The sequence below is a fragment of the Aquila chrysaetos genome, chromosome 4 (genome assembly GCF_900496995.4).
Source record: "Aquila chrysaetos chrysaetos chromosome 4, bAquChr1.4, whole genome shotgun sequence".
In the NCBI taxonomy this organism is placed as follows: Eukaryota; Metazoa; Chordata; class Aves; order Accipitriformes; family Accipitridae; genus Aquila; species Aquila chrysaetos.
Window position 1 is genome coordinate 13,045,692 of NC_044007.1, and position 285,266 is coordinate 13,330,957.

General features: G+C 43.8%; 8 protein-coding genes, 1 long non-coding RNA gene and 1 other non-coding gene across 34 annotated transcripts; 6 read left to right on the plus strand and 4 right to left on the minus strand.

The window, feature by feature from the left end:
- Window positions 1-5,997: 5,997 nt before the first annotated feature.
- On the minus strand, window positions 5,998-18,528 carry NTAQ1 (N-terminal glutamine amidase 1). Of its 7 annotated transcripts, none has more exons than XM_041122986.1 (7): window positions 18,084-18,528; window positions 17,668-17,767; window positions 17,034-17,084; window positions 15,181-15,276; window positions 14,838-14,986; window positions 14,386-14,510; window positions 5,998-6,296 (listed from the first exon to the last, which is right to left on the minus strand). In XM_041122986.1, the coding sequence occupies exons 1-7, from the start codon at window positions 18,248-18,250 to the stop codon at window positions 6,163-6,165; spliced, it is 822 nt and encodes a 273-aa protein (XP_040978920.1). In that variant the 5' UTR covers window positions 18,251-18,528; the 3' UTR covers window positions 5,998-6,162. The 7 variants fall into 7 exon arrangements, with proteins under 7 accessions (XP_040978920.1, XP_040978918.1, XP_040978919.1 ...); XM_041122984.1 differs by lacking the exon at window positions 18,084-18,528 and adding an exon at window positions 17,915-18,055; XM_041122985.1 differs by lacking the exon at window positions 18,084-18,528 and adding an exon at window positions 17,854-18,055.
- A 191-nt stretch (window positions 18,529-18,719) lies between these two features.
- ATAD2 (ATPase family AAA domain containing 2) lies at window positions 18,720-57,875 on the plus strand. Of its 5 annotated transcripts, XM_030012584.2 has the most exons (29): window positions 18,721-19,081; window positions 25,280-25,422; window positions 25,946-25,995; window positions 27,380-27,533; window positions 28,898-28,991; window positions 29,975-30,059; window positions 31,437-31,550; window positions 32,025-32,133; window positions 33,129-33,248; window positions 34,156-34,264; window positions 34,488-34,603; window positions 35,898-36,072; window positions 36,711-36,799; window positions 37,147-37,306; window positions 38,752-38,842; window positions 39,273-39,587; window positions 40,826-40,946; window positions 42,337-42,520; window positions 44,086-44,271; window positions 45,551-45,683; window positions 45,830-46,026; window positions 47,250-47,409; window positions 47,761-47,883; window positions 47,969-48,118; window positions 51,133-51,537; window positions 52,228-52,352; window positions 54,698-54,826; window positions 56,332-56,405; window positions 56,439-57,875. In XM_030012584.2, the coding sequence occupies exons 1-28, from the start codon at window positions 18,872-18,874 to the stop codon at window positions 56,371-56,373; spliced, it is 4,089 nt and encodes a 1,362-aa protein (XP_029868444.1). In that variant the 5' UTR covers window positions 18,721-18,871; the 3' UTR covers window positions 56,374-56,405; window positions 56,439-57,875. The 5 variants fall into 5 exon arrangements, with proteins under 5 accessions (XP_029868450.1, XP_029868444.1, XP_029868446.1 ...); XM_030012586.2 differs by having other exon boundaries at window positions 56,332-57,875; XM_041122983.1 differs by lacking the exon at window positions 18,721-19,081 and adding an exon at window positions 21,489-21,719 and having other exon boundaries at window positions 56,332-57,875.
- A 967-nt stretch (window positions 57,876-58,842) lies between these two features.
- ZHX1 (zinc fingers and homeoboxes 1) lies at window positions 58,843-88,012 on the plus strand. 6 transcript variants are annotated; one of them, XM_030012801.2, is made up of 5 exons: window positions 58,843-59,185; window positions 60,132-60,242; window positions 74,154-74,352; window positions 77,156-80,524; window positions 86,567-88,012. In XM_030012801.2, exon 4 carries the CDS (start codon window positions 77,373-77,375, stop codon window positions 79,995-79,997), a length of 2,625 nt encoding a protein of 874 aa, XP_029868661.1. In that variant the 5' UTR covers window positions 58,843-59,185; window positions 60,132-60,242; window positions 74,154-74,352; window positions 77,156-77,372; the 3' UTR covers window positions 79,998-80,524; window positions 86,567-88,012. The 6 variants fall into 6 exon arrangements, with proteins under 6 accessions (XP_029868661.1, XP_029868657.1, XP_029868660.1 ...); XM_030012797.2 differs by lacking the exon at window positions 74,154-74,352; XM_030012800.2 differs by lacking the exon at window positions 74,154-74,352 and having other exon boundaries at window positions 87,165-88,012.
- Window positions 88,013-95,625: 7,613 nt separating this feature from the next.
- On the plus strand, window positions 95,626-104,141 carry C4H8orf76 (chromosome 4 C8orf76 homolog). Of its 2 annotated transcripts, XM_030012806.2 has the most exons (7): window positions 95,626-95,753; window positions 95,810-95,932; window positions 96,049-96,144; window positions 98,777-98,920; window positions 99,712-100,229; window positions 102,586-102,718; window positions 103,855-104,141. In XM_030012806.2, exons 2-7 carry the CDS (start codon window positions 95,819-95,821, stop codon window positions 104,059-104,061), a joined length of 1,212 nt encoding a protein of 403 aa, XP_029868666.1. In that variant the 5' UTR covers window positions 95,626-95,753; window positions 95,810-95,818; the 3' UTR covers window positions 104,062-104,141. The 2 variants fall into 2 exon arrangements, with proteins under 2 accessions (XP_029868666.1, XP_040978735.1); XM_041122801.1 differs by lacking the exons at window positions 95,626-95,753; window positions 96,049-96,144 and having other exon boundaries at window positions 95,769-95,932.
- Window positions 104,142-110,181: 6,040 nt separating this feature from the next.
- On the minus strand, window positions 110,182-123,191 carry FAM83A (family with sequence similarity 83 member A). Of its 2 annotated transcripts, none has more exons than XM_030012803.1 (5): window positions 122,955-123,191; window positions 122,159-122,765; window positions 119,070-119,237; window positions 117,452-117,576; window positions 110,182-112,403 (listed from the first exon to the last, which is right to left on the minus strand). In XM_030012803.1, exons 2-5 carry the CDS (start codon window positions 122,729-122,731, stop codon window positions 111,857-111,859), a joined length of 1,413 nt encoding a protein of 470 aa, XP_029868663.1. In that variant the 5' UTR covers window positions 122,732-122,765; window positions 122,955-123,191; the 3' UTR covers window positions 110,182-111,856. The 2 variants fall into 2 exon arrangements, with proteins under 2 accessions (XP_029868663.1, XP_029868664.1); XM_030012804.1 differs by having other exon boundaries at window positions 122,994-123,106.
- LOC115340787 lies at window positions 112,337-113,622 on the plus strand. The gene is made up of 2 exons (XR_003923174.1): window positions 112,337-112,420; window positions 113,241-113,622. It is a non-coding gene; the product is annotated as an uncharacterized LOC115340787 (long non-coding RNA).
- Window positions 123,192-124,916: 1,725 nt separating the features above from the next.
- TRNAM-CAU lies at window positions 124,917-124,989 on the plus strand. Its single transcript has one exon. It is a non-coding gene; the product is annotated as a tRNA-Met (tRNA).
- A 1,407-nt stretch (window positions 124,990-126,396) lies between these two features.
- Window positions 126,397-150,662, minus strand: TBC1D31 (TBC1 domain family member 31). 3 transcript variants are annotated; one of them, XM_030012469.2, is made up of 22 exons: window positions 150,461-150,662; window positions 148,507-148,653; window positions 147,815-147,930; window positions 145,697-145,875; window positions 142,518-142,669; window positions 141,931-142,090; window positions 141,493-141,693; window positions 140,116-140,292; window positions 139,196-139,275; window positions 138,946-139,092; window positions 138,556-138,689; window positions 137,421-137,554; window positions 136,640-136,819; window positions 135,337-135,569; window positions 134,564-134,716; window positions 133,271-133,406; window positions 132,237-132,329; window positions 130,333-130,473; window positions 129,096-129,290; window positions 128,524-128,674; window positions 127,479-127,595; window positions 126,397-126,773 (listed from the first exon to the last, which is right to left on the minus strand). In XM_030012469.2, the coding sequence occupies exons 1-22, from the start codon at window positions 150,619-150,621 to the stop codon at window positions 126,628-126,630; spliced, it is 3,333 nt and encodes a 1,110-aa protein (XP_029868329.1). In that variant the 5' UTR covers window positions 150,622-150,662; the 3' UTR covers window positions 126,397-126,627. The 3 variants fall into 3 exon arrangements, with proteins under 3 accessions (XP_029868329.1, XP_029868331.1, XP_040979078.1); XM_030012471.2 differs by lacking the exon at window positions 138,946-139,092; XM_041123144.1 differs by lacking the exons at window positions 148,507-148,653; window positions 150,461-150,662 and having other exon boundaries at window positions 142,518-142,668; window positions 145,695-145,875; window positions 147,815-147,928.
- A 491-nt stretch (window positions 150,663-151,153) lies between these two features.
- DERL1 (derlin 1) lies at window positions 151,154-168,836 on the plus strand. Of its 2 annotated transcripts, none has more exons than XM_030011808.2 (8): window positions 151,154-151,479; window positions 153,771-153,882; window positions 157,223-157,287; window positions 160,149-160,175; window positions 162,176-162,271; window positions 162,950-163,002; window positions 164,184-164,294; window positions 166,118-168,836. In XM_030011808.2, the coding sequence occupies exons 1-8, from the start codon at window positions 151,327-151,329 to the stop codon at window positions 166,254-166,256; spliced, it is 756 nt and encodes a 251-aa protein (XP_029867668.1). In that variant the 5' UTR covers window positions 151,154-151,326; the 3' UTR covers window positions 166,257-168,836. The 2 variants fall into 2 exon arrangements, with proteins under 2 accessions (XP_029867668.1, XP_029867669.1); XM_030011809.2 differs by lacking the exon at window positions 151,154-151,479 and adding an exon at window positions 151,629-152,036.
- Window positions 168,837-184,532: 15,696 nt separating this feature from the next.
- ZHX2 (zinc fingers and homeoboxes 2) lies at window positions 184,533-262,558 on the minus strand. Of its 5 annotated transcripts, none has more exons than XM_030012291.2 (4): window positions 262,453-262,558; window positions 229,096-229,167; window positions 191,198-193,879; window positions 184,533-185,803 (listed from the first exon to the last, which is right to left on the minus strand). In XM_030012291.2, the coding sequence occupies exon 3, from the start codon at window positions 193,689-193,691 to the stop codon at window positions 191,202-191,204; it is 2,490 nt and encodes an 829-aa protein (XP_029868151.1). In that variant the 5' UTR covers window positions 193,692-193,879; window positions 229,096-229,167; window positions 262,453-262,558; the 3' UTR covers window positions 184,533-185,803; window positions 191,198-191,201. The 5 variants fall into 5 exon arrangements, with proteins under 5 accessions (XP_029868151.1, XP_029868150.1, XP_029868152.1 ...); XM_030012290.2 differs by lacking the exon at window positions 262,453-262,558 and adding an exon at window positions 262,121-262,238; XM_030012292.2 differs by lacking the exon at window positions 262,453-262,558 and adding an exon at window positions 238,152-238,276.
- Between the last annotated feature and the right edge of the window lie 22,708 nt (window positions 262,559-285,266).

Below are 285,266 nucleotides of genomic sequence, written 5' to 3' on the forward strand. Positions count from 1 at the left end.
GATGCATTTGAAAACAACTCCTGGCCAGACACATACCTTAGCATATTAAAAGGTATTTTTAGTACCTGTGGCAGAGCGGATCAAACTCTGCTTTCAGCTATACTAAGACAACTCTATGGACTTTGCTGGCAGTGCTGCATATTCATACCGAGGTAGCAGCTGGTAGAAGCTACTTGACTAAATAGTCACATTTACTTCACACAAGACAAAAACACAAGTGCAGAAAAACACTGGTGGGATTCCTGACTTACAGCAGGCTGAATTTTCTTCCTAGGAGTGTGACTTTGCCTGATAAAAGTTTGAATTGCTGAAGAAGCAGCTCATGTAGCAAGGAAAAAATACTCTGAATGTCGCCTCCTCGATTTGTGATGACTTTGTTTTTGCAGTGGTATAAATATAACCGTGACCATTTCATACAGCAAAGTGCTCTGTGATGAGTACAGTATAAATAGCCAAACTGATTACACTGGCTGTAAACAAGGACTGGAAACCCTTGCTTCACCCCAGCAGTTAGAAACAGTGGAAGCGGAGGGAGCTTTAGAGCTAAATGGTTAAAAGCCGCAGCAGAACATTTTCTCGGGATGGCTCCAAGCATGGAGCTGGTGCGCTGCCATTTCAGCAGCCAAGCTGAGACGGTGGGAAGCACGCTGCCACAATTGCATACTAAAAAGAAGGGAAGGCTGAGATAACTACCATCTTCTTACTGTGTAGGCCGTTTAAAAAAAATAACATATAATGATTCCTGCCTTATTGCAGTGTTTGGGTTCCAGATATAGCCTTGCATGGGAAGGCTGGTATGACACTGAACCAGGCCAAATGAGCATTTCCTGCTTTTAAGTAATATAATGTCAGGAATCCAGCTCGTCAGAAACACCCTGCTCATCTTCCTCTGCACCAGCGCCAGACACTCAAAATGAGCTTCAGGTGAATAATGTCGCTTCACTCGGACTTTGTGAGTGACAGTTCACAGCTCAGGTCCTTTGAATGCTTATTTTTATTGCTATAAAACGAAGCTTGGTATGCCTCATGCCTAGGAAGTGGATTAGCTCACTCAGAAACTCAGGGACTTGCCGGAGGCCTTAGATAGCTAAGAAAGATTTGTTTTAGCTGCCCTCAATATCCAAGGTATTTCCTACTGTAAGTATAAGGAAACACTGAGGATACTTAAGCAACCATATTTGTTTATCTTAGGTCAAACTGGAGAGATTTTCCAGAACCACTACTGCAGCTGCACTTAACTTGTTGAAAGGCTGCATTTGTATGGAGTGCTTTGCTTCTGACTCCACGATCACAAACAAAAACCTTCACCGAGAGCTGAGCTCCATGGGGAGGGGTGCACACAGCTGCTGAGTAAACCTGAGAAGACGTCTCCAGACACTCACTCTCTGGGTATGCTTCATTAACCTTGGCCTCAACTGGGCCAACTCCTGCATAAGGAGGAAGCCAGAAGGGAGAAGAAAATGACCAGCATTTCCTCCCTCAAATTTCTTAGTTAATTACCTGAAGAGAGACAGACACCCTGACTGGTTTCACCTCGAGAGGAGATGAGATTCTCCAAGCCTGCGAATCCAAAGTGTCATAGGAGGGTAACCCCACCAAACCTGGAGCTATCTGCTCAGCTGGGTGATGTGTGACATGATGATCTGCAGGCCCTCCCCTCCGGCAGTGTGGCTCGTGCCAGTTGCAGGGCACAACCACCGCCTGGGTCATGGACAGTGTCTCGGTAATGGTTCTGCAAGGCACCTCATGGGATGTAACTGTGACTACTGCAGGGACACGGTGGGATTTTCACACCTCCTTCCTATCCCCTGGTACAGCTTTCTTAGGTCATTCAGTCTACAACCCATGTTTGCTGAAAAGATGAGGGAAAAAACTACGAAAAACGAGAAAATTTGGACCAAAGTCATTCTAACAAAAGAAAAGCGGACCCCAGAGATGGCCATTTTACAGGAGATGTTTGGAGAGCAACAGTGCTTCAGAGCACACACGAGGCTCTGGTTAGACAATGAGGGGGTGAGAAGATGAGGCCATGCAGGTCAAAATGCCCTGACCGGGGCTTTCATCCTGGAATCTGATTCATACAAATGCACCCTGGTGCCTCCCTGCCTCCTTAGTAGCACACATCAGATTGCAGCATCCCAGGTTCATAAATTTAGCCTCTGAAGTCCATAAATTGATATCGAAGCAATTAGTTGGATACTCTAAGGTGTCACACACCCATTTCTGTAGGGATTGTGAATGTTGAACAGATCCCCCAAAATTGGTAGGTGGCTTGATGATGCCGGCATATAGCCCTTGGTGCACAGGAAGGACTTGCACTGACATTAGAGACTCAGGCAGTCAAGGGCAATATGTAACCCATTAGCCACAACCTTGCAAGATATGGATCGCCTCTGCGCTGCTGTCAGTATTATTATTTTTGAGCTGTAACAGCTACTGGCAGGGCCGAGCGTGCAGGAGAGTGCCTCTGGCCAACCATCCCAACCCACACGTCCACCGAATGCTGACTGCTCTCTCTGCTGGCCAACTGAGAAATGGTATTTTCTCAAGAAAGACTTGGTCATGTATTATCACAAAAATGTGCTGACCAAGAAAATGCGTGCCAGAAAAAACAGCATTTTTTTTCTAAAGTCCCAAACAGGCAAATAAAAGATGTTAGTTATCACATAAACTATATTCGCAACTAAAAAGCAGCAGCAAAGAAGAGAAGAAGGCAGGAGAGACGTGGGTGTCCTATCTCATGCTGCAGCTTACTGTATCAGTAGCCTGATGGAGGCAAGAGGAACTACCTGTGAGATAGGATGTCCCCCCATTATGAGTATAAGGCTATCAGGGTCTTGCCCTACGATGTCTAGAAGTAAAAGTGTTGGAGAATTTCCAGTGACCAACAGAATACAGAAGCTGGAAGACCGTGGGATTGTGAGTAACTGACCTGAGGACAGGGAGGTTTCTCCTTGCTTTGTTCAATGCCCTACTCGTGGGTGACCCCGTCCAAAAAGCCACCAGTTAGGGGCTCTCAGCACATCAATACTGTAATAACTGGACAACAGAAAGACTTCATTGCAGGAAAGGACAAGGTAAAGAAGGCTGAAAGGGAATGGAAAGCTAAGCTGCACTAAGAAATCATTGTACAGAAAGTGAATAAGCAGCACATCTTTGTGCTGGACACATCAGTACATCACCTGGACACAGGGAAGATTAAAAGTTTCAAGGGCTATCGACAGCACAGAGTACAGGTGAGCACATGCTGATCCTGCTGTGCCAGTGCACCCCAGCAAATCAGCCCTGCAGTGATGTCAAAGCTTTCATATTATTGCCTATCTCATAGTAGCATGAGCCCAGCTCCCCTGCATCAAGAAGCGAGGCTCTCCCTAGAGCACCACTTTGGTTGAGTGGGTGTACCGAGGACTGAGTCGTGTTCTGCCGTACGGTGTACTCCATACATACGCATGCCGGTGGTATAAAGGCAGTTGAATCTTAGGTCTTTAAAACATCAGTGATCACAGAGCTGATAATTAGTGATGTCTGGCAGTGAAGTCGCCTCCCAGCCATCAGCTTTACAGTGGCAGTTCTTTGCTTGTACTTCTGACACATGCTGCTTCTGCAGGCACTCAGCAAAGCGGCTCTCAACAAACTTTGCTTTTCTGTCTGCAACTTACTGTGGTGCTCAGCGAATAAACCACGCTGGTGGGGCCACCTCACGCATCAGTCTGAGGTGACAGCATAAAGGTTAAACACAGCAAGTTCCCTGAAACAGTCAGGACGAGGGTTAATTGGAGAGAGAAAGCAGTAAAGAGGGGAGGCAATTCACTTAGTCCCTCTGATGGGACACCAGGGCTAATTGCTGTTAGAAAAAGGGCTGGTCTCTGCTAATTATGGTGAAGCAAGTAGCTCCTCCCTGTATTTGGGGCCCTAAATGAGCATTTGGTGTATTCCTGAATTCTGTCTGATAGCACACCTTCTGAAATGGTGATGAAAATGCCACCAGGCTTGAAGGGCTACAGAGACAGCACCACAGTATCGACATCCTCAGCACTGAATGAAATCATTCTCTGGCTTTTACCTATCCCTCTGGAATGACAACTTTTTATAAGAGCTACAAAAAGATTGTTAATTATAGAAAAGCTATCATCACACACACCCAGCCTGCTACATTTAAAATTAAGCATCTGTTCAGAATGATTAGCGAGAAAAAGGACTGTGTCTTCACATTGATTTTTTTTTAAACTTGTGTATTCTGAATAATGGTTGTGACTGTTCTCCTTCTTAACAGCCTCAATCCTGAAGCTAGATTAAACCAGGCAAATTCTTGTGCCTGAGTCTCACTAAAGGGACTTTGTCACAGATTTTAGGCACCAGAAACCAGCTGAGGATGGCAGCTCATACTTAAATGAAATGACATACTCAAGTAGGGAGGGATGAGAACCTAATGTTCTGCAACAATTTAAAGGGTCTGTTGAGCAACGCACAGGAACTCTGTGTGTATGCCATTCAACCACTTACTTGAAGGATAAAAAGTGCTTAACAGAACTCATTCATCTGAAACGTGGATCTTTAAATTCTCAGTTCTGCTATTGTCTAACCTGGGCAGTGCACGCAACACCCTGGGCACAGGGTTAGCATCTATACAGAACTGAGCAGGCAAATTTCTGCTGCTGTGTACATTCACAACCAGTCTTGACATCACTCAAAAATAGTAAGTAACAACGTCTTCACTCATTCAAAGCATGTCTGCCACATCAGCGTCATGCAGAAAGAGCTGCCATTTCATTCAAACACCGATAAATCAGACCTTTTACATAGGTGTATCATTGAAGTTTTTACATTTTTCTGTACTTACAAGTAAAATGATCCCATAATACTTAAAACCATTACTGTGCTTTTCCTCACCAAGACTGAAGTCCATCACAAATGTTTATTGCAGTCTCAATCCCAGTAGGTTTCCAAGGCCTGACTGGATAAAGCCCTGAGCAGCCTGGTCTGACCCGATTTGAACAGGAGATTGGACTAGAGATGGCCTGACCCTTCTAACCTGAATTATTCTACCAGTCTGTGATTCTATGATATGCTAGTATGTAAAGTAGAACGGGTCCAAAACCAGAGAATTAAATACCCCATCTTGGCCTATTTCTGTAATCCCATGTTTAGGGCACTCTTCTAAGACATGGGAGACTTTGCTCCAAACCCCCAATCAACGTGATGGCTTTCCTGGGTTCCCCAGCAAGGATGCAGCTTGATATCACCTCTAAGGAAATTCAGCAGCAAGCGACCCTGTATGGGGGAGGCTTTCTCATTCCCTTCCCCCCAAACCATATGTTCCTGCTGATTTTCTTATACCAGCAGGAGCAGCTGCCTGACCTCATGGCAAGCCAGTTCAAGGAGCTAAGAGGCAGAAAAAAAAAACCCCAGCGTTACTTCTTTCTGTTGGTTTAGCTTCCTACCCTGGATTACCATGGGGCCAGACAAATGCCAAGTGCAAGCACATGGGGAAGGTAAGAATGCGCAGCCAGCCTAAGAAGTAAAAGCAACTGCATCTTCCAGCAGCTGTGAGCACTAGAACAGTTTAACTGAAATGGCAGGCATTTAATTCTCCCCTTGTACAGCACAGAAACCAAGATACCTGGTTTTACATAGTGCTTGGGAGTTCAAGACTGTAATACTAAATCTATGTTCCCTTTGTGGGTCTGGCCTTCAGGCTTCTGCTAAATAAGCCTAACTGATAAAGTTAGTGACTAAACTGAGATGCACTATCTGTTTATGTAAGTGATACAAATTATAGCTTAAAGAAAATATACTGTATCTCACTTCTACAATGTGGTGACATTTAACAATTTGAGCTACATTGTTCAGTATTTTATGCATATATTTTTCCCAAAGCTGTTCTGACAGCATGTAAATGCTCTTTTCAATTTGGGCACAGTAGATGGAAAAGTAATATGCTTACGGTGGGATGTCTGCATTTGATTTGACATATTAAAAACCAAGTTCATTCTTACATAATCAAAATAAAAGTTTTTATTCAGTTCATGATATTTCTGATCGGGTATTCTATTTGCCCAAATACTTATTCCATGTACAGAAATGTAAACCATAAATACAATGTAAGAGCAGCAAAACAAACCACACCCACTCAAAACAGAAGCGGGGAGACCTTTGTTCACTTCACTGTCCTTCCAAAGAATAGCTGTAATCAGTCTGTCTGCCAAATCGATGCACAAAGTCTGGAAGGGGGAATACTGAGCCCCATCCCACTTTGGGATTCATACTGATGAATTCATCCAAGTTCATCTTGGAGTCTGAAAAAGGACCAGAAAAGGGAAATATTTAAGTTCCTGATGCAGCTTCTGTAGCACACGTATACATCTATCAAGAAAATGCCTGAAAAACCCTCTTTGATAGTTCAGTTCAAAATAGCGACGAGTTCATAGCACACTTGCTGAGCAGCAGTCGAGCAAGATTCTGCAAATTGTATGGTGCTACGAAAACATCTATTTCCAGTCTATGAAATGTTGCTTTTGCCCCGATCCCTCTCTCTGCCCATGGCAATAATCACATCACTAGATCAGTAAGCATCCTTAGTCATTAGAAACCAGTATGCACAGGAAAGAGTACGATTTTTGCCTGCAACGGCAGCCTAGAAGGGTCAAGTAGCGTCAGAGAACTGGAGTGCAAATAACAACCAACAGAGAACTGCAATGCCACAGGTGCTTGTAGTCTTCCTGCATTCACACCAATCTGATTACTCAAAAGCAGGGGAGATATTATTCCCCCATTAAGTTCTGAACCAAAGTCAACTGAGTCAACTTTTGCACTGACTACAGAGGAACTGGATCAAAGCAGCAGTCAGAATTGGAAGTTGCTTAGTGTCTCTCAGAAGTGATCAGCACCTCAGCAAACCTACCGTTTGTTACTCCCCAGACTACAGTATTTGCTCTGTATTTGCTTTCCCTCCAGCCCTGAACTCTGTCCTTGCTGTACACCGGCTCACTGCAAGGCCAGAATATGCAGACCGGAGGAAATATCTGATGTAACCCAGCCCATAGCCTAGAGGGATGCTCAGGCAAAGAAGGGCACAAACCTTGGCTGGGGGAAAACACTTTTTTTTGAATCCTGAACCACCGAATGAAGTCAGAGGGGGAAAAGGTTAACTGCCATAGTTTCAAGAGAAAAGAAAGCATGACTGCTTTTTGCCAGGAGTTTCATCTGCTCTGACTCCCGCAGGAGAGGGAGAAACTATTCTGTCCTGTTTGCGGATCCCAGTGAGCTCAGTGCAAAGTGCTGGTGTGCAGTTTTGGCTTTAGGTGCCTTATACATCCTTTTTCTGGAGCTGGCCTAGTACAAGCTTTGCTGACTCAGACCCATGCTGATCAGAGGTTTCCGATTCCTCAGCCTATTCAGCTCTGACTGCAAACATCCGTGGGCTTGTTGTTTTATGTTCTCACTGACGATATGCGCAAATAATCTTTTTAAATGCCCATTAAAAGAAAACTGGAAGAGAATGAGTTTAAAGAACAGAGTAGGAGAGCCATTGGATTTACTGTTATAGCTTTCCTGCTTTATTTAAGTATTTATTTTAACATGGATGATTCATGTGCGCATTTAAGGATTAAGAACGAAACAAGAGTAGGCTCTAATGAATGGATTAGAAAATCCATAGGATGGAATTTGCTTCAGCTGCAAAAAGCTTGTGTAATTAGGCTTACCATTATGGACAGCGTAAGCGAGGAAGGGAAGACAATGTTTGGGAATCCCAGACCCAGGAGTCCCAGCCATAATCCAGCCCCTGAAGCCCTCTATTTGCACCACATCTACAGTAAGACACAGCTTTATGATTTGCCTAATCCCAGCTCTCACCACTTCCGAGGTGTGGCCCCAAACTCTTTTCTTGTTAACCTGTTTGGGCTCTGCATGTTGAAAATCCTTATGTTCAGCCAAGCATCCTCCTACCGCTGAAGTGAGTCTGGCAGAACAGGGCCAACTTCTGCCTGACCATGTGGGGATTTAAAATAGCACAAGCCCAGCAATTTGCTGTTGTAGCGCAAGAACAATTAGTAGTGGATAACAGCTCTTGCTTGCTGGTAGACTGGTAAGCCTGTTTTCCAATTCCCAACTTGTCTTTTCCTCCCAGATACTTTTGTTTTAAAATTAATGTGATTCTTCATATAGTTTAAGATTTGAAAGATAAATAATCCCCTACTTTATGTGCACTGAGCATAGCAGAATAATTTCATAAAACTGTTCTGTGAATGGTGAAGAAGCCCAAAGGGGATTGTTCCAGTAGACTTACAAACACAGCTGCTGTTGTTAGCAACTTGGAAGTTGCTGTCACAATGTCTGGAGGAAGTGAAATATTCTCTTAAATTCAGAAGGATTGTGGCAGAGCATAGCACAGTCCATCAGAGAAGCTTAATGAAATGAAAAATTGTTCTAACAAAGCAAACAAGAACATTCCTGTGAAGAGCGGATGGTCTAAGAACCCGTCAGTAGATGGCACTGAAGCAGTATGAGAGCTATCCATAGGAAGAAACATAGTGAGACCTTTCCCGTTTTATTCAATTGAGGAGGTTAACAGTCTCTCTATGCCACTCTTCTTACTCATGTGCTGTATCTGAATGCCATGCATGTTATGTTAGACCTTGCAGCTTTAGGAGACAGCTCTGCAAAAAATGCATGAGAACACCACAACGTTCTTCTTCTGAAGCAGATGAAGACTCACAAACAGCAGAATTTACAAGAGAGACATCTGGATGCTACAGTTGACAAAGAAAGAGGATATATCCACAAATCAAGGAGGAGCATGCTTTATATAATATTTATACAAGGTCAGGAGCAGCAGAATTAATTTTTTTAAAATTACACTTGTAGTCCTCCTCAGGTGTTGTGGCTATTATACTAGCTTGCATTTGTGCATGCTCTGAGCTAACCTTCCTCTTTGACCAAACCCACTTTGTTGCGCACACACACTCTCAATGAGACCTAGCTGGTGCATTCTGGGATTCTTGCATAATTTTATTTTTTTAATCAAGTCTGACACTTTCGCCACGAGCAGGGACGAAATAAAAGGCCATGCGCTATCAGATGGCATTGTTAGCCATGATACTTGTGGCTTCTGCCAACAGTAGTTAGAAAGCAATGTTTCAGCCAAGCCTCAGCTTGGCTCACAGACCTTGGACTGACTCTGCATAATGACAGCTGCCCAAGGGCTGCTGGAGGTGAGCAAGTCTGAAACAAAGCCTCCAAGATCAGCTCTGCTGCTGCCTAACCTTGGGGGCACCTAAAATACTTAGAATGATGGGCTCTTCAGAGACTTGCGTAGGTGTTTACAGCTCTCTTCAGATCCCCCTCCCTTGCCTCAGCAGGGAGAGAAGTGTTGTTGCAGGCAGAGTCAAAAAGGCCGTTACCACACTCAGCTGGAGGGTGCCGTCCCCACAGCTGAGACTTAACGGACTGTGCAAACCATCCTAGTCCATCTGGGTGTAAAACAAAGCTGGTCACCTTAAACTATCTTTCCCAGAATGAGGTGTAATTTCAATAAGCCACTTGCAGAATTTAAATACTTCTATCCTTAGATGTACTTTTATTGGGTCTATCCCGACTTGATTCTTTACTTCCACAAAAGCTCATGAAGTAAGGACCTAACTTGACAGACTGGAGTTTTATTCTCACATGAGAGGAGCAGAAGTTGCCATGAAGTGCGTATGAGCTACTTGTATCTGTATCAGTGCTTCTTTTTTGCTTTCACTAGGATCCTACCACCATCTCAGAAACAAGATACAGAAAGAAACTGCAGACATCTGCCTGGCCTCTGTCTAGTAGCTCGCCTGTTACATAGATGTGTCATACACAGCGCCTCCAGAATTTCTCAGCTGTCCTACTCGTGCTCTTCAAAACCAAAAAAACCAAACAAGTAAAACCCCATCATTTATGACTACCAGGGATTTTAATAATAATACAAAGAACCAAAAAGCCTTTACAAATCAATCCTGCCAGTATGCTACCAAACACCTAGGGAAAACTGAAATTCAAACCAATGCTTTTCAGTGTTAGAGCTGATGCTAACAGTTGTATATAAGCCATAAGACCATCTGTTCTGAGTAATTTTGAAATGCACTGTGCAAGCTGTGATTCTTACACAGGCTTGTAGTAAGGAGGGCTGATCTCATCAGGATTCAAACTAAGCAGAATCAGACCTCATTAATTTGTGGAGAGAAGACTTAAAAGAAAACCTCAGCCTGGGCTTGCCAGCCCCAGAATGATGAATCTGTGTCCCAAATTGTATCTTCTTCATTTTTATTATTTGAACAGAATACCAGACTCACCCCTGTTTTCCTTCAATGGGAGGCCACTGGCAACCAGGTAGGACCAGGGGAATCTGCTGCAGCTCAGGTATGCTTATTCCAACAGAGCTGCTTTGAGGATAGGGCTGGATGAGAAAGCACCGTGCACCCAGTTCGGTTAGCCAGCTTCTCTTGGCATGCACGGCAGCAGAGCAGAACAGAGGCCAGAGCAATGCCAATAAGAAACGTAGGGGCCTAGCTCTGGGAAATGGCTAGAGCAGGCCAGTTGCAAAAGGCTAACCCTTAGCACATGAGTTCTGATGAGATATTGAGGAGCTTGAGGTTTTTTTGTTTAGTTGGTTGGTTTGGGATTGTTTGTTTTTTAAAAAAATAATGCTACGGTTCTTTTAAAAAAAAAAAATCACCTAGTTCCAGCTTCAATTTTTTTTAAGCATGGACTGGAATTTATGACTCAAGATAAGCTTATTTTAGAAGGTTTATTTTGCAACCCCATGAGCAGCACAAATACAGTTTAAGAATTACTCCTTTTGAGTTAGTAGTAGGAAAAAAAAAAAAGCTTAATTGGTTACTGACAGAGATTCCTCGATTCAATTCCAAAAGGAATTTCATGGTCATTAAACATTTCCTGGTATACTTCATAAAAAAGGATCACTGCCCAGTATCCTGTCCTAGCTCCACATTGGGAAATTACATTGTCCTACCAATGGTCCTATTTAGCTTACATCTGACTTCGATACTACAGAATTTCCTTTTCCAAAGTGCTATATTCAGGCTTAACAGCTGCTCTGCTCTGGAAGAGGCAATATTTTAGTACCAAGAGCAAACATTCTTGTCTTTTTAAGTTTACTAAAAGCTTTAAAACCAAGTGGGATAAGAAGAGCAGTGTATATAAATATAACTAATATGCTTTAACACATAGCAAATTGTATCAATACAATAGTACTGGAGTGCCGATTATCTTTAAATACCAAGAGTTCATGGGCACATTTCTTTTCAACATCACAATGCTCATACATTAAAAAGAAAGACTGACACATTTTTATTGTATTTTTTCAGTCTTCAAGCATTTGTTTAACATCAAAGAAGACATACAGCAAAGAGAAGTAACATAAAGTCCTTGTATGATTTTGTAATCATCTTCTCAAGAACTTAGGAATTTGGCTACTCTAAAAGACAGCAAAAGAATAACAATTATTATTATTATAACAATAATGCTCTGATCTAAATGTGCCTCAAATAAATTGATACTAAAATAGTATGTGGTCAGTTCTGTCAGCCATTACACTGCAGTCACCTCTAACATGAAATACATAAGCAATTTAATCTTATGCAAACACAAATTAACATGGAAAGCAGAGCACTCTATCTAAGTGAAACGGCAGGGAGAAAACAGTTATCTGCAATGGAATTTGGCATGGACTTGAACATTAATACCCTAGGCTCTTTTATGATAACAAAAGGTCTGCCACCCAGTTTTCCATCAAGTTTAAAATAAGGTGCTTTTATGCCTGATAAAACTGTGCTGAGACATTACTTTACCGGTCTCTAGAAGAAAATTGCCAGTTCCACTTGTTGACAGCAATGCTTTCTAAACCTGTATGTTGGCCTGCAGGTGCTCACCTACAGAACTGCATCACTGAAGCACAGCACTTAGATTCAGCTAAAAGTTAAAGCACATGCTTGTTCCACAACAGTTAAACCCAGACTCCTCACTGACTTACAGCACTGTGTACGTTGAAGCACGGCATCATTATATCTTAAGTGAATACAGGGAAGACAAAAAAATAAAGCTGGAGAAACTGGTACTGAAGGAAAGACAACTTGAACTAGACATCCTAGATCTGATACAATCTATTCCTTTTCTGACCCAGATCTTGAAGATACCTAGTGAATGACCTTCCACCTTCAGTGGGTGCAGGGTAACCAGTTTATTTGATCCACAACATTCAGCCAACTGACCAGGAGACCAGAGCACACCAGCACAAAGCTGGAATACTGTGTCCAGTTTGGAGCTCCTCAGGATAAAAAAAAGCAAACAACCAAAAAAAAACAACCAAAAAAACCCCACCAAAACCCAGAACACTGACATACTGGAGTGAGCCCAGAAGAGGAACATCAAGTTGTTTGGGGCAAGAGAACATGATATTCAAGGAGAGGCTGAGAGAACTGGGCTTGTTCAGTCTTAAACAGACAAGACGAAGGGGAGACCTTTCTGCTGTCTACACCTACCTGATCAGAGGACAGAAAGAAGATGGAGCCAGAGCCTTCTTGGAGGAGCCTGACAACAGGACAAGAAGCAAAAAAAGCAAGCTGGAACATGGGAAATTCTGGTTACATACTAGGATTTTTTTATTTTTTATTTTTACCATGACAGTGGTCAAATATTGGAACAGATTGCCTAGAAAGGTGGTGGGATCTCCATCCCTGGAGATGTTCAAGACTAGACTGGACAGAGCCCTAAGGAATCCCTGTTTTGAGCAGGTGTTGGACTGGATGACCTATGGATGTTTCTTTCAGCATGGCAAGGTACAGAGCAAAGAAATAAAGCATAAGAGGAATGAAGATCTATGTATCTTTCACTAACTACCAACATCACAGAGACAATCTGGAGGTTGGTTGAGACCATGTGGCTGCTGCTCATCAGTAAGGTAAAGCTTGGCCAAGCAAGACAGGTAAGGGGAGAGTTACAGGGTTTGCAGCTATGGAGTCATTCACTGTAGCTGGAGGTACATGTACACATCTGCAACTGAGTCATTCTGTAACTTACTATCCACAAGTAATGTTTTCTACTCTTTTGAGTATAATTTTTTCACCTTCCTGGTCTGGCCTGATCTATATTCCTCACACTTTCATCAGCTCTCAACTATCACAACAATAACGTTTCCACAGGCAAAAAGTCCTTAGCTCCTAGGGGGCTCCAGCTAACAGTGAACCGTGAATTGCAGCTCGGGCATTCTCCACTCACTACACTACCTTTGCATAAAGCTTTATTGGAGATAAGGACCAAGACATACAATTTAAGGTGCTTCATAACCTGGATTGTCTAGAAAACACCTAAAGCTTCACAATGAAGACCACATCTGTGCTCCTGCCCACATTCATAATTCATTTCTACTCTAGCGTGAAACACCAAACTTCCTTAGAAGCCAAAGCAGAGATTGAGAATTAACTTCCCAGAAACTTAAACCCACAATAAACCTGGACCTAAACACACAACATGTTTCTTTGACCCTGCCTTCTCCAATGTAAATACATAGCAGTACTGCCTTATTAAAAAAGCAACAAAACCAAACATGCGGAGCAATAACATGAAAACTCTTTCAAAGCAAGACTTCACCACACTTTTCTCCATCTGGGAAGAAAATGAAAGAACAAACAAACACATGGTGAATGTTAGCCAGCTTGCCAAGCACATGATTAGAATAAGCTGAAATGCTGTGTGATAAGAGTGGTTTAAGCGGTTCTACAGAATAGAAGAGATGGCAAGTCTTTACTTCTCTGCTTGGCCCAGAGGCTATTACCTAGACGATCACTTAAAGAGGCTTAAAGGCTTGGGGAAAAATTTGCTGACTTGCCAGTTTGCCTTAAAGTGCCCTCGGGTCCATTCACCTGGTAGAAAAACCTCAAACATCTCATGAAGGCAAACCCAGCACACTGAGCAGAGCCTGAAAAACTTCCTCCTGTCAAAATAACCTGCTCTGGCAGGATGGGACCTGCCAGCTAAAGTGTGATATAAACAGTGTGTTAAAAATTCACTTTTGTGGCCCTAAGCAAATTATTTGGCCTCTTTGCTTCAGTTCCCTGCAGTAACGAGAGAACAGTATTACTTACCTCTCGATCTCTGCTCAGTTTATGAAGATCAGTAATTAATGTTTGATAACGGTAAATGCCAGGAGGCATGCTAGACTTTACATGTTCAGAAAAGGAAGTGCCAAATGCTTCATAGCTCTATTTTTTTCCCATATGAAATAATAAGCTAGCTGAATGTGCTTCCAGACACGTTATGGAAGCATATTTATTTCTTGTGTGCATCTTGGACTATGTCATTCAACACTCTAAGCAGGAAAAAGGAGCTCCGCCAGCTTACCTGCAGTTTCAATGCAAGGGTATGAAGGGGGAGGTTTCTGCCATTTCCCATTTGCATCCTTCATATGAGATCTGTCTGAAGCAAACGTCTTCAAGTACAAATCTGCTCGAATCATTCTGATTTTCCTAAATAATGCAAAATTGCATCAAAAGATGCATGTATACAACACTGCATTAGTTACTTAGAACAAGAGCCCCTTCCTCCCATCAAGGAGTATTAATTTCATTAAATACAAAAATCAGCAATATCATGCCAAGCAGTTAACTGGTTAACAAGAAACTACAGTAGGAAAGAAAAGGGCTTTTTATGACTAAGGTAAAGAGCTTTAGAAAAATAATGCAGTGTGTTTATTTTACTGGTGTATAGCAAAAAAATTCTGTCACTACGCATTGACAAAGAGAACTTCAATTTCATTAAATAACTTTCATGGTCTTTATCTTTTACATCGTCACCTGTGAAATTCTGGACGAAGGCTGTCATCCAACCTAAAGGCCTCCACACTGTACAAGTCAAAAGGACACGGAAACGGCAACACTGTGTCAAGATCATAAATGAAGTTCTGCTTCCCACTGGAAACATGAAGTAGAATAACATGGTAGTCCTGGGAAGAAGGGTAATTACCATTAGTTAAACAGCTGTTAATGAGAAACTGGCAAAGGGAGGGGCAAAAAAAAAATGCTTCCTAAAAGCAGAAGCTACAGAACCCTTCCTCTAAATCCTGCTTTCTGGCCTTCAAGAGGTTAAGCCTGTAACATTTTTGGCACCAGGAGAGAGATTTCCTAATGCCTGTCTCACCCATTGTGCTTTTGAAGAAACCTTGGTGATCTCCCCATTCCTTTGCAGCCTCCTTTGATTTAAGCTTAGACAGCTAAACTGAAGTGTACGCTGCTCCTAAGAAAACAGCACATCTCTTTCATATCCCACACCAAACCACAAAAGTTGAGTGGGGTAAGCATTTTTGGCTTAGACCCAGTCCTAAATAAAAGCTCACAACAATATATGACGATAGGTTAACATCAAAATTATCTAGTAATCTTTTTTAATATGAGATGTTGTACCTGTTGCACTAACATGGTCTGTGAATTTGAGTGCCGAGTGTTTAGCTGCCAGAAGCAGCTGAAAAAACAGCATGCAACTGAAAAAGCAGCGAACAGCTCAGATCAAGAGGACCATAAGAGTCAGACAAATTCTTGTAGCTTTTGAAGCTTCGAAAAAACACCTGTGGGTACTGTATCACACTTTTTCAAGCTAACTACTTTATCTTGACACTTAGGTTCTGAGGTGCAGTTTTATTTCTTAACATGTAAGAAACATAGGCGTGGTGGAGGTTTGCAGAAATTGGAGTTACTTACGTTAGGTGCCAGGTACATACACTGCTCTTTTCCAAAATTAAATTGAAGGTAACTGCTAACAGCTTACTAAAGCTTACATTAAATCCACTCACAAAAAAAGTTTCAAGCACTGTCTTTTGACACTTTCAATATTAAACGAAACCACAAAGGCACTGGAATCAAAAAGATCTTGGGCAAGCTATTTTGCCAGACCAATATACACATACAACTCCATGCCACAATATTTAGAAGAATCTGTTACAGAGGATTAGAAAAACTAACTACAAGCTTTACATATCCTACGATCCACTGAAACATCAAAGGAAAAACACCTTCCAGTCCATGAATTTTTATGAGAAATCCACATTCTGTGGTGGCCTTTCCTATTTCTTTTTAGATCATAACACTTGGACCTCTTTTTAAACTAAACCTTTTTTGTACATAAATACAATGATATTCTGGGAGTGAATGAATGATTCAGAAATGATTCATAAATCACAGAACTTCAGAAGTTTGCAGATTATTTTGCAGAATTTCAGAAACAGAAATAAGAGGTTTTTCCATGCCAGATAACTGAAAGAACTCTGTAACGATACATATTTGAAAGGAATTCCGTAGCGGCAATTAGTGAACTACATTCATTGATCAAATGACACTCCAAAGCGGCCATTTATGGGCCTGTTTAATTGCTGACAACTGAATACGTATAACGTTTATATTTTTCTACCCTCTGTCAGGCCTACATGGATATTTTTGTCCATCTACTTCTTACAAGTACAGACATCTACTTAAAATTCAACAGAGCTGGTAGCCTCAACAATATCCAGATAATAATTTTCACAAATCTGTTATGTACTCTTACCAACGTTAAGGTTTGTCACCTGTAGATTTTACTGGCTGTCTCGCTGTTAATTTACTACAAATGGTAAAAGGGAGCACCAGCTTTAGGCTCTTCATAAATCTGTTGTAAAAGAATAGTAAATAGTACTAGAAAACTACAGAATGGTTGAGATTGGAAGGGACATCTGCAGGTCACCTGGTCCAACCCCTCTGCTCAAGCAGGGACACCTAGGGCCAACTGACCAGGACCGTGTCCAGACAGCTTCTAAGTATCTCCAAGGATGGAGACTCCACAACCTTCCTGGGCAACCTGCTCCAGTGCTCCATCACACTCACAGTAAAAAAGTGTTTATGTTCAGATGGAACAGTTTGTTACCGTAAAGATGGCTGACACTACCCATGTCTGATCCTGCAGCTATCAACTACAGAAGCATGCACTTGAAATTACTGAGAGAGAGAGAGAACAGAATCCTTTACCCAGACAACAGGCTCATCTCCATGCCCTGATTTCTGCTTCCAGAGTGGAATCTGAAAGATTTAAGTGAATAAATCTTAAGTGAATAAAACCTTTCAGACTAATATGGATTAATTTCAAGTTAACTGGTTAGTTCTTTGCTAACTTATCCACTTCATCAGCTTACATCTGTGCTGCAGTCAGAAAATTTTCTCCAGCTTCTACCTTTCAGGAGCACGAAGGTGGAGATACTATTCCGGACCACATAATATAATCAGTCTCCTAAACTGACAGATTACAGGGAAGGATTAGCCCCACAGCTCACAGGGACGTCGTGCCTCTTCTCATGGTCCTGAATGCACCAGATAACTAAAAGATCTCACCTGGTGTGGTTTGCACGCCTCTGAACCAAAGCGAGCTACAAGAGGGTTTTGGACCATGTCCCACCTACGTCAGTCTGTGGCCTAAAGGCCTGGGACCACATCGCACAGCTCATGGATAGCCGTGTTGGACTGTGGTTAAGAGGCCCGGGCCCATGTCTCACCTATGCTGGGTTGTGGTCTAAAGGCCTGGGACCACGTCTCACCTACACGGGGCTGCGGTCTGAAGGCCCGAACCGCTCCACAGCTGCATTCAGGTCCCATCCCATTGACTCACCATCCTCCTATCGTTGGATATGAAAACAGCATAAAATTCTTCTAAAGGGTATTGATGCTGACTCCTGATGTAGTCACAAAGCTTCCAAACATTTTCTTCGCTGTAAAACACAAGAACTGATTATTTTCCGCCCCCCGCCTCCCCAACTTCATTTCCAGAGAACAGAACCCAGCCGAGAGGCGATGCCTGCCGGGAAGCCGCCCAGCGTCAGCTCCGTTTGCGGCCAGAGCCTCTCCGGGTCACACACCTGTTTAAGACCGGCCTCCGAGCCCAGGCGCAGGCTGACACCGCGCCCGATCACCGCTAACGGCTCTCGCTGACCCGGCGCCTCACGGCGGGGGGGGGGGGGGGGAGGTCGGCCGCCTCACGGCTCCCGCCTGCCCCGCACACCGTCCCCGTCCCCCGGCGGCCCTTACCAGTAGCAGCTGGTGTAGGCGCAGGCGGGGCGGGGCGGCACCGCCGCTTCGTAGGCCATGGCCGGCCTCGGCGGGGGGGCGAGGGCGGCGCAGGAAGTGCTGGGCGCGGCGGGAGCCGCCGGCTGCGCCTTCCCCGAGGAAACGCGGCCGCGCGGCGGGACCGCCATCCCGGCTCGCCTCAGGCGCTTTAACCCGGGAACCGCCGCGAGTAGCGTGCCGGGGGTGGGGGAAGCGCGGCTGACTAGGCGGGCGGAAGGGGGGGGGGGGGGGGGGGGGGCGAGGAGCCGCGCCGCCGCCGCCGCCGCCGCGCGGGAGAGCGGCTCCTTTAAGCGACGTTCCCGGCAAGCGCGGAGGCTCCGCCCCCTGCCGGCGGGAAGCGGCGGCAGGGGGCGGGCACAGCGCACGCCGCCGAGCCAATCCCGCGCCGGCAAGGCAAACTGCTCCAACTTTTACGCGCCAAGACTCTTGAACTGCCCTAGCGCGGCACGTGTCCCTCCGCTGCCCGGGCCGGGACTAGCTGCCGGAGGGAAAAGCGGCGGCGGGGCGAGCGCGGGCGGGGCGGAGGGCGGGCCGCCGGCCCGCTGCGAGGGCGGGCGGCGGGGGAGCCGCCGGGGCCCTCGGGGCGGGCGGAAGGAAGGAGGAGGGACGGCAGGAAGGCGGCGAGGCGGAGGGATCCGGCGGGAGGGCGGCGACGGAGCGGTGCGCGGGCTGCAGCGGCGGCAGCAGCGGGTGCGGGGCCGGCGCGTCCCCCAGTCGCCGCCGCCGCCGCCGCCCCGGAGCGCTCCGCCATGGTGGTCTTGCGGAGCGGCGCCGCCCGCCCGCCCGAGCCGGCGGCCCACGATGGCCGCAGCCGCCGCCGCCCCCCCTTCGACCTCATGGACTCCAGCTCCGAGTTCATCTCCTTGGAGCCCCCCTCGCTCAGCAGCCACCGCATCTGGACGCGCTCCGGGGCCGCCAGGGCCGCGGGACACGGGAGGAGCGGGAGAGCCGATGAGGCCGTGAGTACCGGGCGGGGCGGGCCGGTTTAAACCCCGGCGGGGCGGGGAGAAGCCCGGTGGCTGCGCGGCGGGGGAAGCTGTCGCCGGGGGCTGCTGGTGCCGGCCGGGAGCCTTCGGGAGCTATTGGGGAGGCGGCGGGGGAGCGAGCGGGGAAAGCCGAGCCCCCGCGCGGAAGCACCGGAGAGCGGGGTCACGTGGAGGAAAAAATGGTGGTGGCGGGGGGGAAGAGTATTTGGGGTAAGCGCCTGCAGCTGCGGTCGGTCGCGTTGTCGCGTGTGAAGAAGCAGGCGGGGTCGCCGGCCGGGTCCCCCCCCCAGCCCCGCCACCCGTTTCTGGTCACCCTGCGGCTAACGGGGGGCTCGGCACAACCTCTGGTCCGGGGGACCGGTGACAGACAGTCCCTGGGTCGCCTGCAGCCCTGTGAATGTAAACTTTCTACCTCGCCGTATGGTTTGGGGTGTTATCTGTATTTCCCCTTCCCCGCTTACTTTGATTAAATTTGTTACCTAAAAAGTTATCTTAAAAAGATGTTAGAGACTGCTTTGCTTTTGTGGTGGGTAGACCCTGGCTGAACTCCAGGTGCCCACCAAAGCCACTCTGTCGCTCCCCCTCCTCAGCTGGACAGGGGAGTGAAAGTATAACAAAGGGCTCATGGGTCGAGATAAGGACAGGAGAGATCACTTGCCAATTACCATCATGGGCAAAACAGACTCAACTTGGGAAGATTAACTCAATTTATTGCCAATCAACCAGAGTAGGGTAATGAGAAATAAAACCAAATCTCAGAACACCTTCCCTCCACCCCTCCCTTCTTCCCGGGCACAACTTCACTCCTGGATTTTCTACCTGCCCCCCGCAGCAGCACAGGGGAACAGGGAATGGGGTTTACGGTCAGTTCATCACACATTATTTCTGCTGTTTCATCCTCCTTAGGGGCAGGACTCATCACACTCTTCCCCTGCTCCAGCGTGGGGTCCCTCCCACGGGAGACAGTCCTCCATGAACTTCTCCAACGTGGGTTCTTCCCACGAGCTGCAGTTCTTCATGAACTGCTCCAGCGTGGGTCCCTTCCATGGGGTGCAGTCCTTCAGGAGCACACTGCTCCAACGTGGGTCCCCCATGGGGTCACAAGTCCTGCCAGAAAACCTGCTCCAGCGTGGGCTCCTCTCTCCATGGGGCCACAGGTCCTGACAGGAGCCTGCTCCAGCGCGGGCTTCCCATGGGGTCACAGCCTCCTTCGGGAACCCACCTGCTCTGGCGTGGGGTCCTCCCCGGGCTGCAGGTGGAGATCTGCTCCACCATGGACCTCCCTGGGCTGCAGGGGGACAGCCTGCCTCACCATGGTCTTCCCCACGGGCTGCAGGGGAATCTCTGCTCCGGCGCCTGGAGCACCTCCTCCCCCTCCTTCTGCACTGACCTGGGGGTCTGCAGGGTTGTTTCTCTCACATGTTCTCACTCCTCCCTCAGGCTGCTGTTTCTGTCTGTCCTGCAAGTTTTTTTTCCTTCTTAAAAATGTTATCACAGAGCTGTTACCACTATCGCTGATTGGCTCGGCCTTGGCCGGTGGCGGGTCCGTCTTAGAGCCAGCTGGTATTGGCTCTGTCGGACACGGGAAGCTTCCAGCAGCTTCTTACAGAAGCCACCCCTGTAAACCCCCCTGCTACCAAAACCTTGCCACACAAAGCCAATACAGCTTTAATTGTGGTAACGCTCACAGAGAGAGTGCTCACTGTTTTGATGAGAAGAATGCATCAAAAACAGCACTTGGCATAAAATGTATGTGACCTATGAGTGCGTTCTAGCTGGCCTGAAGTGCCTGTGAAATACTCCTTTGTCAAGCGTATATAGGTGCTACTGTAGATGCTTTAAAAACAGAGCTCTGTTTAGAAATCAGGACTAATTTGTACTTAATTAAAGCACTTAAGTCTGTAACCTAAAATGATGAAAATTTTAAACTTTTTATAATTTTAATCTACTTTAGTAGAAAAGAGACAACTTGCATGATTATAAAGAGTGTTAAGTGGTCTGCCCTATCTGTATCTCAGTGTTGCTTCTTTAATAACTGAACCATTTCACTTTAAGAAGTTCATTGTTTTTAATGTGGCCTTCAAAAGCTAAAGTTCTTCTCTGCTCTTTCCAAGTCAGGCTCCTCTCTGCAGGGTGTCCTGCATTTCCATGACAAATAAAGGCAGACCAGATCCAACTCTGAAGTGGTCTGCTCTTCAGGGGAGCCCTGCCTTCGAGTGATGCTTGTAGTGGACTCTGTTTCCTTCCAGCAGAACTCTTTCAGGATTTTCAGTTGTATGGGTTAATATTTTTTTTTTCATTCTTTTCAAGGCTACTGAGCTAGGAAGGAAGAAATCCTTGGGGGGGGCAGGGGGAGTTGTTTGGGTTTTTTTAGTTTGCAAACAGTCATGGAATCTGCTTAAAGATCACTGCTTTGCTTTTGCAGTCTACACTAGAAATGGTTGTCAGAGGCTACAGGGAATTCAGCTGCCTGTTGCACCCGAGGGAAGGCAGTGCAAAGTTAGGTAGATAAAACAGCTGGCACATGTTCTCAGTGTGGAGAACAGGAATGAGGAAGCTAAATGTAAAATTTCACTGACACCAAAGCAGAATCTTCATTATGAAGTTGGCTGTAAGGTTCTTTTTTGTTTTGGTTTCTTTATTATTTTTTTTTTCCTCCTTTTTCCAGGCCTTTCTCATGCTTTGAGGCATGGAGTCGTTCTTACCTCTTTTGCAGGATGGCTGGGCTCTGCTGGAGTGTTGTAACTGCAGAGACAATGCAGAAGTGCCCTAGATGACAGAGATGATGGCGCTGGTGCTAGCTGCGTGTTCAAGTCCTCATGCCTCTCTCCTAACTCGTTGATGTGCAAGGACTTGGTGGTGGCAGCAGCTTTTGCAGTTTTTCTGGTATCAGCAAGCGGTTTGTCTCTAGTTATTCAGCTTATTTTATCCACAGAGACTAAGGACCATACAGCAGAAAGTCGTAAGGTAAACCAGCATCTGATGGGTTTATCCTCTTCCAAGTTTCCAGTCCCATGGAATTCCATGACAGATCCAAAGTGGCTACTGTCCCTTTGGAAGCTGTGTATCTGCAGGTCTGTAACCCTGGTGTAATCCCCCAAGCTGAACAAGATTGTTGTCTTGTGATGTGTATTTGAGGGTATTGTGCTCTTGAGTGCCCTTTTTGTCTGGGCAGAGTGGAAACTGGCACTTTTCCAGGCTAAGCCTTCCATGAGTTGTCTGTGTAGGGACCTCAGCATCAGAGCTCACGACCTTGTTGCCTAAGCACATTTATGTGTTCTGATAGTACTTCAACATAAGGGTTACTTTCTCAGAGATACCTGGTAGCTAAACACAGTTTTTCTAGAAAGACTTTTTAGAAACAATTGCTAATCACTTCCTATAGCATGAGAAAAGTAACAAAATACGAAATGCTTTCACAATTTGAAATACTTCACAGAAAGGTCTCCCAGGTTGCTATACTGGCTTTTTTCTCACATCTGTGCTGACATTCTCAAAGTGTTTGTTCTTCTTTCAGTCTGGGATTTGGCCCAGAGATTTGTGAAGTGCATTATTGCAGTCATCTTTTAACTGATACGGCAAACCTTAAGATTTCTCCCAAGGAATATTTACTTCTAGATCAATGAAGTAGAAGTAGCCAAAGCGACAGTTATAATTCATGTATCTTGGAGTTTCAGCAAGCTAAATCTTCCAGAGTTGCTCTCAACTTTGGCGTCTAATTTCACAAGTGATGATGTATTTAGAAATAAAGCCTGTTACTTAAAAAGTTGTCCTTATTTGAAAGTGCTGTATGTTCAGAATAGCTGAATGTGGTAGCTGTATGAACAGTACAAATGGCCTGATCCTTCTTCCCTTTCTGGCTGATCAGGATGAAAACCCATTAGTGCACACGCACGTGCACAGACGCACGCGTATATGTAACATTGATCCCTGTATGGTTGGGTGTTGGGCCCCCAGTTTGCTGGTGTCGAGCCCTCACGTGTGCGCTCACGCACACGCACGTGTGTGCTACGTATATCCCACTGTAACTCTCCTTAGACGCTCAGTCAGACCAGTACCTGGCCCCGCATGGGCTGGTCTCCCAGTCACCTCATGCGCAGACAGACGGGTCCCTGGCCCGGACCTATGGCCTCTCCAGTAGCTGTCGCCCAGCCCAGCCCTTGGCTCAGACCCCCCGGTCTCTCCTGTATCTGGCCCAGACTCGTGGCCTTTCCAGTACCTGGTTCCCAAAACTTAAGCTACTTGCCAGCTACTCTGGCTCGGTGTCTGTCAGCGATGGCGCAGGCCATGAGGAGGTGCGGCCCCTTCTCCCGTCATGGGCACTCGGAGCTCCGTGCCTCGGGACACGGGCAGAAACGCCATTAAATAAATAAGAAGCCAGGACAGGCTGTGGAGACGGGGGTCCCGCCGTGAGTCCTCTTGTAGGCGGAGGCCCTCACTCGGTCTGTGAGGTGACCCCCCAGGCCTCTCCTGCCCCTGGGGGGGGTCCCTCACCCTGGAGTCAGGCCTCGGGCTGACCGATGGCGTCGGCAGGAGTGGGGCCGGGCTGCTCTCCCAGCGCTGTGTTACTGGGGTGCCTCTGCCCACCGGTGCTTCCCCGCTGCCTTTTGTTGATGCAGATTAGCCTTTAATCATGTAACCTAACATTAGACGTAGTTCCCAGGCATGCCTGTAGATTTTGTAGGACGATATATAAGCCATAGTCGTACCAGCGGTAGGAATACTATGAGTACATTTGCAGGTGAGAGAACGTCATTATTTCTTGGTCTAGGGTTTTTTTTTTCTAGTTGTCTCAGTGACAAATGCTGAAAGTATTGGTTGAAGTCTATATACTCCTGTATGTGAGTGTGCACAAAAACCTGCCTTCTTCGAATAAACCTAGGGCTCTGTCAAATTAAAAATAAGTTGAAAGGCTTTCTGTTACGGTTTTGTTCTTAAACCTTTGAGAGGAAAAATGTTAAAGGTGACTCTGACAGACCAGACTGCCTCTCGTTAAGCTTTAGGTCTTGTTATAGCCATCTATCCTGGATCCAAGAAACAGAAAATGTCTTTAGGAGTTTAATCCCCGATGCGTCAATTCAAAAGCCAGCTATGCGGAGCATCTCGTGAGGCCTGGCTTCACCAGCCCGGAGGACAGCAGGAAGGGAGGTGCTCTTTAAGACGAGCGGCAAAGGAAAGGTGATTGAAATCCTCCTTGTCAAAAGGCCTGTCTTATCATGAGAAGTTGTCAGGGGAACATTGGGGATGGCTTGTTCAAGGTTGTCTGAAGAGAAGACCGTCGGACAATTATTGCCCAGCTCTGTGGCTCAGGGCTTGACCCTTCAGCAGTGGGTGGCCACAGCTCTCACTGCGTGGCCCTGCAGGGGCCTTGCATGTGCATCATTGCCCTCCTGCAGCGACCTTCTTCACGCTTCTGTCATCATCTCTGTCAACTGCTAATAGAAGTATGTCTTGGTAAAGTTAGTGTCAAGAAGTAGAAGAATCTGGTTGTTTTTCTGCCCTTTTCAGTGCGAGTTTTAGTTTGGCGTACTCTTAATGAAACTTTGAGTTGTAAACTGAACAAGCCCCCTCTCATGGTCATCACAGCTTTCCTCATATAGAAAAAGTGAATAGTACTCATCCTCCTTGCAGAAATACCAATGTGAACAAGATCAACAGCCACAAGAAAAGTGCATCTTTAGTTCCCTTTGGTTTCCTGTGGATAAATGCCGCCTCCTGAAGGAAATCTTTTAGTGTCCCTCTGAATGTGGTTATAAATGGAACAGAGATAGCAGAAAAACTCTCCTAACTAGATTTTAATCCCAGGACACTCAAGGTCAAGCTTGACTGCTCCTCTGAACCAGTTCTGAAATAAAAGGGTTTGGTTTTTTTTCATGAAACACTAAGTTTATATGAAAGGCTTTGCCGCCATAGTTTTTTCAAAGGATATTAAGCTCAAGTTGTCCACGAGAAAAGCGTGGCAGAGGGGACCTTTAGCTTTGAAAGCTGTTTTTTTTTTCCAGAGAGCTACTTTCTTGGTGCGGAAGTCGTTCAAGGCTTACCTGCCGTTAGTTGCACCACTATCAAGTCAGGAGAGTTAAAGAATAAACTTGCCTAAATGAGACAGAATTTCCTTCTTAGCTCAACATACATGGTTCAGATAAATATGTTCTTATTTCCTTCTTTTCCTAGGAATTTTCCTCTGGCAAAATTGAATGTTTCAATGGACACTGTTTAAGATCAATGAGAAAAAACATGCCGCCCTGTTCAGACTCTAGCTTTGGCAAAAGCATGGAAATATTAAGTGAAAATGTCAATCAAAGACACTTTACGAGGTATTGTATTTCTAGGTGTTAAATCTCTGCTCAATTTATAGAATGAAAAGGAAAAGTGAAAGCATGCACAATGAGTCATGTCATGATAAATCTGCAGCTAAAAATCTGCAGGGGAATAAGATTATGTTAGTGTCAGTGCCAGTATCTTAGAACTAGAATCACTCTTCATTGTAGAAGTCTTCTGTTTGTATAAAAAAGTACATCTTTTCCCAACTCCTTTGAGATCTCTCCTCCACTTTGGTTACTGAGATATTATTTGCCCTACTGAGACTTCAAGATTAGCAGGTTAGGAAATGTCTGTCCTTAAAGAACTGTGTGCATATGGTACACAGCAGACTTGGGATCTGAATACTCCTTGTGGTCCCCAGGTGTTTCTTTGCATGACGTGGAGCACTGCATTATAAACTTGGTGAAGTTCCCAAGTCTTGAGGGAGAACTATACAATGCAATATGATATGATATGATGTAATACTTCTATACAATAATTTTTTCCTCCTTTCCTCTGCCCTCTTTCTTAATGTAGGCAGTTGGCAAAGCCAAAATCAGACCAAAAAAAAGAGGAATATAAAGAAGGTAAGTAGTGATGATTCCTTAGGATTCCTTTTTAGCCTGGTTTCTGAGAAAGATTGCATTTGGTCACTCTGTCTATTTAACTTGGCCCCAAAAAATTCTGAATTCATCAGCCAAAATCAGCTGAAGTTGTGAGAATAGATATCTCAAAGATAGTGAATTTCCTATGAGTTTTATGAAGAGAAGTAGGTGCAAATAGAAAGATATGCTATTAATTCTTTTCAGGCTTGGGGAGAACGCGGTGTGAATTCCAGCCTGCTCTTAGGCACTAGAGAATCTGTCCTTAGCTTGGGTTTCTTCGTGACATGGATTTTCTGGAGTCTGCAGGACACAAATTAACTGAAAATCATTCTTGCAAATAGGAGGGAATATTGCAGTATAGTAATATATGTGACTTAAAAAGTAATTCAGTCATGAGATGCACAAACCCACTGAGGTGGGGAAGGTGTCACTGAAGTTCCACGATTTACCTTGGAACTAAATTGCTGTGCTGAGTACACAAGCGGACTTGGTGTGGTGAGGCCACTTGCTGGCAGCTGGGAAAATCTGTTAGCTCCAGGCAGTGTTCTGTCAGTCATGGGCTGAATGCAGGAGGGGCCTGAAATGCACTTTGTGTGTAGTAATTCAAATTCTAATTGCGCAATGTAAATTGTTATTTAGTCAGCTCAAATTTAGTTTTATAGTTGGTGATGATGAGATCAAATCATAGCTGTGTTTATACTAATGCGGTGATGTATCTACTACTTTCTCACTGACCTCTCAACTGGTTTAATGATGGTGCAAGTAACGAACCCGTGGCAAAGGATGCTGTGTGGTAAATACCGGGCAGATCTTTTTTTAAAGCAAGCAAGCATTCGAGTTCTTTCATATTTGGGAGTTTATCTTGAGGCATTTCTTCTCTTCTAGAGCTTTTGTGTCATGATGCAGAAAATGAAAGTGATGCATGCTTAAACAGCGTACTAAAAACATGCATCTTAAGAAGAGACATCCCACATAAACAATTTTTTAAAACAACTGTTAGATACAGTTTTACACGAATGGAGTAAAAACACCTTAGAGAGAGGTATTTTTTGTTTTCACTTTTCCAGAAAGAAGTAACTGGAATAAACTTGCCTCCTGCATGAAACAAAAGTTGCATGTTTGTTTTCATCAGATTGGCTTTCCAGTCTATTAAAAAGTTGCTATACAAGTCATGCTTTTAAGTAGGTATTTTAAACATAAGTAATTTAAATTGAGTGCTGTGGTCATGACAGTAACTTCTAATTCAGTATTTAAAGAAAAAATCAATCCACTGAAGATTTTTTTTACATTTTAGTAGAGCAACAGTGAAATAAAGGGAATAACATATTTTCTGTCTCAAAATATTTTATATATTAATGCGTTTTAGTCACCAGAACACTGAAAACCAGAGCTGATGCAAAAGCTGCAGAACAAGTCCATGAAGAAAATGGGGATTTGGAGGTCCGCCGAAGCTGCAGACTTCGACAAAGTCGTTACACCACTACAAATCAATCTGTTTTGTTTGACAAACTTATAACGAAGTAAGTGGCTTTTTTTCATCACCTTGCAAAGCTACTAAAATGAGTCTTATTAGCAAGCCTTTGTGCTATGGCATAATATTGGCTAGGGACTTTCTCCTTTTGACAACAGAAAAAGGTATTGTTATTCCTTGCAGCAAGAGCTAAATGTATTCAGTGGTTAGGCTGAGACTTCCCTACGTTACCCTGTGTATATGATGTGTCCTTGTGAGAACTGCTGGGCTGCAGTTGCCTTCAGTAGTAGAGTTCCGCCACGGAACTCTACCAGAACTACCAGAACTCTACCACGGAACTTGACGGGCTTGGAACTCGGAATGTTGTCAGTTTGCTCCCAACATTCTATTGCAGTTGAGCAGGTGAGGTCTCCTCCTCTTCTGCTGCCTGTGCCGGTATGTCCTGTAATTATTGTTAATACATTGATTTATGTAAGGTGTGGGCCTTTGTACTTTGCAGCCAAGCTGTTTAACCTGAGTTTTTTGGGAATAGGTGCTTGTGGCTGTTTAAGACTTTCAGGTCTGAGAGTGTGTGCGGGAGGATGTGTTTGGAAGGCGCTTTGTGTGTAAAGAATTTGGGCACAGCCAGTGTTTAAATTGGCCACTGGTGTCTTCATTTTGGGATTGCGAGTTGTGGAGAGATCTTCATACTAGAGCATCTTTGATGTATAGGATGGGTGGGTTTATGTGTTGTCTTGTGAACCAAAATGATCACTTGATGTTGTGACTTTCAGTAGATTTAACTTGCCCTCTAAATCAATTTTCTTAGCATCAGAAGCGCCTTCATTTTTAATTAACTTTTCTTCCATGCTTACAAATATTTTTATAACGCTCGGTTGAGTTAAGATACTGAGGAAAGTTCGTTACAGCCAAAGTGAAGTAGTCCTAGTGTTTCTGCCTGTCTGTCCATGGCTTAATTCTCTTTGTGAAGCTCAAATTGACATTGTTTTCTAAAAGGTTTGCAAAGTGTAACAGCAGTGGTATATTTAACGCTACCATGCAGAGCAACTTAAGTGCTATTAAAAACTGCCATAATTTCTTTCTGTTATCTTACTTATCTTACGATCTTAAGAATTCTTTTCTTTCCTAGTAAAACAGATGATTTTTTTTTTTTTACTGTGTTCAGCAAGAGGGAAAAATAAACCTGAAAACAGGGATGTTTGCAAATCCTCAAATGCTTGTTCTTAGATCTCTCTATAAAAAAGTAAACATTTAACCCAAGTTCTAAGTGGCCTTTAAAAAGTTGGCCAAGGGTCACTGACTCTGGCTTTGTGCGTACTGTCTTAAAATGTCATACTCATTATGCGTACTGTTTTAAATGGTTTTTTTTGTACTTGCCTATCTTTGCTCTTACATGTCAATTTTTTATCTTAGTACTGCGGAAGCAGTCTTGCAAAAAATGGATGACATGGAGAAGATGCGTAGACGGCGAATGATGGAAGACCTTGGGGTGTTCCATGATACAGAAGTAGATACTAATTTACTTCACTATTTTTATATAAGTAGTGTATTTCACATAGGGAAATTGTTTATTTGTAATTTTAATTTAGCTGAAATAACTTCTTCCAAAAAATAGTGTAGTCTAAAATAACATTTGTTTTTGCTCTCTAATTATGATTTAACATTTTACTGTTACGGTCATGCTACATATACGCTCTAAGGGTGGAGGAAATACCTTCTTCAGAAGACATGAGGTAAGAGTGAGATGCTGAAATACATGTCTTCTGCTACACTTTCTGAATTGCCTTATGCTTTTCGAATGGACGCTGTTTAGAGACAGCTGTTTCAGGACCTGGGTTTTCACTTCAAATCTTACTAAAAACTGAATTAATTGATGTCTGCTTCATCTATGTTTGTTCTTGTGTCAGCCTTGCCTGTGAGCTTAAGTAGTGCTCTGTCCCTAGAGGAACTTATGTTAAAATTATATACAGCAATCGTATTTCCTCTGTCTTAGTTTTGCTCTATTAAATTAAGTTCTTCTACTGTCCTTTTGAATGGCAGGCACTTCAGTTTTTAAACATCTTCATAGCCTGCTTTCATAGTTTTTTGTTTAGATCTGAATTCCTTTTTTTTTTTAATGAAACCAGAATTGTCCATAGTACTTTGTATATCATCTCTCAAATGCCCGTATGAATTTTTTTTTTTTGTCTGCTAGGAATTGCTTTTTCCTGGGTTCTGCCACACTCTTGGATTATTAACTTGTGATTAATTGATACACTCAGTTTTGTATCTAGATAAGTATTTAACTATCACATGTACTAAACCCTATTTTAGAGCAGAAATTCTTGTTACTAATCCTGGGTGCCAGAATGATGTTCCTATTTTCTCCTGTACATTAATTTAATCTTTTGTGTATATGGAGTGCCTTGATATTACTATATAGGCACCAAATATGCCCATGTCAGGTTTTCTGCATATTTGTGACTGATCCTTCTTGTTTCTTTTAATGAGGAAAACCTTGATATGTACTCCCGAGGAAACAAAGAAATCCAAAGAGCTGATGAAGAAATAGCTGATCATCAAGGTGACATTGTAGGTTAGTTCTGGTTTTAAATTTTCTTGACTGTGTTCTAGCCAAAAGCCTTGTCTTAAATGATTGAAACAAGCTGAACTCCTGGGTATTTTTCATCTATTAAAAAAATCTGTATTGCTGTTGACACTACAAGCCATAGTCATGGACTCTAGGGCTGTACTGTAGTGAGCTCAGAACGGGTATTCAGAGGAAAAAGAAAATTGGTGCTTTTCCAAAATGCTTACAAGATAAAAGGCAACAGATGGCTGTGGACAGGTGGGAATACAAAGAAATTGATGGTATTACTCAGAACGAGAAAGAGTGATCTTGCTACAGCAGGAGCATGACAGTTTTCATGGTTTTGAGCAGCACAGCGAGAATTTTCAGGAAGTAAGGTAGGCTGCCAGATGTGTTATGGAAAGCTCCTCCTGAGCATGAGAATCAGCAGGGGAGAAGATAGTGTTGTTCATTTTTGTGTTTAGCAGGTCATCAGTGGAAGCTGCTGTCCTGCTGTCCGGGCCTCTAATTAGGACCTGTCATCCCTGTACTTAGTGAGAAATAACATGAGGAATAAGGTTAAATCGTAAAAGGCTGTATTAACTTTATGTTTGAAGTGAGGGGTAAAAACTTTAAGGTTTTAAGGAGAATGATAGTTGTGATTAAGGCAGTCAATCCAACGATCCTTGTAGGAGCTTTCTGGATGGAACAGAATGGGGTGAAAGTGTACTTAAGGACAGAAGAGGATGTGGTGGTAGTTGAGCTATCTAACATTCCTCACCTGGTGTCCAGGTATTAAAGTGAGAGGGTATTATTAAGAACCTGCTAGATAATTATACTCTGTTTTTTGCATTCTTACCATCTTCCATGAAAAAACGTCAAGTTACTTTACAGAAGCTAGTGGCATAAACTGTATGCATTTGACATTTTCTGATTGGGGAAGTTCTAACCTGTGACTTGCCCATTATGGCTCATGTGATCTGTGGCAGAGCTAGGACTTGGAGCTAGATTACCATGCTTAGTCTTACCACTGTAGACTATTAAAAACATCTTCGTGAAACAGTTTCTCAAAATAACAAGAAATGACTTTCTGAAATAGTGGTTTTCATAGGAGCCGCATCTTAACTAAGCAAGATGACAGAATTGTTGTTACTAAGACCGATGAGAAGTCATCCAGCAATTTCAGCGAGGACAGAATAATATCTATATGTATGCTCCTCTGTGTTTTATAATTTCTGGAATGTGTCTTGCATAAATTGGTCTTAAGGTTTTGCAGGTTTTCAGATCTACTGTGTCATTAACAAGAAGGTAATAGTAAAACCTATAGGCATCTGTGTAGTGCATTTTGAATTTAATATAATTTGCAACCGTACTTAAACAGTTAAATGCTATGTCGATGTACAGTGGTTTCCTCAGGAGAAAGTGAAGAGAAAGAAGATGATGATGGTGAAGACACTCGAAAGCGTTACGACTTTCGGCAGAGGAAAACTGTTGAGCGCTATCAAGCTCCATTGGAAAGTAGGTTATGTGCACAGTTTCTCTCAAGAGCTAATTTCTTGCATATAAGTGAGATTTTTTTTTTGAATGAAAATATATACACACACTCAACTTCTATTTAAATTTCTTACCTTCATTCTGCAAGTAAATTTTATTAAATGCATATATCCTGTGCATGTTATATTTCTTTGCCATTTGGCATACTTATTGTTGTTGTTTTGTAAAAAAATGATCCATGTATCCTTGAAAGAATAGTAATTAAACAGACTTGACAATCTTACTCTTGTGGTTTTCAGTTCTCCTTAAAAAGCAGGTGTGTGTTTTTTCAATTCTACTGTGCACTGATTTTAAAAAAAAAATCCCCCCCCCCAATCACTTGAAACTTCCCCTGAAATTAGAGATGGGTGAAACACATCACGTTTTCCACCTCTTTCACTATCCTGCTTTCTCTTAAACTTGTTTGTAAAATTATTCTAAATTCTTTGCTTTCAACAGAACCAAGACAACGTAAGATTTATTTTTCGGGCCGGTCTTCACCTGTCAGACAGAGATGCCCATTTAGAAGTGCTCAGTCACAAGGCTCTTGCTGCAAAAGAACTAACAGGTTGGTGTATGGGTAGTGACAGTTCTTATTTATCAATAGTGCTGTCAGTCACATTACTGAATAATGCTTTCAAGGGTTTTTTGGTTGGTGGTAATTACAGATTAATAGTATGATTATTGCTGTGGTGGCCTGAGGGTATAAAGAAAACAAATATGGGGGGAGGCTATACTTTTTATTAGCCATTAGACTTTTTTAAAATGCAGTATTTGTGGTTACTGATAAGGTGATTATGGAGGTTGTGGCTGAGATTGTATAACTGAAATTCTTTTGTTCTGGAATTGAAGCCAGGGTCTCCCTCTGAAAATCTTAGACTACTTATCTTGAAGGATACAAATTACTTTCTTAAAACTGAAGATAATATAATTAGAGGGAGAGCCTGTGTGGAAGTTTTAATGGATTATTTTTTTTTTAATCACTCAAATACTGATTCTGGTTTCTCTTTGGAATCAGTTAATGTTTCTGTATGAACCTCTGCTTAAACAAGAAAAATGCTAAATGAAATCATAAATTATAAATTGCAATAGCAATGACAAAGGGGTTTTGGATCCTGTAAGCAGTTAGAGCATGGAGAATGCCGTCTCTTGCTAGATGTGAGCACTTTGTTTAGCATCCTTGACAGCAGACAGTTAGGGAAGGAAGGATTTTTTTAAGCAAATTTTTAAATAAGTTAAAAAGGTTTATATTTCACAGAGTGGATACATAATGCTAAGTAAAACTCAATTTGTGTGTGTGAGAGAGAGAGATTGGACAAAATTAGTAATTTGTTTATGAAATTTCTTTGCAAAATAGTTAGACATTTTACCTTCCTAAGAAGAATTAAATTTTACTGTCACAAGGAAAATCATGTAATGTACTTTGAAATCAGATTCATAAGGAGTACAATGATCTGGAAACTTACTAGGTCTCAGGGTAAATTCTGAGATAGAATTCACTTAGATTTTTATATTACTTAGTGTGTACTTCATTTTTTTACTTGTTTGTTTAAATGTTTGCAGACGGAAGCAGGCAGCCCACAACAGTGATTCCACATCCTCTTCTTCCTCACCACCCTCATCTGATGATGAAGAGGATTTTGAGAAGCATAGGAAGCACAGCCGTAACAGAAATTTAAGAAGGTTAATGAAATTGGAGAATAGGGGAGGGAGGATCTACTTGGGAGGAGTTTGCATCTGCCTAACTGTGAAGTGTTATCCTCTTCATCCTGTAGACTTTCTAAATTGTGGCAATATTTAATCATATCTGTTGATACTGACAATTATAACTGGACTCCCTAAAATTGGATTTTTAGAATTGATTTTTAATAAGCAATTTGATTTCTAGGCAGGAGTGCGGGGAGGAACACTTTTATGTAATCTTTTAATGTAAAATTCTACTGCTGCTCTGCTTTACAGTAGTTTATTCAGAAAGAAGACCACCATAACAGAAAATGTTATAAATAGAGGAAATGACAGAGGTTTTGTTACTTAACGAATGCTCTAGAAAAACTATTTTTACTAACAATCTAACAAATAAGTTTTCAGCCCAATGTCTTTCAGATGTGTGTCTTCTGGAACACACATCCCAAAGTCCTCAGGAAGGACCAGCAGTGGTGGGCTGCCTTTATAATGTTAATCCACACTGAAATAAGTATCCCCTTGGGCTGTAACTTTTTGAATGTAGAAGTAAAAAATCCTTGAAAGATGCCAGTGTGTTTTGGGGGGTTCTTCCATCCAACAAATCAAGGTCAGTTCCTGGTCTCCACATACGGAATAACTTGCATTCATGTATGTGCTGTGTTGACTGGTATGGATATTCGTAAGTGCTAAGATTAAAATAATTAACTCAGTTTAATGTATGGAGTGACCATTTTCCTTTATTTACTCGTGGCCATTAAGTATAAAACAATTTGAATGAATATTTAACTATTTAGGAAGTTTATGCTTATTTATAAGGTCTTCTGCATTCACTTGCCATCATTATAAAAGCAAAAATCTGCATTTGAAGTTAGAAATTACCTTTCTCTTTCTCCTTAATTCAAATCAGGTGTCTTCCACTAAACTTTCGGAAAGATGAGTTAAAGGGAATTCACAAGGATCGAATGAAAATTGGAGCAAGTCTGGCTGATGTTGATCCAATGCAAATAGATTGTTCGGTAAGTATTTTTAGTTCATTGTGTCAGTGAGATGTTTCCAGTGTTTATAGAAGCTTTCAATAATGTGCCATCTACAACTACCTTGGTTTACAGTTTTCTCCCAAGCAATCTGAGAATTGCGCAGAACGTTTCCTTTGTGCTGACATATAATTTCTGATGGAACCTTACTGAGATTGCAGCTTTCTTTAACATATGAAATGTGTTCTGTTGAATTTATCTTTAGGTACGATTTGATGGTGTGGGTGGTCTTTCTGACCACATTTCTGCTTTAAAAGAGATGGTTGTTTTTCCACTGCTTTACCCAGAAGTCTTTGACAGATTCAAAATCCAACCTCCAAGGTAACAGACACTGTTTAAAACTATAAATTCTAATTCACCTATTTTCAGGAGAATATTCAACTGAGGTATCAATATGTTTCCATTCTTCAAAATTTTCAGCAGTGTTGATGGGGTTTTTAGCAGTAGTAAAAAGCAATTTCTTAAATTTTCAATTTCAAAATCTTGGATAGAATCCAGAATATATGTAGGTTTAAAGATTTATTGTGTTGTGAGAATATACTTTAAAAGTGTCTTGCCTTTAAAAGGTGGGGTTGGGGTGTTTTTGTTTTGAGTTTTATGTGCAAGTCAACTTGATTGGTTTATAAGCAGGAAGGAATTATCTACTGGTATTCAACTTTAATTTGTTGCTTGGAAGTCCAGTTGTCTCTCCCACTGACTCTCTCCCCTGCCACCCCCAGGTGCTCATGTATCAATTTTACAATTGATAGGACTTGCAACTAGAACCTTGCAGTGTTTGTTGTACTTGGGCTAAAATAAGAATCTGTCCACGTCTAACACAGCTAAATTAGTTCTGTGTTATTAAATGAAATTATTAGAGAGTTAATTGTTAGCTTTATATGTTCTTGGTCAGCAAAACTCAGTCATGGTATATTGAAATATGACTTTATATTCTTTGCTTTCAGTAACTTTAAAAGTATTACAAATAATGAAAAGAAAATCTTTCAGTGTTTTGCTTCTTTATTCATTGAAATTCTTTTTGAAACAGCAGTGTACTAGCTTTTCTAGTTGAAGGCTGTATTTACCTGGAAGTGCAAAATACCCTCCCAGCTTTAGACTTCCTCCTCATTTAACATCAGCAGTGGATGGTCTGGGAGACCAAATGCAGTAACTTAAAGCTTTTTAAGGGAGAATGAAATGTTTCACTATCAAATCTTGCCTTTTGTGAAAACAAGAATGAATATGCAGTGCATCATTGAAAAATGAACTGGTGATTTATAAGTTAGCTCAGTCTCAGATTCTGTGCTGAAGTTTGTTCTTGTTTGGCTCCACTGTGCTGTAACCACCGCTGTTAGTTTGTTGGCAGTTTTGGAAGTGTCCTTCTATGATCTTTTCTCAAGGTTTTGTACATCTGCATTATCCTCTTTATTCGTTTCATTTGCTGCCTTGTGGAATTGTGTAGGAGCACAAAATTTTCATCTGTTTTGAATTCTCACACTTCAGCTGTTACCGTTGTCTTATACATGAAGTGTTTTGTTTAGGAGAGAAGAATTGTGTGTTTTAGGGATGGGGGTTGTAATAAGTACTTTTCCATGATGTTTTTTTCTTATGTGATTTTTTTTTTTTTTAATCGCAGAGGCTGTCTATTCTATGGTCCACCAGGGACTGGAAAGACACTGGTTGCTCGTGCACTTGCTAATGAATGTAGCCAAGGTGACAGGAGAATAGCCTTTTTTATGAGAAAAGGTGCTGACTGCCTGAGTAAATGGGTGGGGGAATCTGAACGACAGCTTCGTTTACTGTTTGATCAGGTAAGGCTGAAATGTGCCATGTGTTGTGTCTGAGTTGTAACTAATTTTCTGTGGTCAGTATTTTTAAGACCTTGCTCCTTTTCGTGTTTTGTCAGTTTCTTCCACTGAAATGGGATGGTTAGTGTTTCCTTTTTTAGTGGGTTTTTTAGGGGCTTGAATGTTGAGATGTATTGTGAAAGATTAATAAAACAAATGAGAAAACCTCACAAAGCAAACCCCTGCTCCCTTCCTCAAAAAAAAAAAGCCACAAAAAAGGTTTCAAGAGGCCAGAGATGGTGTCTTTAGATCAGAGGGAAACAGATGCAGGCTGAAAGCATGGTCATTTAAATTCATAACAGAAGCTTGCTTCCAGAATCTGTAATTGAATTAAGTCCCGGTTCTGTTCTTGGTGGTTGCCAAATAGCTGTAAAAACTACTGCTATGATTTGTTTCCTGTCACCCAGTCTCAGTGGGTTGACATAGGCTGCTGTCTTCTGTTACTTGTGCCACTTACTCCATTAGATCAATTAGTAGAGATCCCTGATGCTAGTCTGAAAAATCTAGTTTCAGTGACTTTCCAACCATACCGTTTTTCATGCATTTTCTCCTTAAAATAGTGCTGTTTTACTTAGATCAATATTCCTGTGTTTTCATTCTAGGCCTACCAGATGCGACCTTCAATTATTTTCTTTGATGAGATAGATGGTCTTGCTCCAGTGCGGTCCAGTAAACAAGACCAAATTCATAGGTAGTACATTTTTTGTACCTACATAGAAGCTGCTTGATCTTTGTGAAAAGGCAGCCACAGCCTATTTAACTTTATGTGACACATTCATTTATCCTGAAAACTAGTAATTCAATGCTACTAAATTTCAGATGATCTTTAAACAGTAATTGAAAACAATTCACTAAGCTTGATATCAGCACAAGGCCTGTGTTACCTTATCTATTTTTTTATGTCTTAAAATAAGTCTTTCACTAATCAGCATCTCATCAATTAAAAACTTGTCCTTTTTGAGTGATTATTGGAGAAGGTCATGTAAAACGTAACAAAATTTACTAAACCAGTGAATGAAAATTGTATTTTTCTGTTAGCTCTATTGTATCAACACTTCTGGCACTTCTGGATGGCTTAGACAGCAGAGGAGAGATTGTGGTAATCGGAGCCACCAACAGACTGGATTCCATAGATCCTGCTTTACGAAGACCTGGACGCTTTGATCGAGAGTTCCTCTTCGGCTTGCCAAATAAAGAGGTCAGAACTTAAACTCAACCTTAATGCTAATGCGGCAAAGTCCATCTTTACAACAAAACCATGTAACAATGCAGTATCATGGAGCAGTTAAAGTCAAAACCAGTATTGTACAACTTGGACAAAAGAGGGATATCTGGAGAGACTGTGTTGTACTGTGGAGGGCAGATCTGGTACTGAATATCTATGAGTAAGATGATTTCAACAAGTAGTTAGTTTTATAATTAGTTTTGGTTTCACTGTGACCAGCCAAGAAGATGGGATGCTGCTAGTCACTGAAATGTTTAAGAAAGAATGAGTGTATGAATTGGCTATAAATTACTGCTATCTCATCTTGAAAATGAAAGAAATGGTATGCACATAAGAATTCCTTTTTGCTAACAAAAAATTATCAAGGCTGGTGCTAGAGCAAATGAAAATTTTTCATTCCCAAAGTGGTTCATTTTTGCTTATTTATTTAATCCACTTAGGCACTTTCACCCTGGAGTGCTCTTGCTCTCTGTTCTTGGTTTATGAATGGATAGTGGGTGTACCTGTGTTGGATTGTTCCCAGGCTGAGTATCCTGGGAGATACCTCTAAGTATTTTGAGATCTGACATTCTTACTGGTGCTTATTAATAGGGAGTTGGCTAAAGATGTGAAGTACACTGCACAGGTGGTTTTGTGGTTTTTCTCTGGCTATCACTGATACTTCTTTTTCTTTTATTAGCACTTTTTGGAAAAAGGATAAAATGCTTATGGGATTGAAGGCTAGTAAAAGTGCACTGAACAGTGTATTAAACATTTGTCTCCAGTTTTTACCTGCTTTCAGGAACAGGAGAGGAGGTGCCATGAAACTGTGGAAGAATTCTAGAAATCTGCCATAATTAATGTGTGTACCAGGAAATACTTAAATGAAAGTCTTGCTAAGATCAGAGATGGAGACAGGCAACATTTGACATTTTCTGGATCAGTGGCAGTAGTTTGAGTCATAATTATTGTTCTTCTTTGTAGCAATTTGAAATGTAGTGCTAGGACTGTTTTCCTTGAACGAACTGGCAGAAGAGCAAATTTGATGAACTAATGACAATGTCACCATGAAATTTTGCTAAATTTGAGAAAATTTTCTTTGATGAAAAATGTCGATTTGCAGATATGTTTTTTACTACAATTTTTTCCTTGCGATCATTAGGTCTCATACTTGTGGAGAATTACTTTTTACGGAAGCTATAAATACCTTTTATTTCACTGCAGGCCTCCAGAAAGAGTTTAATGTAACAAATTGAGAATTATTAAATTTCCTGCTTGAAAAAGCAGAGAGCATATGAAGTGAACTTTAAAATACTGAAAAGTTTAGCAGATAAGAAAAGTATTTGTATTAATGTGAGGGGGTTTGTGGGTTTGTGTTGTTTTGGGTTTTTTGAAGAGAAAACTTAGTACATACTAAAATGCAACCATTTTATTTCCAGGCTAGAAAAGAGATTTTCAAGATTCACACAAGAGAATGGATCCCTAAACCGTTGGACACGTTTCTTGAAGAGCTAGCTGAAAAGTGTGTTGGTAAGTTTGCAAACAAAATGAGTTACTGAATGTGATTGAGTCCTAAGGAATCTGAGCTTGTACCAGGCAGTACCCAAGCTCTTGTGCCTTGCCGCAGACCGAGGTAGTGAGGCAGCTGGCACGCCCTGGGAGCAAACAAATTTTGATGTTTCTTTTCTTAGAATTTTCTTTTTGTCTCTCAGAACATTGAATGGGTTTTGGGCATCTTCCTCAGGAGCTAAGTTTTGATTAGGCGGCCGCTTCATAAGCGCAGGATATCAGGTTGCGAGCCACATAACAAAACTTCTCTGCAGTGTAGTAACTCTTTAAATTCTCTCTTTATCTGTTATTTTTTGGCTGCATACAAAGTCTTTCAGTGTTGCACTTTGGAAACCTTGGCCTTGACTTATCTGAGACTGACATAACATTTGATTCTTGTTTTGTTTACTAGGATACTGTGGTGCTGATATTAAATCCTTATGTGCTGAAGCTGCCCTCTGTGCTTTGCGCCGCCGCTATCCTCAGATATACAAAAGTAGCGAGAAACTGCAGTTAGATGTCGCTTCTATTAAAATAACAGCAAAGGATTTTGTCATGGCCATGCAGAAGACTGTTCCAGCTTCACAGAGGGCTGTAGCTTCACCTGGGCAAGCGCTATCGCCTATTTCAAAACCACTGTTTGAAAACACACTAGCAAGAATTTTACAAGCGTTGCAGAGAGTATTTCCCCATGCAGAGCTTGCACTAAAGAAAGACCAACAGCAAGGTATAACGATAACATCCACTTCTTAAAAATGCTGCCAAAGCAAAAACATACACAAACCTCTCAGCTGTAATGACAGTAGAATTTTACAATACGGATGTGCACACCTTTATTTCAGGAATGTCGTGCATCGTTTTTATTCTGGATTCTAAACTGAAGTGCTGGATGGGAGCTGTGAATTACTCACAATACGAAGTAGAGAACTATGCGTTCCCTACTAGATCACCCTGTTTCTGGCAGTAGCTAACATATTTATCATTTGTAGGGGTGGATCTAAGGTTTAATGTATGAGGCACCTCCTTCAAAAGAAATATTTAAATGAGGGGAGAAGGGCATTTTTACATGAATGCTTCTAATTCCTATCTGAAGAATGTCAGGACCACAATACAAGTATAAGTGGTTTAAGCTAAATACTGTTTTAGCTATCATGATTTTTAACTATAGTCTCTTAATTTAAATGTTTATGCATCACACCGTATACTTGCATGTGAGATCAGAATGTTTTAGTAGTGTATACCTGGGGGCTTGGCTTGCATAGCATATGTGAGCTTACCTTCCTGACTGCATCAGCCTTGATCAGGTTTAGTCTGTCAGTTGGTGAGAGCAAATAAGTTGATAAACTCACTCCACTCCTGACTAATGGAGATCTGTGGTTAGTTATTATGCTAATGCCTTGAGAATATCCTACTAGTATTACTCCGACTAGAGCTGGGAGATGAATTTGCATTGGTAAAATAAAGGCAGAAATCCACCAACAAAATAAAAGCAGAGAAGCTAGGAGACTGGTAATTGCATCCCCTCTCTGTTGTCTGCCTTCCATTATCTCCTCCTTTGGTGATCTTTGAGGAGCCTTATTTAGAAGATGTGTTGGTCTGTATTCTCTGACTCTCACTAGTCCTAGACAAATGGAAGTCTATGGCCTTGTTGGGTTTTTCAGGCGTCTGTGTACTACAGAAGTTGTTCCTAATCATCTTTATTCTAAGGAAAAAAACTCCCAAGTTTTCACCAATGGAGAGATATACCTTATGCAAATCATGGGACTTAAGACAGCTTTGTAGAGACTTGTGCAATCTCCTTAGGTCTGTGGTAGGATGAACTCTTCAGAAAATAGCATTCAGCGTGTGCCCTCAAATGAAGAAATACAAGATAAGGGGTTTCCAGCACTGATTTAGAAACTGTACTAATGCAAGAGCGAGATACGGACTATTCAGGAAAGTTAACAAATCTCTCTTGTCTTTCAGACAGTTTAAATCATATTTTGAGAAATGATGCAATTGACAGTGATGAGGAATCAATCTTTGAAGACAAGCCAAAGCATAAAAAGCCTGGTAAAAAAAAGGAAAAATTCCTCAATTTTAGCAGGTAAATGTTTGTCCCCTTTATGTTTACATTTTTGAGATGGCTGGGTCTGTAAACAGTTTTGGCATGAGGGGTGGTAGATGAAGGAGTGAAGTGTGTGTGTGGGGGTGATCAGTATTTGCAACAAGTAAGTGTGAAGATCCAGCTGAGTATTAATGTTCTAAGAGAGTACACTGCCATAACCCATCAAACTGAATGGCGCAGCCCTCTTTTCCTAAGTCAAAGTGGTCCACAGACTATTAGAACGTGTGATTAATCCATGGTATTCCTTGACAGACTCAAGACTGAAGAAATGTACTGTCTGTCCTTTTAGCTAAAAAAACGCTATGGATTTGTGTAGCCATCTTATGCCCTTCTACCTTCCAAGAGTGTTAAACCAGTAGTGAATTATGTAGCAGCCACAAAATTGAGAAATGGTGTGTTAAAACACTGTGAGAAAAACTTAAACAATGTCTGCATTTTGTACCTTTAACCTACTAAGTTCATGTTAATCTTTTGACATTTTAATGTGGAAGTCGTATAAGCCAACAGTTGAAAAACAGATTATCGTCGTCACTGTTACATCAGTTATTTTTCTCAATTTCTATTGCTGTGCTGTCCAGAAAATCTTCTGACCCGCTGCGCTTTGTTAAGTCTCTAGGATCTTTGACTTCACCTAGTAAAGATACAACAGTGTTGTGGTAGAAAAAACAAATGCTCTTCACAAACGTGTTTTATGCTAGTAAAGCAAGATTACTAGGAAATTAATACACAATTCAAAGTTAAACAATTAGAATGACTGAATAAAATAAATATAAATATTATACATGTTTAGTGTACTGCTGTAATTTAACGAATCCAATTGTATAATTCTTCAGATAACAGGTAATGTGTTTCAGTGCCTACAATAATTTTTCTCTAGAAATGTTCTGCTCCTTGCTTCCCACCATCTTCAGTAACTATGGCCAAATTTCAGCTAAACTTGATAGATGCTGAGATCTCACTGTTACTTAAACTTAAGACCTACTGAAAATTGGTGTGGGTGGTGAAGAGGTCCAGATTGGTGTGTGCTGAGAGAGAGGGTTGCTATTCTCCCCCATATCAGGTTACTGACCGGTTGTTGTGTATTTAGCTGGACAGTCCCCTGTGGGATTTAAGAGCTCTTACTTAACCCAGCCAAACGAATAGCAGACATGCTGGGGATTGGCAGGATTTCTTAGAGGAGGTATTGTAAGTTTGTAAGACAATGGGCTTTGATAGTCTTCCTGATCACAGACCAGCTTATTATTTGCTGGAATATGGAGAGTATTTACCAATTAAAAAAAAAAAAAAGTGTATAGAAAAAAACCTTTAACATCTGTGTGCCTATTCATCACTTAACATTTTTAAACTTGTTTTCTTCTTATTGTTCTAGAAATGCTTATTACCAGCCAACATCTTGCAGGCCACGGTTCTTACTAGTTGGAGAGCCAGGATACGGGCAAACTTCTCATTTGGCACCTGCAGTAATACATGCCCTGGAAAAGTTTCCAGTTTATACACTAGACCTATCCGTTCTGTTTGTTAGCACCACGTCACCAGAAGAAACATGCGCACAGGTGTCTTTGTCTTTTTTCTCTTTAATCTCATAGGATTCATGAACTGTATATAAACTAGTAAAGTAAGCAAAATTCATTGTTAACGGAGGTGGCCTGGTTTGAATGTGCTGTTATGTTTACTTCTGTCTGAAAATCCACTTTTCTAGATTGAGTGATACTGAATAAGGATGTTATACAAGGCCATATTTTCCATTCCAAATTAAACAGTGAGGATGTTGCTAGCAGCTCAGTAAGATGAGAGGTGCTGCTAATGAACTCTTCTTTATGGCAAGAAAGCCTGCTGGTCTTGGTGGGATCCAGAAAGTTTTTTTCATTGCTTCTTAAGAATCTGTGCTCCCAGTAGATGGCTTTGCATCAGCCTGACTGCGTCATGCACTTTTTGTAGCCTTCTTTTTTATTATATTTGCAAGGCAGTCAAGGTTTTGGGGAAAAGAAGTGTTTCTTTTTACATATACATATACAGCTTGTACTGCTGCAGTATATACAGTAAAAGCGTTAAAATTCATGGAAGACTTATATTTGTACACTGGTGTGTTTTTCTTAAGTAGGAAAATTAAATATAAGCTGTTTTCCTTGTTACTTTTAGGCAGGAAATCCATTTCGTTGTTTGGCATCACTGTATTAAAATATTTTGACCTTTAGTAGCAGCACTTGAAAGCTGTACAAGTAAGGACAGACACATTACATGATTGGATACTCATTTGCCATGTAAGAGGAACAAATCCTTTTTTGTTACGTGATGCTTGCATCTGCGGTCATGTAACTACCACATCTAGTCACTGCCTGGATATAGCACATGCGCTTCCCATCTTATGACAGGAACTCCCTGAATATTGATAATCTGAAGGGGTGCACGGAGAAATTTGTCATGTGAAAGAACTGTTGCCACTTCCCTCATGTGGTAGATGCATGTTGTCTTCTGTGACTGAGATACCATCTGTAGGCAATGGCATGTGATCTTCCAAAGCATGTAATCTGGTCTGATGGATCCTTTGGTAATGAGAGGCTGTGAGTGATTTAGCTACTCAGGCAGGCTAAAGACTGGTCACCTCTTATAAAATGTACTTGAAATTATGAATTGTAACCAGACTTCTTTTACAATGTCAGCCCTCATCTTTTCACGTAGGTCTTTGTTTGTTCAGACTGTGCTTCAGACTGTGCTTCAGACTGACTTGGATATGTGTCCTCTCTGAATTGAAAATGGTGTAGTTGCAGTCGTGTAGCAATTTACCTAGACTAATACATCTTGCTGAAGGGTTAGTTTTGTTTTTTCAGGCACACCAACACACCAGCTGAGTTGTGAGGCTGTTTAGGAGTTATCTTACACCTAAGTAGTTTTGAAATCAGGCAGAGATTCAGGTCTGTTTCTGTCTGTGTAGCAATGTCTCCATTTGAGTCAAAGTGAAAATTTTACCTTACTGTTAAGAAGTTGTTCCTTTGTTGGTTTGTTTTGATATTTTGGCTTCATGTACTCCTATTTTGTAAGATAGTTTGACTGATACGTAGTTAGTTATTAGCCTATTCTGCATGGTTTAGTTTTCTTATCCAAGCTTTCATTTTACCAGTTGATGCGAGAAGCTCAAAGAACAGCACCAAGTATAATTTATATGCCACATATCCATTTGTGGTGGGAGGCTGTTGGAACTACATTGAAAGCTACTTTTACAATGCTACTGCACAGCATTCCAACATTTGCTCCGGTTTTGCTGCTTGCAACGTCTGATGTGCATTACGCAGATCTCCCGAAAGAGGTATTTCTGTTGATGCTTTTTTTTACTTTTTTATTCAATTTCTTGTTAATTTATAAATCCTTTAAGCAGTGGAGTACTGTGCACTCTTAAGCAAATTCATACTGCTATTACTCAGGCACCCTAACCAGGTCTCTTAAAATTTGTTTAGACAAAACAATGCTGAAAGCACTTGTCTAAAGTGTTTTCTGAGTAAAGAGATTGACATTGACACAACTTTTTCTCTCTTCTCACACACTCATGTTTGTTAGACATTATGTATAAATTTACTTCAGACAATAATTTCCGTCACTTCAAGATAGTTAGGTATGTACTTAGTCAAGAATATAAAGTGTTTGAAATGTAAATGGGAAAAAGATATTTTTACTAGAAAGTGAAAGATAGTTTTACTGAAAAAGTACGGTGGTCATGCTGTTAATGATGGAATGTAATTTCAAATGTAAATTTGTTAATAAAAATATCAATTTCTTCATATAGGTGAAAGCTTTACAAATTAGAAAGCTAAGTTCCAACTTCTGTTTACGTAACTTGGAAATAAATTTTTATTTGCATTCCTTAACAAAATTCAATAGGAGTGCATGCTTAGCTTTCTAGACATCTGAGAGTGTGCATTAAAGGATGGTGTTCAAAATGTGAATATGCTGCTCTGATTATTTTTTCTCAATTACTGGGGGGGAGCGGGAGGGCTTACCTAGATGTGTTTATTATCAAATGCTTTGAAAGGGCTTAACTTTCAACAGAAGTTTTTATGCTGTTAGTAAATTCCTTCTAAAATAAGTATTGAAATTCCTTCCATACTTTTTAGTAGTAGAGATTGAAAAATGGAGGAAAACTTGAAAGTATGCAACTTCAGACACCTCACTTAATTTAAAAAAAAAACCAAAACCAAAACCACCACCTTACCAAAAAGTTGTCACTTGTCTGCTGAACCCTGCCTGTCCCCTCTATAGCTCCCATAAAGATTCAAACTAAAGGACAGCAAGTAGGGTAAATACAAAATAAGCAGTCTTGGAGGTAGTGAGTGTCACCACTTACTACATCAGTATGTCCTATGGTCCCTTCATTGAGCTCTAACTCTAGGGGCGTTCCTTAGAGAAGGTATTTTAATTTGCCATGCTAACTTGTGAAAATGTAGCCTTTTAAGGCCAAGAAGGTAACTTTTCACAGTTTGTCTTGTCCAGATGATTATTCAGTTTAATTTAGAAAGGTACTTATCTTTTTGGAATAGAATATGATTTTGTGTGGCCTTACATCTGAAATATCTTTTCTTCTCATGCTTTAGATAAGAGAATTGTTTATTAATGATTATGAAGTTTTCAAAGTCGAGTTGCCTAGTAAGGATGAAAGAAGAACGTTTTTTGAGGATTTAGTTGTAAATCAAGTTGCTAAACCTCCTGCATCAAAAAACAACGCAGGTGAGGATATTTTACGTATAAAACTTTGCTAACTGTAAGTTAATAGCTATACAGTATTTGCTTTGGTGGTAATTTTCAATCAATACCTTTTCATGTGCTTGTATTTGAGTACCATAAATTGACTAAAATTTTCTGATTAATTTAAGCTCGGCAGCCATTGGAAGTACTGCCTGTAGCACCGCCACCTAAACCTCTACAGCTGACAGAGGAAGAAATAAGACAGCTGGAGGAGCAGGAGGAGGATACGTTGCTTGAACTTCGGATTTTCTTAAGGGATGTGATTGATAGACTTGTTGTTGACAGACGTTTCAGAGCATTTACAAAGCCTATTAACCCAGAGGAGGTAAATTAGTGTTGATCTGCAATACTATTTTATCTGCGTGTATTTGTAGTTTCTCTGTGTGTGTATTTCTCAGTGTTTGTGTGCTCTTTATAGGAAGGTTTATCTTTGGTTTTGGGACCATACTATTCTGATTTTTCAAGAAGCAGGAAGTGAGTTTTGCTTTTACTTTTGTTGACTCCTTGAGGCTCTCAAATGTCTAATTTGAGTATTCACTGAAAGCCTTCTAAAATGTCTTTGGAACTTCAGAATATTTCAGTTAGAAAGGACCTACAACGATCATCTAGTCCAACTGCCAATTAGACCAAATACCAACACAGTTTGCTCATGAAAAGGCTTTGATACGTAGGCATGTTACAGCACTAATTATAAACAGTATCTGTAGGACTGTTCTAATAAAGCCTAAAGCTCTTTAATTGACTGTCAATAGTTTCTGTGAGAACAGGAGTAGAAGCAGCAGTTTTTAAAATAAATGTAAAGATTCTATTCTCTGTTTCATCTGGGGCTCTTCAGTATAAGATCAACCATAAGGACTCTGTGGTTTCTTCGTCCTCCCATGCACTTCTTATGTCTCTTTTTCTCATTTAATTTATTGAATAAGTCTAAGCCAGGGGCATATACTTCAAAGTGAGCTGAGGTTTTAATATAGCTTTGCATTTCAGCAAAGTCCTATTCCCCTAAGCATCCACTGAGTTGTCTTTACTTTCAGTTTCTAAGATGCGAATAATCTAAACAAACATAGATGTCCTCGTCTAATCTAGTCATTAGGCTCCTTTTATGGTCTGAGTAAAGCAATCATCACCTCTGGGTCCAGTTTATCTCGTTCTAAAGTAGATGCCCAGGACAGATATTTCAAAGGTGCAATTCCTGCAGCCTTTTTCTTGCTGCCAACAGCAAAGAGAATCTCTGGTGACTTTACTGAGAAAGGTTTCTTTGCTGTGATGTTCTGAAGCAAGTGAAATGAATCCCACTCTGGGTGTCTGTTCCCCTCTATGCCCCACAGATGCTGCTGACGTCCCTGCTTCTTTTTTTCCCTCTCCTGGTCTGTCTCCTCAAAGCCAGTTGAAATAGCCCTTCTGTTTTGAAGAATCTAACTGGTTAATTTTTGCATCTTTGGATGTGTCATAAATATTTGGAGTTTTTAAGAAGTCCTTTTGACTTTATTAAAATAATTAATTTTGGTAGATACTGTGCTAAATCTCTGAGCACATATATTTCATTTGTAGGTACCCGATTATGGTGCAGTTATTAAACACCCCATGGACCTTTCGGCAGTTGTCTCCAAGATTGACTTGCACCAGTACCTAACTGCAAAAGATTTTCTGAAAGACATCGATCTAATCTGTAGCAATGCTTTAGAGTACAACTCGGCTAAAGATCCTGGAGGTGAGGATATGTTTTTATCCCTAATTTGGAAAAATTTAAAATGTAATAATTGATTAATGTTGTCTGTGGACAGTAGACACGGGATTAGATCATTTTAAACATCCACAGAGAGCATTTCTTGCCAGGTTGTGAATGTTGTAGCTTAAACTACTTGGGCATGAAATTGTGATGGAAGTGTTTATCAGTAACTAGTACTTTTGCTTTAATAATTAACTTTTATGTTGTTATGCTGAAAATATACACTGAGATAACCTTTCAGAACCTACCTATGAAAAGAGCAGAATCTTTCTAAGTAATCAAAATATTTCATTGGCTAGTAGAAAATACTCAGTTCTGACTGTAAAATTTCAGGTCGTCTCATTAGACACAGAGCTTGTACTTTGAGAGATACTGCATATGGCATAGTGAGGGACGAATTGGATGAAGATTTTGAGCAACGCTGCAAAGAAGTTAAAGAATCTCGTAAGAAAAGAGGTATGTGTTTTCACACTAAGGATTTTAAGACTTGTCAATGAACAATGCAAGACACAATTCTTTGCTCTCTGTTCTTTATTGCAAGGTTGTAGCTCTTCAAAGTATGCTTCGTCTTCCTACCATGTAATGCCAAAGCAGAGCTCTGTTCCTGGGTGTAAGAAAACAGACCCAAAGTGTAATGACAAAATGAAGATGCCAGCAGCACCTGTAGATTCCAGCACACCCCGCTCTAAAGGCAAGTTGCATTTTATTCAGACTTTCTTAGAGAAGGTGCTAAAGTCAATGATACCTTCTCTGTTCTTGTGACATAACAGGTTTCTGTGATGCCTCATTCTCATGCCAGAGACATTACATTTTTTTAATTTGCTTCAAAATGTGAGATATATCCAGAGGTCCTCCATTCACTGTGGTTATGAAGTTCAAGCACAGTGGTTGGTTTACATTGTAAGACACTGGCCTTGATGGCCCAACTGACATTTAATGGCTCCTAAATTGCTCCCTCTTGAAGTCAAAAATGTTGTATATGGCAGTTTCTAAAACTAGTTTTTAGTTATATGAAACAGTATTTTTCCCTTCCCTGCCTTCAGATGCTAAAATCTATATCACCTTGTCGTGGTTTAAGCCCAGCCAGCAACAAGACACCACACAGCCACTCACTCACTCCTTCCCTCCGGTGGGATGGGGAGGAGAAAATATAAAGAAAAGCTCGTGGGTTGAGACAAGGACAGGGAGGGATCACTCACCACTTATGGTCATGGACAAAACAGACTCGGTTCAGGGGAAAAAAAATCAATTTAATTTACTACAAATCAAATCAAAACAAGGATAACGAGAAGTAAACTCCAAATCTTAAAACCACCTTTGCCCCACCCCTCACTTCTTCCCGGGTTCAACTCCACTCCCGGTTTTCTCTGCCTTCTCCTTGTAGCAGCACAGGTGTATTGGGTTTGTGTGGCAAGGTTTCGGTAGCAGGGGGCTACAGGGGTGGCTTCTGTGAGAAGCTGCTAGAAGCTTCCCCTATGTCTGACAGAACCAGTGCCAGCCGGCTCCAAGACAGACCCGCCGCTGGCCAAGGCCAAGCCCATCAGTGATGGTGGTAGTGCCTCTGGGAGAACAGATTTAAGAAGGGAAAAAAAACAGTTGCGGTGGGCGCAGAAACTGCAGGCAGAGAGGGGAATGAGAACATGTAAGTGAAACAACCCTGCAGGCACCAAGGTCAGTGAAGAAGGAGGGGGAGGAGATGCTCCAGGCACCAGAGCAGAGATTCCCCTGCAGCCCGTGGGAAGAACCCACGTTGGAGAAGTTCGTGGAGGACTGTCTCCCGGGGGAGGGACCCCACGCTGGAGCAGGGGAAGAGTGTGATGAGTCCTGCCCCTGGGGAGGATGAAGCAGCAGAAATAATGTGTGGTGAACTGACCCCAACCCCCATTCCCCGTCCCACTGCGCCGCTGGCAGGAGTAGGTAGAGAATCTGGGAGTGAAGCTGTGCCCAGGAAGAAGGGAGGGGTGGAGGGAAGGTGTTTTGAGATTTGATTTTATTTCTCATTACCCTACTCTGGTTGATTGGCAATAAATTAAGTTAATTTTCCCCAAGTCGAGTCTGTTTTGCCCATGACGGTAATTGATTGAGTGATCTCTCCTGTCCTTATCTTGACCCATGAGCCCTTTGTTATATTTTCTCCCTTGTTCAGCTAAGGAGGGGCATGATAGAGTGGCTTTGGTGGGCACCTGGAATCCAGCCAGGGTCTACCCATCACAGCAGGGGGATGGTGAATTGGGGTTGGGGTCAGTTCATCACACGTTGTCTCTGCCGCTCCCTCCTCCTCAGGAGGAGGACTCCTCACTTCCCCTGCTCCAGCGCGGGGTCCCTCCCATGGGAGACAGTTCTCCATTAACTTCTCCAACATGAGTCCTTCCCATGGGCTGCAGTTCTTCATGAGCTGCTCCAGCGTGGGTCCTTCCCACAGGCTGCAGTCCTTCAGGAACAGGCTACTCCAGCGTGGTCTTTCCCATGGAGTCACAGCCATCTTTGGGGGCATCCCCCTGCTCCGGCGTGGGGTCCTCCCCAGGCTGCAGGTGGATATCTGCTCCACCATGGACCTCCCTGGGCTGCAGGGGGACAGCCTGCCTCGCCAGGGTCTTCCCCACGGGCTGCAGGGGAATCTCTGCTCTGGTGCCTGGAGCACCTCCTCCCCCTCCTTCTGCACTGACCTGGGGGTCTGCATAGGTGTTTCTCTAACATTCCAATCTCCTCCCCTGCTCCATGTTCCCCTTCTTAAATACGTTATCCCAGAGGCGCTACCACCATCACTAATGGGCTCGGCCTTGGCCAGAGGCAGGTCTGTCTTGGAGCCAGGGAAGCTTCTAGCAGCTTCTCACAGGAGCCGGCCCTGCAGTCCCTCACCCACTACTGAAACCCCGCCACGCAAACCCAATACACACCTCTTACTGTGATTTCCAATTGAAGGGAGAAAGGGGAAGAAAATAGGGGAGCAATAATAATAGATATGTAAAGGAAAAATCATTATTTCCTCACTTTTCCTGTGAAAAGGACATGAAGGAACAAAAGGACTTGGGTCTTGTTCAGTTAAAATGAATGATGTGGTGTGACGTTTCCTGGTCTCACTGGCATGACTGGGAATTTTGCCACTGACTTTACCCATATGCTTTGTGCAGTACTCTGTGAATACAAAGAATGGTGGGGTTTTCTGGAAGGCAAAAATGCTAAGTTTGTTTTAAACAAGGTTAACTGAATCAGAAAGCATATGAGGTGTAAGTCTTTACGGACAGTTTTTTCTCCAGCAAATATTCCCTTAAAATTGTGTCTTTAACTGTGCCCAACATGTGTTTAGCTTTTGAAGTTTACAGCTTTATAACAGATTTGCAGAAGGGCTCGTCTCCAAATGCTTTTCTATTGTTCATCTATATTAGTTCACGTAATAAGACAGTAAGCAACTTCACCTAATAACCTTGCTTTGCAGTAATACTGGCTATCTAAAGTAAGAATTTTCTGCTCATAAAATCTTAAAACTGATGGTTTTGTGAATGAAATTCTGTAGCTGGCTTTTTAAAATCTAATAGCAAATTGACCTCATTAACTTGCAGCTCCCTTCTAGACATATGTAGGGAGACAGACAATGAGCTGCTTTGATCATTTTCCTTTAAGTCAAGCAAGATGAGGATGGTGGATTTTGAATGAAGAACTGTTTTGGTAATGTTTTGGATTACTTTTTCTGATATCTCTTTGTAGATGCGTCAAAAAGAAAACGCAAAAAGAACAAAGGGTCTTCAAATATCACAACAAAGAGGAGGAATTTTCAGTTCAATAAAGAGAATAAAGTTCCAGGAGACCAAAATGAAGGAGAGAGTGATGAAGAGTCTCCAGAAAAACATGTTACCAACATGGATCACACTGAAGTTGAGCCCTCACAGGATTCTCCTATGGAAGAAAATGAAAACATACTTCAAGAACGACAGAAAAATGGGAATGAAAATAAATCTGGGACAGAAAATGAAAGAGAGAGAGTTATCCTTGTGGCTAAATCTGCTTCTGGAAAGAAGAGTGTCATGCTTCCTGAACATTCAGACCTAAGAAAGGAAAGTGACATGTCGGATGGCCAAATACCAGAAAGTTCTGAAGATGGAGATTCAAATGGTAAGTGAAAGGTCAAACACGTCATGTAGCTCCTTTTTCTTCTGGAGGGGGGATTACACTATTTATTAGGTTTTACCCTTCTTTAGTTCTGTTCTGTTAGTTCTGGTGTATCTCTCTAAAATCAGCACACAGTGTGCATAATGATGCTGCCCCTGTAGTTATGCTAGCCAAACTCATGTTTTTCTGCAGCTGCTGGTTTTTTGATTCTGGTTTGTTTTTGAAATGGTACCTAAGTGAAAAACAGTCATTGACTTTTATTGTGCAAGTATCTTCCCAATAATGAGCAGTGTGAGCTAAAAAGCTGTGCTTCAAGCAGCGTGGACCCAGAGTCACATGTGGAATAGAAGACTTATGTCCTAATGTTTGCAATGTAAGATGTGTTTCCTAACCTAAATTACTCTGGACTTTTACTGTGCAATGCCGTAATGGCAACATTACAATATTTTTTTTCCTGTTTTTCCCTCCCTTTTCCTCTAGCGCTTTTTTTTGTGTCTTGAGTTTCTAATTTTTATAGAGCAGTGACTTTTGCCAGCAAGAAAGTAAAAGTCAAACATTTCTCAGTGAAAAAATTGTAATAGTTCTGTTTCTGTCATTGCAGAGAGAGACTGTATTGCAGGTACGGGATACTTCACTGATAACTGTATTTGAGATAAACAGAAATCCTGACTTGAGAAATTTGTGTCATTCCAGATTCATGGATACACCGTACGACTCATGTGAGACGTTCTTGTGTAGAAGAGCAACAGGGGATATATGTTGAGAAAGCAGTGGAAATTCTTCCACAGCCAGTGATTGTGGATTTCTATGAGCTCAAAGTAAGTCTAATTTCAATTTTGTTAATTCTGAAGTAGGACGTTTTCTTGCTATGTGTGCAGTTGTAAATTAAGTCAGTTGTTAACCAATGCCAATTAAAACAATTTATGGGAAGGATATATAGCTTGTGAAATAATTCAGCTTGTAATGGACTATGACTGTTATGTTTCCACACCTGGTGTAGACTGCTCTTCTTGCTTTTGGTGAACTAAACTTTAGGAGACTGTTCTCTTCCTAATTTTTAATTTAAAAGGGCTTGTTGAATTTTAAAATAGCCCATTGACAACCTGCTAATACTGTTGGTTATTAATATCTTAACAGTTTTTATGATTGATTTGGGGGTTTGTTTTGGTTTGGTTTTTGCATGTTTTCATTTATTAGGAACCTGAAAAGGACCTTTATTTCTAGCAGTGATGACTTTAAACCTGAAGTTAGCAGGTTGACATAAAGCTCATCATGCATAAAATACTAATACCTACTTTTCTGAAATTCTTTCAAAATCCAGTGTTAGAATTTTGCATTCATACAGTTACAGTGTTATAAGGGTTTTCCAGTCCCTTGTAGGAGAGAAGTTGCTATCCTAGGCTACCGTTGAGGAAAGGGTTAAAAATGGGCCTAGCTGCAGCGAGTGAAAGAGGTTCTTTTGCATGAATTGGAGAGGGTAGAACAAGGACCTGATCTTCAGGGGATATTGCAGTGAGGAAAATAAGGAAAATTGCTAGGTTGGAGTCCTGGAAGTTGGCCAATGCAGAGGAGGGCTGATGTTTACCGGCCATGATGAGAAAGGGAGTATTACATGGATGTTTCCCCTGTGTGGGGAGAATGTGACCAGATAGGGGATCCCCTTTGGTGAAGGGGCTTGTTAACAGAATTTCTGTCGCGTTTTTAAGCTGTGACCTAATTTGTAGAGGTGAAACTAACTTTTTAAAGCTGGCTTCCTAAGGAAGCAGATTTCAGGGGGTTTTGTTGTTCATGTCTGCCTGCGTATGTAGAGAAGCCACGTAGGTTTTTCATAGAGTCAGGGTGCTAATAACATGTGCTCCAAAGTTACTGCCTATATAAGCTGAAACATATATATGAGGAGAGCCATGGTCATGAAACGTGTCTCTTGGAAAACTTGTTTTGCTAACATGGGTGCCACTGGCACTAGCTGCTCGTACCAGAGAGCCTCTTTGGAACTCACCTGCAGTGAATAAGCCAGGTGAACCTCCAAAATGTAGCTGCTTGGTTTTGTTTGGGGGGTTTTTTTGTTTGTTTATTTGCTTGGTAATATGCGTAGAACTTTATGAAGATATAGAAGAGCATGCAGTCACCTATGTGGCAGCAATTAGAAATAGTTTCACGCAGGATGTTGACCATACACCTCTGTCACATCCTACCTTTTCTGTTTGCAGCAGCTGAAAGCACGCTGCCTAGTTTTTGTGCGTCTTATCTGCCTATTATATAGAATGAATTTGAGGGGAATGCTCAAATTTTGTGCTAGCTGATCTGAGGGAGGTGGATTTTGATGACGGGCAGTTGTGAGGCAGTAATATTTTCATTTGGTATGGCTGCCTCTTCAGCTACATCTTCACAGCCTCACACAACACACAGCTACTGAATGGCTGCAGCAGTGGAACAACGTGCTGCCACTGCTGCTTTCCCAGAGATTATCACATTCACATCTTTGGTAACAGAAATGACTGTGTGAGAGTTTGGTAATCTGCTACAGGCAGAGTCACTCTGCTAGTTTATCCACTCTTCAGTTTAAAGGTAGGAGCTAACTGATCTAACTTTGCTTCCTGATTTGGTTCAGACACTTGAGCAGTGTGTTCTGCCAGCTGAGTTGTAGGCACGGTGCACATTCAGCTAATGGGTAACAGTGAGCACCTAAAGATGTTTCCGTTTCCAGCTGGCACAGCTGTATGTAGAAGACCTGTAGCCTGGCTTCGAAAGATCCATTTTATGGTGCCCTGCGATGCACCAACAGCTTCCTCTAATGAAATGCAACAGTGGCTTTGCTGTGGCAGCTACTTTACCACAAAGTGGATTGTGTCATTTCCTGCTGTTCTGGAAGCAGCTGATTTGCAATTATGATCATTCCTATGATAGACTGATTAGTAATAAAATATCATCTGAAATTTGAGCCTTCCTTTTCTCTGAAGTATGAAAAACTAACTCATTTTCTTCAGCTAAATCTTGTGAGATATTTAATCTGTTCTCTGAAGTGTTACTTTTATTTAACTATATAAGAAAGTAGGATGTCACTTGTGTTGTATTGTTATTGTTTAGCTTCTGAAAACATAAAGAGCCTATGCAAAGGATCTTGCGTTATTCTAAACTTGTACTTTTCTATTTTTTTCTTCAGCAACTGTTGAATTTTGTCAGTGATGTAACTAAGAACTTCAGTACATTTCACTTGGAAAAACTATATGCTGTTCTTAGTCAGTGCATTTACCAACATCGGGAGGATTACAACAAAACTGAATTAGTGAAGGTAAATTTTTTTGTCTTGTAGCACTTTCTATCACTGGTATGCATGTGTGTGCTATGCATATGTATGTGTGCTCTCTGGACGTCACGCTTATTTAGCATGACTCTTTACTGCTTAGTTGCCTGTGTTATGAGACTTTTTCATTTCAGTCTGGAAGACATTTATCCATATTGCAAAACCGTTGTTGTATTTGTCATAATTGTTGGCAGTTTCAGCAGGAAGAGACTTGAACTTGAAGACAATAGGTCCACCCCCCCAGCCCTCTCCAAGTAGTTAACCTCAATCTGTCAACAGTCCTTCTCCAGAACCTTTCTAGGGGTGGGGGTCTATGAAAGGAGGGTGCTTTTCTCAGTCATTTCCTCTTTCTCCCCTTACAGGCAGTCAGACATTTTAATACTTTGTATAGTAGTCATTCCATTCTTGAAAAGAAATTAAGTATGAAACATAACAAGAGTTTCAAATTTTTCTCTAGTCTCACCATTATATCTTTTTAACTAGTATGGCTCAAGCATCTTTTTTAATTTGACTTCAGGGGAGATTTCTGCCTATGCTGGTTTAATGCTAATGAGTCAAATTCTCTCATCTCTTCCTGTAAGAGGATTTCTGAGCTGTCAGAACTCAGCAGAAATCTTCCAGAGGCACCCATGGTCCCAGTCAGGCTTTCCCAGTATTGAGTCGATTTAGCTAGGTTGGATATTCAGTCTTCAGATTCAAGATCCTTGAATCCAGTTGTCTTTGAGTTGATTGTGCCTGAGAATAAAAAAAATTCTTTATGCCTCCCAGTCTGCCTTAAAAAAGAGGAAGCCTTTTCTCTTTGGCCCTGGTCATCTCGATCTCTTCTTCCACATCTGATAAAGAGTTAGAACAGACACTCCGTTCTGATTGTGCAACAGTGAGGATTATTTGGATTCAGGGAGGCCATTCCTGAAAAATGGGCCCTTCTCTCATCCAGTATAATGACGTGTTTTAGCACGAGAAGGGATTTATTTATGTTATCCTGGAGCTTGTGAGCTTTTGTGACTTAACTTTTAATGCTTAAATTAAAAGGGACTTGATTGCTTTGTTTCCTACTTCTACCTTTAACCAAAAAATATCTCCTATTCAGAATGACTTTGCAAGTTGGTTAGGAGCCAGCTCTACTTTATGAAGAGATACACTTTAACAAGTAGTTACTCTCAGTGCAGAAAATAACATTTCCAGCTTTTAGTTGTGGCTTTTCAGGAACTGTCTCCTCTTTCTAACTGTTGAAACCACTGTTGGTACAGATCCATAGTCTCTTGATAGAGATCCATACAGTCCCTCTAGCCTACTCTATTTTGAATGCATAAATATGTGTTTGAAGCTGGTGGGTATAGAAAGACTTTGTGACAGTGGTAGCAAATATATTTGCTAAATATTGCTAACAATTGTATGTATGTACAGAGTCTTTATTCTTTTTATGAAGAAATAAACAGGGTTCTTAAACTTTCATTCATGCTGACTGCTAGTTTGTCTTTTTTTCTTATTAGGAAATGAAGAATGAAATTACAGCCTTCACTTATGTTCTGTGATACTTGATTTCAGCATACTTGACTTCTACTCTGTAATGTTTTGTTGTTGTTGACTTCTCTGTAATGTTCTGTTTTCGTTGCATGTTGTTATCTGGTTATTCAGTTATCTGTTATTCAATAAAGTTTACTTCTACATGTTTATTTATACATATATTAAACAAATATATTCTAAAATCTCTTAAAGCTAAAATAAAGTTCTTTAACTGCTTTGATATTTTTGTCCTCTCTCTATATATTTTTATGTGACATACTGCTGTCATTGCCTTTGGAACACTGCAGATCTGAACATCTCCCAGATAATTTCAGTACCTCTCTTTAAAAGAAAATGATCGAAAACTTGATAAACTTTTATCATTGTTTTCCAGCTTGTGGGAATACATTTTTCTGAAGTAGTCTGTGGTGCTGTATAGTCCCTTGTATATTACATAAAGGTTTTAAACCAAATCTAGTTTTGGTATATGAGAAGTAAACACTTTAGAAACCTCTTAATGCAGTTCAGAGGTAATTTTTTTTAAAGCACCTCAAGTGGTTTTCATTGAATTAACAACCTAAAGAAAGCATGTGGGAGAAACACTTGTTCCACAAACATAAGAACTTTTGCTATGGCATACTTTTGCCTGTCAAAAAACCTAACTTGAAACAAAGTAAGATTTACAACTGTAACTTTCTAAGGTAAAGTTTAATCTTGCTTGTAATAATGACGATCTTCTTGATACTGGAGAATAGCATTTTAATCTAAATTGTTAGTTGCAGGTTAGGTGGCTTGTAGCTGAATTAAATTGTAAATAGTTTTCTAGTTACCTGTAGAGAATTATATCTGTTTATTACATAAAAGTGAATATATTGTTGGTCAAAAACATATTTAAGTAAAAGCAAAGCAATACCCCATTTTGAAGACGTATGGCTCTTCAAACCAGCAGAGAAAATTTCTCTCAAATTGACAGAGTTATTTTTTTTAAAATTGATAATAAGATAGGCAAAGTTTAATTTTATGAGAATAAATTTTTATATCAGTTGCAATAAAATATGTGGCACAATACGTTGCTGTTATGTCACCTTACATACACAACATCTGGTGATACTGAATGCCTAACTGTGCAATCCCTCTGTGTGTGTTTTGTTTCTTAAGTATGTTTTAGGTTTTATTGTTTCTTTCTCGTGTGTTTGTCCAAACATTTGTGTACTATGCAGAATTTTTTCTTCTATCTGTATTGTTTGGATGGGTATTAATAAAAAATGAATTGCCTTTGGAGGGGGGGGGGGTGTCTGTTCTATTTTAATCACAGATAACAACCTTACACTTAAAAACCAGCATGAGTCTTAAGACTGTAAAGTAAGAACTGTCTGTGAGCAGCTTACCCCACTCTTGGTGTATTGGTTATATGGCAACGGCAAGCACAGGAGGAAGAAAAACTATATTGAAAATTTATGTTTTAATGTAATGTATTACATTGGAAATGTAATAAAGGAATTAACGTCATTTTTCCTTAACTTGATCTCCACCTTGGCTGCTGTCACTGATTTTTGATGGGACTGTGGGGGCCGTTTGCTGACTGTGTTCCCCAAGATGACTGTTTGAAAAACTGGAGTGACGGGGTGGAAACGAGGAACCAGAAATATTCCTGGGATCAAAATTTTTGCTCTTCAAAGCTTTGATCAAACTCCCTCCTGTCACTAGTCTCGACAGGATACTGTACCTATGCAATTTTTGTTTAATTATAATTGTGTAAATCGTGATTTTCCATGACCGACTGTTAACGGTTAACTCTTAATGGTTCCCACAAGCCACACTTTTTCTTTCTCGGGGAAACAGTATTTTAGTGTCTGAACCAAAATGGAAAACAGTGATAGTATACAGAAATGCAGCATTTTTGAGGAGTGTGGAGCAGGAGTTAAAGCTAAATACTGACTAAAATATCTAGGTATGTACCGAAGGAAGAAGCCCCCTTTCTCTAAGTTCTGTAACTAAACAAAAAAAGAAGGGGGGGCGGGGGTGGTGTTGTGGGGTGTTTTTTTTTCCCCTCAGAGCCGTTACTTCTGTGCTCACTCGCCCCTGGTTTGGGGCTCTGGACCCTGCGGCAATGTCCTCCCCCGGCGACAGCTCTGGGCGCCTGAGGGAAATTCGGGGCTGCCGCTGCAGAAGAAGCCTTCGCGGGGTGAGAGACGACGCCGTCCGTAAAACCCGTCTGGGTGCGTGGCGGGAGGGTCCAGCGCCGAGCCGAAGTTTGTCGGCGAAGGAGCGGGCTGTGGGCGCCGCTGCCACACGGGAACTGCCGGCCTGTCGCCCCCGCCCTTACCCCCGCCCCGTTCCTCCCCGCCGCAGCCGCTGCGCGCCGGCACCTCGCCTGGCCGAAGGGCGACGAGACGCCGCTGGCCCCCGGGCTGCGGCGCCGGGGCAAGCCCCCCGCGGCCGGCCGCTGCCTCGGCGGGGCCGGGCCGCCCTCCGGCGGGTGTCCGCCGCCTGACGGGCGGGGCGGCGGCGGAGCGGCTCCGCCCCCGCTCCCTGCCAGGGAGGCTGAGGCACCGGCCGCCGCTGCCCGGCCTCCCCGCGCACCCGCCCCGGGGCAGCGAGGCGCCGGGAGGATGCGAGTGGGCGCTGCGGGCGGCGGCGAGGCGAGGGCCCGGGCGGCCGGCGGCGTTGGGAGTTCCCGGCTCACCCGCCGCCCCCCCGCCCCAAAAGAAGTGCAGTAGTTTGTGAAACGCAAGATGGCGGCGCGGCCGTGAGCGAAGGCGGCAGGCGGGCAGGCAGGCAGGCAGGCAGGCGGGCGGCGCGGGCGCGGGCTGAGGGGGCGAGGCGGAGCGGCGCCGTCAGGTAGGGGCTCGCGTCTCCCGCCGCCTCTGGCGCGGGCGGAGAGGGGGCTCTCGGCGCCGGGAGGCGGGAGGGCGACCCCCCCCCCGGGAGGCGTGCCCCCCGCACGCCCCCGCTTCCCCCCGGGGAGCGGGCCGGGCGCTCTCCCGGCGGGGACGGGGCAGCGCCAGCGCGCCCGCCGCCCCGCGCCTCCCCGGGGCAAGGGCGGCTCCTGGCCGGCGGCGGGGGCGGGCGGGCCCAGGCGGGCCCGGCGGGGGCGGGCGCCCCGCTGCCGCCCGCGGGGTGGGCGCGGTGGGCCGGCCGCGCCCCGCCCGCCTTCCTATTGTCTGGCGGCGGCGGGCGAGCGGCCGGCGCGGTCCCCGCGGCCGGGGGGCATCGCCTGCCGGGGGGCGGCGGGCTCCAGGCTGACTGGGGGAAGCCAGGGCGGGGGGCAGCCGGGGCGTAACTTCGAAGCGGACTGCTGCGTGCTCCCCCGGCTCGGCCCGGCCCGGCGGGGGGTTAAACCCCTTCGAGTCCGAGGACGATCTCCTCTGCCCGGTCTTCCCTCCTCCGCCCTGTGCCAGCTGTGAAGCCGGGAGCCTGTGCGTGGTGGCTTTTGCTCGCCACAGGGCCGCGGAGGATTCGCCTGACTCGTCAGTCGGAAAGGAGAGTCAAGAAGTTCAATCCCGGTGCGCCCGGAGGAGCTGGCGAGTTCCCACCCGGTGTCACCGGGCTGCGCGCACCCGCGGCGGCGCTCGGGATGACGGACTGACAGACAGACTGACGGCAGCCAACGAGCCATGAAGTTCTGGCTCCAGAGTTGTCTCGCATCCCGTGGCGTTGCAGAGCGGGGGCGAGCGTGGAGGAGCAGTACGGTGTATGTGCAGGCAAAGTTGGGGAAGATGTCTGGTTTACTCTTCTGGGGGTGTCTGGGTTTTGGGGTGCGTTCTGACCCTCGGCTCTCCCCTAGATCAGGATGTGCAGCACTGGAGATCAACACCGACTTCAATAAACCATGTAATGGAGGCAGTTCTGGATCTCTGAAAGGGCTCAGAGTATCTGCAATAGTGAACGTTATCTGGTAGGTACCACTTGTGCTTTATTTATGAGCTGCTTGGACTTTCTGGTAGGTTAAGTAGTTAACGGAAGGATGGAGAAGTTTACTTTGCACAAAGTGTCATGTAAAATAGCGAAGGCTGAGATGTCTCTTGGTCTGCCAGCTGGAATAGGTGCCACTTATTTTTAAAGTAGAGATGTACTGAGAGCATATTGGGCATGTCAAAGTGCATATAAACATTGTATAAATAAAAAGTGGATTTTGTCGTGAAACTTGTTACATGAAAACAAATGTTCCATTAAAGGTAGGAATGAAAGAGGAATTTTAAAAGCTGTGCTGTTGGTTTTGACCAGCAGTCTGCCTTTTGTTTGTTTTCACTTAGAAGGATTTCACGCCAAAAAAAAGAAAGCTTGTGAGTACTTACAGAAACCCTGTTTAAAACAACCTGCGTGATGCAAACTAGAGGACTGCTCTGATTTACTACCTCTTTGAGCGAGCACGCATCATTTAGAAAACCCTTTTGTTACCGTCTTTAGACATTGCCAGCAAGGCAGTCTATTTCACTTGTGTTGTTAAATGAATTCCCCTGAGCCGATGAGAAGTAGATGCCATTTTTTATAATTGAAATGATTTGCTTTTAAGTTCAGGCTAGTGGGTTTTCTCTCTGTGCTAGACTGAAAAGCCCTCTGCTATCACATTTGGGTAATGTGTGTGTATACTGTGATTGTCCCCAAACTTATCTTTGTAAAACACAGCAGTTTGAGGTAGAGCTTTTCTTTGTGAGGCATGCTTTTCTACTCTCTTAATTTTTCTTATGACTCTCTTTTGGATTATTTCCTCTCTTGCAACACCCTTGATGACCTGTGCATGCTTTAGCTGGATCCAGTGTCCTGGTGTCTAGACTTAATTGCTGTCATTTATCACTGTTGGTTATTATTGGAATAGACAATATTTATCACTGTGTACCAATATATCACTGGAGACTGTTAGAGCTCTGTGTTGAACAGTTCTGCCTTTTGTAGATTTCTTGGTACCGAAGAATTTCTGTCAAATAATGGACTTTGTACTATTATTAGGATTCCTTTTGTTCCTAATCTACCGAAAAGACTGTTTCTTGTGTCTTTTGCTTCACTGAGCAGTCTATAGCATTTCACTTAAGCTTACTGCTATCCCTGAGCTTTCCCCTTGTTTTTTCCCCCATTTGTTTATATGTAGTCTGAGGGGAAGGATTAAATTTTGGTCAACTTTTTCATCTAGTTATGGTTAACATTGGTGACCCTTTTGTTCGAGTGTGACTTTAGAAGAGTCATATTTAAAAAATAGTCATATATCTTTGAAGTCAGATTCTTTCCTCAAGTCTGAGTTCAGGACTTTTTCCACCTTCATGAAACTGGAACTGTTAAAGCACCATGTACATATAAACTGGGTTTTATTCTGTGTGCACATAATAAATATAACCAAGGCATAATCACTTGTAGCTAAGCTGTGGCTAATCTTTATTTTGTTGATCAGTTTCTCTTTATCTGACAAGCTGAGGTCTAGTCAAGAATTCCATGGTGTCAAATTCAGTATTTTTATGTTTTCTAATTTTTAGAAATCCTGTTGCAGAAATTACAGAAAGGCCTTTTCAGTGTCTGTTTATTGAATTAAAGTCCTGTGTGATGACAGTTTTGGGGTCATGGCGTGAGGGAGGGTTTTGAGCATTTTTAGCTGAGTGCATGGACGTGCTGTTCTCTTCTGTGTATTAATGGTCAATATTCCCTCTCCCTCTGCTTTAGATGCATGGTCATTGATCCATAAATGTCCAAGATGGTTCTCCTCTGAGTTGTCAGTGACTTGTAAACAAGTGATGCAATTTTCAATATAGTACCATTTCCCCTTTTTCTTTTGTTTACTTGCTATTTCCTAAATAGGCAGCAATGGTGATCTTAGTGTTCTACTCATGTATCTCCCCACTACGTGTCAGTAGCATCACCTTTGTTAAGTACCTATAAGAATACAATTTTCTGTTGTTACTATTTAAGTTTCTAATATTGTCAAATTAGGCATTAAAGCAGCTTTTTTCTTCAGGCTTTCAGAGGGATATGATGACGTGTTTTCAGCATTATTAGTAGTAGTATTATTAATTCCAATTTATTGTCTTTATTCCAATTCATATTCTTTCCTGCTCTCTCTCTCTCTCTCTCTCTTTTTGTGGCTAGTTCAGGACCTTCCCAAATACTCAAACCACTTTGCTACATAAACAGTTGTTTCTTTTTCTGTGGAGGTGGAACCCACCAAAAATGATACATTTCCTTATCCTGTGCCAGCCAGATGGCATTTCATAATTCTGTGCCTTGCATCACTTTAACTGATGGTTCATTTCCAGTTCTGTTGTCTCTCTGTCAAGGAACTGAAAGGAACTTCAGAAGGTCCACTCAAGTCTTTTTCATGTCCTTCAGAGTTCAGTGAACTGTAACGTATTTCATAGAACAGTGTCTCTACTACCAGTGGATCCTTTCTAACCAGCTTCAGAAGTCAGCCCAATTTGAGCAAAAGTCTGCTGTTGTTGCTTGTGGGAAGATGTGTACCACTCTTTTATCCTTAAGAGCTTTGAGATCATAGTAAATGTTAGTGGAATTCAGTGAAAAAGAGTATGATCTAAAGGGGCAAGAACTGGAATCTAGAGTACATTTATTACACCATTAAAATTATAAAAAGAGTGGTATTGTGCTAAAGCAGAGAAGCTAGGAAGATTGCTGACAACTGAAAGAGGAATGGATGTGGCTTGATGGGGGAACCTTTAGGGAAAGTGGTAAAAAACTTTGAATGCTACTTTTTGCACTACTTAAATGACATCAAAGATAGCAAAGAATTTAATGTTGCAAACATCCTTTAGCGGCATGACCTCTGCTTCTGCCTAACAGGTCTAAAGGAGCTCAGTATATTCAACTTCCAAAGAACAGGCTTCAAATTGTGTTTGGAGCCATTTAAGAAAGCAAGTTTGGTATTTTAGGTTCACTCCGTGCAACTCGGCCTTCCCCAGTGGCATTTTGCAATCTGCTGCTCACCTTCCTTATCTGTTGGTCTCACTAGGAGTTGAAGGAATTTAACATGCTGCCAGGGGACCCACAATTGAAGTCGTTGCTCAAGCAAGCCTTGAAGGCTGGCAGTTTTGTTTAAACAGTGGGCAGACAGAACTGTGTAATGAGGCATGCATAACGCCAGCCCTCGCTGTTTGGCAAAGCCAGCATCGTTCTGTGAGCACTGTGAGCGCCAAATTCACCCCACCAGACAGAAGGACAGAAATGAGCTTTTGAACTTTCTAATGGTTACGGTAAAAGTTCCACATGTTCAGCACTCTAAATCTTCAAAGCATCTTATGAACCACATATATTGGATGGGAAATAGCTGTTAGCTTACAATGAATACTGTGAATTAGGCAATCATTTTATATAGTTTTTGAGGCTTGAATCCTTGTTTATAGGTTAGGAGTGTGATTATTTTAACATTGTCTTACCTTACAGAGGTGCTAAGAACTTCACAGATGCAAATGTATGTTTGTATAGTCTGAGGCAATCTTGGTAGAGGTCTCTTAAGTTTGCCTTTCCTAAAAATTGAGGTGTGTTAGCCTAAACAAAACATGGCGCTAACATGATTGCCTTCCTCCCTGTGTTATAATGGAAAGACGTGCTTCGTATGTCAAAATGCCATTGATTTTAAAACTCTCCTACTGGCTCTGTGCACAGGTGTAAGGATCTGTTTTGGTCGTTAGGTCAAAATGAGATCTGGGAAAGTTTTATGTCCTAAAAAGAGTAAAGGGGACACAATGGGGTGTCAGGAAAGAACAATTACTACCACCTGGGCTGTAGAAGACTGGTAGTTAAACCATAGTTACAGCTATGTGCTTCTTCAAAAAGTCCAGGTTCCTAGTTAATCTTCAGAATGCTTTCAGAGTAGGAGAATACTGCCTTTTTATACACAGGTCAGCTGTCTTCAGCAACATCAGTTAGAGCTGTATCAGGAGTAGTTAGGCACTTGGCAGCAGTTGCCAAGCGAGCTAGGTGGAGCAAGCGTGAAGACTCTGTTTCTTAGTAGGATTCTCAGCAAGAGAACACATTTGTAGCTTTGGTGGAATTTTTTGAGCATTCAGCACTGCACAATGTCCAGCCTTGTTTGCAATGTTGAATACTTACGGCTCCCTGTCCTCCAAACTTCTCAGTAGGGATCTGGTCTGACAAAAGGTTCATCATACCTGGAGCGTCACGTGAATTCAAGTTTTTTGTGTATGGATCATTTTGAGGAATTGGTGCCCATACAAGATCCCTGCTGGCATTGTAGGTATCTGTTAAAATATGATGCAAACCCTACACAGCTTTACTCCTTGTATCTTATGAGTGTTTTTTAAATTTGACTTCTTAATACGTTTTACTTAAATTTGTTGGAGGAGTTTGTGGGTGAGTAGAGAACTGATTTTTTTATTTCATTAAAAGAAATAATTTAAGATGGAAGGAGACTTTTTTTTTTTGTGAAATGATTGCAACTTCAGGTCTTTTATCTTACAGTCCACAAACATCCATTTTAAATCTGATGCTTGACAGGTAGGGTGGCTTTTTTTTTTTTTTTTTTATTCTCTAGTTATTGGGTTCCTCCAGGGGAAAAATAAGGCCTTGTTAATACCAGCTGTTTGTTTCTTTCGTGGAAAGGAGGGAAGAGGTGCGAAAAAAAAGTAATGTTGAAGTAAAGTAAGTTTACTCTTTACACACATAGTAGAGAGACACATGTGCATATCCTTAGAAATACATGTATTAATCATTGTATATAATGTTCAGAGAGGGAGAAGTTTTATGTTACTGAATACACTGAAATTTTACTTCAGAATCCTTTGCTTTGAAAGCTTTCCAGTGTATTAATATTTGCTTGGATGATGACGGTGCAAACACCGTACTCTGTGGTCACACATGCTTACTGATGAAGAGTGAGCAATACTTCTACTGCAGTTTAGGCCAGATGCATCTGGGCACAAGCTAGTTCTAAGGGCAGAATTTGCAGATATATGCTTTTTTGTATGAGTGAATATCCTGTTTTTGGATGTAATCCTCATAAAGTTACTGCCTGTGAACTACTGAACAGGAGCCCTCTTCCTTACCAGGCAACGTTTAAGCCTGGGTGCTGCAGAGAGCTAGCTGTCTCTCGGGAGAGAGGGGCTGAGGGTGCAAGCTTGCTGGAGGGTTGGGACTGAAGATTGCTTTGCACCAGAGCAGCTTCTTTGCACTACCTTGTGTGGAAAGATTCGGTCATTTCCACCCAAAGCAATGAAATAAAAAGCTCAGTCAGCCATTTCATCTTCAGATACCCCGCCCTCCAAAACAAATATTAAAAAGAAAATGTAGGTTTTGGCCCATACATATCCCAGTAATTTCCACTGATTAAGTTGGTGCTTGTAATTGGGATCTGGACAGGCCATGTTTTGCAAAATACAAGTATCTTTTTATTTCAGTAGAGGAAGTTACAAGATTTATATAGTCCCTTTGATATTTTATTTAACCCAGTAACTGGTTGGGAAGGAAAGAGTCTGTTTAGTTTACCTTTGTCCTAGATTCAGTTTTAATATCTAATGTTTAAATGAAGGGGGGTTGATCTTTATTACTAATGATTCATGCTGCCTCAAAGCACAGTGGTTTCTAGTTGTGTGCTGCCTTTCCCACTGGGGGATGCAAACAAAAGAACAATAATTTCAGACTCCTCCTTCAGTTTCCAAGAGAACCTTAGCTGCTCAGGGATAGCTTTGAATTTTAAAAGCATTTTTCTTCCAAATTATGTATTGATTGCACACAAAATAGCAGTGCTGTAATATGCAATTTAAAACAAATGCATGATGGTGCTCATTTGCTTTTAATGCTGCTTTTTCCAGCAGAAAAACAAAAAGGGGATTCTGTTCCCATAAACCAGTCTTGCAAAATCCTTACAAACATTTATTAGTCTAGACACAAAATATTCTCAGCCGGCCTCAGCTTGACGATGGCAAGGGAAAAAAAAAAAAAAAAGCAAGCTAATATTGTATTTGGCTGTCAAAAAAGGGAAAGAAAAAAAAAAAAAAAAAGCTTGCCCCAGGCTAGTGAACCAGTAACATTTTGCTGGGGCTGCCTACAACAACAGATGCATCTTATTCCCATGGGGTTTCCAGGCCTGCCTATTCTCTTATGCTAAACTTGGACGGTCTCATAAACATTCTCTTTGAGTACCACACCCCAGTCGTATCCTGGGCTCTTCTAATTTGGTTGATTTAATAATGACAGTAAACATGTTCGTCTTGCCTCTCCTTACCATTCCTTGTATTCCCCTGTGTCCCCCCAGATATCATTTAACTAATGCATTAATTCAGAAACAATCCTAATATATGGGAACTGGAATAATTGATAGAAATCAAAATGGTTTAAAATAGGTGATCTAATCACAGTTTAAATCTGCATGTAGGGAATCTTGATTTAAATTATTTCTTCTAATCTTGATTTCCATTTGTGCTTTTGATAACTTTCATAAATGGCGAATGATTCTCATTGTTTGATATTGTGGTAGTTTGCAAAATCTTGTTTTTTAAATGGATAAATGATAATCGGTGAGTGTTTATTTTATCAGTCCTTTATCTCAACATACACTCACTCACATTATTGATTTTTACTTTTCATCATTTTCTTAGAAAATAGTGAATTATGCATATCTTGTTTTTTAGATAATGATTAGTTCCTGTTATTCCCAATTTATGTCAAACTGCATTTGGTTGGAAATTAAAATTTAATTAAAAATTCCCCTAAACAGCATAACATGTCTGTATTATTGATTAAACTACTGTAAATGTGTAGAATATCTAAAAATACATTTATTCAAGCACGACTTTTTTTTTTTTTAAACCTGTAGATGTATGAGACAAAATATGATACTTTTTTTATATTTACTAGATTAAATCTGTTGTTTCTGTGATGACGTATCCATGTCTGTTAAGATTTTAGCCCTGGCAGAGCTCATGCTCAAACCTGAATTGGAGATCTTGCATGGAAAACAACCTGGCCTGCTTTTTCAACTTTGAGGCAGGACACTTCTGTCATTCAGAAAATAATTCTTATCTTCACTCAGTGCAGATGTCTACAAAGTGAATGTCTGTCTGTAAGGTTAGTCACTGACTACCACTAATTCAGTGTTTTCACTAAGAATTTCCAACTTGGTTAACTAAGACAGCTTGCTTCTAAAAAAAAAAAATTACATGAACTAAAACTGTCCGGTTTAATACTGATTTTTTTTTTTTCTCAGTGCTTTTATCCCATTAATAAAAACTTACCTGTTTACAGTTAGAACAGTACTTCAGGCAGTCATCGGTGCTCTTAATGTTGGTAAATCAGATAGGTGTTACTCATATGAGGGAATGTGTTCACTGTGTTCTTGAAACATTAATGTAAATTAACAAAGTGTTTCTGACTAAAACTGCTTTTGATTTTCCTAATCTAAATAATAGGAGGTTTAAACATAATACTGATTCTTCTCTTCCTTCCTCCCCAACTCTAATGCTGTCCTGTTTTGTGCTGTGTAATTTTTTTTAGGCTTTTCTGTTGCTTCTTAAATGTGTTTTTATCAAGACATACAGTATTTTTAAATACAATTCTACTGCCCATTCTCATTTAAATCAGTGAGAGTATGATTTTGACCCTAGGATATTTATGCAGCTTTAAACTACCTATATATTTTAAAACAGAACTAATCCGATTTTTTAATGGTGTTTAAATCTAATGCAAAAAAGAAGAAAGCAGCCTCACAGCTATTCATTTTAAGTACAGTGTTTTAGTTAACTGCGTACTTTCCACTTAAATCCCGTTGTGCTAATTTTCCACCATTATACTAGTACATGGGAGACCAAAAATGAAACTGGGTAGTCTCTTTTCGGTAATCTTTTCTCTTGCTTCCCTGCCAGGACTGAACATTGGAGGTTTGTGTTTCTCCTGCAAGAGTTGCTTACAAGACAGGCAGCTCCAGCAGAACAGGGCAAAAGGTGCAGACTCCAGCTTGACTCAGCCAGTGGCTCCCAAAGTGGGGGTTGTCCTCTCAAGCAGGCTTCTGAGTAGTTAGGAGAGGGGTTGTGTGTCTGGTGGAAAGTTAAGTCACAGAGGTGAGGTTCACAGTCAAAGTTTGGGGTGTCAGCCTGGATAACAGTGGCGCAGGGAGCCAGTCTGGTGAAAAACGTGATGATTCTTGCTGGGTTACTTTGCTGCTGCGTGGAAGGCCTTCATTTAGGTGAGCCGGGAGCAGTGTGGGACAACATCAGGCTACTGCTGAGCTCCAAGGCCAGCAGCGCTTGTGAAGTAGAACATGTTAAACATGGTAGCTGCAAACCTCCTGGTCTCTGTGCCATGGGCTGAGGTATTTGTTCTAGTCTGCTGACTCTTCAAGACCGTTCATTACTCTGTGGTAACTTGAGTACACAAGTCATGTATCTGTCTGACTTCTGCGGGTGACCATACTTCGAGATTCAGCTTTTTATTCCACATGTTATACTTGGAAGGCTCTATAGTCCCATCTTTTACCTTTTTTTGTCACTGGGCTGATTGGCAGTAAACAATGTTTATCTGCTCTGTGAATGCATGATGGTGGAGGGCAGAGGGGGCATCAGTCTTTGTCACACACAGGATAAGACATTATCTCCCACAGAAATCAGCGGGAGCATCTAAGGAGTACAGTACAGTACTCAGCAGGGGGTTGGAGTCAGGTCACTTGCAAATAAAAATGCTTTGGTTTTTGCAAAGGGTAACTTGGTACACAGTGGTATTTTACTGGATAGTTGAGACCTGCAGAGAGTGTTTATGCAGGCAGCTTGGGCTACCCTCCTTCCTTTTAGTTATAAGCTGAAACATCCCAAAATCTCGGGGAGAAAAATTAGGGTAGAAGGGACTTCTGGAGATCGTCTAGTCCAGCCTCCTGCTCAAAGCAAAGTTAACTATGAAGATAGATAAGGTTGTTCAGGGTCTCACTAAGTTTTAAAAACTTCCAAGGAGGAAATGCCTTAAAAGTTCCAAGCAGATCTCCACAACGTCTCCAGACAACTGGTTGCAGTCCCTCGCCGGCGCTGACATGCTGTTACTCTAATCACACCTCAAAAGTAATGTACATCTGTAGCAGACCAAGATTATGTTGGTGTTGCAGCGACAGGCAGGTAAACCTGAGCTAGCTTGACAGCTAGTCTTACCCTAGTCCTGGCAGTAATTTAGTGCTGCCCTGGGAGTACTTCCACTTAATGGCAGTGACCAAGTACCGTGAATATGGAGAGGGAAACTTAAGTGTTGTATTTCTGTTGTGAAAGTGCTGCTGCATGACCAGCGTTGGTTGTATCAGGTCAGAGGATAACATCCTGAAAGAACTTCTGTAAGATCAGCTGTGCTTGCAAGCATGAACACAAGATTTTTATGCATCCCTCCAGTATGGAGAAGTCTGTCAGTAGGGACTAGGTGAATTCTTGGTTTTGTCTGTCCTTAATTTATGTGATTCAGCTTAAAATTGTAAAGCTGTTATATGACACTGGAAGCATTCTGGAGTCACATTAAAAAAAAAACACTTTAAAAAACCTTTATCAGCTCCAAAGGCACATTTTTTACGCCTTAAGTGGAGAAGCAAATCATGTGGCAAATAAAACAAAGGACTTCTTAATGCACTCTGCACTTCTTGATCTTCTCACAAAGTTGTAGCAGACCTAAGAGGCTGGAGTAGGCTTTAAGGAGGGCGTGGGATGGGAAGCAGGTGGGTCTGGGGCATGCAGAAGAGGTTCTGAGGAAGCACATGTGAGCAAAAGCCCATGGTGGCCTAAGTGGTAGAGGAAGCTTTAAAGAGTAGTTACGGTCTTGATAATGTGCCTTAAAGTCTTCACCTTGACGTGCGCTAACCTAGGTCCATGCAATAGAACTGTAATTTTTTTTGCTTTTCAAGTAACACTCCAAGTCCTTGCTTTTTCCTCATTCATAAAACACTGGCTCATACAAACACTGGGTTTATACATTTATTTCAAGTATTTGGGGATCCTTTACAAGTTACTTAAATTATGGGTCTGTATCCTGGTGTATGCAAGTCTACATGTAGATGTGGAGCATGCAGCAGTGCATATTAGTGTTACCTGGTGAGTCCATTCTAAGTACTTGTTTTCAGTTTCTTACCATCCTTGAAATGAGAATTTCTCACACATTGTTTCTATTTGGAGGCTGCTTTTGTTCTCTGTTCATTGAGTTTTGGGGGAACATTCAGCAGGTTCAAGAGCAAAATCAACAGAGTGAGGAGGGAAGCAAGGAGAGGAAGAGAGGCAATCTCAGTGTAAAAGCCATATTATCTTTTTCTGAACAGCTCTGTGCCTCAGGGATTTGACATAGGAACTTGAAATTTGGCAAGGATCTACCCCTGAGGTCTGAGAAATGCATTCCACTGTTTAGAGAAAAAAAAAAAAACCAGGCGGAATTATGAGTCATAAGGTATCACTACCTTTTTGTATCCAAGGCAGAATTTGCAGGATGTTTTGTTACCTGCTCTTGGATCATGCTTTTATGCCTGTCATGCACACTTGCAGGCTGCTTTAAACCACCTGTATTAAATGGATTGTCATCCTCCGTCTATCTGGGTTATTGTATTGGCATGCATCAACATAGTCCTTAAACTGCTGCTGCTGCTTGCGCTCCTGCAAATGCCACTGGCTTAGCAGGAGGTATAAAAGTGTTGGGAGCTGGTAAGCCTTGAGATCTAGTCCCACTTCTTTAAGGGTAGAGCCCTCCCAAAACTGTTAACTGCTGTTGAAAAGATACCATTTTGCTACAGTGACAGGCAAATATTAATGAAAGCACGTAGCAGCTGATTTGAAATCTGGTTTCCAATGTGACAAGGGCACGTACGGTTAGTTGCCATCAGTGGAGGAGGGGGAGAGGAGAGGGAGACAATCTGTGCTGAGCTGTGTCACCTTTAAAAGCGCGGGGGTTCCTGTATAGCACGAGGGATGATTAGAGAATGAGTTGGGCTATCTAGCAAAGGAGACCATCTGTAGGACTGCTGCTTTGGTCTCTGAAGAAGCTAAAAGGTGTCTGGGGACATGAACTTGGGGAAGTGAAAGGAAGGTCTTGTACTTCCAGTGCTAGACTAGGGCCTGGGAAAACAAAGGTCTCTATAAATTTTTTGCCTGGGAAAAAAGAAAATACAGATTCAAGTCAAAAGGAACATTTTGTGAAATCATGTCTGTGCCAGATTGTTTCATTTTAAAGGAAATCCCAGGAGAATAAAACCTTTTGTTTTGATGTTTTAAGGAGAACCTTTCTTGATAAACGGTTTTTAAAATTAATAATTTTTTACTGTTCTTTTTTTTTTTAAGCCACTATGAAACATTTTGGGGGTTGAATTAAATGTTTATTCAACCCAAAGCACATTTAAAAATCTTTTCATATCAGTAATTTATCTCTTCCTCCTTTCCTTTTTCTATGTACAGCACAGCAAGCAAAACAAAACAGAGCTGTAACTATGCAAAAAAAGTATCCCTAACTCTGCTGCCATTTTATTGGGTATGATTAAGCATTTACCTAAGCCTGATACTCACTTTCAAGAACAATCCTGCAGAGATGTCTGATGTTAAAAGTACTGAGTGCTCACAATTTGAATTGAACACTCTAGAGGTCAAAAAAAACCCCAAAAACCTGCCTATGTGAGGTTTAGCTGCCAAGGTGACCAAATCACATAGAAAATACGTGCTTATGTGACTGAGGAGCAGAGGCACGCACCATATATGTTAAAGGTACTTCTTCATCACTGCACCCGTGATTGTTAAGTACTTGTCATGTTTGATCAGTAGCTTCTATATGATCAGACATAAAAACTGGTTATGGCTCTGTGTGTCAAGAGCAGTGGCACAGGTTACTGTGCTCACTGTAGAGGTACCTGGGGGATACTTATAACGGAGAAAGATAATCTAGGTCATTTAGTGGTCACTTCTGGCCTGAAATTCTGAAATTTATTTTGATGGAACCTGCTCATTACCCATTAAAACCAGTGGGGATGGGAGGTAACTGAGAAAGTCTAGTCGCATGTCCTGTGGCAGGCTCCTTTCAGCTTCCGCTGGGCCTCATGTCAGCTTCCCAGTGCTCCAGCACGGATCTGGCTTTGGCATACCCTGAAGCTGTGTGTGGGCAAGCAATACAGTAGCTTTTGGTACTTGCCTCCCTCATTACAAATTGTAATGCGGCAAGGACCCTTAATGTTTGTAGCACACGTGAAGTCTTGCTGAAATCAGTTTGACAAGTTTCACTCCCGTGTTGAATTAGAACCAGACCTCATTTTAAAATAGGGATCAAATGTGAATATTGCAGGGTTTAGATAGAGATGTGGCTTTATTTTGGAGTCACAAGCAGTAATGCCCTCTGAACTTTGCAGATAATGAACAACTGAAGAAAATGGCACTATAAAACAAAGTCCTTCACCCTCCTCACTGAGAGGCACCACAGATCAGAGCAGATTAGCCTACACTGAGCTCTGTGCAGAATAGTTTTTGACATGGATACCTCTACTCTGAATAAATGATCATAGTTAGAAGGAAGCTAAACAAAGGATCAACAATTGCATATTGTCATGGATTAATCAGATGCTATAAGGAGAAGACAAAATGACGTTTTCTGTGTTGAGAGAGATGGTAGGCAATTTGTAATCTAGGTGATTTTAAAAGTTGGGAGCAGTGTCTATTGCTTCATCTTGTCCTGAGCCACCCTGCTTGTGCATATTCTTAAAATCACATTAGTTGGCTTTGGATTTTTTGTTGGCACGCTTTTCCTGCATGCTGGATGGAAGTGTCATACAGCAAGCAGGGAGAAATGCCTTTTCATAAAGCATACAACTTGAACACACAGTGAACACTTTCTGTAAACTCATTTATTTTCTTGCTGCATCAGCTACTCCTGTTTGGGGGAGGGAAGGAAGAGGTGGGTAAAAAATTTGTGCTGGAAACAGATTCTTTTACGTGTGTCTTCTGTTGTAAACCCTTTGTCTTTTCCTTCTCAAACTATGATCAAAGGGGCAGAAGGTTTCTGCCTGCATTTAGAAAATATTTATATAAATCTTTATCCAAATCTGCTATAGAGACAACTTTAAATGCTGAATTCCACTCCAGAGAATAAATCTGTCTTAATATAATTACTAATGAATTGGGATTATCAACTGTTTATGGTCTGTTTCTGAAGAGCAGTGTCCTGAGCAATTGCCTGCCCAAAGATAAAATATAAGATCCTGGACCTTCATAAAAAGTAAGTGCAGGCATACTTTTTTGTTCCTGGAAAAATGTCTGTTACATGGGCTGGTTTTGCTAGGAATGTCAGTTGTAAGAAAATCTGAGGTAAAATTACAGAAGGAGATTGCAGTGATGAATGTCTTGGGAGATTAAGAGTGCAACTAATTGAAATTTTCTGTCCAGATTCTTTCATTGAAAAATGCTGCTTTTGACATAAAGCAAACACCTGGAATATTTCATTACAAAACCAATTGCACAATATAATGTCAATATTAACAGTGAGGGATATAATACAGTCCAGATAAAAATAGAAAATCTTAAACAATATTAACTCATGTATTTGATGGTAAAGTATCTAAGGGACAAGCCAAAGCAATCTCTGAAATATTAGTGATGATCTTCAGGAATTCGTGGAGGATGGGAGGAGGTCTCAGAGGACTTGAGACAGGCAAGCATAGTACCTAGTCTTAAATGAGGGAGAGGCATGAGCAGTGGAGGAGAACATGTAGGAAATCACAGATTGGTTAACAGATCTTCATTGCCGGGACAATACAAGAAGAATTTACTAAAAATCAGTCTGTAAGAACCTAGAGAATTGTAACAAGGTTCTTAAAATGGTGGATTTGTCAAAACCAGACTATGTCAAGCCAATCTCATTTCATTTTTTGCTGCAGTAATTGGCCTACTGGAACAGGATGTTGCAAACCTTACTGAAGTCAAGATACATAGCAAGGTCCCGCATGCTGTTCTTGTGAGCAGTACAGGAGAGGTGTTTCAGAGGAACTGAAGTACAAGGGTGATGCATAATTGGTTTGATAAACTACTTGAGTGTGAGTTTTTGTAATCTCCTGGTAAACAGAGAGAACGTGTCAGGTAGGGTGCTACAGATGGAATAATCCCATTAGCACCAAAGAGAAGAGAACGGAGGTTTCTGTAAAGTCTGTGGAGGAAAGAAGGCTGGGAAGGGTTGCAAGCATCTTGCTTTGTTGAGATTTTAGTGAATGCTGGTGTAGCTCTTCATAGCCCTGAATTAGAAAGAGTTTTGAAACCACAACATCCTTTAAAAAAAACAACACATCTTACATAGCATAGTCAGAAGAGCATAGATGCAGCTTTCTTTTTCTGAGACCTGCTTGCATCAAAGAAATCTGTTGCTCTGTTGGTAAACAGTGGAGGGATAGGATAATCTGCCTGTGCGCCCTGAGCGAAACTGAACCACAGCAAACAGAGATGTGATACAGAGATTTAGCTAAAAGGCTGCAAGTGATGCAATTGCACGTGGACCTGTAGGCTTACAGGCACTGTGAACACTATTGGGTAAATGAGGGCACTGGAGAAAAACACAGATTTGTTGGACAGGTTTCCCATTTTATTTATTATCTCCAGTCTTCTTTCAAGCATGCTTCAATACTGCATGTCAGGTCAAATGTTGCTTTCACTTGTGCTCTCTGCCATCTCAGAGCAGGACCCCCAGCAAGCCCTTACGCTCAGTCAGGCTGCCCTGCATATAGATCCTATGTGCTGTGCTAGGGATGAGGTACTGCAGAGTACTGCAGTCACTTTCCAAACTGCAACTTCAGTCAGCAAAACTAGCTGTTAAGTAGCTTTTGAAAATGGGCATTTCTGGCATTTTTGAAATTTTAGTCAAGATCGCAGAAAGATTAGGTAATACCACCCAGCTCTTCCCCAAGAGCATTGCTCAACATTGAGTCTTGGCAGTTGTCTGTCTTTTGTCAAGAGCCCTCTAGCCCCATAGAGAAGCAGTACGCTTAATAATGGTCTACCTCTTGTCCCTCAGGACCCGGAGACAAACAGATCCATTTAGCTTTGCTTCATGGTTCTCTCACTGCAAAGATAAATGAGATGGTCTGCAATACATTGTATATACATTAAAATAAGTATCTTTTACACTTCTGTGCAGTTTTACAGACTGCCAGCATTAACTTGTGGAAGAAGGGTATCTTTCAACTTCAGTACTATTAAATAATTGTCATCCCAGAATGATGATTACCCACGATTTATTGAGCATTGTCAGTGTCTTTAATGCCATGTAACTGTATCCTTGGCATAAAAAGCCTATCACATCAGGCTGTGCACTTTGGTTGTAAGCACAGAAGTAGTGCAGAGTGTGACTGTTAAAAGCATTTGGGGAGGATTTTTATGGAAAAGTGAGGTAAGGCACACAGTTTCAAAAACGGAGCTTATGGAGCAGCGATGAGTGGCAGCTATGGATGAACACTTCTGTCTTTTGCCTAAAGAAAAAATGTGAAGCTAAGAATTATTTATCTTCCTTCTTACCCACAGCCTCTGCCTTCCCATAATCAAAAAGAAAGAACCATCTTACCATAGGGTGAAAAGTGGTATTTCTTTTCCCCTTCCCATTATCTTGTAACTGCCTTTCTTCCTTTTACACTGTTCTTTTTCCTTTAAGACTTTGTCATGAACAAAGCTGGCCTTCTGTTTTTAACCTGTTACATGCTGTTCCCTTTCTAAACCTTTGGAAACAGCTACTGAGTATTCTCCTTGAACTTGAGCATGCCCCCACTTTGGGAAGTAGATGATATTCCACTGTCTAAAAATTCATGTACCTCTGGGATTTCTGGTATGGGAAATCAGTGACTGATTTTATTTCAAGAAGAAAACTATTACGGAGTTTATAACCCTCTGCAGAAGTTTGTGCATCATTTCCAACAGACTAGTTGTGGTCCCTGTGGGATAAAATTCACTCCAGTCTATGCTATTTAAGATTTTATTTATTCTCTGAATTTCCGTAGGCCTTAAATTTATTTGGTGGTACTTTTGTTTTTCTTAGAAATGGACAAAGGAGTTCTAAACAGAAAATACCTAATTTTGTTTGGCTTCTGCTTGCTATATCAGTCTAATGTTTTTTTTTCTCTGGTACAGTTCACACAATCAATCATGTCCCTGTTAATGCATAGAGGCATGAAAACAGATTTTAGTTAATTGCCATGTGCTAGCAATCAACTTTTATTGGTTTGGGATTGGTCTTCAATTGGAGAATGACATTTGGGGAGCTAGGAAGAAAGGATAGTCATCTTTTGTCTGTCAAAGTGCCTTAAAAAGGCATTGTTTTGCCTGTTTTCAGACTTGGGAGAAAGGCCCTGCACATGCTCATGCTTGCATATATAATGCAATAGAAAAAGACTCTAACCCTGCCTTTTTTGGGACCCTTCACAACCTCTGACATGAAAGACATGACGGAGTCAGTAGTGGAGATGTCATACTGGGGTCAAGTTTGTGATAGGAAGGACTTGAGCTCACAAGGCAGTCGAGAGAAATTGTCATACCACAGGCAAAGCAGTCCAAACGCAAGAATGCAAAAATTATGTAGGACAACTGACCTAGCATTGTGCAAAGAAAACGGCTTCTGAAGAAAGGGAAACAGAAAATTACCTGGTTTACACCATCCTGTGTTTTATGCCTTTTAGTGCATTGACACAAACTAAAACAAATTTCAGCCTGTAATAAGTGGATTGGATTTTGCCTTTCTTAACCTATCTTCGAGTAACTCTGTTTAGAATGGGTCTGCTGGTTTCAGGGGATGGCAGTGGCAGATTGAAACCCAAAGGACTGAATTACCTTAAGCCAAAATATGTAGCAGAATAGAAGTTACTCTTTAAATTGAACTAATTCCCCTGTCTCTTCTTTGCTACAGGTGGTGGATGTGGACTTTAAAACAGTGTGTCTCAACATTTCATCCTCAACTATCTATTTTTAATCTGATTGCACTACAAAAGAAAAGCTGCTAATGGGATAAATGTTGAGACTTTACAAGAACTGACTTGAAGTACCGAAAGCCATTATTACTAATCAAGAAGAGCTTGAAGCTAAGTCTGTATCTGACCAGTCAGTATCATTTTCACATAACAGGCATGGCAAGTAAACGAAAATCAACAACACCGTGCATGGTCTTAGCCAACGAGCAGGATCCGGATCTAGAAATGGTATCAGACTTGGAGGAAGGACCACCTATACTCACGCCAGCAGATAATCCTACAGCAGAGAGCGTAACAAGTGATGAGGATGTTCATGAGTATGTGGATTCAGACAATCAGAAAAATACAAGTAAAGTAGAAGGTGGTTATGAGTGTAAATACTGTACTTTTCAAACTCCAGATCTCAATATGTTTACTTTTCATGTAGATTCAGAACATCCCAATGTAGTATTAAATTCATCCTATGTTTGTGTAGAATGCAATTTTCTTACCAAAAGATACGATGCGCTCTCAGAACATAATTTGAAGTACCACCCTGGAGAGGAGAATTTTAAATTGACCATGGTGAAACGTAATAATCAGACAATCTTTGAACAAACAGTAAATGATCTCACTTTTGATGGGAGTTTTGTTAGAGAAGAAAATGCTGAACAGGCCGACTCCTCTGAGGTCTCCTCATCGGGGATCTCAATTAGCAAAACTCCTATTATGAAAATGATGAAAAACAAAACCGAGAGTAAACGTATCGCTGTTTTCCACAATGTAGTTGATGACATTCCTGGTGAAGAAAAGGGAACTGAAAATGAGCCAAACTCTGAAGAAGTAGTAGAAAACCCACCACCAGCAGTTTCTGAGTCAAAAGCAAGCCATTCAGTTGTTTGCAGTGCAGCAGATGTGGCTAGTGCAGTAGTGACTCCAGCACCAGTTCTTCAGCCTGGAGTGGCACAGGTTATAACAGCTGTTACAGCTCCACAGAACTCAAACCTGATTCCAAAAGTCCTAATACCTGTAAATAGCATTCCAGCCTATAACACTGCTTTGGATAACAATCCTCTTTTGCTTAACACCTACAACAAATTCCCATATCCAACCATGTCGGAAATCACTGTTCTTTCCACTCAAGCTAAGTACACAGAGGAACAGATTAAAATATGGTTTTCTGCGCAGCGTCTGAAACACGGTGTGAGTTGGACGCCGGAGGAAGTGGAGGAAGCAAGGAGGAAACAATTTAATGGCACAGTGCATACTGTGCCACAGACAATTACTGTTATTCCAGCACACATTTCCGCCGCTAGCAATGGTTTACCTTCAATTTTACAGACATGCCAAATAGTTGGTCAACCAGGGCTTGTTCTCACTCAAGTTGCAGGTGCAAATACGTTACCAGTAACAGCCCCAATAGCTTTGACTGTAGCGGGAGTCCCAAACCAAACACAGTTACAGAAGAGTCAGATTCACACTGCTCAGCCTATTGCAGAAACCAAACAAGTAGCTGCTGTTCCAGCCCCTCAGCCTATCAAAAATGAATCCACGCTGATGAATCCTGACTCCTTCGGCATCCGAGCAAAAAAAACTAAGGAACAGCTGGCAGAATTGAAAGTCAGCTACCTTAAAAATCAGTTTCCTCAAGATTCAGAAATTGTTAGACTTATGAAAATAACAGGCCTGACTAAAGGAGAGATCAAAAAATGGTTCAGCGATACACGCTACAATCAGAGAAACTCAAAGAATAATCATGGGATTCATCTCAACAGTGATTCGTGTGCCACCATTGTTATTGATTCAAGCGATGAAATGAATGAGTCTCCAACGGGAGTCACTCCACAGAGCAAGTCATCGTGGAGCGCTTTTCCTGATTTCACCCCGCAGAAATTCAAAGAGAAGACTGCTGAACAGCTGCAAGTCCTCCAAGCAAGTTTTCTTAATAACCCTGTCCTTACTGATGAAGAGATGAATAGGTTAAGAGCCCAAACCAAACTGACCAGGAGAGAGATTGATGCCTGGTTTACAGAAAGAAGAAAATCAAATGTCTCAAAGGAAGAGAGAGCTGACTTGAATGAGAGCAATGTTGGCAGCTCAAAAGAAGAGGCTGGAGAAACATCTGTGGGAGATGGAGCAGCAGGAGCAAAATCAGGGTGTTCTACTTCAAGCAAAATAGGCAAAAAATCACCAGAGCAGTTGCACATGCTTAAAAGTTCCTTTGTCCGTACTCAGTGGCCATCTCCACAAGAATACAACAAGCTAGCAGAAGAAACTGGGCTCCCAAGATCAGAAATTGTGAGCTGGTTTGGAGATACTCGCTATGCCTGGAAAAATGGTGGATTGAAATGGTATTATTATTACCAGAGCGCCAATGCAAACAGTCTGAACGGCCAAGGCTTTGCAAGAAAGAGAGGGAGAGGAAGACCAAAAGGGAGGGGGAGAGGGAGGCCTCGGGGGAGGCCTCGGGGAAGCAAGAGGTTAAATTGCTGGGACAGAGGTGTGTCTGTCATAAAATTCAAAACTGGAACAGCAATCCTGAAGGACTACTATATGAAGCACAAATTCCTTAATGAGCAAGACCTCGATGAACTAGTAGCCAAATCTCACATGGGATATGAGCAGGTCAGAGAGTGGTTTGCAGAAAGGCAAAGAAGATTAGAACTTGGAATAGAGCTGTTTGATGAGAATGAGGAGGAAGACGAAATGCTGGAAGATCAGGAAGATGAGGAAGAAACGGATGATAGTGATACTTGGGAACCCCCCCGACATGTTAAGCGTAAACTTTCAAAATCAGATTGACGTGCAATTTGGGATTTGGGGGCCAAAAACCTATTAATTAGGTTTGATGTTATGGTGAAGAGCCAAGTGATTTTTTGTGGCCTTCAGTTTAGCAAGCACCTGCTTAGATCTTCCTTCCACCTAAAAGAACATGGGCAAGGTGCTACCTGTGCAGGCAACAACTATTTGCTTCCTTGCTACAAGAGATGGACATCCTCAGGCCTAGCCTAGGACATGGGGTTATAAATCAGATCCAGTTCGGCTCCTCCTCTTCCACATGACCGATGGGAAGGTTCATGTTCATCATTCACATGACTGCTTCTCAATATTTAATTGCCTTATGTTGTTTAATTCCAAAAAAACCAGACACATTTTTCTGTTGATGTAGGAGAACATTGCCTGCTCATGAAGGAGGAAAATACAAAAACCTCTTTTTGCAAACATCGCTTCACCTGAAAGGTTTCAAGGCCTGGGTTTATTTCTTAAGGAAAGAGTTGAAAACAAAAGAGAAGGGGAAAAGTGTGACAAAGGAATCAATGAACCTAGGGGTGAGGATTGCTTGGTTTAAGAAAATAAGGTGATATTGGCACCTTTTGCGTGTCTTCAGAGTGTTTTGGGTTTACAGAACTTGTGCTGAAATGTTCCTTGTTGATAATTATGAGCTAACTGAATGAGTCTAATGCTAGAAGATGCTTTTCGTTACATTTAATCAGTGTATCCTACATCAGTTTAATTTAAATGCCTGACAGACTTGATGCAGTTAATCGTAACATTTGTTTCTAGCTTGAGCATTCTTTCCTTTGTTGGAAATGGTAAGAAAAGTATGTATATTTCTAGCTAAAAAGAATAATTTCTTGAAATCTTACACTGAATTTTAAGGTAAACATGAAGTGGAAACTGCTTAAAAGTTGTTCAGAGTTGCTTAGGGTTTTGTAAGAATACACAGATACAGAGACGAAAAGCGTCTTCAGGTGCTAGTAAGAAAGATTTTCAAGTAAGCTGTAGCAATGACATGATGTTTAATTCTCAAAAAAAAAAAAAATTATATGGCTTTTAGATGCTTAGGAATGATAAACACGCTAGTGTTTAATTGTTCTTCAGCAATAGCCCAGTTGAATGATTTGTGCACAAGTTTAACCTAAATTCATCCTAACAGATTGAGCTTGCCACTATGCTAATTGTTCTTAGGACTGCTGGGTGAATGCACTTATTTTCAGAGGTCGTTTGATCTACCTGAAGTGAACTCCAGAAGTAGTTTAATCTGTTACAAAACATCTACATCTTGAGTAAGTGTCTTTAAAACAGGAAAAAAAAAAAAAAAGCCATTTAGTCTCAAGACATTGAACTCTACTGAGTTTGAATTAGCAACTTAAAAACAATGGGCCAAATTCACAGAAGTTAGTTTAGGCAGATGTCTGGCATCCTAGAGAACTGGTACTCTGAGGAAGAGTAGTTTGTGTTCTTGCTACTGTCAGTCTGCATTTTTTTAGGGGTAAGCTACTTTATATTTAGGTGTGAAAAGATGATGATGAATCAGTGCTGCTGTCACCAGCATTGTCTGCTTTTACATTGGCACTAACGGAAAGGATACTAGCAATCTCCTTTTGCACATCTGTCAGCATCTTCTCTGTAGGCTTCTGCATCTGAAGACCAATGAGAGACAGAGTAGTGTAGAGAAAATGTGTCCTAGGCTTCTGCATCTGATGACCAATGAGAGACAGAGTAGTGTAGAGAAAATGTGTCCTAGGCTTCTGCATCTGATGACCAATGAGAGACAGATTAGTGTAGAGAAAACGTGTCCTAATGTTTCCACGTTTCCAAGAACCTAATCTGGAATTACTCTTTCTTCCTCACTGTGATAACTGTCAAAAGACCAAGAAAGTCCTTTTAGTCATGATTTTCTGAAGCAGAGGAGTCCATGTTAGATCTGTTTTCCATACCAGATTGTGGGTGAAACCCAGGTGAAAGCAAGAAAGGGAATAATGTCTGACAAAAAATACTGTCAACTCACCTTCCTCTCTGGACACTTGTAGCTGCGCTTCTGCTCCCAGATTGAACAGGCTGCCTGAGTTGCAGGAGGATGTTCTGTGTGAAAGCCGTTTACTAGGGTGAGCTCTTCTGACTGTTTGAGATTGCTGGAAAGAAAAAGGCAATGGCTTTTTGTGTGTGACACGGATTTGATGACAAAACTCTTTCCTGGCTTCCAAGACTCAAATCGGTGAGGCACAAAGTGGCCAGTGGTGCTAGAGAAGACTAGCCAAGAATCCCTCGGTTTAACTTTGGGGTGGGGGGAAAAGCAACACTGTGTTGTCAGTGTATTTCACTGGAGCGCTTATGACTCTGGATGTGCGGTGGTGTAAGAGAGATCAGGATCTGGCCTTTTCAGCATTGAGTGTTACATGTGGTTGGGAGGTCTTCTGTTTGGCCGGTAATGGTATGGATGAGGCTGTTGTAGATGCCAGCAGATACAACAAAGACTCGTGTTAGCTTCAAGCTCCGCTGGGAATACAGGGTCAAAAATCAGTGCTTGCTGAGTGGGAAAGGACAAAGCTAGTAGGGAAAGAGATGCTATTTTTAAGTTTCCAAAAATATTAAAGCAAATTCTTAAAATCCTTGGGAATATGCCTCTAGCAAGCAAAATCTGGAGTTGCCTTAATCCTTAAGGTTGACCCAGAATTAATTTTCTTTTAAACAAAACAAAACGAAAAATACCTCACCCAAGCAACCTGTTCAAATAAACATCTCCATTTTTTGTTAGCAGAGACTGCATTTAGGTTAGCATTAAATCAGACCTTCTTTAAAAGATGGGAAAAAATAAAGATTCAAGTTAATTATATGATTAAACTGGGAAATTTTCCATTTTGGCAGTGTTCTGTTAAATAACGCTCAGCTACAATGGTAGGCCTTAGCACATCTGGTCTGAAAAACACAGGAAGAGGAAATACATTGTTTATCAGACTAAATATAGATGGATTGGACATCTTCTTTCAGTAAAATGGTCAGAGACGGTGGCTGATGTCTACTGGGCCAGATTTTCAGTTGTTGTAAATACTACAGTTCCATGTATTCCACTGGTTATAATTGTATTTACAGTCCACTGAGGAACATCGTCTCATTGCAGAATATAAAATTAAAATTAAACCACGTGCTGTGGGTCAGCTAATGAGAGGTGCAGAGTACCCATATTTCCTTTGGGCTATATGCATGTTTTAAGCCTTTCAGTTGTGCCAAGGATGAGAAAAATCTGGGTGGGTTCAGCCTGAAGACAGCAGTTATATGCATTCATTATTGCTCATAATCTGTCTGTTACTTCTGTTTGAACAGAGTCCATTAATTACCAGTTTATTTCATGTTTACAGCAAGTGTATATTTGCACTGCATACTGGGAGAGAGGGAAACTCCTTCTGGAGGCCTCCGGCATCAGGACTGACAGGAGAAGCATTGGAAAGAGCTGTCAGCGTGCTGGTCTGTTTTATCTGTGAATAGTGGTTGTGGCTGGGGGGAACTTAGAGCTACTGGTAACAGTGGTTTAGCCCAGATTCATTTCGGCCAACCTTAGGCTGCTGCTCCTTACCTAGGTGCCCAAGGCATGCTATATAGTCACCTGAGAGAAACAGAAATCTCCTGGTGGGTGGAGAGGATACAACACCTTTTCATTCTACCAGTTACATACAGGAAACTTCCTGAACTTAGGCATATCAGCAAGTGTCTTCATTTATGATGACTCTGAGCATTGCTGTGCTCACCAGCAGTGTGCTGTTGCAGCCTGGCTACTTCTTGTAGCTTATGCACACCTGCAGGGTGTTTTGGAAGCCACTGGACTGAGCTATGTTGACAGTGGGGAGGGAAGGGGCAAGAAAGTATGTGTACCCTGGGGTGAGTGTCCATGTGAGGTTTTGTTGATTTCCCTGCTCAGTGAAGAACTGTGTGTAGATGAGCCTGTGGTATGTTTTCTGTATTTCTGTGGAGCTTCACCTCTTAGGTGTGAGCTAGTTATGAGCCAGGCTTCGGTGATTGTCACTGACAGTGAGATGAAAAAGCTCTTTGATCTTGCTCAGATCTTACCTTTAGGTAGCTGATTTGTTCTCAGTCTTTGTTGGGAGCACTGTTTCAGAATTCAGCTGTGAGCACCAGCTCCTTTAGAGCTAAGGTAGAGCTTTCCTCTTCATCTGCTGTTTCTGCCAGGAGTGCCTGATCTGATGATGTTAGTTACTGCTGTCTCTGGAATTCAGCTAAAGAGAGAATAAAGATAATTCTGTGCCAGAATGGAGAAAGAGAAGGGCTAAAAGAAAGCAAGTGGTGTCACAACCGGGTGAGGCATCCACCATTACTATATCGTGCTGCTTCATGACATGTTTTGCTCTTGCTTCTGAGTACAGTGAAAGAGCACACAATGCTGTCTTCCCAGTATCAACCTCTCAGTGACCCCAAGGCTAGTGTTTGTTGTAAAAAGAAAGTCAGACCTATTCCTCCCTGGAGGTTTGAATGAACTAACAGAGTGTTGGCTTGTAAGAAGTGGAAAGAAGTGAAAATGCAGAAGCTTGAAGGCTCTTGACTTTGCTTGCCCTGCAGAATTCACTTACCTAAAAGTTGATAAGCAAACCAAGTTTTACTCTTGCTGTTCTGACAAAACAAGTAAAGTATTGCATTTTTAGCACTTAGAAATCTCTGCTTTCTTTTGAAAGCAGAGGAGAGGAAAGATATCTAGTACCTCATGATTAGAATTTAGTGGATTATCTCTAATACACTATAGTAAACGAGGCCATTTCCTTTTTTAGCCTTGTCCAGTACCATTTTAAAAACTGTTTTTTTCATGATATTATATGCAATATAGTGTCTGGCTGTGACTTTGATTATTGGGAAGGAAACTCTTGCAATGTTCGTGCATGACATATAATTTTTATGATGCGTGATTTGCTGACTTTGGGCAAAAGCCTATTTTCTTCCTGCTCACCAAGGAACTCTTGAGGCAGGCAAATGCACTCACTTCTCCTCTACAGAGCAGAGAAAGCATTTCTGGAGCCCATACAAAGTGATTCATGGCCTTATGCAGTCCCTGTAGGCCAGAAAGCCCAAAGATGCAGACACTCTATTCCTCCTCCGTTTTCCTCTGAAATGAGAGCGCAGCAGTAACTCTAACAACTAGTCTCTGGCTGCTGAGTAACCAAGCTGTAGTTTAAGGTAGGGAGCATTTTCCCTTTTGCACTTAATGGAGTACTGTGTATTCAGGCTGGATGTCAGTATTTGCTTCTGTAAATATGACAGTATCAGTTTGCATCCTCCACCTGAGTCCCGTATCTGTCTATATTCATATCTCCCAAGGAGAGAAGATAATCTTTCAGCTTCTGTAATATTAAATATCCCTGCCCTAACCTGAATGCACAAAAGTAGAGTGCAATGAAATATAGCTACTTTCTTTGATTTAATTTATTTTTTTCTTGGAAAATAATTTTGCCTACATTCAGTAGTAATGAAAAGATAGTATCAACGATCAGAGAGCAGTAAAACTGTTAAGAGTTGTTCATAATGCCTGGGATGATCATGTTAATTAGAGGTGGGAAGGGCTAGTAGAGGGCTCGGTTCCCTGCACTGAACAGTGCTGGGTTACACCTGTATTCTCCATCAAGCTTGTGATACCCTAGGATAAGTAGATTTATCAAGTAGCATGACACAAACTTAATGGGTCAAGTTACTTGAGGTCGTTGATGTATTAAAATCCCGTAAGAAAAGATTTTAAAATGAAAGTTGTAAGAGAAAGTGAAAAATCCCTCAACAGCTACTTACACACACTCAATAGCTCAATTTTCTATATTGTTTTCCCACTTTCAAAAAGGGAGATTTTGAAGCACAGGTGGGTTGCAGCCAGTATTTTCAAGTTTAATGGTCTGAGCTTTTGGGGGTTTTTCTCCTCCTGCAGTGAAGAGCATCTGCACTTTTTCCATGGATAGTCATTGCAAAAACGACTTACACAACATTGTAAAATGTAGAGTGGTAACTGAGGATCCTGTAGCACTTTTCATGAATTAAGGTGAGATTTTTCTGATTGCATGTTAATGTCTGCGTTTGAGCGGGACACTGTAGCTAGTTAGTATACCTAACGAATGGAAGCCTGCTCATCCTATGTGCCGGAGTTGGTCAGACGAACTGCACCCTAAACTCCATTGACTGTTACACATGGCTTGCAGGCAGACGCTGACACTACAGACATCTGAAATCAGGCAAGATGGATCTTCGCCTGGGAGCGTGCTGGCTGGATTGCAGCACTGATATTTGTGTTGTGGTTAGCAATGGTACTTACCTCTGCTTCCAACTTGATGCTTGTTGGGAAGTGTGAGGCCTTTTTTGTTTCGTTTTTGCCTTTTTTGCCTTTTTTTCTTTTATTCTAGAGCAGGTAGCACTACAGGGGTGGATAAAGCAACTGATCCTTGGTTATAATACTGTGGCATAAAAATGATTTGGCGTTTCTCAAGTATTTTAGAGATAAGGTTACTATATGAACATTGGACCATGCATAACTTAGAATGTGTTAAGATACATAATATTTGTGTCCCAGTTGATGAAAGTATTTCCTTATGCTTATTCAATACTAGATACCTATCATGAAACTTTCCCTAAAGAATCTGCTAGAATGACAGAAGATTCAAGTCTTCATCTGTGATACGAAACAATCAACCACAAGAGCTCCATTGTGATTTCGAAATCTTCCCCCCGCCTCCAGTTCCAGCTTACAAAAGTGTTTCCAATTTCGCATAGTTGGCTATCTGCATGTATGCTTACAGTCTGTACAGAAATGCACTAAAATGAGTTGCCCTACCAGGGAAGGCTTTATGTTGTATAGAAAATGTGGCACTAGGTACTGCTCTTCATGTGCACAGGAGAGTTAACAGGTGTCGATCTCGTTTACAGAAATGATGGCGCTTTGCAATTTTCTATAATATATTGCAATATATTTAAGTGTCCTGTTTGACATGTGAAATGAAATTAAGTTAATGCATTGTTATGTATTTGAAGTATGAGGAAGACGATTCACTAACGACCAGCAAGGTTTTTAGAAGGTGTCCAATATGTAGCTGTCTGTGTGATCTGTCTGGTGTATGTGATGTTAAAGGAAGCAACAGTACCGTCACTGTTTAGAATGAAGAGTTTCTTTTGAATGATGCAATAGCTTACAGTGTCTTTCCTTTGTAGCTGCCCAATGTGGTGAAGGGGAAGCAATTCTTGAAAAAGTTCAAGATAACTGGTTAACTGTGAATGGGCCTAATCTTTCGTGAAACCAAGAAAATTTTTGGACACACACAGGACTTGAATACTCAAAAGGATTGGAACTTAGTGTTGTGCCAAAGTTAAACTACTGCAGTTGGCAGAAGTTCTGCACTGTAAATAGAAGACTGATTAAAAGACAGCTTGTAAAAAAAAAAAAAAAAAAAAAATCAAATTTTAATACAGTACATTTTTATTCTGATACATGATGGAAACATTCTGTTTTAGACCTTTTTTGAAGGGGCTTCAGTGACCACTAGATTTTGTCCTCTTATATTTTGTTTGGCCTAATACTATATGTTCTAGTAAGATGGGCTTTATTGCCTGTGTTCTTTGATATGTGATTAAGCTTATAGCTTTGAGTGACCAAACATTTTACAGAGTAAAAGTTCTTAGAAACAGTATAACATAACTGATATTTCTGTGTCTTATTTATCAGGCTCTGCACAAACTTGGAAAGTTGTGCTGGACTTGTACAACTCATGTATGGGAACGCAGCATACTTCTGGATATTACAAACCTAAGCCTTTGTGGCAGTATGGATCTTGTCTTTGGATTTATTTTTGTTATTTTTTTGAGGCAAAGAGACGAACGGATGCTGCTGTAAAATATTTGTAATATTGCCATTATTGCTTTCTGTAGCAATTATTGCTTTTGCTTCAACAGATAAAGAAAATAAATCAGAGATAGAAAAATCCTAAAAGGCGCTGGTAGAAGAAAGGATCATGTGGGAACTTCTGAAAATAAACTTTGTACCAAAAATTTGAAAACAGAAATAATGGAATAAATGTCTCCTTACTGCGTGTGTGTGGTTTTAAGAGGTGATGTGAAAACCAGGAACCATGTCTGTATGAAAATGTCACAAACCTGATCTTCTCAAATGTCTTTTTTCCTGTTACACAAAACTGAATTTCACCGATTCCTCAGATGCATTGAATTTGGAGAGCTGGCTTGGCTGAACAGCCAGTGCGAGGTCAGCTTCACATGCGAGTCAGTACAGCTGCTTGTTGCTGAACTGTTCTGCTGTGTCAGCAAGCCAGGGATGTTCACATGATTTTTCTTATTAAGGTGGATGCTCTTTATTATCGCATTTTTAAATATTTGGAGTGGGAAGAGTAGGGGCAACTAGGAACCACCTCCCTGCTGAAGTCCCTGTCAGTTCGACATCATGCTTTGTGGCTGCTTTTAACGTGTGCCTTATCCTCAGAGAAGAAGGGTCTGAGATGAGCACTTTCTGTTGAGCTCTGCATCTCTCCAGCAAGCCTGACTTGCTGTCACTCACAGAAGCTCCCGCCGGAGGCAGTGCTGCTGTCTTGCATTGGTGTGACTCATCGCACCCAACTACTTCAGCTGTTGCGCTGCAACTGGAGGGGCTAAAGACCCGGTCTTCCCTGCAGGACCTAGCATCATGCCCACAGACCTATCCCCACCTGAGAAAAAGATGTTTTTAAGGCGATAGAATCGTTCCTGTGCTGTAGCTTATGACAGTCCCGAAAAATTACATCCCTAGCTGAAGTAGTGACCTATGCACAGGCCTGGAGATGAGCGCTAGTAGTCAGTACAGCTTGGTGTTTGGCCAAATAGTTTTACTCGGTTTGGTGAAAAAATGGGGGGGGGGGGGGGGGGGGGGGGGGGGGAGAGAAAAAAAGAATGCTTATTCAAGAATCTGTCAGCTAATGAGGGAGTTATGAAAAGCCCTGGATTATGCACACAGTCACCTTTTTTTAAACAGTTACCTTTTTTGTTTACAGTGTTATCAGCAATTCCAAAACGCTGCAATTCAGTCGATATTTTCACAAGAGACCAGCTGGCCTTGTGGGTTGTTTCCCCTCTCCCAGCCTTCTCTTCCCAGCCCCTTCCATCTTCCATTTGTTTTCATAACAATACTGTCAACTACTATTTTTAAGAATTTAAAATACCAAGCCACTTTGTGTGCTGCCTTATTTTTATGCCAGCAAGTTCCCTCCAGAATGATGTTAAATTGCTCCCTGTGGACCTGGCGTTGCTTTGAAATACTGCTGATGGTGGTCTCCAGTCTGTCAGATGGTGGTTTCTAACATTTTTGGTTGGTAAATGACTTGTTGCACTTCAAATACTGTAAAATGAAACCTTTGAATATATTTATATGTTTCTACTGCTATGATGTTGAACTATTAGCATTGTGACTAATTCCTCTCCCATGTGTGTTTCTTTACAGGCTCAGTGCTGAGCTGATGTTCATTACCTTAAAATATTTATTGGGTAGAAGAAAGAAAAGACGGAAAAAGGGAAAGTGTGTGTCGCACCTAGTTGATTTGTGTCTTTGGGTGAAAATAAAGGTCAGTGTTGGCAGTAATTCTCCTCTTAGTGATTTTCAGTTTTCCTAAATGAAAGCCAAATAGGAAAAAAACATAATTGCAGTGAAGCCTGTCTTAAGGGACTAACATGGAAGAGGGCCCACAAAATAGCCTCTAATAATAACATGTTCTGAACTGAAAGAGATGGTACAAATAATATTACAAGTGTAAGTGCTCTCAATCCTGCAGTTTATTTCCTACAGCTGGCCAGAGCCTCCAGGTGAAGTCCAGCTGCAAGGATTTCTGTGCAAGCATTGTACCCGGCACCCACAAAGTGCAGAAACAGAGGCCCGTGGAAGCCCTCTGATGAAGTGGCTCATCATTTTTCTTAGTGATACCACAAAGTTAAAAACTGCATCGCTGATGTATGTTTTATGGTGTTCTTTGCTCTAAATTCATTTCACTTGCAACAATTTCAGGAAGGGAGCACTTGCGGGCAAAGTCCATTCTTGATTTCTGCATTTTGTTTGCATTTGTTCATTGAGCAGTGCTTTCCCTCTGCTTCGCCTCACACTTTCTGTGGGCACTGATACTTGTACAAGGCAAATATGAAGCCATAGAAGCTAAATTTAATAGCAGTTTCCACTGGCCCTTTCCAGCAGTGCAAAAGCTGCATGGGAAACGAGGCACTGGAGAATCAACAGTTTGGTTGTTTCCCTTGTGGAGGCAGCCTCCCCTGCCAGCCTCCATATGGAAAAGGAGAGCACGACTGGAAAAGCCCATGAGTTGTGAGTGTCACTCAAGGGCAGTCCTGAAGCCCTGGGTATATTTCTTCAATGTAGCATATTTTTTTCTAATTCTTTAGATTTGTTTCTCTTTGTTCTGCAAGGCAGCAATATTGTAGGAAGTCAGCTCAGTTTAATGGATGTTATTAGAATAGAGGTCTACAGCAGCCAAGGCTGCTTAAATGGTGTCCTAGAGGAGTTGCCACCAGTGTTAGTTAGTCCTGCCCAGTCTTGAAAACCACAGTAGTAAAGTTTTGACCTAGGGAGGTAACAAATCCGCCATGATCTCCACGGCCTGGTTTCATCACAAGTAGCAATTAAGCAACAAGCATTACTGTGGCCAGGGGAAGTTAATGAGTTTTCAGAAAAACTGATAAAACTGAAAAAAGGGCATAGAAGGGGGCATACAAACTTCAGCATGCGCGACAGCGAGTCTGTTGGGTTTTTTTCCAGTTAGAGCAGTGTATCGGAGATACCACTCTTTGTCATGACTTCAGCATCCAGCTTGTATCCAGAGACCATCAAGGTACAATCTCAGTGCTTGTACTACATGGCTGAGTGAAGCAGTTCAGACGTGTGATTCTTATCAGTACTGGAAATCTGCAGGCTTGCGCAGGAAGATCACTGCTTTAGGATTCTTCCCGGCACCTGATCACCACCTTCTTTCTGTCTTTGCAGAAAGCTTTTTTCCTCTTCTCTTTTCAACAGCGTTCTGGTCAAACCCAAGGGCATGCTCATTCTGTTCATCATTTATCTTACTAGACAGAAAATAGTTGCAAAACCCATTAATAGCTGAACACATCTGTGCGTAGTGCACCCTTTTGGCAATAACGACTTTATTGGGTTTTGTGAGGCCTGAGGGGGAAGGATTATGGCCTAGTTAATATGGCTTGCCAGGGGTTTGAAAGGTTGTGCTGTTTTAAGGTAGAACAGGCAAATGAACCATCTTTTGGGGGATGTGTCCTCTCCTGTCTGTCCTAAGAACCCCTAAACAGCTTTTGGCTTCTGTTAACAACAAGCAGTTCTTACTCTTTGATTTCCATGATGCACAACCCCTCCCCTCCCCATTCATTTTTGTTGAGTTTTACTAGAACTGTGGGGTGGCTTGATAATTTACAAAGAAACCAGATAACATGGTTTTACTCTTCTGGAGAGATGAGAAAGCAAAAGGAGATTCCCTGCCCGCTGGACTCAGCAGCTGGTTGGAGCAGTGATGCTGCTCTGGCCGTCTCCACCTCCCCAGTCAGCTCTTATTGCTTGGTTTCTTGCCTGATGCCCTTCTGCTCAGCCGCTGGCCTCTTGACTCTCATGTTAGTACTGCCCTGGTTTCAATTATACTCTCTTCCTTCCGCGGTGCGTGAGAGTGCCGGAGCACTTTCCCCCTTTAGGAGTAAGGAGTCATTTTAGTTCCCACTTTTGCCTTTGCTCAGTCCTGGTTTTACCTTCTTCGGGGACACATCTGGATTTAGCAAATGCAGCTTCCTCTAGGTCACATTTGGCTGAATTGTTTTCTCAGCTAGCTTGAGATGGATGGAGGTTCATCCCAATTCTACCAGCACTTCTTTAAAGATGTACTGAGTTTGAGACAAGTATTCGATTTCTTCTGAAATTTGGGTCAGTAACTTCTAGGAGCTTTGGCTCAGGGGGGGCAGTCTTTTGCCACCCTCAGTGTGACCACTTACTGTTAAAGGAGGATTGCTCTTGAGCTCTGCAGTTGCATCTCAAACCATCATAGTAAGATATGCTAGAGCTCATCTGAGCTTGTCAGAGCTTTAACTGCAGTTTTGTTTGCAGTTTGTAGTAGTGATAACCTCTGTATGCCCCTAGCCATGAAATGTTGTTATTTGTATTACCCTCCCGCCTTAGTCATGGACAATATCCCCTTACATGTGACACCATGCAAAGAGGATGAAAGATGGTCTCTGCTGTAAAGAACTTGCAATCTAAATAAAAGGCAAGAGACAAGGACACAGCCAATGTCAGCAAATAAAGAGCCGCTCCTCTTTTCATGAACATGTTTAGGGAAGAGCATATGTTATGACTGTCAAAAAAGAAAACTAATCTTCCCTCAAGGTATGAATATTTCACAATGTCTGTAAGAATCCACTTAATTCAGGAGCCACCCATCCTTTGAGGAATGCTGCCTGTGGGCCTTACTGCCCTCTTCACTGCAGGCAGCTCTCTTTCTTTGAGGAGGGAACTAGTCTCTCTTTTGCTTTCTTCCAAGGGCAGCTCCGTTCCAGCATATTTTAATAAAGCTATAAACCATGTGAGAGCTGCATTATTCCTTAGCCGATGTGTGTGGGTAGTGCTTACCAAGATAGGGCTCTAATTGCCAACCAAGGTTTCTCGTTTCTACTGTGTGTGCTTGATAGTCTCCGAAACCTTTGTGGTGTGCATTCTGCTGGCACAAGAGTAGCCAGGCTGTGGCAAGGACCCATGGAGGCTATCACAATACAAATAATAACATCAGTAATTAAAGAAGCACTGGGGGAGAATTCTTCTGAATTAATTTTGCCACAGAGTAGATTGGGAAGCAGGGAGAAGAAGGGCTGTTGGGATCTAGACAAGCTCTGTCTGTCACGCTGTATTTTCTTTTCCTGGCCAAAAGGCTCAGGCAATAGGGCAGTGTGACAAATTCCTGCCTATCGCTTGAGTTGTCTTCACCACCCAGGCTTTTTCTGGGCTCACCCTGACTGCAAGATGAAGCACACTAGCCTGCTCCCCATTCACTGAGGCTGAAGCTGGGTCACAGCACCTCACTGCCGGCACAATGAGGCATGCTCGTGTGAACAGCTACAATAGCTTTGCTGATGCACAGGAACTTGTTCGGCGACCACAACTTACTGGAGCCCATTTGTTTTTTTGGTCCGATGTTCACGTGCTGAGCTGGTGGTTTAGGCTGGCGGTGGAGTAAGACATTGGCTGCCTTTAGGAAGAGATTAATCTACAGCTTCTTTTTATCTCCAAAGCTGCCCACACAGAGCAGCTGCAGCAGCGCAGGCTCTCATAGGGCTCATGTATCTGAGCCCCCTCAAAGCTGCCTCTTCCACAGACGTTGTTTCCTCCTGCATGAAGCCAAGGCTAACAGCACCACGGCAAATCATGCCATGCAAACTCAGGCAAACAGCTTTACTTAAGTACAGTGGGAATCTGTATTCTGGCAGCCACACTGATGACTCGGGTCTTAGAGGAGAAATTGAGCAAATCTCTGGTGCTGACAAGGCACAGGAATTTCCTAAAGTTGCATTTTTTTATTTTCTGTAACTAATACATGAGGAGCCTTTTAAATGTCTGAGGGGAGGCAGGAGAAGGGGAGAGCCAAGCAAGGGAGGAAGGAAGAAGAGAGGCAATATTATGCCCATGACTTATGACTGAAACCATGCAGTCAGCTGCTAGGCCCCCTGTGTCGTGCTCAGGAATCGCTGCTTTCCTATCACTGATTTACTAGACAAAGGCATTCTCTGCATTGCAACACAGAGCCTTTGCAGACCACGTTGGTATCCTCAGAGGCAACAACGGCTGAATCCCCCAGCCCTAGAAGACTCCGCAATCCAAGCTGGCAGCCAAACGGCTGCTCTGGGATTTGCCCCTGGGAATGCCGTGCTCTTTGTGTTTTACTTTGAGCTGGGGCCACATTTCACTTTGATTACTCATGTTTCTTTTTTGGTTTTTCTTCTTTTTGATTTGTTCTTAACCGTCTTGCTGGATTTTCGTGCTTTGCTCATTAGACTGGTGTGTTGCAGCACGACCAGCAGTCCTGGAAGAGTGGGAAATGAACGCATGTGTCCAGCATATATGAGAAGTGTTGTAACTGTTTAGACACTAACGCTAACCTCCGCAGGCTGACTCCTGTGCACTCTGCCTGTTCTGCAGCAGCATATCACAGGGGTCTGCGGGCAGGAGGAAGCCAGATGGTTTTAGTGTGCACATACAAGCAGCTCTGACTGCGCTCGCCTACCTTGACGCTTTTAACAAAAAGACTGAGGCATGTCGAGCAAACTCCTGATTCTCTCCAGACTTACTTGCTAAGCAGTTTCCTACATTCAGGAGGGCTTGTTTGCCAAGCAGCAAGCTTAAAAGCAAAAGAAACCTCAATACCCCTTCATTTCTCTGATCAAATCTACCTGCCAAAGTGGCGTTTCTACCCAGGGATTTACGCCAGCTGATGCTGCATCCAGTCATAGCTATGCTGGTACAGAAGGATATTTGGAGCATGTATCCACTTAGAAAGAACAAAGAAAACCAAACCCAGAACCCATGTTTTACATGTCTACTAGAAGGAAACCTTTAAAATTATCCATACGAGCAGTCCTTTGGCCTCAAAAGCTGTTCTGGTATAGACAGGTTCATCAGTCCATTTTGCAGGTTAAGGAAGTACAAGGATGACTTTTCAGCTCACCTTCTCCAAACCTGCATGGTGATTAGAGGGGAGATAATGGACCTTCCTGGATGAACGGACTGGCAAGGTGGAGAAACAGCATTGCAGCACAATTAAAACACAGCACACTCTGTGCACGGTAGTATCATGAGGCAGGGCAGACAGCTGGGGTACTACAACTTCACCTAGGTGCTGCTAATAAGCAACAGTGTGCCTGAGAATCCTGACGTCTTGAAGCAGCTCTGGGATCAGTCTTCACTGTGTCATGTCCCCTTTTCCCATAGCAGCATAGGGGGCCCTGGGAAATCCTGCCTCGGAAAGCCTGAGATGTCACGAGTTTCCCCTTCTGCTTTGGGGCAGAACTGAAATCAAATGGCAAAGTTACCGAAATACACTCCCGCCCCACCCCGCGCAGGCTGCGGGCCAAGATACTAAGAGAACAACTCTACAATTATGCAATTAATTTACCAAAGCAGGGGACACTTTGGCTCAACTATTTGTTACAAGATCTTGCAACATTTCCATTACAGTGACTTGTGACCAAACTCCTCGCCAGAGCCGGGGACGTGTGACAGCCCTGCTGCCCGTCGGGGAGCGCAAGCACCCGCCTCCCAAAACCGACGGGCAAAGGCCAGAAACGAGGAGTCGCCAGCCGCCCCGAGGCAGGGCCTTCCTCAGCTCTCGCTTCGCTCGGCGGGCTCGCCCTCGGCAAGGCCGGCGGCACCCGGGCTGCCGCCGCCCCCCTTTCCAGTCGGTTGCCCCGGCCCGGCGGCGCTTCCCGCCCGGCTCTCGTCTCTCAGCCCGGCTAGCGGAGGAGGACACCAGGCCTTCCGCGCCCGTTCGCCCGCCCGCCTCAGGCACTCAGCGGGCAGGGCCGGAGGGAGGGAGCCGGGCCCGGCGGTCGGGACTACAGCTCCCGGCGGGCCGCGCTCCGCAGCCCCCCCCCTCACACCGCCCTGCCTAAGATGGCCGCTGCCCGCCGCCTCCCCTCTAGCCCGCGCCGCCCCTAACTCAGTGCCCCCGGCGGCTCGCCGCCGCCGCGCCGCCGCCCTCGGCGGACCTCCCGGAGGGGCAGCCCGGCAGGGGGCGCGCTGCCGCCGCGCGGCGGAGGGGGGGGCCGGTCCGGGCGTGAGCGGCGCGATGGAGCCGCTGCTGGGCTGGCAGTTCGAGGACTCCCTCTTCGGCCCGAGCCGGGAGCGGGGGCCGGGCGGCGGGGCCGGGCCGGCCTGCGGAGCGAAGCACTGCGAGCCCCGCGTGAGGAGCCGGGGGCGGCGGCGGCGGCGGGGGGGCGGCGGGAGCGGCCGAAGGGGCCGCCCGGGTAGGGCGGGGGCGGACTCGGCCCCCCTGACGGGTTTGTGCTGTGCCCGCAGTGGTTTCGCAGCGAGGCGGACGGCGGGGAAGGCGCCGGGGGGCTAACGGCCAGCAAGTTCCGGGCGGACTGGGCCTACCGGCAGCAGGAGTTTGAGGTATTTCCAGGGCTCTGGCACGGCCTGGGGCCTGGGGCCTGGGCCGAGCCCGGGCCCTGGTCGGTGGAAGTTGCGGGGATATAAGCTGGGGTGATCCTGTAGTCCCCGCCGTGCTGAGTGCGTGTGTTTGTGTATTTATGTGAAAAAGCCTCCCGGCTGAGGCACGGCCTGGGCGTGCTGGAGTCCGTGGCGCGGTTACGTCCAGCTTGATGGCTCCTCGTTTGTGCTGACAGCGTGACAGCCCCACGGGCAGTCACGGTGAGCTGGTGAAGAGCCGTCCCGCTGGCTGAGCTGCGGTCAGGCCACGATGGGTAACTGTGCTCTGGCAAGCTCCCCCAGCCAGATGACATCTTTCCAGGAGTCAGCGTGAAGTCAGTGTAAACTGGCCAGAAATGCTGCTCTGCGCCCAGAGCTGATCCGGATCAGGCTTGTGCGTCTGAGCACTTCAGCGGTGAGCAGAGCTGGTGTTTGTGGCCATGGACCTCATGGTCAGCCAGAGTTAAGCATGTGGATTTCTCTGCTCGTGGGGATAATACCATGCCCCACAAAGGCTGTCACATTGCTGGCAACCACCTGGCTGCCAGCTCACCTTTCTCAGAGCTCCCCCAGCTGTCAGGTGAAAGCTGACTGTAGTTGTCAGGCTCCTGACAGTTGGCTTATGAGCCTCATCATTAATTGTCCCACCTCTCTGCTGCCTCCCCTTGCTCTGGATGTCTGGTTGTGCCTTTGGGGTGCATTTATGTTCCCCGTTTCTCTTCCTGCCTGCTGTAGTTCTCGACCTTGCCCTCACTGCCTACTTCCTGAGCAGCATTCCTGATCATTGATGTTCTCCTGCCTCTGTAGTCCTAGTTGCAGAAATCCAGTCTCTTGTTACCTTGTTTCCTGGTTGAAATCAGCTGCTTCTGCCCTTGTTTCAACTGTAATAGCTTCTTGTTCCAGGCTATGGTTTGCATTAGAGGCTCCCTGATTTCAAAGACCTCAGGCCGACTTCTGACTCCACTCCTTTCGCCTTGCCCATTGGATTTGTTGATCTTTTTGTACCTCAGTTGGCACTGACTTCTGCTTTTTAATGTTATTTCAGCACTACTGCTGTCTTGTCTATACCCGACAGATGCTTTCCTGTCTCAGCTGGGGTGCCCTGAAGGGATTCATAAAAGTGTGCTGAGAAGAGAGATGCCTCGGGCTGCAGTCAGACATGGCTGCTGACCCTCAGGAAGAGCAGATTGCTCCTTGCTGTGTGCTGTGGTGCCCTCTCAGGAGAGAATGACACCCCCTCAGATCTGCTAGTGGAACAGACCGTTGTTTCCTAACCCTTTTCTGTGGCAGTGATCCATGTTAAAAGCATCTAGTCTTCAGTCTTATTGCTAATCTGGATCACTGTGACAGAACCAGAACCAGAACTAGACTGTACATAAAATTACAGATTTGAGAGCACCGACCTTAGAAAGGGGGCTGGAAATAAGTAAATGGGGGTAGTAATCTCTTCACTCGTTCTGAATACTTTTTTACATCAGCCTAGGCCACTTGGTAGGAAATGCCAAGGACAGCAGTGATCTGAGCTGTGCCCATTTTTAGGATATAGATGACTGTAGAATCTGCTTGGGATTCGTAATGCCTGATCCTTGCTGGGTTATATCCCTTTGTCACATAACAGGGCAAACAGGGGTGTCCTGCAACCCTCCTCTAATCCATTTTCACCAGTGGCTGCTGCACTCACTGGGCAGAGGGGAGCACCCTCTTTTGCTTGAGAAGGAATGCAAGCTTAACACCAGGGAAGAAAAATAACGTCAGCCACTTTGCTAGGAAGTATTTAGGGTATGTCGCCTAGAAGCTTTTTCTGTTAGAACCATTCAAGTTCGCAAGGAATATTTAAATATTCATTTTGAGAGATGGGAGAATGAGCACTGCTCTTTAGTCTTCTGGTCTGGGCACTTACATGAAGGGGGAGGAACCAGGAATCCAGTCTTAGCTTCACTGAATACTTAATTTAATGCATTTAAATGTTAATTGGAGTCCTGGTGAGTGCCCTGAGCATTAAGCTACAGAAATATTGCTCATTCTTGTCTTTTTCCTTAGCCCAATTAATATTTAATTATTTCATGCAAATTAGAACCACCCTACAGAAACGATGGAGATTCACCTTCCTTGTGGTATTCTCCAATGTGCTGATTATCCATGTGAGGTGAGGTACTTGCAGGTTCAAACCTTCCCGTGGAGAATGTCACAGATTTGAAACAAGATCATCCAAATTTAGGATGAGTGCTCTGATCATTGAGTTGGTAGCTGGGGAAAAGATGTCTTGTGTCACATATTGCCCAGGTCGATAGATGGTCCCTTCTGAATCAGGCCTGGTGGGGGAGAGGTGGACAGATGTGTGGTGAATCCTGTCAGGGCTTAAACATGAGTTAGGATTGAGGTTGCTTATCACTGTCTAGACTTGTCTGTGTAGTACCGGGGCCCTCGTTTGTTGCTGGCATAGGTGGTAGCTGAGTCCAGAGAAATGAAAATGTGGACTTCAGCTCCTGAATTCCCTTTGTGACTGTAGTCATAAACAAAACATACTGTCAGGCTTTCTTTTAAATGAAAATGTCTCACTGTTTTGTTTGGCTTTTCTTTTTGTCGACACTACTAGAAAGCCCTGTGTGAGTACTCGAACTGCTTACTAGTCTTACCTCCCAGTAACATTGCAATGAGACGAGATGTCCAAGAGGGTCAGGCTCGGTGTTTATGTCGCCTGGGAAGGCACAAGGAGGCTCTGGATATCGCAGAAAAATTGGTAAATAATGCAATCTTTCTTTTAGGCTTTGAATGTGAAAATATTGCCAGTACTTCTCTTATATGGACCGTTTTCTGGAAAAATAATCTTCATGTCTATAATCCTTCAGGATGTTCAGTGCTCAGAGTATTTGGTAAACAGAGGGTAACTGTCACTGCAGATATAATCACTCTTTAGAAATCAGAACACCCTGTACCACAATGAGCTCCCTGTGCAGGGAGGCTGGTAGTCCTGGAAGGGACTAAATATCATGCTCTGCCAGGCAGAATTAATGTAATGTAATAGGAATTATAAGAAAGGGGATAAATGAGTGCTTAAATCTTTCCACTATAAAAGTGACGGTTCAAAACTCCCTTTTATTTCCATATACTTGCTGCCAAACTGCCACCAAGAAGAGTATCTAACCACAAATTGAGTTTTTCCCATAAAGGAAAAAGTCCAGAGGCTCTGAAGTCTGCTAGAATTTTACTGCTGCTGTTTATTTTATATAAAGGGTGTTTATACTACAAAGAAGGGCAGCTGTATAAAACTCTGAAGACAAATAAACAAATGACAGCATTCGGAGCCTTCTTGCCTTTCAAACTGGGACAAGCTAGCTAGAGGGAATGCTGTCAGCTTGATTGTGCGTGATCTGTATCACGTATCATTTAAAATTAAGAGCACAGTTTTGTACAATTTAAAAATTACCTTTAGTGATATTTGTGTGTCATTTCTCAGGGAGACATTTTCTTAGGCTCTGAAGGATGATTCTGTTCTACTCCTGTTTTTAATCTATTATCTTTTGTTTCTAGAGAAACGGCGCTACTAACACAGATCACTTAACAACGGTTCTCAACCTGCAGTTTGCCATTTACCAGGGTCTGGAAAATGTAGAAGAAAAGATCACGTGTCTGCAGCAGCTGATCTGCTTACATCCTTTCAACCCTTGGTACTGGAAGTTACTTGCTGAATCTTATATGAGCCTTTTACAGAGTTTGTCTCCATTAGTCATTCCAGAAACAAATCTAAATCAGTCTGAAGAGGTTAGTGTAAGTGATAGTAGTTTCAAAACATCAGCTGGAAGAGAGATTAATTTGCAGCCTTACAGATCAGATGGCCAGAAAGAAAGCCCTTGGTCCAGCCTTGCTACAGAAACAAAGAGGGAGAATGCCGTGACTTGTAGCAGCAGCCAAGCTGTAAAAGAATTCCTCTGCACTTCAGAAGAACTGGAAAGGATGGACGAAGGGAAACACGCAGCCTCCGAGTCCTGGGAGCAGAACATGTCGAAGAGAGTTGGGATAAAGGCATGTGCCTCGTTTATTAGAGCAAGGTAGCTAAACGTATTCTTAGAATATTGTTAACTTCTCCCAATCGAGAACAATTTAAAGCATATTTTTCCCAGCCTTAATATTTTCAGTTTACATTTTCAATTTAAATCTTTGTTTCAGCGATGGCAATGCTAACTTAGAAGCACCCCGCTATTGCTTTAGATCTAAAAAGCAAAGTCCACTAGCATGGTAGCTGTGAACAACCTAAATCTGAGTGGAAAGAGTAAAACAGTGTCATGCACTGTTGAGAAGTAAAGCGTTTTTTAATGACCTTATTGTATGAATCTTTTGAAGTAATTATATACAAAAGGGCTTGTTCTTCAGTAAATGCTCCTGTTAGAGCATGGCTGTTTCCTGGTTTGGTATTAAAGATGCAGCAGCAGAAGTGCCCCAAAGGGAAGGCTAGCCAGTCTTCCTTCTGCGAGTGCCACCTGTCTTCTTTGCTTGAAGCCTCATGCTTGAGTGAAAATGTATGTTATAATAATGCCCCAATCTGCATAATGGATGAGGTTGAAAAATGAACTCTGTGACAGCTGATTGACAGGGTGCATTAAAATGCTCTTTTCTTTTCTTCTCTCTCTTCCTACCTAAAACTCTTGCACACAACAAAAATTCCCAAAACATAATCTTTCAAAGAGATAATTAGGATCTGGCTTTGTTAAAATAGTCTTGGAGGTTTTTTTTCCCCTCTTGCCTCTCAGTAACGTATTAGTCACCAAACGTATTTAAAGCCATTTTATGAACTTCCGCACATGTTTACAGAGAACACTTTATAACTGCCCTGTTAGGGAAAGATTTAAGAAATCTAAAAAAAGATATGGTAGCTTTTAACTGTACTCAGACTAAGAGACGGTGACTTTACTATTTGGGAGAAGTTAATAGATTTAGTACTGATACTGAATATTAAAGCTACATTCATATTAAAATAATCTGTGTTGCTTGTTTCAATGTGTATGATTCAGCATTGAGACAATTATAAACTGTGGGATTTACTTGCTTGGCTGCACAGTTTCACAAAGTGTTACTGCGGTTTATATTTGCAGATACGCTTGTCCAGGGTAACCCTCTCCCCTGCCCAGGTCTTATGCATTAACTAGGTTGTCTAATATGTTCAGGTCTGTTGGATTTTAAGTGAGATGTGGATGTTGCATAAACATATGTGCAGCATAAATTGCACCTGGAAAAGAGATGTTAGTATTGCTTTTTGTAGGAAATAAGGTTCTGTGTTAACGCATCATGAATAATTGACTCTTCTAGTTCTGCCAACAACAAAAAAAAATTGGAGAAATGGTTTTGTTTAATTTTCATGGAGATTTCATTCTTTCTTATATTATGTTGATGCAAATTTTGAAAAAAAACGCTTTACAAATTAAAAATACTTTCCATTTTTACTTTGAATTTCCCAGTCAAAACTTTACTGAATTTACAAATGGTTTGTTGGCTCAGACTTGTAAATTTTGATGTTTATAATGCTCAAATGAAAACTTTCATCTAAAATCTTAAGTCTTCTCTTCACAAAAATACCCACTTTTATTGTAAGACCTGCTTCATTTAACTTCGGTAAATGTGATAAAAAAATTTGTTGTTGTTGTTCTTTATGCATGAAGCTTGAATTAAACGTAGTTTCAGTAATGATACTGCTAAGTCCCAGTGTTCCCTTGGTTGAATATACTTAGATACTTCCTCTGCTGACATGTTTTACAGTCCTTGTGTGAGGAGGACTCTGGAAACTGCCACTGTTCTCTCTGGTTGAGCAGTTAGTGATGGGGTCCCTTCGTGACATGAAGCCACGTTGTCAGCATAATGTCTAACCTTCACTGAATCATGGTGGTGACTTCTGGGGCACTGCCTTGAACGTAAAACCGTGGTAAAAGATTTTAGAAAATATCCCAAGGTTGGCCTGTGTGGGGAGGATGTTTGGTATTTGTCTAAAACCCGCAAATTTCTAGCTTTTCAGGTTACAAAGATAATCACTGCCATAGGCAAAAATGTGCTGCGGTCTTGTTAGGCCTTACTAAGGATGTGGGACACCTGATATGCTGCAGTTAGTGCTAGCAGATCCAAGCTTCACTTTTGAATTGTGTGGCAAATACATGGGGGAAAAAAATGTTTGCGCAGAGCAGCCAGAGATACTTGGCATGTTGTTTTTCAAAAGTACTTCTCAGTACTTCTGTCATAGCACAAATATACCATACCTATGGTAGATTGATATGGATTTGTTCATTTCTTTGCAGTTTTTGCAGTCGGCAAAAGTCAGGAAGAAGAGCTGGTTTAAAGTATTATATTTTGGTTTGTTTGAGGTTTGCTGACTTACTCTTTGCCAGCTGTGCCTTTTTTTAACTGCCTCTTTCATTTCAGGCTTTTACTTCAACTTATCCAGTTGCAACAGTCGTCCTTTGCACTAGAGAATAACATAAAAGGCCAAAAAGAAGTTGATGACAAGGTGGCACGACTTGGTTTCAATGAAAACTGCTTGCTGTTGATGACCAAGGTAAGGGGATGTTTCATTGTGTGCAAGTTCTCAGCTATACGTAGGCTGGTTGAGGTACCTGAGCCAGTTCAGGCACAAAGTCCTGTAAGCGACACTCCCCTGAGCTAATTGACTGGGCCAGGAAGCAAGGTAAATTAGCTGGGGTGCGTAGCCTCAGTAGTGTGTTATCTGGAACTGACAGTGATACCTGTATAGCTCTGGCTTGTGTCATGCACCTGTATCTCTGTTCTGCTGAGATTCTCCTTTCGGGAATGTTCAGGGTTGTTAAGTTTCTCATTGGACCTGTATTTGCAGCTGCATCATCACTGTGTGTTTCCTGGGATGCAGATTTTATCTCAGGAATTTTAGATGCCACAAAGTGAATCACAAGTATGAAATGGAAGTGGGGATTACTTTGATGGCCACAGCGCTATTAAACACTTCCAGAAAAAGTATTAAACATTTTCAGAAAAAGCCAGAGACATCCTTTTACATGATTTCTTCCTTCTGTTTGATGTACTGGGTTCTAGTTTTACAGAAATACAAAGGAGGAGAGTAACATTGCATGACTTTATTCATAGAGATTAAACATTTTTAGTACTATTTATAGAGTTTCTGACTTTTATCTTAAGGAACAAAAGGAAGCCAGTGAGATTCTAACTTTGCTGTTGGTATGACAGCTTGAAGTTGGTGAAAGCCCAGCTGCTGCGGGGTTGGCAGGCGGTCGTGTGGGATTTCATCCATAAGAGGGCAGTAGCTTGCAGCCTGTCTCAGGTTGTGAAAAGGTTGGGAGAAGAAACTTCTCTCCTTGCCTCCCTTGGTCCCACACCCCCCCAGGAGGAGATCCGGAGCGTTGGTGCTGTTGCAAGGTGAGCACTGAACGCAGAGTTGGCGTTGAGATTTCTGCTGCTAGTCAGAGAGTAAAAATCCCCCTGTGCAAGCATAGCCAGAATCTGGGCGGGGCTCTCAGCTCTCCATGTTTATTGCAGAATGCAACAGGCAGGCAACTGGATCGTGACTTGGAAACTTCTCCTGGATGGCGTGTGGTTCATGTGTCAAGGGCTTTTCTTGTAAAGATCTGTTATTAATGTCAAATTTGCTGTTTTCTCTGCAAGTTATTTTCTTGTTTCCCATCTTCTTTCTTACTCTGTTTGCAGGTTATGGGGCAGGATCTTATACCAGAAAAGCTAAAAGAGGAATTTCAGGGTGAGGTAAAATGCATAGGCCCTTCAGCACTGTCATCATTGGTAACTGCATCAGCCACAGAATTTGAAATCAAATGGTTCGGTAATCTCCAAGATGATTTATGTCACTTTGATAGACAATTCTATTCAGATATAGGTCTCCCACCTTTGGTAACTTAAAGGTTTTGTTGTATTTATTCTCATATCTCCAAATAATTATGGAATGATATATGCAATAAAGTTAATATTACATTTTTTAAGAATTCTTATTGTATATCTTTTAAGAATATATGTATAAACCTCTGCATTTAAACTCTGAACATCTCATCTTCTTTGTTCACTGATTTGTATGTATTTAAAGTAGTAAGGAATCCGGTATAAAATCGAGCTTTCACTTCAGCTTTCAGAGGTAGCTTTCCATCATAAACCTCACCATGTTGTGATTGGAGCACCTGTGATTTTTTGAGGTCTGTGATGCCAGTGGGGTGGAAGGCTTCCTTTATGATGTCCAGTTTGAAAGTTTCTTGGTGTCAAATTCTATGTTGTTGCATTTAGACCCATGGAATTAGCCATTTTCTTAATTAATTTTTTAAATATTTCTTGATTAAGTGACATTACAGTGATTTATTGTTCAGAGATGGATAGCTAGGAATCTTAAATATATTTATTCTGAGAAATTGTCAATAAGAATAATTCCATGTGTTTTAGGAAAAAAAAAAATCTAAGTGGCAAGTATTGAACCTAGAACTGGAAGGAGATTTTCTTTCTTCAAACCTAAGAGTTTTTAGGAGGCATAGAACTAGCTATAGTCTTGTCTTCAATGTGCTTAGATGAGGGAGGAGAAAAACTGTCAACGTTGTTTATATGCACTGAAGAGTGTTTAGTCAGATCATACCCTTTGTAAAACCCTGCAAGGAAGACGATCTTTGCTGTGAAAACTGGCAGTGTTGTTTCTGCATCATACAGCTCCTTATGTTATGCTTTCAGTTGATAATGACACCACTTTGCTTTACTTTCTGAAGCATCAATGCTACGTGCTTTGGGCTTCTACAGAAAAAGGCAGAGATTATCCTATAGTTTCTTTTGCTTGAAATAATTTACATTTGAGGCAAACAAGGTGTGTTCTTCCCCCATCTTCTCTTAAAGAGAGACATAAATTCTTTGTAGCATTTTGTAAAAGTGTTCTTTAATGGATATAGTTTAAAACCAGGAATCTCTTAGATGTAATTTTGCTGTGACTTTTCTTCATGTTTTCCTGTGTTTTCTTTCTGAAGTACTAAAGAGTGCTGAAACTTTAAATAACTCACAATTGAATGGTAATTCACCACATGTGAACACACTTTGTATCTGCTACTTTTAGGTGAATTTTAAAGCTTTAAGATACTGGTTAGGGAACCTGTGACTAACCCTTGGTATGGTATAGCCCTCTGCCAAGTTGGCTGTGAAACCTCTCCGGAAAAATGGAATATCGCCTTCAGCCATGTCAAATTATCTTTGATAGTTTGGTGACTTAATGCGATTAAACCACATCCTGGTCAGCTTGTTACGAAAGATGATGACTTGGCAAGTATACTTGGGTAAGCATTAACGCACTCATAATGTATTACAGAATATTTGGTTTAGTCATGCGTGTGCTTTGCTAGGTGGAAATTTTTGTGTGCATGTGTAGAGCACTATATTTGGATGGCAGTGAAGCCTGCCTGAAGGGCTGGAGATGCTTTTAAGACTAACTGGTGTCATAAGTTTTCAGTAGAGCCTGTCCATAACGTGCTGTAAATTAATTACAATGTTGGCATCAACAGTAGAATGTCTTACAGCACAGACGTAGCAAACATGGAAAGCTTAATGCCAAATATGTCAGCAGTATGTCTCCCAGTTTCCTCTTAAACTTAAGGTCATGAGTACCCACATAAAAAGGCTATAATTTGTTTTGCCACAACTCTCGAGTAGGTTCAGTAGTTAGGACACCAGAAAACAGCTTTTGTGGAACCAGGTCTGTATAGATATTTAATGGGAACTTTGCCAAATGATTTGGCTCCACAATTTAGAAGGTGGAAATAGCATTGGAGCTGTTTTAGCAGCAAATTAAATACTTGCCAAATGTTGTCATTTTGTGACTGAGATGTCCGAAATACACAGTGGCTAGCCAAGGTGATTTGGAAACATTTGGTGTGTGTGCAGATTGTTTGACTTGAAGTTGTCTCTTAGACTGGGAACATAACGGTTAACTCCCTACTGGCTCCAGGAGTGGAAGGCAAGTGGCAGTTCTTAAGAACAGGCAGTATTTTTCTCAAACATAACAATAAAGCAAAAATGTTGTTTTCTTTGCAGTAGTTAAAATCAACATGAATGTTGTTCTGAACGTGTTGCATAGTTACTGTTCCAAATAACCAGTGTTTATTGCACTGGGGCTATGAAATATTCCTTTGTCCCACTTTGTCCTTTGTGCCTGGCTATCTCTCATCTCAGCTACTTCAATTCCTCCTTTTTTGGCCTGCTCCTCCCTTTTTTAGCATGCCACTTCTAACTCTAGTTTTCTGTTTTGGATCATATCTCATGAGGGGCTTTGCATTTCCATCTTGCATTTAAATGGTTCATCGTTGCTTCTATGTTCTGCATAATTCTACATCTGCCTGTAATAGATTTCTTCATGTTTTGGCTCTTATGATATTATTGTTGGTATTAGTACATGCACTGGTATTCCACGCCGAGTTAAATAGCAAATTTTAGTATTGCAAACTGCAAGTGACATTCCGTTAATGGTTACTGAGGTTTGATTTTGTTATTTTAACACTTGCTTGTGTTACAGACGCTTCGGGAAGGACCCTCTGACCCTGGTTCTGGTGCTTCTGAAATGATTGCTGTGTACAAACACAATCTAGTTGTGTGTCTTGATATTGAGTGTTTGAACAGTGCTGGTTTTGAGGTGAGGGAACATGTTAGTGCTGTAACTAGTGACATTAACACAGTTTTCTCCATTACAGAATCATAGAAGCGTTTGGGTTGGAAGGGACCTTCAAAGATCATCTAGTCCAACCCCCCTGCCATGGGCAGGGGCACCTTCCACTAGACCAGGTTGCTCAGAGCCCCATCCAACCTGGCCTTGAACACTTCCAGGGATGAGGCATCCACAACCTCTCTGGGCAACCTGTTCCAGTGCCTCACCACCCTCATCGTAAAAAGTTGCTTCCTTATGTCCAGTCTAAATCTACTCTCTTTCAGTTTAAAACCATTGCCACTTCTCCTGTCACTCCCCCTCCTCAGCATAACAGGGAAAGAGAAAATAAGATGAAAAAAAAAAAAAGGACCTGTGGGTCAAGATAAAGGCAGTTTAATAAAGAAAAAGGAAAGGCTGTGTATGGAAGCAATGGAAAACAGAAGAAATTATTCTCTACTTCCCATCTGCAGGCAATGTTATTGTAAAAATGAGTATGGGAATAGTCTTAAGATCACTCATAAGGAATCAAGAGTTATAACATGGGGTCCTGCTCCTGCTCCCAGCTGAGAGGCAGCTTTACTGCTGGCAATAACAAAAGGGTTTTAGCTAGTGCCTACTTCTCCTGCCCTCTTTCCGGTACCTGCACACAAACTAGAAGAAAAGAGAAATGCAAGCAAATACATTTTGGTAACAATTTGGCAACCCAGGTGGGACTCTGCAGGTTCCCGACCTGTTGAGTGTGGTGGTGGCATACGACACAGCCAGTGCTGGGTGAGTTCCCTGATTGTCCCTGTGGGATCCGCATTCCCTGGGGAGGTGCTAAAACTGGGGGCAGCTTCAGTCATGGGGGGGTTCAATAGATAAGGTAAAACAGGGTTCGCTGCTGGCAGAAATTCTGGGAAACCGGAAGAAAATTGATGGTCCTTTAGGACTCAGTGAAGCTTGAACTGTAGTTCTCCGTTGGGATGAGTGGCCAGCTGGAACTCGGGACGGGAAACCCCCTGAGCCCTGGCCCCTGGGAGGTTCATTTGATGTGAGTAAGGTGACCTTCCTGCCTCGTATGCGATACGCAATAAGGCGGAATTGCCTCATATGGTAAATCCATGCTGACTACTTCCCATCGCCTTCTTGTCCTTCACAGGACAACTTGGAAGTTGTTTCCAGGATCTGTTGCTCCATCACTTCCCCAGGGACAGAGGTGCAGCTGGCAGGCCTAGCAAGGGTCATGGAAGGGGGCTGCATGGGACTGTGGTGTGCAGTGGTCCAGGAAGGAGGAAAGCCTGGGTGCTCTTTATTTTCTAGGAGGAGCAACAGGGGCAGACCAGGGCATGTTCTTTTTTTTTGCAAAAAAAGCAGGCTGTTGAAGAAGCATTCAGTGAAATGCTCCCAAGGAGCACAAGCAGCAAGCACAGGGGATGTCCTGGAGCACGTGCTCCTCTGGGTGCTTTCTGTGTGAGCAGCAATTGCACACGAGGTGTGCTCCATTAGCAGTCGTACAGCCGGGCATCAGGCTTTGCACTCAGAAGTGCCTTAATGGGGAACGCTCGCAGGACACCAGCAGAAGCACCTCAGCCAGAAGACCTGCAGGGCCGGTTTGGGCTGGGGAAGGGATGCGGGGACACTCTGGAAAGCCCTGGCCAAGCCCAGCCTATTCATTCAGCTTACTGCCAGAGTGCGAACGCAGGGGCAGCAGTGGGTTCGAGGTGCCCTGCAAACATCCTTTCCTGGCACGTGAGCGATGCCTGTGCGGAGGGTCCCTTGGGCTGTGCCACTTTGTTTGGCTTCGCTCTCTGCTCCCCACGGTGAGGACATGCACAGCAACCAGCCCTGACAGGAGGGTCCCCATCGCTGCCAACAGCAGTGGTGCTCTGACATGGCAGAGTTGCCCTCCAGAAAGCCCCAGAGGCCTCTGCTGGGCCTTCAGCAAAGAAATGGGAGGCAGGAGTGAGAAATCAGGCAGGAGGCAGAAACCACCTGGCCCCTGACCGCGTCGTCAGAACTTGAGAGATGCAGAAAGATGACAGCCGCCAGCCAGATGAGCGCATTGCTGCCCCGCTGCTCTGATGCTGGGATAGCAGGGCCAACAGTCAGCAACTGGAAGGTAAGGAAGCCCAACAGTGCCTCCAACGGGCCCCAGCAAAGCCCAGATAAGGCCCGGGGGCACTCTGGAGGGTAATTAGGGGCCTTTGTAGGGAGGGTCCCCAGAGCTGGACGCAGTACTGCAGGTGGGGTCTCACCAGAGCACAGCAGATGGGCAGAATCGCCTCCCTCGACCTGCTGGCCACGCTGCTTTTGATGCAGCCCAGGACACAGTTGGCTTTCTGGGCTGCGAGCACACATTGCCAGCTCATGTCCAGCTTTTCATCCACCAGTATCCCCAAGTCCTTCTCCACAGGGCTGCTCGCAATCCCTTCATCTCCCAGCCTGTATTGATACTGGGGGTTGCCCTGACCCAGGTGCAGGACCTTGCACTTGCCCTTGTTGAACCTCATGAGGTTCACATGGGCCTCCAGCTTGTCCAGGTCCCTCTGGATGGCATCCCTCCCCTCAAGTGAATCAACCGCACCACTCAGCTTGGTGTCATCCACAAACTTGCTGAGGGTGCATTGTATGGTAGCAGTGCTTATTTGAGCCCTTCCCTTGCAGCAGGTAGATGAGGTATGTCAGCATCCTGCCGTGACCTCCTGACGGGTAGTTTCTGCAGCTGCCTGTATCCACATGTTCCCCTCATCACTGAGTGATCAAGCTTGTGGGGGCCTGTTAGGATTTTTGGCGTAACTCATTGCTGAAATGGTAAACTCTGATTGTTTTCCATCAAAACTGAAATTCCATTCATTTGATGTTCAAGTTCAGCTGTCGTTTGAACTAGCACAAGCTGTGTCCCTGATCCAGGGCTGAAATCAGCTCATCTTAACTCACAGTACTCCTTCTGGGTTGTTAGCTTGTCCCTTACCGACTTCTCATTAGCTGTGTTCTCCAAAACTTCTGTAGGCAAACTGTCTTGCCCCACAGAGATGAGAAGAGCTCCTTCATGGATTTCATGGGTCATGGCCTGAGGAAATGAAGGCTTCAGAGGTAGTGGTCTACAAACTTCTCCCCAGAGCCCCCCCTCTGTGCCACATGCAGTTGGGCCACAACAGGATCAGGGAACTGAATCAAATTTAGAAGAAAAATCTTAATTAGGCTGGGGGGACATGTATGTTTAATTCTGGTCCTGTTGATTTCAGAAGAAACAAAATGTGTTTCCTCTTCACCTGGGCTCTGACTGTATGGAACTCATTTAGCTTTTGGAAGAGAAGAGATTTAAGGTGCACAAATCAAGAGAATATGAAGAAACAAAATGATTCTCAAAAGGATTTTAATGAAAGTCTTCTCTTTTATTTGAATGGTTGCCATATTTAGATAATTAAGTAGAATTGTCATAGGAATGAAAATCATCTTTCCCTTCTTCCCAAGGAATCCGAAAAATGTCGCTATGTACAGAATTTACAATTATATGTAACAGTTTATTGTTATTGTGGACTCAAAATTTGGGATCGCAGGTAAAAACGGCCACACCAAAGCTAGAGCAGGATGTGTCCATCCTGTACCTTTCACAATGTTCTGTAAACTTTACCAGTATACTTTCAAAATGATAGCTCTTCCAAGGATGAGAAGCTTTCCTCACCTGAGATCTTGCTACTGTATACAATTTTTATAATCCACAGCCTAAATAATTCAATTGTATTCCTTTTAGAGCAGGTGAGAAGTCAGGCAAAATGGGCCAGATGAGCAGATGTGTTTAGATTTCTGTTTTCTGTTGGCGTCAGATGAAAGATGATATAAAGCAGGTGTAAAAAAATAATCTAATGATAAATCAGTAGATGTTAGGCATCTAGTAACTTTGGGATTTGGATGGAAATCCTTCATTTCGTGAATTTTCTTAGTAATTTTTGCCTTTCGCTTACGGAACTTTCCTTCGTTTTCATGGATTATTTGGCAGAAAGTCTTTCTGTTTTGGTTCAAGCTGCTGAACCTCCGTAACTCCTTCTGTAACTGTATTCGACAGCCACTACAGACACCGAGTTTCTCTTTAAAAATTAGAAACCTTGAAGAACTCTGAAATACTTCTGAAATACAGCATCGTTATCTCTAACTTAACATTCAATCAAATGTCCACTGAGAGAATTTCTAAGATCCACATGCTATTAAATGAATTGGAACTCAGTCCTGGTGTGTTACTAGTAGGACTTTGCTTCTTTACTCAGCTTCATTTTCCAGTCTGAATCTACACGGCTGCTCTGCAGTAAGGAAAATTGCTCTGAGCTGGTGGATCGGAGGTTTGTAACAAAGTGTGCTGGAATGCACCCATGTCGCTAATGAGTGGAAGTGAGCATACGGCGGCTGCAAGATGTCCTCCGTAACCTGAATTGTCGGTCTCGGTCCATGTCATGGTTAGCAGGTCCCTTCCGAGAAACCTTGGGAACAGACGTCCTTGCTGTGCACCTCAAGCAGACAGCTCTGAGACAGTGCAGTGGCAGAAACTGTGCTTCCCCGTCAGCCCTAAAGGAGTCCTCCTAAATCACGATTAAGGTGCGATAACAGCATGAAGGTAGACTGCTGCTGCCAGCATTGCCTCGGTTTGGCACATAAATAGCAGCCTTCAGTCCCCTTATGCAAGTGCATAAAATGCATAGTAATAAACTGTGACTTACCCCACTTTCAGGTGCCTGGCCATATGAAAAACAGTTAGCCACCTAAATCTACTGCTACACGAATATGCTACCAAGGGCAGGTGATAGGTAGCAGCAGTGTTGCACTGTGAGCAGCATTATTTAGATGCGTTCTTCCTGGGATCATGATGCACCCAAGGTTTACATGTTAGCAGGCTTGGCTTTTTAATTAGGGAAACGAAGCATCCATAAGCAGCAAAACAAAACAAGAGGCTTGAAATCATCCTCATTTTGTATTATACAGAATTTCTATATTCATCAGTACACAAGCGATTGCTAAACAGGTCCTCACTACATTTACTTGCAATTCAAAACAAGGTGGTTATTATGCAAACAGGTTAGCTTTGTGGAGGCATCTCCAGGGTGAGCTTAACCCTGTCCTGTTTGGTTCCTCTTGTCTAAGTCTTATAGGTCTGTAAATGTTCATGTTGTTGTACAGAATTGCGGAGTTATCGGCCACGTAGTGCGGCTGGTAGTAGTTAGCCTGGATGGCCTTCTGTGGTGGTGGGGCTGTGAATGAGACATAGCTGTGGAAGGAATTAACTCTATGGAGAGGTGACTGGGGGCTGAAGTTGCTGCTGAATATGAGAGTTCTTGGGGTTTGCTTGGTCTGGTGGGTGCTGCCGGCTGAGAGGCTGCTGAAGGGATCGGAAAGAGTGTTAGCGCTTTCCTCGTTGCTGTAGGGAAGGCTGCGCTGGGGGGCCCAGCTCTTGCTGAACAGGAAGGGCATGGTACGTGGTGGAGACTTTGGTCCCCTCACTGGCTTGGACAGTGCGTAAAGGTGTCGGAACTCTTCATCAAACAGCTCCACAACTTGACCCGTGAACTTGGAGAGGAGGTTACGGTGAACCTGGCCGCATAACCATGTGAAGCTGGAAGGAGAGACAAGGTGAGGGTTAGCATTAACGTCAGCTATTAGGAACTGGAGATCCCTGCAGGGGTGGTGCGAAAGGCAAATGTGTTTTACTGCTGAAGTTCCTTGTCTAAACACAGGAGGAAGATGGTGTCGCAGTTGAATTTCAGGTCAGTTCACATCAGTGCTCTTTGACTCGGATCAAGCTTTATTATTGCAGCTGCCTCTAAAACCTTCAAGAAACCTTGTAAAGTTATACAATCTCCTAAAGGAAGCAGTGATCCAGATCCACTGCAGGACTAAATGTCAGATACAATACCCAATGTTTGGGCATCTGTTCCATGGAAAGGAGTTTAGACCCCTCTTTTGGGTACCTCTCTTTCATGCACAATGCTTAAATTCAGCTCTTATCACGTCTTGTCTGCACACACATAAATTGTACCTTCCCTGCAGAATGCTGTGTCAGTTGGTAACTTTCACTTACTCAAAACTGACATTAGAAAGACTAGCGAAAAATAACCATCCTTTGTTTTTATTTTGCCACACTTTTCCTGCATTGGTCCAGAGAAACACATAAAAAGCCAACCTGTCACATGCCACTCCCACTAAACAAACTGCCACACCTGACAAATGCTTATTTTCTTCATTACAGAGAAAATGAAATTATAAATATTTCCTACAGCCTTTCCAAAAATAAAAATACCATTTTGCTATAAAGTAAGGGAGAAACACTGCAATAGTTTTCATTCTGGTAGTCCAGAGACACACCTCAGGATACCCCATCGTTCTTAAATGATTTTTCTTTTGTGTGCTTCCCTAATCCACTCAGCAAACATAAATTTGTGCTCTTTTACAGAACCACAAGCCATCTTGATTGTGCTGTGCAGCCTGCCTTGTCTGAGCAGCAGCATCATCATCAATAAAATGAGCATAGTTGAGAGAATGAAATGTAATTACTCCCTGAGCTGACCGGGGCTCGAGCTGTGCAGCAGAGGATACAGAGCAGCATTGGACTTGAACCTGAGGTTATTCTGTGTTGGCAAAACTCTGCCATGGTTATTCCTGCGTGACTTCATTAGCTACGCTGGATGTGCACAAGGATTGCTGAGAGCCAGATTTGGCTGTAGGTGTGTGCACTTTAAATCTTGTTCTTGTCATGTTTTGACAAAACTCCTGTGAAACTCAGTAGGACTGACAGCCTGAGCTGATGCTAAGGGAATAAAGACAGACAATTTGCATCTGCCTGTTTGGAGTATTCTTAAAGAGGGTTGGGTTTGGGGCATAGAGTGGTTTTATACTGTTGCTTCAGGAGCAAGGGGAGGAGTGAAGAAATCACTAGTTCAATGCCACCAGGCAACCCTACAATATATACTGTACATTTTATGATTGGACATGAAAATATACAGTAAGTTACTAGAATACAGGCACTTCTCATCTACTTTGTTCAAATCATTCTAAATACGGACAAAACCTTGGGAGCCGAGGTAAACAGCACAGCAAGCTAACTCCCTGCTGTGTGGGTAGCATCTGCTGTGCTAGCTCAACATTGCCTTTATTCACTAAGAAGCACTCTCTAAACCTTTGCAAGTCCTTCATCTAACTGTTAAGGAGATAAGAAGCCAGGAACAAACACAAAACCACACAATTAGTCTGGGATATCTATGCTGAAGGTTACAAACTCATGAAAGGGCTGAGGTGTGGAGTGTCAGGTTTATACTTTATGTGCTAGAGATATATCTAGTTTATAAAATAAAATTTAGAGAGAAAAAAATCAATTACACTTATAAATGGCTTTTTAAAACCCAACAAAATCAGAGGAAAAAACTGTTGCAACCAATTTTGATAATTTACTCCCACACGTAACTTCCTGCAGTACCCGACAGACAGATACTCATTTCTGGTTCATCGATCTTATCTGTAACCCTTGTAAGCAGAGAAAGTTGGATCCAATTAATAGCCCAAAGATTCTCCATAGACTGATGGCAAATGGGTCAGCTGTAAAGTAACAAGGTGAGACCTGCGTGATTTTAGACAAACATTTGTGGACTTCACGTAGTGAGTCACAGCAATTTACATTCTGTGCACTTTGCTGAAGAACAAAGCAGAACTAGACATAAAGACTTAACAGGTTTTCATTGGCTTCATTCTAAGAGGAAATTCATTGCTTAGGTTTCAGGCCCTGTTTTGCTCCTTAGTTTACAATTCCAAGTGCTCTTTTGGGAAAGGCTCAGAGAATTCTGTTATTGTCACTATCTGCCCAGAAGGATCATTTTTCTACCAGGCCTTTTTGAGTGAAGTACATCAGAAAGAAGAGAAAGCACAAAGAATTACTGCCTAGCTTGGGGCCAAAGCTGTATCACAAATTCAGTCATTGATAGCTACTTCTCAGCTGTCTTTCCAGGGCTTTGTCCCAGGCCCCATGTGCTGTTCTGGATCCTCTCATTTATGATTGTCTGAATCAAAACCTGCCTCTCCTGCCCAGTCTGCACTGGACTTGTTTCTTTCTGAGTGTACCCTCTGCATTACTGCAGCTGCAGTTCATTAGAGATGCTCTCATCCCTTGTATTTACAGCACTACAGTAACATGCAGCATTACACGCATTTAATCTGAAATGGAAGGACTGGATTTTTCACCTGAGCTCGGGTTTGAATTAACCTACACGTTAGTGTTGCTTGCTGGTGGGATAACCTCTGTATGAGGAACCTGCCCCACCTGAACGGATGCTCTCAGCAAAGCACCCCAGTGTTAGATGTTAGACGCTGGCTCTGAAGAGGCTGGTGGCTTTCAGAGTGGCAGCCAGGGAGGTACGCAGCTGCTCCTGAGGATCAAGGTCTATGCTTTCTGCTGTTTTCATTTTGCCTTCTTTAGGAGCACTGAGTTCATGCACTACCTAACTTCAAATTCTTTTTTTAAAAAAAGGAATAACAGTTATCATAGGATGGGGTAGAGTAACAGAGAGACAGCAAAAAGAAATACTGCATCCTAACCCCACACCATAGACTTTGGCAATAAAAATCGAAAAGAAATCTGTAACTTAAAACACTTGCTCATGCCTGCACTTGTGCAGGCATGTGGGTTAAACAGCCTTCAGAAGCTTCTCAGCTCCAGTGTGCCCTGTGCAGCAGGACCACACTTATCCACACTGACCCAAGCAATGGCTTTTTAACGTGGTTTTAAAAACCACTCCAGAGCGGGAGATGCCACAGACTCAGTGGTGGTTTCTTTGCCTCTAACTAGTTGCCAGCTTCAGTCCTCTTTGTTGTCCATTAGGCAAATATATTTTGTCCCTAAACACTCTGGGTAGAAAGAGTGAGCCAGGGTCCCTTTTAGTGCAGTATGTACGGAAGGGCTATTTTATTTCCTCAGCCTGTTCCGCCCACCAGTATTACAAAGTCACGCAGAACACAGCACTTAGGTGAAATCTGCTGTTGTATTAAAGATCTTTTGGATTAGTTTTAAGATCTATTCCAATCTGATTTCCAGCAAATGCACTGCAGAAGAGTTTGAGTCTGTTTTACTCAACATCTTTCTTGTTTACACCTGCAGAGGCTGGTAGATAAGGTTTAGGGATAACAGAAAACTTTCAGATTAATAAAGTGAGAGCTAGCAAGCCTACAGAAATGCCATGTACTGATAGCCAGCTATAACCCATGTGAATCTGCAAACTGGTGCTGAGCATGCTGAAGTTAAATAGTGTATAGATTTGTTCCTCACCACCCTCTCTGCTTGCTTGCTGGATAGGGGATTACCTAGTTTGACAAGGCTCTTCAGGTTAGAAGATATTGCATCAGCAGTAGAGAATGACAGAAGTGACTCTGCACAGGACTTTGAGGGTTTTTCTTTTTCTTTTTAGGATTGAAAAGAGAAGTCCAAAGGAAGCTTCTTGGCTAAAGAAAATAGATCTTGTTCTGTCCCTCTTCTCCCACACATCCTTCACTTCTACTCTCTATATAAATCTGCTGTTGCATTTCTACACATCTTTGGTGAGGGATTGAAAAAAAACTGAAAGAACAAGAAAATCACAGGGCAGCCAATAAAAAAACCCACTGAGTGTTCACTCATTGTTGTCTGATGGTTCATTTGGAAACTGAATGAAAACTGGATGCTCGCCTCTGTGGACAGCCAAACTCCTGCAGCGTGCACTAACCCCATGTAGTCACCTTTACCTTCGTCACTATAGTTATGTAATCTTCCTGGTGGCACAGTTTTATCAGACTAGAGGCATTTAAGCTTCCAAACCATAAACTGGGATTAAGAAAAACAATCTCATCCTTTTAATTAAATAATCACCTCTTGTCTTTTTGTATCTTGATTTCTAGGATACACTCGGTCATTTGTGAAGCTATCTACATAGCCATGAGGCTCAGCAACTTCATTTATTTGATGCAAGCTCAGAGTCTCCTGAAATTCCCTGACTGGAGGATCTTGGATCTTAATTAAAACCCCAGTTGTTGAGATACTGCATCCTCTACGCGAAATAATTATAGCAGCACAAAAGTGGAGAGTTACAGACTCAGCTCACAAACAACAAAAAAAAAGGAAATAAAAGGGAAGGCAAAACAGTTGTGTAGACGCATACTGCCTACCTGTTAATGAAACACAAGAAAAAACAGTAAGTCTCTGAAGTATTTCTGTTTTACCTTTAATCACTAAACTTGTCACATGGAGAACAAATCCTCAGATAAGCTGAGTGACATGTGCTACATTAAGGGATCCCAAGGGAGATGGAAATGTATCATGTCTCATGATAACAGCATCTGAGGACCCAAACAATAGGGAAAGCATAATATTAAGCTGTACACATTTCTAGTTCTGCTCCAGGGCTGCACTGGCAAAGTTAGTTTCTGAACATTTAAATTAAATACCACACTCCATAAAGAACTAACATCAGCTTTAAAGCAAGTTAAGTGGATTACTGAAAAATGGCACATATTTGAAAACATGAGGGAGTTTTGTTCAAAAAAAACCTTCTCACCTGTACAAAAATTTCCATGGCACTTCTTTGTGAAGTAATATTAAAAATCATAAAAGAGCACCTGGACATGAACTGCAATGGCTTATCTCACCTGTAAGATCCAGAGAGCACGTATCTCCAGTCAGAGATAAGAAATTTTTCCTGTATTTGTCCTGAAAATTTCCTGCCTGATTTGGCACAGTAAACCTCTCCAGTAACACTGCGGACTGAAATATTCTGTAAAGAAAAAAAAAAATGAACAGAGTGAATTTTTTTATAATCAAAAATTAGAAGGAAAGGGCCCTTTCCCCCCACTGCCTTTAGCTCTTCACTTCCCCAGTGTTTATTATGACTTCTTCATAGACTCTCCAATGTTATATTTGAAGGTTTGGGGCTAGAGGAAACTTAGCCAAGGTCTCTCACCTGCCACAGGGTTACTTGTTTCAATGGGGATATAAACCTGCATGGAAATTCATGCAGATGGAGCTGTGCTGTGTAACGATAACTGATGCTACCCCAACCAAAATGAGTGTGAGATGTGTCCATAGCTGAGAGCTATCTGTTACCTCCACTGACACCCCAGCAACAATTTCCTCTAGCTGTAAGCTCTCTTGTTTTACATTGGCTATGCCACAATTCAGCAGGGCAAAACCTCTGCTCTTCCAATCCATCTGGGCCTGCAAGTACGTACATGCTGCCCAGACGAATGCTGTCCTGCAGAATCAGATGCAAATACATGTGTGAGTGGAGAAGCAGGTCAATTTGGCCCATGTGATGCTCTGCACTGTCCTTGTACCTGAGCAAGTGCATTTAAGGCAGGCCAGGCACCCAGACCTGACTCTGCTGTCCATACGCACACTTTGCAGAATCAAGGCCTTAGAAAATGAGAGGCATCAAGGATCTGGCTCATACATTGTCGAAGCCTGTGCATCGTAGCAGCATACTTACAATAAATAGCACAGGCTTGTTCCTCCTAAGGAGTGGGGGTTTACAGACATGCAAACACTGTTATGAGCATGTTCTATTAATTTGAGTTTCTTTATACATTTGGGGTGGAATTCAGCTGTTGAAACACAGGCTTCTGGTGCATGTCTCCTGCCTGCCCTCCAGCTGCCATCCAGGAGGCTGTTGCATCTGTGGTAGCAGCCATCCCCATGAAGGTGCCACAGGTGCCCTACAGCATCTCAAGTAACAAGTGAAATGGTCCCTAGGAGGTTATTTTTAAGGTCAGTTCCCTCTGGCAGAGATGAAGGCGGGCTAAGCTAACAGCCAGCTAAATTTGAGGCATTATCTTTAAAACAGAGCTTTAACAACAGGTTTTATCAGAAACCACTTACTGCAACCAAGGTATTGCCATGAAAAAGTTTCATGTGCCCACTACCCATGGCTGCCAGACCACAGCTGCTGTGGAGTTATCAAACAGAAGCAATTGTAATGCTTATGTTGGACAACTCTACTAGGGGACTTGACTTAACTCTGTTTTAAGACTTCAGGGCCCAGATTAGTTTCATCTAAGGATGTAATGGAAATGCCTTAACTTCCTGTAACATCCATGGAAAAATGTAGGCATCTTCAGAGGAGAATTAGGTGCAATAACACTACCTCTGGAAATCTCTCGCTCCCTTTTAATTACAAGGTAGACTGACCCTAGCATAACCATGCTTCTAGCTCACAGTGCCTAAAGTTAGGCATACAAATCTGAGCCTAACAGCTTCACAGAGCCACAGTACCTTGAAGAGATCCTCGGCAATTTGCAACTTGTCGCACATCTCCGAGAAGAGATTTATATTGCCATGATCGAGTAACAGGTAGACAAACACCATGCGCTTGTTAGCTGCCTCCAGGAGGTCACAAAGAATCTCAGTGTCTGTGAACACATCCATCACGATAGCTAGCACCTAGGCAAAAAAAGCAGAGGCATTACCAGAGTCAATTTACGTAACTTAAGGTTGCCTGTGAGGCCACTGAAACGTAGTTTGTTTAAAAAAAAATATTGTAACAAACACAAATCTTTGGAGATATATGTGGATATTTCTTCTGGTTTTCTCCCTAAGTTCCTGAATCAGTAAATTGATGAGACACATTGCTTCATTGTTTTATTGCTCATATAAAGCCAATATAACACACAACATACGCACTTCAGTTAAGCTCTTTTAATCATAAAACACAAAATGACCCATGAATTTGTAGGTGAGATTTCAGCACTAGGAAATACATTGAAGTGCTAATCACAGAATAATAAGGATGCCGCTAAAATAAGAGACCGCAGCCCTTGCCAAATGGCTGACTAGCTTTCATAAGTCACATGCATTTAGCAAGAATCACTGGATGACGCTTTCTCTGTTATGACTTACACCTGGAACGGTCCTGGCTTTAAATCCTCACTGTTGGTGGTGGTGGGGCAACAGACTGCAACAGCTACATCTGTTTTGGGTTTTCTTAGTAACGATTTATAAACTAATTGTTTCAATTTACCCATACATCCATGCTTCCCAACTCACAACTGGCAGGACAGCGTATAAAAGTCTCAGGACTGGGCATAAAAGCCCCAACAGCTACTTAAATGCACAGCCTCCAGCCAGTGTGGATCAAGGAACTGTAGATGTGATATAAAACCACTTCCATAGTCTAGCCCCTATGCTCAGCATTGGGCACGGCTTCATGAAGGTGCTGGTCTTCACTGACGTCTGCTATTGTTCATGGAAAGGGTCATCTCCGCAGGGCAATTCTGCCCAGCTAATATCTGATTTATCTTCAGAAGGTGCCTATATCTCCATTGACTAGAAAGGCAACCCTTGATAATTGCACTCACAGGATATCATCTTCAATCAAAACAAACTTTACAGTATCTCTGCAGATCTGTCTTACCAATTGCTTCCAACTTGCACTGAATCTTACTCCAAAGCCTGTGCCCACACTTACCAGCGAGCTTATTCCCTTCGCCCCCACAAGGAAATCCTACAAGACTAAGCACATCCTGCACAGCCAGCATCCTGTTCAGGCAAGCCAAATTATTTGCAGAGCAGTGAGGATCCCACACCTTCATTCTGCTGCCAAAGCATGGTGTTTCAGAAAGGGCCTCGCCAGTGCTAGGTAAGTGGCACAATTTTGCCCAGTATGTCACATCCACTCTTACTGTTAACTCACCTTGTCTTTTTAAATGGCACAATATGCATCCAGCCTCACCGTAGCTCCAGACTACTCTCTAGTACTGCTTTTTCACCAGCTGTTCCCAATTTGTATTTCTGTACCTGACTTTCCTCTCTTACTTGCAGTACTTGTCATTTCTTTTGCCCAAATTTCATTTTATGATTCACACCTATTCCAAAAATGTGTTAAGATTACAGTACTACACGCCAATCCTCTGCAGTTTGGTGTCATCTACAAACACAGTCATTTTTCTGTTGTTTAAGTTGTTAATGGATATATCACATACTAGGCTATCCAGGATCGACCCTTATCAAATACTAATTAATAAATGCTGCCGTTGAAAAACTGTACTCAAAAAGCAGTTGCCAAATTTATACTGTGTGTAAGTGTTGCTCCAGCACCCTCTTGTAATGTAAATTAGATGGTTAAGAAGGTCATGTGAACCATGGATTTATATTACATTTCCCACTTTTTCCCCTACAAATTTTCTCCTCTTGAGACAGAAAATTGGCCTGGGTTGATACTTTACTGATGCTTATTTTACTATCAATCAGAGACATTTCTTCTGTTACTGTATCTTTCTGATGCCGCCAACTTAGAACGACTGATCTATGATTCCCCTGATGTGCTGAGCACTTGTAGCCTTTGACAGGGCAGTTGCCAACGGGGATTCTTCTCCCCTGCCATTACACTCATCATTGTCAGGCCCAACACTTGCAGGAGAATAATAAAGCAAAAGTCCGTAACTCCAGTGGGCTTTGCAGCCTGTGCCGCACAGCAGGCGCTGCAGCCTGGTTTTGTTCCTGACTGTTCCCCTGTGAAACTGCTAGTCGTGTCTCAAGTTTATACAAGGGGAAAACTCCTGGACGATCGTAAACACAGCACTGAAATGTCAAATATTTTTTTTCCAGGAAAACAGGAGAGCTGCCAGAACACACGACAGAGGCTTTTTGTCCCCCTCCAGCTGCTCAGCTTCTGGTTTCCCAGTGCATGGCCAGACTGGCTTGTGGCTGGCACCTCTCTGCAGCCCCCCTGTCACTTTGTCTGTTGTCAGGGGCATCATCCGCACCTTTCTCACGTGCCAAGTTACGCTGCAGCGTCTCCATATGGAACCCACGTGGCATTTTTAGTGATACTGACAATGTATTAGGGATGAAAGGTCTTTTTTCTTAATAATTTCCTTCCTCTGTGGACGGCTGCTGGCACACCAGACACACATGCCCTTCTCTGGGCTCCCCTTCACCCACACCTCCCACGAATACCCTGAAACAATTGCTAATAGCTCAGAGCTTGCTTTAGCTTAATTCTTGTTACTGGTGCAATGGTCTGAACAGAGCAAACCATCCTGCTGGTGATGCATGGGAAGGGAGAGAGCTCAGCTGCCCTTTCTATGGCACATTTGCTCTGCTGGGTTAATGGGAGTTTAAAAGAAGAGGGAATGCTTTTTTTTTTTTTTTTTGTCACCAACATAAAAAGTTGTTGGAATGAGTACCAAAAAAAACCCAAAAGTACTACCTGTGTTCAACAACAGGCTCTCTACAGCCCCTTTCTTGAGCAAAGCTACACTGCAACACACAAGGCCGGCTCAGATCAAATACCACGTTTACCTGATCTTTTTAAGAGCAGGAAGACAACCGAGTGCAGAGGAACAGCAATTCTCTCCCCGTACCTGAGTGGTCTTGTTGATGTACCGGCGTATGATGTCTCTAATGTTGCTGTTCTTCTCTGTTTGGAAATACACAGTAGCAGTGGATTTTTCCTTTAAATAGGGCTTCTCGGCTGTAATCCACGTGTGCAGCAGAGCTGGCTCACTGCTGTCAGAAATGGTGGGGAAGTAGGTCCCTGAAGGGAGTGACCCGGTATCATTCTGCTTTGGTGCAGTTGCCCCGTCAGCAGCCAGGGACTCCTGCGCATAATAGGACTCCCTGGCATTATCCTTGATGTACTGAGCCTCCACCGAGGAGAGGAAATCCACCTCGCCTTCTTTGCTTAAAGTTTCAAGGTAAGAGTCTGTCCCACCGTCCAGGAAGGCGTCGGTGGCCAACCTTATGCTTTCATTGTGGCTGAAATCCGCTTTTGTCGGCTTCGGGGACTGGTTCTTGATATCCTCCAGCCTTTTCCTTATCTTGCCCATGTGTCTGGAGTGGCTCATGGCTCTTTGTCGCAGCAGTCGATCTGCCAGGCAGGCACCATGCATTTGCGCGGCGCAGGCAGCGCAATCATCGTTGTTCGGAGACTGCATTCTGGCGTGAAATCGCCTCAGCTGAACGAATTAACTATGAATAAAAATAAAGAGATCTTATTACCTCAGGCAAATTCACACTCCCTGATTTTGTTGGTACAATTATCTTCAAAAAAAAACCCAAAGCTTGCTTCTCAGGTGGTGGTGTACTTCAGCAACAATCTGTTTCCAGATGGGACACAAGTGCAAAGCTGATTAGATTGCTTATCTGAGAGGCACCCACCTCACCCCCAGGGCATACGAAGGATTCGAGTCCAATTACCAGGGCCGTCGGATTCGGTTGTATTTCCCTTCGTGTTGCATCCTGTGAAATGTGAGGGAAGAAAGCACTCAAGCAAAAGCAGGTAGGCTCCCAAGCATCGTTGCACAATCTTCAAAACAGCTTGAGGCTTCTCTGTCTTCCCATAGTATTCGTTAGGGAGCAAAAACAACACTGACGTTGAACTGGGAGAGAGACATCAGCCATGTCCCTAGCTTCAGAACAGCAGAAAGGGTCACGGACTCTTGTCTGGACCCACATGCTGCCAGGCAGGCTTAAAAATAGACTTGAACTTCGTCACTGTGCCCCATTCATAGTATGTTGCTATTACCATAGACGATTCACTCATTTATTTCTTTAAAGCTTTGTGACTACGCCATCCTATTAAAAGAAAAATACCCCTTCCCAAACATCCTGAATATTATGTGGAGGGAGGGTTGTGAGCTGGCCTCAAAGCATCAGAAATACAAACACTCATCACTTGATTGTGCACATTTAGGGCTGTTTGGTTGGTTTTTTTTTTTTTTTTTTTTTTTTCCCAGGCTGCAGCTTCTGGAGTCACGTTGTCCCCGTGGCAGCTCAGCTGCTGTGTCATTAGCAGGACAGAGGCACAGGTTCGCAGCGGGGTGAGAGGCGCAGTGCCTCCAGGGAGCCAGGCCAACTGGTATGACTGCGCGGGGGCGAGGAGAGGCAGGGTGGGAAGGCACCCTGCCTGAGGTACGCCATAAATACCTGTATGCATGCTTTTACACAGAGGCACGTGTGACACAGTTTTCTCACACAGGCTGGGTTTGCCCTCGCCCTGCATAGCTCTATATCCGTGGACCAGCGTGCCACAGCTCCGGAGGGGAGTGGAGGATCGAGGGGACATGCTGGTCTGGGCTTTTGCACAGGGGTATGGGCTGCTGAGAGCACATCTGAGCAGGGAAAGGCTGCTGCCACTCTGACCAACGCGCTCGGGAGCATGGACATCTTCAGGGCCACTTGGAGTGACACAGGCCCAGTTTTTCCAGGGTAGCTTCCCAGATTCTGGGTCTATGTCAGATGCCTTATGGGGGGGAAAAAGTAATTATATGTGAGGATGACACAAACATATATATATGAAAAGAGAAAAGGGTATGAAATGGTTCGGATTTTAATCCCGTAGCCACAAAAGGCTGGAAACACCCACTGGGGGACAAGGAGAGGTGGTGGTGGGGCCCGTCCCTGAGCTCCTGGCGTGATCTTAAAAACTATCCCGTCCCTCCCCCCACCCCCAACATCCGCCCGCAGCTGCCAGACGCGGCAAAAAGTCACTAATTATCTACTGACCTGTTCCGCGCAATTATGCCGAAAATGATGCCGCCTAATTAACCTGACGTGTAAGATCGCGCCCTGTCAACGCCAACCAGGGCCTACCCGCAGCAGGGCTCTGACCCCCCGCCTTGGCCAGGGCCAGCGCTGTCACCTCGGGTCCCACACGGTCACCCCAATGTCCCGCATCACGGTCACAGCAGGGCCCCACACAGGCCACCCAAGGTCGTCACCACAGGGCCGCACAGCGTCGCCCCAGGGAAGCCCCGCTGTCACCCTGGCGTCCCACACGGCCACTCCCCACGTCCCACACGGCCACCACAGGATCCCACACCGTGATGGTGACCATCACGACCCACACGGTCACCCCGGAGCTCCACGGTCACCACAAAGCCCCGCACCACCTCCACAGGGCCCCGCTCAGTCACCGTGGGGTCCCACAGCGAGCCTGTCCGGCACGGAGCCCGCTGGAGCAGCCAGGGGAAGGGCCGCGCCGCCCCTCCCGCCCCTTCCCTTCCCGCGGCGGGGCTGAGGCGGCGGCCGGGCCCTCAGCGGCCGCGGCGGGGCGGGAGGCCGCCGGGGCGGGGCCGAGGGGCAGCGTCCAGGCCGAGCGCGGGGAAGGTGCAGCCAGCCGCCTCGTTAGCGCAGTAGGTAGCGCGTCAGTCTCATAATCTGAAGGTCGTGAGTTCGATCCTCACACGGGGCAAAGGCCGGCGTCTCTTTTCTTCCTGCGACGGGACAAGCCTCCCCCGCTTTTAGCTGGGACGGAGCCGTACCAACCTGCCCTCTAACCCCGCGGCGTTGTCGTTGCTGTCGTGACTCATGAAGCCGTAGTTCCAGGGCAAGGACCTGTGCCTCCTGGTTGTGGGCTCACAGAAATAATTTCTGCAACGTCTGTTGTTAAAAAATGCACTTTGGTAGCGGGTTGTCTGCGAGCCCATTTCAGCATTTGGGAGTGAGGAAAGGGGTCCCGCTCCTGCGGTGGGCTGCGGGGCGCAGGCAGGGCTGAGGGGTCCCGCAGCCCCCGGCAGCGGGCAGGGACTAGGAACGGCTCTGGGTGCACACACGGGCAGGGGCTCCTGCCTGCTGCAAACCCTCCTGCTTATACTTATTTACAACTGCAATGTTTTTACCAACCGTAAGCACGTACGCGCATGGCCCAAATTGCTAGCCGAAAACTTTGTGGGTTTATTTTCTCCCTTTAAATATAATCACATGTAAACTCCAAGACAGTCATCAGAAAAAGGCAATTTTCTCATCTACTCCTCCTGCTTCCCAAAGATGATCTTTACTTGTTGCATTTTCATCCCTTTTTGAAAAAAAACAATAGCTCTTCCCCACACTCTGCTGCGGTCTGCGATGAGATTTCTGTGGATCCTGGTCACTATGAATGTGACTGGTTCTGGTTCCAGATGCAGAGGACGCTAACGTGAGGATAACGAAGCACCTCTGCGCATTTAAGCCTTCATGTAATTTAAGGACAAAGAGTTGCTGTTTAGCGGTACCGTCTGGGTCTGCCCTCCTCTGCGGTGCTTCAGCACCCACAGGGCACCACGAGCACTCCTGCTCTGATGCTGCTGCCCCAAAGAGCGCCAGCAAAACCCCATGGGAAGCAGAACAAATTAAGTAAGTTCCAGGTCCTCATATTTTCACACAGCCAAGTCTACTCCTATATCAGCATCGTGTGTAGCAATTATGGATCATTCACTTTATTTAACTTTGCCTCATTCTTTTTTACTGTAACACCACATAATGTTCTACTCTTGGGTCAAAAACATTAGCCATTGACAATCAGCGTAGCAGCATGGAAAACAGCATATTTATTTAGATGCTCTCTCCCTTTCTTTCTCATGAAAGGAACCTGCTAGTATGTATAACAACCATATGTATCTCCAGCAACGGAGGCTCCACAGCCTCTCTGGGCCTTGTTTTCAGTGTTCAGCTCTCAATGGAAAGGGTTTTTTTCTCTAATTGCAAATTTCCCTGCTGCAACTTGTAGAATCCACTTACAAATCACTGCCAAAACAACATTTTAACAGTGGTTTGTTTCTTCAGGTCATGGCATCCACCAGAACAAATAAAGTATACAAATACTGCAAGTGTAATAATTTAATGGTAAAAAGTGAGTTTATTTTAGAAGTACAGCATTATAGTTACTAAGAAAATAATGAGAAGGTTACAAACAACACACATTTTTCTAGCTAGCATTTTATTTTTATATAAAAATATTTCCAAAGGCCTTTATAATAAACAATCTATGATCAGTCCTTAATCACACTATACATATTTAGCATTTCACTGATTAATAATTTGAAAGTACAGCTGAGGTCCAGAGCAAACCGTCTCAAGGTGTCCACTTTGTAGCTGGGAAACGAGTTGGAGGATGTCTAGTTCGAGCCCGTGAGGTAAGCTTTTGTCTGAGCCGTCTGACTTCTGCCATCAGTTCCCGCTCTTGGCATGCCAGTTCTTCTCGTCTTCTGTCTAAAGACACTTAAGTGGAAGAAACTTGGACTTAATATTACAACTAATGGTTTTCCATAAATACTATGAATGCTTATTGGAAAACAGGTATCTCTGGCATAGAAATGCTATGTTTTATCAGTACCACTGTATGCAAGACAGCCCTAAGACCTGTAAAAGCAAGTTCTTTGAAAGTGGTGCCTATGTTTTGTTACAAAAAGGTCAGATGCTGATGGGTCGCTATGGCAGGTCCACAGATACGTGTTTCCCATTGTGTGCAGTTTTGTACATAAGAGCATGGGACTTTAAAAAGCACTTTCACTGGCCATAACAGCTAGGACAGCCCAGAGGAAATGATTACAGATTAATTCCTGACTATAACTTTCAATAATATTTTAATGAAACATCTTCTCAACACCCCCAAATCATACATAACTATGAAGACAGAAAAACCATAGGTAAAATAATCAGGTCAGAATGGGATTAAAACTAGGCTGAGGTTTAATAGGACCACTCTCATAATGCAACACACTTCAGGCACTTCCTACCTGTGCTGCCCCTGGTAGCAAAGACATTTTTTTCAGGTTTGAGATAGATAGAATACAACAATAAATTGGTTTACTATCCACTAAACACCTACACAACTAATAATGACTCAATTGCACAATGAGGTGTTCCAGTAATGCTTCTGAAATTAAACGTGAAAGAAAGGAGGGTCCTAACTTAGAAACTTACTGTGTGATGATGACTCTGAGGCAGAGAAATCATTCAGACAGATGTTTCCAGACCTTGGCACCTGCTGGAGTTCTATCCCTCTCTCTGTACGTCTGGCCTTTAAATCACGCAGTCTCTCTGTGGGAAATGGAGAGAAGGATTCTTTGTAAACTAAAAATGTTTAAATTTCTAGTGAATTTTTCTAGCCTGAGGTGAAACAGTTTTTCTCCAGGAAACAAAACTGGAACAATCACTCACTCCAGCTAATGGCAAGTACAGTTTGCTCAGAATTAGAAGTCAATGTTTCTACTCTATGGGTCAAAGCTACGCATCATCGCTGCATTTGATTTTAAGAAATTACAGCTCCACACATGCTGTTTCTTTCCATATAATTAATCTTCTGACAAATGGGCCACTAAGATCATGTGGAATATGGCTACTTGTACTTGCAGATTTAGTAGGAGACACCCATTTTAATAATTTGCAGTTGCAAATTAATCTATATTAAAAACATTAGGTAAATAAGGGCAAAGTCTAAAAAAGTTCACCCAAAGCAATACTAATCACTTAATCTTAATACTAATCACTAATCTTGTGTGACCCTTGCGGAGATGGGGGAATAGGAGAAATATCTGCAAAAACACATAAATGCAGCATTTGAGAAGGATGTACTGGCCAAATCTGGAAGTGCATAAATGTTTTTTTCCTGTGAACAAACACTTGGCAAAGTCACTTGTTGGTATAATACTGTATGTCATCTCAGGACAACATTATTTGACATAGGATTTCTAAGGGATGTGATTTTACGATTGGCTTAAGCTCAGCTAAACCTGTGCTCCTACTAAAAATGCCATTTATATTGCTGCATCTGATAGATCTCAAACTGAGATTCCTTTCCACGTCTGGCCTGATATATTGGTTTCATGAAAGAATACTGCCAAAAAGTACTTATGTAAAGGAGTTAAGCTTAAGTGTATCTCTAATATTGGACACTTAGTTTGTATTTATTTGCTGAATACTTCATGTCAACATCCACACAGGAGAACTGCATTATCTATATGCTCACCAAAATAGCCATCTTCGCTTTGCAGCTTTTCAGCCAATTCTAATGCGTCATTCATTTTGTCTTCTAAAAACCACTTCCTGTGTTCATCTGCAGCAGCAGCCGCCTTCTGCTCTTCCTCCAGTTGAGCTTTTTTCTGTGTAACCTCTTCCCACTGTGCAACAGAGATATTAAAAGTGTCTTCAACAGATGTGTTGCAAGGAAAAAGCAACAAGTAAAACCACCTGGATTATTACAGCTTTCACTTCACCCTTAAATCAAAATATAGGTTATTAAGTTGAGTGAATGTTTCTTTTTGAAAAATTTCTCATTCAAACACCTGGAGAAAGGTAAAAGTCTTGGGTCAAAGAAAAAAAATGAGAGGAACTTACAGAATCAGGAATATGTTTTCCTAAGCCTAAAATATCCTCACCAATTTCCTCTAGTGCTTCCAGAAACTTCTAGTCAAAACAGGAAAGGAGATTCCTAACAAAATATTTCTTCAATACCTTTCAGTTTTATGCTCTACCATGGTATGGGCAAAAGACAGTTACATTTGTGCCAGTCCCACTTAGAAAAAGAAATAATGCAAATACCTTTTTTTCTTCTGCTTCCCTCATGGCCTTCAGCAGTTCAGCTTCTTTCACCCTGTTGTCATGCAGGAGCTTGGCTATCTCTTCATAACGCTTCTCACGGTCCTGATCATCACGCCTTAGTTTATGCAACACTTGCAACCTCCAGTCAGTGTCAATGCATTTCTGCTCTGCTTTGGCTAAGTTTTCTTCAGCCACCTAATAAAACATCTTTCTTACCAGCAATCCATTTAGTCTATTTCAAGTACACAGCCTTACATACAGATAAGGTAAGATGAACTGAAGTGTCCTCCAGTATCACTGTTGGATGTCCCTGCCGGGAGACTGTACCTGCAGTGCCACTCCTCCATTAATTACAGCAGGCTGTCTCATCTATCAGGGCTTTCTTCTGATGCTTCTTCATCCTTCTTATTCTTTCCCTTACTGAGGGTCTTTGTTTTGTTTTGTGGTGTTGGTTTTTTTTTTTTAATCTTTTGGAATGAGGCATCAACTCTCTCCATGATTTTGGGGATTTTGCTTTCCTAGCATGGATTTAATATGATTTACAGGTGCAATTAACATAAGACTGATACCTGGATGCCAATACTTCCACCCACATCCATCTGCTTCCAAAAATCAAAGGCTGTTTACAAAAATTTAGACCCATATGTTTATTTCTAGACAAAATATAAATGCAGATGCCAAGCATATGGGCAGTGGGTTAGCTGCAACTATTTTTCCAACTGTGCAGTTACAAGTTCTGAGCTTGAAAATCTGAACAATTCCTAATGTCAAGCTACACACATTCATTACTGTGATCTAGAAGACAGCTTCTACAGCTGAATCTCCTGCCAAGTACTACCAACTGAAAGTTCCTTTGAGGCTTACTTTTGTTTTATTATGGTTACAAATAAAACACGTTCCTTAACAGGAGGATGACTTATTTTGAAAAGCACTTTTGAGTCTTACATGCCTTCTGAGTTCTGAGAAGTAAAGAAAAGGTAATATCCATGACAGGCCCAGAGAATTTCAGTATTATATAGCTGTTTGGACACTTCAATCAGATTTTTGAAAACCTCAAAACTTTAAACATACCATCATAATCTATTAATATAGGTATCTAGAAATTAGATTTCTTTAGAAAATATTTTCACATTAACTTGAACTAGTTAATTGCAATTAAAATACTATTAACTAGTACTACTTGTACTAGTTAGCATACTAACTCCCCAAAATATGTGTTAAGATCCAATCATCTTACTATCTGAGCTTTCTGTTTTTCTTCTCTATCTATTTCCATCAATCTCTGAACAAGACGATCTTCCAGATCCACCTTTCTTTGACGGGCATCCACCTCTTCTTTCATTTCCTGTGTAACTGCCTCTTGATCTTTGATGAGGTGCTGCCAAACACACAAACATAACTTATTTTTGCTAAACTACTAGCCCACATCTGTAATTCTATCTCTTTAACATTTATTAAAATTTCATTAAACTAGTATTTGAATATATACACACATCTCATCCCACTACATATCATAACTGTTGAAGAAAGTGGTAGTCCCTGCTGTTTTATCCACTTGGAATGACACTAAGCCTGAGTCATCACAGTGGTCTCGCAGGTTGATACTGATGTAATTCCATTCCCTGGATTATAGTGGAGCATAAAAGCAGAATTCCAACTTAAATGAATTAGATTCATCATGACAATATTCTGCACTTTTATGGCACTTTTTAGCCAAAACCTCAAAATGTTTCACAAATATAAATCATGTCATGGTACAGGGACTTATAATAAACACATCTGCAGCTTGAATGCAGAGATGATTTGCCAAAGTAGTACGAATCAGCAGTAGACCTGGAAATAGAACTTTAACTCTCACCACCTTTTCTTCACATTCATCAGGGCACATCTACACAGTTTTCTGGAGAAGATATAACTGCTTCCCATGCTTGTGGGAATCTATTGAGCTGTGTCAGCAGGGTACTGAAGCAAAGTTAACATACACAGCCTTCTAAGCTTAAATACAGCCCCTCACTGACGGTGGTGAAAGTCAGTTCAGGGCATGGCAGGGAAAGCCTGTCTACACAGACTCTTGTGGGGAGACATATATCCTCAGTTAGTTAAATAATTGCTACCTTTCTAGCCTAAAGAGGATGATCACTGTAGAATTAGTTCCCTTAAACAGTTGACTTTACATGTGCTGGAACACAAATGAGCTTAGCCTGGTTTGCATTATGTAGCCACAATACAGCTGGCTGTGTATTTAATAAATAAATGCTAAAAGAAATTTAGCCCAGTTATGCTCAGCATGGGTTATTAAAAGTCTATGGCCAAAAGCTTTAAAAAGCCAAATATAAGCAGACATATGCTTCAAAATAAGGATTAGTTATCTGGATGTCCACTTCTGCTTGGATTCCATCGGATCTGCACATATGCAAGATGGGCACATGTAGCTGTGATTTCTACACACTTACTATTTCTAACCAAAACAGACATTACTAAAGCCTTCCATTGGAAGCCTTGCTTTTCAGTCATTTATAATAATTATTTATAATAATTAACTGATATTTAACTTTAAACAGTATTGTTGATTAAAACCCTTTATTACTGAATAGTGATCTTTCTGAATTATAAGTCAGCCATTTGAGAAAGGAACTGTACATTCCCCACAAACCATCCATTCCTTTTTGCTTAATGGTGTTGTTGGCAATTAGACATTTTTCATCAACTACATCAATCTGCTATACTGTTCTCTCCAGAAAATGTAGATATATCTGGATATCACAGATGAAAAACGTGGGAGTTTCTGGGATGAGGAACATATTGTTATAGACTTATTTCTTATTTACATGTTCCTCACTTCTTTCAACCAGCTGAGCACACAGCTAAACCCTGCAGCAACCAAATGATACCTCTGCACAGGAGAAGAATTAAATGGGGAGGATATGAGTATTTTCTCCCAGAAAAACAAATAACAGTGAGTTCTACTAATGCTTTTATCAATAGAGGGTTTATTCTAAAACAGGTATCAGAGAGAAAAAGGGGAAAAAAAAAGGTCCTCTTTTTCCTCACAAAGTCTGGTTGAATGAACACAACCGAATCTGAGAACTGCAAAGGAAGAAACATTAAATATAAACATCTGTATAGTTCCCTAATAATTACCTGTTCAAAAAGCTGTCTTTGTGATTCAAGTTCCATCCGTCGTGCTTCTACATCTTGAACGGTAGCAGCTGTTTCCTGCTCTCTCATGGATACCTTGAGGAGAAGAGAAACACATGAAAATACAGTAAAGAAGAAATTCTTCTCCCTTGACAAACCAGTACCAAGAAGAATGTCCAAAACCCCAAGCCACACCCTACTTCTAAGTTCTAGTTAACTTTCTGTCATACCATGAATAACGGAAAATATTGCCTATCAAAATTACAGGGCAAGGTGGAGATGAGGCACAGGGAATAGTTTTGCATCCAGCCAAGCATATTAGGGAAATGTCAGGCTTGTTCTAGTGCTAATAACCTGCCAGATGCAGCTCCAAATCGAATAAGGAGTCTCTGAACCTGGAATGCTGCAGAGGACAGTACACAGATAGGGAAGTGGCCACTTTGCACCTGGCAGAACCTGTGCTGAGCTGCAGCTAATGAATCTTACAGTGCCCTGACTGCGGAAATGAACACACGGATGCGCTGTGCTCTGTAAGATATGGTGCTGAGACACGAGGAATGGCCCTGCAAAGACTCAATTCATGCCCACGAGGTTCAAAAGCTTCCATTCTCAGCATCTGAATGCCATGGTGCTCGAGCTAGTAACACAGGAGCAGAGCCAGGCCTGGCCAGAGGCCGCTGCGGAGCCTCTCAGTCAATGGCAGAGTTAATTTGCAATCTGGACATACAGCCCACAGACAGCCGAGAATTCACTAGCCCTTTAAGGAGCTCATTACATTTTTCAACACTGCCAATATACAGATGAATCTGGCTTTTCTCAGGAATTTTGCCAGTTAAAGCAAGCCAGTGGAACATAGTGAGTGCCAAATAAAACTGTTAAATTACGCATTTACCACTTAAAGCAGTCCACCTCATGCTAAATACACCTCTGGGCTCACAAATCACAGTATAACAACTGAAATTTTAGTTATGCATTTTTGCCTTGTTTATTTTCACTAATAAACCTTCAAGAAAAGAGTTGTTTGAGCAATACTCAGCCTTTCTCGCAATTTCATCATCAAGACGTTTCAGTTCCATTTGACGCTGATCTTGCTGGTATTTCAGAAAACGTCTTCTCGAAGCATCTAGAAATTGTAGTTCCTTTACTTTCAGTTCTCTTTTCACAGCAGCTAGTCTTCAAAGCCAAAACAAACAGAAACAAGGGAACTTGTATATATAAAAGGTCAGGACCAAAGAGCACAAACTTGCACTGCAGTTATCCCTTAGTATGAGCTAATCTCTAACTTATAAAGCTTAGGACAGTTGCTTTCATTCTTGTAAATTGTCCAGTTTTGATTTACAAGACAAAATTAAATTCACAGACACACAGACATCCTCTAATGCCAATGTGTCTGATGGAGCTTTGAAGTCCTGTGCTCTGTTTCTGTTCAACTTTAATAAGCACTAGTTTACTATTGCAATGATCCAGAACTGGAAACTATTCCTTAGAATAATTGCCAGTGTCCCAGTACCTCTTTCTGCACAAAATTAGCCCTAAGTTTATTTGGAAAATATCAAACTCTTTCAAGGAACAAAACCACAAACTCAAGAATTAGTTTGCAAAGAAAGGCTCACTGCCCTCTTTTGAAACAAAAACTTACTCTGTAGGTTACAGAGGTTTAAGGGAAGTGCCTGTAGACATGGTGCTTAGGGACATGGTTTAGTGGTGGACTTAGTAGTGTTAGGTTAACAGTTGGACTCGATGACCTCAAGGGTCTTTTCCAACCTAAATGATTCTATGATTACTTGTAGTTGATCTAAAAAACTATGGAGATGTTGAAATTCTCTTAAACCTTCACAACTGCAAAATGTACAAACTAACAGTTCAGCTTCAGTGCTATCACAACTCTTTGCTCAGCAACTGATACATAAAGCAGTCTTTTATCTAAATCCACTAGAAATACAAGAATGCGTACAGTCACTGATACTATAAGTGACTCTCATATTTGCAGTGCGAGTCTGCCCACAGTGCAAATCTGAAGTCTCAGCGTGCAAACACACAGCACTTGACTGCTTAAGAGCATTCACAATCCAAAGAGACCAGACAAAAGGCTGGGAGCTGAGACAAAAATATGAAGTGACTTGGCCTCTAATCTGCTGTATTCCCTCAGGCAAGGCAGTAATACAACCCAGATCACTTCATTCCCACACCAAAATCTGACCCACCAGACCACACTGTTTTCCCACGTTACAGTTTATACAAATTAGTGGTTATTTCTCCTTTACTCACGGTTAAAAATGTAATAACAGGGTACAGTAGCCAGGCCCCTAATGCTTCTTATATTATAATACCTCTGCCTCTGTTCCACCAGCTTCTCTTCTTCTTCCAATAGCATTTTTCGCTTCTGTTCTTCAGCTTCTTTAAGTAATTTCTGCTTTCGATACCAGGCTTCATCTTCTGCTTTCCATTCCTGTGCTTTAGCTTCTAATTCATGCGCTAATTGTCTAAATGGAGGGAGATCACATGTTAATAATTCAAGTCAGTTATCAAGAAATTAACTTGATTACTTAAAAATTGATGACTGTAATAGCAAAGACCTGCTGAAATGCAATGTCATGAAAGAATATGGCATCCCCTTTATGTACTGATAAAGCGCATGAGGAAGAGTTACAATACTGACTGTTACAGGCAACAGGGCATTTCAGATGAGCGCAGATATTTTCTTCCTCACATTCTTGACAAAAACTAGTTTCTAAAGGTGCTTTGGCATCATGGTACCCACTGATTTCAATAGCAAGCTGAGAACTCCTGGCCCTTCACAAAGTTGGACCCTACAAGGTCAAGGGAGATTTAAGCTCTGACTTACAAGCTTTCAAGTTTGAAGACTTGCGGCCCAATATTTTCTGTGAAGTAACAAACATTTTTTGTTTAAGATAAGACTACTGATTTAACTTAAAAATGTGTCAAACCAAACAACTCTTAACCTTTAGCAGCTATTTAAAGTAATCTTCCTGAATTTTCTTAATTGTCTCTCTTCCCAAGCATACACATTACAACAGAAAAAGGCAAATGTGTCCACCTGTCGCTCCCAGTATGATACTGTCTTCAACTTTCCCATTAATACCTTTCTCGTAAGTATTCAATTTCATCCTGTCTGATCCTCTCCCATTCCTGAGTTTGATAATCCACAATGAACTTGGGATATTTATTAAATACAGGGTACTGTCCTTTTGTAAGTGGTATGAAGTCATCAAGCATATGTTGTGGATGGATATCTGGTGGCGTAGCCTCCATAAGATGATAAGCTTCCTTAATCACAACGTTAATGTCCAGGTTGTTACGATGATGAAAGAAATACTGTAAGAGACATGCTTCCATTAATGTCCAGGTTGTTACGATGATGAAAGAAATACTGTAAGAGACATGCTTCCATTTACATTCTACAAAAGATTAAGCAAGTTTTTAATATACCTATTTGGGAATAATTAGGCAAATTAGCAAGATCTAGATACCAAAAGTTGATTTAAAAATGGATTCTTAAGCTAGTCCTACTAATTAGTAAAGTATCAGCGGCTCAAATGACTTGACCCAAACCTCTTCAAGTTGTAAAAGTATGCTCTGGTTCTTTTCCTTCTCTTCAAATGGCAGTTGCATAAGGGATCTGGAAAGCTAGGTGTGAATTAGAGTGTCCACCTGCCTGCACAGACACTCCTACCACTGGATAAACCTCCCTCAGCTTCTGGTGTTCAAACATGAAGCTTGGAAGTTCCTCTTCTTGAAGGACTATTCTTCCTGTCAAAGACCTTATTCACCAAGAAAATCTTTAAATTGGTTATTATTAAACATAGCAATAATGTTGTCTGTTTGGTGTCTGTCAAACTGACTGCTCACAAGCACATTTTCAAGGTGGAAGCCTTTGTTTGTCTACAGAGATGTTTTCAGATGAAAAAACCTCCTCTTCCCATGGAAGGCTAAACATAAGGAAAGGAAATGTTTTCATTTAGCTTCAGAGAACGTCCAATACTGCCTAATTTTGCAAATCTGAAAGCAAAATAATGAAGCAACATGACAGAATGACTGTGTCTTGTCTCCACAGGCAGAAGTCTGTATTAGATCTCAAAAAAAGAGGCAGAATTGCTTTGTGGTTGATGAACTATTGACATTTACAAAATGGCTTTTAGTGGCATTAGAAAGCTTATGAAAGCTTTTAAACATCTCGTTGCATGAAACTGCAGGAAATTGCTGAATATTTTGCTCATTTATTGTATATTTATCAGGTACTAGATGATGTTGTTCAGAAACATGTAATAATATATTAATGTGGAAATGAAACATCTCCTTCTAACCTCTGTAACAACAGATACAAAGTTTTATAGATCTCTGTAGGTACACTTTCCTATGACTGACTTAAATATGAAGATGTTTACCTCAAAATCTGCTGTTTGATTACAATGAAGCAGGGGAGCTCTGGAACATATAATATAGGCAACAACAATCATCAGAAAGTACGAAGGATGGTTGGAGAAGATATTGTCAAAGACTTTCAGCCATTCTTCTCTTGTTAGAACCTCAGAGAACAATGTTTCTAGAAGAGGCCATGCATAAACCTATATTATTTGGGAAAATTGATAAAATAAACCATTAGTACAATTTTACCATTCCTTTTAAAGAAATAATATGAAATTTTCTTGCCTTATACGAAGAATCTATTGACTTGTGAAAGAAACAGGAACTAAACCAGAATATTTGAAGGTAAGTTTTATCACCCACTACAAACATTCAAAATTAATATGGGGTGATTATAAATAAATTTATTTCACTGGATGTCTGAATCTAAACAGAAGATTTGTGAAGCTAAAATCATCCCTAATGATAAATAGGGATTACAAAATTAATTCATCACACCTATGTCCACTTTAAAAAAAAAAAAAAAAAAAGAGTACATTTATAATTTGATGACTAGATTTTCAAGCAATGTGGACTTGAAAGCAAAGGACTTCTAAGAACTACAGTAGCACATATGTGAGATTTATGATCATGGAAAAGAAAAAGCTGCAGGAAAGCAATGATACATTCTTTACACTCCCATATCATTCACTGTTACTTAATGAAAACTCCCTCAAAAAAGAATTATGTCAAAATAAAAGATTAGTGCACTATCATTCACTGCAGTGACATTTTATATATAAAAGTTGGCTAGAATATTACCTGTGAAGTCACACTGTATGTTATTAAATGCTGAAGTAGTTCTTTGTCATGATGTGCCAAAACATTTTCCAGCATACTAAGGACATTAACTGGAGGATTGGGAAAATACTCAAACCAGTGCTGACAAAAATTAACTGAAAGAGAAAAAAAAAGCCCCACAAAATCCAGTGTAATCCAGAGTGATAGACTCTTGACAACCTTAAGGTTTGGTTATAAAGGCTATGAATTTAAGAGGTAGTTTTATGCAGTAAAACCTATTTAAGGTATTACCACCTCTCCCCTTTCCTAGCATTTATCCCTGAACCATTCCCACAGTACACTGCTCTCCAGCTGCACTGGCGTGAGTGTTTGTGTCAGTACACTGTGAACCAGACTGGGGAACTAATCTGGCTCAAAAATAAAATGAAGAAAAGTCCGTGTGCTGTGGGACTAAGTGATTGGAGGCAGATGGGAATACTGAAACCAGTATTTGTGTCATGAAACTACAGCCTGTATCAAGTAATTTTTAACATACTAAGAATAATTTCCGTAAACTTGGATACTTATTCACTAACAGCATGTGTTTGCAAAGTGGGCATGTATGCTTGGCAGCACATATCTTCTGTAGACTTAGCAGCAGCTGCAACAACTAATTTAAGTGTAAAGCACTTTAATTTAGAATGTTTCTTCAGAAGACGGCCATAGCCAGCTTTCAGCCAAATGTCTAATTTTGAGTTACCACACGCTTAGGACAACTAAACACAGTAAAACCTTAAGAAATCATTACCTTTTGACTGGGAGTGGGTGAGGGGGTAGGCGGGTGTGACTACTTTTCCCATGTCTCGGAGATTTCAGTTATTATGATATAATTATCCCAGATACATTTGGTTTTGCTGATTAGACTTTACAAATATTGTTAAACTGCTAACTTTGTGCTAGAAACACTGCAAAAGGAAGTCTAATATCTTGTTTTATTTACAAGCAGGTTTTTGTTTTAAGCATACAGTTGCTACATATCAATTTCTGGCAACACCTTCAGAAGAGAGCCTGGTGACCTCTTAGGAAATACCTCATTCATTTCATCAGGAAAAGCTCTTTTGCATGGGAAAGCTTAAACATGTTGCAGCATATCTGAGCTTTTAAAATCACTGCTTACCTACTACTGTAGCAACAACTTCAAAGCAGATCAGCTGGTTGTTCTGGAATAATTTTACAAATGGGAATGCTAGCAAAGGAATATAAGGCGTCTCAGCAAAGATAGCAGACCAGTGAGCTAGAGCTGATAAGGTCCTATACACAAAGGCAAACAAAAGTGTAGCAAACATTGATCCAAAACCAAACAAAAATATAATATGCATTTTAGAACCACAACATAGAAAGACTGTAAACTTCAAAACAGATGCAGGATTATATCAGTTGCATGAGGGCACTACTATTTAATTTTAGAATTTTCCTTACAGCTGATTCCAGTTACTGGACACATTTCGGATCACTATATGAAAATAAAAATCTATAATATTTAAATAAATATAAATATATATTTTACCTCTGTAAAACTCTCAGCAGTTTCATACTTTTGATGGGATATTCATTTTGAATATTCACAAACGCACTGTGGGTACCCTTATCTATTAAGCTACTGAATGCTAAGTGGTTTTCAGGAAGTTGTAATAAGGAACGCCAAACAAACATCCTGCAATTAAAATGCAGACTTAGTCAAGCAACTTCTCTTTCATAGGCCAGTAAACACAAAGCAATTTTATTTTGTGCAAGCATGAACATGCACACAAACATACCTGTACTTTGCTGGATATTCTCCAAATCCTTTCAGTAAGGCCCGCAGACGTTTCTTGTTTAATCCACCTGGCAATTCGTTCTACAAAATAGGGGATCAACAATAAATGTAAGCATTTCTCTTTCATAATCTCTTTCCTTGCACTCTAATTGATGATAGCAGCAAATACTGAAGTCCCTAACATAATTAAAAAAAAAAAAAAGTGTACTGCTATCTGTTACATAATCCTAGGTATTTTAACAGCAAAAAAGATAATTCAAAAGATCATTCATCTACCGAACTGAAAGAACAGCTGTCACTGATTTCAGTCAGAAGCAAATCAGACCCTCACTGACTAAACTACATATAATGAAATGATGGATATAGCCAAACCATAAAGAACACTGACATAAGGAATAGATCATATTGTGATGAATGTTACAGGAGGATATATATATACAGATACAGATATATGTGTGTTTATATACACATGAGAATATATATACATAGGAGAAGCAAGATAAAGACAGAGAGAAGATGGCACAGTGATGACAGAAGGGAAATAAATGTAACAGTAATGCATCTTCTAAATAATTAATAAAAAATGAAATGGCTTCTAGGCAGACATTTTAGAGGTACCAGTTTGCTAGCAGGGAAGCAGATCAGATCTAGCAATATCCAAATGTGTCACAAGTTGCTTGAACAACTTCAGAGGTACCCCAAGCTGACTGGAGGCAGCTCTGGCTGTGTCACATAATACAGGAGCATAGGCTAAACAGAGAGAGGAAATGGTACTAAAAGTCCCTTAATCCCTTCTCTGCTCAAACATCCAAGTGAATAAGTGCCTGAATTTATTCTTTAAAGTAAGTGGCTAAATATTTTTTTTGCAATAAAATTTAAATGCTGCAGACTGGACACAAAATATTTGCAGCTTCTTCCCACCTCTTTATTTTCAAGTGATGTGTTCACTTGCAGTTTTAGCAATCTGGTTTGAATTTTGCTTCCTTTGGATTTCCAAGGCCACTCTGACCTTCCTGAAGTCACTCTCATCATCAGTTTATTTGCCTCTGACGTGCACTTGGACGAATCTTCCACTGCTTTGAACATGGGTGGTGGAGGCTAATATTAAGTGAAAATACCTCAGTTAAAATCTTGTAAGGCAGGTTAAATAACACTACAATTTGATGTTTACTCTTATTTTATATGCCATATTTTTGAGCTTGATGGCCATAGCAAGAAGAACAGAGGCACATTTATACCATAAATAAATATATATGGACCTTATAGTCCTGAATAAGTATGCCTGTGAATAAAACTGCTGTAATAAAATAGAAAGACTGTCAGAAGGTTTATGTAGCTTCCAAACCAACTCAAACATCATGTTATTTCCTCACTTAGGAAACACTAAAATGTAACTGGGATAGTATAAATGTGTATCATGTACTGTTCAGGTTATTTACTTTAGTGTGTTTCTCAATGTCACTAAAATACTTTGCATTTCTATAGCACCAGTTAAAAAGAATACAAAAGACCTTCACGAACTTTAATTAGTCTTCAGTGTCAGTGAGGTATTAATTCAATGTTGGAGATTGGGAAAGCAAGTAACAAAGTGGATATCCCAGTTCATGTCAAACCGGCAGCAAAAGTGCAAATGGAATGCATGTGTGACATCTTTACACATCCTTCCTCAACTCCACTCCATCATTATCCGAAGCTGGTTACTGTTTACTTCAAAGACATGGTGATTAAAGATATATGGAATTCTGGATTTAGAAACCTGACTCCCATTAATAAATTACTTTAATAAAATAAGAACTGGTATTTAGAATGTTTGTTGTTTAGGAAGGATTAGGAGTATCATTGTGCTATAATGATGGATGCTGGTATCCAATAACAGAGTCAGAAGAACAAAATCACAGCAACAAAAACACCATTCATGCCCGCAGTTTAAAAGAATATCAGTTGCAAAACATTTCCTATAGGAAATGGAACAGAAGCAGCACACTTATGCTGTTTCCATCTCCCCCAGAACGTCATTACAAAGAGAAATTGGTCCATACAAATTGCTGTAGAAAGAAATACAATCTCCCCGTCCTCCAAACACCAGAAACACAGTGATATATATACTTTAAAAACATCATATTACCTGAGAAGCTGGAGGAACTATGAAGGGAACTCTACAAATCACTTTTTCTTTATTTGTAGTGTTAAATATGCACTCCAATACGTCTGCAAACTACTGATGATACAAAAGTTACGTAGACAAGTATCAACTTTAATGGGATTTACTGCTGTTTTAAGAAATGTGAAACACTCTACCTTATTTCCTTCTTGAGTCAATGCTTGGACACTGTATAAATTAAGGCTACCATTTGCCATTACTGATGCAATATACCGTCCATTGGGGCTAATCGCTGCTGTACTAATTCCCTCTTCATGACTCCCAATGTCAAAAAGAAGTTTGCATGTTTCTATATTGATAAATCTCATAATATTATCTTGACTTAACACGCCAAGGACCTATAAGTTAAAAGGATTCATCAATTAATATTGCCAATGTAAAACAAAGAGGAATACCCAATTCAGCAATGACATTCCATTAAGCTAAAAAAGCAACTGAGCAAACATTTAGCAGAGTAACTTATCCTTTTGTATGGTACGGGCCCTTATCCCTAGTGTCCCCCGAAAGCCCTCAAAGTATATATGTTGAATCAACTAACCAAATACTCCAGTCTCAAGCTTTGTAAAAAAACTGACCTGATTGGAGCCCCCATCAAAACTGTCAGTGAGGAATTCCAGATGACGGACAGCTCGTACTTTTGCAGGCATCTGGATTATTCTTATCAACTGCTTTGATTCTAAACACCATAAGTGAAGATGATTTGATTTTCCACCAGCTACAAAAATCCGGCCATCTCTGGATCACAGATGAGGAAAAGTTTCCATCAGAATACTATAATTTAAGTTAGTATTAGCTAAAAAGAAAGACATCATACGTTTCCTCCTATGCCCTCAAATCACTTTTGGATCTGCCATTATTCCTGTCATGCTCTCCTGAAAGAATAAAATAGCTCCTAATTAATAAAATTTGCTTTTGTAAAGGATAGTTTAAACCTTATTTTAGTGGACATTAAAAATCAACTTGCTTTATTTCAACTGCTATAAGACTGTAATAAAAACTGCTATTGATCCTTGCTGAAAGTATCAGTCACAGCAGAGTTCAAAAGCTTATCATAGTATAAAGCTCAATAGTTCCGTAAAACACTACAAATAAGGAAAGAAAACCTGTTTTAAAACTACAATTTTTGTAGTCTGCCTTTAGAATGTTCAAAATAGCAATTTACCTGGTAACTGCAAAGACCTTATAAAGCAATACAGAACCTTCTACAGGAGTTGGCAACTGGTATTTACAGCGAAGAGTATCAAATTCCCATGCAAAAACAGAATTGTCTTTGAAACAGCTGAGGATGGTGTTACTCAATGGAAGAAAAAAAACCTGGAAGAACATGGAAAAGAAAAAAAATGTAATGTGGTGTCAAGGAAGTACCGTTTAAATTGGACCAAAGTGTAGTGTATGGCAAAAAAAAAAAAAATAGCAAGAAACCATGACAGTATGGCTATTACTATAATTGCATAATGCAGCTGCAGTGCAAGGCTTAGATCCCACAGGCAGATCCCACAGGCAGCAGGTCCCCTTCCCCTGTTACAGCCTAGGCAGGCCCGCTCTCCCTTGCACTGGTTCAGAACTTCTTATACCCTTTGCTAAGGCAGTTTAACTCACTGAAATTACACAAATCTTTATCTATGTAACTTTTCTGACTGTTAAACTGCCTTGTGGAGGTTTCTGATGAGTGCCAGAGAGGACACAATATAAACAGCGGGAACATGAACGCAGGAGCAGGAAGGGATGGGAGACATGAGCCAGAAGTGCTCACTGAGCAACTGCCTGTTGCATCTTCTACAAACTAGCTTCAGCATTCAAATAGTACCACGAGTCTGCAAATGCACTCTATGAAGCATTCATCTTTAGACTTAAACTCCTTAGTTTTACGTACAACTATTAAAAGTAAAAAATATCGTAGAAAGTTTAGCAATGTATTCTCCAAATACAAAATGCAGATTTTACTGTGAGGATGAATGAAGATAAAACCAAAAAGCTTGTAAATATATTTTTTCAATTGTTTTGAACATGTTTATTGTTTATGTGTAATCTCAAAAAGAAAAAAATTGGATTATTTACATTTTTGGATGTCATCAGATATATTCTTGATTAATGATAAATTTTTGGTTTACATCAGAGGTTCTATTTTGGTAGCAGCACATGCAGCTTCAGCAAATTCCCTGTACCTATAATTTTGAAGGTTAAATTGAAAATGTCTCCTGGTATCTGAACATTGAGGGACTACTTGAAGCACTCACTGGCTGAGATTAACAGTCAGTGTTATGAAGTTCAGAGTTTTGGTCTGAATGGTCTCTTGGGGCCTTGAAAATCTGTAAATCTGGATACATGAGACGGATTCATCTTGCTGAATGTTAGTGACTGAAAGTTGGCTGTTCAGGCCAAATTAGTCACTTGACAGTGAGCAAAAGTTACCTGTGGGGAAGGAGTCACCTCACCTACAAGAGTCATTTATCTTCAGACAGACTGAGCTGCCTGTCCTCCTTCAGGGACCCTGAGGAAGTCTAGACAATGAATTGAGAACAGATGCCTATCATGCAGATGGATGAAGTTTAAATTTTGGTAAACTGGAGTACTGAATAGTTCCTCATTTTCTGCTTTGCCCTAGAAAAATATCACAAGATGGTCACAAGCAGCTGTTGAATAAGCAGTGATGCTTTGGAAACGGTCATTATAGAGGTCTTCTCTTAGCTCTTTCTCATTTTTTTTTCCACCCGCTATTCTTACAGTGTGCAGCTCAGTCTCTGTCTTTTTAAATTAGCTTTGCCCCATACCAATTTAACAGAAGGCGTATGTTGGAGTGCAACTGGGCTTAAGTAAAGAAGCACCGAAAAGTACACCGCAGAGATTGGTGTGGCACTACTACGATGGCTCAGACAGCAAGCAAGAATCCACCTTTGGACAGTGAGTGTCAGGGCTGTGGTCTAATAATAAACCTGATCTTTAATAAAGCACTTATCTGTATGTCTTAAATCGTGGCATGGGAGTAAGTGTCATTATCTCTATTCTAAAGACAGGAAAATTAAATCCAGATAAATTGGATTATTTGCATAATGTCCTGTCAGAAATGGTAGAGCCAAACCAAAAGTGGGCTCTTGATTCCCAAACAGTGATTTATTCATTCAACCATAGTCACTACTGTTTGGATTTAAAGGTTGTTTCCATACTGTACCATCCTGATCCTATCAAATTCTGAGGCATTTATCAATAAGAAGCCCCTACACATAGGCTACACAAAGAAAGATACTGAGCAGTAGAAAAATCTTGCCGACTAAAGAAATGCAGCCATCTTTGGAGGGAAGACATGATAATTATTTTAGCAACACGCACTACACAACAGTTTTAATAAAACAAACAAACAAACAAAAACTTATGTATGATCTTCCACAGTAATTGCTAGGTGACTATTTCAAGCTGACAAAATTTCTGCCTGACCTAGAACACGGTGAAGACGCTCAAATGAATAGCCTTGTTCTCTGCAAAATCAGCATGGCTTTTTAGTGACCAGCCTGACGAGAACTTTGGTCTGAAGTGGTGTTTGTAAAACTATTCACTGCAGGGCAGCACGTGTGTAAGCAATGCTCAGGCACTGCGTCAGTACTTTCTGTAATATTTATGCCAAAGTTTGACATTGGGTGGCGCAGGCAGACCTGTTTAAAGCAGCGTAACGCTAAGGAAGACCTATTTAAACCACTCCCTAACACAAACACGTCATCCTTCTCATCCTCTATGTTGTTCCAGTATAAGTGTCCGTGCAGCAAACCAAAGCAAAGAAACCACTAGGCTGAAAAGCAGCAACTCCTTTTTGCTGTGTTGCTTTTCAGCTTGCTTTGTTCCCACATTCAGTGCTTAGTGTGCACAGAAAGAAGAGCAGCTTTGGAATAAGCAGCTGAATGGGGTAGGTGGTGGTGACTGTTTCAAGTTACCATTATGACACCAAACCTGTTTTTTTAACAATACCCTTAAATCCCAGTATCATTCAGGTTGGAATCAATCTCTAGAGGTCCTCTAAGCCCACCCCCAGGTCAAAGCAGGGTCAGTCTAGAAGACAGCTCCAACTTCCAGGTTAAATTGGGTTAGTCAAGGTCACATCCAACCAAATTTTGAGTATCTCTGAAGATGGAGGTTCCTTAAAAGTTCCCAGCAGATCTCTGCAACTATTGAGTCATGATTCCAGTGGTCTGGGTGACGTGATAGGATGACAGTTAAGGAGATACACCCAAAGAACATAGAAAAGATTTGGCTGTATTTTAAAAAATATTTTCAAGTACTGTGATTTTAACATGCGGTATTACTCCTACTGAGGTATGCTTGTTCACCCTTTAGCAATTGCTCTTTACTCACCTTCTGTATACCCACAGACTGACGAACATTCAGCTTTCTTTTTCTTTGAAAGGTGTCCAAGTCCCACAGTTGTGCTGTATCAGTGGATGTAGTGATGGCATACCTGCCTGAACCATGGACAGAGATGGAAGACACCGAAGAATCATGTCCCCTCATCCAACTAACTAGCTCCTTGGTTTCTGCAGGAGTTGATGAAAAAAATGAAAAGGATATGAAAGTCATTCAAAGTGAAACAACTACTACTTTACTCTTTATTGCCAACACTATGCTGTGAAGGAGACTTTTAAGCATACCCAGTGCTTAAAAGTATATGACCCATTTAAGTATATGACCATTTACCATCACAGCCCAAAAAACAGGAAACAAAGGTATCAGTCTTCATATAGCTATTATACCTTAGAGAAACATAACCACCTCCTCATCTCCAAGTAACAGATTTCTTAAGTTATTCTCAGTTCTACACAGAAAGCCAACTTGCACAGACTTGTTTAGCTTAGCCTAAGAATCAATCCTGAAAAGTCATGAACACTGTGATCAGGTAAGTTCAGCAGGTCTCGTAGGTAGATTATCCGATGTGAACACCGCAGTAATCTCTGCAAGTTGAGACTGAATGTTCTAGTTAGAATTTTCCACTTGTTTTTACTTGTGGACAATGTGTATGAATGATTACGCAGCTATTTACAGGTGCAAGGAAGAAAGGTTTAATGACAACAGGCTATGACTATAGAAAGGCACAGTCAGAAAGCAATACCTCATTAATTCTTTTAGAGTCCAAAACATTTTTATGCTGTGTATTGCATACTAAGGAAATGGTTCCCTGACTACATTGTCTCCCACTTGTGACTGCATGACCACTAATCTTCCCTCAGCAACCAAACTGTGTTTGTGGCAATTACACTATTTACATTGGGTAGTTTGCCTGACAGACCATGGGGCGGTTCCAGCTGACCTACTGCTGTGGCATCAAGATGGGAAATGGCTATAAAGCAGCTTATGAAGCCTAACAGTCAAACTTTCTGCTGTGCTTACAGACAATTGAGTGCTTAAAGCTATTGTCACCTGGGAGGATGACATGGGATTACAGCGTATGGCTTCTAAAGAAGGGGATGGAGCCTGCCAACTAAGTATTATCTAATACACCTCTAAGGATAGTTCATCCAATACTAACTTATGTGAATAACACTTCTATTTTAAAACATTCTTCAGTGTGACTTGGTATCTGGAAACAGCACCATATAAACATGCAGGACTCTGGAAAAATTAAGAAGGTTTCTTTAAGTGCATCCAGAATCTAAGTTTGGTCTTACTGTGGTTGAAAGGAGGAGAAAAAGCATGGAGGATTTCAGACCTTAACTCTGACTCTTCCTCTGTTTTGGGAAACCGTGTTACATTAAGATCTTCACTCGTAATATCAGACTCAAACCCTCAAATTGCAGATGAGTGATTCCTACAGCTTTTTAAAAACATTTAAATCCAGATGATATGAGACACTACAACTGCACTTTTTGACAGGTTAAGATTAATTTATGAAGAATGAATTGTCAATGCCTTTCACAATTAAACTTCTAATCAAGACATACACACAGCTGGCCTGTGAAATTAATTTTAAATATCGCTTTTGAACAAGGATACAGATTTACTTGCATACTCAAAAGCATTGACAGTTCTTTTAGTTCTTTTTTCTTTTATCAAATATTTTACTGTAAACATAGTTAATAACTGGTTCAGTTGCAAACTAGCATACTGTCAAGTGATTTTGGTTTGATTTTGCATAGAGCACCTCATTCTAAGCAAACATATACAGAATTGCTTTTAAAAAAGGTAACATACAAAATTGCTTTTAAAAAAGGTAACATACAGAATTGCGATCCTGTGCTATACTCCAATTAAACAGATGCCTGCGTGACTCAGTGGGAACAAGAAACTTTGACAGAGCAAAGGGTTCATTTACCCACAGGACTGTAACCCACATGGGCCCAAACTTTTCTTTTTTGGACAGATGGCATGAAATACCAGTAAGATTTCCATCAAAAAAACTTAGAAAAATTTGAGATCAAAACTAAAATTACATAGGTTTTTATAGCAATCCAGATAGTAAGCCTTTAAATTTCTCCTTACCTATATCAAAGCACTTAATGGAATAATCTGCCAAAGCCACCAGGAATTCTGTCTTTCTGCGAAGATTAAATGCCAAAGCAGTGCAAGCCTGCATTGTTCGCTGAACAAGGTTGAACCTATTTAAAAATACACATTCTCATTGTGTTAGGAAACTTTGGTCCGTGTCAAGTGAAGTAATAACATACTCAGTCTCAATATATTTCACCGACAGAAAAAATAAACTCGAAAGGGAGCAAATAAATCATATCTAATTATAATAAATCTAAAAATCAGTGCTAGTATTTTAAAAATCAGTAGTATAAAATTGAAAAGAGTGATTAATGTATTTCTGCAAATGACAACACTAAGTCTAATTTATTGTAATTCATGGCTCCTATTATTATTTGATCGGTAGTGTTCAAAGAACAACTTCTAGTGGTAGTATTTAAGTTCTATGAAATTGCTGTCTGTTCACTTTGGAGTTACAAACTTCTGGTATTTTGGAGCAGCTAAACTAATAAAATAATATTTAGGGAGCCTACATGAGACACTGGCTTGTAGTTTCAGCTCTGAGCAAACTGCTATCTATTTCCACATTCATGGAAAACTGAGGGTTAAAACCAGACCTGTGGCACGCTGTCCAGGCAAGTTCCATACTCCTGAATGTTACAGATGTCAAGACAATTAAAATGTCTTGATAGAAATACTCTTACCTGTTGCCATTCAAGTCAAAAACATATATATTCCCTTGGTGGTCTCCCGCGAGTAGAGAATCTCCAGAACTGTCAAAAGCCACATTCAGAAAACGTATTGTCTTTGAATGGTATCCTTTGACACTATGAATTATGTTTACTATAACTCTGTGAAGAAAGCAAGCAAAACAACCATGCTTAGAATCGTTTTATTAGCACGTATTTCTCCAAGACCTAGGATTAAAATATTCCTAGCTTATGGTTTTACAATTCCAATCATTCATAGTGGTCTATGAAAAATCTTCTTCCATGAAAAACACCTATTTCTAATATAAAAAAATATACTAAAGAAAGGAAGTCATTCACTGTGTTGGAAGGTAATTAGGAGACATGTAAAGCAGACAGGGGAAATACCATTCACGATCCTTTTATGTGGCTCCTGGCTACCTGATTTTAATTTATGTTATTAATGAATAACACTAACATACATGCTGACGTATCATCTACTAATGTATCTGAAAGCCCAATTCAGCACTCAGCAAGGAACCTGGTTCTTCATTATCACTGTGAAGAAACATGCTAGAAAACTGAGAAGCTATGAATTACTGTAAGAAACCACTCCGATTAGATGTGGGGGGAAATCAGTTTTAATACCACTTCTTTCCAGAGTCTTCAAACGCATGAAGGAAGCCATTTCTATCATTATTCATCTGAGATATTATGGAACAAAAGTTGCTGGGTTTTCACATTCTATCCTTGTACCATGCTGTCAGCATAAAACGGACCCAGCTGCAGCACTGAAGCCCATGTGCAGACTAAGCCGTAAGAGGAAGGTTTTTCCAGGAAGCAGGACATTAACATTTGGGAGATGTGCTACTCCTGGAATTTTTGGCTAACAGTGGGCAAACCAACTGTATTCTATCATCACTTGGATGTAAATTCAGAGTCAAACTAAATATCTAAAACTATACAGGATATTGGCAGGCTGATTAAAGTCTGCAGGGCACTTGCAGAAGTCTGTGACCGTGGCTATATAAGATGCTGATAGCTATCTGAGACATCAGTTTCTAAGAGAGCAGAATATGAAACCGAGCACTTCCACGCAACTCTTGGTGTATGTTACAACGTGTGAGTGAATATCAGATGAAGAAGAAGGGCCATGCAGCCACTGTACAGACTAGAGACAAAACCAATTGCACCTCATTCTGTTAAGCCCATTCTTTTCTGCAATAAAAGGGAAGGACCATAAAAATCAAATTAGAAAGATGTTAAGCTATTTTAAATGATAATTAAAATTTAGTGATGTCAGGGTCTTCAATGTCATCAACCCCCACCCCCATGCAAAGTATGGCTTCTTATTCTAAAAACACCCTGAAATGTGAGCACTTCTCAGCGTAGTTACAGCATCTCCCAGGACTTCCCCAAAAGGGCACTCTGCATTTCAAAAGTTCCTTTGCCACTAAACTAACCCAGGAGAATAAAGGCAGGAGTTCCCAGAGCTGCACCTGGATCCCCCAGGACAAACACCATACAGGTACCCCAGGGCAGGATTCATACTGCTGCTCTTCAGCTTGGGCCAGGCTGTATTTTCATAGTATTTCCCATTTTAATCAAACTCTGGGAATTCACCCATGGTATTTTGTTCAGTACAATTAAAACCAAAAAGCTAAAGTGGGATAACTGCCCAGCCAAGCTGCGAGCCCCTCCGAGCACGGAGGTTTCCCAGCCTCCCTGGGGACCTGCTCCACCTTCAACGGGAACGTTCTTCCCCGTTATCCAACCGGGCATCCCCGGGCTGCAGAAGCGTAGGTGGGCTCCGCCTGGCCCTGCCCCTCCCGCCCGCTCCCTCGGCCTCTCCTCCGCGCCGCAGCGCCGGGGACGGCCACGGCTGCCGCCGGCCCGGCACCGAGCCCCCGGCTGCGAGCTGAGGCGGCAGCGCTACGCGGGGACCGGAATGGACCGGGATGGCCGTTACCCTCGCCGCGCCGCCGGGCTGGGCTTGCGGTGCCAGATGGGGCCCTGCTGGCGGCCGCCCAGGTCGGAGCTCTCCATCCTCGGCCCGCCGCCGCTCCCGCGCTCGCCGCCTCCCCTCAGGGCTCCTCCAACGGCCGCCGCGGCGGGGGACGCCGCACGCATGGTACAGCCCGCTCCCGTTTCACCAATGGACGGCAGTAGGAAGGAGGCGGGCGCTCCCCCCCCCCCAGAGGTCGGCCTGCCGGGGAATGGAACCGCCCCGCCGGGCGGCCCCGGGGCCTGCCGGGAGTTGTAGTTTTCCTCTCGGGCGTCACGCGGGGGGCCGGGGCGGGAACGGGGTTGCGGAGCGCGGTCGGTGCCGGTTAATTCATAAAGTGGAGGCCACGTCTGACAAAAAAAGTGGTTTTCTTTTATAACGTCGCGCCCCATCAGGCAAGGACATGATGCAAAGGGACATTTAATAGGGGTTTTTTTCCAGGCTTTCGCAAGTGCAGGACTCACTGCCGGTTCACTCCCGTTACCAGCGCCCTCGCGTTACTAAACACGGCTGCGGGGAAAGGGGCCGATTGCAGGCCCAGCCCGCGGGCACGGCGGGAGCGACGGCACCGTCACCCGGCAACGGCGGGTCGCTCCCCCACCCCTTCCCCGAGGAGGCGGGACTTCCGGCGCTGCTGTTGCCCCGGCAGCCGAGGGGGCGGGGCCGGAAGTCGCGGCGGCTCGACCGAATTCGGAGGCGCCACGTCGGGCTCGGGGTTCCCCTCCGTGCCCGGGGCGGCGGCGGGAGTAGCGGGTGGAGCGCGGCCGGGCCCTCGCCTCTCCCCTCCCTCAGCGGCCGGTTCGTAGCGAGGCCTCGGCGGCGGCCGCGACATGTCGGACCTGGGGGACTGGTTCCGGAGCATCCCGCTGATCACCCGCTACTGGTTCGCCGGCTCCATCGCGGTGCCGCTCATCGGCAAGCTGGGCCTCGTCAGCCCCGTCTACCTCTTCCTCTGGCCCGACGCCTTCATTAACCGCTTCCAGGTACGGGCCGCACTACCAGTCCCGGCGTGCCCTGCGGCGCCCGCGCCATAAGGGAGCCCAGTCCGGGGCGCGCTCGGCATTCTGGGAGTTGTAGTGAGCGGCTGGCCGAGCTGCGGGGCTGGGGGCTGCGGGGCTGGGGGCTGCGGGGCTGGGGGCTGTCCCCCTTCCCCCGGCCTCCGCGGCCGCGTTGGGAGGGAATCGCGCACCGAGGCGGCCCTTAGGAGTGACCCGGATCACCTCCAGCCGGTGGAGAAGCCGGGCCTGCCTTCCTGCTTAACCGGTATGAGGCCTGTCAGCTGGGCCCAGGGTTTAGCCGGTGCTGTGCCCCCGCAGGCCCCGGGCCCCCGACCAAGGTGACACAGGCTGCGGTGCCTGGCCTTGCCGGGGCCCCTGGGTGAGGCAAGGAGGGCTGTGGGCCTCGACAGGCCCTGTAGTTTGTTTTGCGTCTCGTTCTGGGGCGTTTGTTTTCCTACGTTTTCTGGGGGACCTGTTCTGGCTGGCACCGGTTGGTGTGCTAAGGCACTCCATGATCATAAAACCTGTGGCTGTGACTTCAGGTGAGTTGCCCAGCCTCTTGCTGTGTGATTGTGTGGGCGTGACTTTGGCAACAGGGGTCACAGGCAGGTCTGCAACTGTCCTAAACTGCAGGTGGCTCTGGAGATACTGAGGCAGAGCTAAAGAAGTGCATCTTTTGCATCTTCTTGCTCGGAATTTGAAAAAGCTTGTGTTTGGGATTGTCAGCTTCTGTGCCTGGCTATGGTTGACATAAACTAACAACTCAAGTCCTGAGGTTTCAGATGTACAGTGTTTCTGGATGCATTAGCAGTGGTCACAAACTGGATGTAGTCCTTTTCCTTGCCTTGCGAGGTTAGAGTTTCAGTGTTTTGGTATGCAGGTGTGTAGAGGGAGAGTGCCCATTGGATGAACTGAAAATGAAAGGGAAGGAAGGGAAAAGATCCCAACCTTTAAATTGCTATTATATGTGCTCATTATATCTTCAGTGAAAAAGACTAAGTGCAAAAAAGATAAAAAGATGGCTCTGTCTGTAGTTTGTTTCATGTATTGTCCCCAAAATTTAGTAGCTTAAATGACTGTTTTTTCCTCTCGTTCTGTTACTCCTTCTGGAATGGTGATGTTCAGGATCCCAATACTCTATTTGGAAATGTTGCCAGTTAAAAGAGCTCATTCATAAATGGCCAGATATTTTCTGTCCTTGCTATGTGCTGCCATGCAGTTGGCTGTGCCCAATATTGATAGTTGGCAGACTCTCTAAGGCAGGTGCAAAATGCTCAGAGCAGTGTGTGCTGTCTCGAATGGTACGCTAAAGGCCATTATGTGAATTCCTTGGCCTCTGTACAACAGGTAGGAATGGGTTCTCTATGGGTGCTTTTAAAACAGGGTAGCATCCTTGCAAGCATATCCCTTTTGCACTGCAATGAAGGCTCAATACTGCGAAGACGTGATGGAAGCTATCTGGGAAGTTGTATGTGATTTCTGTTGTAATCTTAATAGCTTTGCTTCTCAGATTTAAAAAAACAAACTGTAAAAGCTGCTGAAGCAGCAGTAACTGATACTTGGGGGCTATTTTTAATCTCCTCCTGGATCTTCCAAGTAATTGATAACTATCGTGGTTTAACCCCAGCCAGTAACTAAGCACCACACAGCCGCTCACTCACTCCCCCTGCCACCCAGTGGGATGGGGGAGTGAATCAGAAGGAAAAAGGTAAAACTCGTGGGTTGAGATAAAGACAGTTTAATAGAATAGAAAGGAAGAAACTAATGATGATAATAATAACAATAATAAAATGACAATAATAATAAAAGGATTGGAATATACAAAAGAAGTGATGCACAATGCAATTGCTCACCACTCGCTGACTGATGCCCCGTTAGTTCCCAAGCAGCAATCCCCCCAGGCCAACTCCCCCCAGTTTATATACTGGGCATGACGTCACATGGTATGGAATATCCCTTTGGCCAGTTTGGGTCAGCTGTCCTGGCTGTGTCCCCTCCCAACTTCTTGTACCCCTCCAGCCTTCTTGCTGGCTGGGCATGAGAAGGTGAAAAATCCTTGACTTGTTGCTAAGTAGTGTTTACACTAACTGAAAACATCAGTGTCTTATCGACATTCTTCTCATACTGAACACAAAACATAACACTATACCAGCTACTAGAAAGGAAATTAACTCTATCCCAGCTGAAACCAGGACAATAACGAATGAAAACAGAAAACCTATACATATGAGTTCATTCTACAGTATATGAATATCTTTCTCTTTTGATTTGGACAGATCTGGCGGCCGATAACTGCAACTTTTTTCTTCCCAGTGGGACCTGGAACGGGATTTCTCTACTTGGTGAATTTGTATTTCTTGTATCAATATTCATCACGATTAGAAACAGGTATGTTATCCATTAAATTGTATGCATATGGTGAACTCTGCCTGGAGTTGATAGAGACTAAGCGTTGTCAGATACAGCTTCTGTTGGGAATGCTTGTGGCGATGGGGTTGTGGCTGATTCAGACAGAATCGTGAGAAAGATGGCTCATCTCTGTACCCACTTATGTTGCTCAATGGGAAACTGCACTGAAAACTGATTTTCTGTGACGGGCTCCTTCCCTTCAGCAGGGAGCCTGTTCATTTAGGATCTGAACTTGATACTTCTTTCAATAGGAGAGCCTGGTGCTTTTAGTTGTTGGATTTCAGGAGATGAGGGATAGAGACTAAAAGATAATGTTACCTTTGTTTTCTTGTCTTATGTCCTTTAACACGGAAGGATGATAGAGCATATGTAATAATGGGTATACTCTTCAACTATTTAAGTTGACTTTCCAACGAATATCTAAGAAAATAACAATGTCAGCTTTTCTTTTTCTTTTTAAAAGGCAATGATGCTTACCTATGTTATTCTGTTGGTTATGTTGAATTGAGAGATACCTTTTACAAATGAAGTGTACCCTTCTGTCAAATAGAAATGTGAAAAAGTTAAGGAACTAGTTGGATTTCCAGTTAGGGGGAAAAACTAAGAGTGGAAGAAAGGAGATCGGATAATGGATCGTTTATCTCAAAAAAGAGATTGTTATTACAGGGTAGCTTCAAAACTGGTTTCGATTTGCATTGCACAGTTTATTAAAGCTAGACAAAAATTGTTCCAATTGAAGTAAGTAATTAAAGTATTTGCAAAGCTCAGCTCCTCCTGAAAGCCTTTATGAACAAGAATTTCAGTGTAGTTCTAATGGAGTCTCAGAACTGATGGTGTAAGTGGAAATGCGTTGCAAGGTAATGTTTGAGAAATCCCATGGCAGAGAAGAGATCCCTGGTAAACCTGTCATCCAGAGAGTATTGTGGAATCCTTTTTAAGTTGTAAGAAGAGTAGCAGGGAAAGTGATGCGTGGTGCCAGATTGTATTTGATTGTTTTATTAGTGAAAGTAAGTAGTAGTTTAATAGTTGGAAACAGTTCCTCCTTCTCTTTGAGCCTTTCTGCAGTAGATAATGAACACATGAGAGTACTGGCAGTTATGACATTCTACTGTGCAAAACTATGTGTAGTAAGAGTTCCTGATACATTAATATGCAAATTATAAGACAGCACTGCTTGTACGTATACTTAGAGAATGCTCTAGTTGTCTATGATGTGTCAGAAGTCTCGTGGAAGGAAGTAAATTTATATTTCTGCTGTACAACGCATCTGGATTTTGAAACTGGGAAGTCAGCTGTGTTGTTTGAATCAATGCATTTCTTTTATATTACAGTAATTTTTCTGGGTATAAATGAAGTTCTTGGTTAGATTGGTGCTTCCTTGCTATGAAAAAGGCTTGAATCTGTCTGAAAGCAGGAAGTGTAGAAGTTGCTGACAATATGTTTACAGGTGGAGATTAGCATAGGTCTATGCCTCCTTTTGTCTGTGAAACTGAGGAAGTGAAACTTCTATTTTCAGGGTTGTACGTGGTTTTTGAGCATACACTGGTGTTGCATTCTAGCTTCAAATTTAGCCGTCAAAAATATGCATGTGGTTTTGTACTGTGCTTGTGCTTTCCTAACAAGCTGACCTCTAGCTTCCTAAGGAAAAGGAGATTGATGTGGTTTTGTTTTGTTTCTGTTGGAGAACAACATAAAAAATACCAAGAAAGCAGAGTTCACTCCCCAGCAGTACGAATGATGAGATTATGAGTCTGCAGCTCTTCCCCAATGACTGGACATACCTGGGGCCCTACTGAAGGACCAAGTGGGCTAGAGTTCACCTCGCCCCTGTGCTGAGCTTTTTGGCAGTCTGTAGCTCAGTTTTCTTAAATATTCATTGGAAAGTCAACTTAACTAGTTTGCCTAATATTCTTGTTGGTAACCTCCTAGATAACAAGAAGTGAAAAACTTTAAGGGAATAATATTTGCTTTGATTTCTTCATATTCTGGAGGAATTCCTGTGCTGGAGTTTCTACAGGTTTAGTCAGCTTCCTCTCTTTATTTGTTTCTATTTGTTGTATGGCAACAGTAAGGAGAGAACTCCAGCTTATGCAGTTCTCCAACTTTAAAACCTTCCAAAAGATTTTTTTCAAAGTTGGGGTTTGGTTTGTATCTTTTTTTTTTTCCCCTGTCATGTAACTTGCTTGGTTGAACTTAAATAATAAACTTAACTGACTAAAATATCAATTTTGTTTTACATAGGCTGAGTTACTCTAGTTACTCTAAAAAGCTAATGCTTAGAAATAGATTTTCTTTCTTTACATTTCTGGGGACATGTAAAGTAGTTGTAGGACGCCAAATAGTGCTAACATTAAGCAGTCGCCTTCTTTCTAGGCATTCTGATGTTTAATTATTAGCATGTAATTTAGCTTGTTCGTGGTGCTCTGTGTTTGTCACTGTGTGGTTTGGGACTGTTTCAGCAATATTCTCAGGCTTTCCTTGCCTGTATGGAGCTATATGAAAGTTGACAGGAGTCTTGCTCAAATGCCAAGGTCCGTGTCAGCCTTTTGCCACAGTTTGCAAGAGTGAGGGCTTATGATTTTCATGGCTGCAAGGAGTTGTTAGGGGTTTTGTTTTTTAACCCTTCTCTCTGCCAGGTCCCAAACTCAACTGGGCGTCTAAATATAATTTCATTTTGTATGACCTGCACGGAATGTTACCCTATTTTTGTTTCCACTGTCCTGAAAAAAATTGACACGTTTGAAATGGGAAATTAGGCAAGCAGTTCAGCTTAGAAGAAGGAACAGAATGCGCTACACACGTGTACCCTCCTTGTCACTTATGTTAATTTTTCTGGAGTGTAAAAGCTATTGTATCTCTTGAGTCTGACTAGATGACGCAAAGAGGATGCAATTTGCCTAAGTAAGGACTGGTTTTCACATGACTCGATCATTAAACTTGATGTCTCTGCTTTTGCTGTGCAAGTGTATTTCCTTATTGTGTGCTTCTGACTGGCAGTTTCTTGTGAAGGACGGGGTCCAACTCCATTTTGAAGTCCTATGAAGTTAAAACCATTTATCTCCAGAGTTAAAATGTGTTCTTTTTTAAGTAGAGACGCTGTTTGTGCACTTAATGCAGTAGGCTGAATGTCTTATTTTTTGGTCTGTAGGTTGTTCTATTATAGGGCTTTTTAAAATTAAAAAAATAAAAATCATAAACCACAGACTGCATGTAAGAGCTGTTATTAGCTGAGCTTTTCTTAGACTCTCCAAAGTTAAAAAAAGTCTTAATTTCTTACCAAGATTTCAGTACCTTTCCTAATAATTCTTTATATTTACAGGGGCTTTTGATGGAAGGCCAGCAGATTACATGTTCATGCTCCTGTTTAACTGGATCTGCATTGTTGTATCCTTCTGCTCATCATCAAACTTTTATATTTTCATTCTCCTGTTTCTGTCTGAAATATGTTCAAAGACCAGGTTTTAGCAACTAACAATTTAAAAATGTAGCAAATGTTCACAGGTGAGTTTTTAATCTTCCTGGAAAGGTAGCAATTGGCTTGCAGGGAGAATACTCATAAATGTGCTAATACAGGTATGTAATGTGGGGACTAGAGTTCTGCTTACATAAAGCTCAGCTTGTGCTGTGTGAGCTTCCGTGGTGTTCGCTGTATTGCTTCACTTAGGCACTTCCGTGGATTGCCGTGTAGGCGAAGAGTGAATTTAGGGTGTTTAAGCTGCCATGTGCAAATGCGTCTGATCTCTGCCATTCCCTGAGTTGGAAGTTCATGTACCTTGTGGAGAGATCCTTCACCTGCTGGGCACAAGTCAGCTGAGTCTGTGAAAGCAGTGTTGTGATGTCTGCACTGAGCCAACTTCCAAGAAGCTGGGCTTGTTGGTTTGGGAATGTTGGGAAACAGTTTTTCCATGAGCTGTGCTGTTCTACCTGACTTTTCTTTTAGGTCTCAGATACAGAACTGGGAGGAGCTGTTGATAGACCAGGTGGTTGTGCTACCGTTCAGAGGGATCTTTAGAGGCTGGAGAAATGTGCTGGTCAGGAATCTCATGAAGCTCAGCAAAGGGAAGTGCAGAGTCCTGCCCCTGGGGAGGAACAGCCTCAGGCACCAGGACAGGCTGGGGACTGACATTCTGCAAAGCATCTTGGCAGAAAAGGCCCTGGGGGTCCTGCTGGACACCAAGTTGACCATGAGCCAGCAATGTGTCTTTGCGGCAAAGGTGGCCACCGGCCTCCCGGGCTGCATTAGGCAGAGCATTGCCAGCAGGTTGAGGAAAGTGATTACTTCTCTCTGCTCAGCCCTTGAGACATATGGGGGGCTGCATCCAGCTCCAGGTTCCCAAGTACAAGAGAGGCATGGACATGCTGGAGTGAGTCCAGTGAAGGGTCATGAAGATTGTTAAAGGGTTGGAGCATCTGTCACATGAGGAGAAGCTGAGAGAGCTGGGATTGTGCAGCCTGGAGAACAGGAGGCTCAGGGGTGTTTTATCATAGAATCATAGAGTAGTTTGGGTTGGAAGGGACCTTGAAAGGTCATCTAGTCCAACCCCCCCTGCAATGAGCAGGGGCATTTTCAACTCCATCAGGCTGCTCAGAGCCCTATCCAAGCTGACCTTGAATGTTTCCAGGGATGGGGCATCTACCACCTGTCTGGGTAACCTGTTCCAGTGTTTCACCACCCTCATTGTAAAAAATGTCTTCCTTATACCTAGTCTGAATCTACCCTCTTTCAGTTTAAAAGCATTACCCATTGTCCTATTGCAACAGGCCCTACTAAAAAGTTTGTCCCCTTCTTTCTTGTAAGCCCCCTTGAAGTATTGGAAGGCCACAGTAAGGTCTGCCTGGAGCCTTCTCTTCTCCAGGCTGAACAACCCCAACTCTCTGAGACTTTCTGCTTAGGAGAGGAGTTCCAGCCCTCTGATCATTTTCATGGCCTTGCTCTGGACCCGCTACAACAGGTCCATGTCTTTCTTATGTTGGGGGCCCCTGAGCTGGACACAGTATCCAAGTGGATAAATACTTGATGGGGGAGGGAGTAAAGGAAATGGAGCCAGGCTTCTCTCACTGGTGCCTAGTGGTGGGACGAGAGAACAGGCACAAAATGAAGCACAGAAAATTCCATTTAAACGTAAGAAAGACCGTTTTTACTGTAAGGGCAGTAAAACACTGGCATGGCTTGCCAAGAGAGGTTGTGGAACCTCCATCCTTGGAGATGCTCCCATGCTGTCTGTGCTGTTGGTACCTCCTTATAGCAATTTGTGGTGGCACAGCATGTGGAAAAAAGGGAGTGGTGACATCAGTGTGAACCAGATACAGCCAGGAGAGCTAGTGTGTAGAAATGCTGTTGCCTTTATCAATAGATTAACTATCTCTAGTTGCATTCCACTGTATGGAGGGAATTGCTATTCCTGCTAGTCCTGCTGAACCACAGCAGTAACTAGGAAAGCGATGTGTGTTTAGTTATGTTGTTAAGAAAACCGTCAGCTTCACTGTGGTTGCAGGCTGTTGGCTGTCAGCTATTAGATGAATCTGATCGTGACTTACTTTCAAACTGGTTATTTAAAAGCTTCCAGTTGCGTGTTCCCTATATGATGTAAGGAGCAACCTGGATGCATGATCTGGGAAAATGCTTGGTGCTATTTTATACATGTTCATGAACTGTTAAAAGCATTCTGATCATAGCAAAACTCTTCAGCAATTGTTTCTGCTCAGCAGTTGCCACAGCAAGTAGATCCTTTGGGTTCCAAGGTAGGAGAGTAGTATTGAAAGCCTGCATTGATGCATTTTAAGAAATTATTTATTTTCTATGACTCAATGGTAATATATTGGTACTTTTTTATGATCTGGTATTTCTTTAGTTAGAAAACCAACATTTTAGTCTTTAAAAAAACTAATGAACGAATCCAGCTGTTGAACTTGTAACATGCTTTTATGCAAGGACTGATTGAATTTGTAGTTAGCCAGTTTCATCATGGAGGGAAGGCCAGTGCATCTGTCAGCCTTTGGGGTGATGACTTGAGGTGGTAGCTTGAAAGGCTACTGAAAAACAATCATTGAAACTAAGTATGTAAGTCTCTAGATCACTGGACATTTTTCATTTTTTCCAGTGGTTAACTTAATACTACACAGGAATGCTGTTTTAATTTTAAACATTAAAGGCCTTTGCTTGTGTGTTCTGTGTGTATGCAGCTTCTTTTTGTCATTCTAGTCTATCAAGTTTTGCTGTGTTTTCCTTAATGGTGCAATGACAGATAACTGGCTTGGCAATGGACATGCAGGTAAGTGCGGTGCAGTTTCTTAAATAATAATCTTATGGAACTTTCTGACTACTTAATGACTTTATAGAGAGCATTATCAACATAACTGCAGAACATAGTTAAGCTAGGCTGGTTTAGTTTATATCAAAATGGACTGCTGTGTGTGTATTAGCCTCAGCCAACATCACAAGCCTGTATTGGACTGCCATTCCTAACCTAGTTAGGGAGTCAAGGAGTGAAAATTGGCTCTTTGTGCAGTCAGGAAGTGTTCAGCCTTTTACTAAATTGGACACAAGATGTCACCTATGCACTGTTTCTTCTAATGAACGTGGATCTGCATTCTTACTTTTTTATCTAAAAATGAGTTCTTTCAAATTTAGTGTACCTTTTACTTGCCAACAGAATATCTTTTTGTGAAAAATGTGGCTTTAGATCAGAACTGTGAAGTGCAAAATCCTCACAACAATGATGAAAATAGTGGTCTAAAGAGCCAGTTTCAATGGGGTAGTTCTTATCTCCCCAAATATTAAGGGGGGAAATGTGGGATTGTTTCTTGGACACAACAGAGTATCAGATAACTGCATATCTTCAGCCTGCCTCTGCTGTTCTCTCCTCATCTTATTCTGTCCCTGTCACCCAAAGCCTGCACCAATATCTCTAATATTCTGTACAATATTATCTTAGCATTTATTAGATCACTTATCAGGCTCCCTTGGTAGACAAAAATAGCGATCATGCATCTGCAGTCAGGATTGAGTTCTGTTAAGGGCTGTCCATAACTGCACTTAAACTTCTTTTGCTGTGGGGAAGACACCACAAAATTCTTCAAAAGCACGCTGAAGTCAGCCATACATTGTATGAATTGTAGACAGACTGTGTTGATTTTTATCTTTTTAAAAAGGTGCTTTAAATGGTTTTATATCTGCATACAAAGTATTGCTTAAAAGAGAATCAGTTGTCTGATGTACAAATGTGTTTTTCTTAGAAATGTTTTTTTCTTTGTGTTGAGTGGCTTGCTTCAAAGTGAGAAGATAGAGTAGGATAGCTGGGCCTCTATTCTCATGTCAAATACTTTCAGAAATTAGGTATTTGTTTTTCCAGTAAAAATAAAAATGGTTCTAATAAAGACCCTAAGGTGCTTGTGTGACAAGTCAGACTGCTGGTACACTGTAGGGCTTTGGGAAGGCCGGACTGATGCCAGTGTGCCAGCTTTAACGTGGAACCTGTTGCATAGCAGCAACCCCGAAGGGATGAGTTTTAACCTCTCTTCCAAACACACGAGCTGGTTCATAGTGTTAAACCAGTTGATGGAAATGTTGCTGGCATGGTCTGTCTTCAGCTCAGAAATCAGCAGATAGCTAAAATAGTGCTTTACATTTGTTTCACTAGAAATAGTCCAATCAGCTAATATACAGTCACAGTAAGGAGGTATTTGAAACAGTCTCATCTGCTGGCATGGAGAACGGGTGAACTGAGCTCTACCAAGGTGGCTTAGCTAAGGCTGGCTGCGATACTCTGAAATGGTGATTTACTGGTGCACCTTCCCTCTGTGGTGCTCTGAGGGGGACGTAGCTAGCAATTCAGTGGTGTAACACTTCATCTGGCCTATTAGCTTAGGCCCAGATGAGTGTGTTTGGGTTAGTGCCTTGGGTTGTGAATGGAAATGATTGTGGCACAAATATGTCGCTGACTCTGCTGTAGGTGTGCTACTAAGCAGCTGGGAGCAGAGGAGTTCACCACAGCTGCTCTTTCACTTGGTGCAAGTTGGAGCTCTTTGCTTTGGCATGGTCTTGCAAGAGAGAATGACCAAGTAGGTTCTTCTGCTTAGCTTTCTCAGTAGCTTTTGAACAGATCCATGACAGATGATGGCAAAGATTCTGGGGCAAACTTTAAAGATTTTGCTGACGTATCATGCTTACAAGCCATTTTTGAAGCTTGTAGCTCCTGCTGCCTGTTTAAGTTTCTTGGGCTTCTGTGAAAGTGATGGTAACTTTTTTTTTATTATTTTTTAAACATTGCAGTTGCTGATGATTCCACTCATCATGTCAGTACTTTATGTGTGGGCCCAGCTGAACAGAGACATGATTGTATCGTTTTGGTTTGGAACAAGATTTAAGGTATGTCAGACAGGATACTGGAAAGGTTTCTGACTAGAAGACACACATGAAGGGGGAAAAATATAAATATTTTCTCTCATTAAAGATGTCCCATGCTTTGTCATAGCTATATACTCCTTGAGATGCAGCAAAGACAAATGTCTTCATGGTCTTCCATACAGTGTCACTCAGTGTGGCTTTACTGAAAAGATGTCCTGACAACTGAAATTCATCGGTCTGAAAAGAGGAAAAAAATTCCTGATAAACATTAACCTGGATATAAGCTGAATGTAGTGACAAAATGTTGGTATTTTAAATTGTTCTTCCCTGTGCAACCTCATCTGTTTCTGCCAGATCTTGTAGTGAAAACTCTTTTGGTCATTGTTTCCAGACCTTTTAAAAATCAGAAATATTAGGACTTTGTTTCACATGTAAGCTTGCTGTGGAACATAGAGTGCAAAAGATGCATCTGCTTATAATGTTAAATGAGTATGATTTGTCTAAAAATGTTAGTGATCGCTCAGTTTGGAGTATCCTACCTTGTTAGGTAGAATCTGCTTAAGTTAATGTATTGGGATTTGTGTAATGCCTAAAACGTTGAGATCATAACCATGCTTATTAGTGCAGTGGGAAGTTGAGCAGGTTTATGTCCTTAATTTGTACTCACAACTTCTCTGTCTACATTGTGTTCTTTTTCAGGCCTGTTACCTTCCATGGGTTATTCTGGGATTCAACTACATCATTGGTGGATCGTACGTATTTACTTATATGGCCAATTTAAAGTTATGAAAGCTTTTACAGCTATTGAACTTACTGCTGAATTTAGAAGCAATATTAAAATAAGAGGCTTAAACCTGTACAATCTGACTGATAATGCTCGGTGTCACATGGCGGTCATTTAAGGTAAAAGCAAAGAGGAGATGTGCATGTGAGAACTAGAGAAAGTAGGTGAGGCGGAAGTAATAAGAATTTGGTTTATTTTTCTAGTAAATCTGTGCATTAGGCCTTTTTCTTACTAGAATAGTACTGCACAGTAAAGAAAGATGTCATCTCATATGACCAGCCATCATTACTGGTTTTAGAAACAAATTTAGCTTGACTCTGATAGTGCTGTTACTTCTTTGCCTCACAGTCTTGCCCAACGTGATGCTTTTTTCAGCTTGTGAAACAAGGGAAAATGGCAATAACAAGCCCACTGAGTGCCATCTTAGCACTTGCTGAATTCATTGGTCTGTCTTGGGTTTCTTTGACTAAACTCTGTGTTGTGGAAATCTCTATGCACAGTCTTTCTCATTGGTGCCTTGCGTTGATTGGGGCCTCTTGGTGCCGCTGTAACACAATTAGTGACAACAACAAATTATGTGGTTGATTTATAAAAGGAAGAGATAGTACAGCAAAACCAAATTCCCTTTTCTGGCTGTGCCTCCTACTGACTCATCTGTCACTTGAGAAAACTGCTTGCTGTTAGATACCTGCTGTTTCTATGCATGACAGAAGATACTCAAGGGCCTCCATTCAGCAGTGTTTTTGCAAAATTGGGAACAAAACAGTTCAGTACAGCAGGAGACAGGTTGTCCAGTGAAAGTCCAGTGAAAACAGCAGTAACTTCTCAAGCTCCGCAAACTATTATTTTAGACACTAATAGCCGTACGGTCTAATTCCCTGATGTAAACAAGTATTTAATTGCATTTTCAGTACTGACTGTAGAGCAGGCTTAGGGGGGAGGGTGGAACAGCCTGTTGATGTGTTGGCACTGAAGATTGGCCCTTCTAAAGAAGTGGCTGCAAAATGCTGAGGGAAGGGAAATTTTCTGTGGCTCATGGCTCTGGCAATGCCTGTGGCAGATGAACAGTAGTAACTGGCAGAAGATGGTCACTTGTTTATTTTCAGAGAAGACAACATGTGAAACAATTCTTGTTCTTTTGCCTTGCAGAGTCATCAACGAGCTGATAGGAAATCTGGTTGGACACCTGTATTTCTTCTTAATGTTTAAATATCCAATGGATTTGGGAGGAAGGAATTTTCTGTCCACACCTCAGTTCCTGTAAGCTGGCTTTATTCTTTAGCTCACTGTTTGTTTGGTTGAATTTTCTGTATTGTTCATCAGACATATATCTGCTGAGATTGTAAGGTGTAAAATACTTTGCTAAATCAACCAGCTTCAGACTATGATATTGACTGTGCTGCTGAGTCATCAAAAATGTTGAGTTTCTTGTAAATGGCCCATGTGAGAGTTCTTTGTTACCCTTACGGATGGCTTGTGTCCTTTACCCACTCTTAAGAGTGAGAGTAAAAGTCATTGTTCTGCTAGTAAATTGAGCTGTAGTAAAGAGAACTCCCTAACAAACATCAGATAGTATAAAAAAATTTTTTTTTTCTCCTGTAAATGATCTTTTATCTGTACTTCTATGTGTCATTGCAGTAGCTACCAGTTCAGCAACCTGTAACAATAGTAAGAGTCACTTGTAGATTTGTTCAGGACTATAATATGTATTCTGCTTTCCAGTCTGTACCAGTCACCTTGACTGAGACTGCAGGTCTTGGTTTCTGAAGTGCTTTTTCTTGTGATCTGTTCATTGTTTTGGCATTGAAATACTACGATCAGAAGCCAAAGTTTGTAGCTTCAGTTGCCCTTGTCCTCATCCTTTTGGGTTGTAAATATTACTTCTGTACCAAACTTTAGTTAGCAACTCAGTTAACCCTTTTTATAGCATAAACTGTTAATTAGAAGATGCAAAGTTGAATTACAGTTATACTTTCTCTACAAGTTTTAATGAGTAGGGAAGCTTTATATTCTACTTTTGTGTTTGCAAGCCCTTCTGGTTATCCTAATTTTCCATAAAGATTAGAAGACAAAATGTTTTTTTAAAATGTCTTTCAAGGTAATAACAGCTCTGAAACTGCCATCAATCTTGTTGGTTATGTGCAATTCTCTTGATTCCTCTCATGTGTATTTAATTTTTCTCTATATTTGAGATACAGGAACAGACATACTGCAAACAGCTCTACAAAGGAATAAATTCTGCCTTTGCACTGTAATGTTTTGTTCAAAAAAAGCTGCTGTAATGACTTTACAGATACCTTTAACATAATAACAAAGAACTTTTTTCCATACAGAATCATTTTTCTTGCAGAAAGGAATCTGGGTTTTATGTCTGGGCCTCAGATTTTAGTGGTCAAATTAATCAAGGGATTTGCAGGAGCTCGGTGTAATTACTGTAGAGCTGAAATGACTCTCCATTGATGGCATCCCTTGCAAAATGCAGCAGCTGTATTTTAGATCACTCTATTTAGATAGTAGCCTAAGTTGGATGATAAAGTCTTACAGCTCTGATTTGCTCTGGCCAGGTCACTTGAGCTTTGATTTCAGACAAGCTAGTTGCTTGAGCCTGTTTGCCTTAGTCTCTTTGGTCCTCAGTTCCTCAGAAATGTTTACTTGGAGAGCAGTGAGATGGTTAGATGCTGTGATAACAGGAGCTTTGAAACTATTGAAGAAAGAGAGATGCTCAGAAGTGATTTGGATTTTTTTATTATTTCCCCTGAAAAAAAGGGAGAGAATTTAGGGGAATTAAGTTTGTATCACAGCATTTATTCTCAACAATGAGACTCCCTTATCATGTGGGTTTTTTTCCCTGTGTTTGGATTTTGGATCTAACCATATCCCAGAGATGGAAGTTTCCCAGAATTCCCATTTCTCAGTGTGCTGAGGGCTTAGATTTGGAAAGAATTCTGTGAAGTACTGCTGTGAAAAGCCAGTTTTATTGCAAAGTCTAGCAGCTAAAAGGAGATACATGGAAAAGTAGTCTGGCATTTACCCCCAAGGTACAGCTGTTTCTCAAACTCTCCTTTTCTTCTGGCTTGTCGTAGGTACCGCTGGCTGCCAAATAGGAGAGGAGGAGTGTCGGGGTTTGGTGTCCCACCTGCTAGCATGAGAAGAGCTGCAGAAGATCAGCAGGGCGGTGGAAGACACAACTGGGGCCAAGGTTTCCGGCTAGGTGACCAGTGAAGAACTGCCCTTGGAAAACAGCAACTCTTTGGTTTTAATTGGACGTAGAACCGACCCTTCCTGGTGCAGAGCATGCTTAAGAACTGAGCTCTCTGTAGTACTGTTGGATTTAACTGATTAGAAAGAATGTTTCTGGTTCAAGAGAAAATTAAAAACTCCAGAAGGGAAAAATGTAGATCTTGCTCCAGGTTAGCCAGTAGTGTCCAATTTGATTCTGCCATTAAGAAAAGCCTTCTTTATACAGTATAGTCTGCTGTTGCAATGGGCATCCATTATGCTGTCTTGTTCCGTGATACGATGGAACAAGCTAATGGTGTTCTGTCTCGCCTCGTACGTCAAAAGCTTTGTTGACCGTGGTAAGGTAAGAATCCAGTGTGAGGCAGATGGATCAAACTAACCCCAGAGTTTAGGAAGCTGACTTTTTCCATAGCTGTGCTTAAGTCCCAGGGTCTTTGGAAACATTATTTAAGTGATATCTCTCTGCTGCATTCATAAAGCAAAGTGCAAATATTTAGTTTCCATTATTAAGCTGTGTTTTGAGGGGAGTTTTTTCTTGCTGTGCAGCATTTGTCCTACCTGCTACGGGGTGGGCTGGGTAAGACTAAGGATAAAAGGGCTTTCGTTTGAAAAGGCAATAACAGATATTCACAGAATTGAAATCTCTGAACTCTTCATGGCATGTTACAAGGCTTGCTCTGTTTAAACTGAAGTTGTCTGGCTCCCTGCACCCCTGGCCCCGAGATGTGTGGATTCTTGGCTTCAAGGTTTCTATTTTGATTGCAAAATTGGGTAGCACAAATACTACTTAAACTAGAAAATGTAACATATCATTCTGGTTAATGTAAAGGGTACTGACTGCAGCATTATGTTTGTTAACTGAATCTTCAACTTTCTCTTAAAAGCTTTAAGACATCAAAGAATCAAAGCTGGAAATAAACTTTTCCAGAATCAAGATACAATAGAACGGATTGCTTTACTACAGGACTCTTTCATTGACAAATAAGAAATTATGTACACTGTTTATTAGTATCTGTACTTTTTTTGGTAAAATTTTTAGACATGGAAAAGGGAATGATTCTGTACAGTAATTTTCCTCGTACTGGGTTCCCCTGGGCAGAGCATAGGGCTAAGATCCAGGAAGTTGTAATGCTAGCTTGTTACTGACTCACCGCATGGACTTGAGCAAACTTCTTACTTATCTCAGTTTTCCCAGCTGTAAGGAGGACTCATGCATGTCTCATAGCATTCTTAAATGGTAGCTGTCCCCGACTGCCCTAGATGGGAGCTGCTAGTGAGCAAGGTAAGGCTTAGGTTCACATAAATGACAACACTTCAGCTAGAAATGCAATTACTCTTAAGCTTAACCAAGACTTCTAAGTTGGAACATAGCTGCTCACTTTTTGTTTTATAGTTGGAGCAAAAGAGCGTCATCACTAGGATGAGATTCAAGTCTCTGACCGAATTTCCCTTTAGCATTTGTCTGTTTTTTTACTGGGTAGGTAGGGCACAGAAAGTTGTTCTGCCCCAGCTTGGGTATCTCAGGTATCTGTAAGTAGGTGAAGTGAATCTGGGCCAAAACATTTTTATTACTACTTTGTTTCTTCACTAAACCTGGGTTCTGAAGGTTTAAAAACTTGTAAATACTATGTGATGTGGAACTGAGTGGAAAATAAGCAGCCAGACTGGAAGTTTTCAGCTGGCTTGCTTGGAAAAAAAAACCCGCATGCTCCACTTCTTCACTGCAACTCAGTTTTGTTCATTCGGCTCGTGGAAAAATGTAGGAAACTGGTAATGATCATATCGTATGCTTAGGTTTTACAGGAACTTGGAGTTCAGAAATCACCTGCCATTTTTGTCTACTCAGTGATGAGTTTTAAAGATGCTCGTCTCTTTCTTTGTATAAAATGGTAGGTAGAAAAGAGGACTCAGTGTTGTAAATATTAATCTATCATTGACCGACAGCTGTTACTTGATGCTAACTTGAAAAGTCTAAGAACCATCATTTTTATAGGAGTCATGATGCAGCTGGTCTTTTTAGTCATAGTAATATCACTGTCTCCAAAGCATTTGTCTTCATTTTGAGTCAGGACCTAACTGTTAAGTGAAGATGCAATAGTTTGTGACTCAGCTAAAACCCTGGCACACTCAAATTGCAGAACATCTTTGTACAGAAGGCTGGAAGGAAGGCAGGCTTGAGTCGGAGGAAGCATGGCAAAAGTCATTGTCCTGGCCCAGTGCACTGTGCTGGGTCTTGCTTTGTAGTACATCCTTCTTCTCTAAATGAAGAAGAAAGGGTCTGCAAGGAAGACAGACTTCTGATAAGTCTTGATTAGCTTTTGAGCTGCTTCAGGTCAATTTACTTTGGTTTATGGAAAATTCACTTCAGAATTCCATGTGAGGAGCTCAGTTTGTTTGTTTCTCACTTGTCACTTGACCTGAAGCACTGTTTGTCCTGCAGCATACACTGACAATGGCAGTCTCGTGTTAAATGAGTACCTCCTTTCTTATTTTGTACAGATAATTTCCCTTTTTGTAATCAATTTTTGTTGGCAAAGTTTTAAATTAAAGTTTTAATCTCTGTTACTGTCTCTGTTTTGCTAAATTATATTTCAGCTTAAGACAAGCCTTGTGATCTGCATGTCTCTGGGAAATGTCTGACAGCTGCACTGTGACACCACCTCCTGCTGTTGATAAAAGTACTCAAGAAAATGACCTGCTTTTGGGTGGGAGTCTTGTCTTCTCTGATCAGTTGCAAAATTGTAAAGGTGTTTTCTGTGTCTTTGTTTATCACCATGAGTTTTGACAGTCTGTGTCCTTCCTGGGCTATTATTGTTTTACAGCTTGTTTTGTATACTTGATTATTCATCCTTTATTGTCCTCTGGGAGGAAGTATCCTTCTACTCACCCTCAAACTTTGTGGGATTGATAGAGATCACTTACTTTTCTAGGGGTGAACTTGGTATTCTGCAATGCCCTCTCTCTGTCCAGCCAGATGTGCACAGCTGCCAGAATTCCTTTTGAGGCTCTTATCTCAACTGATTTGGAGACACATTGAGTATCCTCTGAATGACTCTTCTGGTCCTCATCGTTTGTCTGCCTGCACTTTTCCTGTTTGTTACCATAGAAGCACCAAAGATGATTGTGGACTTGGTACATAAGGCACTGTGTGAATTTGTTGCGCTCCTTGAACTGGAAGGTCTTGGTCCATACTAAATACACCAGATAGAACAGCATGGCAAGTGTGTGTCTTTCGATTTTGCTCCAGTTGCATAAAGAGTCAGCGGAAGAGCCAGGAATATGAAATCAAATGCTTCTAAAATGCTTCATCTTTCATTCCTACTGCTTTGTCTTGGCGACAGCTCCTCTCTCAACACAACTCGGTAATGTGGTGTTGCCAGTGACTTAATGAGAAACTGGACCTGTTCTTTCATTCTGTCATCGAGTTGTTGCATTAGGAAGACTGAGAGGCTTTAATATTCAGAATAGCATATTGTTTGCAATACAACATAAAATTCTTTCTGTGTTTATATATCACTGTGTACCTTCTCAGGGAGGAAGACTGCTTTGCCTTGATGGTTAAGGTAGTGAGTTGGAGAGATAGACAGTAATTTACAGTCTGAAGCTTCTGATATAAGAAGTCACCTAATGGCTTTGTAATCCTGTTCTGCATCCATAAAATGAAGATGATTCATATTCTCCCTTGTTCTGTGCTAGACTTAGGATGATGGATCAATTTGTACTTGCCGTAGTATGGCAGAGCACTAATTTTGGTGAAGATGTTATTAGCATTGCCATCACTTGCAGAGTAAATGGCTTTTCTTGTTTTGTGCGTCCCTAGATTCTTATTTTGCCATGGATGATAGTAACAGTGTGACTTGAAATTCAGAACTGAGTCTATTGTCATGATTTTATTAATTAAGTTAAATATGTAATATGTGCATATTAAGCAGAAGTACTTAACGTCTAAATGGTGATGATGTGCTCTTTTCTAGGATTGAAAAGATGAAAACACTTCAGCTGCTTGTATTTTTCAAGCACACTTTTTTGGTGATGAAAGGAGTTCTGTTCGCAGCAGTGGCTCACCCTTTTATCATCTGGAACATGATCTAGGAGGAGTGATTACAACACTTGTGAGCAAAAGTTGCATAAAAGGAGCTGTAACTGTGGGATGCTGGCAAAGCCTCTGGAGAATCTTGTTGATGTTGGAGGGGGAAGAAAAGTGATGATGAAACCTTAATTCTGGTGCCTGGAGGTGGTTCATTTTTTTGTTTTGTTCCCCCCCCACCCCCAAAGGACAAAGCCCTTGCAAAATGCCATTAGAGCTCAGATCAGCCCTTAAGGCCAAGTTTCTCTGGACTACTAACCAACCGTAAGTCACCCGTGATGAAGATCATGGCAACTGGAGGTGGTGTTTAAAATCAAAACCCCATCACAAGCAGTATTTTTGCATCTGAATGTTTACATTTAATTCTTAAAAGGGATGTGTATATTTAGGCCCTGGACTGGCCATGGATGAAAAGACAGGGGGTGGATCCCTGTATTAACGGTTTCATTGACTTGTTATTGTAACCAGAGGTGTTAGGATGCTGCCTGCACCAACCCTTGGGCTTGCCAAGCTGCTTGGTAAATCTCTTCACACTATAGAGTTCAGGTCACCTTGCAGTAGCTAGTTAAATATAGAAAGTTTCTTTGCAGTAATGTTTCTCTTTGCTTTCAAGTTAGTGTATCGGTTAGCTGTAGTTAACCCTAACAGACCCCTCAGCCTGTTTTAAAATCAAAACACCCTCACCTGCTCCAACTGGAAAGGGTGTTTGTAGCACTTGTCTTCATTAAGACTTACTTGCCTGGCAGCACTCAGTGTCAGTGCTGTAAAAACTCTAGCAGGCAATCGGGTACAAAGTTCATTCACAGTCACGAGAGGGGAGAAGACTAAGGGGTTTTCCTATTGCCTGTCCATCCCTGTGCAGTGGGGCAGGATGCTTCCCCTCTTGTATTAGGCTGGAGGGGCTACTGCCCTCTTGCAGTCTATATAGTGCCCGTCCTGCATAGTGCTGTTCGTGCCCATAGGAGAGGGTCTCGGATCAGTGCAGTCAAAACTGCTGAGGTTGCCTGATGCTTGGGCAGTGATGTGAGCTCATAGCCCCAAGTTGTGGGGAGCAAATACTGTGACAGAGGACACAACTCAGGTTAAGTCGTTGCTTCTTTTTTTTATGAAAATACAGTTTATGTATGGTGTTGGAGGTTGTGTGAGGTAGAGAAGCCTAAGGTACCAATTTTTGGAAAAAAATATTTTAAATCAGTAAGGAAGGGATCTAAACATGCTGAGAAATTGTTTTTTAACTGGACTTGAGAATGGGAAGAAAAAAATTATCAAGGATTTTTTTCATTGTCTGATCAAAGAATGTTTTTCTTTGCCTTTTGGGCTTTTTTGCCCAATATGGGCTCAGAAAGTGGCAGTCTCTGTTCAGGCTGCAAAGAACAGCAGTGCCCATCTCTGTCCTCATCTACTGAATCCTTAGCCCCACAGTGAGTGGAGGGGCAAGGTGAGACACTGGTTAGTATTTGTACCTGCAACTGGACTCAGCGGATAAGCCTTTTGCTAGAAGGAAGCCTTGAGCACGTGCCTGTGACACTGCTTTACCCGTCTTTTTAAGCAGTTGTTTGTTGACTCTGAACTGCCTGTGCTTATTGCTGTTACGAATTTAAGCAATTGCAAAAAGAAAATGCAATGTGTGCGCCTTGGGCATTGGCCTTGTTTGTTTTAGGGGCTCAAGCTAAGGACTTAACTGTAACTGATGTTAATGTTTCAGTATTTTCACTTAGGAGCTTTTACCTACAGATTAATTTTCTTAAAAGCTGATTCAAAGCCCAGATGCTATGACGGTTTGGTTTTTTTAATGTATAAACAAGTAGGAAAGTTAGTCTTGTCCTGTTCTCTGTTCTGTCTCGCCCTTCTTCCCCAAGGTATGTAATTTAAGATAAAAATCCAATTAATGTTGAAAAAGTACAGCAAAGGTTCTGGGGCAGCATCAAGAAGTTTGAAAACCCTGAAGCTTTATGCAACTGTGGCATACAGACCTTTTATTGTTCCTTCAGCCCTTGTGTTCTGTAAATTCAGAAGACAGATGAAATCTTGCAGGGACTGATACTCTTAGAAGATCCTGGTCAGAATCTATGATCAGGAAAGCAAAAATTTTGCAAGAGTTCAAACTTTTGCTGAAATTAGAAATGCTCTGGATTATGCAGTCCAGCAGTATTTACTTTTTTTTTCTACTCTACAGCTCTGTATTAGCAATATTCAAACCTGAGCGCAGTCTTCACTTGTTCATAGGGAAGGATGTGCTCCTCTCTAACTGTGTCAACGTCTGGTTTGGCTTTAGTAGTCCAAGGTGCATGCAGACAGGGGCAGAAGTTCTGCAGGGAGAACAGCACACCTAAACACACACAAAAAAATAATAAACTGTGGGAACTGAGTTAAGAGGAAGGAAAAGAGTGTCAGGTGTGACCTGACAGTCAGCTAACTTAATTTGACTTTCCTTAGTTGGCTGTGTTGAGCTGGTGGGTTTGCACAACCCAGAAGGGAGTAGGACAGACAAGGATGAAGATGGTGGCCAAATCGTTTTGACGAGGCCCTGGTTTGGCACCTCTTGGATACAGCCTTTCCCAGGGAGTTTCAGGGAAGCCTCTTGGGATGTAAACTGCTGTTTCTGAAGGCTGTAGAGGGGAAGGTAGCCCCTAATCTGAAAATAAAGGGGCACAACCTCTGTGCGTGCAGAGGAAAGGTTCCTAGCTGGAGAGCAGACTTGGGTGTGGTTGCAACGTGTGTAGGTTTCACTGGAATAGTATCAGAAAGAAATTGTGTGTGTGTGTGTGTGTAGGGGGACTTTTTGCAACATGATAGTATTTCATTTGGATGACACTGTGATGAGGATTAAATGCTTCAGGTTTTTATTTCTAAAATGACTTTTCAGTTAGTTTAGAAGATACAATGGGTTTTCTGTTTGCTTTTAGAGCTCTAATCAACCCTTAAAAGCTGAAATCAGAGCCTGCTATTTTGATTGGGGCAAAACACTTCTGCAGCCTTTGTTTCCAGAAGTGTTGTGGTGGTGGCTGTTCACTGCAATAAGTAAGAAATTGCTATTTGTGACTCTTGCCTGAGATGGGACTTGCATGTTGGAAAAAGGCCTAACTTGGATCATTGTCAACAGGTTTCTATCTCCTTTGCTCTGCCAGCAGGGAGTACCTGGAGAGGTTTAAGAACCTACAGCTTCTGGGCAGAGAGTTTCTGCATTCCAGGTGAAAGCTTCCTAGCATGTCTGCTGCTCTCATTGGGGTAGTTACAATATGATTTTTAGTTTTCCTGTATATTTTAGTTAGAGCAGTATTATTTCATTTAAATCTCCCTTCCCTCTTTTTGATCTGAAACTGCACTCAAAGAGTTAGGGCCAAATTTAATGTTTCACAAAAAGCACAGGAGGAAGAAGAGGGGATATTGTCAGCTCTGCTGCATCGTACCTGCACCTGCTGCCTGTGTTCTGCAGAGGCAGGGAAGACTTAGAGGAATTGTTGGATGCAACCTGCAAAATGTAAATCCTTATAAATTTAGAAAGCCTGAGCAGGCTGTAACAGGGACTCTTCATCCATTGCCTGCTGTGACAGCCATCGTATATAAAGAAGAGCTCCAAACCGTTTTCAGAAGTTGAGTCTTGATACTTAAAATCATGTGCCCAGTAGCAATATTGGTTTTATAGCAATTTATAATCTTTTCTTGCCTCCTCTGTTGGCTGTCATGCAGGCAGTAAATTACCAATCTCTCTCTTTTTTTTTTTTTCCCCCCCGTAGGTGATAACCAGTTTAATACCTCTTCCCTTGCTTACATCCATCTCTGTTTTCCAGATATCAGCTACTTGTTCTGTCAGATGGTCTGATGAATGTAACTAGTTAAACTCAGAGTAATTGTCCTCAAATGCCATGCGTGCTTTTGGAGCCTGCTGCTGCTATTTCAGAAGAAGAGATTTTGTGTTTTCTGTCTTACCCATTTTTTTTTTTCTAGCTCTGTTAAGTGAGTGTCTAATGAATTCTCCAAACCTCCTTGTTTCTGTTCCTCAGAGCCACTCCATGAAGACATGTGTGGGCTGTTTCGGGAGCAGAGGGGAGTGTGAAGGGCCATGGCAATGGCATGTCATTGCAGACATACCACTCTTCCCAAGCAGAGGGGAAGCTATCATTAACCAAACGGTGAGCTCTGCTTGCTTCTCACCTGGACTGCCTGACACTGGGAGTTCTCACCTGGGCTGTTGAGTCCTTGGACAGACCATTGCCTTCACAAGAAATGGATTTTGGGGGTTCACAGAGCCATCTGTTAAGAAACAGCTTTTCTTGTCTCTAACAATGCATTTTCCCCCTCTCTTGCACCCATCACTCTGTCCTTTTCAGATACTGAATAATTCAGTGTATGATTTTTTAAAGAAAAAAAGAAAAAGCAAGAACAATGATACAAGTTGATGCCATTTAACCTTCCTGGGCAAGGTGATAATAGCATTGAAGGAGAAAAATCCTCTATCAGAGGTGTACGTGGTGTGGTGTTATTGCACTTGAAGGTCTAGTAAATCTCCAAGAACTGTATCAGTCTAATTTCTTGAAAGCAGACAGATAACAATAGGCCCTACAGCTGTATTATTTGGTTGAGTAGCTAAGTGGATAGGGGAACGTTTTAGCTGGATGCAATCCCTGTGCTGAAGGATCTCAGATAGCTCTGTAGCTGCTATTAGAGCACAGCTCACCGGGACCAAATAATTACTGTATAATTTAATGCCAATACAAACAACATAAGCTAATGCGTTTGCTCCCCTATAGAAATGCTTTGTCCTCTAAATCTGCTCCTGCCAGTTCCTCAAAGTCGTCCTACAGCTTTCTGTGTCCCCTCGTGCATCTTAAATGAGATCAACAACTTCCTAGGCTGGCTCTAGTGGAGTGGCTCGCTCCACAGAGCTGCTCTCTGAAGCCGAAAGCAATGCAATCCTAAGGAAATCCTGCTGAGTAAGGAGAGTTTCTGTTAATGTGTAATCGAGTCCTGATAAGACCAGCTAATAAAGATAAGGTTCTCAACAAGTGGCACGGGACAATGAGCAGGGAAATGGAGTATGGAAAACTCCGTGATTAATCATGACCCCTGGCTGCATTGTTCAAAGAAAAAACCACCCGAAGAGGATGCGTGGGCATGTTACTGAAGGGGAGGGAAAGCAGGAGGAATCTAGGGAAAAAAGTAGCAAGCAGGAAAGCGACTGTACCTCTGTGACCATGAAGGCAGCACCCTGACCCTGGGGAAGGCTATCTAAGAATAGTTTAGTCTTGATGCTTCCATAGCTGCAAGGCCAGAGGGAATTCATCTTGAATATTCATCTCCCACTCGTATGGGTTGATTGGGTTTTTAATGCATGGAGATGGGCTTGTTCCTGCTCACTTTCTGTGGGGGCTTCGATGGAACAGAGGAGCTCGGGAGGAGCATGCTGCCCTGGAAGAGCCCATCGGCAAGGACTGGAGCAGCAGGGCAGGGCTATGCATCTCCCTCGAGCCAGAGCGAGGGGCAGGACAGCACATGGCATCTCCTTCGTATTTGGTGATCTTTAACTTGGCGCTGTTGCCACTGCCAAGACCACTCATGCTGGATATGCACCTTTCTGTGTTGCTGCTATTTTTTTAACCCAAGGTGTAAATTAATCTGTGGGCCACATCACTCGCTATCTGGTCTATAAAGCTTTGATCTTTTCCCCTTTCAGAGGAGTATCTTAGAATTGCAAGCTGTGTTAAAGTAAATGCTGAGAGGTAAGCTTACTTACTCTTAGATGTTCCTTGCTGGGCAGGGAGCGAATTGCAAACTCTATGTTGCCCAAATGAGGGCAATTCTGTGGACTTGCATTTATTTCTGAGTATGCCACTGTGTGTCAGGCTTCAGCTTTGCTACATGTTTGCCAGAAAACAGCCACTGACTGGTATTGCAACCCCAGTAAAGAGCTGGTGTGAATATGGGCGCGAAGGGAGAAGGCTGGAAGAAAGAAGTATATTGGTGCCCTGGATCTGCAAGCCCTCTTTCTGAATAGCAGCTGCAACAAATAGGATGTGGGCATAACTTTTTTTCCCCCACCCCTGTACATCTGTCTTACAACCTGAATGGTGATGGTTTTAAGAAGCTGGTAATCTGGGTCATATCTGAAGCATTGATCTAGCGTTGAATAAGCATAAGTGTCAATTAAGAAATTGCAATCTGCACATGATAATTCAGGAAGAACGTAATTCCAAAGAAGTGCTGATCTTTCTTGTCTGTCAGTTTGTTTCTTGGCTTGCTTAGGTACTCGTGGCTGTGGTTCAGGAGTAGCAAATTAAAATCGGTTATGCAAGGCATGGAAAGTAGGGCAGTTCTAGCTTGCATCAAGAAATGGATCGTAAAAGCCTGATAAGCTCTGAGTAGCCCTTATATTTAGTCTTATGCTTGTTACTTTTTTTTTTAAAAAATTATTGATGCTGCGAAGATGAATTAAGAACTTCAGTGTGCAGGATGCTGAGGAGACATTGGTTTTGGCTCTACTATCAAAGAACTGGGATGAGGCTCGCTGAGTATTGCTGGAAGAGCCTGTTAACAACAGGCCAGCAGGAGCTGTTCATGTGAAAACTGCCCCATGCCTGCGTCCTTCAGTTCTTTTGCAACTGTAGGTAAATCAGCAGCTTTTGCCAAAAAGTCAGGATTAGGAGGAGAGCTAGGAGTTATGACTCTGGCAGGCTTAGCCTGCAGATGGCTGCAAACAGTGGCTCTGGGAGAGGTGGGAATTGCTCTTTTTCAGAAGGGGTGTCAACACTACAGTGAAAATTTAAACACTGTGTGATTTTTTTTTTTTTTTTTTTTTTTTTTTTTTTTAGTGTAGTGAAGGTCAGTGTGGCAGTGTCTGCAGGTATCCTGAATTTCTCTCCTGCCAAAGGCCACCTGGAAGTTATTTGTGAGCAGAGGAGGAAAGCTTCAGTAACCTGTATGACTTCAGTTCCCAAGTCACTTGTATAAAAAGAAAATCTCCTTCTAAATGAATAAGGGGGAGGGGGATAAGAGACTCAAGAAAACAATTCAAACCCCTGAAAGGCCAAACATGTCATCAATAAGCCCATTCTGTGGCATGGCTTGCTGCTGCCCAGCTGAGGACAAAGCGCTGCAGACATCCTTTGGTGCCGTGTCCCCACTGCCGGCTCACTTGGAGAGAGGCGTACTTCATCTTTGTTTAGATGCTGAAATGCCCTTGAAAGCAAAATCCCCTGCGAGGAGGTGGTTTGGAGATAAATTTGCGTTTGGCAAAACCCTCTCTGCCATGGGGCTGTAATGTGCCACAGTGACGGTAGCTGGCACTCTGGGATGGTGCCTAACAAACACAATTACACCGCGGTGCTTCATGGCCAACGCTGATGCTCGGTCCAGTGTCCTTCCCTTGGATGGCATAAAATTGGTGTCTTTTGAGTCTGAAAAGAGAGCAGCACTGCCCAGGTTCAAGCGTAGGCCAAGTATGAAGAAAACAAAACAAAACCTCAGCGGCCTCCTGTGATTTAGACAAGCAAAACTCCCGCGCCGGAGGACAAAACTGCGCTCTTTGGATAAGCGCTTATCGTTCTTGAAGCTGGCACAGCAGAGCAGAGCAGCCCATGCTTCAAAAAGCAAAGTAATTAATTCTCCTTGCTCCCAGCCGCAGCAGTCTCCGTTGTGCAATGCTGCACCGCAACTGGGCATGGAGAAACTTTCTTTCCAATCAAAAGAAGTATTCATTTTTTTGCTCTGACACAGCAGGGTTGGTCTTCCTTTTAATATTACTGAAGACAATGTCTGCCTTGCCTTTCCATGACCTTCAGCGTGTGGCTTCGTGTTAAAATTTCCATCCCCCCACATTCAAACGCTGGCATTAAAAAGAAGAAGAAGAAAAAAAAAAAGATTAAAATTCCTTTTGTTTAAATCCCTAATAGGGAGCCTTAGAGCACGCTGCCCTTCAGACACGGGGATAGGGCTTGCCTTGTGCTCCTGGCTCTGGGTGGCTCACCTGGGCTCTGTTGGTGTCCTGGAGAGCAGGTCAAACCCACAGAGCCCCTGCCCCGACCCAGGTGCTCTCTGCCTGCTGTTTTGCCCAGCTGTGGTTGAAACCTGGTGGTAGCTGAATTTGGTCTGGAGAAAAGGTTTGAAGCTGTGCTTCTGGGGTACTTCTGCTCTCCCTCTGTATAATGGGGCTAACGATGCCAAAACCACTGGCATCCTATTTCTGTCACAGCTGCTCCAGAGGTGTCCCTCATTCTTAGCTTCACAGTGCCTATCTCCAACTGTGTCACAAGTAATAATTAATAACAACAGCAGTCAATCAAATTTAGTGCTGATTTAAATTCCTGGTTACAGGCAGCCTCCCTGGCTTTTCAGGGCCAGCTCCCCAGCTCAGAATCCTCCCCTCACCTGGAGGCAGTTTTGGGGGAGAGTATGGGGGGAACATGGCACTTCAGGTGAGGCAGCAACCAGTGGGGCTCAGCAGTTGAAGCTATGGCCAACCCAAGTGAAGGTAAATGTTCAAAAGTGCCTTGGGAGAACGGAGCGGAGCGGAGTTGTAGACAACAGACCATCAGAGAGCAGCCAAATAAGCGTGAATTTGTGTGAAACCCCAGCTACAATGAATAGGTGCTGGGGAAGATCCCTTTAGGAAGAGGTCTAACAGTTGGGTGATAAGACATGATGCTGCTGTTTGATGCATGTCTTGGGAGCATGTCGAGGCAGGAGGCAAGGTCAAGTATTTCCACCTCACTGGAGAACTGCATCGTCATTCACCAGCATTAGCTGGTGGCCCCAGCGCTGAGATGAGGGGGACCGCCAGCGTTAGAGGATAACAAAAAAGCAAAATATGTCAGATTCGAACATTTAGGTACAGATGTATGTTAAATGCCACCATGTGGCAAAATGCCTTTTGGTATTAGTGACTTCGTGTGAGCGGTTTGGAGAGGCCAAAGAGGCTGAATGGCTCTGTTGCTTTTGAGTTGAGGAGATAGTGATGTTCTTAATACCGGGAGGGATTTAATCACACATGCATGCTAATGTGTTACAAAGCACCCCGGGGCATGCCATGAGCTCCTGCTTTAAAGGGAGGAGAAATTCCCCCTCTGTGGGAATAAAAGAGCAGCTGGGGCAGTGGCCAGAAATGCCAGCCAGGCTGGGGGAGCAGCTGGCACCTTCTGTGGGTCACTGAAAATGGGAGACAGGGAAGATGTTTAGGGAGAGACTTAAAGGTGGAGGGAATTAAGGCAGGAAGGTGAAAGCTTTGCCCGGAGAGCTGTGCTGGGGAAGAGGGATGTCTCGGTGGGATCATGTGGGATGTAGGGTCCTGAGGAGCCCTGGTCCTGCTCACTCCTTTCTACCCTTGCGTCTTTGCCTCTTGGAGAGGGAAAGGCTTTGGGTGAAAGAATAAGAAACACAGACGAAACAGCAATGATTTGATACAAATACAAAATGAAGCTTCCTTGCTGGAAGTCAGGACACGGCCAAGCTGAATTCCAGCTCTTGCCTTTAGCACATTGTCGTGGTTTAAGCCCAGCCGGCAACAAAGCACCACGAGGCCGCTCGCTCACTCCTCCCCCCGCAGTGGGATGGGGAGAAACTATAAAGAAAAGCTCGTGGGTTGAGACAAGGACAGGGAGGGATCACTCACCACTTACAGTCATGGGCAAAAACCAGACTCAGCTTGGGGAAAAAACAAAATCAATTTAATTTACTACCAATCAAATCAAAACAGGATAATTAGAAGTAAAACCAAACCTTAAAACACCTTCCCCCCACCCCTCCCTGCTTCCCGGGCACAACTTCACTCCTGGACTCTCTACCTACCCCCCACAGCAGCGGTGCAGGGGGACGGGGAATGGGGTTGGGGTCAGTTCATCACACCTTGTCTCTGCCGCTCCTTCCTCCTCAGGGGGAGGACTCCTCACTCGTCCCCTGCTCCACCGTGGGGTCCCTTCCACGGGCTGCAGTCCTTCAGGAGCACACTGCTCCAGTGTGGGTGCCCTGCGGTGTCACAAGTCCTGCCAGAAAACCTGCTCCAGTGTGGGCTCCTCTCTCCACGGGGCCGCAGGTCCTGCCAGGAGCCTGCTTCAGCACGGGCTTCCCACGGGGTCACAGCCTCCTTCGGGCACCCACCTGCTCCGGCGTGGGGTCCTCCCCGGGCTGCAGGTGGAGATCTGCTCCACCGTGGACCTCCCTGGGCTGCAGGGGGACAGCCTGCCTCACCATGGTCTTCCCCACGGGCTGCAGGGGAATCTCTGCTCCGGCGCCTGGAGCACCTCCTCCCCCTCCTTCTGCACTGACCTGGGGGTCTGCATAGGTGTTCCTCTCACATTTTAATCTCCTCCTCCCCTGCTGCAGGTCCCCCTTCTTAAATCTGTTCTCCCAGAGGCGCTACCACCGTCGCTGACGGGCTCGGCCTGGGCCAGCGGCGGGTCCGACTTGGAGCCGGGGAACCTTCCAGCAGCTTCTCACAGGAGCCGGCCCTGCGGCCCCCTCCCCGCTACCAAACACCCTGCTACACAAACCCAATACACACATTTATTCTGCAGTCTTGTGAATAACTACATATGTCTCTCAGTTTGTCCATAAACGCAGGTAAATGGTAGTATTCCTTTAACTATTTCATAGACGTATTGCAAAACCAATGATTTTTTAGATTAAGATTGCTGTACACTAAATTTTACATGATATATTGCTCTGGGATGATATAGACTTTTAAGAAAGAAAAAAAAAAAGAGTAAGGAGAGGATGAGTTTGTGTACATAGAACTTTATCTATGAAGAAGCTTCATAGATGTCCCATTTACTGTGCCCGAGCCAATTTGCTGGCTGTGTGGTTCTCACAGTATACTTAAATTATGAGAATTGTAATATAATTAGAACTACCATTTTGGAGCATCATGTCTGATGGAAATAAGAAAACAATGGAAAAACCCTGCTTTTGCTTACTGTATTCTAGATGTGTGCTGTGTGATTAGGTCTGATGATTACCCAGTCACTCGGCTCTTACCTCCATCCTCACTAGAGCTTGCAATAATCTGACTGGGATATGGTTCAACTGTGTAACACCCGAGAAACCCTGCCTTGGGTTTTTATGCTGCTTTTTCATTCCTTTGCCACTTATCTCACATTCTCTTGCTCTTGATACATTCACTTTTCCTGCTGTACTATGAATATTTTCAGAATTATGCTCAAGAGTCATAACCGCTTTGCACTGGTTACTGATCAAATGAGTACAGAAGTCCTCATGTTTGCTGATCTAAATGATCTCAGGTCTCTCTTTTTCCTTGGGATATGATTAAAAAAATTCCTTTCCATCACTGGTGTGTTTTTTCCTTACTATCAGGATGCCAAATGGACTTCCTACAACATTGCCTCATGTGCCTTTGTAATTAATTCTTTTCCCCCTTCTGTAAGCTCGTAAGATTGCAGGATGTGTCTTTTTGCTACCTAACAATATCTGAGGGGTATGAGGTGATAGGGAAAGTTTTAGTGACTAGATTTCTGCTAATGGCAAATATAATGTGTAAGTATTACTTAGCTTGGTTGCCATTTTACCCGTGTATTTCTCTTGATTTTAATTTATCACCACATAATTATCATTATAGTCATAATCACAAAGATTTCTTGCATAACCCTGCACATCCCCCCCCAGCCTGTGATGGTCCACATGGTGCTGGAACGCCTCTTCTTCTGAGAGTGATCCCTGCAACTGCTGGGCTTCACCCTGCAGACGCAGACTCCCCGCACCACATACTGGCTGACTTTCAAAGTGATGCAGTAAATGAAATTCCCAAAGGTCAACACTGGAGATCTGAGGTCAGAAGTGGTGCCAATGCAGTGATGTGGTTGAAAAGTGAAGAACTCTTTTTTCTTAAAAAAAAAAAAAAAAAGATTTGTGAAAAACAAATCATTTAGGCCATAGCGAGATTCATATACACTGAAGTTTCTGCCCCCCGAACTTCCCAAGGTCAGGTTGGATGGGGCTTTGAGCAACCTGATATAGCAAAAGATGTCCCCACCCATGGCAGTGGCATTGGATGAGATGAAGACCTTTGAAGGTTCCTTCTGACCCAAACCATTCTGTGATGCTGTTGTTCTCTGCTGTCCGAGTGGTCTCTTGCCATGATCACATTTAATAAGGTTTCTGTCTGACCTGTCCTAAATTGTACCTGTGTTACTACGTGCTTGGAGTTCCCAGATCTCTGACAGCAGTAAGGAGCTAACAGCAGCTCATTTACTGAGCAGCACCCTTCCCGGCATCTTATGGACCAGGCAGAAGTCATATGTGTATACAATGAGAACCCATCTTCTTGTCAGCATACAAGCAGACTAAATTAAGAAAGTAGAGGCCACCTAATTCAAGTCATTCCTGGTTTCCGAGTGATGGATTTTTCTACAAGCCACATGTAGAAAAAAAAGTGCTGCACAAGTGCAAAAATCTGATTTTTTTTTTTTTTTTTTTTTTGTTAACTAAATTTCTTCTGATTAGAACATTTCAAGAGACTTGGGTTAAAACACATTGTGAAAGACGTCAATCAAAACCTGAGCACCAGGGCCTGCTGGTCCTGGGGACCTGCCCAGGAAAGGCTGTCCCAAGCCATCCCCTCGCTGCAGGGCTTCGCCGGGCACAGGGCCCCGCTCTCAGCCACGCACCGTGGTGCAAATGCCAGGGAGGCAAGGCTGTGCAGGAGGAAACTCGGCGTCAGCAGCCTATTTTCATCCATGTGCAACGAAACCCCCACGGCCAAGGCCGTCCCTAATGGCCGCTGCATACAAACAATGTCCCGATTGTGCCTCGCCGCCTGGACTCCCCTAGAAACGCAGTCACTGCGTCGGTATTAATTAAAAACAAAGCCTGCTTGCAATGCCCAGTTTGTGAACCTGTTCCGGCAGCCACACTGAAGCAATCTTTGTGGGGACCTGGGTTGCTCTAAGCTAAAGAAAAGGGGCCACCGGTTCGGCTTTCCTTGACGAAACCTGGTGTCTGAAGGTTTGGTACCACACCACAACCTGCCTGCACAAACCTACCCGTCGCTGCCATTCTGCTGACACCGGCAAAGGCCACGCCAGTCTTTTGCAAGCCCATTTGTTTGCCGTGGGAGAGCTTCAGCTTTATTATCGCTGCGATGACAGACTCCAGGGCCGCTGCTATGGTTTTATTTGAATTGCAGAGATCTTAAAGCGCCCCAGTCCCGGCCCCTAATCCCACCATGTCTGGGGCTGTACAAATACAGAAAACCCAGGTGAGTCTTGTTCTTCCTAAACCTTCTGCCGAGCTCCCAGGGAGCGCTGCTGGTTAAACAAAGTAGGTCAGCGCTCCAGACACACAGACATACGCGCACATCAGACAGGAGAGATGCAAACTGGAATATTAAGCCACCAAGTGGCTGTTAAAAACTGTGCACATGGGCAATTAAAATATTAGCGTCCTCTCATGTAAGCAAAGCAGACAGAAGTGGCAATTAGTTTCAGTTACAACTTTGGAGTCCTGGAGGAGCATCCTCAGAGGCATTTTCTTTTTGGCTACCTGATGCTTGCATCCATCGATTTGACAACCCACGTGGGGGGTACGAACGTGACTGCACAGGCATCTGCCTCCACACACGCAGGAGTACTACGCACAGCACCACGTGCATGCTGTCAGACTGCGTTTGCTTGTGGAAGAGCCGAGGTTGCTTCCCCACCTCTTGCTGTTGGCCCGTGACATGGAAATGCAGCAAGTGCAAGCGCTGCCCTATCCAGTCACTCCTCTTCAGCACTGAACTAGACTATTGTAAGGAAAGTCGCCGAGTGCTTGCTGCCGCCCACTGCAAACCTCCCTTGACACTTAAATGCTGTGCTGATGATTAATAAAAATAACTCTGTATGGGTGAGTCGTGGAGACAGTTTCTTTCATTCATTCATTCAGGTTGTGACTGCAACCAAAATAAAGGTGCCCCCCAAATCCCCATTCCCAGGCGCTATCCAGCCCCCTTGCACAGGGAAGTGCCATCGAACACCAGGGAAATAAACATCAGTAGTTCACCAAGTTCACTTTAATCTGGTTAGTGTTTGCCAAGCTGATTACTGCAAAACCAGTTAAAACTCCAATCGCAGCTCTAAAGACACTGAGCTGTTGTGCACCAAGGAGAGCTGGTGGGGGCCGAGTTCAGGATTTTAAATGGAATAAAATAAAATTTAAAAAAAAAAAAAAAAAAGAAGACGAGAAAAAGGTTACCAAAATGTTTAGCCTTTGTTTTATTGAGTTACAACAAATGAGCAACAAGTTAGAAAAGTTGGATTTATTCAAACTCTCTAGCATCCTATTTGTGCAGCGTACTGAAAGGTGGGTAAATTTTCCAAACCCAGCTCATCAGAGGAACGCACCGGACGGCTCTTGCACCCGCTCACCTACATACCCATGCTCCTGCTCTCCTCCTCACACGTGCATGTACAGACACTCTCATACAAATCCAAATTAGCAGTATTTGAAAAAAAGTGCACTCGAGAACCTAGGATTGATCTAAAAATTTAGTGGCAAGGGTTAATCAGAAATTTCTGTTCTGCGCTACAACATCTAAAGCTGGAGGGCAGACTGTTGGTTATGGTGTCCATCGTTGTACCAGCCGAAAAAACACAAAGAAGTTCAGATGACGAAGCATCTTAATTTCCTCGCTCCAACCCCTCTGGGGGTTGTACTGCATGCTTAAACAAAAAGTGCTAAAAAAGAAACCCAAAAAAGGCATTCTAGCCAAATCTTCAGAGACCCACAGCTGGGGCTGGCTTGTAAAAAGTGAAGTACAGGAGCTGGAGAAGACTTGCCTTGTAAGAGCATGGAAAAGCAAAGATTTAAATACTTCAATCAGTAGCAGGTGGCCATAAAATAAAACAAAAAGTCAAAACAACAAGAAAAAAACCAAACCCCAACCACTCCAGAACGACCCTCCCCAACCCCATAATGTGTTTAAGTGGGCTGAAATGTAAACCGGGGTGGGGATCTGGGCTCAGATGTTGATCCGCACCAACAAGACTCCACAAGATTGCAAATCTGTCTTAAAATGCTTCAGAAAAAAAATCTCCTCTCCCTCCCCCACAAAAGACACTTCCCTCCCCCGAACCAACCCCCAAATTTTGCAATGGCATTATATGCAAGAATAACTTGCACCTATTAAAAAGTTAACAAAATTTCCACATTGTACAAATCTGTTCCAGTAGAGGAAGAGGCTGGGCAGGAAAGTGGGTAGGAGAGAAGCTAAGGAGAAACCTATGTACAAGGACCCTTTTCTCTTTCTTTCTTTCTTTTTCAATGCAGTAGTAGGACTTTGGCACTATAAACGATCCCATGATGATGCTCCACGAGAGTATTTCTCGCTGTGCCTCTGCAAGCGCGGTTTGAGACTTGAAGTCGCAACACGCTATCTCACCCCAGGCAGGAAAATAGTTTTCTTCTATTTTCAGACAGCATTTCCCCTTCAATGTCAGGACAGTGCAGCTGAGGAGTACCCCTGCAAAAATTATAAAAGCAGAATATTATTTTTGAAGGCACTATGAACAACTATTTGAGCTGTCAACTAACACAGCATCCAGTCTACATCCCTGCACATGCAGTAGCACTGTATTTTGTATTAACCATACCCTGAAGCCTATCCCTATCACAGCCTGATGCTGCGGTAGGGTGCCAGATTTTTGCTGTATATAACACCCAGCTAATAATCCCGTATAGATTTCTAACAGGGACATACAGCCCAGCCTTGACTCTGCTGATCCCTCACTGCTGTACACCTCAGGCAGATCCTCATGCTGGCTCAAAGATGATGTGCACATGTTGGGGGCAGCTACTTTGCGACCACAGGCCAGATGGTGCTGAAAGCAAGACGACTTCAGGTCTTTCTTCCCCAGTAAATCCTCCCATTAAATACTTTTTTTGCATGATTTTAGAAAATAATTACACAAACTGCAAGACAATGGAAAAAACTGCACGTGCCTGTGCTCTGCAGAGCAGCTCCCTGGCTCTGCTACAAGTGCTGCACCTACATAAAGGCTGCGCCATGCACCAGTGATTAAAAACAACCCCCCAAAAATCAACCTTCAAATACTCACCCACCTATACATATCCCCAGTTCCCAGCACAGAGCAAGGGCTCTATGACAGGGATTATGTTCGGCATGTTTTTCCCCATTGAGGCATAAAGGTGCAAGAAGTGCAAGCACCCACTCAGGCTGGAGCTGCACGCAGCAGCACGAGGTGGCTTCCCTGCACCATCCTCCTCACGCATCCTGCAGCAGTGAGGTTTACCGAAACCTGAGTTAACCTGTTTTTTCACACCTTTCATGAATGTTGCTACCAGACCTGTCATTTCCCGCAAAAGCAGTGAGCTCTGTCTGGCATCTGCAACGCAGAAAGCAATATGGTCAAGCCCAGTAAAAGGACACAGGCTTGCACCAACACCAAAGGCAAAAGTCCTCCCCATCCTTGTGAGCTTTCCTCAAACAGCCCCGGGCTCCTCCTAACTCATTGGAAAGTTTTAATTGCTGCGTTGGGTTTTGCTCCCCCCTCTGAAGTCCTTCACTGCATTACTGCTTGGGTCTCTGACACACCTCAGTGGTTTCAGGAAAAACAGCAAGTCCTTTTTACTTCAGCCTCACTCCCTGAAATGCTTTAGGGTGACGTGAATTTTGCAAAAACCACTGGTCAATCCCACGCTGACTTCAGGATGGTGCCTTGGAGCTCAACACCAGTAACAGGCACTATAGCTAGCTTTATGGATGAAACCCTAAACCACAACAAAAATAAGAACTTGGACAGAAACACAGGGAAACCCCAGTGGTGTTCACTTTTACCAGTTTCAGACACCGAGGAATGCACTGGGCCACCAGCAAGTGAGTGATCTCAGCTCCCACAGCAATGCAAAAGGGGTTGGAGATACCAAGGGGACCCCAGACCACCTCTGATGCCCAGTACAATGCATGCAGCAGAAGCAAAGGGTGACTTCCTTCAGACTTTTTTTTTTCCTCTGGTGTGCAACTCCCAGACAGGGTTTTCCTTTGGCACATCTCCACAGAGCAGTGGTCACAGCCATCACGAACCAGCACACGCATCTTCTGGGGTGTCCACCTACCTCACTCCCCCTGTGCACCATAGACTTGGTGCCTACATTTTGCAGGGTTTGGGCTTAAAATGGAGGTCATGAGGTAACTCTAAAAAAGAAAGTTTACAGTGGAGACTGTGGTGGTGAAAAAAAGTAAGCTTCTGAGAAAAAAACAAAAGCTCTGGGCTGAGGAAATACTGATCTTGGGAAAACCCCACGGCGAGACAACGCTGTGAAGAGAGCCAGCGGTAGCTGCCAACGACTTTGGCATGCTCTGGTCCCGCTCTCATGTCTGAGCTGCAATTTGCTGATTTAATTTAGAACCAGTTTCTGTTTGTCAGGCTTGTGGGGACAACAGATCTAATTTTGACCCGTGCCGTTCGAAGGTAGGAATATCTCTATTGATGGAAAGTGAGCTAAAGCACTTTCTTGATAGAGCAGTTGAGCCTCGTTACAAGAGGGATCCGAGTCTTCATTACGCAGCATCTAGAGCATTTTCAGTGATGGCTTTAGTGCACCCTACAGCAGCCGCTCAACATCTTGAAGGTCACAGTACCCTATGGGGACCGATCTCCCAGCCTCACCATTTAGGAAACCTGACCCACTCTGTGAAATAAATCCAATTTGGCCAAAATCTTCAGATATGGACTTAGTAACAGAGCCTTTTCTTAGTCCAGGGATAATATTTCAGAGCCTGGTGTGAATCCTGCTCTTGCCAAGGCTGGGTGCTTGTGAAACTCCCACTAGCTGCAGCAGCAGACTCTGCTGAACACATATCAGTTTTGAAAAACTCAATTTTCTAAGACATAAGGTCTGTCTAGGCTGTAACACAAATACTCCCTAATAGCTTCAGAAACTCCTAAAACTACACACCAGAGCAGAGTGACCGAGATGGTCTGGAAGAGCTCAGGTTTTACAGAAGTCGCACACAAATTCAGCCAACAACAGGAGTACAGAGATCGATCACTGAAAAACATTCACTTTAAAGTACGTACATCAAGCTGAGAAAACAGCAATGCCATGAATATCAAAGGAGCATGTTTCTGCCTGATGTAGGGTTCAACAGTGAAAGTTTCACATAATGACTGTGGCTGTGTGAGAGTCAAGAGAAGTCCCTTGTCAGCTCTTCAGTCCACCTCTTACCTGCAGCTAGGTCAGTCACACAACCCCTCTAAGGTACTGAGGGGTATAACGTTAGGAAAAATCAGACTTTTATATGACAACAGGCAGAAACAATCTCTCCATCAGGTCTTACAGTCTTTGCTTTTGAGTCATACCCTGGATGTCACCTAAGAAAATGCCTTGTTAATTTAACACCAAAGTTTTAACTAAAAGTTATGTAAGACAGGCTTCACAAAGATAAGAGTGAAAGCTTATCCTGAAGGAAAAAGGAGCCAGTAGCTGGGATTTTTCCACAGGTCCCATCAGTGTGGGGTATAAAGCTTCCAGCTGTTGTGTCACAACGTCTGTGACAATGCCTCCATGCGGGTACCAGAGAGCAGGCGCTTGTGTTTCTGGGCTGAGACTTGCAGGGAGAATAAAGGAAAATGAAAGAGAAAAAGACTTTGGGCTTTTGTCAAGTCCCCAGGCCAGCATGCTGAGAAATGGGCAAAGAACAGAGGACAAAATGGTCCTCTGATCTTACTGCATCGTCTTCACAGCGGAAGCCCTGCTCCAGTGCATCTCTTCTCAGTAGGTGTATTTTACAACCAGCCACTGGAAAGCTCCTCATCAAAAGGACAACCCAGCAAAAGTTTAGCTGAGATCAAAGTTCTTATTAAAATTCCTCTCTGTTAACACTTGAGCACCTTCACAGCCCTGGAGCTTTATGGTCTGTGCCACAGCACAAAGGCAGGAGGTTCATCCCGAAGTACCCTATGCTGCTCGCAAGCACAAAAATGCAGGCACCAAACTTATGCTGCTGGAAGAGGGTTGTTGCAGAGCTTAGTTTCATGGCACAAGAGGTTTGTAAGAAATAGTGCTTTCAGGCAACCCCCCTCTCCTGCCCTCCTCCCCATTCCCTCCTAGCCCCTGGCCTGCTCCCTCTCCTCAGTATGAATGTTTATAGCTGGAAGGGGGAAATGGTCTGGAATAACAACCCTGGAAAAAACAAAAAAATCCCACAATGCATTTATTCATTGCACATTTGATTTTAAAAGGCAAATCAGATCCTGTCTCTCCTTTCTTATGTGGCTGCACAACAGTGGCACCCCAGTGTGCCTCCAGCTGATGTTCCCATATCCTTCCTCCTTTAATCTCTGCCTTTGCCACACAGGTAACACAACCTGCTCCTCACATCCCTAATTACCAACTTCGGCAAGCATAACACAGGACACTGCCTTGCATTGCAGTCTGGAGCTTTAAGATACTTTGTGATACAGATGCTGTGATAAAATTTCTCAAAATTAGCCAAGACAATTCATAGTCCAAAATAAAACCACTGCAGGGCTTCCCTTTTCAATGCAGAGAAAACATCCAGGAGACTTTTGGACAAGCACTGCGCAAGGAGGAAGTGGAGGGCTCTAGGCTACCCAGCAGGGCTTGCTAAGAAAAAATGCACCTCTGCAACAGATATTAGTTCAATTCAAGTACTGCGAGTTGCAATAGTAGAAGTCTTCAGTGCAAGTGTGGAGGGACTTCTATCAGTCCTGTCTTTTGTATTTCCTTTTTTTTCTTTGACTTTTTAAAATTATTTTTTTTAAAGAAATGCTCAAGTATATTATACTTACTAGACACCAGAAAACTACTAACTCCTTCTAAAATAGATGTTCCCTCACTGTGGTTGTTAATGCAGGGTGCTGAGCTTTCTATGGAGTAAGTTCTAGCTTAAGGAGACTCCAGTTTGGGAGAGACAGCCTCTGTTATACTGAACACAAAATGTTACAGGCTCCAGTGAACTCAATTGAACATGCAAGTCAAGAAATGCTGACAGTGCTTGCTCCAGATTTATACCTGTGCAACTGTGATCAGAAACAGGCTTCAGGTCTCCAAATAACACATCCTTTCAGATTGTGAAAGATCGTATAAAACCCCCTTAAAGAAAGGCCCTGCAGCTTGCTTTTAAATTCAAGATCCTGTGAAGAAGATCTGCTAAAACACCCACACAGCTTAGTCTGGGGCATTTCTTAAGCCTCTAGAGTGAGCAAGCAGAACAAAGCAAGGTTGGAGACAGTTCTCACCTGCAAGAGGAAGACAGCACATTTGCATGAGCCACTTCAGTCCCCACAACTTTTTTTTTTTTTTTTTTTTTTTTTTTTAACTTGCTCTTGCATAAAGAAGCATCTCTGTCCTGGGCCCTTCCCCCAGTGACCTTTTATTCTGAGCAGGGCAGGATGCTGCAAAGGAAGGACCCAAGGTGCAAAACCAGGCACAGCCTCTATTCACAGGAGATCAATGATCTGTTAGCAAGGGGGCTATTAGCAACTAGTGTTACTTACTATTTCTTTGCATGGCTCAGCTGCTATGTTTTACATCAGGCGCTGCAGAGGTTACATAGGTCATTTAAAGGCAGAAAGTTCAAGGTTTAATCACTTATGACCAAAAAAAAAAGAATGAAGATAAAATATCTCCCTTATCCAGGACTTGACTCACAAGGAGACAAGAAACAAGGCAAACAGCACTAACCCCTCCCCTACCATGCAGTTGCTTTAATTTACAAGCAGGATGGGTCTCTCTTTTGTTCAGGCATCCAGCAGGCACAAGGATCCGGCAGGCATGGGCTCCAGGGATTTATACTGAAGAGGGGCTACAGGATGCTGGAAGCACACCAGACAGAGGCAGGCTCAGAGAAACAGGGCACCATCAGCATTACCTGTCTATACGTGGGAATTGTCTCCAGATATACTTTCAGAGTCAAAGTCCGCCAGCTCTGCCTGGCCTTCGGGTGCTGTTTGGCTCCAGCTGTCCGTACAGTCCGATGCAGCGTCATCCTCACCCACTGTCACCTCCACCCAGTTGACCTCTGCCGGCTCCTCGTTCTCCTCGCTGCCGTGGCTGTTGCACTCCAACCTGTCTGCACCCTCCGCCTGATTCCCCAACAAAGAGTCTTTAAGTGGTTCGCAGTCTCTTTTTGCTCTCACCACTAGTTTCCCCGCATTCTCTTCGTTCAGTTTTTTATGCTCCTGGTAATGCTGCCGAGACACCTCATTACCATTCTTTGGACTCTCGATGTGTTTTGATCCCTTTTTCTGGCTTTGCTCGTTATGACCATCAACAACATACTGCTGCTGGTACTGGTCAATCCATTTAAGTGACCCTGATCTTAGTGAAGACCGGTTTTCCTTGAACCAGCGAACTATTTCAGTTCTTGTGAGCCCAGTCTGAGATGCTAACTGGTCATACTCTTGGGGTGATGGCCACTGGGTCCTTGCAAATGTGCTTTTCAGTAGATGAATCTGCTCTTGGGTTTTCTTAAACGTGGTGGAGGACCCAGATAAAGCACCAGGGAGCTGAGAGCTACTCAGCAGTTCTGCCTGGCTTATTGCACCATTGGGAGTTCCTTGTTCTTTAATTTTTCTGTATGATCCCATTGAGTCCAAGACAGCTTTCTCCATGCTGTCCCTTATCTTTCTGCGCTCAGAGAACCATGAATCTATCTCCCTCCTACTCAGTTTAGTCTCCACTCGAAGCCTGTCCAATTCTCCTTGGGTAGGAAAAGAGCATCTTAGGAAACTCTCCTCAAGGGCCCTAAGCTGCTCTTGGGTTTTCTCTTTGAATCTCTGGAGAGTAAAATCTGTGTATGGGTGAAACGAACGTCCATGTCGACCAGCTGAAGGTGCTATTTGATCTTTCCCTAAAGCATCACCAGGGATGTGCACAATGCCCCTTTGACTTCTGTACCTGTGGTCACTGAACCACTTCTTGATCTCGCTCCTGGAGAGACCTGTCGCCTCTATCAGCCGGTAGACTTCTGCATCATCGGGAAACTGGCTTGCCATGAAACTGGCCTTCAGCTCTGCTATCTGCTCCTTTGTTTTTTTTCGCTCACTGGCTGGTGTCAATGGTACAGCATTCAACTTGGCAGGAATCTCAGGCACCTGAACTACGTGAGGACGCTTGGCCTCTGGGGCACTTGATAAGGTCTGTATCGTCCTCTTTTGCCCCTGGTTCGGGGCAACAGCAAGCGTAATTGGTGAACAGGAAACAGTTGAACCATTTGACACGGGAGTCAAAACCAGACCAGTCTGGCCCAGTATCTGACAAGGCAAAGCTGTCTGGATGATGGGCTGGGGCATTTTTGCAGTTGTCAAAGGAGCTGGCAGGACGGTGATGGTTTGGGGAACTGCCTGGATAGTACCATTGAACATCTTCTTTCTTGCCTCCTCCACTTCTTCAGGAGACCAACTTATACCATGCTTCAAACGTTGAGTAGCAAACCAGATTCGGATTTGTTCTTCTGGATGTTTTGATGCTGCCGTCAACCACGACAACTCTGCTTGTGTTGGGTAAGGAAATTTATTAAAGGAGTTGATCATGGTTGCATTAGTATCCAGTGCAGAGTTGTATTTGGTACTGTTCAGAGGTACCGGGACCTTGGGGACAAGGTTAATATTTGGTGGCAGCTGTACAGAGGGCATAACATGGGCTAACACATCATGGAGAAGGTCTCCATTTATACAAGCAATAGCTTCAGTGGCTTCAGTTATGATGCGGGGGAGAGCACCATCCACATGGTTTTCCGTAACTCCCTCTTCTGGCTTTTTGGGACCCTTCTTGTTTTCCCCTTTAGGCTTTCCCACTTTCATCATTGGTGTTTTACTTGCGCTAATTCCCCCATGAAGGGAATCATCACACTCTGCATTTTCTAGCCCACCACTTGTGACAGTGGCATCATGAGCAGTGGTCTCAATGGACTGCTCTAAAACAGTCTGATTATTGCGTTTAATTAATTTTAGTTTAAAGTTAGTCTCTCCCGGGTGGTATTTTGTGTTGTGGTCAGATAAGGAATCGTATTTTTTGGTTGTGAAGTTGCATTCAGCACAGACGTAGAGGGGGTTGAGAATGACATTTGGATGCTGAGTGTCAACATGCTCTGTAAATTCATTTAAGTTTTGTGTTGAGTAAGGGCAGTATTTACACTCATAACCACCCTGGGGTTTCTTAGACTGATTTTCAGCTGGGGGCTTTGCCTCAACCACTTCGCAGTCTTTGACTGAGCTTTCTGAAGGCCAGTTTTTTTTAGAGTCCTGCTGTGGTACGCCAGCCCCCTTCTCTTTAGGAGCCTCTACACCCTCAGCACCATCCTGCTCCATGACTTCAGAAGTTCGCACCATACAAGGAGTTGTTGACTTTCTTTTGCTCGCCATGGCAGCTGCTGGCAGTGGGCTGTTGTCCCAAATGATGACTTTTTTTGACAGGGTGAGCAATCAACTCAATAGATCTTGCAAACAACTCCAACCTTCCTTGATTATTTTACTCTGTTTTGTTTAATGAAGAACTTCCACCCCAGCTGTGACCATCAGCTCCGCCAGTAGACCTGTCAGCTGCATGACACCTGTGAAACAAAGCACACATCATTAGGCACTGATCTATAAAACACAGATTTAGCAGAAAGCCACAGCTCAAGATATGTGCATTCACAAGGCCATTTTGGACAATGGAAAGTACTCTTCCTCCTCCCCATCATCAACTTAAGAGTCAAAAATCTCCCCACAAAGAATAAAAGCAGTGGGTAATTCGCAGTGAAGTGTGCCACAGGAAGAAAATGGCTTTGAAACAAGTAAGATGAACAGACAGGGGATTTTAATCTCCACTAGACTCAAGGTATTTAGCTGGAAAAGAAAGAAGATACTGCTATAAATACTGCATCTTTTTATAGAAGCTGCAGTTTCTATTAATTATTATTTTGAAGCCTGCAGATTTGAAATTGACTGCGATTTATATTAAACTTAATTACTTCCCACTGTCACTTACCTCGTAAATATGTCTACTAAATGATTGTGGTTACTAATGATGGGTGATTTCTAAATAAAGCTATAGGGCTTGCCTTGGTTGTAAAAGCAAAGGCAGAAAGAAGAATTAATGCAAATCAACACTTTCAAAGGTCTGTGTCTTGATGAGAGGTGGGTTCAAAGAAACTGCAGCAGATCTATGGAGGCTTATCAAGTCTCTTCCAGAATAAAATGTTCCTTAAAACACCACTTTTCACTCAATATTGACAGAGGTAGCTAGCAAAGGTCACAGAAGCCCTTAGATACCTTTTAAACAGGGTCTCTTCCCGTGACCCTTCTGATATTTTCATCAAGCCCTGATTTGTGCACATCACTCCCTACAGAATTAAAAAATTCCATTTTTAAGCATAATTCATATGTCCAAGCGTTTTTGGAAGTTCCCAAATGCAAGAATTCTGTAAAACATATTTTTAAAAGGATCTGAGGTCAACATCAGTCAGAACAACCACAAAGAAAAACTACACCAGCTGTTTTAGGATCTACCCACACTCATCAGGAGTGGGTGGAGGGAAGGAGGGGAATTTAGTTGTCAAAACAGTTTCATTAATTGGAAAAAAAAAAAAAAAATTAAAAAATGTCACTCTCCTATTTGAGAAGATGCTTTTCCTAATCAATCCTTGACTCCAATTTGCTACTTTTTCTGATCAGGTGGGCTCTGGATTCATAATACTTCCAGTCCTGATGGAAAACTCATCTTTTACAACCAAGGAGTCCTTGGGATGGGGTGGGGGAGGCACTGGGGTTTACAGACTGGAGGAGGATGGAAAGTAGAGATTTGCAGAGCAGGTAAGACCTGCATTGATTTTTGTAGAAGTGTATTAAATGGAGAATCTGAACTAGAGATCTAATGAAAGATGTGCAGGATGGACTAGATGATCTTTAAAGGTCTCTTCCAGCCCAAACCATTCTATGATTCTATGATCTCATGTCTAACCAAATCCAGATTTTCTTATTGTGAAGCCTGTAAATGGTAAGCTGCATCCAGTACCAAGCAGACATGAAAATCAAACAAGATAAAATCCCACTGCCGTTACATCTGGACGCATCCAACATCAGGAGACAGTTTATAACCACTTCAGTGCGGTCCCTGAACCTGCTCCTCCCGCTTCTGCATTGGCACAAGAGCCAGAAATAGTCACTGTAAAAGCAACTACTAACTTCTCAGTTCTGTTTGCAGCTGATGAATACTTTGCAGGTCTCTAGAGCATATTTCTGCTACTCTGCCCGTCACAGATCATACCACTCCTGTATATATGGAAAGTCAAAATTATATACTGTCAGAGGAAGCAGCTCCAGCTGGGGATAAAGAGCAGGGATGGCAGGTTCCAGCTCCATGTACTCAAAACCCAGCATGAAGCAATTCTCCATACACGAAGCACTTCATAAGTGAATTCTCCATGAACCACCTTCACAGATAAGGCCCTTGCAAAATGCAAGCTGTGAAATGCTAAACGCGCACCACAGAGAAAATGCTGTACAGAGATGCTATTAGTTATATTGCAGATGCCCCAACACAACCACGCGGTGCTCTGCGTTCACAGCCACCACCACCTCCACACCTCCCAGCTCCAACAGAGGACAGGGATGCTCCTGCACACTTGCTTTGATTTGGTGAAGCACTGGAATGTCAGCTTGAATTTCAAGGGTGCATTTAAGCTCCAGGTGCTTCCCTGAGAAATGGAGCATCTTTGATCAGCTCTGTGAAACAGGGAAGGGGCTGCCTGCAGGCTTATGGCTCTGCCTTAGTCAGGATGACACAGTGCCATTTCCCTCTAACCTAGGATCACCAACATTGTCATCATTATTCCCCAAAGCATTAGCATGTCTGAGCCAACATCTCCTCTTTTGTTTCCTTTTTTCCTTCACCCTTTTAGTAATAAACAAGCAGACGAACAGTGGAAGAAACGATGCCTGGTTTTCTACAGATTTGTGCTGACTGACCTTTAAACTGGATTACACTGAATATTCTCTATTATTTCCACATACTCCTTCAAAATTCCCTTCTACTTCCCCTCACAATCATCCTCCTGCAGAATAATTTGGCTGCGATCTGTGGCTTGCTGCATCCTACTGCAGACAGGATCAGAAGCTAGCGACAAATGTGCAACTGCCCAAACGCCCACCTTCCTGGCCACCCATTTTTGATGATGCTTGCAGAAAATTAATTATCTTTGAAGCCTCTTCCCTTGTACCCAATTTGGCTCAAGCAGGCCAAAAGGTGAGAGAAGCGGGCAGAATGGGCTCTGTAAGCCTGGCTGCTGCTGGAAACAGGGTGAGGGTGATCAGGCCACCTCACTCTGCCTTGCAGATCCCACCATGCTCGTGACATTGACTTTCATAGACAAGGGAAGGGACGTGCAAGGCAGTGCCCTGGGACAGGGTGGTGGAGATGAGGATGGAGCCATGGCTCCCAGAATGCTCCTTTACAGCTCACTCTCCCTCCCAGGCCACACAGCTGCACCTAATGGTCTGCTCCTTTTCTGATGTATGACCTTCTGCAAAATTCATGTGGCAACATCAGCACAAGGAAGAAAATTCAAAAGACATCAAAGACAGAGCAAGGCTTATTTATATTTCACTGAATATCTGCCCCCACAAAGGAAGAAAGAGCTAAGAACAAAAAGATAAAGGAATGGGATGGAAGAGAAAGAGTGGGGAACAAGAAACATCTAGGTTACAACTTGAATCAATCAAAGGTTTCTTAAAAGTCAGACTAAATGTTTTGAATTCCCCAGTCTCTGGAAGCCTAGCGAGCTCTCTGCTGCATTGAGTTGCTGCGCTAAGCTCCCACCTCTCATGAGGATCAGCCCCAAGCAAGGATGCTCTGATATGGAGGAAGGGCCAAGGTCCCTCCAAAACATATATAAATGGTTAGACAGATGAAAAATTCTGTCTGCTACAGTTTTCCTAGAAAGTTGTACAGATTGTTGCTTCTCTTCCATCTTCTATTCCACAGAGTGGTTTTCTGCAGGTCTAATTGCTGGTTTGCTAACTCTACACTTCCAATAGTTTTTCTGTCACATGAGAATCACTATCCACCCCAGAAATCAAGCCCAAGTCAAATGCTTCTTTTTGGAGGTCAGTAACAAAAACAAATGAGTTTCAGTCCAAGATGTGCAGTTTGGGGGCTCACAACCAGCCAGAGACCATCTTTGTTCCTTCAACCTGCATCCTGAAAGAGAAGGAGGAAATGAGGCCCAACTCCTGCATGACCAAGGAGAGTTTATTGGGACCTCCAAGCCACAGCCCCTCCAGGACCTCAGTAAGGATGTCATTGGGGATAAATCAATACACACTTGCCAAGGAGGACAGACCCCCCCCATGGCATATCTCTGGGAGCTGCATCATGTACATTTGCAGGGGCTACCACGTCTCATCCAAAGATGTCAGAGAGAGCACCAGGAGCATCTCACAGCTTTCAAACACAAGCCCCTTGCCGGAACATCAAAGCCGCAGCGGACAGCTTTAAGTACGCAGTGTTACTCCTGACAAAGCTGCTAAATGATGCCGCTTCAGCTCCTCTGATTCAGGAGCAAGGCAGCTCTTCCAGGCTGTTGCTCCACTGGAGCTCAGCGGGCAGGGGAAAACACAAACCTGACCCCACAAACCTCTGGATTTCACCTGCAGATGGCTGTTCCTCCAGCTAGTGATGACTACCAAAATTTTGGGGTGGGGGGAATAGAAAAGAAGAGAAGATACCCTCAGCAACAGCCAAGGCTTAGCAACCAGTGCATCCTGATGGCAACCTGAGCTACACTTCATCACCTGAGCCACATCCATGACACACACATCTCTCCGATGGGCAAAACTGACACCTGACGCTTGATGAACGGGTCTGCACCATGGACAGGTCAACCTCTATCCCTAAAGCTGGCCTGGTTCACTCTTTATGTTTACAGACAGGACCCTGAGCAACTGACCTCCTTTTTGGGCTGCTGCCACTGTGGGGTGCCCACAGGTGTGGGGTGCAGGGGTACTGCTGCTGGCTGCCCCGCGAGCAGCCAGTCCCCCCAGACATGGCGAGGGAAGGCAACCCTCACCCCTCCAGCTCACCTGCCACATCTCCTGCTTGTCTTGCCATACTGCGAGGGGTTGCAAAAAATAAAATAATCTAATTTTTTGATTTTTTTTTTTTTTAAATGAGCACATGCACGAAGCAGCAAAAGGCAACCAGGTGAAAAACAAAAGCGCTTTGCTCCGAGCAGACAGCTGCCGTCATGAACAAGGTCCACACCAAACCACAGAGAGCCCATGTGCAGGAACAAGAGCTTTCGATTTGCTTTGCTTCAGCAAAGCCATCCAGGATGGGAGCATACAGGTCAGAAGCAACGTGTTCTTTTAAACCTATATCCCCAAAAAGTGCAGCACAGCAGTTATGAGTGAGGCCCTAGTCTGGTTTTAATTTCTGAAATTTGTTTAAATTTCTTTAATTAACAAAATAACCCAGCCACAGTCCTCTGATCTTTCAAACCCCTGTTAAAATACCTCCAGAACATCTGACATGAGAACGAAGTGGGACCTAATTTGGTGACTGTGTACATGGCTGAGGAAACACCAGATTTCCTATGTGGTCACCTGGTCTCAGACTGGGGAAACTGCAGAGAACTGCACAGGGAAATAAACCATGCTTTTAGGCCTGGCTGGCACTGGAAAATGTTTGCCTGTGTAGCAATGCCACCTTCCAGCAGCAAAAGATAACTGTAAGTTATCTTTTAAGTTCAAGCAAAGGGATGGAAAAAAAAAAACCCAAAAGCTTTCTCTTGCCAAACATTGAAATCTTTTCACTATCTCCCATCCTTCCTTTGTGCCCATAGCTAGCTTTACACCCCCCACTCCTAAAAAAAGCAAGTATTTGGGTAGAGACTGAACTCCTTTTCTGTAGTTCCCACATGGGCTCCTCTGAGGTGGTGGCAGAGTGGGAATTTTCCATGGCAGCTGGGACACAGCCCGGTCACACAAAGTATTGGCCAAAACCCTACGAGCTGTGGCTGGGGAAGTGGTAGAGCAACGGAGATACAGGGTGAGATGCTGTCTGTCTTCTCTCATACCCCAAAACATGAGTGAGTTGGAGTAAATTCTCCCCATAGCAGCCCTCGTAGTGCTGTGTTCTGCATTAGTAGCTAGAAAGGTGTTGATAACATGCCAGTGTTTTGGCTACTGCTGAGCAGTGCTCCCACAGCATCAAGGCTGTCTCTCCAACATTTTCGCCCCCCTCAATGGCAGGCTGGGGATGGACAAGATCTTGGGAGGGGACATAGCCAGGACAGCTGACCTAAACTAACCAAACAGATATTCCATACCGTATGACATCAGCTCAGCTATAAAAGCTAAGTAAAGGGAGATGGAAGGGGGGCATTTTCATCTTCCGGAGCAACCACCACACGTACTGAAGCCCTGCTTCCCAGGAAGTGGCCAGACATCGCCTGCTGATGGGAAGTAGAGAATAACATCATTTGTTTTCCTTTGCTTTCGCACGTGTGACCTTTGCTTTCATTTTATTAAATTGTCCTTATCTTAACCCACAAGCCTTTTGTTATATTTTCTCTCTCCTGTCCAGCTGAGGAGGGGGAATGATAGAGCGGCTTTGGTGGGCATCTAGTGCCCAGCCAGGGTCAACCTACCACAGTGAGTCTGAAAAAGGCTGTCCAAAGACAACCAAATTTGAAGGGGTGTCAAATTAAAAAGCAGGGAAAACCTTCACTTTGGCAGAAAGGAAAAAGTGCACCAGACATAACACCACTTCGTGCTGCACCTTGCTTCCAGCCGAGGGCTGGAAGAAGGTAATACAACAGAGGCTGAAACAGGTTGAACCCCCACCCAGTGCAAATGGATCTTTACTTTTCACAGATATACCTTGCTTTTTAAAAAAAAACCAAACAAAACAAAACATAAACACTTCAGTGGCACTTGTGTGATTTGCCAATAAAATCTTTCTTATTTTTCATCTCACTGCACCATTTGCTCTGCCCTTTGCTAGCAGAGAGTTCCCAGCACCTAGCCTCATCTGAAAAAGAACAGCGGGAAAACCATCACCATGAGGATACTTGCAAATAAGTACAGAAATATAGGGTGTTTCATTTGCAAGGGCCAGCTGTTGTTTAAGGAGGGTGCAAGCATTTTACTGCTTTTCTGCTTAGGAGTTCAGTCTCCATGAACAGCATCCTCTCTGCTACACAGGACAAGCAACAGAAAATTACACTCTTGTAATTTAACTCCTCCCCCCCCCCCAAAAAAACCCCACCAACCCTCCCCCATCTCTGAATGTGATGATTAATATCACAAAGGTATAAACTCCAACTTACAGCTTTCCCATGCCGCTTCCCCAGCATGGGGATGCAGCAGGAGTAACAGAGGAGGTGCACGGCACAGCACCAACCAGAGCTTCCTAGCACAGGCTTGTCGGACACAAGTCTTTCAGTCCCTGGGGTTTTTTGGGATACTATCCCACTTTATCACACAGTGAGTGGATCTCAACAAACCTCAACATGGATACCACATTCTGCCCTCGGATGCCAGCAAGGCCCTGCTGCCCACCACCTTGCAAACACTGCACATTGCTTTTAAAGCAGAGACACCACCTGCACCACTTTTTTCCTGAGCTGAAGAATTTGCCACCCCTTCCAGGACATGTCACCAACCACACCACGATGGACCTCAGTGGGCCTGTTCAGTTCTGGCTAACTTCAATGATAGTCCTCTCCCTCTCGTAACCTTCCAAGCTCACGGGTCCCTGGCTCCCCCAGGACTCAAAAGCACATGTCCCTGTAAGCATCTCTGCTTTTAACACTTGACTCCAACCTGCGTGGCTGCCCAGAAGCCATGCCATAGAGTTTAGAGCAGAGCAGAAATTAATTGATATTACTTGACAGAATCATAACTCCCCCACGACCATCTACTCTTCACCTATGAAGGCTGCAGCAATGCATACAGATGCGGCACAGAGCAGAGCTATCATCCTGCTCCATATCAGAGATGCTGAACTCACATTCATTAATGTTGTGGCAATATTCTCCTACAAGTCCAAGGATGAGAGGTGAGATACACATTTCATGGTGCAAAAAAGGAACATGCCTAGGGTGATGTTTTTGCTTCCTTACAACTGTTTTTAGCATGCAGCTGCTACAGTAATATCAAAAAGCACATCAGCTAGCACAGCAAAAAAATGCTGTTACTCTCCACTGTGATAAAACACTTAAAAACATTGCTTAATTACATGCAGGAGAATAAGCAGAAGCAAACCAGGGCAAATAATTCCTGCATGATGGATCGGGACTGTAACGATTTACAAAAGAAAACCACAGAAAGAAAGGCAGGTTTTGTGAACTAGAGCAGAGCTTTTAAAACAGCATTTAAGTCAGAGCAGCCTAGAGCTCCAACACTTCTGCAGTTCTTTGTAAGCTGAATAAAACACGATTAATGGGGAAGTATACAGAACATTACAGCAGTAATTTTTGCAGACATGTGAAAAATAAATTTGAAAGTGTGACACATTTTCAATTCGCATATGTCGGTGTAGACATTTCTAATTGGAAAAAAAACCCCACATAGATGTTTGTAGCAGGGTGCTGTGGCCATGAATTTTTGTCTACAGAGAAGCAGCAATTGATAATTTTTCTCTCTTTTAAGGACCAGAGGCTCACACCATTCAAAGGCGATCAGCAAACCAAACCGCCTCCAGGACTCTTGACTCCCCCCCAGGCAACGTGTCCTGTGAAACTGGATGTCAACATATCTGTGAAACGGGGGCAGAAGCAAACCTAGCGCACATCCTGCCTCTGCCTTGCACCCCTACAGCACAGTCACCGAGAGACTCTGGAAAAATACACAGATAAAACAAAAATGAGGGGTTTTGGTGGAGATGGGCTGAGGGTAGGATGAAACGAGGTTTCAAAAGGCACCAATGGTAGTAGAAAACCCTAGAGAACTTCATGCCTAAGCCAATCCACATGAAAGCTGCCTCTTTACGTTAACAGCTCAGCTGTGATGTGACCACGGCATAGAGATAAAGAAACTTATTCTGGAAAACACAGATATTCTGGAAAAAAACCCCCTCTGTAGGCTTTACCAGAATACGTTGTCAGGCAGTACCATGCAATAGGCATATTTCAGAGTACACTGCTCACACGCTATTCTTTTGAACTAAAATGTTCTCATTCAGGCTGCTGCAAAGCCAAAGACAAGGGAAAAATGGTGGGTTTTCTGTGCTGCACGTTGTATGAACGCAAGTGGCCAACCCCTTCTCAGAAAAGGGGAAGCTGAACATCGTGTGCTGTGAATTTTCTATTATAAGTACTCATCTGCAGTCGCTGGCTTGTATATATAATTTTTTTTCCTTTTTTTAAATGCAGGCTTAAGTTTAGTTGCTAAAATCTGGATTAGGCCCGACTTTAGCTTTTTTTCTCTTCGGAAAAATGATAGAATAATCTACTCAGGATGAAAACCAGCACCTTACAGACTGGTTCATGCCCTGAAACAATATTTATATTGTACCAATGGTCACTTGTCCCACCCAAGACAGTGGCCTTAATCTCAGGCTAGGCAGCAGATGGTCCCTCTCCAGGAGGGCACACACTGGAGCAGATGTGGCAAGCAACGGGCAGGAGGGAGAGCACCAGTGCCGAGGTGGGGACAAAATCCAGGTTTTTCTTCACTTCCCAGCCACTGCTTTCTCCTCTGGAAAAAAGGGTTGGCAACCCACAGCTTGCACACGAAATGGGGTGTGTGGGCAACTGCGATTGGCATGCAAGGGCTGCATTTCTGAAGTTGGTGCAGTTTGGGAAAAGCTTTTTTCCTTGTAGTGTGGGCTTCTGCCAGAGGCATCTGCTTCAGGGTCCTGCTGAACACGTGGCTTTGCTGGTCCTCTCCATCGCAGCTGCAGATGCTCAGGGCCAGAAAGGGACCTGAAATCCCAGACCTATGACTGTGCACACTCAAAACCCAAAAGGTGCTAGTGGGTGCACTCCTGGGGCCTCGCTCTCCCCTTTGGGAAGGAAAAATACAAACTGATGTCTTCCAAGCAAGAAGATGTATGAACCACCCATGCAAGATACAGCCAGATATGTCAGCAGATGTTCTCAACAGCCACAGGGGAGCTGAATCTCTGTCCAATGCCCTCATCGGTGGCTTCCAGGGGCAGCAAGCTCCTAAGATTAGTCATGTACCCTGTCAAAATTAACTCCTTTAACCAGTGGTGTGTTTACTCCTAGGGTGGGTACTTGCATGTTCATAAGAGAGAAATAAAGATCAACAGATTTCTTAAGAGAGAAATAGAGACACTATAAAAACATTCATTCTAATTAGTTTAATTACTTGTCTGTGCAGCTCACTGAATCCTCATCATTGGACTGGATTAAAGTCCCTGGATTCAAGTAATTCTTTATGTTGAGTTTTTATCCAGCACCATGTGGTGGGAGGACAAGAGACTCACAGACAGAAAACAAAAATTATCTGTAGACACTGTCTTCAGCTACATGGGTAAAACCTGGATGTATCCATCTGATTTTATGCAGGAAAAAGATAGTTTATTCTGTTTGAATGTTCAGGTTCATTTCTTTTCAGGTAGGCTTTTAAAGTGAATTTTTTTCTGGGAAAGGAAGGGCTGTTAAAAGAAGCATTCTTTGCTCAAACAACTTCTAGTAAACATTTCCCATTTGTCAAGATCAAACATCTTAACATCAACGTCTGGTCTGGTCCCCTTTCTCCTTCGTGCCATCCACCATTCCATGACACTTCCACCTAGACAGGGTACAGCTGTATACATTTCCTATATTACTATTTTTTTTATATATTATTACATAGTCTCTCTCTTCAGATTTATTGTTATTATAGGGACACTATTAGTTAAATGTCTCCAAAGCAGAAAGAAGATGGGCTACGACAGAATCAAGACATTTGATTTCTTTACTCCATGTGCTTAAAAAACTTAAGCAACAATACAGAAGTTTTCCTGCTTTAGTATTTCTCACACTGCTTGTTTCCCTTGGCAAATTTTTCTGCTCTGGGAACCACAGCACCCTGCCTTTAGTCAGCTGAGTATCAATTTTTTCCAAGTAAAATTATCAAGGTTCTCACAAACGCTTTTGCAGGTGAACTGCAAAGGGGAAAACAAAATAAAAAACACATGCACATTCTGGGCGTCCCTCTTGCATGGCTGCACGGTAGAAATAAGCTCTAAATTTCTAAAAAAAAAAACCAAAAAAACAAAACAAAAAAACCTTTCACTTCTCAAGAAATAGCCCCTAAAGCCCCACAACTCTTGGCTCAGGCAGCACATGGCACACATCACAGCAAGAAACAGAAAGAAAAGCGCCCAGAGGTCCTGATGGAGGGGAAGGAGCAAGTACTGAGGCCGGGAGATGATTTGGTGACCACTTCTTAGAAGGGTTTAGATTTGAGGGAAGGAGAAAGGAGAAGAAAAGTGTATCACCAGGTTGTCACATCTGAACAAGACAGACTTACGGGATGCCTGGCCAACCCTATTTGTCCAATATGGGGAGCAGCCTTTGCATCAGCCTCATCCAACACAACAGGAGCACTGAAGGAGTCTACGGAACTCTCAAAAGAGAGGAAGGAGCTCAATAATCAACACAAAACATTAGTAACCTGCATGTGTCTATAGCTGCACACCTCCCCCTTTGACTCATTCATGATGTGTTAGAAAAACGCAGATGGTTTGTGATTTATAAAGCTGATGAGTCACTGTACCTCTTTCCTTTCACCCCCCAAGGGCTTCTGTGTGTATCTTCACGTTCCCCAATGAAGAGTACAGATGAGAGGATAAAACACTACCAAGCAGACTAGTGTAACATCTCCCTCCCACAGGATAGTTTTAACTGTGCCCCCCAAACACTGCTATTCTTCTCTCCCGCCCTCATTTCCCTCTCCACTTGTCTACGCTCCAGTGAACTCAACAGCTATTGCTTCAAGTCATCCAGATTGACACTGCTTATGCAGTCTGAACCTTTGCACCACCAGGAAAAGCTTCGGTACATAAAATTTTCCCCTTTTAAAACATTAGGTCTGGCTTATAATTGTAACAACTGAAAATATTCACTTCCTGAATGGAAAGTCTTGAGCTACAGTGCCAGACACTATTGAAGGAAGCCCAAAAGCTTGGTTTGGGGTATGAAGCAGCATCTCGGAGCCCACCACACTGAATACCTGCACAGTGATGCAACCGAAACAAGTCGCCTCAACATTTCCAGCAGCAGGAATTTCAACACACCTCCTTCGAAACCAAACCACCCCTGGAAACTGCCAGATGGATTTTCACAGGACCTGAACACCTGGTGTCCTCCAAACTCAGCCAGAGGATACCAAACAAGTCTGATGTCCAAGGCACTTCAGGACAGCTCCAATTTTAAGCACATGAACAGTCAGCCGTTGGCCTACCTCACATGGTTCAATACCCTGATGAACTGAGGAGGCAAACCTCAGGCATCCCACGTTACAATGCTACGTTTCTGTCTGGGGGTGCAAACAGACCCCCATGCACGTACTGCTGTCAGCTTGGGGGAGCACACTGCAGACACCCATGCTGCCTGCGCCCATAGTCTCCCACTTGCTAACCAAATTCAGATGAATGACCTTAAACTGCTGGCAGATGATGCACATGTGTTTCCCAACCTGGATCTCTATTTCAGAGACTTCCTGTGATACAGACAAACCCCTGTATTGCTGGCAAAACACATCTCCTTCCTCAAACCTGACACAATTTCTTCCAACCATAGCTGGTGCCCACTCTCCCAACCAAGACAGAGACAAAAAGCAGGTGTATAGGGTCAGCAGGCCACATCTCTGCTGTCCCAGCATGCAGGAAAGGTGGCTGCTGCTGTTTAAGAGGAATGAGGTGCTCGGAAGAGTACTTGCCTATGCAGTACGTTGCATCGGTCTGACCTCCTCAGCTCTCTCTGGCCCTGGTGATGAGCAGATTTGGTTCTGCTGAGGGGCTTTGCAAGTATCTTGGTGTAAATAACATTCACTCTCATCTTGTTGCATTTTACATTAAATTTTGTAGTGCTCTACTTGCTTAAAGGAAAGACTGTTTCAAAAGTGGCCTCGTATCAGACCACAAAAAACATAGTTCCACATTTGGAGGCTTTTCTTCTCTAAAAGCAATGACTTCCACCAGCTGTGTAAAATAGGTATCTTTTCTGGGTCCTTTCCCCTCATGTAGGAGTCTGCCTTAGATAGTTAATGACCTGTGGTGATCAGAGGATCCCACTGGCCTAGTGTTCGGAGGCTTTACAGCTGTTAAGACACCTACCCTCACAGCAGGCCTGTGAATTAAGGCACCGCTATTACCCCCATTGCTCAGATGGGCAATTAAGGCATGAACAGAGTGTGGCTCAGCCTTCGTTAAATGGCCAAGTCAATTTACAGCTTGCTGCCACCAAAAGGGATGGGGTAGCGACAGTGCAAAAATCATGCCTTACCCAAGGTCTTCAGCAGGGCTGGAAACTGCATTCAGGTTTTCTGTGCTACAGGCTACTACTCCATCCTCCGTAAATTCAGGTTATCCTCCGGCTCGCGAGTTGAAAATATTTAACAGCCCCTACAAAAGGAGCTGGTACTCTTAGACTAGGTCCCAGCAAGCAAGAACCAAAGTCACAAAACCACCACAACTCTCAGAAGCAGGCTCATGGGAAGAAGAAAAAGTCTGAAGATCAAAGGTCTGAAATATCTGCCCTCCCTCAGAAATCACTCATCAGGCCAGGTGCATGTAAATGGCAGAGAAGCCTGTCTGCTTCTGACAATGCCAATCCTCCCTCTGTCCTTATACAAGCTAAAAGCTACCTCCCTCTGCAGCAAAACACATCGCTAGCAAAGCCACACTAATTCCTCCTGGTCTTCCTTTGCTACAGTTCAAGAACTCTTCCTCTTTCCATTTTTTGCCTAAATTCTGGAAAAATCTAGTATTTTAGGGAGGGTTCCCATGTGATGAAGACCTTTTCACGACAACCCCATCTCATCCAAAGTCTGTGGGCACCATCAATATACTTGTTCTCTTCTCTCTCTCTGGCTCTGGAGGTCCTGAAAGAGTTGACCCACACCTCTTTCAGTCAAGGGCGTATTTTTTCCTGCTGTTGGTAATACAAACTGAGCGTTCCTAGCACGCATCACATTATCCCTTCATCAGTTCCTCAGTCAGCTCTGAGGTCAAATACTGAAAAAGTGACCCTCTAAAAGATGCTCAGCTACTCTGTCTTCCACCATCCTAATCACATGCAGTGCTTGTTGAAGTTGTTTTATTACATCTGCTGTACTTCATCTCCTGTAATTCCCACTTAGATCACCTCTGCACATCATTTTCCCCTTACTGGCTTAAAATTTTCTCTCAGCACTTTGTTTTCAAAGTGTATTTAATCACCTCTCCTTCTCTTATTAAGGACCGAGACCTCATACCCATACAAAACATTGCTTTAGTATAAGCCTATAAACTGCGTGACAGAGGACCTACCACACATTTAGCAGAAGAGGCAGAGACAATAAATAGCAAGTCCAGCAAGATCCTTTGAAACATCTGCATGCTTTCCCTCCACCGCAGGTCACAAAACACTTCCCCCAGCTTACTGGGCAGTTAAGGCATCTAACACAAGACCAAAAGCCACCAACTATTGTCCGTCATTGGAAACCAGAAGACAGCTGAAGCATCACTGATGTTCCAGATGTCTGCACCATCTGAAGCTCGAAATTAATAGTTGTTTGGAGCTGAAGTTATTCACAAAGTAACACTGTTCTAATTTCTTCTGTCATCTATCAAATATGCTCCCAATCATTTATCTTCCTTAGGAAAATCACAGATTATACATACAATTTCTAAATTAAAAAAAAAGAAAGAAAGAAACAGAGTTAGAAAGCCTTTCAAAACTGTGTTTGCTTATGAGGAAAAGGCCTCTCTTGCCATGCGGTATGCTGAGATTTCAGGTGGGTGTGTACAGTTTAATAAGTATCCCTACAGGCACCTATTAGGCAGGCAAACAAATAAATTTTACCCCTGGGGATCACGGGACCCAACAAGCTTCCTCTTCCTCCCACAGCACCCGTTGCTGCTGTGATTTGTCACAGGGCAGAGCCACTGCCCTCTGTGCACAGTAACAGTTTCGCTGTTGGGAGAATTTGGCACAGCCACAAAGGACCTTTGTTCATGCCAGAAGTTGGGCATGCAATGCAATCCTTCCCCCTTGTCACACAGAGTCGGGTTTCCATGGCCGGGTTAGAAACCTTCCCCGACAACTGCAACCCACAAACCCCAACACCATTCCCCTCCCCAGCATGAGATCCTTCTTCCCCTATCAAGTACTGCAGGCAAGAGGAGACAAGAGGGGAGCAGTCACCACTTTTGGGGGCATTAATTCCTGCAAACTCTAACCAGACTTGCAGCAAAGATGGGTCTGAGGGACTGCCAGAGCTCTGCCCTCGGTCTCTTTGCAGGACTTTTGCTACCTGGATACTACAAGACCACCTGAATATAAGGCTCTCCAATTTCCAGGTATATTCTTGTCCTCAAGAGGCCAGAAACTTGGCAGATAGGTCTGATCTAACAACATGCGATTCCTTTGTGCCCCATTTCCCCATTTGTGTTTAATCTGCCAGCCTCTGTGTGTGTACATGCGTGTGTATATATATTTATTTATTTCAGTGCAGCAGCTCTGGGGCACTGCTCTGAATCCAGCCTGTCCCACCTTTCCCTCAACTGGCACTTGCAACGAGGGTCCCCAGGCCAGGACAGGAGCTGCCAGCACCCAGGAGCTCTGGGAAAAGATGCCAATCTGAGGGGCAGGGGACAGAGGGTGAGCACACCCTGACACAATGCTGCTGGAAAAAAGAGTGGCATTTAGCGGGACGCGAATGTCTCTGCATTTTCATTTCACCCAGGAAATACAAAGAGGAGATGATTACTGATCATTCACAAATTATTTAATATCCTAGTTCAAAAGAAGCAGTGCTTCTTTTGGAAACAGGCAGTGGAAGAGAGTGAAAAGGATCTTTGGAAGTAAATGAAGTTTTCTAAGACTCGATTATGTATGAAAAATAATAATAATAATAATAATAATGACACGCTTGTAAATATGATCAGACTAGCACAACCCATGCCTTTGCAGACTTTTGCCACAGGGTGTGCCACAAAGAACACATTTTATTTCTTCCACTTCTCATTTTAAACATCAAGGGATGCAGAACAAACCAGTTCCTACTTCCAAAACTGAGTTTGATCTGGACCATCCAAAGCTTGGATGCTCTGGCGTCTGCTGGAACGCCCCTTATGCTCCCAAACCACAAAGGGACCATGTTTCACCCAGACAGATTATTACTACGCTGAAGAATAAACTGCCAAGGAAAACAACAAAAAAAAGAATTGGCAAAACCTCCCATTCATTTACTTCTTACCAGCAGAAGCGTTTGCCATCAGAACACCTTAAAGCGTGACAAAGTACACTTGGCAGTTGCCGCCTCCTGTGTCCTCCCACGAGTTTTAATCTGGGCGTACTCACTATTCCCCACGAGGGCTCGAGTCATCGCAGGCATCAGCCTCTTTGTCTCCCTGGTGCCTGGATTCCCCCCAGGGCTACTTCATAGCACGTCCAGATGAACAAACTGTAACAATGATGCTTGAGCAATACTTGAGAAAAGGAGAACTGCTCCTTAAAATACTTTCTCATTGAAGGGTATTTGTCTAAATCCCCCCCCCCCCCCTTTTTTTTCTTCTCCAGGTTTTCTTCTCCTGTTTCTGGAAGGCCAGGACCAGGTCTGGAGCAGCAGGTCCAGGGCTTACACTCGCTCCCATCCACTCCAGCAAACCCTCCTCCTTCCTCCTCTCTCTGCTGTGCTGCAAAACAGGCTCCAACGAAACAGCCATCAAAATCCTGCGTGACACTAATATTTGTTTGCCAGAACACATGTGCACTCCTTCCAAGGGAAGGAAGAAAAAAAACAATAAAAAAAAAATCCTTAATGATATAATTTCAAGAGCCACCGATTTTGTGACCAGCTTGTGTTAATTTAGTTCATCTCCCAGTTTTGCAATGGTTGTGAAAATTTCTCTCTCTAAAAGAAACAACCACCAAACACCCCACTATGAACTCAGTGCGATGTGGCAGCTCTTTCCATGGCAACCCACCAGCACCGAGCCTGCTTTTCTGCACGGACTTCGCTGCACAGTGAAGGAGGGCAGAAAAAGAGCCTGCTGAAAAACTCCGGCTGTCGACTCCAGCCTGGCAATCCTGCCACCCTGGGGAACCAAATACATTGGGGAAAGGCAGCACTTCTACAGCCTCACTGCTGAAACATGTCTTAGCTCCAACTGTTAACCAGCTGCTTGGTCATTTGCAGGTTGGTTGGTTTGCTTGCTTTGTAAAGCACAGTCAATGTATTCTGTTTCCTAAACAGCATGGAAAATTACCTTTGTAGTCCCAAAATCATTCTCTGTACCAGAAGGGAATGGAATTAAGGCAACTGTGCCATGCTCTCAGATAGTGTCCACATGCAACAGCAGGATGCTCGCTGGGGCTTATCTCCTTTTGGAGGACAGGTAAAAGAAGCCTGTGTCACTCCCAGCACTGGCAGGACAACCACGCTGGGCTCACCACTGCCATGGGCAGCCCAGCCAGTGTGGAAGGCAGGCAGGCAGGGTGCTCACGAGTTCCCTTGCTGCCTCCGATAGCCATCACTGGATGTTGCACCTGATGTTCTGCTAGGACCAACCTGCCTTTGCTGCACCAACTAACCATGGGCTAGGCTCTCAAGCTTGTCTCTGCAACCACTAGTTTTCCTCCAAAACACTGCCCCCGCCCCATGCTCTTTGATGAATACTTTAGAAATTCAGCATCCCCAGACATGTGGGAGCTAAGACCTCAAGGCACATCTCAGCTTTGGCATCTTCAACCTAGCCATGTAGCCAAACCCTTTGCGTAACTACTCAGGATCCAAAGCTGACACACAAGCCAGCTCCCAGGGATTTCCCCCCTCCTCTTTGCAGAAGCATTCCCTCCCTGTCTTATCACCTACAAGACTCTGCCTTAAGCACTATGATTACCTACACTGGAGCAGTCCAGGGTTATTTCTCCTGAGGCTTCATGTAAAAGTTTAGTTGCACAACAGTTTCTGAGGAAAAAACATGTTCTACAGCAAGAGATGATGCTATTATTTGAAGTCACCTGACACCAATATCCAAAGAAGGGGGAAGGGGAGAGACAACAGTCCCATCAATAAGGTTGGAGATGGCAGAGACATGAAACCACATCTCAGAGGAGTATTCATCAGCCATCACCTCTCTCAAATCCAGCCTGGGCTTCAAGCCTCTTTCCTGATAAAAGCATTGGCAAAACGCATTTATGTGAAAAGCTTCAGCTCCAGGAGATCAGCTGCCTTCTGAGGGGGAAACGCTTGCTCATGAATGTTTCCTGAAGCAATCCTCATCTCAAGACTTTTGTGATATTCAGGGAACTAGATCAGGACTTACTGCATGCTCCTCACCTGAAAGAGGAACCCCAAAAAACCCAACTGAATTATTGAATTACTTTTGTCTTTTCTCCCCAGAGTTCCTCTTCTCTTCATGATTCTTTGTCTTGTGGAGGTGATCTGCTTCTCCTCCCAATGCCTTTTGCCTTCTCCACCCCCACCAAAATATTCAGGGGGTGAAGGAAGCTTGGGCAGAAGAAACCAGACAAATAGCTCACATAGATCCCGATTTATGTGGCCTCTAGAAATGTTCCTGAGATGCAGTCCCTGCAGAGGAGGGCTGCTTCTGGCTTGGGGAAGAATCAGACCCAATATGACCCAATGCACTCAACTCTCCTGGTATGTCCTGTGGCCTCACAACAGTACATTAAAGGGTAAAAATCCGAGAGGAAACAAACAAGAAACCCTTAAAATCCCATCCCACTCATATGGGTCACGGGCCTCTGCTTTCCTTTTGAAAATAATACTTTCTAAAGCAAAGTTATCCCATGTGTGGTACTGCAAGAGGAGGAAAGACAGCCAGGGAGCATGAAAAGGCTGCAGAGCCTGTAATGGAAAATCCTCACTCAGTCACTGAGCAGTCCTCTTGTAACACTTATTAAAATAAAGCGAATATGATGAAACACAGCCCAATTGCACATAACACTGCTGAGAAATTGGATCCGGCTGCTAAAATCAGCTCCCAAACTCCTCCTCTCCAAATACTGGCAACTCACATCAGTTAACTGCATCCAAACCACCCCCAGGCAAGAAGGGATGGGAGAGCTGAGACAGGACGGGTCACCCCGTGTTTGATTCATCTTCAGAGCAGGGCCAGTGTCTAAATCTTTGCTGGTCTCTTTTGTCCCTTGCCAAGGTTCAAACACAGCATCTCTAGCTGTTTCCTAATGATGAAAGGTGGCACTGAATAGAAGAGTTCAAAAGCGATGTCCATGGGACTTGGTCTTAGCTGTTGCATGAGCAAGTGAGAAAGGAGCCTTAATATTAGGTCTAGGAAAGCAAGTTAAAAAAGGGCCACTCTGTTTTCTTCTCATCATTTGCTTTTAATTCTGTATCTCACTCTTTCAAAACTGAATTCAAACAAGAATAGACAGATTTTACTCCTTTTGTGGAATAAATCAGCCCAACTGCTGAGGTCACTGTTTTCAGACCAACGCATAAAAGCAGAAGACCCGGCTGAGGAAATTCAGTGCTAGCTTCAGAAAGGATGAAGAACAGCCATCCTGGCACATCAAGTTTGTTCCTTTGAAGGCAAAACAATTTAGTGTTGGTATCAGATGGCAGGAACTGAAAAAAAAACCCCAAACAAACCCACCCTTTCCAGACTGCCCCGAGATATCTTTTCAGGGCTTCAAATGCTGAATAACAGGATAGCCCCCATGGTCCATCAAGCTTGCAGTGAACTGATGTGAAATGCATCCTTCCCTGTCCACTTCTTGGCATGGTGGCTCAGCACCGCTGCTCGCCCTGTGTCTCCTGCCTCAGACGTGCAGAGAGAGACCAGGGCAGCAAAGTGGGAGGAGAACCACAAATTATTTAACCCACTGAAAGGGGCTTCAGATGGGATCCATGCCTCACATGTCAGAGGAATGAAAGCACTGCCTGAGGCTTACAAAAACAAAACCACCATCACCACCCCCAAAACCACACAGCAAAAACCCACCAAAAGCATACTATGAGAGAAAGAATGGGGAAAAAAGCGCAACAAGATTTCATTCAGATCTGAAGAAAGAAATCAAGAGGGTGTTAGTGAAAAAGAAAAAAAAAAAAAAAAGAAAAGTCTTTCCTCCTTGGACAACCCCATTTCAAGATGAAGGCACATAGACACACGACATATATCAAGCTATACAAAACCAGCACATGCCATCGCTGTTTCCTTAGGGTGTAAATAGCACCAGGAAAGAAACACCTTCCAACCCAGTCCTCTGTTTCCTTCTAGTCCTGAGTGACTCTAAAGAAGGGCTGTCTGAAGATGCTCAGTAGCGGGTCCATCTTTCCCAGCAGGTAGGAGAGCTATAAATCAATTGCTTTAACAAAAAAAAAAAAAAAAAAAAAACCCCAACAAAAAACCCTGAGGCTTGCTAGGAAGAAGTAAAATGGGGGGGGGAAGTAAAGATGAAAAGCACCTATAATCTCTTTAATGCAGCACAGAAGTTCTTCTGAAGACAAAGCACAGAAATGGTAAGAAAAGGAAAGAAAGGAAAAGAAGAAAGCAGCCCATTGACACCAGCTACAGATATATTTTTTTTAATGGGCATTAGGTCAGCAGGGCATTTTCCATCTGCCCTGCTTATACCAGAGCTTTGATGATGTTGCATGTGTGATTTTAATACAGCATTTATCCTGGTAGGACTGTAAGTTTGTGTGTGTGCACATGGATGATAGCACAGGGTTCTCCTAAGGGGAGGAAGGGTGATTTGTAGGCAAATGATGAAAACAGCAGGTGTTGGGGTGCACCTCAACTGGTTTTTGGGTTGGTGACAAGGGGAAAGGGGAGAGAAAGGAATAGGCAGCAGCAAAGGGCTACTAGGGCTTGGAGAGAAGGGAAGAAGAGAATAAATAAGAAACAGCTTTGCCCTCAGCCTCCTTCAGTCCTCCTGAATTCATCTCAAATGGCCAAAAGGCCAGCCTTGCTGCTGCTGAATCCCACGTGGCGGGGGCACCTTCCCTTTACCAGCAGAGCCCTGGTGAGGGGCTCCAGGCTTTCCTCTCCCATGCCAAATGCACAGGAGCTGCAACATCCCCTTGCTCCCACCCAGTTTTTAGCCCAACCTACAGGCATGCCCACCTCAACTCAGCACGTTGGCCAAGGCAGCAATGATAAAATACATTTTTTGCTATATTTCTCCTTGCAATTCGTATCTACACATAGATGAAGACACCCCAGGCTTCCTCCCTCAAAAAAACTACAAAAAAGGAAAGATCGTGAATCCACATTCTGCTTTTCTTTCAACTTCCACAGTGCTTTTCCAATCTAATTCAGTAAGGACTGTGTAAACAGACTGGAGCCTGTAAAAGTTCCCAATGAATCCTGACTAACACCGTGGAAGCTAAAGAAGATTAGCTAGAAGCTGAAGTCAACGTTTAAAACGCAGACTAGGGACAGATTGAGCAGGTTTGGAAGCTAGCTTTCAGAAAACCCTACCCTTCGATGTTAGCAATCTCTTAAGTTTAATTACCACAGTTTTAGGATAGGTTATCATAATTAGACTAGATTATACTTTCTCTTAAGGTGTAAAAGATCCCTGGAGAACACCACTGTTTGTGCCAGCACTGATTTGCTATACATTTAACTGCATGTAATATGCTTAACTACACACAATGCCTTTTAGTTGAATGTATCCTACAAACCCGAAATAAGCCCAGAGAATCTTTTTCTGTCCATTACATTACAGGCCGCAGTGGTATTACCCCAAATGGTTACTGTTTCAGGAAACCTGAAGACTTGAAGAACAGCTGGCAGACATAAGAACAAAGCAGAAGACATCCATATCTCTATGGGGAACCTCTGCCACAGGCAGCCTGGGTGTAGCAATGCTACAGATGGATGGTGCACTGATTCACTTTGCCCTTGGGCAGGTGAAAAAAGGCACTCAAGTTGCTGTAAGAACAACCAAGGGGTTAACAATTTCCAGCGGTTTGACTTTACAAGGGGCAAGATGGAAATGGGGATACATTTTCAAATTTAATTTTACATTCCCTGAGGATTATATTCCAGGAAATTATTCTGTTATGTGAATATCGTTACTGCACGACATTTTGGTCCCATTATCTCAGACTCTTTTTGGCATGTATGTCAGATGTGATTCACCATATGTTTAATGACATGTAACACACTGGTTCAAATATATCCTACTAATGCAACAAGCCAAGAGAACTTTTATTTTCTTACGCTTCAACTTACAACTTAACTCAGAAATGCCTCAGTTAGTCACACAGTCCTCACCCAATTTTAAGATCTCCCATGTCAATTTATGGAACTTTAAACAACAAAAGAAAACCTCCCGAGACAGATAAAACTGCTTTTCATAAATTTGAGAAAGACAAGATACAGTTTAACTGCTAGCACTAGAAAGGCCCCAATCCCAATACCTTCTCCAGCATTTTTGAGCTATTCATGTAAAGTGGTTTCTCTGTATGATTACTAGGCAGGATTTTTACAGCAAGAAGGTTTTCCCAGATCAACAGTTTTTTCCCCAGTCATGAGTTCAGTGCTTGTCGTGGTTTAACCCCAGCCAGCAATTAAGCACCACGCAGCCACTCACTCACTTCCCCACCACCCAGTGGGATGGGGGAGGGAATCGGGGAAAAAAAAAAAAAGTAAAACTCGTGGGTTGAGATAAGAACAGTTTAATACAACAGAAAAGAAGAAACTAATAATGATAACACTAATAAAATGACAACAGTAATAATAAAAGGATTGGAATATTCAAGTGATGCATAATGTAATTGCTCACTACCCACCAACCGATGTCCAGTTAGTTCCCGAGCGGCGATCTCCCCACCCCCACTCCCCCCAGTTGATATACTAGATGCGATGTCACATGATATGGAATACCCCTTTGGCCACTTTGGGTCAGCTGTCCTGGCTGTGTCCCCTCCCAACTTCTTGTGCCCCTCCAGCCTTCTTGCTGGCTGGGCATGAGAAGCTGAAAAATCCTTAAGACTAAACATTACTTAGCAATAACTGAAAACATCGGTGCTATCAACATTTTTCTCATACCTAACTCAAAACCACAGCACTATACCAGCTACTAGGAAGACAATTAACTCTATCCCAGCTGAAACCAGGACAGTGCTACAAAACCAAACAAGCCCCAATTCCTGTCCCAAAGAGTTTACACACTATTTCCCCGCTCAAAGGGGAGTTAGGAGGATTATTAGCTGTAAATTGCTCTGAAGGTAAAAAAAAAAAAATAAAAAAGTGCTAAATATTGCTGTCTCCATGAGTCAACACATACTCTTCAAAACTCTCTACTAAGCATTTTTACTATGATAAAAATAGCAATTTTGAGCAATAAGCTAGATGCTCTACAATTGGTGGCTCAGGAATAACAAGCAACACCAAGCGTTACTGTATCTGATAATAGCCCCTTGCAGGCAAATCTGTTTTAAGGATGAGTTGAACAAATTTTAACTCATGCAGTCAGACAAATTTTGTTCAATCCCTTTAGGCAAAGAGCTGAGTGGTGCTTCTACCTGCAAAGGGCAAAGAGCAAGTGGTGTCCACCAGAATGACGTCAACCTTTGCAAAGGGGGGACCACCCTCCTGGACTTCCTATGAAACACGTGCACCTCAGGTTAACTGCTGCTGTGCTGAAGGTGCACAAAGCAATTCGGCACCCAGCCGCTACCAAAGAGGGTCTTGGGTAAAGAGCAGCAGAGGAACACCAGTCACCTCCAGTAACCCACATGGGAAAGGATGCACGGGCTGGCAGTGTGCATGGATCTAACCAAGCTATCAGTCATCCTTTTGACCAAATAAGAAAAAAACCCACTAAATTCACTCACAGGAATACAAAGCCCCTCACCTCCCTGCCCCAAGCTTCCAATTGCCTGGAATAAAATCCAGCCTTTGTAAAGCAGCCACAGACTAATTTTCAGATCTGCATAGTACCCAAATCTCCAAACAATTTAATGGGACACCCAGGAGTTCAGTGTCCTGGAAAAAAAAAAAATGGAAGTCCTATGCATTTCATCCAGGTGTCTGACACAGCACTGGCACTTAAACCCCAGCAAATACACCAGCTATGATGTTATCTGGGTCTGTGCTGCCATCCCAGCTGAGGCTCCCACCAGCAGGAAGAGCCAGGGAAAGCACCAGGACACACATCAAGGTCTTTACATAATGCCCCAGCTAGTCTTGCTGAAGCAAACGGAATAGCTGGCTCCTTCACAAGTAGATTAGGTGGTATCTAAAAAGGAAAGCACAGCTAATAACATGAACTCTTTGAACGTCAGTATTTCCTGAGAGGTGACACCACAGATTGTCCCTCTTTTTAGAGATCTCAAGGCTGAGTGTTTGAGGAAGAGCAGAGGCACAGAGTAGTGTCGGACAGTGCCAGCAAGATTAATCTTGCTAGAGCCTCCTGAAAAGCAAAGCAAGTTCATAGACAGCAACTGATGGGGCTGCACAAAAGAGGATTGCTTCTCCCCCAAAACAGACCTGGTACTGGACTGTCATGGCGATGACACAAAATGTGAGCATGCTGTAATGCTCAATGCAGCCCAGGAACCTCCACCTGAGCAGATACTACACCAGGACCAGGCAAGGCCACAGACATGCACTGCAGGGGGCAAGAACTGATGCATTTTGAAATCATCATTTACTGCAAAATTCTGGGGTTTGAAAAGAGCACAAAAGCAGCATGTTTTAAGGGAGGCTTTCAGCTGCCAGTGGGCTGTTGGCATGGCATCACTTCAGTGATCAGGGCATTGGGAAGGAGTCTTGGAAAGGGACTCTGCAGCTTTCCGGCAGCTTTCGTACTACCAATGCCGCAGATTGCTCAGAGCCCATTACATTGATGTTACCACTGCTAAATTTACAGGTGTATGTTTCAGGCAGCTGCACAAGAGGACGTGACACCTGAGCCCAGTGCTCTGTCCCACTGACATATCCCAGAGCACAGTAAATAGACTGAGGTTTTTAGGAAGAGAAGCAACAGTTTCAACACATACCTATGACTGGCCAGAGACCTGATGGGCATGGCTGTGTATTCGCTGGGAGACAAGCAACAGGTTGCAGAAGCCAGGTGTCAGAAGCATAGACTGTGATTTGCAGGGTTAATTCACCAGCTAACCCTACTAGTCATTTTTTTGGTTTTTAATATTTGCTAAGTGGGAAGCCCCAGCCACTGCCAGCGGTACAGTAAGCCCCCTCCTGCAGACCTGGCACCTCTGGGCAAGGAGAGCACAGACAGACCAGCAGAGAGAGGTGCTAGGCAGGTATGGAGTCAAGCCTCCATGAGCCTGAAGCAAACCAACATACGGGAATGAACTCACAGCTCCATCACCCACAAGCACTGTGCTACACAGCACTCCTAACCCAGGGATGCTGCTCAGAGCTGCAGCCTAGAAACTCCCCACCCTGATAAGTGAGATATTTTCACTTTTATTCCTTTTGAACTAGTTTATGAAACCTTCAAAATACCTTGCTACTTGTTTTGCTATTCAAATGCTCTTTTGGACTCACCTTCCCCTCGACCAAAACCAAGAGCAGCTAAAACAGTTTCCTTCTGTACTACCACCACAGCAGCTGTTTGGCGGTCACCATCTCTCTCTCCTCCATTTATCATGTCCCTGGGCACACAGCTCTGTGTGGACCAGATACACCACAACTGAGCAGAGGATTTTTTTTTTTTTTTTACCTGGTCGGCCCCAGGCTTAAGGGCACATAGGAGCCGTTCTTCACTGGGAAGGGAGACATGCACCACTGTCCCCTTGCGCCTGCCTGTGCCACCATTGTGGGCCCACACTACATGCCAGGGGATGCAAACCCAACCCCCAGCCTGCCCTGTCTGCTTTCTATGCTCAAAACCCCTCTCTGGGATCCCCGAAGGTGATTTATGTTACGGCAGGCTCTGGAAGCTTTAAAAGACAGGGCGTACCTCCGGCTTCATCACCACCTCCAGCAGTCAGGGCTAGCGCAAGGCTAACGTACGCAGTCAGGAGTCCATCCAAATGACACAATTACTCAGCCAGACTCAGCTGGAAAGAGTTGCTCAGACATCCTCATGACATGCATGAAATGCACCCTTCAGGTTTTCACAGACAGCAAAGTAAGGTGCTTTTGGATCTTCTAAGAAGTGCCACAATTTCTATAGTAACAGACCAAAACTTACTGCTGTAACAGGCAGCACTACGCATTACGCTACCGCTGTGGAAGTTTCTTTCCTTTTGATAACATGCACCAAAAGGAATGTGTTCATAGTGAAGCAAGACCTACTAAAGGTGTTCTCCCTTCCCCTCAACAGGCACATAAGGGCTGCTTCTCACCTACTCTACCGGAGAAAGAAGTGCTTTCTCCAAGTGCCTTGGGAGTATTCTTAGAGGGGCTGATCCTGGCTCATTGAAGCCCTCTGAAATTTTGCTACCGACTCTGGCAGAAGCAAGATCAAAGAAAGCCGATCCTTCTCTGCACTCCGCCAGCATCAGAGGGATGGCTTGTCCATGGTCACTTAGTGGGCTCTTTTACTTAAGAGAAAACCATCAGAGAGCAAGGTCATATCAAGATGGGGGATCCACTGAACGCTTTACAATGGAGCTAAAAAAAAAAAAAAAAAAAAAATGCAGCTTCTCTTTGTATTTATATAGTATATAATAATTAATATATAATCATTAGATATGATTATATATATTTATTATATATAATATAAAATAAATTTTTATATAATATTAATAACAAATAATAACAATGAATGCAAGACCATTCCCCATCCTACTGGAGCTCAAGTCTCCTCCTGTAGTAGACCCCGAGCGCCGGACTCACTCCTCACCCTTCCTACACACACTCATGGTACCATCTGAAACCCAGCCACCCTGAACACTGTGGGGTTTGATTCATCTGTAGCAAGCCTGGCTGGATTTCAGAGCATGGCAAATGCAGTTACACTCTGGTTTGAGGCGTGCAAGCAGAAGATTGTGCTTGGAGAAGCGCAGACAGGAAACATGCCAGATTGTTTATACCTGAGTCATGACTAATGTTGACAGTGAAAACTGAGACAACTCAGAGACCACTACTGTGCTCAGTGCCTATGTGATGCTCTACCCTAACTTCACCAACAGAAAAATTGGGACTAAGCACAAATTACCTGTGCAATATCATGGTTGCATTGCATGAAACTATTCATGATGCAAAGCATGTGATACTCACCCCCCATTGCATTTGCTGGGTTAGGAGACAGGAGCATGTTCTCCAATACGTGAGCAGACTCGCAGGTTCAAGTGCTCCAATATCAACCTCCTGATTTCCAACAGACACCCCAGCAAGTGAGCAGCCACTGAGAAGACAATACTACCAAAAACTACAAACAGCAGCAGAAGATAAAGAAAAGGTCTGGGACAGGTGGAGACGGGAAGCTCCAGGAAAGTTCACTGCAATTTTTGTCACTTCCAATCTCTCTCCTTTCAATTCACCCAACTATTCCATTCCTTGATGTTCTTGTTTACCAGGCAGACGTGGAAGTAGCAGTGTGCATTTTAAATCAACTGGGGCCACTGAAGAGGAAAGCTAGCAAGGCCTTGGTTAGCTTTAAGTGTAAGGAGTGAGGGTTTGGGTGATGAGAAGAGACCCCATGCTCAGTTACATGGGGATTTGGGACAGATCACCAACTTGCGATACAAGGTGTGTGCATGGATCCTAAAGCACCGTTTAAAAAAAAAAAAAAAAAAAAAAAAAAAAAGCCCCTCAGGTTTCATTTTGGTCAGTTCTTGTTACTGCAATATCTCCGAGTACTCACTCGGGAGAGATATGCACTTCACTCCCACGCAGGGCTTTTTGCCAGCTTGGATCCACTCTTCCCCTCAGGGGTGGGAAAGCCAGGCCTGCCAGGGTGCATGTCATGCCTCTCCAGATGATGTGCCAGTCCCAAATTATCATAAACTGAAAATCTATACGGCACATTACACCCATACAGAGAGGCTGAGTAGTTGAGGCTGAGCTGGAGACCTGGCAGGTAAACTCTTTTATACCAGTCTGTGTTTGCAATGGAGCTTCTATTTCCCCCTGCAAATCATATTTCAACTTTTCCAGGACAACTCCAGTGCTCATCTACCCAAACAAAAATATAGGCTCTTGTCGTCTACTTTTTTTCCCCTCCTGACTAACCTGATTTGCCTCCCCAGGAACCATTTTCCAGGGCAGATCTGGAGCATCAAGACACCTGGGAGCAATACACATCAGGGATTCCCCAAATTGCTTACTGCCAGCTCTGCTCCACCACACAGGCTCCTGGCACAGCCATCCCTCCCCAACAGCCCACTGCTTGCCTCCGTGCCACCTCCGCTCGGGGATGGCGGTGCTCCTGACCTTCCCTGTTCTCCCATCTGCTCTACTGTCCTTATTTTGGCTATCAGCCACATCTCTCTCGCCTGTAACCTGGGGGCATTTCTGTTACACCCCAGCACGCAGCCCAAGCAGGATCACTATCCTGCAGCATTTTTCTCTGTATCCTTTCCAGAATTTGGCCACATGATGAAAATTCCAGGTAGAAATGTTATTTCTCTGCCTTCTCACCACAATTTCCATTTCAGCTAGTTAATTCCCCACCCCGTGATATTCACAAACAAGAAGTATGGGATGCAACTCAGAAGGAGAACTGCCTAACACACCCATATTGTTTGCAATATTACTGCAGTAGTATTATCACTATAATTTTGTTTGCAACAGCATACCTTCAGCATAAATAGGAAGGAAAGCCTTAGTTCTCTTCCTGGCTTGCTAGAAAAGTTTAGGCAAATCTTTTGCACCTTAGTTTACATGCCTGGGGACTGGGTTTGCATCTCCTTGTGAGCTCTTTAATGCTGGATGCCCACCTGTGAGCAACATGTGGCAGAGATTGGCTGTGCTGCTTTGGAAGGAGGACCTGACACTGCATGACCAGAGCATGATGAGCGAGGACACGCTCCAGCCCCGGACGCTGTTACGGACCACCTGTAGAAATGGGTGTAGAAGATCTTTGCTGCAGGATGGTACTTCTCTCACCTAATTTTCCCCATCTAGTTTATGGCTCAGAGCGACTGGGGAGAGACAGACAACTCTGAGGGTTACGCCTGAGACCTGCCTCAAACATCTGTCGTAAAGCAGGGTGAAACATCTCTGCAAATGGTGCAGTCTCTCAACTGATGCCAGAAGCGGTTAGACAGCTACTATAGAACAACTGCTTAACTTATAGACAGCTGGCGTGAAACACATCCTAGTCTGTCACTCCAGGTCTACCTTTCCCCATTTATAAGATGGGATAACAGCACCATCCCAGCCTCTGGGAGAGTGAAAGGCCAAGCGTATCAATTCCAGCGACCTGGCGAGACACCATGGTGATATGTGATGGAGGTACATATAGTCTCAGACTCCTCTGCATAAGTCAAAACACTCAACAGCCTTCCCCTCCCCTCAGGAAATAAAGGTCTTGCCTTCCAAATAAGGTTTCAGCACAATATTAAGGAATGCAATGTGAATAGAGACAAAGTGTGCGATACTGAAGTTAAATCACAGAAAATAGGGTCTGGGAGGGAATCCCATGAGAGCGACACATTTATTTCATTATTATATCACAGATGACATTAAGTATCTACTGAGTCCCTCAAGGCAGAATTCCTGCATAAAAAGCATCCCCATTTACCAAGCACGATAGAACCTGCAACTGTTCTATAAATAAAGGGTATTTACAAAGAGAGCTGTTAAATATTTATTTTTCTCTGGAGACTGAGTTCTCTGTTCATTTGTCTCCATTGCAAAATCGTTCGCTATCAGGGAGCAGAGGAGCTCACCTAAAAAAAGACTAGGAACCAGTCCAGAGCCTGATCCGGACACAGCATCAGCCTCCTCTACAAGCTGGTGAGGGAAAAGCATCCAACCTGACACAGAAGGAACATGAAGCAAACAAAATGGGAATGATCTCATCCGGCAGGCAAAGGTAGAAGGAACGCCAGCGACAAAGCAGCGATTAATAAACACTATCACACCACTCCGTCCTTACAGCGCTGGCTTGGCACTATACATTAAAGAAGTGACAACCTTCAATTGTGAAGAGTAACTGCAGATTTGCATTGCATTTGCTTTGTGTCTTGGGAACAAGCATATGTTTCTCACAACTAATGAATCAGTGATTTTTTTTTTTTCCTCTTTTTTTTTTTTTGGAAGCTGACAGTTGAGGGCGGCGGGGGGGGGGAGAAGGAAAAAACCCAACCAAAAAACGGTGGCTCTGAAATACACTTCACTGCTAACCCTTTGTAGTAGTAATTGTAATAGTTCTTACTCCAACCTGCCAAAAGCTGAGTTTTAATTAAATATTAAAAAGCTATTTGTTAAAATAATGTTGCCATAGCAACTACAGAAAGCTAAAATACCCTGGCGTTTCTGACTCACAGCATATTAATCAACCACCAGCTATTATATAATGAGCACCCCCCTGCAAGTGCCCGCGGGAGCTGCGGCACCAAATGCCTGAACCCACAGCCCCCGAACCGGGCAGTGCTTGCTGCTGGACTCTGCCCTCCGTGCACTCGCTGCCTGCCCCCAGCTCAGGCAGGGCTGGGTAGTTACCCAGGCTCAGCCCAGGAATCACATGCCCAAATATTTTGGGGAAGCCATGCCAGAGCGCTCGGGGTCAGTACATCCCCGTCGGGGCATGAAGGGGGATGGCACAGGGCAAAGGGAAGTTTTGGGAAGGCACACGAGGACAGTGGCTTCCCGCATGCCCGCTGCAGCGAGGGGCTTAGGTGGCTCCTTCCCAGCCAGCCATGACCGCCTGCCTCCAGCGCTCGTCTTGCAAATGTGGTGCTCGCACCAGATCTAGTTCTGCAAAAAAATTTTTTTAAAATTATTGGAGTTACTTCTTGCAGCAGGTGCCTTCCTACCCTCAGGCCAACTGTGCAAAACTCCAAAGGAGCAGAGATTAAACCTTGCAAGGGCAAACCAGCTCTGCCGCTCACCCAAAATAGCTTACTTTACAGATTAAAAAAAAAAACCCCAAACAAACAAAAAACACCCTCAAAAAACCCCAACAACCCCCCCTGCCCATCACATCTCACCCCCAAGCAAGCTGAAAAAACCCTTCTACACTCTCTGTCCATGCGCCACAAGGACGGCAACCTCAGCCTTCCAGCAAAGCTGGCTGACCCACAGGCTGCTGCTGGCACTCTCTGCCAGCCCTTGAAAGGCTCTTCCCTGGGGACACAGCTTGTGTTAGAGGCGGTGGGACTTCTCCCATTGCCTTCGTCCATGCCGCGCTATCACCATGTGGTCTGCAGCGATGGGAATGGCTGCAGAAGGGAGTTGAGGTCCAGAGCAAAATTAGCTTAGGGGAAGAGAACCAGGAGGGAGAAGTGCAGCTGCATTGCTCAGAGTTGGGGACAACCTTCCTCCCCCTCAATGACTCCATTTTGTGCTTTTAACCCCTCTTTCTCTTTTTTTCCAATGGAAAATAAATACCTAACCCCGTAGTTATTAACCAAAAGGAATGTGATGAATATTACAGCATTTGTATGCCAGCTTTGGTTTCCTGCTGCTTTGTTTGGGTGTCACAGGCTGTGACTATGACAACCACAAGCAGTTATTGGACTGATGTCATTTGTGACATCATGCTTAATGGAAAAGAAAAGGAAGAAGAGACACTACCAAAAATAAGAAGAATGGAACAAAACCTGCTTTTGCCTCTTGAAGCACCATCAACTCCAGTCTACAGAGGAAGGTCCCAAAGGACCACCATGCTGGGGCTGCTGAAGAGCCAGGCAGCAGCAACCCCATCCTTACCAAAGCCCGGGCAGTGCTGAGCACTTGGGGAACCCTGCCCTCTTCCCTCCCCTCGGCTGTGGCGTGAACTGCGAGTCTGCAGTCACACAGAAGAAATTGCCTCACCCCTTCCCGGCTGGGAACCACCGGCATGATCCAAAGCCTAAGCTTGGCTTCCAGGTCTGAGACGAAGGGAGCAATAGAGGCTTTTGGCTAAGCATCTCCCCTGACTAAGTTTCTCCTGCTCTCCAACCAACTTCTCTTCCCCATCTCTAATCTTCAGTTATAGCAGTATTTCCCCCTCCTTTTGAAAAATAAAATGCAGTCTGTCCAACATTTCCAGACAGTCGTCTGACCAAGCACAGGGGAAATGTGCATTGATTTTGTGAGGAGTGGACTGTTTAGAGATGTGGCTTTTCTGGTAACAAGTGATGGTTTTGGCCTTTGAGGGCTGCCCCAGCTGGAACCCAATCTCTCGCCCCGCGTAAGAGCAAGGAGGCAGCACCACTGCTGCATTTCACAAAGCCATTAACATACATAGCACTGGCACTCACAGAAGACACTGCTGTCAGGGCCTTTCTTTGTTTTGACAGAAAGTGTTTGAAAATTCACTGCTCAAGCTCCAAGTAACCAAAAAACAAAAAGAAAAAAAGAAAAAAAAAAAAGAAAACTAACTCTGAAGCCCCTCAACCCATCTAAACCTCATCTGGTAGAGAACAGTCCACTGCAACAAGCATCTCTCTTTTGTAGTTACACATCCAGAAGCCTTCACATAAACCAGTTAATTTTTCCAAGTTAGTTTTCCCCAAGTGTTTCCAACACATGAAAAGTGTTTCTTTGCCCTCTGTGCTCTCCTGCAGGACCTGCTGTGCCTCCGCAGCCCAACGCTGCAGCCTGCCCTGCGCAACCCCAAGGCCCCACCTGATCTGCAGCCAACCCACCAACCTGCCCTCGCACACAGCATCCTGGGGTGGGAGAGCAGCCACACCACCATGCTACAGCTAAAGATGCTTCTCCGCGAGCGCATACAACCTGGAGGAAATCCTCCCCCTGCATCATCCCAGGGTCTGATCCCCCACAAAGAGATGGCTCTGCCTTGCACTGCCCAGAGAACAAAACTCCATCAGGGGATCTTGCCCATAAAAAAAGTGGATGTTGCTTTTAAATAGCAGAACAGAGATGCTGCCTTACAAAGGGGAGGTGGATTAAAGCCTAACAGGTGAAGCAACTGTGACTTGCAGCATCCTGCCCCTGCCTCTTTTCGATGTTCCCAAGCCCACTGGAAGCAGCAGGAGCTCCCCAAACCAACACTACACCTGACCGCTCATAACACAGCACGTGAGCACTTGGTCTAGGTTCGCTCTGTGTGGGTATCAGCTGGAGCCACCCAGAACCACTGCTGCATCCTACACTGCCACCCCTTGCAGGGGACAGCACCTCTGCGAGCACCCGCAGGCAAGTTTCACCTCTGGGTGCTGGGGGGAAACAGAATAAGGGAAATGGCAAAGAAGCCTCTGTTCCCCTCTCTCCGTCAAATCTCTTGCTGAACACCTGATCCTGAAACATTCTGCACAACAATACCGGAAGGGGACACAGAGAGGGGATGTATAGGAACTGAGCTCTTCCAGCTCTGGTTTCTCCCAGAGCTTCTGAGCAGGATATAGCTTCTTGGATGGCATTGCCTCACTGCAGCCATCTCATGCTCCCCAGTTCTTCACTTGGGCTTCTGTCACACAGCCAGAGTGGTAGGAGACAGGTGAATGGGAATTTACAGTCTCCTTTCACTGCTGAGCAACAACTACATCTCGCTGCAATAATTTCAGAGCCATCTGAGTCCATACACGAGTTACCTGGGCAGCTTCCAAACAGCCTGCTCTTGTTTTCTCTCTCACCCTCTTAACACAGCTATGATATATCAGGGCACCCACGGACTGCATGCCGCCCTCAGCATCACTGCTTCACTTTGACTTAACAACACAGACAACATCTACCTGGGACTAGCAGTCCACCTTTGAAAAGCAGGAGCAGGTCCCCTCGTTTATTCCTTTTGTGGAAGCAACCACAGCGGGGGCGCATTAGGACCTCAGAAATGCTTCCCAAATTTCAACACTGCCTACTTAACAGAAAAACAAGCAAACTTTGCTTTTGAGATGAGCAAAGAACATTTCTAGCCTATGGATGTACTTTCAGAGACACAATATGTACATGTGGCATCTTTCTGCTGAGTTTTCTTCACCTAAATCAGCATCTACTCTTCCCATCACTCTGGAGCCAACACAGATGTAAAAAAAAGAGGCCAGAGCCCATCCTGTGCAATGCTTTGTAAGCAACTGAAAAAAACCCCAAAACACCCCACAGCTTGATCAGCAGGTCTCATCGTGTGACAGTTTAAACACCAAGGAGTTAGGAGAAAACATTTGTGATTCAAAGGGAGAATACAAACTATGGACCTTATTGAGAGAAGACCAATACACAAAACATAGTCATAATTTCACATCCCTTTTCTCCCAGTAACTGCGCTCATTGCCTGTATCCTTCACAAAAGGCTGAAAGTAGGATTCCCTATTCAATTTTTTTGCTTACCAGTTTCTGAATGCTCATTAGGTATTTATTAAGGAATTTTTACCACATCTTTACCAAAGACTGATGGACTCCATTTCTCTCCTGTTAACAAAACACAGCTCGCTCTTTTTTCAGGCTGATTTCAATTTGGGATTTTATTCTGCTCTAGCCCAAATAGATTTGTGTTGCTGTAACAGAAAACAGGCTGTAAGCCACTGAAATAAAAATGGAAACAAAACTCTGCTGATTTCCAAGTAACCATAGATTTCCATCACAAGAGAACATGGTAAAAATGGGATGGGAGTTGGTCTGATTTTAAAAACCTCAAAAAAACCCCCAACTTGTTCAACCCCTCTGCTAAGGAAAATTTACTTACAGAAAAGCAGTGAAGCCCAGAGCAATGGCATTCAAACCCCCAGTCCAAATTTTAGCCCTGTTATCCAGCCTTGCACCAGTCCAGAGGAGCTGCCGCAGGAGCCCACGCCGTGCCAGGCACATGGCCAGAGGCTCCAGCTAGGGTTTGCCGAGGTGGGTCTAGTGCAGCCCCAGCTGGTCCACCTGGAGAGCTGCAAACCAGCCACAGCTGCTGGGAAATCACAGCCCAGACCCTTTAGCAATGCACCAGAAAAGGCCATAGTGCAGCTGCTCCTTAAATATATACTTATATATGTTTAATATATATACACATAAAAAAGCTCCTGGCCGAGCTGCTTTGGAGCAAGGGCGGGAGCCAAGTATGCAGGTGTCTCCTGTGGTGTAAAAGTTCCTCCGAAGCTATTTTATCACATCAGGGAAGAGCTAAATATTGGATATTTTCTGTTTTGATGACAGGGCTGGGGTGCTGTGCGCACACACAAAAACAACCTCACAGCCAATCTGTGCTCTTCTCTTTCAAAAGATGCAGGCTTTCTTCCCAAGGAACGCCTCGCCTCAACTCTCCAGCAAGATTTTGTCTTTCAATGGCTGGTAAAGCTTGGAAACAACAAACAAGCTTCAGATGGTGCTAATGGTCTATTCTGCTGACCATATTCTCAGTTAAATGCATTCATGTGGTTCATATCTGCAGCGAGATAATTATTCAGCCTATGTGGTAATACAATGCTGACTTTATTTTGTGGGTTGCAAAGAGGTGCCAAAGGCACACAACTGGTTCCAAAAGACGGGATTTGCTTGCTGTAAACATTTCTTAAAGTGCCTTTTTAAAAAAAAATTTAAAAATCTTCCTTCTGTTTGAGCAAGCTTAGGCTTCTCATTTAAAGGAAAATAGAAAAAAAGAAAGCTACTCACAGCACTGTGCTTCTTACATCCTGGGAATCTCAGTACTTATACCTCTCTGAAGGCAAGCAGAACTTCTGATACCTACAAAAGAGGAAAAAGCTATGTCAGTCAGGGGAAAAAAAAAAAAAGAGGAGAAAATAGCAGCCATCCCTTCCACTCTCTGACTGGCAATTTAGGTTTTTTGCCAGCACCCGGGAATGCCGACTGACAGGAATTGCAGCAATTCCCTTTTCCACTGACCACCACTGACAGAAGCAGAATTTGAAAGATTTGATCCTCCAGCCCTGTTACAGTAACACAACGAACCTTGGGGGCCTCTTGGGGAAAAAAACATCCACATTTCTTAGGCCAAGCAGACAGTGGAGAGCACTCACACACTGATGTCCTAAGATACCACTGCTGCGGTTCGGACTGGAAATACCCACAAAACATCTGCTGCAGCAGACGCGTACCAGAAGAAGCTCTGTTTGGCTACTGGGAACTTCAACAAAATGCCAGCAAAACTGCCTTTCTCCTCCTTAAAGGGACTCACCTGCTGTGTCCCAAAGCTAAAGTTGACTTTCCTCATTTTTGCCTTTTTTTTTTTCTCCTAAAGAAATGGGAGACAAAGGTTTAGCTTCAGCAGCTGCAACAGCAGAACTGATATAAAAAATTTCCCCTTTGGCAGCAGCTGTATACACACCTGAGAAACACCGTGCCTGCAGGTCTGGAAAGAGTAGGTAAAGAGAAAATAAATGGTCATGGGACCACTCTGAGTAAAAGAAATATATGCAGCAAAACACCCTGCTAGTACCTCAAGAAAAGAGGCAGAAGCTTATTGATTGCTTCAGCAGTACCAAGAGCACAACCTGCATTTTCAGCTCAAGCTGAAGTATTTGAGTTTGAAACTTCAGGCTCTTGTTATCTGGCCAGAGGAAGGTCAGCTGGCAAACCCGAAAGAAATCACTCGGAGTCTTTTGCTCCTTCCCAGCAGGTTAGGAAGATATTTTTTTTGGTCTTTTCAAAGGAAGATACGACTTGATTTCCTGAAAGAGCATCATGGCTACTGGAGGAGCTGGGAGGCCAGGAGCTGTTACACAACCAAAACCATTTTTTAAGAGCTTAGAATAGAAAAAGCTGCATGTTTATTCATAGATAAAAGGGAAGCTGCTTCTCGCTTTGCTCCATCTCAGAGTAAGGCAAAAAAATGCTAGTTTCACTGAATTGTAGAAGAGAAATAAACATACGGGATAGCTGCAGATTTTGTGCTATTCACACCTCCACCCCTTTTCAGACTCAGCAGGCCACCTTCTGCTGCCCTTCCTCCCTCTTTTGGGTCAAATCCTCCATTCTCGCATCATAGGCTGCAAGCCTGGGGCCAAGCTGTTTCTGTATTTAATGGGCTTAGTCCAGTTACATTATACCGAAACCGCTGTCTGAAATCCTGCCTTTTCAGTGCTGTCCAACATGCAAAACTGACCCTACATCTTGCCAACAGGACCAAAACCACCCCTATGAATAAAACACTTCTAAAGAACAACAAAATCACCTACAGTGCAACACAGCCCTGTCTCTCCCCTGATCTCCAACCTCTGCTTAGAAAGTTAATTAAAATAAATACATATGTATGGTGCTGTCGCTTCCTAGGACTGTATAATGAACCTCACAATTTTTGGTGCTTTTCTTAAAGACCCAGCTGGTGAAGTTTCTGCGAGGATCCCTGCTTTCGGAAACGTAAAGCAGGAAGAAATCTCCAGGGTTATTAAATCCAGTCCCTTGCTGTTACACTTGTACTGCGCAATCCTCTTCAGAAAGTATGCAAAAAGTTTCTACCCCTTATGGCTACAAGAATATGATTTGGATTTAATATAGCAGCTCAGAAACAAGCTGGTAATATATGTATAAACATATATACACATACATACTTCAGATCTTTTAAACAATTTCATGGTTCTGGGAGATCTGCTACTGCTTTTGAAAGCCTGGAGTTAGGCAACAGTGAAATGAAGGAGTCACAACCATGTTTCATACAGAAACATCAAATTTTTGCAACAGGTAGGTAATTACTAACGAAAATAAAACTCTTGCCCGAGTTTGTTCGTCCTGAGCATCCCTGTGTGGGCAGCTCTTGAGTAGCCTCCCATGGGGGCACGCTTACCCCAAGCCAGCTCAAGACAGGGGAAGCAGCTTTCCTTGGCATGAAACCATCACTTCGCTGAAATGCATCACAACTCCAGGATCAGGCGAATTCAGACCCCCACTCCACAGGAGGGCATTCACGCAGGTGTCATGTCCTCACCTGCATGAGCTGTGCCACATAAACACACCTGCAGAGTCACAGACAAGAGCCGGGGAGATCTGTATCTGTTGGCTCACACGCAGTGTACTCCCGGTGAGTACATGTACAAAACAGGTGACAGTGGTTTATGAGTTACCACACACCTCCTGGTTCACAGGAATTGCCTCTGTGTGTGTCTACGTAGCCCGCAGCACGCAGATGGTAACTCCAGCTACCCCAGCCATCCTTCATTCTCTGCACACTGAGCAGGAGACTCAGCTACCAGCTGCTTCATTATTCTAGCTGCTTTCCAAAAAAAAGTAACAACTCATAGCAAAACAAAACAAAATAAACAAAAAGATTTTTAAAATACTTCTTTAAAGTATGTAACTTGATAAACACCAGCACTCCACATGGTTTCTGCAACCCAAACACTACAGCACTAACCATCTGAAAATGGGGTTAGTTTGCTTTGTTCACCATACAATTTCTCGCAAAAAACAGATTGTCAAGATATCCTTAGTGAGCTAAAATGTAAATCTTGAGCTGCTGTTAGGGCAGGGAAGAGAAATAACGGTACTTTTTAGATGCTTGACAGAAAAGTTCCTTTGAGACTCTCTCAACCTACGGAAATGATCAATTTTGCAAAAGAACATTTTACAGAGAGAAATGGAGTTGGGAGCCCTGAAAGCACTTGCTTTCCCCAGCTGCGCTCGAGATGAAGAAAAATAAAACCCAAACTCCTCCTGACCTCTTTTCCTGAAAGGTGCCAACTTGGTGGTTTAAACCCTGCGGTCAGCCAAAAGCATCGCCGTGGAGAAGGTGGTGCCAACCCTCCGCAGCCCCACGAGGCTTTGGTGCTTCCCCTCCAGCACTGCTGGTGACCCATCCCCATGGCTCTCCTGCCCCAACACCCAAAATTTGGTGGCACAGGCAATAGGTCAGGGCAAACTTTCTTCATCAAGCTAACGAGCCCTGGGATGCTGCTTTCCTCTGCTGCTGGCTCAGCAAGGCAGGAATACAGCGAGGCTGGCGTGCAGGCTGGGGCACTGGCAGCCGCCCGCCATGTCCCCGTGCCTCACCCCCTGGCATTTGTACCATACTAGGCATTTACTAACTTTTCACTCTAGCTTATACCTACATATCCCTAAAAACTACCATGATCAAAATTACCACCTTAGTGATCTGAATTACTTCTAACACTAGACTAGAAATGCCTTCTATCGAATTAAATATGCACAGCTGTGTTGGAAATGGGGGGTTTGCAGCCTGTAGATTGCAGACTGTTATTACAGCATGATTAGCAGATACAAGCGTTCCTGAAAGTCGTCTGTCTCCACAAGCTGAAAATCCAGTTATCCCGATGGATCCCGAGAGCCCCAACAGCTCCCAGCTGCTGGGCTGGTCCTCATTAAACATCACCAAACCTGGCAGACTTCAGCACAAGGGAGTAACGTGCTCATGAGCATCCTTCACTTCAACACCTTTTTACAAAGCTAATAAAATTAACCTATCCCTGCCTCCATCCCTAGACAAACGCATAAAACACAATCCAGAGTTTCCATCAAATACCTAAATACGCAGTGAAAAAGCCATTAAAAAAACCCAAAGTGCTCTGAGGTCTCTGCATAAGCACACGCACACCGTGTGGACAGCGATGCTTGGAGAGGCCCAAGGATATCCCCCACACCTCTCCAGCCCCAGCAGTCTTACCCCTACCCCACTCGGCACTCAGCCGCCTTTCACCAGCCTTTTGAACAAAGCAGAAATGGAGACAGATATTTCCACCCCACAGCAGCTGCTGCCAGCAGCCCCAGCGCTCCCCAGTAAAATCACCGGCGCTGACCTGGAAAACAGAGTAGAAGGCTCCTGCCAAGGGTTGTCTTCTCCACCTCAGCAGTGTGACAACTGCTTGCACGAGGTCTTAATCCATGCTGTACCATTTGCAGGTACCTGTGAGCAGAAGCTGTCCCAGGGAGTCACTCCAAGGCTGCAGCATGCTGCGGCTCTCCAACCTTTGCTTCCCCCAGGAGAACTTCTATAAACTATGGGAATGGACCAAACCCCTCTTTGCAATGCCTTCTTAATGTCACCAGCTGCTTTTGGAAATATTCAGAAGCATAAAAATAAGCAAAGAGCAAATAACAGCAAAATAAGTGTAAATAAGAGCAAAAAGCAAATAAGCTGTCTTGGAAAAAAAAATTAAAGGAAAAAGTTTCATAGGTTTAGGCAGATTTACACTGTTATTGCAGCACTGTCACAGAAACTATTCCCCCTCTCTTAGAGCTTTAGAAGACTTCAGAAAACATGCTCTCTATCAGGATGAAACTGATCTTATATCCCACCAGGGAGAAGCATGAGTCATGTTCTGGGGCAGCGGATGGCTGAGCCAGGCAGCCCGGGGAACCACTGAGGCCACTTTTGCCCAACTGCCACTCCCAGGGGACTGCTCCGAGCCCTCGGCTGCAGGCTGCTCAGTGCCGAGACATGCCCTTCCATAGTTTTACCTGAAGCCGCTAAGAAGACATGGTTTGGCTGCCAGCAGCAGCCACGCTTGGCCTCAGCTGCAAGGTGAGGCAGGAGCTGGCGAGGGTCCTGGCCTGGCCTCCCTGGCGCTGGACAGACAGATGGACAGCAACTCTCTGCCACTTCTCATCTCAGCGCTTTCTTAAAAAATATGCAAACAAACAACAACATTAACCCCCACAGCCCCAGCACAGGGGGATGATCCCACGCATCTTCGCTGAGGTTGTACAGCCTTTCTGCACCCCGCTTTCTGTCATTAAGTCTAGTTCATTGGGAACCACAGCACTGAACCAAAATGAAAGAGAATGGGAAAGCACTGCTCAAAGCGGATTATATTTACTTTTCAACACATCCCCCAGCTGCGGATGTCAGCACAGAGAAAGGTATATTACTTTCTTTCCTATCTCCTTAACTGTTCCTAGCTTCCTTCAACAAATCAAAGTGTTTTCTTGAAGGGTGAGAAATCTCAGTCTCATATACTATTTTAAATTGGCAGCAAGGGCTTTAAAGCAAGGAGAAGAATGCTTGATCGCATAAGAAAATTCAACCAGAGAGAGCGCGATGTCCTGTAGGGTTCTGGCCAACAGAAAGTTCATCATTAATTTATTTGGCTTTTAGCAGAGTTAAACTATTTTCACATTATTCCTCTTAAACCTTGCATTTCAGACTGTCACCCCCTGGTTAGTTACCTACTTGCCCATGGTAATAAATATGTTGGAAAACAGTTGTCAGACCCTCCTCTGCCAGAACCATGATTGATAACTGTTTTCCAACACAGCAGTTGCTACAGTAGCACTGTTGCAGGATGCTTTTGCTGCCCAACATACATACAGCAATAACTTTTATTTGTTTTTAAACAACTGAGCTGTGGACTGTTCATCTGCTAATTAATTTTCAACACCATGGGATGTCCAGCCATAGAATCATAGAATCATAGAATTACTTAGGTTGGAGAAGACCTTTAAGATCATTGAGTCCAACTGTAAACCTAACACTGCCAAGTCCACCACTAAACCATGTCCTTAAGTGCCACATCTACACGTCTTTTAAATACCTCCAGGGATGGTGACTCAACCACTTCCCTGGGCAGCCTGTTCCAATGCTTGACAACCCTTTCAGTGAAGAAATTTTTCCCAATATCCAATCTAAACCTCCCCTGGCAGAACTTGAGTCCGTTTCCTCTTGTGCTATCGGTTGTTACTTGGGAGAAGAGACTGACCCCCACCTCGCTACAACCTCCTTTAAGGTAGTTGTAGAGAGCGATAAGGTCTCCCCTCAGCCTCCTTTTCTTCAGACTAAACAACCCCAGTTCCCTCAGCCACTCCTCATAAGACTTGTGTTCTTAGAACCTTCTTCACCAGCTTTGTTGCCCTTCTTTGGATGCAGCACCTCAATGTCTTTCTTGTAGCGAGGGACCCAAAACCGAACACTGTACTCAAGGTGCGGCCTCACCAGTGCCAAATACAGGGGAACAATCACTTCCCTGCTCCTGCTGGCCACACTATTTCTGATACAAGCCAGGATGCCGTTGGCCTTCTTGGCCACCTGGGCACACTGCTGGCTCATATTCAGCCAGCTATCGGCCAACACCCCCAGGTCCTTTTCTGCCAGGCAGCTTTCCAGCCACTCTTCCCCAAGCCTGTAGCGTTGCAGCTCCTGTGCTCAGATCCATCGAGGTGTCATCACACAGGTTTGCTGAAGAGACGTGGTGTATGTTGTACACAGGGGACACAGCCAAGAATCACATGCTCCTTCCTCTCCCCCCCAAATACCCAAGCTCATCGCAACAGCAGTAGTATAGAGGAAAAGACCAACAGAGAGAGAACCGAAGTGAACACAATACAAAAACATGCTAACCCACATCAGTCCCTGTGGTCTAAACGCATGTGCCAATTTGAAAAGGACGGGGGTCATCGTTCAAGACTGCCTATAAGAAGTATCATGCAGGCAGGTAGGGCAAGTGATGCGAGCAGCAGCCCATCAACACAACTTCACGTGTTCACAATGCTATTTAACCTAGACTGCAGCCAGAAACATCACTAGCTATTTTCACCGCTTAGATCCGCTGTCAGAGTGACACAATTTAAAGCCTCTCAGTACTGCTGTTAGGATTGGCCCGGTCTCTCCAGTTTCAGCCTGATTTCCTCACCACATGACACAGCCCAACAGCAGACACTCTTTTCTCCTGCTCTTAATTCATTCCCTCTTTTGTCTCCCTCAACCCCCAAGCTGAAAAGAAAAAAAAAACCCAAACCTTGGAAAAACAAACAAAAAAAGACCGATTGAGACCAGCCAGTGACTACATTTTGCTGTTACGAAAATAAATACAAGAGGAAGGGGTTTCCCTTTTCCGGCTGTTTAGACCATTCCTACTTTTGGCTTTAAGCGCCGTCGTGTTTGCAAATTCCTGCCAAACACAGCAGCCGTCAGTGCAAAAGTGGTACAAGAAACGAAATGAGCACAGGGTGTAAATATAAAGCAAGAAATCACTTCGCTCCTTTCAAATAATTGTGTTTGTGCTTCATTCATTCGTGAAGACCAGCACCATTAGGTGTTATTCAGTCTCTTATTTTCAGTAAGAGTGTCCATGTGTCTATATCTGGAAAGTTAAGTGAGATGCACCTGGGTCAGCAGCCCCTACATTCGTGCCAGGTGACCTATTTTCAGCTACAAGTAATCAAGGAGCCACAAAGACACTGTAGGAAAGGTTGCCCGGAGTCCCCTACATGTTGCTATATGGTCTTGCTCGGTGCTGAGTTTCAGCTGCTCTCCTCACTGCAAACGCCTGGAGCTGCCCATTTGAGGCGAGCATCACCCAGGGCATGTGCCTGCCTGCTGCACTTGCTCCCTGGCCGCACAGCCCCAGCACCGGCACTTTGGTCCCCCCCCCACGCTCCAGCGTCAATGGCTCACAAACATGCAGCTGAAAAGGCAAAGTCTGCATACACCGAGCACTGAAAAACAGCGTCCGAGCCCAAGGACTGCAAAGGCTTGTGGAAATCCCCATGAAGCAGTTGCTTTTGTGGCCTTTTCTCCCTATCCTGGGGATAGCCAGCACAGCCTGGGCACTGTGTCTGCTTATTCTGTTAAGAATCAGTAACTTTAGGCCCATCCTTCCCCTCTGGCTAGATTTTAAGTTTGGTTTTTTTTAAGGCAGAGAATACAAAGGGATGGAACGAAACTTTCTCCCTACAGCCTGCCAGTCTCGCGGTCCCACAAATCTGTCCTATCAATTTATCACCTTCACTGTGGCGATGCCTGCATTGAACGCTGATTTGTTACGCCTCTGGGTCCACAGCCCTGAACAGGCTGGGATGTTTTTGGAAGCCAAAGCAATACAGGTTCAGACACTGAATGTCTGATTCCTGCAGATCTAAGTGCTGTATTTGAATCAAATTAAGATTTGGATTCTACTTATATTGGAATGCATCTGTAGCAGCAGATGCATTTTACAGCTTTCTACCTGATTCAGGATCCAGGGCATAATTACATTTCTGAGAGCAAATCCTGCTACTATTTGGATACACCTTTGCCACTCCACTAGGAGCAGGTCTGAACCAAGGAAGATAAAGTGCAATTCACATCCTACTGTGAAGTGCTGTTCAGGAGAAATGCACTTTCACCCTTTAAAAATCAGACAAAACCAGATTTCACACAAAATTTATCCTACCCTTCCACATAACCAGCAACATGACATTAATTTCTTCCATCTCACAATATATTTAATGAGGGGGAAAAAAAAGGTACACGTGCACACCCCTTTCTCCAGTGCTCCTTATTATTCTTCCAGAACAATTCTTCAAAGCTGCTGAGATCACTGTATGTTACCTCCTTTTTGAAGGATCAGATACATTGCATCAAAAAGCATGCAGGAAAAGTTCTAGGGCATGAAACCAATTTTTGCGCACTTTTATCTGGGTCAGCTTTTCTATTGATTCTGCAAATACCATATCATTTTTTTAAAGCTAAGGTTTTTTTAGTTTAAAAAGAAGAAAAAGAGAACATCAGAACTTAAGTCAAACATCCGTCTGAGCCAAGGATTAGTTTTGCTGGGTGACTCCAAATCAAAAAGGTAGATTTTTTTTATAATAAAGTCCAACTAACAGTGAAAGAGCATCTGGATTATTTCTAAATTCAGTAAATGCCCTCTTTCCATACTGCTTCTGTTTTTATTAAATACTACTTAACGTCTTTGCTGTTAGGTGTACAAAACTTAGCTGACAACATCTAGGAAAGCTAACGTGAGACAAACACATTAAAAACACTCACACACACATTTTACCGTGAATTCATCCCTTCCTTTCTCTGCCCCTCTGCCAACTTTTCCTCCATGGTTATGAACTATTTGGCACCGCCTCCAGCTTTGCTTTATGTCCTTTCATCAAGCCCAATGTGTGTCTTGACGCACTGTGAAATAGAAATAATAAGTAAGAACTGGCCTCAGGTGACAAAAGACTGGATCCTGGTTTAGGAGGTGGTGACTTGCTGCAGACATCTTGAAGGTCTCATATCAACTTCATCTGTACACACAGGTGGGAAATGGAGAAAGGACACTTCTAGGAGGATGCCTACCAACACATGACAGTTTGTAGTAGGAACGACTGTCCTGGTTTCAGCTGGGATAGAGTTAATTGTCTTCCTAGTAGCTGGTATAGTGCTGTGGTTTTGAGTTAAGTATGAGAAAAATGTTGATAACACTGATGTTTTCAGTTATTGCTAAGTAATGTTTGGTCTGGGGTCAAGGATTTTTTCAGCTTCTCATGCCCAGCCAGCAAGAAGGCTGGAGGGGCACAAGAAGTTGGGAGGGGACACAGCCAGGACAGCTGACCCAAAGTGGCCAAAGGGATATTCCATATCATGTGATGTCATGCCCAGTATATCAACTGGGGGGAGTGGGGGGGGGGGGATCGCTGCTCGGGGACTAACTGGGTGTCTATTGGCGGGTGGTGAGCAATTGCATTGTGCATCACTTGTATATTCCAATCCTTTTATTATTACTGTTGTCATTTTATTAATGTTACCATTATCTTTATTAGTTTCTTCTTTTCTGTTCTATTAAACTGTTATTATCTTAACCCATGAGTTTTACTTCTTTTCCTGATTTTTTCCCCATCCCACTGGATAGGGGAGGGAAGTGAGTGAGTGGCTGTGTGATGCTTAGTTCCTGGCTGGGGTTAAACCATGACAACAACTCGGAAAATTTGCTTGCAACTCCAGATGACAGCAGAAAAAAATATATAAAGTAGTTGGGAATTCTAATTAACTTTTGGTGAAAACAAAGAGCTAATGAACTGGTTCTAAAGTGCTTTTCCAGGATGGAGTCCTTTTACTTCTGAGAGATGCTTTTGTGCATATTTTGGTGGTGGGATGCTGGGAATAACAACGCATTGACCAAGAGTGGTGCCTGCTTTGGCAAGACCTCATTTCACAGGGACCCGTGCACACAGCAAGTGGGGCCATTTGCACACACGCTTCCGAGACAGAGCTTGAGAAGGGTCTAAGCCGAGCATTTCTTTCCTGCTCTGGGATACCCATCTGGCATGCTCAAGATCCAGAGAATGGTCAGGACAGATCCCTCAGCCTTTTTATATTCCATTTTCCCAGTCTGGAGAGCTGGGATGGAAAGACAAGTAATCATTTACACCACACCAGTTGTATAACAGAAACAACCCCCCAGCCTAACAGCTTAACGATTTCTGATATGCAAATGATTAAACCCCAACATTTTCTCACCACAATTTTACTCAGTTAAGACTTGTCTTCATTAGGGACACCGTGCCAGTCTTGCAAGAGCCTGCTGGATGCTGCCTCCAGCGTTGCACATCTATAACCAAAGAGCCGCAGACAAGTGAGATGCCCTCACTGCGGCAGGGCCGGAGGTCCCCTCGCCCAAGGGTGACTCTCCTTCCAGCACCCCACTATGCCGAACTCCATCCACAGCTGAACTGCAGTTCTTAATATACTTCTATTTGCAAGAATTATTGCTATATTACACCCCGACTTCTCTCTTCCCTCACGCATTAACTGGTTGCTTGGAGGTTTGCAACCTTTTGAGGAAAACGCCTTAAAAAGTAAGACTGGAGAGGCTCACATTTAATAGGGAAATGAAAACACATTGCTAGCAACCCCGAAAAACTAGGCCGGGTTTCTCTTGACCAAATCTCCAGGTATCTCTGAGGCAGCAACAGTTGGCACAATTCTTAAAATACGCACAGGCTGATTAAAGGCTGGCTTACAGCACTCGCTACACTTAAAGCATTAGCGGTGAATTTTAAAATCAGACAGACACGATGATTTTTGAAGGAAACCTTCTCCAAACGCAGGGCTGCTCGCTGAACCTCCTCCCTGGCTTGCTCTCCCACCGCAAAACACACCGAGAGATCACCTTGGGATAGCCAGAATTACCAAACTTGGTACCAACAGAGGTAGCAACACCTTGGATGTTGGTCCAAATTCAAACCAGTGGCTGTTTCAGCGTTGAAGCAGGGTTGCAAACCCCAACCTTCCCGGGCTCCTGCCCGCCAGCCGCCATACTGCTCCTTCCCCAGGGGCTGGGCTGCGGCGCCGGCCTTGGCGGGAGATGTGGTGCGGACGGCAGAGGGGAAAATGGAGGGGTGAGCAGGGACAACCGGCCGATTGACCTCCCTGCCGGAGGAGGCAACTGCAGAGCAGACTTTAACACAAACACATATCCCACCCTAACAGGACACTTTCCCTGGGGAAATGTTTTTTTTTACCCTGTGCGCCACATCCCAGGCCCTCTCCTTCATCTGCTCCCCTCATGCTGTAAAAGCTTCGTTAGCGGAGAGGAGCTGAGCTCTGCCCGGCCTCCTCACTCCTGTTAGCAACCGTAAAAAGCGGGACTGAGTAACCGGCAAGTACCTTCCCCTCCTCTCCCTCACACCAGGGAGAAATGAGGGCTGCCTTCCTTCAGCTGCCTTCCCCGCCTTCCTGTCAAGTATCAGAGCACGCACCCGCCATAATGAATTTAGTATGGGAAGTGTTTTCATCCTCTTATTATGGAAGAGGTAAAGCAAGACTGATCGGATTTATTTACATCATTTCAGTTTAAATTAAGGCTGTGCCTTTGCAAGATTGCAAATCTGGCTTTGTCGTGCCCATCGCTCGACTGAGACCACCATGTCCCAGCACTGCAAAGCGCTGCCCGGCTGTGATCCCCCCGGCAGACCCCAGCTGCCGGGCGGGTGGTGCCCCCGGCAGCGTATCACCCCTGCCATCGCCGGTGGCTGCCATTTCTGTACCAGGCTGAGGGCTGCCGGCACTGCAGTGCTCGGGGAGCGGGGTGGGCTCCGGCTCCCATTGCCGCTGGGTCACCCTGTACTGTCACTCACCCCACACCCTCGGACGTGTGCTTCAGCCTGCTTACTAACGCTTGCTAATTTAAATATTTAGGCCACTTTGCAACAAACGTAGATGCTTCTGTGCTTGTGCTCTTGCACATGGACTTCAATAAACGGGTTTTGGCCACCCGTCCCACAGCAGGTTATAATACGTGGGGCAGTTTATCCTCTTCGTCACAGCTATCAGGCAAACGGGTTAATGTACGAATATGCTGAACCTGAATGGTCTCTCAAACTGGATTCAGAAATAACTACGGGCAAATATAGTCAGAGGTCACCAGAGAAAGCGACTGGTAATGCTCACATTTATACAGAACCGTAGAATAGTTTGGGCTGGACGGGACCTTTAAAGGTCATCTCATCCAACTCCCAACATATATACAACCTCTCAATGAGGGAAACAGTGGCTTTGAAGTATCTCGTATAGAGCAAGTTAAGTAAACACGTTCAAATAAAGCTTAGCAACCCTCCAAATCCAGGCAGGGTAGTTACGGCTCTCTTTAGCCTGTCTTTCGTGTATCTTCAAAGTGGTCTGTGAAATCGGTCATAACTTTGCCACTCGATTTCCTTCCTTTGTGAGACTTTATGACCACTTCTGAATAACTGGGAAGCAGCATGGCAATATCAGCCAAAACATCCTCCACTGTCCAAAGGCAAACTGCACAGCTTGGATTTAATTTGTATTTATATCCTTGCATTTTCCAGATTAAATGTGTGGTCTAAGCAAAAACCTCAGCCAGAGTCTACTGCCTTCATCCAAACTCAGCCATGACCTCTCACATGTCTCACTGAAACAACCAGGACCCCACTTGGGCCCTGAAATCCCTTCTATTCAGACCACTTTGCCCTACAAGGAGCTCTGTAATGCTCCACTCAAAGATGAACAGTGCTCAGAAATTTTATTCTTGATGGAAGCTGTATTTGAAATGTTTTTCTACTGTCCTCAGTGGGGTTTCATATTTTGCATGTGTGACAAAGCAGACATCATCAGCAAGAAACTATAGATCTTGACTGCACAAAACTACCCTAAATCTAGAGCATCCATGGACCAAATTTGACCCCTAGAATCAAGATGCTCAAATCTCCTCTGCTGCTAAAATAAAGGCAGAATCTGGTCCTGGAAGCTTAAGGTTGCTCCTCAGTTTGCAGCAGAGCCTAACTAGAAATCTGTCAAGTTTCTAGTCCGCACCTCAAACAGCCTTGTCAAGTTGTACAATTGGCAAGAAGCAGCCAAGGCAGGGTTTTATTGTCAGGGAATGTAAACAAATAGCAGGCAGTGCTGCTCATCTATCTCAGGTTGGTGCGTATAATTTTAATTAAAGCATTTATGTAAATACAGATGCAAATTAGGTTCAGTATAGCATCTGGCAAATTACTATCAGAGCCCTGAGGCTACTGGCAAATTATCAGCATGAGCTTTGATGATGTGAAGGTACCAAATCCAGTCTTGGTCCAGACGCTGTGTATTTTACTTGGCTTAAATTGGCAGTAAACCACCATATTGGTACATACATAAGAAGTTAAATAGTCTTCCATTGGAAAAAGAGCTTTTAGGAGGTAAACCAACATCATTAAAATCCGTTCTTTAGACAGCCTATGTCTAGCAAGAAAAAAAAAACCTTTTGCATTTCTGCAACACCTATCAAAGGAACGCAAAGCGCCTCTGAAATGTTAATTAATCCATACCGTCCCCAAGGGAGATCTATTTTAAAGATGGTTATATGGAGTCTGCACTAATCTCTCATTTGCCAAAGGCTCACAGGAGGGAAAGCCACAGATATCGAATCTGGACGTAGGAGCCTTGATTCCCTGCTCCTCCACATTCTCATCACAAGACCTCCCTCCCCCAAAATCACAAGAACTCGCTCACACCAAAGAGGTGTGAACCTCTTTGGCCTACATATCATTGCCTCAAAGTAGTGTTAACTTCAAGACCTTGTTAAAACTGCAAAGGCGATTACATGACAAGAAAAATAAGGGAAAACAAATCACAAGGGAAGAAAAAAAACCCCTAATTTTTGAAAATTGAAGGAATGCTTAGATCATGCTGAAAGGATCTTATCTTTGGAAAATGAAAAGGTATGACCAAGACAATGTTCACAGCAATATCAGCATCAACTTCTGATTATTCCTTCCCTGAAGTGCATTTCCATCTTCAGGGCCTTGCAAGTGAAGATCAATTTCCATTCTTTCAGAACCCTCCATACTAAGACCAGCGCTTGGAAAGAGTCAATAGCTCCTAAGGCTTAAGAGCACACTTAACTTGATCAACTTCAATGATGCTTAAGCACATGCTTAACATTTTCCTGCAATACCCTTGCAAATTTCCCAGGGTATGAATTTCCCACCGGCACTGAATGAAGTGAAATCACATTTCCAATTTATTCAGAATGGATGCAGAAGTTGACTGGAAACAATTGTTATTACTGGTGACAAAGAACAGGAGAAGGAAATGCAGTAAGGATTGGAGTCACACAGGTACATTCACAGCGTGACCGAACATGACACATACATGACATATCATTACTGTGACAACACTGTTTGCAAGACATGTGTAACCAGCATTTTGTAAGCATATGGTCATATACTGGCCCCTTCCTGTGCTCAAAATTAAAAACAAAACAGAGGGACAGGAGCTAAAGGCATCAAGCCACAGACTGGCCAGTTTGCATTCCTTTGTCCTGATACCAGTTATAATGACTGCACATTCATTTAAATGCTTTGTTTATTGACTTGTTTATTTGTCTTTACCATTTTGCTTCCAACCCCCCCCCCCCCCCCCCCCCCCCCAAATAAACAGGTAAAAATAGCAAGTGTTCCTTTTGAACCTTGGGACGCTGGTGTGAATTACTACAGTAACAGTGAGTTCCTAGCTGCAAGGAGAGTGTGGAAGAGGGGGAACCGGGAATGGAGACATAATTAAGAACATTATACTGAGGTCCCATCTCCTGTGATCTGTTGGAACAGGCTATACATGAGAGCTTCATGCCCTGGGAAGCTGGGCATCCCTGATCTCCATGGCTATGAAGCGAACTGGCACATATACATATATATAGGAAACTTGCTGGAGAGAGGTAATGTTTCAGGCTCAGCTCCTCTGTAGCGTGTTTGCATCTTGACTGGACCCTGCTCTAGCAAAGTAATTTTCTGGGTCCCCTTTGCAGGAATAAAAACCGCCAAGTTTCACTGAGGGGGTGGGGGGTAAAGACTGTTACAAAAGATGAGACACTTCCCATTCTTATTCTAGGAGAAAACCAAGCTGAAATCACAGCCTTGCCATGTATTTGTTTCAGGTCAGAACCCACATTCCTCATGGAGGCCAAGCTGGCAATCTTGATGCTTTCTTCTTGATAATCACATCTCAATAGACTTTTATCTGATCTGAGACTTAATTGGGCAATTCCAATAGACCAAATGATTGCACTAGTTTTGCCAAAGGCAGTAAGTAACTTTAAACATACAAGCAGACAGATAAATAAGAGACTTGCAGGTCTGACGTGGCCTTTGCCATCTGTGGCACTCAGCTGGCACATCCTTAGGTACCTGCTCAGAAAATGGTGTGTCCCACACTGTACTGAGAAGCCAAGCTATTCAGGTAGCAACTCATAACCCAGGCACACGGGTGCACCAGAGGAAAAGGAGAGGGAAGAGCGTATGGTCCCAGCCAGGCTATGGGAGAGGAGGTTTGAATTCTCTGCGTGACCTTGTGTAAACCATTTTTATTCCTCAGTGCTTCCACACCTAACTCTTTTAACAAAACTTTTCTGTATCACAAATACTGGGATGGAAAATATGCAAGCAGATACCAGGTGCTTTAATTTTAAGAGAGATGGGATCAAATAAGCACCGATAAACTGCTCTCTTCTCTGCTTCTCCAACGAGGCTGGGGATGACCTTGAGGTGTTCTCGAGCAAAGAAACTCTAAAAGGCTGGGGAGGAAGACAGGAGCAGTATTTCACCAAAAGACCTGTAGTAGCAGTGTAACAACATAAGGTCTTGAAGGAAGCCAAGGATTAAAAATCAGTGTGGAAAGAGAGAGCACATGGTAAAAACCCCAAAGTTACCCATCTTTCAAGACTCAGGGGACGAAGCTGTGCTAGGAAGAGGGAAGGGGGTTACTCTGCCCAAGAGGTAAAGTTGTGCCTTGTTTCCTCTGTCTGTGTATTTTCCCACTTTTTATTTTTGGATCTTGCAACATTATCCAGCATTAGATGGCACATAGCTAGAATAACAGCCGCCATGCCCCGCTCCTGAGTGCAGCAGGAAGGCCAGAACCACCCCACAAAGAAGGACGATGAGAGAGGACCTACAAAGGTTATAATGTGCCTTTCACCTCCATTTTACTGAGGAGGATCTGAAAACACCCCTTTAAAAATTTACAGGAACCAAGACCCCAGAAGCACTCCAGCAGCAGACAAACACCCACATAATCTTGTCAAAACGCTACAGGGCAGACAGGGCTATCGCAGCAAAGCCCTGGTCTACAAGAACCCAGCATGAGTCCCTCGCAGGCTGGAGAATGGGCGGCTTCCCCAGCATACACACGCTGTGCCTCAGGGGCCATGGCCATGTCACTTGGGAATCACACCTCTCCATGGTTTTTGGCCAGTACAGCTTTGCTGGCAGAAGTCTGTAGTGTAGGCATGGCTTAACCCCAAGCTATTTTCAGAAGAAGACGAGATGCGAGCTAACTTCCCAGCATACGTTACAACCCGCGTTGTGATACAAAATTCAGTCTCTGTGCCTTTCCACACAGAGCTGCTCAGTCCACTGGCGGTGGAGACCATCGGATGCTGTCAAGTAAGTGTCATGACGCCGATGCTGTGAAACAAATGGTTTTTATACAAAGCCCGACAGGACAGTTTTCATTGATACGCAAACTCTAGATGAGCGCTGTTTTGGGCCCCATCACGTCACATTAGTGCAGAAGGACTCAACTATGTGAGCACGGCAGTTGCAAGGTGAATATGCACTCCTTAAGCCAAGGCAAGCACAATACATAAACAGCATCAGTGGCAAAAACGAGAAACTAACACATCTCAAAGGACGATTAAACTCTTCTGAAAAGGCCAAGTTTAGCAGGTCTTGCAGGACAGCTTCATTCCAGAGTCAACCAGGAGCCATTTTATTTGGCTGGCTGACCTGTTCCCCATTTCTACCCATGAACTACAATGCTGGTTTTGCCCTTTCTTCCTCTTAATTTTAGGCTTAGATAACATTTTCCTGAGTCAGAATTTAACGTGAACCAAAGTGGCTGCTGGCTGGAGTACCTACCAATCTAAACGCACGTGAAAATGTAAGCTAACACTTCCAAACCTGGGTACCCCACTACCCCACCTGAGACCACAAGGCAAACACAGATATAACTAATGAACAGTTGGTTTCTACCAAAAATGCTGGAGACCCACAAGTCCCAGTGAACTACTGGTACCGCATTGATTACTTAGATGCCAAGACATCACTTTAAACGCTAGACTTTAGAAACCACTATTCATAAATGTGAGCAATCATTTTTATCTTGACAAGACATGAGTACACTGGCAGAAAAGGAAAATGAATAACGAGTTGCAGCACTCTCCAAAGCACGGTCCAGTCCTCAGTCCGAAAGTGTTGAAATCAGGAATCTGCCCAAGAGTGTGAACTGACACGCTTCTTCCTTGGAAACATAACCCACAGCTGAGTGGCATGCAGAAGACACATCTGGCATTCCTCTGCTGCCAGCAGCTCTTTTAGTTCATGTTATGACACCAAGAACCAAAAGTTGATGTTTCTACAGAGAACCCCTCCCTCTTCCAGTTATTTTGTAGGATACAGTAAGTTTCTACTTACTGAAAATGTTAATGATCGCTGTGATCTCACATCATCAATTCTTGATCATTGGTGCCTTTGGCAAAAATGAGACACAGCCTCCAACATTTTGAATTACACTGGTCTTGCCTCTGCTCAGGAACAGAGATTTTGCAACATCCCTCACCTGTGATTCAACCCCACACTCAGAGAGGAGGAACAGGGTCTGTTTTGGGCAGACTCCTCCTAACAACCAAAGAAGAAGTGAGCAAAGGGCTCCCAAAACTTAGGTGGAGCTTCATGCCCTTGCTGGGATGAGGGGGCAGATCTTCCACGAGGAAGAGAGCAGCTCTACAGATGGAGCCATAACGGCACCATTGATAACTAAAAAAATAAGGACTATCTGCTCTGCAGCCTCCACGGCAGCTGCCTCTGGAAGAGCTGCACCAGCCAAGGGACAGGGACTTGATTCCTGCATCTATCCATTTTCTAGCTTTTGGAGGAATTGCTTCAACGAAGAGTGACAAGAGTCGCTCAATATCTGGATGCTATTCTTGCAGCAGCAGAGTCCCAGAAGTCTTCCCCAAAGACACTTACTTATGCTAGTTTTGAGAGCAAAACCAGATGACATTCAGCATGCTGCTGTGATATCCCTGGAGATGAATGTGACAACGGAGTCCCACCAGGGCCTGCTGCAGTCATACAGGGCACAATATGACCATGTTCTACCACTAAGTTGTGGCTACCACCGGGCTACCCGAGCAGGCTCTTCACCTTGTCCTAGCAGTATGAAATGAAGCTGTTAAGATAAACCCTTAAACACTGCTTTGGTGAAGGACAGGACTTTAAAATTCTACCCTGGATCCACTGTAACTTTGCTCCATCAACTAAAAGGAATAGCTCCAGGAGAGAAACCAAACATCCCTTGTAATTTGACATAACGTGGGATAAAATATTCACACTCTGTAAGAAATAATAATGAAAAAGTTATACCAGGGAATGCTTCTGATACGGATCTATTTTGCCGCCTAGCTCCACTCCAGCGCTACCCACAAGCCCAGAAGCTCAAACAGTATTAAAGGCTGGTCATTCCTGACACACCCTGCATCTTCCAAACACACAGAAGCCTTTTTACTCTAAACTCTAGCTGCATATGGAAAAGACGTTAAACTTTGTACCGACCAGTCCTCACTCCTGGAGTCATACCTGTTCTCTTTAAAGCATATCCCCCTACTTTACCAAAAAAAGCCTCCCACGTGTATTTACACTAATGTTTGCTCTGCAGATGGCTGTGGGAAAGAAATATAGATTTTAATCTGCCTGGTGCACCACCAGCCGAGCTGCAGTTGGGATTTAGTGGACAGACTCTTCATTGCTGGTAGATGTAAGTGATGGGAAGAACACAATTTTATCTCCAAAATCTGGATGGAAGGGAAAAACAGCTTCTCTGCTGCTTCTTGGTACCGGAGGGAGCTAAAACAACTGGCATCTTCCCAGGGAAAGCACTACTCGGAGCTCCTCTCTGTGATCATGTAGGAGCTCTATTTGGGATGGGATGGGAACAACTTGTAGCAATGGCTTCAGATGAGGCTTGCTGAGTGTCCCCCTCTTTCACACTAACCAGACTTTAATCAAAAGCAGCATTACAGTTTTGGGCAAAACCATTTCCATCTTCAGCTGGCTTCCCACTGCTTGGCTCCAGGCAAATTGTTCAACTTTTGTGCCTCAGTTTCCCATCTGTTAAACAAGAGTAATAAAACCTCCTTGGAGGTATCATTTACACCTTGGTGCTTGTAAAGCATGATGCAAAGGAAAGCACTACAGGAACTACAGATCATCAGTAAAGCAGCCAAGAGTCTCCTAAGAAGGCAGAAGACCAGACACTAGACTAGGTTAGTCTGGTTATGAATCTGATGTGTTACAGGGGGTTGTCTGGAGTAACGGCTCACCAACAGACCAACTGAGCCACTGATGCTCCAGAAACCACCTGCCCGCTCGACCCCTACATCCAGATGTGCCACGCAAGCTCAGAAAGCCAAAAAAGAGAAGCTGCCAGCTTCTTCATATTCATGAGCTCTTTAATAATGCTCAACAAAACTTGGAGGCATGTTCTCTGCTGTTGCTCTTGCCCTTTTGCACAGCGAGCAAGTCATAAATATTTCAGGGAAAGAGTCCAGAAAATTTGCAAGATTGGTCCTAGCTTTTTACAGCATTAATGAGCAGGCCATTAATAGTTAATGAAGCAGCTGCTGGTGATCTCAGAGGTAACAGCAAGATGAGAACAGCAGTGTTCGCCCATTCACTACAATGTGATAATGCGAAGGAATGGCTTGATCCTCTTATCAAATCCTCCCCATCACAGCAAGACCCAGGACCTGATCACAGGACCTCCAGCAGAACCACACCTGACCCCCCTGCCCCGCTGCTGTCACCCAGCAGGGATGGTGACTGCTGCAAAGTGTCCGAACCAACTGTCCTGATGTTCTGGGCACATCCGTGGGAGTGAAAAGGCCTCAGTGCTGCATCTTACTTAAACACAAGTTCAATGTCCCAAACACTTATCCAGCTAGGACCACACAATGCATGTGTGCAGGAGCGTGTGTGCACCCTGTAGTCATACATATGTAAAAATGCCGATAAAAAGAGTAAGGGTTTGTGCCTTTTAAAGGTCTCAGCTGCTTGTTCAAAGCTGTACCTTGAAAGCCAAACTCACAATAGAATTAGGCAGCCAACTTCAAAGAACAGCTCCTGTGATGTCAGCCTTGCATGTAGCAAGGACTCTGGTGAAAAGGTATTTTTGCTATACTTACTCTTTCATACCTCTGAACTGACATCACCTTGTCTGCAGCCGGGAAAGCACGTCACCTTTCGGTAATTCCACTTGCCGGGAGCTTTACCGAGGAAGGGCACCACGTGGCTGCTGCCTGCCAGCCAGGCTGCCGGGAGCAACTCCAGCCCTACAGCCCGGGCAGGGGCAAAATGAAAGGGGGATGGCAAGAAGAATTGGGTAAAAGTTTGGACACTGCCAAACTCCATTTCCTTCTTTTTATCCCTGGCAGTATCACTGATTTTTAAGGGATTTGTGAGGTTGGTTTCCAGCTGCCTCCACGTTCATTTGTATGTGGGTCTATCAATCTCAGCACTACATTTTTTTTAATTTGTTGGCTAACGTCTGTCACATTTGACAGAGGTGAAAATCTTGAAGACAGTAACTTCCTACCAGTCTCATGAAAACAGACAGGGTGCGGAGGAGAAATCCCCATCACTGGTGCCATGAAGTGGAGAGGGGGGTTAGTCTGACCCCTCTCCCAGTGCACGCAGGAATTCAATCTCACGAGTCAAATGTGCTGGAAAGCAGTTTGCGTCAGTTCCACTGGCCCCAGGAATAATTAGTCTCCTGGATTTCAGCTCACATCACATCTGGCTTGTCACAGATGAAGCTTTTCCTGCTCAACCAACTGATAGGGGTCTGCACAAAAAGCAAGGATTGGTAGCAGAAAGACTCCCTGAAGACCCCCAGGTGGATAGGGACAGCACAGACCCATCTTCTTCAACAGCAAGCTCATGAACTGAGTGGGGTTTGGATGCAACATGAGTATCTCCCTTTTATGTAAGTGTCCTCAGCACAAAGTGCAAAAGTTTGCACTTCATCTGTTCAGGCTGTGATGCTCAGAGCTGGCAGTCAAGAGCCTTGCATTCATTGGGAAGAAGAAAAGGAAAAGAAAAGCTTAATTTCAAAGTTACAGTCTTAATTCCACCCTCCAAACCAGAGGTGTTAAGTAGTGCAGGAGTCAAAGGCGACTGCAGCTTTGGGCCCTTTGTTAAATAATTAACTATGATTTGCCTAATCTATCTGCAGGTATTCACTGAAGAGACAAAAACCTTCTCTATCAACACCCTACTCTCACCTAAACAGTGGGCTTCCAACAAGCACCTCCTGGGGTGATCCTCTTTTAGTTTTTAACAAAACCAGTCTTTGGCTTTGCTTGCCTTCAAACAAGACTCTGCCTGCTTACTTTCAATGCAGATCAAAGGTGACCTTAATAGATCCTCAGTGTATTAAGACCTATAAAATAAGTTTATGTTAAATTTCAAGTAATTATTTTATTCTGTAATTTGATTAAAAACTATCATTTGCCAAACATGCCTTCGGAAAAAAAATCACTACTTGGACTTAGTAATAAAGTACATAATTAGCAATGAATGTACAGTGCTTCCTTTTAAAACCCATAGCATGTAACATTCCTTCATGCTTTAAGTGGGGAGAATCTTAAAGTCGTTATAAACTTTGATTTAAAGACTTTAATACCTTGAACTATTTAAATTACATTAAGGATGAAGCTTCACGTATAAAGAACGCTGCCAAACACAGATATGCATTGGGCTGTTCCTCACCCTCATACCATCTATTTTACATAATTTAAGAACAGGTATTTTAAAACCACAGACAAGTAAAAAAAAAGTTTAATGACCAAAAAAAGCTACCCAACCTCAAATGTTTCTTAATCAGCTTCCTATTAGCTGCCCGTTTCATTTAAAAAAAGAGGGGGAAAAAAAGTAGTAAGATTCTTGGTATTTTTCCTCCTCCTCTAGCTACATTGTAAAAGTTTCAGTAGTAAGTGTGTGTTAAACTTGCTGCTCCCAACTTTTTGAGCACTTTTTACTGATTTTAAAACACAGCAAAGGGACAAGGGCCATTCACGCGCTAGCCAAAAATTAATCAAGCTCCAACCCAACCAAGCCAAGTGGCTACAGCGAAAGGTGGAGAGTGTTTCAAGATGAGTATCTGTAGGTTGTAGAAGACCAATAATAAAGCGTCACAAACCACAGTCTTTCTCCGCTGCTGTGCAATCACAAATTTGAGTAGAAGAAGGGTCTCCTGGCTGATCTGTGCCAGAAGCTTGGTGCGGGAACTCTTCTGGAGGATGCTATGGCAGTGCCTTGATGCATAAACCAAACCCAACGTGACAGTAGCCTTGTAACACACGGTAGCAGCCTCCACCCTGAGATTCAGTAAAAAGGTCAGGACAAGAGTGAGAAGGAACAAATAAAAACCCCTTCTACACAGGCATGAACAAGATACAGGCAGATTGAAAAATAAAACAACAAAAGCACGTTAGAGGAAAACATGAGCCAGTCTGAGTGGTCCTGCGAGAGCTGCACCTACTGCGGGGTACTGCTTGTGCCAGTGAGAGGCAAATAGGAAAGGATGCATCAAGACCAAGGCAGCTAACTGAAAAATATGATCAAATTCCAACCTTGGCTGCAGAAATCAATACAGAGAGGAGGCTCAGGTACGAATTCAGCTTTCCTGTGCAAATACACCATTTCCAAAACGCAGCAAACTACACCTCACACTGTTGCACACAAAACATCTAAAAGAAAAGTTAAAAGCATGGCAGAGCTCAGATGGTAATCCCCATCCCCTCTTGCTGCCCGCTACCTTCTGTAAGTAAAGCAGCCTGCAAACAGCCACAAATCCTTTGCCATACAGTACTGCATACTGTTTACATCACCACCAATTTTGTGATGCAGCAATGCTAATGTTAAATACCCAATATCCTCCCTGCAAAGTACCTCGCACACTTTTCAGGGGGTGCTTCACATTTAATAGCACATTTCAAAGCAGGTCTCTCACTTCATCAAGCACCACAAAAGCTCTTTCCCCGAGGGACCCTTCCCTTCCCTGTGAGCCCCCTGCCACAGCAGGCTCCTTGCTGGGCTGCGGATGGAGCCCTTCGAAGTGATGGCAGGGTGGGAACAGGCAGGTGGGGGAAGAGGGAAGGAAGAGGGTACCGCAAAGACATTGAAAATGCAAAACATGCGCTCAACAACGTACTTCCTTCTAAACTGGGCACTGGGTGCAGACAGGGGCTTGTGGCTTTTTTTTGGTAAAAAAAAACACAACCAAACACCAAAACATATTTAAATCCCCTAGACATTTTGTGGGAGAGGTGCAGAGGGCCCAGCAGGGAACTGGGGCCAGCTGGTGAGGGTTGTGCTGGTGCCTGGTCGCCCCCCGCGCCCCAGAGTTGCAGACCCGAGGCTGAAAGCATCTGCTCTTGAGCGCTTCGCGGGGAAAACAAGACGGTCCGCCACTCACCAAGAAGCAAGAGCAGAGCAAACAAAAAGGAGTTCAGATTTCGGGAGATTAACTTTAAATCCACCGACTCGGCACTCTGATCTGCTGCTAAAGAGACGGGGCTGGAGCTAAGATCATCCCTATGTACGAGCTCTTTTCAGCATAAATAATATCCTGTGACACTCCTCTCCCGGCTCAGACACACACCAAGTGTTCGCACGGTCTCCTGGACCATCACATAGAGGGTAAACATGTAAATATAAGGTAAAACATGAAAATAAGGTACTTACAGATAAGATCCAGGATAACAGGACAAGCAAACAGAATTTAGGCACTTCAAGTATATTTAGGCTTGAAAGCAAAATACTTTAGAGAGCTAACATTTTTTTCCTGTATCTGATTAACTGTGGATTTTGAAACTTGTGTTCGCCTTGAGCAGTATTTCCCAAACCACCTCATCCCCTCGACATAAGCGCAAGGCACACAGACGAGACGCCGGCAGATACGCAGATGAGGGGCGTCCCATAAAAACTGTTCTAGCAACAGCAAAATTGTGAGGATGCTCTAACCGTAAAGAAAGATAAGACACCAGGTTAAGAGCAGTTAAGAAAACAGTTCCCTCCAAACGCATCGTTCTTCCTTGTCACTCCAATTGCTTTAAAGCACACATGGAGCCTAGTCCTTCCTTATGCCAGAGGATCCCAGACACACAGAGGGAAGTAAAGGCTTTCTAAGGCAGCAGTCGTCTGAATTTACTCATCATCATTTGTACCTGGAAACTTCCTACCCGTAGCACTTGGGCAAAATCCTGCAGGTCCTCAGCAGCCACCAGCCCCGGCACGCAGCAGCCTGGCATAGCTGCACCAGGGACTGCCGCGTTTGCCAGCTCTCCCACACAGCATCCCCAGGTACCGTCCCTGGTTCAAAAACCCCACATGAGGCTTTTTCAGCATCTTATCACTGCTGGCTTCTCAAAGAAAATTAAACCTGACCCTCAAAACAGTAATACAGTGGAGCTGGTGTCTTCCCGGCAAGACGCTGGTACCTGAGCACAGGTTGGGGAGACCTGTGCCTTAGGTCAAAGCCCAGGTAAAAGGGCTTCTGGCTCTCAAAAAAACCTGGCTGCCCAGTCCTGAGAGAAGAGGAACAGATCCCAAAAATCTGCAACTGCGAGGTCACTCCTCCTGGCACTGAGCATTACATGACAGTAATGAAAAGCAGTATCATAACTGTGACAGGCTGCAAGAGATGCCATGGGGATGCCAGACGGTGACAAGGAAATAAAGGAGTGATAAAGGACTCCAACCACCTTTGGCTGAGCAAAAGGAGGGTGTTAGCGCAGTGGTCCCACAGATGGGAGCAACAACAGCCATGTGGACACCCACCCAGGTGACCTAGTGCTCTCCCCAGGAAGGAGCCGAGCATTCAAACAACTTCCTCGCCTTTCAATCACGTGAAAATAAATAGGTTGGACCCAACGCTGCTCTTCTCAGAAGACTGAGAAGGGGAATCTCTTTGGAAAAATGCAGGAAAAAATCAGCTTCCGGGGGGACCGTGCTGGGGATAACACCATCCTCCACAATTTTCAAGGAAACTGTACCGAAGTCCAGAAGACAACAAGCACCAAAGCCTGTAACAGCAGTGTGCTCCCAGCATATCATTTAAATAAATCAGTTTCTGGAGAGACAAAAGACAAGGAAAAGCTCCCTGCAGTGCCTGACAGTTTGTGCTGAACAGGATGCCGAAAAAAAAAACCCACAACAAAACATATTTGCTTTAGAGGTGGGAGGCAGAAAGAGAGGGGAGGAAGGCATCTCCTCAAAAACACTTCAGGCCAGAACCATCAGGACTTTCCTTTATTTCGTGTGTGAGTGAATCAGCAGTGCTCTGCCAGCCCGGCAGCAAAGCTTGGAGATGCCGGTGCCGTCTGCTTCGTACTGGCTTTCCCCGGCATGAGAGGATGCAAAACCTCCCCACATCACTTCCCGGGGCCTCCGTCCCGGCACTCTTTGAAACCCAACAAAACTTACTACCTCCAACTGTTTACTCTTGGATTTTCTTCTTGCAAATAAGATTTAAAAAAAGAGCAAGTATTTTCCTACTTCTGCTATCTGAGTGAAGTGTAACATAAAGTAACTGAAACTAATAAGCATGAAATTAGGTTTCAGAGATATTAAAAGTCCAAAGCTTGGAGACTGAGAAAAAGGAACACATACATTGGAGGCAAGGGAAGGGACACAGAGTTCTTGAGAAATACTGGTACTTTATTAAACCCCTCTGAGGGTGCCTTTAGCAGCAGCTCAGAACCTGCTTTTTTTTGGGTGCTTTTTAAAAAATAACAACAAACAACAAGATTCTGCTTAAAAAGAAAGGAAACACATTTTTCCCTATACAGCTTTGCTCACAGGACTTCTTCCTCCAGTCATCAGACTGGACAAGAGGTTAAATAACCCTGAACTTGAGGCTTCCCTAGTTATGGTCGTTGACTCAAAACAAGCGAGAAAATCTCTTTCCTTTTTTTTTTTTTTTTTTAAGCTCCAGCAAGTGAAATATGCAGTTTTTAAACTTACTAGAAAATTGTGGGAATAACAGACAATTAATGACAAAAGAGAAGCCAAAATCGACAGGTAGTATGAGTTGCAACTTCAAAAAAAAATTTAGTATTTAAGAGGGCAAATAAGGTCAGGACAGGGAAGAGGGAAGAAAAACTAAGATTTGAGGTCTATGATGGGGTACGGAAACCAGTGCGAGAAGTTCCCGTCCCACCCCTCCCACTGCTCGCATGAAGTTAATTGTCCCCTCTGTTGGTGCCAACTGGGACCACACTGTAAATCACATCACCGAAATGCTGCAAGTTCAAAAATAACACTAAAAATATATATGTATCTATATCTCTCTCGCTTAGGAAAGGAGGGAGTGAAGCAGAGGGTTGCTTCTCACCAAGACTGTTTCTGTGCAAACCCACAGCTACGGGGACAGCGAGTGGAGTAACACAAGGGAAACAACTTAGTTTTTCAGCTTTGTTATAGTCTTCCAGGACAGAAGATGAATTTCAGGCTGTGGAGGAGTCTCCCAAGTGAACTGAACTATGCCGTGGTCAGATAACACCGGTCGGGAGGAAAGTCCATGATGTGCACAGAGGCACTTGTGTTTGGGCCAGGATGCGCCCACTCCTGTGGCCCAGAGCCTCCAACGCCTGCTCCTGCAGGGAGCACTGGGCTTAACTCAAGCAGTAAAAGGGTTCCCCAGAGAGGAGTGTTGATGTGCAGACATCAAGAGCCGAACAAGCACACAACAACAGACATCTCTGCATGGGAACGTCTCATGTCAGGCCTGTACCACTAATGCTTACCATGCAGTTCTATCAGCCCAGGGCAGGACATGTCACTGATGTAGCTGTCCTGGCAAAACCTGTGAGCAGAAAGGCTGTTACACCAGCAAAGGGGCATTTTTTGCTAACGCCGCTCATCAAACTCATTGCGCAGGGTCGGAAGGATAAAGCCACAACCAGCAAAATCACCCAAGGAGCCAAGTTCTTGGCGTGGTTGTGCGATGCTGACCCTACCAAAGCACTCGTGCACCCCTAGGCTCTGGGTACCTTGTGTAATGAGATATTAAAGAGTCTGAAATACATACATGCTCACGTTTTACCAAGGCCTGTAGTGATGGGGCAAGGGGCAATGGTTTTAAACTGAAAGAGCGTAGGTTTAGATTGGACATAGGAAGAAACTTTTTACGATGAAGGCGGTGAGACCCTGGAACAGGTTGCCCAGCAAAGCTGTGGATGCTCCATCATTAGCAGTGTTCAAGGTCAGGTTGGATGGGGCTTTGAGCAACCTGAACTAGCACAAGGTGTCCCTGCCCATCTCAGGGGATGTTGGATGAGATGACCTTTAAGGGTCCCTTTCAACCCAAACCCTTCTATGGTTCTATGATCCTATGGATGCTGGGGCTGCCCTTCCAGCCAGAGCCCCGGGGGGTGGGCAGCCAGCAGGCTTCCCCCGGCTGGGAGATGAAGGGCAGCACGAGATGGAGAAGACCTATATTGCTTCAGAGCTTGTGAACGGTGTAGATGGCAACTGAGCCCAAGGGTGAGCCTGGACCATGGCCCTGCTTAACCTGTAGTCTATGTGGGAGGGGGACGGTGGTGATCTGCAAATTCCTCCCAAAATGTCTGCAAAAGTTAATTGGAGAGGCAAGCAAGTGGTGAGCAGGCTTCGCTCTGCTAGATCAGATCCCCGCTGGAAAGTCTGCCCGGGGGCCACAACCTGGAGAAGATAAAAACTGTAGATGTAGGTGGGGAGGCTCGCTGCCGGAGTGACACTGAATTCCTCACGTGCGCCCTGGTTCACCACCCGGCATGTACCCTGTGCACCGGGCCGATTCGCGAAAGGTTGTCAAAACTTGCTGAAATCCCCCACCCCCCACCTCCCACCATGCAATTTCTAACCACGCAGGCATTACAGATCACCTTCTTCCCCATTTGCTTCCCGACCCTTCCTCCCTTCTCCGTCAGCCCTCCAGATGGCAAACGCTCCCCTCTGCCAAGCACCAACACGAGCCTTCCCACCACCAGCCCCGCTCAGGACTACGCCCGCCGCAGGCAGCTCGGGCACGTGCTGTCTCATCCATGAATTCAAAGGGATGTTGCATCATAACCCATGTCCTCAGCTACCAGAATAATCCCCCCCAGGAGGACTTTAAAAAAGTCCCCTCCTGGTTACGAATGCCAAAACCTCCTCTGCTTGCCTGTGTCGTTCTCCCTTTGCTCGCTAACAAGAAACAGCCATCTGAGGCTTTGTCAGTGCTAAATACACAAAATCATTTCACACATTCCCTCAGTTTCACCGGATCTCCCAGTTTCACCAGCAGACTCACAATACTGGCCATTTTACGTAAACGCAGCTTATGGAAAATTCAGTTTTCACGTTAGAAACAGGTTTTGGGTCTCACAGTTCTGAGGAAAGCTTGCCAAGTGCATCATCTTATATCCAAACCCACAGCATCTCTTGAAACAACCCCAAGTGCGTCTTTTTAAAACAAAGCAATCAATCAAACAACCCTTCTGACTTACAAAGGCATGGCAGTTTTGGGGAGGGAGGGCTGGATTGGCGATTTCTGAACTGCCTCAGGATGGCAAGGCTGGAATTGAGCTCTCTTCCCTTCATCTTCCAAGGGGCCCAATTCACTTCATTCCCATCTTGCTACACCTTTGCAAACCAAACTCTCAAATACTACCCTGTATGAAAAGTATTTGTAACATTCTGGAAATCAACAGCTCTTCCGGCTTTTTCAGAAAACAAACTTACTGCTACCCTGGGACTGAACTGTTATCATGACACCCAGTAAGCTTCAGACCTACCTATTTTTGAAGGGTTGATAAAATAAACTAATACCACAAGTATTAGTTCCAGTTGATGTGACACATGTAAACACACCTTGACAGAAGACCAGCAATTACTTTAATGGCTTTAAGTTAAAGCCTTTATAAATTATTTTAATGGCTACTTTTGTTTATTACTTACTTTCAATATGAACAGATACCATCATGCAGATGTGCATGTTACAGCCTTCAGTCTGCAGTAACTTTCAGGGAAAGAACACACTTGCTGAATTATCCTCACACTTGCCAGAAAGTCAAAACTACAAATACACTCTCTCCACACAAAAAGCAAATGCAGCTTTACTGCAACCTGACAGCCATGCTAAAATCTCAGGGAGTTCACTTGTGACACTGTTTCTAAACAAATTCTAATTGAAATACTATTTTGACTTATTTTCAGTGGATGTTTTCATTCCTTAAGTAGGCACACAGGAAAACAATTTAGACATGGGTCAAAACACCCAAATCAGAAGAGACTCCAAATAATATTGCTGAGGAGCATCTGAGTTAGAACAAAGCTAAAAGGAATAAAACCCAATGATGTCACACATGCAAAGATAGTGATGTCATGCCTGGCATTAAAATCTTCATCTTGCATGAGGATGAGCAAAACCTGATGTGTTCTCATTCCAGCCCGCAGCAGTTTGATACTGGTTTGAAAATGTAAAAAGCAGCAAGTAACTTTGCTATATTAAATGTTAGCTTTCTTTTTTGGACTTTTAATAAAAACACAATAAAACTCCCCCCACCCAACAAAAAAGAACCAAAATGTGACATTGCCAATTTGGGCTGTCTCATATAATGGATTATTGATTTTACAGACACTGTCTAGAAATTGTTGATTGCAATTAGAGTAAAAAGGGGAAAAAAAAGTGGTACTTTGAGAGAAAGCAGTTGGAAGGAGCGTGCTTCTTTCAAACACCAATGACAGAGATGTCCCGTGGGACAAAACTCTGACAGGAAAACTTTTGGGGTGGGCAAGCAGGAAAAATGTCATTTTATGAAGGTGAGTAATCACATGGGCTTTGGGCTGGTAACTGAGCTATACACATCTATAAGCACTTTCCGGCACTGAGCTCTTCACAGGTACAAGAAGAGAGGACGAACACGGGAGAGCTCTTGGCCATTCATTTCTGCAGAAGCCTGTACGTGGATAAACATGCACACGACTGCTGAAGTAAAATAAGGACCTGCTGAAGTAAAATAAGGACCAGCCAACAACTTTAAAAATGCATGGGCTTTTTAGCATTTATATTCTTCCCGATTGCTGGCCAGTACCTTGGTTTCCCTGACCCGGATATCAATTTGCAATTCTGTGTTTCAAAGAGCTGCTGAGTTCATACAACAGACTGAAGCCACATCTACATTAGAAAGGCTTTGCTGGGACAAGAATATATTACACTGGCAAAGCACTTCGGTCACAGATACCTCTTAAACAACAAAATTAGTCCTCTACTGGTCTAATAAAACCACAGCAGCACACAGCAGTGTTACTTCACATGCCATTTCCCAGTAAGACAACAAGCCAGAGGTTTCTGCTAGAGATGTCAGACCCCTGGTAGTCACACCTGCACCTGCACAACTATCCCAGCCCCAGCCAGGAGGGACAAACCCTGCACAAAGTTTAATCTCTAGGTTTTTTTTAAAAAAAGATAACTCATTGACATGTGGATTATTTGTAGGTAAGCTAGATGACGAAGCAGAGAGCTGCAATCATTTGCCATCATTTGCTGTAAAAGAATTACGTTGAGGCATTTGACATTTTAGTTCTCAGCCCCAACTTGGAAAGGTTTTTTTTTTTGTGCTGGGATGACTACCATTGTTCCACTAAAGGACATACTAAAATCCCTTCCTGAACTGGGATCTTGACACCTGTGGGTCAAAAAAAAAAACCAAATAGGAAAGACCAGTTCTGCCTAGCTGACAGCCTTACGCTGCGACCCCAGCACTGCCGAGGGAGATCCCCGGTGCTGCCAGAGGTGCAGCTTCGCAAGGCACCGCACGCTCCGCCACCATCGCCTGCTGCTCCCCGCACTGCCGCCTCGGGACCCAGCTGGCAGGAGGTGCTGACGCCCAGCAATCCTGACCACCAAAGTCATCTTCCTACCCAGCAAAAGTCCTCCTCTTCCCTCCCATTCCTACGTCTTTGGATGCTTTTCCCCCTTTTGCTCTCCACCTTCCAACCCAAAAGTTTTGCTGAGCTGCCCTGCATGGCAGAGCCCTCGCAAGCTCCTGGGGTTTAAAAGGAGCACCTGACCTGAGAGGATGGGGAGCCTCCACCCGGAGAGGTGCCTGGGCAGCCCAAGGGAGGAGGAAATCAGGGCCATGTCCCCCCGCCAGGCTGTCTCCCTCAGGAGGGATTCCCAGGCGCAAAGCGAACAAAAGGGCTCAGGAAAGAGCCGGGCAGAGGGATACCCCAAAGTCAGGCAGGCACATCCCAACTCCACTTCCAAGTTTTATTCCTAGCAAAGAAGGGAGAAAAATCTGTGTCTTTTGCTGTCTCCCTCATCCCAGAGGGAGAGAGACAAGGGGGGAAAAGAAAGGAGACAGTTGTGTGACGGCTTTGGAAACCAGCTAAAACAAAAGGGAAAGTCACCCCTCCTAAAAAAAAAAAAAAAAGGGAAAAAAAGCGGGTGCACCGTACCAAAGGCCGACTTTCCCCAAATCTCCCCATCCCGGGATAAATAAAATGCCACAGGAAGGCAGAGACTTTCGCAGAGGCTGAAGGAGGGATGGAGCGGAGCGCCCGGCTCTGCCCCGCCGCGGTCCCGGCTCAGCGCCGCCCGCTCCGCCCCGCCGCTCTCCGCAGTTACCGGCAGCGGCGGGGCAGGAGGCAGCGAGCCCCCGCGCCACGGCGTCACGGGGGAGCTGACAAGGAGGGGGGGAGGCGGGGGGGGGGGAGAAATTAATCAAAAATTAAACCAGAAGAAACCGCTGCCAAGTCCGGCCGCGGGCGCGGAGCCACGCGTGGCGGCGGCGGCGACGCCGGGGCCCCTCCTGCGCCTGCAGCACCCCCGGGGCGGCTTCCCCCCCCCCCCCCCCCGTCCGTGGAAGCCAGCGGTTCCTTTTTAAAGACCGCACTGACAAAATCGCCCTGCTCGCCTCTACGTAACGCCCTGTCGAAAGCGGACGCCATATTTTGTGTTGCTGATGTCGACACAGACAAACGTAGACATGTTTTTTCCTCCCCCCCCCGCCGTTCCCCCTCCTCCTCCTGCCTCCCCCCTTCACCCAAACTTGCGATCGGGAGGCGGCGGGGAGCGGGGACGAGGACGGGGGGGAAGGAAGCTGCATGGCGAAAAATTAAAAATATAGCTACAAAAATTAAGAGCCCCCCGCGAACAACCCTCCCCGCTCCCCCCCCCCCCCCCCCCGCCCCGCCGGCGGTCTCCCCCGCCCCCCCTCCTCCCGGCCCCCGCCGGAGTCCCGGGAACCGGACAGTTTTTGCGGGAGGAAAAGTTGGGTGCGAACGGCCGGGGCTGGAGCGCCGGCGAGTGCATGTGTGCGGGGGGGGGGGGGGGGGGGGCGGCCGGGCAGCGCCGCGCCGCCGCCGGGGGGGGGTGGGTGGGTGGTGGTGGTGGTGGTGGTGGTGGTGGTGGGGTGGGGGGGGGGGGGGGCCCGCCTGGGAAGTTTCCTACCTGCGCCCAGGGCGGCGGCACCGACTGTCCCGGGCGGAGCGGCACCGGGGCTCCGCGCGCCGCTCCGCGCCCCTCCGCGCGCCGCCGCGGCAGCCCGCGGCCGCGGGACCCCGCGCCCCCCGCCCCCCGCCCCCGCCGCGCCGCGCCGGCCCGCGGGGAAACACGCGCGCTCCGCCACGCGCGCACGCACGCACACGCCGCCCCGGCCCCGCCGCGGAAAAAAAAAAAAATAAAAAAAGGGGGGAGAAAAAAAAAAAGAAAAAAAAAAGAAAAAAAAAAGGGAAAAAAAAAAAAAGAGCCCTCGATCGGTGGGGATCTACGCCAAAACCCACATGATCTCTGACGTCAGCGTGCGTATTTGCATACGATACCACCGCCGGCGCGGCCGCCGGGGTCCCTCGGCGCGGCGGAAAGTTGCGAGCGGGGCCGTGCCCCCCCCCCGTCCCCCCGCACTGCTCCGGCCGCTCCCCCTCCGGCTCAGCCCCATGAATTTTCCACGCACCCCCCCCCCCCCCCGCCCCGAGCGGTCCGCGGGTGGGCTCCGCCGGGCGCTCCGCAGCCCGTGGGGTGGCACGACCGGGCGCTCCGCCGCTCCCCGCCGCGCCCCCCGTCCCGCTCCACGGGCGGAACCGCGCGGACGCCCCCCGCGATCCTCCGGGCGCAGCCGGGGCTCGCAGCGGGGGCAGCCCCCCTGCTCCCCCCCTCGCCGGCCCCGGGCGGTGCGAGCGGTGGCGGCGCCGGGGTTGGGGGGGGGGTACGGACCCTTGGTACAGGGGCTGGGGATGAGGAGCCTCGGTCCAGGATCGCGTGGGCTGGACCTCCCTGTGTGGGGATGGGAGAGGCCGGACCCTCGGTCCAGGAGGTGGGGACGGGACCCCCATCTTAGCGTCGCGGGGATGGACCCCCTGCTATGGGGACGGCGGGGACCGGACCCCCGTTGTAGGGCCGGCGGGCTTAGACCCCCGGTATAGGGCCGGCGGGGTTAGACCCCCGTTGCAGGGAGGGCGGGGGCTGGACCGCCGTTATGGGCACGGCGGGGTTAGACCCCCGTTGCAAGCGGGGCGGGGGCTGGGCCCCCGCTGTAGGGACGGCGACGGGATGCTGAGGGGCTGGGTGAGGCTGTGCCGCTGCCGTGAGGCTGCCCCTCCGAAGCCGGGCCGGTTACCTGGGGAGGTGGGAGGCATTTCTTCATCCTCGGCTTGCGATGGAGGTTTTCCAAGCCACCCGAATTTTGGGTGGGCTTCAGGCGACGGTTGTTTATTGCTTTGCAGAAGGTGGTGTGTATCTCCAAGGGATGCTGCAATCTCCGCTCCTCTGCTGCATCGCAGGAATCCTTTCCCCCATTTAAAACTGTCGTTGAACTCTCGTGCCTCTTTGCCTTTCTGCCAAAGAGATGTAGACAGATAGGACCCAGGCTATTTTCTGTTTACTTCGATGAATTAATTAAAAGAAATAATTTCCCGATTGTATCTTGCTACTAGATAGCAGATCTTCCAACAAGTCTAGGCTAATAGGACTTACGAGTAGCATAATCTCACTGTAACTTCAGGGGTGTGCTATCTACGATGCGGTATCTTGGATTAGATCGCACTAAATTAATATTTCAATTGTACACTTAAACCTCCAAAGGCTTTGAATCTCCACTTGCTTCGGCTCTCACCCTGCCCCGTGTCACCAGCGTCGTGGCACGCAGGGTCAGAGCCAAGCTGCAGTCCTCAACCCAGCCGACTAACTTCCTTGGGCAAAATTTTGTTTCCCTTCCCCGTGTAGGGCTGGGGACCGGCTTGTATGAGAGTGTCAGAAGAGGAGCTCTAAGTTATTGCAACTGAATAATCACGGAAGAACGTAAATATGTCAAAGCAGTGTCAAGAGATTTCTTTGCAGGGATACCCTTATCTGAGTAGGCGTGTTTTTGACTGCCTGATTGAGTACAGTCTCTGCAAGTATTTGATAACAGAATGGATTCCTTCCTCTCTGTCGCCAGCTCCCAGATTTCTGCTAACTTTTCCGCTTCTTTCTAGACCAAAGCTGTTAGGAAGGGACAAGCATGGGCATCCTCTCCGCACTTGCTGGGGGCACGGCAGATGACCATTAGAACTTGCCAATGCTCCTTGAACTCTGGTTTTCCTCCCTGGAGGTTTGGTTGGTTTGGTTTTTTTAAATGGAAATTCTGCTTTCTTATAAAAACTACTGAATATATTTTGTTTAACTCTTCAGTAGCTCAGTAGCTGTTCAGACGTGGAAATGTTCCTGAATTTTGAATGTTTGGGGGGAAAAAAAAAAGGAGCTATTTTAGGGGACAAAAAATTCCCCCTCCCCCCCGCGGATACACTTTTTTTCCTACTGTCTCGAATTCCTTTTCTATGATTTGGAAAAAAAGAAAAGCCAAAGTGTTTTAATAAGACTACTAGACTCATGAATATAAAATATTCTTGAAAGGGCAGATCAGTGGAAAAGCAGGTGAAAAATCATCTGCTTGCTCTTGCCCTAATTAACACTTACTTGAAGGCCTCTTTAACTTTTTTTTTTGCACTGCCAAATGCAAAAGGATCTTTGATTGATTGGGTGATACGACAGCTAATGCTGCCTTTCAAGTGCAAAAAAGGGCCGTCAATGGCAGCCGGGTCCGGGGTTTCAGATTTTAAGCCCGCGTTGTAAGGAAGACAGTTCTAACCTGAGGTCAAAGCGATCCCTGCACCAAGTAAGGCCCCCAGTGAGGCTCATCTGCCTTCCCCCAAAGCCTGGATGACGGGACACAAATTAGGAGCTGAAAGATCATAAAAAATGGGGCACAATTCACTGTATTTAAGGTGAGGAGGATGTGGGTTTAAAATTGTAGCAGTTGCTATTGCCTTCCCGAATGAACAAAGTAAGGACAACTTTTTGAGCGCTGTGTATTCAATGTTACTGCTAGAGAAGCTGCTCAGACCGTGTAGGTGAGTCTACGGATACCTGCTTGTGTGTGACCTTGCATTTTCCCACATCGAAGTGCAAAATATAGTGCACGGAGATCTGTTTTGTGAATGAATGTTTTTCAACTTGGTCATCAAATTCCTCCTCTGAATCTTGAGTAATGGGACCAACAGGCTGTGTGGCATCTCTACTCAGATGCTGTCTTTTAGGAAATGTGGTTAGTTAGCTCTGATTCTGTCAAATTTAACTGAAGTTAAGTGAAAGGGTCAAAAGTTTACTGAGGGATGGGAGAACTGTGTTTATGATTAGAGTTTATAATTACAAAAGCCTTGATTCCTTGAGAAATCATGTAAAAAAAAAAGAGAAGTATCAGTGATGAATGCAATGTGAATACTCTTGCTAAATCTCGGTATGTAACTCATTTATAGAAACCTAACATTAAAATGATGCAGGGTAACATAACAAAATGGAAATTGCTTTTACAGAAGATGCAAAAAGGAAATTTGCAATTTTAAATTTCTTTTGCATAAGGCCTCTGTGTTTAATTAATGACACAATGGAAGCCACACCGATTCCGAAGCACAGTGAACATGCATTCACAATTTCCCAGGAAAGTGAGCACTTGCTTGCTTTAAATTTAGTGCTCTCTCCGTTTCCTCTGTGAACTTCCTCTAGATTTAAAGTGACATCTGCTCCATAAAGCCCTCAGATGAAGTTGCAAGCTTGCCTGTGAAATAATACCTTGGTCAGAGATAATGAACTGTGTACTCATATGTGTATATATTTTTTTTTTATGGTGAGGAGATGAGTGTCTGACATATGTATTGTCACATACGTTTCAGTCTTTTTCAGCTTAATGGTTTCCTTCTGACTGTTTGATCCTGTGAAATTGCAGGCTGAGTCAGCATTACAGATCTAATTCCCTCTCTTGGAGGTGCAGCTCCGAATTTCTTTCGCTCTGAAGAGGCTGCGTAAATATCCTTGAAGGGAATGTGCATCCTTTAAGAGCCAAAACAGAGGCATGTAAATAAAAGAACTGAAGAGTCATTTTCTGTCGAGTGCTTGGCTACATGTTGCTCATTTTTATGCTGGCCTAAAGCTGTAAGATCAAGTGGAGTTTTGCCTACGGGATGCAGCAGCAGCAAATGGGTGGGCTGTGAGCTTCTCCCGGGCAGGAAGGACCAGCCCGAGGCTGGTGGGCCAAGATGCTGCCTTAGAGCTGGTTTTGGGAAGAACCAGGCTCAGCTTCAATTGCTAATTTTACACTTTGCTCCTAACTCTGCTTCCACCCCATTCTTCTTACCCTGCACAGGTACGGCGATTCCCCTGCTCCCGCTTGGCGTTTTTAATGATAGCTCAATAGCAGAGTTAGGCTTTCTATACAGTCAGCAGTAGAAATTCAGGTAAAAACAAATTAAAAAGAAGTCAGCAGATAAACACTGCTCCTTTTTTTTCCTCTCTTGTGGAGATCTCGATCTCTGTGCTGAGGGTAGGAAAGAGGCGCTTGGCGGGTGGTCAGCACATGTTGTGCAGACCAGTGGCCGAGAAAGCAAGCTCTTTAGCCTCGTGTGTTTGTCACTCTCTCCTCAACCCGGGTGGTTTTTTCCCACCCCAGCAAAACAACTCCCCAAATCAAGCTTTCTCCTTTGCTAAAATGCTTTGTCAATCCTATCAGTGTTCTCAATCGCCGGGGAGTGCAAACGCAAGCTGAGGTAGCGAGCACCGATCAGATGCGCTGTCTGCAAAATGAGATGTTAATATAAATGCACAGAAGAGCAAAGCAATATCAAGGTCTGATCCAATTATAAGGGCTGACCTTATGATTTGTAGTGCCCTTAAGCTGGGGGAAGCTGTCAGAAGGCAAGATGCCTCCCCTTCAGGATGCAGGGCTGACGGGGAAGATTAGTTGCTAAGCCTGGATGGAGAGAATCCCCTGAACACAACCTCCCTAAGCATTTGCACTCATTGCCTGAGCTTAAGATGGGTCCTGGCAAGAGGCACGCAGGCATCTGTCTTTTTCTGTTTCAAAAACTCCAGGAGAGCTGATCACTTATCACGGGAACCATCTGGCTTATTCTTAGAGAGATCAACAGTTAGTCACTGAACGAACGAGGAACATGCTGCATTGAAGTCTGCTCTCCCCATTAAATATGAGGACTCAGCCCAAGGTCCCTGAAACACCGCGTGCGTTGCCTGCTGCAGGCGGAGGGGAGAGAGATTTAATTCTGCCTTGAGGTTGCTGAGCTGCTGCGATGTGGAAGAGAGCTGCTGCGGCAAGCTGGGGGATGCCAGCATCTCTGCAACGAGCTGTGGTGACCGCGGGGACGGGGGACCTAAGGCTCTGCTTCCTCAAGGTCACCTCTGCCAGGGATGGACAAGCCCAAGGCAGGAGCAGGGCTGCACCATGGCTAACTGGAAAGCTTGACACCATCTGCTCTGCCTCCATTGTTTGCTGTTGATCTCAGTTTCCAAGTGCAGGGGCAGTAGGTGGGACTGGGTTATCGCTCTGCGACAGAGATGCTGAGGATGCAGGGCAAGGCCAGCGTAGGCTGCTCTGTGGGTCAGTGCTGCTGGGCTGTGAGAATTAGGGGACCAAGCGATTGCACTCTCATCTTGGAGGGGTAACACTTCAGAACGCGAGGGCAAACACATCTGTGTGACTCTGGGCTCCTCATGTGCTGTATTAAAAGGGGCTATAGAAGTACCTAAGCCAGCTCCTTGCTAAAAACTTCTGAAGCCAGGGCACTACACCTCCCCTTCCGCCGGGCAGTCTGCGTTTTAATAAAGCCTGCGGCACCCTCCGCCTGCCCTCTGCCATTCCTATCAGAATGCGAAGGGTGGCTGGCCGAGTGCTGGCGTGCTTTGAAATGCACTGATGAGCAGGGGGGCTTCGCTCGACCGCCAGTGCTCTGGGCCTCCTGCAGCCGGGCAGGCTCCAGACTTTTTTGGACCCATCAGCAACCCCAAGACCCAGGTGAACTCGGAGCAGCAGCTTGGCCATCCTCCCCTGTGGATGGCCTGCAGATCCCACGTGAATCCCATAACCTTTGCTGAGAGTGGTGGTTTGGGGATTTTTCTTTTCTTTTTAATGTCTTTTCTATTGCTCTTGTTAATTACTAAAGCAATTTTTAAAATTTAAATGAGGGCTTCCTCCCTCACAGCCCATCTGCTGTGAAATCACAGCGCACATCCTTTGTGACAGTTCAAGCATCGCCATGGCAACGTGCTGTGATGTGATCAACCCTGAGTTATGACCTCACTGCGGGACCGGGCAGGCCAGGCTGCTTTGGCAGGAGGAATAAAAAGCAGCTTCTGTATTAACAAAAGTGGGATCTCTGCTACAAGCTGATGGGATTTGTCCTGGAGCAGACGGACGAAAGCCTTCCCCGGAGCTTTTTACAGGACTTCAGTGCTAGGGCTGGGGGGGCATCCACTTGAGAAAACATGTATTTCTCTCCTTAGAGAAAGTTGCTTGCTTTGAGAAATATTTTCCACCAGTTTATGGTACTACTTCAGTAGAAATCCTTGGAATTTTTAAGACTTTTTTGCTCCCCCCCCCCCCCCCCCCCCCTTCTGTATCCATAGATTAAAAGTGCTGGAGACCAAACTCTCTTTTTCCTGTTTGGAGGCAGGTATTGCATGGCCGGTGGCAATGCATACTTCACCTATGCTCCCCCGTGGCTTTGCCCCGACCCCATCCAGAAGATAACAGGGCTGAGGGTGAGTGGTTTGGCTTTCTGAGGCATTCATCTCCCACCTCCCTGCTGAGCCTGGCGTGAAGGGTGACAACTGTCGCAAGCCTTTGTGGACAACTGGAGTGGATTAGTGACCAAAGACTGCCCAGCGGGTGTCATATCCAGTGTTATCCATTTCCAATTAACCAAAGACCTGGTTCAGAGCCCCTGGTTCAAAGTAGGGATTTCTTTCTTTTCTTTTTTTTTTTTGCAATTCCTGTGGATTTTGCATCAGATTTTAACCATCAAACTGAGCCTGCTCTTCTAGGAAGATTTTTGCACATGTAACTAATTCACTGAGACAGCTTGTCTATTTATCTGTACTTTAGTATGTATTTCAGAATATGTCTTTATCTGTCCCTTAGATTAGAATATAGCATCTTTAGACTGGTGGTGCAAACAGAATTGATGGGGATATTTGGCAATTCTAGAGGTGATACAATTTGCCACCTCTCTGGGGAGCTGGAAAGTTAACAGGCAGCCTAGTTTGGCTATTTTATTTGTTGCTGAGCAGACATGGTGCTGTTCATGAGGACTTAAATGATACATGCCTATTAAATGGTACATGTTAACGAAGCTGAGAGGTGTTTTGGGGTGGAGAGGAGAGAATCTGGGAAAAATTATGCAGTTACTCAAGTGTCACACTGTGCAGAGGAGAAATATTAGACTTTCATAGTATTAGACCTTCACATATTAAGACTCTGTGGCAACTTCTATGGATGGTAAGGTCTAGGGGACCACAGTGGGTCTGCTGTGCCGAGGACTGTATGGTGATAGAAGAGCACATAGCCCTCAGCCTCTAGGTTCCTCTGTCCCTTATGGTGGAGCTGGTGCTTTAGGCTGACAGTCCTTGCAAATCTGTTCTTTCTGTGTCCCTTTTTGAACGTATATAATCCATATAGACCCAGTGTATTACTAATCAGGCCATTTAAGTTTGCCCTGATGACTCTCTGCTTTACCTGTCGAGTGAGAAAGCTGGCAAATGGCTGCTGCAGCTTTGTCTTTAAGCCATTTTGGTGAGCTGACCTCAAAGACCTCCATATTTTTTTAGGCTCACAATCAAAGGGGAAAAAAAAGGAATCAAGTATAACAATTTTCTCCCTCCAAAACTGGCTTGAAAAATACTCCCTGGCTCAGCCTTTTATGCCATCTTACAGCCTCCAGCAAGTTTTTACAGCTGAGCTATGTTCCAACCCCAGAAAATGCAGTACAGCCCCCAAACTATTGAAGTGCAAATGGCTTGACCGTAATCTAGGAAGATGCAAGAGAAACAGGTCAAATGTTACGCTAAGCACTTATGGCAACATATTTTAACAGCAGGAGAATAGAAGCGTGTTTACCCTGGGCAGGTTTAACGTGAGAAAATTAAAATCTTCTCTTTTCTGAAGGTGAATTTAATTAGTTTACTGGTCTTTGGCTGTGTGTACTCAAAAATAACAATGCTTCTGTAGCTCTGTCCATACCAGGGTCTCAGGGTGCTTACAAGATTAACTTGATAAGCTTTACAGCATGCCCATATAGTCAGCCCTTATGGCATCCCAATTTACTGGTGGGAAACTGGGGCTTGGGGAAACTGGAGATCAAGTTCTCCAGTGGCTTTGGCTGTGGGCAAGCATTCATAAAAATCAAAACCAGCATTGAAGGTCTTGCGACTTTTGCTGACTTCACCCAAGGAACCCATGGCACAGCCAGATGCCCTGAGTCTAAACTCCTTGGCTTAGCTATGCCACCCATCGTTCATGCCATCACTGACAACAGCAGGAAGGCTGTTTGGCTCGCTACATGTTGTGGTATTTCTAAGACTGGCCTGGATATCAGCAGTGGCAGTAGGAAATTTCCTGCTTTCACAGAAAAGTGTACCCGTACCACTATCAGAAATATAAAAGAGGTATCACAGTGCTCACAGAAACAAATTGGAGTCTTTATCCTACCAGGGCTCAGCCATGAGTGCATATCATCTTCTTAGTAAGAGATCTGCCCATAGGTCCTCTGCGCATAGATTTTCCCTGCATGCTGGGGTACCTCCAGGATTCTGTTTTGCTGCAAGGCCATGCTAGTAATAACTCCTGTAAGTTTTGGAAAGCTGGATTTGCAAAGCTAGCTGCTGGAGAACATGCTAAATTACAGGTTAGGCTATGTGTATTTACTACAACTAAAGGGAAATGTTTTCTTCCACTTTTGAAATATCCAGAAAGGCAGCTCTCTCAGTGCAAAATATTTTGTCACGGTAGCCACCTTAAATGTCACCCTGGTTCAGTGGCAAATTTATGGTGACATTTTTCCACAGAGATGGTTAAACTCAACTCAAGTGCTGCCTGTAAAATACTGATTTTCCTGCACTCTGAGAGTGTCTGGGAAAAAAAAAAATGATACTGTATGTAAAATTTGATTTATAAACAACATGTGCCTGTTGCTTCAACCTTTGGGTGAATTTACATTACAAGACACAAATTAAATTTAACATCATGGTGCCAACAACTGTCTTTCATCCAGGACTGAGCAGACAGGGTGGGAGCAAGAAGTTGCAATACATGGGTGGCAATACAGGGGGAAGCTTGGAAAAGGCAGGGAGGGAACACACCAAGAGGGTAACTGATGAAGCCGTATACCTCTATAAAGGCACGGACATGCATTTTGCTGGCAATGAACTGTCAATTACCATCTGGTTTCAGAACTATTCTTTTCAGTATTAAAAATATGAAGATAAGGGATCCCCCTTCCCCTAACCCTTTGAATTTATTTGCAACAATTTTTGGAAGTCAGTAATAGAATGAAAAATAAGTGTAGATTTTAGTAATGATTTCCTTAATGCCATAGTATATGTGCAGATCTTTCAGAGGAGTGCTGGGATCTACTGTTTGGGGGGGGGGAGGTGGGAGAAGGGTCGCTCCACGTCCAGGTCCTATTCACTGCTTTTACTTATGTCATAACACTTTAATGGAATACATTTAAAAATAAATGCTATGCTAAGGATGGTGTGATGGATGTTGAATTTGATGGATAGTGATACAAATGCAGATTAATATTAATCATATCTGTATAATTTAATGAAGGATATAATGCCACCTGCTGTGTGGTGAAAACAAATTATTGCTTCTTTGGTTGTTTTTGACTAGTTCTGGAAAGAAAATGAGTTTGGACTAAACTAATTTCCCTTAAACGTCTTACATGTATAATTAAAGATTCATGTGTTGCAACTAAGCATAAACACTGTGTAAAATCACACGTAGGAGAGGCCTACAATGTTAACCCACCATTTCACAGAGGGTACATCACCCCAGCATCTTCTAGTTGAGTTCGGTACTGGTTTCCTTTTCTTCATCGGTGACCTGGAAGACACCCTCATGCGCTTCCCTACTTTGTTACAGGTACTAAAGAAATCCCCGTAGAGGCAATAATGACCTTTTATTCATAGAGCAGTGCCAGATGGAGACGTATATTCATATGCTTAGCATTGGCAGGGCACTTGACCGGCCCGATTCAGAGTCACGCTGTGTTGGTACCTCTGCTTGGGGATGCTGAACCAGCGGCTCTGAAGCCAGGGATGCTGCATGAACCCAAAGAGGGAGTGATGATGCCTTGGAGCAGGCGCCTCTGCTGGGTGCAGACTACTAGTGGCACCAAGAAAAGGCATTAAAACCCAGGCAGTGGCTCGGACCTGTTGCCCCTGTGGACCTTTTTGAGGACTTGGTGGGGTTTTTGACTAATGGGTAATTTTGCAGCTCAGGATGCCCAGTCTAGCCAGAGCCCCTGCGCTGGGGCGTGCTGTGTCTCCTTGCTGTATCTAAAGGCTGAATGGCCTAGCTGCTGGACGGCATATTATATACGGCAGACTGGCAAACGACGGTAACAAAATAACTTTGTCCCCCAACAAAGTTAATTGAATGAGATTTAATGTTGCTAAGAGATTTGGACTGCATCCCTCAAACTTCAGGAGATTAGGCTGCTGAGCAGGAGGCACTGCAGAGGGGTTGGCGCCACGCCAGTAAACAAAGCTTTATCAGGATGATATGTTAATATTTGTGTGTACTGTAAAATTAAAAAAAAAAAAAAAAGAGGGCAGGGTGGTGGACTGCCTCATCTGCTTCTCTGGCATAACGATTCCCATTGAAGCTGATGGTGAAACACTAATGCTTCAGCAATAAAGACAAGTGATTTCAAAACAGCTTGATTGCAATGGAAAACAGATATCTAACGCAGCCAGTGCACCTTCATCTGTGGTCCCAGCAGATCTTACCTGCAGAAATATTTGCCTTATGAGAGGGCCCAGAAGCCCCAGCTGAAATCAGAGCTGAGTTTGGTGAGGGGCTTCTTTGGGATGCAACGATGCTGACTCAGCAGGTTGTGGGTGGATACAAGCTCTCTCTGCCTCAGTACCAAGGTGGCCATGCACCGGTTCACCATCATTCAAAAACTGTGTAACCATGTTAGTGTGAGACTCCACTTGAGGTAAAAAAACATGATGAAAAACTCAGACTACAGGAAAAAACCCCAATGAACCAGCTGGTAAGAAATGCAGGCAGCGGTGAGACTCTTGGTGTCCTTCATCTGACACAACACGGACAGGGAAAATGCCAAGAGTGCAGCAGTGGATCTTGCAGGCTGAGAAGGTGCTCCTGAATTTCACCTAAACTTTGGACAATTAAAACATCAAATCTGATGTCGAAGTGGATTTTTGTGAATTAATTGCTGGAGAGTAGTTAACTGGAGAAGATGATGGAGCAGATGCTGAAGATAAGAAACAACAGGATGGTCAAGAGGGAATTCCTGTTGGTTTAGCTAGCGATGTGTGCCAGGGTTAGAGGAAAAGTTTTCTGAGCATGGATGTGTGCGAGAGGTTTGAGGAGGGCCTCTGGCAGTGCTCCTGCCCGGTCCTGACTTGCTCACTGCTAGTAGGTTCTCTCCTTGGAGATCTGTGGAAAGTGGATCTGAGTGCGCCGGGTGCTGGAAACACACGTGAATGAGCGTAAAGGATGTCACCACTCTGGCTACAGCTGACCTGAGTCCTACCAGAAACTCGAGTGGTATTTTCATCTAAGGACAACTGCAAGCGTGGTCCATCTGGTGACCATATCAGCAAAGTATAGCACATAGTTTTCTCACCGTAGGAAACCTGCAGGACCTGCCTAGGCAATGGGAGAAAGGGGGAAACCTTGAGGTTTGATGAGATGGAGGACAGCACGGTTTCTACCCACAGAGCTTAGTAGTTTCAGTGATGGTTGTAACACAAGACCTACAGCTCTCCTTTATTGCCAGTAAACAGGTGTTGTGGTTTAAACCCAGCAGGTAACTAAGCACCAGGCAGCCACTTGCTCACTCCTCCCCCTCAGCCCCGGTGGGATGGGGAGGAGAAAATATAAAGAAAAGCTTGTGGGTCAAGACAAGGACAGGGAGGCATCACTCCCCACTTATGGTCACAGGCAAAAGACCGACTCAACTTGGGGAAAAACCAAAATCAATTTAATTTACTACAAATCAAATCAAAACAAGGATACTGAGAAGTAAAAACCAAACCTTAGAACACCTTCCCCCACCCCTCCCTCCTTCCTGACTCAACCCCACTCCTGGTTCTCTCCACCTCCTCCCCCTGGTGGTGCAGGGGAATGGGGGTTGGGGTCAGTTCTCCACATGTTGTCTCTCCCGCTCCTTCCTCCTCAGGGGGAGGAGGACTCCTCACTCTTCCCCTGCTCCACCAAGGGGTCCCTCCCACAGGAGACAGTCCTCCATGAACTCCTCCAACGCGAGTCCTTCCCACAGGCTGCAGTTCTTCACGAACTCCTCCAGTGTGGGTCCCTTCCACGGGCTACAGTCCTTCAGGCACAGCCTGCTCCAGCGCTATACTCTGAATTTACATACCCAGAAGTCACATAAAGACAACACCGAGGTCGTGGGAAATCCACATTTTCTGTATAAAGCATGGGAGTACAATTTGTAGGCTGATGCAACTTATCTTTAGATCACTAAGGGGATGGCTAAGGCTGGGGAGCCTTGTGTAGCTCAGTCCAGATACAGGTTCAAGTCCAGCCTGATTAAATGTTGTCTGTTGTCTCCACAATGTGGTTTGGATGTGTCTGCCTGGATTTTAGCAGACAAGTTTTATGCCTACAAGATGTTCCTTCTTTGCCAAAGCACTCCCTGGCATGGGGGTGTGGTACAAGCGTGACATTTGTACTGTTTCTATAGCTGGGCTACAAGCCTGCCAGTTGCTATTACCATTCCCCCCAAAAAACCCCCCAGACTCCAGGAGAGCGGGACGATGAATGCATCAAGCATTTATTGGCTTTGCTGCTGATAGCTGGGTGAAGATAAATATTCGTGCAATGGTATGTCCTGTTATCTGGCTCTGGGAATAAAGTGATGATTCAGTCCAAGTGCTTTATCAGAGCTACACATCAGAGGTGAACTATATAGAAATCTTATCTCAGGACTGTCTTGGCTTTTGCAGATCTGAATAATTATGTGGATCTGATTAGTTGTAAGTTTTATATTCCTTTAATGAGGCTTTTCCATCTGAATAGTCAGTTCTTCGCACAGAAAAACTCCTCCCACTTCACATTATTTTTTATTGCCCTGGGCTGCATGTGTCAAATTCATTTTTGTATCCCAGAAACAGTTATATTTTGGGGGATTCAGCTTGAGTTAGGACCTGCCTTCCTGAGTGCTGAGGAAATGTACAGGTTTGCAGAGAGCACTCTGTGCTGTAATACAACAACAGAAACTAGGAAGACTAAAGCTAAACTCAAATTCATCCTGGTGGAAACTTTATTATAGTGAATGAACCATACCACTGAAGAAAAAGTTGGGTTTACCTCCAAACACCACATCTCCCAACACTATAAGAGTTCAAATGAGCTAATCCTAGCAACTTTAAGTGATGTAAGGCAACCTTCACTCCAAAAGCCTTTTCTCCTGTTGATTTTCTCCATTTGGGTGTCTTTCCATGCTCAACTGGCAGCATCAGCAGAGAGGGAGGAAAATAATAACAGCAGTCACTGCCAGAGCAAAAAAGAAAGTGTGCAATCTTTTTCGTGTTGTCCAGAGGGGGAAAGACTATGAGCGGAGAAGATTGTGTGCTGAGTTTAATCTTAACATTCCTTCTAATAAGCCCCAATGTTGTATTTAAAAAAAGAATCTCTAAATCAGTGAAAACAGACCTTATATTAAAAGTATTGTCTCTGGTTTAAAAAACACCAGCAGAAAGTGCTTTTGTTCATATTTTTTTCTCTCTCTGGGCTGCAAGGATTGATTTTTCTGAGCATAATGCTGGTAGCTGAGACCATCACAAGGGCTGGCCCCTCGAAACCAAGGCTCTTCATTCCTCCCCCGTGTAATCAGCTGGGAAGAGGCTCACTGGCCCCATGGGGAGCTTGCTCCGTCACTGACAGCCTCCTTCTGCTGGGGCTTCAGGAGCTGGGGGAACGTGGGGGAATGTGGGGGAACGGAGAAGCCAAACCTCTTTCTCCTCTGTCTGGTTTTAATGTCACTTACGAAGGAGCTATCGGAAGTTCTTAGTTTCACATTTTGATCTCATTTCCCATTCGGCAGCTCAGTACAGATGTGGATTTTCCAAGCCATCTGATCTGTTTGGATAATAAAAGCCCGTTAGGTCTTTTGGGGAAAAGCTGATATACAGTTGCCAACATTTTTGTAGATGTTTTCCAAGCACAATTTTCCAACTGAACCCCAGAGGGTGGGCAGGCTAGGAGCTGCTGGAGGACTGTATGCTCATTTTCATCCATTTTTAATGTGCTTAAAAAAAGAAAGAAAGAAAACAATGCCCTTTCCTAGTGACCAACTTCTCTAAAATGGTACAGTTTTGGAGTTTTCATACTGAAGCATTTCTTTTCTAATAAAGCCTTAATTTATATCTTTTAATCTAGGTTTCTGTTTTTCTGCCAAAACATTAAAAGAATAGCAATCTCTTCCCCATCCTGTAATGATGAGAGACCCTCTCATGCTCTGGATCAGGAAAAGCATATTAAAATCCTATACTGTGTTTTTTAGAAAGCACTTAGAGCTGGGGCTTTTCCCAGTGAACCAAGCTGGTAGTATTGCATCCACCACCTTCATGAGCAGTCTTGGAGCACGTTACATTCATCTTGTGGGACTTGAAGTGGTGAGAGGCTCTGACCTCTTTTCTGGCATGTCTGGATATATTTACAAGGTAGAAAAGAGTGAGTGTTGAAAATAGGTGTGTTGCCTCTGGACTCCCTACTGCTGGGATGCTCTTAGATCTGATTCTTGGGAGACCCAGGTGGTACCTGTGGGGAGCACCCAGGACATGCCCTGCAGTGCACCGTGTGCCACTTGCAGACCTGCTGTGGGATGGGCATTCAGCTGAGGAGATGTACCCTGGTCCTCCATGCTGCACGCCCGCTTCTCAATCCCTTCTGCTGTTCAGAGTACCTTTACTTTTTCTCTGAGAAATATCCTCTCCTTCTGAACTTGATCTTTTTCCTTTCAAGTTTCTTCTCTTCCTCTATTTTCTGTAGTTCTACAAAATAGAGGAATGTGAATTCTTCCCTCATCTTCTCTCCCTTCTTCTTTCTTATCATACCTTCTCCTGCTGAAAGTGCAAGTACAGTCTGCTGCCTGGTCTTCATAACTGGTGTTCATGAGCTGGAGCACTTGCATGCAAGGCTTTGTATGTGGATCTAGAAATCAGTGTGACAAAGTGAATCCAGGACTCGGCAATACAGATTTTTCAAAACTAAGACTGAAGACACCATTGCTTTATAATGCTGTGTGCAGTGAGACCCATCAGAGAGCTCTCACTGATGTCAGAAGGTGGATGCAAGCCTCATCTCAGTAGAGCAAACGGCATAAAATCAGGCATTTGTTCTCCAAACCTGCTTTGTTTTGCTGTTATGTGTGAGCTGGAGAGCCACCTGTGCATTACTGAAGAAGGAAGACTTATTTTTTAAAATTCTAATATCATCAGAAGATTTTTGTCTTAGAACTGAAAAACAGCAAAGAAACTTTAAACAGCAGTCAAGAAGACTGTTACAGGTGACCGGGCCATAATTTACAGAGTCTTTAATCAGCACAATAACGTTGAGAATCATGATGCTCTGGCCCTTTTTTCTTCCCTGAACTGTTCAGTTAACAGTTGGGCTAATTAGTAGCTGTCAAGCTTGTGCTGAATGTACTGAGGGTTTTTGCGATACTGCTTTGTCCACTTGAAGGCAAGCAGTATAGTTTGGGTTTCAGAAAAATGTCAATTAGAAAGCAATTTCCATGCATTCAAGCTTATTTGAAGTGTTACAATTTCGCCTGATGCTTTCCATGCTGCTTGCTCTTTCAAAGCTGATTTATTTATTTCTGTTATCTGCTTCATTGTAAACTCCCAGAGAACAGACTGTCTCCTTTACTGTATGCGTGCAAAGTGCCCGCCGCAGTCTGGCTTTCCTTCTTGCTGGGACTCCCAGGTGCTGCTACAATTAATGTAAGGATGGAAAGTTTGAGTAAGCAACTTGTAGCTGCTCTGAGATGAATGTGTGTGAGGAAGTCTCCCGGGAATTTTTCCTATAATAAACTATTATTTTTTACATTAACAATTCCAAAATAGCTGAACTTTGACTTGGACTTTTCAGTGCATGTTTCCCAGAGCATGTGTTCACTAAGCTGTTCTGCTGCTGAGAGTGAAATGCTGGCCCCTGTGAGCCGTGCATAGTCCCAGGGAGCAGTGGCCAACCCAGTTGTCTTTTGCTGCTTGATTTTGAGGAGCGGATCCTATATCTTTTTGTTTGCACCTCTATAAACTTTCAGATCACACTACAGCTTGAGCACATCCCTCCAGGAAGGATTTAAAAATACCTGTTTTTGAAGATGCATCTCACAAATAAGTATTTTTAATTGGTCAAGGAAAACCTGCTTATTAAAGAACAATACTCTTTTTACCGGTATAGAATTACAGAAGAGAATCATAGAATGGTTTGGGTTGGAAGGGACCTTAATGATCACCTAGTTCCAACCACCCTGCCATGGGCAGGGACACCTTCCACTAGACCAGGTTGCTCAAAGCCCCATCCAACCTGGCCTTGAACATTTCCAGGGATGGAGCATCCACAACCTCTCTGGGCAACCTGTTCCAGTGCCTCACCACCCTCACAGTAAAGAACTGCTTCCTTACATCTAATCTAAATCTACCCTCTTTCAGTTTAAAGCCATTACCCCTGGTCCTATCACTACATGCCCTTGTAAAAAGTCCCTCTCTGGCTTTCTTGTAGGCCCCCTTTAGGTACTGGAAGGCTGCTAGAAGGTGTCCCCAGAGCCTTCTCCTCTCCGGGCTGAACAACCCCAACTCTCTCAGCCTTTCCTCATAGGAGAGGTGCTCCAGTCCTCTGATCATGTTCGTGGCCTTCCTCTGGACCCGCTCGAGCAGGTCCATATCTTTTTTATATTGGGAGCCCCAGAGATAGATACAATACTCCAGGTGGGGTCTCACCAGAGCAGAGTAGAGGGGCAGAGTCATCTCCCTTGACCTGCTGGCCGCGCTTCTTTTACTGCAGCCCAGGATATGATTGGCTTTCTGGGCTGCAAACGCACATTGCCGTGTCATGTTGAGCTTCTCATTGACCAACACCCCCGAGTCCTCCTCCTCAGGGCTGCTCTCAATCCACTCATTGCCCAGCCTCTATTTGTGCTTGGCATTGTCCCAACCCACGTGCAGGACCTTGCACTTGGTCTTGTTGAACTTCATGAGGTTCTCATGAGTCCACCTCTCAAGCCTGTCAAGGTCCCTCTGGATGGCATCCCTTCCCTCCAGCGTGTTGACTGCACCACACAGCTTGCTGTTGTCGGCAAACTTGCTGAGGGTGCACTCAATCCCACTGCCCGTGTCGCCGACAAAGATGTTAGACAGTGGTGGTGGTGTAGGGATGGAGCTGGTGGAGATTAGTGGCTTTTTAACTTCCTTTGCAGCTTGACAATAAAGATAAGGTGTTGGGACAGGACTTCGGACAACTGGGCTCAGAAAATAACCTTACCTCATATTTTTTGGGCAAATCACTCATAGTCTCTTGCTACCTGAATATCTTGTCTGTAAAGTGGGGACCGCAGACAAGGGGGGTGCCATCCTGGACTGCCACTGCTGCTTCTGAAACTGCTGTGCCAACTTGCCCTGGAGCCAGGAGTTACACAGGTCCTACCTGTCTGGAGGAGTGAGGGGTTGTGAACATTTATCAGGCAGTTTCTAAGGTGGAGCTTGATAGCTGGTGGACAGGGCTATGTAGTATGTCTGGTGAGGGCACTTGATGGAGGTCTCTGCTAGCTCTCTGCTTAGTTTGCAACTTGTCTTACCTACACAGTGAATCAGCTGATTTCAGCAGGTTTTTATGTTTCATTAAAATATTATCAATGCAGTCTCATAGTGCAATACGTTGGGTGACTCTTGCAACTATTATCCTCCCAGAGCTTCTTTCTCAAAGTATTCAACAGGGGCTGGAGAGCATGGTAGAAAAGCAGGGACATTTGAGAGCTGCGGTTGTCCATATGATTTGTTCTTGGCACCCATTTAATGTTCCTAAACTGTGCCTGGATCCCTCTGCAAGACCAGTGCCAGTGGTCCAGCTAATCTGCAGAATCACATCACTTTTGACTGTTTCCTGCTGAAAGGCTGAGAAAAGCTGAGATGAGAAAGCCCATAGCAGTACAAGCAATAGGTGGGGTTGAATGAAGCAACTTGAATGTCAAGTAGTACAGAAAGTTTGGAAAACCTTGGATTAGGCTGTTATTAGGATATGGCCTGAATCATCAGATGTGAGGCAAAACAAGCAATATATAATGAGGACTTCCTTTGCGTTTGACTTACCCTGAAGGACTCTCAAAGTTGTGGATGATCATGCAAACTGTATGTGGTGCAGAGAGTACAAATCTGAGTTACTGGAGAGAGGGATTTGCTGTTCTTGGGCTCTGGGGTCAGGGCTATTCACCCAGATTAGCCCAGAGAATTTTTTTTCTTGGTACAGAATAAAGATTATACTATAAAAGCCAACAGATGCTTAACTGTCATGTTATGAATGGCATCGCTGTAATTAAATGCCTCAGCTTGTTGCCTTAAACAAGTAGTTTCTTTGAGAATTCATCACTGAAAAAAAAAAAAAAAAAAGAATGTTGTGTTTTGGAGAGGGCAAAGGGGGAGACTTTTACTTTCCTTCCTCCTAATTTTGATTTGGCACCTAAAACTACACAATTCCCTTAGCAGGACCTTCTGCCTTATATGTGGGGATGATGTGGGCAGCTTTCCCTGACCTCAAGCCCCATGTTCTCCCAGGAGCTTTGTGGAGGGCCGTGAATACTGTAGTCCCCCTTTACAGATGAATGCATCAAGACAGAAACCTTCAGGTTCAACACCACGACTCAAATGCTGCATCACTGTGTACCTGCAAGCCTTGTTTTTAGGTGACCTGCTGTCCTGTGAACTCACACCTCCCATTTAGGAATTCATGGTGGGCGTGGGAGCTCGAGCCTGGGATTCGCAGATGTCTGCCCAGGCGGTGGGAAATGCTGAGGTGTCATGTTGTGCTCTTGCCAGAAGCCTCTTTCCTCTGGTAGCTCCTAGGTGTGGGTGGGGAAGGGCTCAGCCCTTTCTCCTGACATGTGCCGGGTGCTTCTCCGGCACATGAAGACTCTGGACCCTGTTTCTTCTGCCTGCCCCAGCCCCATCCCCAAGATAGGCACTAATCAGCAGGGCTGCAGGGCAGGCTCGGTGGTCGCCTTGGTTTACTTGCTGAAGCTGGATGGCTCCATGCCCTCCACCTGCCTGCACACGGCATTTTGTCTCCTGCCAAAACACCCCTTGCAGATGTGAGAGGTGGGGTCTGGTCTGGAAGTCCCCCGTGGAGCTACATCCCCACTTTGGGGCTATTTAGGGGTTGAGTGCTTCAGCCAAGGCAAAGGAGGAGTGAGCGCCAGGAATGCCTGAATGTTAGATGTTGCCACTAAAAGAAGTAGGTGAGAAGCTTTCATTTCTTACAAATTTACACCCAAAAGGACTTCCCCAGGTGAGGGAGAAAATAGCTAGGCTCAGGGTTGCTTGCAAGTGCAGAACAGTCTCTTGATTTCCCTCTTCCTAGTGTTTTTTTCACTCCTTTTTTCTGTCACTCTTCAATGAGGGCCTGATCCTTCCAGCTGCCCCATGGAGGGCTGCCCCAAGTTCAGCACTCATGCCAGTTGAAACCAAAGGGCCTCAGGCCAAGGATCTCATCTTGAGACACTCAAAGTTATTTAGACTTCCTGAGATGAAGGATGGCTTCTTATCAGTGATGTTGCACTTGGGAGGGAAGGGTACACGAGACAGTTAAAACTTCGGATGAAGAGTGTTGAAGCACTTGGGCAGAATTTTGGGGATCACCTGGGAACCTGCAATTTGGGGAGGGGCCCCTCCTCTGTGAGTCCCACACGTGGTCAGCCCAATTTTCAGCCTCTCCAGGTCCCTCTGAACAGCAGCCTGCCCTCCAGCATATCCCACTCCGCGGTTTGGTGTCTACAGCCTTGCAGAGAATGCACTCAGTCCCATCACACAGGCCATTAGGGTAGAGAAGAAGCAATACTGGTCCCAGGGCTGATCTGAGGGACACTGCCAGATCCTGGCTGCCAGCTGGACTTTGCACTGCTGGTCACACCTCCTTCAGACTGGCAGCACAGCCAATTTTCCACCTACCTTATTGTCCTCTTACCCAGCCCATATTGCACCAATCTGATGATAAAGACACTATGGGAGACTGCATCAAAAGGCTTGTAAAAGTTAAGGTGTTCAACATCCACTGCCCTCTCCTTATCCAGAGTGCCACTCACCTCATCACAGAAAGCAGATTTTTACTAGCTCTGGCATGGTTTCACTTAGATGCAAGCTCAGCCAGCTTTGCACTGCACTCCCTCCACCCTCCAGGATGTGGTGTTAGTGGGGATGAAATTCGTTCAGTCTTCCTGCCTCCCCTGGAGTTGACATACCTTTAACATACGCTCATGCTCATGCTGCTGCAAAAGCAATTGAATCTGGTACTGGGTGATCGAGTCCCAAATATTCCCTCCAATTATCCAAACCACTTGTACTCTAGGAGAAAGTACAGATGATGACATTCAAGATGGAATAATTATGTAGTGGAGTCTTGCAGTATTTATATGAAGGATTATTACACTAGAGCTCCAAATGTTAGCAAAATTACCCCAAGTAAACAGCATGCAATGTTTGCATGTCTGTCTCCCACTCTCATAATGCTTGCTCATGTTTATGGGCAGACTTATATGGGTTTTTATTGCTAACGTCTTTCTCATTAATAGCCTGCTTGAGTTTTATGGTATATCTTTTTGGCACAAAATCAATTGAGAGTTTGCAATTATGTTTCCGGATAGAAGATACTGTTTACATGATGTTGCTCTGTAATCCTGGACAAAGAGATCTATGTGGGAGCATCAGGCATGGTGCTGGGCCAAAGACACCAGAGGGTTATTTGCAGGACGTTTATGGCCAACAGGACAGAGTTTGCTGCCAGAGTTACAGTGTCTTCCCTCAACTGGATGCAAAAGCGTGACTGGAGCCTCAGGAGGGATGGGAACTTCAAACAGGGTTTGCCGTGAGGCACTGCAGGCTGGGAAATCCACAAGCTCTGTGGGATTTCCATATTTAGCTGGAGAAGGGCAGGAGCATTACGGGCAGTGATGTTAGTCCTGCCTGCCCTTGCAGAGGTGGGACCTGCCTTAGTGCAGAGCTCTTCCCGCACACTTGCGAGGCCTCGTATGGGCACACTTTGTGCAATGTTAGGCAACATGCCACATGAATCACTTCACAGAGGCTGGAAAAATGTAGCAACATATGGAGCTGAGTTTGGGGAAAGAATTGAAAACAAACCTCATAACTCGAGCGGTTTCCTCCCATGGCAGCTGTTCACATGTGCTCTTGATGCTTTATATGGGCCTCTCTGCTCACTGGGGAGATACCTGGAAGTCGTCAGCAAAGCACTTGCTCTCCAGAAGCCTTTCACCACCTCTGTTTGCAGCTGCTTGGGACAAGGATTGAATTCTGCACTGACCTGAAGAAAACACAGTATCTGCTTCCCTGCAAAAGATTCGTGAACTTCTTGGACAGCATCTCTGCAGCCTCTGAGCTAGATTACATCTAAACCCAGGAGCTATTAATCTGCGCTGAGGGTGTTCAGTATGACTTGACGAAGAACCTTATAACCAGGCTGGGACACGCTAGAAACCAGTTTCCAGTGGACACAGCAGAGCCACATCCACATCTGATTAAAGCACCATAACTCCAGGGCAACCCAAGCTGGCATCACAGCTCCCACCAGTAGATTCAGCTCTTTCACCAACAACCACAAAACCTTGCAAGCCGAGTAGAAACCAAGTGGTTGGCAGTCCTTGCTCTAGTTAGAGTGCTGCAAGGATAAACCGCAGGAGGAATGGGTTATGTCCGCTGCTACAGACTTCACGTGTGACTCTGGCTAGATGATCTCTTTGGACCTCAGCTCTCCAGCCATAAGAGGAGAGAGGAATAGTGCTCCCTTCCTTAGCTGTTTGCACTTTAACTTTTACAATGGGCATGTTACCATACCCAAGGAGATCCGAGTCTTACTGTGGGGCCAGAAGCTTCAGGCAAGTTAAACCACCTTAGAATAAAACAACTTCAATAGAGAAAGGTAAACACTAGAGTTAGAATAGAATGAACTCACCTGAAAGCAGGAACTCAGCAAGAGTTTGATGGACTAAAACCACAGCATTGCCAACGTTAAAGATATCTGTCAAGAAATTCCAGTTGGGGCATCTCATTCAGTCAAGCTGCCACCCAAGCTGTGGATATGCACATCTGGCTCACTCATCTCCAGCCTGGAGCCCCTGCAATCACAGAGGCAATCCTTGTGCTGTAGGAAAACCATGGCTAAACTTCTTGGCTGGTTTTTGCATCCTCTCTCAGGGCATTGGCATTGCACCGGACACTGCATCCTCACTAATGAATGGGTCTGATGGGTGGTTTGTCACCCTCTCTCAGGGGCTAGTTTGAGGTGTTGGCGTCCTCAGGAGTAAGTCACTAATTTCACTGTTACTGACTCAGTGCTCTCAGGATATCCTTCCCCTATCTCCTCCACGGGGAATTAGTTATACAAGGCCAGCCCAGCACCTCCTCAAGATGTGGACACCAAAATGCAGAGCTGTGACACATGGTGACATCACTTATCATTTGTCTGTCATATGGGACTAGGGGAGCCAGTTTCTGGCAAAGGGCCAAGGGCTGGGGAAAGGAGACGGCGAGGAGGGTCTCCATCTCAGTGCTGGGTGGGCAGTACAAGGGGGCAGAGGTGTCTCCCAGGCTCTGCTGTTGTCTGGGGGCCGTCTTGTGGAGCTGTTGCCTTGCACATCCAGGGACAGGATTAGCTCCCATTTGGGACAGGGCTCACTGGCTTCTCTCGAGCTTCAGAGTGGCTTTTATTGAGAGGCAGGGATTTTTGCTCAGGTTGCTCCCCAGAAAGTGGTGTGGCAGCCCCAGTTTTATT

Coding starts and splice junctions, on each gene's coding strand:
- DERL1 (XM_030011808.2), top strand. CDS start 151,327: ATGTCGGACCTGGGGGACTGGTTCCGGAGCATCCCGCTGATCACCCGC. Junction 153,883..157,222: donor TTCATCACGATTAGAAACAG/GTATGTTATCCA, acceptor TTATATTTACAG/GGGCTTTTGATGGAAGGCCA. Junction 164,295..166,117: donor CTGTCCACACCTCAGTTCCT/GTAAGCTGGCTT, acceptor GGCTTGTCGTAG/GTACCGCTGGCTGCCAAATA.
- NTAQ1 (XM_041122986.1), bottom strand. CDS start 18,250: ATGGCGGTCCCGCCGCGCGGCCGCGTTTCCTCGGGGAAGGCGCAGCCG. Junction 17,768..18,083: donor GCCTACACCAGCTGCTACTG/GTAAGGGCCGCC, acceptor TGTGTTTTACAG/CGAAGAAAATGTTTGGAAGC. Junction 17,085..17,667: donor TATCCAACGATAGGAGGATG/GTGAGTCAATGG, acceptor TAAATCTTTCAG/ATTCCACTCTGGAAGCAGAA.
- ZHX2 (XM_030012291.2), bottom strand. CDS start 193,691: ATGGCGAGCAAAAGAAAGTCAACAACTCCTTGTATGGTGCGAACTTCT.
- FAM83A (XM_030012803.1), bottom strand. CDS start 122,731: ATGCAGTCTCCGAACAACGATGATTGCGCTGCCTGCGCCGCGCAAATG. Junction 119,238..122,158: donor ACATCAACAAGACCACTCAG/GTACGGGGAGAG, acceptor TTTTTTGCCTAG/GTGCTAGCTATCGTGATGGA. Junction 117,577..119,069: donor TTGCCGAGGATCTCTTCAAG/GTACTGTGGCTC, acceptor TTTTCTTTACAG/AATATTTCAGTCCGCAGTGT.
- ATAD2 (XM_030012586.2), top strand. CDS start 18,872: ATGGTGGTCTTGCGGAGCGGCGCCGCCCGCCCGCCCGAGCCGGCGGCC. Junction 45,684..45,829: donor TGCATCAAAAAACAACGCAG/GTGAGGATATTT, acceptor GATTAATTTAAG/CTCGGCAGCCATTGGAAGTA. Junction 47,884..47,968: donor AGAATCTCGTAAGAAAAGAG/GTATGTGTTTTC, acceptor CTTTATTGCAAG/GTTGTAGCTCTTCAAAGTAT.
- C4H8orf76 (XM_030012806.2), top strand. CDS start 95,819: ATGGAGCCGCTGCTGGGCTGGCAGTTCGAGGACTCCCTCTTCGGCCCG. Junction 95,933..96,048: donor CGAAGCACTGCGAGCCCCGC/GTGAGGAGCCGG, acceptor CTGTGCCCGCAG/TGGTTTCGCAGCGAGGCGGA. Junction 100,230..102,585: donor GCCTCGTTTATTAGAGCAAG/GTAGCTAAACGT, acceptor CTTTCATTTCAG/GCTTTTACTTCAACTTATCC.
- ZHX1 (XM_030012801.2), top strand. CDS start 77,373: ATGGCAAGTAAACGAAAATCAACAACACCGTGCATGGTCTTAGCCAAC.
- TBC1D31 (XM_030012469.2), bottom strand. CDS start 150,621: ATGCGTGCGGCGTCCCCCGCCGCGGCGGCCGTTGGAGGAGCCCTGAGG. Junction 138,690..138,945: donor CTGCTGAGAGTTTTACAGAG/GTAAAATATATA, acceptor CTTTGTGTATAG/GACCTTATCAGCTCTAGCTC. Junction 128,675..129,095: donor GGGAAGCAGAAGAAAAAAAG/GTATTTGCATTA, acceptor TCTGTTGCACAG/TGGGAAGAGGTTACACAGAA.